The sequence below is a fragment of the Gadus morhua genome, chromosome 1 (assembly GCF_902167405.1).
Source record: "Gadus morhua chromosome 1, gadMor3.0, whole genome shotgun sequence".
NCBI classification, from domain to species: Eukaryota; Metazoa; Chordata; class Actinopteri; order Gadiformes; family Gadidae; genus Gadus; species Gadus morhua.
In genome coordinates, this window is record NC_044048.1 from 741,050 (window position 1) to 1,029,407 (window position 288,358).

The 288,358-nt window shown below is 43.6% G+C and overlaps 11 protein-coding genes, 1 long non-coding RNA gene, 1 other non-coding gene and 2 pseudogenes across 18 annotated transcripts; 8 read left to right on the plus strand and 7 right to left on the minus strand.

The window, feature by feature from the left end:
* The first annotated feature begins 688 nt into the window (after positions 1 to 688).
* Positions 689 to 5,212, plus strand: abhd14a (abhydrolase domain containing 14A). 3 transcript variants are annotated; one of them, XR_003975985.1, is made up of 6 exons: positions 707 to 973; positions 1,167 to 1,447; positions 1,566 to 1,681; positions 2,031 to 2,266; positions 3,578 to 3,812; positions 4,149 to 4,429. XR_003975985.1 is itself a non-coding variant. In XM_030350435.1 (5 exons), exons 2-5 carry the CDS (start codon positions 1,185 to 1,187, stop codon positions 4,329 to 4,331), a joined length of 798 nt encoding a protein of 265 aa, XP_030206295.1. In that variant the 5' UTR covers positions 689 to 806; positions 1,167 to 1,184; the 3' UTR covers positions 4,332 to 5,212. The 3 variants fall into 3 exon arrangements, 2 of the variants coding, with proteins under 2 accessions (XP_030206295.1, XP_030206294.1); XM_030350435.1 differs by lacking the exon at positions 3,578 to 3,812 and having other exon boundaries at positions 689 to 806; positions 4,149 to 5,212; XM_030350434.1 differs by lacking the exon at positions 3,578 to 3,812 and having other exon boundaries at positions 4,149 to 5,212.
* Positions 5,213 to 5,473: 261 nt separating this feature from the next.
* LOC115539146 (aminoacylase-1A) lies at positions 5,474 to 24,298 on the plus strand. Of its 2 annotated transcripts, none has more exons than XM_030350327.1 (15): positions 5,474 to 5,584; positions 6,914 to 7,058; positions 7,834 to 7,898; positions 8,006 to 8,110; positions 8,199 to 8,293; positions 10,360 to 10,436; positions 10,557 to 10,646; positions 11,266 to 11,322; positions 11,416 to 11,489; positions 11,607 to 11,656; positions 19,310 to 19,454; positions 20,833 to 20,901; positions 20,983 to 21,062; positions 21,182 to 21,242; positions 23,373 to 24,298. In XM_030350327.1, exons 2-15 carry the CDS (start codon positions 6,926 to 6,928, stop codon positions 23,547 to 23,549), a joined length of 1,278 nt encoding a protein of 425 aa, XP_030206187.1. In that variant the 5' UTR covers positions 5,474 to 5,584; positions 6,914 to 6,925; the 3' UTR covers positions 23,550 to 24,298. The 2 variants fall into 2 exon arrangements, with proteins under 2 accessions (XP_030206187.1, XP_030206210.1); XM_030350350.1 differs by having other exon boundaries at positions 5,579 to 5,667.
* A 656-nt stretch (positions 24,299 to 24,954) lies between these two features.
* cacna2d2b (calcium channel, voltage-dependent, alpha 2/delta subunit 2b) lies at positions 24,955 to 82,633 on the plus strand. 2 transcript variants are annotated; one of them, XM_030349022.1, is made up of 38 exons: positions 24,956 to 25,527; positions 34,198 to 34,279; positions 38,600 to 38,716; positions 39,035 to 39,094; positions 57,199 to 57,243; positions 57,414 to 57,549; positions 57,671 to 57,802; positions 57,895 to 57,952; positions 58,234 to 58,284; positions 60,659 to 60,758; positions 60,884 to 61,045; positions 61,229 to 61,339; positions 61,452 to 61,530; positions 62,189 to 62,238; positions 62,382 to 62,471; positions 63,200 to 63,265; positions 63,881 to 63,955; positions 64,038 to 64,112; positions 64,370 to 64,441; positions 64,540 to 64,611; positions 66,891 to 66,952; positions 67,036 to 67,112; positions 67,452 to 67,512; positions 67,599 to 67,696; positions 67,781 to 67,871; positions 68,654 to 68,716; positions 69,168 to 69,271; positions 74,343 to 74,438; positions 74,709 to 74,800; positions 74,894 to 74,941; positions 75,673 to 75,744; positions 75,901 to 76,053; positions 76,171 to 76,223; positions 76,375 to 76,430; positions 76,555 to 76,678; positions 76,778 to 76,887; positions 78,103 to 78,185; positions 79,070 to 82,633. In XM_030349022.1, exons 1-38 carry the CDS (start codon positions 25,406 to 25,408, stop codon positions 79,169 to 79,171), a joined length of 3,300 nt encoding a protein of 1,099 aa, XP_030204882.1. In that variant the 5' UTR covers positions 24,956 to 25,405; the 3' UTR covers positions 79,172 to 82,633. The 2 variants fall into 2 exon arrangements, with proteins under 2 accessions (XP_030204938.1, XP_030204882.1); XM_030349078.1 differs by lacking the exon at positions 57,199 to 57,243 and having other exon boundaries at positions 24,955 to 25,527.
* A 3,909-nt stretch (positions 82,634 to 86,542) lies between these two features.
* Positions 86,543 to 92,657, minus strand: LOC115546538 (myosin heavy chain, skeletal muscle-like; annotated as a pseudogene).
* A 2,031-nt stretch (positions 92,658 to 94,688) lies between these two features.
* LOC115536966 (myosin heavy chain, fast skeletal muscle-like) lies at positions 94,689 to 108,320 on the minus strand (annotated as a pseudogene).
* A 10,011-nt stretch (positions 108,321 to 118,331) lies between these two features.
* On the plus strand, positions 118,332 to 134,744 carry myhb (myosin, heavy chain b). Its single transcript, XM_030348646.1, has 39 exons — positions 118,332 to 118,532; positions 118,617 to 118,760; positions 118,848 to 119,004; positions 119,097 to 119,124; positions 119,211 to 119,322; positions 119,578 to 119,670; positions 119,796 to 119,859; positions 119,945 to 120,043; positions 120,146 to 120,249; positions 120,332 to 120,470; positions 120,580 to 120,698; positions 120,803 to 120,952; positions 121,050 to 121,220; positions 121,321 to 121,627; positions 121,748 to 121,818; positions 122,086 to 122,173; positions 122,257 to 122,374; positions 122,470 to 122,593; positions 122,911 to 123,047; positions 123,154 to 123,409; positions 123,501 to 123,743; positions 123,829 to 124,005; positions 124,100 to 124,245; positions 124,336 to 124,426; positions 124,535 to 124,924; positions 126,878 to 127,004; positions 127,487 to 127,605; positions 127,699 to 127,895; positions 127,980 to 128,163; positions 128,427 to 128,592; positions 128,704 to 128,828; positions 128,909 to 129,217; positions 129,308 to 129,511; positions 129,593 to 129,718; positions 129,822 to 129,992; positions 130,094 to 130,198; positions 133,082 to 133,177; positions 133,265 to 133,396; positions 134,610 to 134,744. The coding sequence occupies exons 1-39, from the start codon at positions 118,332 to 118,334 to the stop codon at positions 134,628 to 134,630; spliced, it is 5,811 nt and encodes a 1,936-aa protein (XP_030204506.1). The 3' UTR covers positions 134,631 to 134,744.
* Positions 134,745 to 141,638: 6,894 nt separating this feature from the next.
* p4htmb (prolyl 4-hydroxylase, transmembrane b) lies at positions 141,639 to 148,373 on the plus strand. The gene is given in 10 exon segments (XM_030350076.1): positions 141,639 to 142,520; positions 142,636 to 142,717; positions 143,289 to 143,351; positions 143,354 to 143,478; positions 143,670 to 143,766; positions 144,973 to 145,135; positions 146,185 to 146,370; positions 146,793 to 146,883; positions 147,092 to 147,215; positions 147,598 to 148,373. Coding segments are annotated over 10 exon segments (1,467 nt in total). The 5' UTR covers positions 141,639 to 142,199; the 3' UTR covers positions 147,813 to 148,373.
* On the minus strand, positions 147,954 to 166,948 carry slc26a6l1 (solute carrier family 26 member 6, like 1). Its single transcript, XM_030349972.1, has 19 exons — positions 166,560 to 166,948; positions 166,074 to 166,213; positions 165,814 to 165,924; positions 160,958 to 161,136; positions 160,712 to 160,876; positions 160,341 to 160,493; positions 159,939 to 160,021; positions 159,689 to 159,836; positions 159,484 to 159,597; positions 159,057 to 159,134; positions 158,504 to 158,599; positions 158,294 to 158,400; positions 157,938 to 158,007; positions 150,973 to 151,065; positions 150,790 to 150,900; positions 149,921 to 150,328; positions 149,590 to 149,644; positions 148,739 to 148,884; positions 147,954 to 148,625 (listed from the first exon to the last, which is right to left on the minus strand). The coding sequence occupies exons 1-19, from the start codon at positions 166,697 to 166,699 to the stop codon at positions 148,599 to 148,601; spliced, it is 2,424 nt and encodes an 807-aa protein (XP_030205832.1). The 5' UTR covers positions 166,700 to 166,948; the 3' UTR covers positions 147,954 to 148,598.
* Positions 166,949 to 167,536: 588 nt separating this feature from the next.
* On the plus strand, positions 167,537 to 171,662 carry kbtbd12 (kelch repeat and BTB (POZ) domain containing 12). The gene is made up of 6 exons (XM_030349997.1): positions 167,537 to 167,699; positions 167,969 to 169,140; positions 169,288 to 169,558; positions 169,760 to 169,910; positions 170,089 to 170,286; positions 170,393 to 171,662. The coding sequence occupies exons 2-6, from the start codon at positions 168,074 to 168,076 to the stop codon at positions 170,563 to 170,565; spliced, it is 1,860 nt and encodes a 619-aa protein (XP_030205857.1). The 5' UTR covers positions 167,537 to 167,699; positions 167,969 to 168,073; the 3' UTR covers positions 170,566 to 171,662.
* Positions 171,663 to 172,069: 407 nt separating this feature from the next.
* ccdc36 (coiled-coil domain containing 36) lies at positions 172,070 to 174,996 on the minus strand. Its single transcript, XM_030350280.1, has 7 exons — positions 174,432 to 174,996; positions 174,175 to 174,334; positions 173,608 to 173,750; positions 173,468 to 173,516; positions 173,303 to 173,387; positions 172,971 to 173,086; positions 172,070 to 172,866 (listed from the first exon to the last, which is right to left on the minus strand). Exons 1-7 carry the CDS (start codon positions 174,485 to 174,487, stop codon positions 172,126 to 172,128), a joined length of 1,350 nt encoding a protein of 449 aa, XP_030206140.1. The 5' UTR covers positions 174,488 to 174,996; the 3' UTR covers positions 172,070 to 172,125.
* Positions 174,997 to 175,804: 808 nt separating this feature from the next.
* c1h1orf159 (chromosome 1 C1orf159 homolog) lies at positions 175,805 to 179,587 on the plus strand. 2 transcript variants are annotated; one of them, XM_030350441.1, is made up of 9 exons: positions 175,805 to 176,191; positions 176,427 to 176,506; positions 176,595 to 176,679; positions 176,986 to 177,060; positions 177,161 to 177,217; positions 177,541 to 177,675; positions 177,811 to 177,839; positions 177,953 to 177,977; positions 179,400 to 179,587. In XM_030350441.1, exons 2-9 carry the CDS (start codon positions 176,435 to 176,437, stop codon positions 179,495 to 179,497), a joined length of 576 nt encoding a protein of 191 aa, XP_030206301.1. In that variant the 5' UTR covers positions 175,805 to 176,191; positions 176,427 to 176,434; the 3' UTR covers positions 179,498 to 179,587. The 2 variants fall into 2 exon arrangements, with proteins under 2 accessions (XP_030206301.1, XP_030206300.1); XM_030350440.1 differs by having other exon boundaries at positions 175,813 to 176,191; positions 176,965 to 177,060.
* Positions 179,588 to 182,075: 2,488 nt separating this feature from the next.
* Positions 182,076 to 193,047, plus strand: perm1b (PPARGC1 and ESRR induced regulator, muscle 1b). Its single transcript, XM_030350049.1, has 5 exons — positions 182,076 to 182,221; positions 182,864 to 186,131; positions 186,232 to 186,348; positions 186,486 to 186,563; positions 192,873 to 193,047. Exons 2-5 carry the CDS (start codon positions 184,922 to 184,924, stop codon positions 192,962 to 192,964), a joined length of 1,497 nt encoding a protein of 498 aa, XP_030205909.1. The 5' UTR covers positions 182,076 to 182,221; positions 182,864 to 184,921; the 3' UTR covers positions 192,965 to 193,047.
* Positions 190,135 to 229,811, minus strand: rereb (arginine-glutamic acid dipeptide (RE) repeats b). Its single transcript, XM_030350507.1, has 18 exons — positions 229,500 to 229,811; positions 228,481 to 228,529; positions 228,001 to 228,125; positions 224,153 to 224,252; positions 223,900 to 223,998; positions 223,685 to 223,765; positions 223,432 to 223,585; positions 223,179 to 223,271; positions 216,655 to 216,854; positions 211,411 to 211,575; positions 202,786 to 202,896; positions 199,526 to 200,187; positions 198,793 to 199,011; positions 197,282 to 197,486; positions 196,046 to 196,880; positions 194,399 to 194,536; positions 194,126 to 194,306; positions 190,135 to 191,847 (listed from the first exon to the last, which is right to left on the minus strand). Exons 1-18 carry the CDS (start codon positions 229,523 to 229,525, stop codon positions 191,814 to 191,816), a joined length of 3,477 nt encoding a protein of 1,158 aa, XP_030206367.1. The 5' UTR covers positions 229,526 to 229,811; the 3' UTR covers positions 190,135 to 191,813.
* LOC115553776 (5S ribosomal RNA) lies at positions 220,124 to 220,242 on the minus strand. The gene has a single exon (XR_003978508.1). It is a non-coding gene; the product is annotated as a 5S ribosomal RNA (ribosomal RNA).
* Positions 229,812 to 253,432: 23,621 nt separating the features above from the next.
* LOC115539775 (uncharacterized) lies at positions 253,433 to 257,918 on the minus strand. Its single transcript, XR_003976037.1, has 2 exons — positions 257,585 to 257,918; positions 253,433 to 254,514 (listed from the first exon to the last, which is right to left on the minus strand). It is a non-coding gene; the product is annotated as an uncharacterized LOC115539775 (long non-coding RNA).
* Positions 257,919 to 288,358: the final 30,440 nt, after the last annotated feature.

Consider the following 288,358-nt stretch of genomic DNA (forward strand, 5'->3'; position numbering starts at 1 on the left):
AACAACTGTCTGTACAAGGCCCTACTTTTGATTATTTTTGGCTGGTTTCCCAAAGATTAAAACACATCACAGTGACCCATAGGGCATGCCGGTACATACTGCCAAATGATTTACAACATTGACCATAATAAGAATAGGTCAGTATGTCTCCTTTTTGTTACTTCAGAAAAATTAACATCAGATATTGTGTTGATATATGGACTCAGAAATCTGGTCACCCTTGTCCTCCAAACACTGTTGTATTGCATAGACTCCCATACCTTCTCCAATCCTACTAAGGCCACCAATAAGGAATGGACCCCCCAATCTGCTCTCACTTGGAGGACGCCTTTGCCTGCCATATCTGCCCACTCATTGCAACCCAACACCACATTTGTAGGAACCCACCAGCACCCATACTGACGGCGCTGCTCTCAGCCAGCCTTTTCGTTTACTTGCAAGATGACAAGGCGCCTGCCTGGAAGCGGTTATGAAGTTATCTTTTGGTTTGTTTTGTGCAGCGATGTACATGATCCGATGTTGCCCAATCCATTTACAAGGGGCTAGTTTCCTAAACCTGAGATTCACAAATAAATGATTACTATAGTCATAACTAAACGTGATGTGTCGGATTTATCGTGCTACAATATTGTGCTGATGTGTGTTAATAATAATAATTATTATTATTAAGAGCGGAACATTTAAAGTGAAGCTGTGGTTTCCTGTCAGCAATAATATGCAGTGCAATAAAACTAAAGTAGCGTCTGAGACAACGGGAATTACACTGGCAGTGCGATAGTATTATAGCACGAAGCGGGGTCTTTACTGTGAGTATTGTGTAGTAGTTTCCACTTCTACCGTCACTAAGTATTAACCGCCTATAGGAGAAACGATATAACGTTAAACAGTAACACGATGATGTGTGTACCTACCAGCAAGAATTCAAGTGTTTATCGTCCGTCGTTGAAATAATTTACACAATACTCAACTATTGGTATGTATATTCTTAAATATAATTCTTAATCGTATTAGGAAATGTCCAATCTAATCTCAGGTGTATCTTGAATCAATACTAGAATGCCACCATACTGTTTAGTATACCTACATCAAGCATAACTCTTTCTACTCGAATACTTTCATACCCTGTTCTCAAAGTGTGATTTTGCTTTTTTTACTTAATATTTCAGATCCAGCCTTAAGCTGAAATGAATTTCTTGCGTAATCGTCTTGTCATACTGGGCTTGGTGCTGTCAGCCACGATATTGCTGTATCTATTGCTGCCGTCCATCCGGCACGGCGGCATGGAGCCGTCCCTGGACGTCAAGAAGATGGGTCTGGCAGCGGCCTCCCCTCCTCCTGCTCCAACCATCAACATGTCCATCCGCACCGGTCAGCTTCCCGGAGACCCCCCGCTGTTCTTCCGAGAAGCTTTACCAATTGATGCATCGGGGAGGCAGATATTGCCGAGGTGCGATCTGCAACGCTTTTGTAGCTAATACTAGTAACAGGTTTTTTAATGAATGCATTAAGATAATATAATAGAAAATCCAATTAATTTACAAATGGAAATATCTATTCTTTAACAGGCTTCAAGTGGTCCTTCTGCATGGCCAGGCCTTTTCATCGAAAACTTGGGAAGAACTTGGTACCCTTGCCTTACTAGCGACTAATGGATTCCAAGCATTGGCTATGGACCTACCAGGTACAGATTGTCCGATTTCAATGTGAAAGTCTTATGCATTGCCAACGGAATAACTAACAGACAGTCCTAAGATTTTTACGGTTGCTCTCTCAATATCTGTATATTGATTAAAACATATCAATAATTAGAATCAGACCATAATGTATGGCATTCATTGAAAGTACATTTGTAATACTCATCGTTAGAACGGTGTATACGACTATTAGCATGGAACGTAATGCTGTCATTGGTTGATCCCCTGTCTCGGATATAGGTATCATTATCTACCGCAAGTATTGAAGTCATTTCAATTCAAATGTATCCACAATGTGTTATCTATTAATCTTCTAATAATGATTCTGTTTTGGAGGATTTGGGAATTCTCCTGACTCGGATGCACTGAAAAGTGACCAGAATCGAGTTGACCTCCTTCAGCGTTTCATGGAGTCGCTTGGCGTCCGGACGGCAGTGCTCCTCAGCCCTTCTATGAGCGGCCACTATTCTCTACCGTTCCTCTTCAAGCACAGCACGCTGCTCCATGGCTATATTCCCATCGCTCCCGTCGGAACACGAAACTACACTCCGCAGCAATACCAAAACATTCAGGTGAGCAATGACTAGACTACAAAATGATGTCAAGATAAATACAGTGTTTGTTTACCATGTTTTATGAGCCACTCAAGTCCTTCAATTGAATACAGTCAGCAGCCCATTGATGCGTTAACTAGCTTTAGCTAAGCTATAAACAATAGCCTTACTAAAACACAATTATACCGGATATGACTCACCTTTCAAAATGTAATCAATGGATATAACATTATAAGCGCTGTATGGAATCAATCCCACTAGCTCAACAACACTAAAAAGCCTGTAAAAAAACCTGTGATCTTTGTAGTTGAGCTCCAGTGTGGGTGTAACGTAAACTATCACAGACCCTTTTCACACACAAAAAAACGGATAGAGAATAAGTAAACGAGAACTATTGAGGTTTGGAATGTGTATTCGTTTTAGAGTTTTCGGGAATGTCTGGCATCACTAATGCTGATTTGGGAGATCCTGATTGATTCAGGAATTCTGCCAACCGTGTTCTCTGCGGCGTAAAAGGGACCAAGCCCCTCCTCTCTATGTGGAGAGGAGGGGCAATTCACAGATGGTCCCAGACAGATAAAAAGAACAAGCCTGTAAAGGTTTTGGCCAGTTTGTTAAGATCCCTGTGGCCATCGTTTAGGTCAAGATGTGAATCAGCCTTGAATTTTGTTTAACACGCCTCTCGTTGTGTGGACGCGTTACAAAATTGGGCAGATGGCCATCAATTGACATACATTATATTCCAATAGTGGATTTCTCCAATAGTTCACACAAATCCACAAGTTGTGTTTCTGTGTTAACACGCCAGTGCTTATGCTCTCAGACTTTAAGGCTGAAGCTTGCAGGGAGCTCACAGGGTAGAGCGCGTACCATTTAGGCCCAGTCCTGAACACAGCAACCCGGGTTGGAATCCTATTATTGGCTGCTCCTCCCCTCTATCTCACATACTTTCCTCTCTATCTCACTCTATAATAAAGCATACAATTCTGTGTGAAGGTGGTAGTTGTGTTTTAAGGCAGTGGGATGATTCAGAATTTTGAATGCAGATCAACATTTCCACGAGGCACAAGGGTAAGTTTAGGTGGGTGTTTTAACTGACTTGAGCGTAGCAAAAGTATTCACTTCTGAAAATGAAGCACTCATTCCCAAAAATCAAGGAAAAGACGAGGGCCTTTAATATTATTTTGTCTCAGTCTCTGTCTCTTAAGTCTGTAAGCATGTGCAGTTGGGTGTAAATGCAGAATGCATATGCCGCGTTCAAATCAGTAAAAAAAAAGGAAAATCCTACATTTTCCCTCGCAACTTATTGAACCTTTGCTCTGCCTTCAGAAGTCTCTTCAGTCTGCGCAGTGGTGTGTGACCAGGATTTAAACCTGTGGGTTTGAGGGTCTGTGGGCCCTATTGGAGAAAGCTACCGGGGCCATTTGTACGCGCTAAACTGGGTAGGAAAAACAAAGATGAAGCTAATTAAGCGGCTAAACATTCTTGTGGATATAATGGATGTCAATTGATGGCAAATTTCCAAAACGGCCGATATGGAAACGCATCTACACCACAAGAGAAGGTGAGGGGAAAAAACAGCATGGCTGATTCAAATCTCAACGTAGACAATGTCAACAATTCACCTTTTAACAAAACCACCAAATCCTTTTTGGCAGTACTCTCAGTATTTTCTCAGTTTAATTGCTACCATTGCAAAGTAACAAGTCTTTATTTCAGCTTTTAGTGACGCTGAGTATTGGTTAAAGGGGGGCAGGATGCTAGTGGTGGGCTCGACCAAATAGAAGGGTTCTGTGTTCGGTCCCCAATTTCGGGTTTAACATCCATAAGACCGCCTACATTTATAGATGTTAACGTCATGTTTTTTGTCCCCTCTACCTACTACCTATTTGCCTTTCAGACTCCCACACTGATTGTGTACGGAGCCCTGGACACTAATCTGGGTGCACAGTCCCATAAGAATCTCATGCAGCTCCCCAGGCACACAGTGGTGAAGCTGGAGGGGGCACGCCACGCATGCTACATGGACAAACCCACAGAGTTCCACCAAGCACTACTGGACTTCCTCAGCAAACTACAGTGAAGGAGATGATGGATCAGGCGACAAAGAGCATTATGTCATAATATCTGTTACAGAGTGGTACGGTTACTTCTGTTGTTGAATTATTAGATGAACAATGCGATGTATGTCACTCAGTGTGAGAGTCATCAGCACGTTTGGTTTGGGGTGACTGAAGATGGCAAAGGAATTGTTGAGTTACTTGTTAATGTTATAAAATGGTAATTTTCATAGTCTACAAAAGTTGTTCTTTACCTAAAAATATTTTTTCGTATTATGTCATCTAGAGATCAACGCTAGACTAGTGGATCTTGTTAATGTCTGTGTGAACATGGTTCCATTGTTACCATTTTTGTCGGTGACATCCCTTCGTCTAAGTATGAAATGTTACAGTTTATGTATTTAAAATCTATCTTATCCCATTTTAGCTTTATATTCGATCTGCTTTGAAAATGTTAATCTTGGATTGGTTTGTTGTATATTCTTAAAATGAAAGCTATGTTAAAGAAAGACTTGCTGCATTATACAATAAGATTCAATGAACAACTTAATCTACGTTAAAATTAATAAAATATTGCCTATTTATTTAAATTTAGAAACTAATATATTTGGAAAGGATTTGAGTAGCAAAAAGCATCATCTGCATATCGTATTTAAAGTGTGTGCCGTCATCTGAGTATTCAGATTGGTGTAAATGCTAAGTGTGTTGTTGTAAATTACTGTGTCTGTTAATATAAAATCAATGCGACACAGCCTGTCCATTGAAACCTACAAGAAAGGCAGTATCTTTTTCCGTTATACCCATGCTATGGCTGCATCTTTACTATGAAAAACACATGCACTACAGTGTACCGTTTCCTGGCGTACTACTACTATGCGACCCAAAAGAACGCATGTTTATCGTGTTTCTGCATTGTTTTTGGATATGCTCTTGTTTGTGTGTATACATCGAATAATTCAAGCTTACGGAGTTCATTGATGAGATGTAACTTACTACACAATACATGCAACTCTATGATACCGTTCAAATATCGCTATACCGTGCACAACTTGTGTGTGTATTTATGTATTCGAATATCTATCGTTTTTGAATCATTAGCTAATTTCAATATTACAGGTACATTTTATTTTGTTGAGTATCTCGAGTCTTTTATTTTGAAGAAAAAACGAACGGCTGCGTATTTCCGGTCCTCCTGTTCCTGCAGCTCAATCAGGTGACCAGATGAACTCACGCGCACGTTCTTCTCCATTGAGCAGCGCAGGTCGCCAAACAAAAGGTGAGTCATCCATCAGACTTGCCTCTGCAGCTGTCGACTGGCTAACCCCGACTTTAACAGCGTAACAGACGGTCCAGCCCAGGGTACGGGGCTGTTCTGGCGCCCAGGCTAATTGATCAAGTTAGCGGGAGGCAGAGATAAACGTTATTAGCCGCTGTTAAAACGTCACGATGTTGTGTAGTTATATGAGGTTAGTCAGCCTTTAAAGATGAGTGCTGCTTAGCGGATCTGCGTATATGCGCATGCCCGTGACCCATAGTCTCGGGCTCTGTTTCAGCGCGTGGGACCCCCGCGTCGGTCCTCTCATCTATTAAAGAAAATTATTTATCTATTAAAGTAGACGCTTTATTAAAGATCTCCATGAGACGTGTCCCGTTGACTGTATCTAATAGGCACCGTTTTCTTATTTAGTTCAATAACTAAAATAGGCTATCACCCTCTCTTAGAAAGTTTGTATCCATAGGGACACTATTGAGAATGATACAACTGCACACCTTCATGTTGTCAAAAGCAGTTTGTATTCCCGTTCCGCAGTTCAAGTAGACGTTCGCTTGTAGCGCCGACTGCTGTGGACAGGACGAGCTTGCAGACTTCCAGCCCTATACCATGGAATCTAATTCAGTGCAATGATGGCTGCATAAAGGGTTAATCGATGTCAAATTCCTTGTTTATTACGCAAACCTGGCCAAAAAAGCTAAATCGGAATCTGAATAACAAAGATTCTAAATTCACTTCTCGGATTTTGAATAAGACTGTTAACAAACAATACCAAAAAGAAAAAAAAAATGGTCGTTGTTAAATAAATGAATGTATAATAATCATTTTACGTTCAATCGTGAAACGCACCATCAACAACAACAATAATCGTTGCATCCCTAGCTACCCGTTAGGTGCCAGACTGAATGCTACAGTTATTGTAAGTCGCTTTGGATAAAAGCATCTAATAAACGCCCTAATTTAAAAAATCGAAAAAATCTAAATACACTGGGGAACCTTACGTGAGGCGGCCAATATTTGTAAACGTTGACAGGTGGGACCAACGTGATAAAGGGCTCTACATTAGGCGGTGAAATTGTTCAATGAGATCAGAGTTTCAGCTGTTGTTTTTCTATGTGATTTAAATGTGGACAAGGAGCTGGCTTTTCGGGTGTCAATAGAACCATAAAAACCAGGCCAGACTCTAAACACCCTAAACGGATCTTAGCAGTCTGTCCTTTTCTTATGTACCGTTATATTTTGCCCTACAAATGGATTTTTCTGTTTTCTGTTTGCCTCCAGCACGATTCATATGAACCAATGTTTCAGCATCTTTATTGTTTGTATTTAAAGGGGTTGATAACAATGTTGCCTGACAAAGACGGCCCCAGCGGCGGCGGGCCGTGTTCCACCCAGGGTTCTTCTGGGGAGGACCCCTCGGTGTCCCTGTTCAGAGAGTACCTCCGCCTGAAGACCGTGCACCCAGAGCCCGATTACGGTAAATAAAAGCCTTTAACTGGCCTTCAACCAACCCTTTAACCAGCCTTTAACCAGCGTGTAACTAGCCTTTACAAGGGGTTGGTATTTAGTGTTTTTGTTCTGAACATAATTATTTGTAAAATAATAAATATTAAGGCAGTGAAGAACGTTAATCAGTTATTTCTGTCGTGGCTATTATATCGTACTATATATTTTTGTTAATTTGCATTAATGCATCTATCTTGGTAAACAAGTTAAGTAACTGTTGATAACACATTGGGCCTTTGGTACTAGAGGTAAGGGTCGTCCTTTTGTTCCAGCTATTGGTATATCATAATCCAGCCGTGTGTGGGGGCAGTGGCTGGATACTCGTCAGCTCTCTGGACTCTTTATTGTCCACCCTAACCCTCACCAGACATATGACTCTTGTTGTGCTTGTGGTTGATTGTTTCATAAACATGAAAACTCTTTATTATGCAAAGCATTGAAGCTTTTAACTTTACCTGTCATATAAACGGATGGATGTACCTGTATATAACTGCTCTGGGGTTTCCTCTTCTGGACAAATATTCTTAATTAAAATAACTCTTGATTTCCAGAGAAAGATTGATGAGACTTACAGGCCTCTTGATCCCTTTGCTTTTATGACTCATGTGACTCAATCTACAACATTACTACTACATGCCCCTTAATCCTACCCACCTTCATTGGCTGTGACTTCATCACAAAGTACTACCAGTGTATTGCCTTTCTTGGTGTCTATTGAGAGCTGCTACGTGCTTATGCTTCTACAGATGCTGCTCTTCGTTTCTTGGACAGAATCGCAGAGGAGCTTGATTTGCCTATGAAAAAGATTGAGGTTTGTTCAAGTAATGTTATACATTACACCCTTGTATCATCCAATATCATACTGAAAGAACATGCTAAGTAAAGGATAGACATTTAAAATCGTCTGCAACCTTTCAGCTTTTCCCTCGTAGGGTCTTGAGCATCATGACCTGGGAGGGAACCAACCCTGCTCTAAAATCCATTCTGTTGAATTCCCACACGGATGTGGTCCCCGTCTACCAGGTATGCCACGCCAACTGTCCATATCCAGAGCATCTGGCTTTATGCTCACAGGATTGGAATAAGGTGTGCTACTCTTGTTCCTCCACAGGAACATTGGAAGTACGACGCCTTCACAGCAGTGAAGGACGCAGAGGGGAACATCTACGGCCGAGGAGCGCAAGACATGAAGTCTGTCACTATACAGTAAGTCTAATCTGACCATGGCTCTAGAGGAGCGTAGGACATCAAGTCTGTCACCATACAGTAGATCTAATCTGACCATAGCTCTAGAGGAGCGTAGGACTTGAAGTCTGTCACTATACAGAAGGTCTAATCTGACCATGGCTCTAGAGGAGCGTAGGACATGAAGTCTGTCACTATACAGTAGGTCTAATCTGACCATGGCTCTAGAGGAGCATAGGACATGAAGTCTGTCAGACAGTAGGTCTAATCTGATCATAGCTCTAAAGGAGCGTAGGTCATGAAGTCTGTCACTATACAGTAGGTCTAATCTAACCATGGCTCTTATCAGAGGAGCGTAGGACATGAAGTCTGTCATACAGTAGGTCTAATCTGACCATAGTTCTATCAGAGGAGCGTAGGACATGAAGTCTGTCACTATACAGTAGGTCTAATCTGACCATAGCTCTAGAGGAGCGTAGGACATGAAGTCTGTCATACAGTAGGTCTAATCTGACCATGGCTCTAGAGGAGCGTAGGACATGAAGTCTGTCACTATACAGTAGGTCTAATCTGACCATGGCTCTATCAGAGGAGTGCAGGACATGAAGTCTGTCATACAGTAGGTCTAATCTGACCATGGCTCTAGAGGAGCGTAGGACATGAAGTCTGTCATACAGTAGGTCTAATCTGACCATAGCTCTAGAGGAGCGTACGACATGAAGTCTGTCATACAGTAGGTCTAATCTGACCATAGCTCTATCAGAGGAGCGTAGGACATGAAGTCTGTCACTATACAGTAGGTCTAATCTGACCATAGCTCTAGAGGAACGTAGGACATGAAGTCTGTCATACAGTAGGTCTAATCTGACCATGGCTCTAGAGGAGCGTAGGACATGAAGTCTGTCACTATACAGTAGGTCTAATCTGACCATGTCTCTATCAGAGGAGCGTAGGACAGGAAGTCTGTCATACAGTAGGTCTAATCTGACCATGGCTCTAGAGGAGCGTAGGACACAAAGTCTGTCATACAGTAGGTCTAATCCATGGTTTCTCAACGGGGGCGTTTGCACAACCTAGGGGGGCGCTGGGAACGTGATTCCATTTTTGGTAAAAAACAAAAACAAAAAAACATATTTTTTGTTTTTTTGGGTGAAAAAATAGGCTACCTGAAATAAATAGCCTATTTTCATTTATTGGTTTCTAACCCCTCTACCGTCTCAGCTACTTTTTACTGTCTATGCGCATTGGAACAGTGATAATACAGCACGGTTCGGTCCTGCACACGCCCGGACTCCCGTTATATCAGCTATCGTCATGATCTCTATAGTAACGCTGATAAACATAACCCAAGTTCGCGGCTTAACAGTTCAATAACCAACACAACACAATCAAACATGGACCATAGCAAGAAAAAAATATCAAATTTTGTTTCATAGTCTGTTTTCCTCCTTCCTCTTGATCAGTTCCAGCTGCTCTGAGCGTAGTCTCCACGAAAAGGCTGTTGCATTTCAAATACAAAATATATAGGCCTTATTAGGCCTCTGCGTGCGATCTGTTTTCGTGGAGTCCGTGTTGCCCGGGCCGCGGTGCCCGTGGTTCCCGGGCCATTCATTCATTCGTTCATGGGGCATGGTGGGAGACGCGGGAGTGGTCGCGGTGCCCAAGGTCACAGTGCCCGGGCCAAATCTGACCATAGCTCTATCAGAGGAGCGTAGGACATGAAGTCTGTCATACAGTAGGTCTAATCTGACCATGGCTCTAGAGGAGCGTTGGACATGAAGTCGGTCATACAGTAGGTCTAATTTAACCATGGCTCTATCAGAGGAGCGTAGGACATGAAGTCTGTCACTATACAGTAGGTACAATCTGACCGTCTATATGATATCACTCCGCCATACGGGGAATGTTATATCGTCTGGTCTAGGCTAGGGTTAATATATCAATTTGCTCTTCAATCTCGAAAGCCATTTAATAAGAAAAATGTAAGCAGAATAACGCTAATTGTATTACAAAATCCCACCACATATTGCTGTTGTCTCATTTTACTCTAATTTTCCATGCTTTTTCTTTATTTTTTATACTCCTAGGTATATCCAGGCGATCAGGAGACTGAAGGCAGAGGGAAGTCAACCAGTGCGCACTGTCCATTTAATGTTTGTTCCAGGTAAGACCTGGCACTTGTACCATACGTTTTAATCTCCCATTTACATTTAATGTGAAAACAAACTGCTGAGTTGTTTGGGGATTAATCATTGAATTGCATGTTGTACTTTGCCTTCTGTAGATGAAGAAGTGGGCGGTCATAAAGGAATGGAAACCTTTGTCACTCACCCAGAGTTTCAAAAGTTAAACATTGGCTTTGCACTCGATGAAGGTACTTTTGTTTTTATTAATAAACAAACCACTACAATCAAGGAAACCTGCAACTCCTGTTTTCCGTCTTCCGGGGTCATTTTCACACCTACCAAGGCTTTAGGGTGCACCCCAGACAGTTTTTAGGTAGCTTGATTTAATATTTGATATCCGTGTGAATCCCATTCAACATTGTCCTTCTCATTAATGCGTCTCCTTCATTTTTCAATGAGTTAATTTCATTATGATAATGATGCGCTTCCCTTAACAAAGGAAAGATGCCCCAGGCAGGTCAGTGTCGAGCTCAAGGATCCATATCATTGCATACGTACCTGGCTGCAGACAATAATATGAGGTTGATGTTGATGTAGACAAGGTCTAGCATAACTACTAGCTAGAGAACACGACAATTATTGATATAGTTTGGATCATGGGATTGCTGGCATTGATTAGACCCTTAATGAAGAAGGGCTGGCCAATTTGCAGGCTGATCACGGCAGACAGAATCATTTCATTCATATTAAAGGAAACGATGGCATCGCCGTTTGATTCTGTGATGGGCAGCTCTTCCTTTAGGCCACTCTGTTGTCCTAGTGGCTTCACTGGGTCACTGCGGTGTCTCGTGTGTGTGTTGGCGTCAGGTCTGGCCAGCCCTGGGGAAGCCTTCACTGTGTTCTATGGAGAGAGGAACCCCTGGTGTAAGTACAAACCCCATTCACCGTCCACAGTCCAAGCCACTCAAAATGGTAGCCCTAATGTCTTGTGTACCCTAAACTGTGGTCATGTTTCAGGGATCACGATCCACTGCCCAGGCAACCCTGGCCATGGGTCTCGATTTGTAGAGAACACGGCTGCGGAGAAGCTGGTAACATTGATCTTCCTGAAGCTGTAGATTTGAGCTTTTGGCTTCTATGTTGGTGTGCTGTGTATAAAAACATAAAACCATGTGCTTTATACTTTTTCTGTTTCCACCTTCCTTTAGCGAAGTATCATCAACTCCTTCATGGATTTCAGAGAGACGGAAAAACAAAGGTAAGAGATATATTGTGAAAATGTATTGCATGATAAAGCGTTGACTAATGGGGACCATTTGAAGGATTGACAGCTATAGCGGTTACTAGCAGTCACTATGCATAACAATAAGAAAAATCCCCTGTCTTAACGCGAACCCTCCCTTTTGCTGTGGTTGACGCACTCACCCCATCACAATAAGAGGCCAACAGCTAGAGTCACGCCTAAACTCAGCTGTTCCTCCACCTCCATATTAATCCTGGTCCTAGCCCTCTTTTAGCTGTTGGCATACTTGAATAATGGGCATTCACGCCCCCTGCAGTACCTATAAGTAAAGTCGATTCTAAGATTTTACATATTTAGTTAAAGTATTTCAAAATACAATTGATCACGTTTTAGGGTGAAATTTAATTTATGGGGTTGTTGCTACTTTTAGCCATTGGCATGTATTATCGTTATAGCTAGATCATTTTACCTAAAGAAAACAATAAATATATTAGTCAATCTTCCACATTAAAGTAAAGTGATGGGGATAATGCTGCCCTGAAATCTTGGCATAACGATACACCAACTCACGATTCCGTTTGTATCACGATTTTTGACCCACGGTTCGATACATTCCACGATTTTTTTAAATTTAAAAAGCATTTTATTTAAACAACAATATAACAATTAACTTAATGTAACATTTAATAACAAATAATTTGGAACACTGAACAGGTTTGAACAGAAAGAATACTATTAAAGTATAGCTAAATTAATAAATAAATGACCGAAGATTGCAGTTGGAGGATGCTTGCAGGTAGGCAAAAACCCTCAACTAGTTTGGTTGGTTTAGTCAAATATCCTATTAGCGCTTCTTATTGGACTATGTAGCTTAAATAATGAGGCCGTATAGAATGCAACATGTTTAAAGGCCCACTATGCAACTTCGGGAATTTCTTCGCTGTTTTCTTGGTTTTGGCACGCACATTTCTCTACACAGCGCCCCCTACAGCTTCGTAGTAGATATTTTACAACACTGTCGTAACAACTCGTTGACGACCCTTCCCCATGGACTTCTAAGCGAGCCATGTGCATTTGTTTTCAAAGAAGCCGGCGAATGCGTGGAGCCATGTCCGAAGTAAATGTTCATAAAGTGTAGGCAAGGTTATACATTTTTAAAATGGTGTAATTGTATTGCAATAAACATAAAGCCATCCTTTTTATAGTTGACGGGGAGAATTTATATCCTAGATTATAATTGTTTTATCTTAGGTTGAACAGAACAATCAGTGTGAGAGTGTTGGCCAACATAATAATCTAAATAAACAAGAACCTGGATTCGGGGATTCAGTCCGGATTCGTCTGACGAGACAGACGAACAGCAAAACACCAATGGAAACAAAGGTGTTTATATGGCTGCAACCAAGCAAGCTAGAAACATACAGGGCTCACAACAAAACGGTCGAGAAAACAATTTTTACAGGGCTCACAACAAAATGATTGAGCAAACACATTTGTACAGAGACTATCAACATCAAGAATACCACGAGGACAAAGTTCACCCAAGGGTACTTTCAATTTCAAAAGCAACACGGCCAAGTCGGAGTCTGATTTGAAGTCTTCTTTTTCTTTCAGTTCACGCTATTCCTGAAAAGCTTGCCCAACGTTTACTCGTGTCTGGCCTCTCTGTCGGTCAGTCTCCCCTTTCTCTTCTTCTGTTCCTCCGACATTGGGTTTCTCTGTCTCTTTTTAGTCGGCTGATCTATGATGAATGTAACAATCCCTTAGTTACTTGTGTTTATATCGAACCGGTTCCGTGTTTGGGGGTCTGTGCCGCAAAGCAATTCGTTACTTCGCGAGACCCGAGACTCCTGCGAGAGTGGCCGGCGGGTCGCCGGCAGAAACATATTCATTTTCTCCGCCAAGATGCGCAAGGGGGAGTTGAAACAACGAACAATCTAACAAAAATGTATAATGGAACCATCGCAATGACTCCTAGCCTGTTATATTAAGGTAAATCAAGCCAAATTGCCTCGCAACTGGCTGTTTATATCTAGCCGGTGCCATGTTTGGGTGTGTGTCTGTGCCGTAAAGCATTTTCGAAACTACAATCTGACTACATTTTCGAGGATACTTCCGCTGCGTCACATCCGGAAGCGCTCGGTCCGAACACATGAAGTTGTATATGCGCTTTTTCACTGTAGAGGCCACATGGGAAAATGACACACCCACCAATCGACCCAGAAATGGATGCAGAACCATCAGCATAACTCTCAACCTGCATACTTAATGTAATTTTGGCTAAAAAAGTTGCATAGTGGGCCTTTAATATCCTAACTTTCATTAGATGGGAAAAATCCTGAACGTCTAACACGAACGTCGCAATAACTAGGCATAGTGTTACGAGTAGCGTAGGCGTGTGTGTGTGCGCGAGAATGCCAGTGTGCGTATGTGTGTGTGTGTGAGTGACGTCAGCGAGTGAGTGGACGAGCGAGCGGTAGCGTGTGCGTCTAGTGAAGAAGCGAACGAGTCCGGTAGATTAAAGTACCCATCCTGTCAATAATCGGTGGCCGCTTCATTCCGACCTATAAGCAGACAAACTGCCGGTCAAATCACACAAAACAATAGAGACAGTCACAGGGATCACAAAGGCAATTTTTTTCACGCTTGGCCCACTCGGGATAAATGTCGTTCATATCGCATATGAGGACTTCGACGGCTGTGGAGAAATGCAATCCTCGTAGCCACGGAGAGCTGTCATCACAGAGAGGGCATCTCGTCGCATAATTACGGCATCGATAAGAGGGGGCGGTGTCAGCAGACTATTATTTGGACAAATTATTAGCAAATTTCAATCTGACAATTTGACCGGAGAGTTAGAAAGGGCGTATCGCGCTTCTGCCTTCTCACACCGCGAGACAGGTTCGTGGCTCTGAGTGTCGCGATTTCGGTTTCGATACGCGTATCGTTACAGCCCTAGGCTGTACCCTTAAATGTGAATAGTCGAGTATTGTGCTAAGTCGAAACAATGTTGTTACAGCCGGGCATAAAGAGAGCTGATCACGGGTCAGTTTCTAGCAGATAATACTGCCAGACACAGTGACTTGGTCCGCTGAGCCTTCCTCAGCCCCCTTCTCTAGATGGCGTTATTGCAGTCTTTGTGAGCTTTAGGACCTAAGCGCACACAAACAAACATAAACCACAATAGGCAGGGATTACGCAGACACCTACTGGTGAAAATTACCCAATCTGTCTGTATTTTCCCTGTTTTGTTAAGTTAAATGGTCCCGAATTTGATCTATAGTACACTGACACTTGTCATTCACATTAACTTAACGTCTAAAGGCCCAGTCACACCCTATGGTAAATATGGATAGGCACCCTTTCGTCCGGTCCCAGAGATCATTTCGTCCATCAGTGGGTCAGTCGCCTCTGAGCTTACGAATCCGGAGTGCTCCGGGAGAAACGGAGCAATACCAACGGAAATCGAGGCGGCAGCATAGAGTCAGAGAGTCCAACCATTCGCGAAAATAGAGAGTAGTATAATATCTGATATGTATGTATGTATGTATGTATGTATGTATGTATGTATGTATATATATATATATATATATATATATATATATATATATATATATATATATATATATATATATATATATATATATATATATATATATATATATATATATTGTATTTAACATTTTATACTTATATTATACTATATACCTGACCTTTTTATTTTATTGTTCACCTGCTTTGGCAATGAGTTATAACTGGTCATTTAAAAATGGCGCAACATTTTGAGGAGAGAATCTGCGGGTTGGTGAGGGTTGTCACATGCCTCCGCCGCGTAAGCCTACACTTTTTGCGCCTTTTCTTGACGACTTTGGGTGACGCAAAGCAAAATCATCTCCTCTACAGATGCCATGTTTGCGATTGTCAATGCCGGTAATTCTTGACACGACAGTCACTGCCCTCTAGAGCAGAGTTCGGCAACTGGCGGCCTGCGGGCCCTATCTGGCCCGCCAGACATAATATCTGGCCCGCCAGATTATTCTGAAGTTATATTATTATTATTATTTATTTTTTTGCTTTATTTTTTATTTCGAATATCTATATCTGTTAGCTTTAATGTAAAGGGCCGGATACAGTGAACTTGAAACGGAACCCCCCTCTAAAGGCCTATATACAACAACCATGGAGACCCGACATTAAGTTTTTTTGTGTGATACTGCACGTCGAGAAAGGCAGGAGCTTTTGACAAAAGTCCACAAAAGATTAAGACGCCAAGCTCTGAGACTTAGCTGTTTAACGCAAGTAGAGTCTCTGATGAGGCTACTTCGCCTACAGCTCTTCTGAAGATGAATAGGCTAGGAACGGCGGTTTGTGTGTGTGTGCATATTCAGTCAGCCACCACCATGGTGTGTGTATATGTGGGTGTGTGTGCGCGCAGTCAATCAGCACCCGTCTCGTCGGTAGGTCTTTTATCCCGTCAAAAGCCTCGTAAGGACACTTCCTCTGCGTCTCTCTTGGAGATCGAATCATCTTTAAACATCTTAGTTTAATACGACTGCATCACCTTCTCTCGCATTATCAGCACCTCGAGCACTTTCTCTCCAGTTAGAACTGCTCATGATGATATCACTGCGGTGTCTCTGTGGAGACAGTGCAGCAACACCTCTATCCAACGTGATCAGGCATGACATTTACGTGATTAGGGCATACACTTGTTTATATGTATGTCTTTTAAGAGTCTAGTGCTTGGTAGGCATAAGACTAAGCCAGCTGACGGGCCTGCATCGCAGTCCCAGATGCACTTTCATTAATCAATTCCTTGAACTAGCCCTTGATAATGTTCTGGCCCGCCACCTACTGGCTGGAAAAAAAATTGGCCCAAGGCCGAACTTAGTTGCTGACCCCTTCTCTAGAGGATGTACTGCGTAACATCCATAACAATGCTGAAACCGGACAGAGGTATATCCCGGAGACAAAGTTTGGTACGGACGGACGAATTTCATCCGGATCCGGAGGTATGAATCTGCCTTAACTTGAAGCCTACATAATATACATTCTAAAGCCAAAGCCGAGAAACCATAGGAAGGCGTTTCCTCTCACCGTGACGCGAGTCAGCCATCTTTGAGGGGCCACTTATACGTATATATGAGGCGGCTGGTGGTTCATCTTTTGTAACGCATGAATGAGGAACACGTATAAATGTCCCTCAGAGTGCAGGCAATTGTTGACCAAGGCAAGCCAGGTAATATCAATAGTGTTTATCATTTGGAACCACACTTATCTAGTATGCTTTATACTTCAAGTTAACCTTACTTATACTTATAATCTAAGTAAATGGAGAAATAGACTGATGTCATTGACTACAGAGGGATGTCTGTCTAAGTGTTCGCCGATCAACCCAGGACCTTCTAATGCCGCGTTTCCACTGCAGGGTGCGGAACGGATCGGATCGCAAAGGTGCGGTAGGGAGGGGGCGGTATAGCCCAGCTCAGTTCCGAGGTCGCGTTTCCACTGCCGACAGTACCCTTTGTGGTAGGCCGGGTGTCGATCGCCGCGGCAGCTACGTAAACATCATAAACAACGTCTTCCTCCCCAAGAATGCAGACGAACGTCTCCACCTCCTTGTTCGCCCAAGCAAGCGTTTTACGCGACATGTTAATTGTAAAGAATAATACCTCGAGGCTACTGTTTGTTTGATTTTATCCCCGCGTCACCCGGAAGTGATGATTCTGTCGACCAATCAACGGAGGGGGTGTGTAGCTAGAATTTCCCGGGACCCTTTCAGGCGTCTCGTCTCGTTTTCAGTACCCCAACGGAGGAGTCCTGAAAACGAGGCCAAAACGGGTACGGCTAAGTCCGGGTCACGCCCACTTTTGGCGGTGGAAACGAGACCTGATCCGCACCTTTGCGATCCGATCCGTTCCGCACCCTGCAGTGGAAACGCGCCATAAGGTGTTGTGATTAACATATGGGACAGGGCCCGGAGCTTTCACCTCCCCCCCGCTGATGCCTTTCTCCAATATTCTCTACCAATATTTCAACAGTTTGGCTGAGAAGCCTCCAGTATTTTCCACCATAATAGTCGCATTAACCGTGCATCTATACATTCAACCAGATTGGATTCGGATTTTGGGTTCTGCGCATGCTCGAGATCTTTTCTTAGGGCCTTGAGCCGGAAGTAAAAGGAGACGATAGTCGTTAGTCGGAAAACGAGAAACTGCGATTTATTTAAAAAGGTGGAGAAGAAGGAGGCTGGTGTTGTGCCAATTTAGTTAACCCCTATAAGAATTGTATCCACGGCCGCAGGAGCACACATGCATTCAGTGCAGGTTGAAGTAAACACTATGCTTCGATTTCACCCAAGGCTGAATTAAAAGTACATGTTTTCTAAATGTTGGTCATCAACAAGGTTCTTAAGTACCAACTTCGGGCACATCTGTCAAAATAAATGTTTTTTTCTTCCTACATGTTTATGATTTTTATTCATTCATTGCCCCGCCGCCGTACTGACGGGATTCTTCTCCGATATTATGAATCTTAAAGACTGCGTTGGGTTGTCCGACTCTGGTACTTTCTGCAAAAAGTAAAGACTCATAGTAGAGGTTATCTCTGCCATAGTTGAGACGGAAATGGGGGAAAGGAACTTTGGCTTTGACTCTCTTTGACTCGCGACATGAGAAACGGATTGTTGCAGCATGCAGACTCCCGCGGGCTCCGCCGCCAGAGGAGCTTCGCCGCCGGACTCCCTGCTAGCCAGACACATGGCATACAACATTGAAATGTAAACTAAAGAAAAGTAATTTAGCTTGTTATTGATCATTCAGATCTTAGATTATTGGAGATGATCCGCAGAAGCCTATATGGTCGGAACAATGGGATGTCGGAGCCGAGGGTTTATTTTTTTCTAAATAAAGGGGCGTCGGACTAATGGGCAGTAGTACCAATGGGAATTTTTCGGGTTATTGAGAGGCTGAAACAATAGAGCGTCGGAGAAACAACATGGACCATAACTGACAGCTGTCTACTGAAAACATCTGTCTCGAATGCCGCCTGAGTTTGTTGTTGTTGCTGGGGCCGTATACAGGTCAGCCGGTGGCTCTACTACCACTAGTTGAAATGGGCACAGTGCCAACCATCATACCGGGGTATGACATGCTTCAGCCAATGAATCGATTTTCTCACCTCCATGTATACTCTGACGATTGCGGTTGTCCAATTGAGGAGCATAGTCTCACTATGGCTGTAATCGAATAAAGCAGTGCATGTTAATGTACTGACTGTGTTGATTGTGTAATGTGTATCATATTAATTAAGGTATATTATATTAGGGCAACCCAGGAACTACAGTGAAAGTGCTGCTTTTCGTCGCATGATTGAGAGGAAACGAACTCATGAAAGTTAATGTTCACTAAATGGCTTTATTACTCTACTACAATACATGGAATTTATTTTTATTTTATCCAATCAATATTTTGGCCCAATGGGCTGGTTTTAAATTGTAGTAATAAATGAACTAAGAATACATTAATAACACAGATTCAGATTTGAAGTATGAAGCTTAACACATTTGCATCATCCTAATACTAGGGTCTAAACATTTTAACTCTTTTAAAACAATGAGTTGTATGTTCCGTTAAAGGTGAAGAATGAGGAGTGTGCTCTGTTTGACAGGTTGAATATGAGCCAGTGTTTCACTCTGGGTGACGTCACTACCGTCAACATGACCATGGTGCAAGGAGGGGTTGCCTACAACGTAATCCCCGCTGAGATGGAAGTGAGCTTTGACCTGAGAATACCTCCCACCGTCAATCTTCAGGTGCGTAGTCTTCACTTTCTCTACTTTATTATTATAAGGGGTACTACGACATCCGTAGGAACCCTGTGGTATTCCTTATTATTTGATTGCATCATTATCTTTATTTTTCTGAAAAAATGCATCCATATCTCAAATAAGATATGGTCAAAAGTTGTAGAAATTGGCATGCTTTTAGAACTTGTTAAATACGTAAAGTAATGCTAAGGACAGGCGATATTCATTTATAGGGTCCGCTATAATCAGTTTGAATGTCAAATGGTTGCCATTTCTACTAGGATAATGCAAGATTCATGAAACATTTTTTAACTGCACATTTGTCATGATGAACAATATTCCTACTGCAACCCAAGAAAACAAAAAATATGGAATTAATGCAATGACCAGAACTTGACCAAACGTCCACAATAACTGCAAAAAGTTGCAAACCTGGCACACAGTCCCATTGGTGACTGGGGACTTATTGTTGAATCATCATAGCAGTAAGACCCAAACACGTAGGGGTGGTAATCTCTTGGCACCTCACGATTCGATTCGATTCTGATTCAGAGGTCTACGATTCGATTATTGTTCATCAATGCATCAATAATTATAACATCTTGCATTATAACACACTATGGAAGTATGTAAAAAATAAACGGATTCAGTTTTCTTTTCTTTCTAATCTTTCTTTTCTATGTCATAAAAGAAAAAGCTGCTCTTAGTCAATTATAAGAATAAGAACTTGTTTGTCGTTCTTGTGTCTGGCTGTAAGTTTGCGTCCATGCAATGCGTAGGCTGAATCGCAATCGCATCCAGAGAAATCAGATTGGCGAATACACATTGAAGATAAATTAAATAATTTTAAAACTACTCAAGTTATCCCTCTGTCGAACAGAATTTTGCAGGAGGCAAACAAATGTAATAAAAAAAAAAATATATACATATATGTTATTATTTTTTATTCAGATTATTAACTTATCTGAATCGAGACGGAATCGTTCTGCAAAGAATCGCGATGCATCGAAGAATCGATTATTTTTTCCAACCCTACAAACATGGCGAAGTTTTGTGTAAAATATATGCGTATTTGGGACGTTAAAACAGCTATAACTTTGCATAATAATGATGTAGTCTGGCTGAAAAGAGCCATGAAAACCCCGGCTATCTGAACCGTGGCCCCTTGCAAATTCTTCTGTTTATCTTTTAAACATGGTTGGAGATTGTGATATGTTTACTTCCCGTAAACCTGTTTTTCTGGAATACCAACGACATTAACATCCTTACCAAGCTAATCTGTCATATCATCTTTTAAATCCAAAGCGTGCAATCAAAAAAACATTAAATTGTATTTTTTTCCTTGTATAATTAAACCTAAAACCTTTTTAAATACACCTTTCAGGGGTTTGAAAAGCAGATCAAGCTGTGGTGTAAAGAAGCAGGCGAAGGAATCACTTATGAGTTTGCTCAGGTACCTCACCCTGTTTCTTAAACTGTCTCTGCACATTGTTCAACTAGTGGAGTTGTTTTTGACACCAACCCCCTTTTGCAGAAACACATGAACCAGAATGTGACCTCTACTGAGGAGAGTGATCCCTGGTGGAATGCATTCAGCACTACCTGCAAGGCAATGTCAGTTCACAGTTTGCTTATGTAACACACACACACTGATAAATGATTTGAATGTACACGTTTACACCTTTTTTCCTCTTGAAGTATAGTAATGGCTAATGGCTGTGTTTCATGTGTAGGAATATGGTTTTGGAAAAGGAGATATTTCCTGCAGCCACTGATAGCCGTTTTATCCGAGCTGTAAGTATCAGGAATCCTTAACTTTAAAGTTATTTTAAATGTATTATCTGTAATATTTCCGAATTTAAAAAAAATAGCATTACAACCTTCAACACGCTTAGTTATTTTGAGTATGATTGTTTTTTAACACGGAAAACAGTGCTGGGCTTCCTAATGATTTAACTTGTCACATAGTGTGATGTCTGTATGGGTAGTACAGCCATCTAATGGTAAGTTAGTTAACATTACTGTAGATAACCTAACTTGCGTCTATTTCATTAGTGTGTATATGTGTGTCTATTTCAAATGTGACCAATAGTAACGTGAATAAAACATCACCTTGTCGTGAACATGATTCTAGCTGAGTCATGTTAGATTTTGACTGACTGAATCATGGATCAAATTAATGAAAAGGATCGGGCGGGATCTTTTCTATCGGCGAACAGAAGCTGCTTGTGGAGGTCTATGAGGAGTACAAGCATATAATAACTCAAAAAGGGAACACCGTAACCATTAATAAATACAGGGAGGCTATCTGGCATAGGTAGTATTGAGCGTAACATATTTTAATTTAATATTGACCATGGATTCAAAAAGAGGGAGGTAGTGTGGAGGTAATGTGTCGGACTTGCACCCGGTCGTCTGGGTTTCAATCCCCACTCAATTAGTAATTTAGGAAGGATCACTGGAGGAATCAAAGAACTTTTCATGACATTTATTTTTCCAATTCTTTGAATATTCTAAATTGACTGACCATAGTATTTTTCTCAACAGAAGTGGTCTTGCCTCACCTGAATGGAATTTATGTGGCTGCATTTTCCCATGCAGCAGTGTCTTTGTCATTGTGACAAAGGCTTATTAGTAATATTAATATTACCATTAACTTTACCGTGGGTTTTTGCAAGTTATCTGAGTTGTAGGGATATTGTAAGACATATTTATTGTATAAAAAGTCAATTGTTAGGCCTTATTACTCTGATATAAAGGAAATTACAAAAATAAACCAACGGCAAGAGTTCAATGACGTACCCAGGATGAGAACTCGGGTCCCATGTACTACAGGGCAGATGCTAGACCACTCACCCTACTGCTTGTCCACAAATTTAATAGAATGCATTGGTTAGAATAAAAATGTGCTTAGAAAAAATCCACGATAACAATAGATAGCAATTCATTCAATTATTTTATTTGCACCATTTAATCTTAGACCTTTAGTGAAAATATACGCTGTTTGTACTTCATATATTTACATTTATGAAAAGGCAGCTAGCTACCAATATCAATAGGATTTTGCCCCCGAGATATTGGAGAAATGTTGCAAAAAAACAAAATGTATGTCGTAAAATACTTTCTTAAGGACACATAATTTATTATCCATCTACCAAAATCATACGTTTTGAACTTAAGGTATACCTCTTGCGTCCCATCAGTCGGTTTTCAAAGCAAATCCTACCCATATCGTTTCTATTTTAAAGCTATTTAATTTTTAATACGAATATTTAAACATCATTGAATTCATAACATTTAAATATTTTACTGAATTTATTGGTTGGAAATTAACATCTTTGAAATTCAAATACAGCATTTCAAATTGTAGAGAAAACGTATCTGGAAATTTAATGACAGAAACTCCAACTGATGGAGCAGGGTATTTAGGACGAACAAAAATCAAGACTTGATTTAATCAATCTGACTGCTGGCAGTTTGATAATTCAATGCACCCAATTGACAACAGAAGGAAGAATTTTGCCTCATTTGTAAAATGATATCGTTTTAAAGGAGCATACCAAAGGAAGCAAATTGTTTGTACGTCTTCACTCGCTTCAAATACGAGTCAAAAAAAGTTTTTTTGGAGTGTCAATTTATTCAACAATTAATGTCTGTCCAACAAGGCTGTGTGCTTCCCCCTACAGATGTCTGTAAAATATTAAACAAAGCTAAGAGTTTAATTAAAAATGTTAAATGGTTATGGCTGCAAACAATGGGCTCCATCGCTGCTTATCTGCCAACGCCTGTTGTAGACGTTAGGGATGGGACCCCCCCAGCCCAAAGGGTCCGAGAGCCATCCCCAATCTACCAGCCGTTACTGAGCCAGATACTACTTAACTAGTACTACGTACTCGCTAACACTAACCTGTCTGTTGAACCTAGGTGGGGATCCCAGCGGTGGGCTTCTCCCCCATGAACCGGACCCCCATCCTGCTGCACGACCACAACGAGTTCCTCAACGAGCAGGTGTTCCTGAGTGGCATCGACGTGTACCAGAGACTCATTCTGGCTCTTTCTAGCGTTCCCGCCTTCCCTGACGAGACAAATCCCTTTCTTTAGCCCCCTGGTCAACACATTAAACTAAAGAACTAGCAGATATTGCCAAAGAATAAGGAACATGTATTCATATATACATATAGGATTTCCTTAATACAATGATTTTCTGTTAATGAAATTAATACTCAGGGGTGTGTGTGTGTGTGTGTGTGTGTGTGTGTGTGTGTGTGGTGTGTGTGTGTGTGTGTGTGTGTGTGTGTGTGTGTGTGTGTGTGTGTGTGTGTGTGTGTGTGTGTGTGTGTGCGGTGTAACACTATGATCATCTTTGCATTCTAGGTTGGCCGTATGTCAAAGCAGTCTTAGTTAATATTATTTGCTGTTTGAAGAAGGGGTTTCTATAATTTCCAATATAGAATGAGAGTAATTGACTCATATCTATCTTTCATTTAAGCTTTTTGATCCTCACCTTTTGTAAATGCAGTTTAATCCTAAACGTTTTATGATGCATTTTACTTTATAATGATGACTTCTAATAAAATAATAAATATTTTATGAAACTGGAGATATTTTTCCCCTAACCAGTCTCATTTGGTCAGTTACATTCCTCCTAAATATTAATAAAAACAAATGGATAATCTCAATGTTGGATACTACAGAACTTCTTAAATGAAGTAATGTTACATAATCAATCTCCAGCACATGGTCCATTTCAAAAACATTTCCCAATTGACAGTGACATTATGTACAAACCATCAAATGTTCTGAATGTATTCCCATGACGCATCACTAAATAAAGCATCTGTGAAATGCTATATGTCGTACGTAAACAAAAACAGAATGATGGCACTTTTGTCAAGACCAGCCACCATATCCACCTGTGTATGAGGACAACTGCTATAAAATAACGGAAAAGTTAACCGAAGGGCTTCTAGAGCGATGCACTGTTCTCCCTTTAGAGTGGCCATCTAGTTCACAGCGAGTCCATGTCTGATTGGGATTGTCAGGGAGACAGCCGACTCTAAATACAGAGTAAATCTTCAGGACAGCAGCATTAACACTTCAGACTACATGGCTCCTCGAGGAACACCCAAGTGGTCCATTCTGCTCTAGGAACACAGTCACAGCAAGTGAAGGAACGTTCTGCCTGGACGCCAGCAGTACAGCATTTAGGTTTGGTTTTGAAGAACCCCTCTTATGCAACGCAGTCGGTGTTTCATGAAAAGTGAATAAATACCAAATAGTGCTCCCATGGTGTAGTACTGGATAATTAGGTGAGGTGGAGAAATTGTATTGCTTAGGAATCAACACAATCCTTAGATAAGGGGGATGTTTGACTGGTATAAAGCCTTGATAACTACTGGTCTTTGGTAAGATTAGATAATGTGATAATGAATGACCCTCTGAAATAACGCGGCTCACACACCCATTGCTAACCCAGTTACACATGGTACGGTCCTGAGATCCCTCGAGCACATACCATTTAATCTAAGACAGTTATTTCAGGCTTTTGTCTCTCTTTCTATTAAAAGTATTTTCCGGGCTTTAATAGCCTATAAGCTGCCTGATTTTTGGGGATGCCGCTTGGGCCGTCCGGTTCTCCATCTCCCCGTGTCCTCCACCTCTAGAGGTGCGCGAGCCTGGACCGGAGGAGGAGAGCGACGGGGCGGGGGGCGCGAGGCGGAGCGGCGCTCTGCAGTACAGTCTCCTCCGAGCATCACTCCGCATTCAGCGCTCCTTGATGCTCTCACGTCCGACGCCAACGACTGTGGTATCGATATGACGAGAGTAGGAAACGTGACGACCATGGCGATCATCTAGCCGTAGCGTGTGGGATTATTGCGTTGTCATTCGTTCTTCTGAAGGAGCTCTTTGTTTTAAGCCTCGGAGCCCCCCAGTAACGAGAATTTTTTAATGGAAAAATGGCGACAGGCAAACAGTCTTCTAGCTTGGTCGTCTGCCTGGTCTCCATCCAGATGATCTTCTTGATTCTGCTGGCGTCCCGGCCTGGATCCGAGGCGCTCACCTTCCCTCAGCAATACACGTAAGAGCATCGCAGTCCTCCATTGATAACATATTGGTTGCTTAGCAGGAACTTTAGTTGTTCGTTACTCCAAAGCAACACTTGTATCAATCAACACACTCTTCAATTACCAACGTTGCGCCGTTGCGTTGCATAACCCCCCCCCCCCCCCCCCCACACACACACATAATGTTTCTATTTAATTATTCGACTTCCACCACGATTGATAGCCTATCTAAGGCTTGAATGAACGTAGAGAAAGCGTAGTAAGAACTTCACTTATTTTCTTCTCAGTCCAGAATGTGAATGATGTTCCAGTTTGCAGTGATTTGTGCAAGGCGAAGCATGAAGCTTTCAGAGCCTCTGAAGTCTCAGGACGCCCGGGTACCAGCACCTCCCTGCTTCCATGACAACATTAACAGCCCTGGCTCCGTCTTTCTTAGGGAAGATGGGCCCAGTGGCTCTTGGTTTCATCTCTTCTCTTCCATGATAAACCGATTATGCTCATTCAAAGTTACTTGGCCTAGCATTAGCCTACTATGTAGCTTTCAATAAAACAAGAAGGAGGTTGGAGTTGTATCGAAGCAGTTTCATCTCTCAGGTCTAACCCTTTGCTTTGTCGAGGCCCGGTTGTTTTCAAACACGAGGTGTCTTCCCATTCTAGGATATCTCATGACGCCTTGCACTGATGGGTGCAGTAGGTCAACTTATCACGCCATGAAGAGCACCTTGCCCTTACAAGAAGTACACTGCTGCTCCACATACTAATTACAATAACAAGTGACATATTTTCAAAAGATGATCGTGATCCTCATGGCTGTTGCTAACCTCATTAGGCGCTAAGTACAGCTGGCGTGTGCGACCGCTCTGCACTCACTCGCTGGAGGGAGGGAGAGTTCACCAGATGTTGCGGTGGTCTTGGCTTAGAGACTTCTGACCAATCACAGCGGTGCATGACAGCTTTATTTACCAATTAGAAGAGGGATCTATAAATCATGGAGTCGTTTGCATTTGTCGATGTGTAGGAGGATGGGGGATGTTTGTGTGTGTGTGTGTGTGTGTGTGTGTGTGTGTGTGTGTGTGTGTGTGTGTGTGTGTGTGTGTGTGTGTGTGTGTGTGTGTGTGTGTGTGTGTGCGTGCGTGCGTGCGTGCGTGCGTGCGTGCGTGCGTGCGTGTGTGAGGGTGTGTGTGTAGTGGTCTGTTTATGATTAATTGGGTTGCTGCAAGGTGCTAGTACCTAATTTCTCTCTTATCCTGTGGGTTTAGTTTTCGTTGTAAAACAGCAACACAGTCCTCTGGATGACTTGGACCGGCTGTCTTCCTGCAGCTCAGCCTAGCACAGGAAAACTAAATCACATTCTATTTACAAAATGGTTGCAAGAAATGGAATCTACATCCGCTGCACATGGCTCCATCCCACTGCCAACCTCCCACCATTCCTTCATCTCCACTTTACTCAAACCCCCCCCCCCCCCCCCCCCCCGCCGCCCACTCCTGGCTCTAGATGGGAATATGGGCTTCCCAGCATGTAGGCCAGCCACCCCACACCCTCTCTCTGCTTTCCTCCCTCTCGTCCCAGGGGTAGGTGTGTGTGTGTGTGTGTGTGTGTGTGTGTGTGTGTGTGTGTGTGTGTGTGTGTGTGTGCGTACATGGCAGGTGGCAGGTGGAGTTGTATAGAAACATACTGTTCTGTTTCTTCATGACTGCATATATTGGGATCTGTGTTATAACGATAGAACGATCTGTGATATATACTGTATATCTCTTCCTAAGGTAAGAAATCCTAAAGGAAGAGATGTATATCATGGTATCCTGAAACCTCAAGGTGTTGTTTCAGTTGCTGGAGCGTTCCGGCCGCTCTGAGTGGAGAGTGGAGCCCTGTTTTATCATCAGCCACTCTACCTTCAAAAGAAACATTCCTATAGCGTCTTTGACATCACCTGAGGCACGACTTTGGGGACAAGCTTTCCCTCCTCCTTTCAGTTGTCTGTCAATCAAAGTCAAAATCATCGAATGGAGGAGTCGTCTCAGTGAAGCTAAGGTGTGGGCTCCTTAATCTCCTCAGAAAGACACCAGTCATTCACACGGCTCTTTAAGACCCATTTGTGTCTAAGTAGAACCGTCGGTTCCACCCAGACACATGGGCTGTGTGAAAGTAGAAACAGCCAGTCAGTAGGTCCTGACACATACACAGTATGGACACACTGGGATGTTGAAGTCCTGTTAATATTTGTGAAGGATTGTTCTCTAGTGTTCATGTGAATGTGTTAGAGGAGACGTATTATACCACCAGGTGTGAGTGTGATTAGCCTCACAAGCCGTTTCCGAAAATCGGTCCCATATGACAATCACTAGTGGTGGCGTGTGCACCTAGATCTGTGCTGGATAGATCAGTCTACCAGCCTACCCAGTGGACTGACGTAAACGTGGCTCATCTATCCAGCACAGATCTAGGTGGACTCACACACTAGTGATGTCATATGGGGCAGATTTTCAAAACGGCTTGTAAAGCTAATCACACTCACTCCTGGTGGTATTATATGTCTCCTTTAAGATAAGGTACTACTCACCTTACACAAGGATCTAGTTCCTGGTGGAAAGGTTTTGGATAATTATTATCTGGTAAGGATGCCCACTGGGCGCCTTCCTTGGGAGGTGTTTCAGGCACGTCCAGTGGGGAGGAGACCTCGGGGAAGACCCAGGACTAGGTGGAGAGATTATATCTCAACACTGGCCTGGGAACGCCTCGGGGTTTCCCCCCGTCAGAGCTGGTCAATGTGAAAGGGAAGTCTGGGGCCCCCTGCTAGAGCTGGTTCCCCAATGACCCGACCCCGAATAAGCGGACGAAGATGAGATTATAATGCCCTTCTTTTGGTCATGGGTGATTGTTTGACAATGAAAAATATAGTTTTTGTTCATCGTACTGGATTGCACATTGCAATGAAAGACTCGACGATTAGTTTAATGATGGCTAGTGTTGGCAGCTCTTGTAAAGAGTTTATTGCCATTTAACTCTGGAGAGATCGAGTTTTATTTATTATTGATTATTGATTGATTATTGATTTCTTCTCTGTGGGATGAAGAAGCCAGGAATGTGACAGAGGTCCAGCCGGTGCTTGTGGTTTTTTGGCGGAAAGATGGAAATCCATTGTGGTGGTCTGCACTAACAGCGTTGGAATGTTGACATGGGAAAATGTTTATGACTGTGTGTATGGAGGGGGGGTTAAGGTCCTGATTTAACTTCTGTTGTCGCTACATATAGCGGCAATTATTTTTGATCTAGCCATTTACACAACATGAGCGAATACAGTAATTAAAAAGATGATTGGCAGTTATATTATAGTCATTCTAAATCCTTTCAGTCCAATTCTGGTAAAATGTGAATCATTTGAGTTATACAGATCGATAGAAAGCCCAATTACGTGGCCATAAATATAGACACATTATAAAATCCCTCTCTAAAACAGCCACCTTCTCACCAACAGCTAAATATGTCTTGTTCTGAAAACAAATGCACAGCCATGTGGGATGGAGCTCATTTCTTTATCCCGAGACACAAACGCTGCAATAGCTAAATAAATGGTTTGGTAAGTCACCCCAGCATGTAGGGTCGACTTCATATGAACTATTGTTAAAATTAATGTTTCATCTCGGAAATTATCAAATGCCATTTGAGTCAATATTAAATAAATAAATATGCCAATGTTATAAATAAACATGGTTATGAAATAAATCCTGAAATAAATAAATGAGGCAGTAAATATGAGCTAAAATTAATATATAAATGAGTCAATATGGTTATATAAATAAATCGTTTTTTGAAAATAAATTATGTTTTACTACTTTATTTATTTCAGAGGACTTTAATTTCATAATTCAAACTTTGTTTTAATCAGGGGACTTTCCAAACCGACCTGAGCCCCTCTGTCCCCTCCCTCTCCCCGCCTGAGTCGGCAGACGCATCATCACGTGGGCGGAGCCTGACCGCTGCCTGCTGTGCTGGAGTGTAGGAGGGCTGTTCTGCGATGGCTTTGCTCTGAGATAACCACGTCCCACTCATTTGAATATAACAGATAGAAATAAAAAAGAGCTGGGAAAGAAATTTGGCATTATGAAATAAAAGTCCCCTGTAATAAATATGTGGAAATATGAAATAGAGGGCAGCTGAAGATACTTTTGAACAAACACATTTTGAATTAAAAAAATGTATTTATTAAACTATATCAAACCATTTATGTATTTATATTATTAATATATTTATATTTGGTTATAATTGGTTTAATCATTATTGTTAGTTATGTTAGTTATGAACATATTGGACATTGAAAAAATATCCACGGTCCTAACCACAGCACTGTGTCGCGTCCAACTCAAGACGTGGTCTGAGTCATGGACCTATTAAAGAAGGTTTGAGTCCCGTATCTAGAAGTGTGCAGGCTACCCGTCGTCGAGGAAACGCTCGGACAGCAGCACAGCTCTTCATAGAGTAATTGTTTGGTCCTCTTTCTACCCTAATTAATACAAGAAAAGTACCCTTCCCTAAATAATAGCCTAACAATAGACGTCTCACATTTCAAAAGGTTCCCAATGGATTAAAGTCGCTGTTTAGCGACACAACAGCGAAAAAGTAGATTAGGAACTGCGGGTCCAACGCAGATAGACGTATAATATACAGCTTAAACTATGTTAAAGTGACCTAGACTAAACATAGACTGTATATAATACCAGTTAAACCGACTTAACATAGACTGAATATATACAGGTTAAAATGACTTGACATAGACTATATAATACAGGTTAAACTGACTTAACATAGACTATATAATGGAGGTGAAGCCGATTTTCCATGTGTCCATTTGTGGATACTTTCGCAGTCTTTTTCACACCAAACAAAGTGTACTAGTCCAAGTGTAGGCCGTTTGAGGCCGTGTATTCTGGCATCCCTTCATACTGATTCAGGAACTCAACTAATGACTGATGTTATTAAAGGTCCCATGGCTATGCAAGTTCACTTTATGAGGTTTTCAAACCATTAATATGAGTTCCCCCTAGCCTGCCTATGGTCCCCCTTGTAGCTAGAATGGCGTTTAGGTGTAAAACAAGCACTAGGTATCCTGCTCTGCCTTTGAAAAAAACAAAGCTCAGACGCGCCGACCGATTTGGATTTTCCCCGCATGTCGTCATACGGGGACAGGCCTCCTCTTACTCTGCTTTGCCGCCCAGAGAATTTGGTCCGCCAATTAGACAATGAGGCATTGAGACAATGATGGCACCACCGCCGCCGGTTGCCACCGCCGTGAGGCACCACCACCGCAGAGACCACCACGCCGAGGAACACCACAGTGGTCCTCCTCAGCACCCTCGTTTCCCCCTATGTCCTGTGTTGATCAACTTTAGCCGGCTCAACCTCTTTGTCCTTAGTTACAGCAAGTTTGGCTATGATTGCCCTAATTTACCGCCTTTAGGCACCTTAAATTGCTTGGGCTTCTTTGGCTGTCTGGCAGTCATGTTTATACAGCTGATGGTTCCTGATGAGTATTTCTCCATCGTGAGGAGGGAAAAGTTATCAGATGTCGAAGTGGTCAGGGAATATGACCTTCTAAGTTAGCATTTCGATGCTATAGTGCCCCCCATGACTAATCTGGAATCGGAATCCTAATCTGGATAAACCTCAAAGCAATTAATCAGGGGACCCATGTGCCTTTAACCTGCACCAAAGTTGATGATGATTGGTTAGGTTAATCCTGCTTTTGGCTCCTTAATATGATTGGACCAGTTTGCATGCATGTTGGTGCCTTGTTGTACGTCTGTAAAGATGTGTTTGTGTGCTGTTGCCTCTCTAACCCATCCTTTCTCACTGCCCCTTTTCCATTTACCCGCCCAAAGAAGCTTGTGCTTTTTGTCAGGCCATCGCTGTAAAATAGAACTTGTTCTTAATGATCTGCCTGGTTAAATAAACACCTTGGCCTCTGGCGGCCAAGGGTTTTTGACGTCTTCATGTTGCCTTGAGCAGTTAGAACCTTCGACCTCAACAATCCAAAAGTTGTCAGTTGTACATGTGTTTTGATAGATCTATCGGACCTTTCTGTTAACGTTGGTATTCTAGCGCAATGACTTAAAACTGTTTAATTGCTGCATGGTTAACATCACTACCACAAACAGATCCGTGTGTTCCCTAACAACAAGCCGTGGATGAACAGGGGTGTCCGACTCCTGCTAAAGACACGCAACACTGCTTTCCATTCCGGTGACGTGCAACGGTACAAGACCGCCAGGGCAAACCTGAAGAGGGGAATCATGGATGCTAAAGCAGCATACAAACAGAAGATCGAGGACCTCTTTAGCAGCTCTGACCCCCGCCAGGCATGGCAGGGGATACGTCACATCACCAGACAAAACAACAACAGCAGCACTACCAGCGGAAGTGCCTTGGAGGCGGAGCAGCTGAACCGGTTCTTCTCCCGCTTTGAGGTGGAGGGAATGACAACCACCAGTCCGGCTCCAGACAGCAACAGCCAGACCCTCGTCCTTCAGGCTGCTGACGTCATCCGCACTCTCCGCAGGATCAACACATGGAAGGCAGCCGGCCCAGATGGGGTCCCAGGACGGGTCTTCAGAGACTGTGCTGCAGAGTTAGGTGAAGTATTCACAAATATCTTCAATCTCTCTCTATCACAGTGCACTGTCCCTACCTGCCTGAAGACATCCATCATAGTTCCAGTTCCCAAACAGACTTCAATAACATCTTTCAATGACTACAGGCCTGTGGCACTGACACCTGAAATCATGAAGTGTTTGAAAGACTGGTTTCTACAACACATCAAAGCTGCCCTACCACCCACTTTGGATCCTCATCAATTGCATATCGAGCCAAAAGGTCAACAGACGATGCAATCTCCACGAGCCCTCACTCTGTTCTGCGCCACCTGGAGCTGCAGGGACCTATGCACGGCTACTGTTTGTGGACTGCAGCTCTGCGTTTAATACCATCGTCCCCAGCAGGCTATTCTCCAAGATGTCCTACCTGGTATCACCACTCAATCTCTGCCTTTGGATTAAGGACTTCCTGACAAACAGGCCACAGGCGGTCAGAATGGGCCCGCACCTTTCGCCCACTCTGTCACTCAGCACAGGGGCCCCACAGGGTTGTGTACTGAGCCCTTTACTCTACTCCTTGTACCCACATGACTGTGCCCCATCCCTCACACTAACCAACACCATAGTGAAATTCGCAGATGACACCAACTGTGGTGGGTCTGATCACCAAAGGTGATGAGGCCAATTACAGAGAGGAGGTTCAAAGGCTGACAGAGTGGTGCTCAGAGAAACACCGAGCCTCCAACATCAAAAAACAAAAGAACTGATCAGTGATTACAGGAAAGAAGCAGGACACACACACACCACTACACATCAACGGGGAGGACGTTGGCGAGTGGTTCCCAGCTTCAAATTCTTGGGCATACACATCTCCAGAGAACTTATCATTGGCAATAAACACAACAGCAATAGTTAAGAAGAACAGCCATGCGGCTATACTTTCTCCGCACACTCAGGAAAGTCAATCTCTCACAACTAGCACCTAAGGTCCTTCTATCGCTGCTCCATCGAGAGTGTGCTCACCTACGGAGTCCTGTCGTGGTACGGTAGCAGTTCAGGTGCAGACAGGAAGTCGCTGCAGAGGACTATAAAAACCGCCCAAACATCATCAACCAACAGCTACCTACCATGGACACCATCTTCAACTGCCAATGCTTGCAGAAGACACACAACATTATGAAGACCTCCCACCCTGCCAACTATCTGTTTGAACTGCTGCCCTCAGGGAAACATTACAGGTCCATCAGAACAAGCACCACAAGATTCATAAACAGTTTCTATCCCAAAGCAGTCACCATACTTAACTCTGACCTATCCTATCCTATCCTATCCTATAATTGTCCCGTTACTGAAAACAATAATGCACAACCTTGGAACGGATCAGTATTGTTGTGGTAGTTGTGCTATAACATGTGTTAGCATTATTTGTCCATAGCATTTTTCAAAGGTTTTCCTTACTCTGGTTGGCAGTTAGAGGGACCCGCCAGAGTAAGTTAAAATTTAGAATGTATCCAACTAAAGAAGTCCTGCCCTCCCTTCAGACCTCCCTCCCAAACCATTCCCCCAACACACGTACTAGCTTGCTAAACTTTAGAAATAGGTGTGCCTTCAGAAGAAGTCTGTTGACTGAGCAATGAGTACTTGGAAGTGTTGTCAAAAATATACATTCTTTATCATAATCCATGCTGAATGTTTATAACGGTTTCAGTATTCATTGTCTGCGTATCATAACCGAGAAGAAAATTGTGAAATGTTAAAAGGCTAATCATTATGTACGTCATTCTGCTGTCATACACTGTAATCATGTTACAGCCTTGTTATATTTATCTTTTAATCAAATCTTATATAATTGTATTCCCTCCATGTTATGTACATCAAGGTATTTGTCAAAGAAAGAAAGTCCAGCATTATTTGTGACAACGCTACTGCATAGGCAGAGCATGCACAGGTAGTCGCTTAGGGATGGACATGTCTTCAGCGCTGAATTCAATTTCTGAAGAAATCCTTTACAATAAATGTCATACCCTAGGTTTAGGTCGAGCATAGACGTGGGTATCCCCTGTTAAAGCTGTGGATGTAACTGTGTGTCCACAGGATCATGCACTGGGGAAGGAGGATTGAGCAGGAGATTGACAGAGTGTTCCAGCACATCACTGGAGCCCAGCAGCTGAAAGGGGTTTGTACTCAGACACACCACGGCTGTTGTCGTAGAGCCGCATTGAAACACAAAGAGCCTTCCACCGTGCAGAATGGTCTGTGTACTGAACTGTTGTATTTGCCCACTGTTTGTGTAACAGCTCAGCAGCTGACACAAACCGAGAGATGATTACATGTTTCAATATTGATGCTGTCCTTTTCTTTCCTTTGTGGTGGTCTGAGACTCATTTCAGGCGCGTGAACAACCAAAAACACAATGTCTTGTGTTTCCTGGCTGGTTGTGTGTATCTAATAGATTTTTTTTTTTGCCAGTCAGCTTTGAGTGTGTGTGTTTATGTCAGTGGCGAGCGCAATACATGATATCAACTTAATGGTTATAGAGCTTGTGGCGCTATTGATGCACAATTGGTGTCTCAATGGAATAGAATCGGGGTAGGCTATAATCTCCTTAAGAAATAACCCAATTTATATATTTTATTACACATTAGAAATACTTCCAATGTGGCGCAATGAGCTACATTTTTGTTCAGAATCCCCCAGCCCCCCACTCATCGTATATATATCCATATGCATTTATTTCTGACCTATGGTAATCATTTTATTTTATGTAACAAGCATGCATAAATCCTGTATTTATTACATGACGATATACATGTTGTATGAACACAATATTCTGAACAACCCCAGAAATGATAGATTTATTGAATAGCTCAACAGAGTCAGCTTCCCTGATCGCTGATGGCAGCCTATTCCATAGGAAGGGGGCTCGATAGGCAAACGCTCTCTGTCCAGCCGATTTCTTTTTAACCTTCGGCAATGAAAGAAGGCCGGCTCCCGAAGACCGGAGGGACCGAGAAGGACTATAAGTAATGATCAGGTCCTTCAGGTAGGATGGAGATAATCCATGCAAGGCTTTATAGGTTAGCAATAGCACCTTAAAGTCTGATCTGAAAGTTATTGGTAGCCAGTGTAGAGAGGCGAGAATAGCTGTGATATGATCAAACTTTCTCGTTCTGGTCAGCAGTCTAGCTGCCGCATTGTGTACCAGCTGTAGACTTTTTGTGGTAGAGTTCGGTAATCCCGAGAACAGTGCATTGCAATAGTCCAGTCTTGACGAAACAAATGCATGAATCAGTGTCTCTGCATCCACTGCAGATAACATTGGTCTGATTCTTGCAATGTCTCTCAGATGGAAAAAGGCAATTGTAGTTATACTTCTTATATGTTGGTCAAAGCATAGTTGAGGGTCAAACAGGACACCAAGATTTTTGACGGACGCACTCTGTGGGATGGCGAGGCCATCCAACCACAGAGAGACATCCTCAAACTCTTCCCGGTCCCGCTTCAAGCCGATAATTATCAGCTCTGTCTTCCCAGTGTTAAGCTGTAGGAAGTTTTGTGACATCCAGCCTGTGTGTGTGTTTGTGTTCCAACGGGTGACAGCACCCCCCCCCCCATGGTCTCTAATGACAGGGGGGCCGTTGTACTCCTATTGACCACTTTCACAGAATGAGGGCATTACACTTTACTAAAGAATGTGTTTGGAGGATCTCGCCCACCAGGAAGTGATGTAATTGGTGGGTGATCTAGGGGTTTAGCACACTTATAGACATGGGGTCTTGTCTATATTGAAGAGGGCTTAAAGGACTCAAGATAATCAATCTGTTGGTTCTAGCCCAACCGAAGGGATGCGATTCCTCCCTGAGAGGTCATACTACCATTTTTTTTAAACCTTTTGAATAAGATAGAGATATCTAGTCCCGAATCTGGGCAAATACATCTATTTAAATCTATTAGGAGCTCTAGCCCTATACGCAAGGCTCACAAAGCATCATCAAATGCTCCTTTGAAACGCATTGGAAACGCAAGGCATTGCTATGAATTAATCTAAAGACTGATCAACTAGGAGGCGCCTTGGGACCCGAACCCCAAAACAGACAATTTTGGGGTCCAATGGTCCAAAGGAGCCCGCACCACACCCCTTATGAGATTTAAAAAAAAGTGAAGTGAAAGATTCTCATACATGCATGTTGGATCATTAGGCATTTGCTGAGGCTTTGTAAGTCACTTCCTGTAGGGCTAGAGCCCCCACATTTATTTAAATGAAAGAGCCCATCCTCTTAAATATTAAAGAGAACCGAGTTCTCTCTAGCTGCTTGTGAGCAGTAGGGGTATACCATACTTAAATCGATAGGGCAATATGTAAAGCGTCTTAGAGTACCATATTAAGCGCTATATAAATTTCATTTATTATTATTATTATAAATACGCAGCTTGCAATGACATTTTCTGAATGAATGAGTGAATGACTGGAACTTGAGGCTATCTAAATCTATTAATCGATATATCTTAAATCGAGTTATATCTATACATTTATAAACAACTGAAGTGCACTATTAAGGGGATAAATTATACTTTACATAGAACCCATTAACTCTTAAGCAACGTGAACTGTGCTTACATTGTATAACGTTAATGTTCCCCCTTCACAGCGTCCTGCTCCTACCACAGGAATTATTTCGGGGGCATTAAGAATATTTTATGCATTTAAAATGCTCATGTTGTACCATATAGGATATATGTATGCATGCTTCAGAAAATGAAATGATGGCCATAGGTGGTAAACAAAAGCATATGGATATATACGTTAAACTGGGGGGCGGGGGGGTTCAGAACAAAAATGAGGCTCATTGTTCCACATCCCAATTTGGGTTATTTCTTATACAGAGTATGGCCTGCCCCCATTCTATTCCCTCAAACAGCAGAGGGCATCAAAAGCGCAACAATTTATTCAAACCCATACGTTGATAAACCCATATCTAGAAATGTTGATGCAAATTATTTGGTTCAGAAAACATAGAGATTCAACGTATGTATATGTGTTTGTGTGTGTCCGTGTGTGCATCTATGTGTGCATGTGTGTGTGTATGCATTTATGTGTGTGTTTGTGTGGGAGGGAGACACAGGGGGCCGCTTGTGTCCTTCTTGGTGTGCGCCAGCAGAGCAGATGGTCAGGCCACACTAAGGACTTGCTTTTCATTCATTTTCCAGTAATCCCCTCCTCCACTCGAAACAAGCAGAAAACTGGTGAGGAATCATCCCACTCAGTTTGCAATCCAAAAGCACTATGCCACAAGCAGATTATCATTTATTGCGACAACACTGGTTATCACATACAGCATCCTCTGAAACAGTGCTTGGGATAAATGAAAAATATTTCATGCTGCAACGATTGATCTAATGACCCTGCTGAGAGCATTGCCCTTCCAGACAGACTGAGGACCAGGGCCTGGCAGCCTAGTGTCTGCCCTGCTCCACTCTCACCTGCATCACTGTCATCGCCATGCAGCCCTCTTCCAATCCTAATGACCTTCAGCCCTCAGGGTCAATAGCTTCCTGCTAAATTAATTAATTTAGGATTCTACAAATATTAGGTGTTCTGTGACATTCGGCGGGAGACTTTCAGAATAATCAAACCTCACAAACAAAGACCTGTCCACTTTACCTGGCTATGCAGCTGTGGGACGCTAACTAGTGTAACACAAACTAGAATAACGCAAACTAGCGTAACGCAAACTAGCCTTGCTGGGCTGCCTGGGTGGTGAGAGGGAGGGTTTTTTTTGGAGTGTCAACAGTACGGTTCTTCTGGTCGGCGTTTTGTATTGGTGGAATATCTCACTTGCAGGATGTGATTTTATTGATAACATTATTGAAATCACCATCGACCATTATTGACTATAGATTTGTCTAAGGTATTTTGAGCTTCGAGCTATTTGAAATGCTACACATTGATAAATTCGATCAATATGAGACAAAAATGATGCCATGATGTGTTCCTCTGTTCTGAAAGAATATGCCGTTCCCTTACTGAGTGTTGAAGGTAAAAGGTATGGAAAGCTATTATTTGAGTGTAATTAGTTTAAAGTGGTAGTAGGTATATTGGATTCGATGTTCAAAATACTGTGCCTTAGCCCGCTCATGGCAAATCTCTGACTCTATCTCGTCCCTAATAGCATCTTGTCCCTTATTGTTTGGGGCATCCATTTTGTGGTCAATCACAGGTGTGTGAAATGCAAGATTTCTCCATAGCAGAGAAATGTACGGAGGAAGAAGAGAAAGAAGAATTTATTTTTAAATTCTTGCTATTTTCCGCTCTCCGTCTACAACTCTGGAATCCACCCTACTGCAGCTTTACCGAGGACAAGGGGCACATTATCGGAACGCTAATTAATTATGGACTAATGAGGATTTGTTATGTGCTGCAGCAGGATTGCTGACATGAGATTAAAATGCATTAACAAGTGTGCTGATGTGCTTATGTATTCATGGAAATTTACAGATATATAATGAAAAGAGACGACAATTTAGCTTGGTGAAGAATCAACCCCGCGAGATTGTAGAGAAGGTGGCGTCTGACATAGAAAAGCTTCTGGCTAAGAAGCGCAAAGCTCTGGATGTAAGTCAGCTCATGTTATACCTTTTACACAAATCATGGTTTTATTTGAAGTTTTAAGTTTTAAGATCGCTTTTGAAGTTTGTTTCATGCTTCTAGCTTCAAGTTCCCATAGACCTGTTTTTATATTTCTGGACAGCAATGTGACTGTTTAAATGTAACATAGAAACTCTGATAAGACATTATAAGAGTTTATTATAAACTGTCCACACAAATGACCATGTAATCCCTGTTAGCCTTACTTTTTTAATGATAATGGGTGCTGTTCAACGTTATGGTTCTGTTCTTTTGTGTTTCTGTATTTTCCCTTTTGATGTTCAGCGGTTAGCTAGCGAGGCCGAGCGCCTCCAGAGAGAACATCTCTGGCAGGATGGTATCAAGGTAAACACAACTCTTCAGTCAGTATACAACACAACAAACATGATGGTATCAAGGTAAACACAACTCTTCAGTCAGTATACAACACAACAAACATGATGGTATCAAGGTAAACACAACTCTTCAATCAGTATACAACACAACAAACATGATGGTATCAAGGTAAACACAACTCTTCAGTCAGTATACAACACAACAAACATGATGGTATCAAGGTAAACACAACTCTTCAGTCAGTATACAACACAACAAACATGATGGTATCAAGGTAAACACAACTCTTCAATCGGTATACAACACAACAAACATGATGGTATCAAGGTAAACACAACTCTTCAGTTAGTATACAACACAACAAACGTGATGGTATAAAGGTAAACACAACTCTTCAGTCAGTATACAACACAACACACGTGATGGTATCAAGGTTGACACAACGCATCAGTCAGTATACAACATAACACACATGATGGTATCAAGGTCAACACAATGATTCAGTCAGTATACAACAAAAAACACATGATGGTATTAAGGTCAACACTACACATATTTCAATCAGTATTCAACATAACAAACGTGCCACAAAATATATGTCCATCACAAATAGAAACAGAAGAATAGAAAATGTGAAATCTTCAAAACCCTGATAACTTCAGGGTTTTCCAACCACAACCATTTTTCTCGTTAATATTATGTCCAAGGGCCTAATGCAGACAACACTGTTGGCATTTATTATCAAGTATTGAGCGAGACCAAAGCCGTAACCAAGGTAAACAGGCGATGTAATCCATTCACGGCAATTACAGCTCATCAATGTACGTCTTCTTAAAGTGCTTATTTCTGCTAAAACTTTATTCTATCATAGGGAAAGGATTCCCACAGAGAAATACAACTTGCTTATTTTGCTTCAGATAGATCCTGTCAGTTTGTTAGTGTGTCCAACCAAGTCTCACTCACAGAGAAGTCTCTCAAGAGCTTACTTGTTGCATGAAGAGAATGGTGGAAACGTGAGTGAGAGCAGTAGAGATTGTGTCCAACACAATTGTTGTGTTGGACAACAGAAAGAGTATCTTAATGTTATATTAAAGATATGGGTGACGGAGAGATACAATTATATTAACGATAGACAATAGAGCTAACAACAACACAGGAGATCAACAGTGAGGTTAGGGTTAGTCCTGTTCTAAATCGAGGAATTTGATTGGTAGACAAAATGTTTTAACCAGCCATGGTATTTGCTGTTACACCTTAAGTGTAACAGCAACTTCTGTTTGGTTTGGCTCGCTGCTACCATGCAAATATTTACTGCAAACCAACCTAAACCAACCTGTGGGTATACTATGAACCTCGCTGAACATATCCAGGCTTTCTTGGGAAAGCCTGGATCGACAGAGAGGCAACTCGTGCCATGTTCAATGCGTGTTCATGTGAAAGGGGCGTTTATCGCGTCATTTTACTCATCTTGCGTATAAGTGAAAAGGGCTGCGCACGCCGATCCAACCCGATAGACTGCGTTTTAATATCCATCCTTCTCGGAGGTCCGACGACGTTGCCTAGCGACACGCACAAACACGCCCCTTTTCCTCGGACGGCGAACTCGCCATCTCGGTTGAACTCAGTGGTGACCGAGCATAATTCCGAGACAGAATTCAAGATGGCTGCGCCCATTGTGACTTGAAGTATGAACTGTTTTCATTGTGCTTGGACCACTTTGGTGGTTTAAATGGCAATTTCAATCACTCGTATTACTGCAATACCTTACTGCGTCCGTATCTCTGCCTATTTACACAAATATATTGTATTTGTGTACAGCACTTTGGTCAACTACTGTTGTTTTAAATGTGCTATATAAATAAACTTGACTTGACTTGACTATGGCCTAAAGCCTACTTATTTTGGAGCGCCTGGTCCTCTGCCAATGCTACCGCGACAACAGCTTTCCGGGTGGCGTCCATGTTTTCCTCCAACGACCGAGCGAAATAATAAAACGGGCGTGTGGGCGTGGCGTCAGATCCGAGATCCGAGTCGGCTCGCCGAGAATACTCGAACGCAGCAGCTGAAAACCTGCTCCCGACCAGGTTTGGTTGACAGCATAAGTCACCATGGTGATACAGCGACGCTAAAAGAGATCGACTTTCGTGTCACAGCTAACCCAGGCTTTGAGCGCAACATACCTCGCTAACCCACTAATCGAAGTTCGTAGTACAGGGCACTGGTCTCACAGGAATCAGTTAAATGACCACGGGTGCTTAACTCAAAATCCATGGTGGCCTCACAGAATACCTTGAATTGTCTGTGATGCCCACGGATTTTGCTCCAATACAAGTTAATGACACTCATATTCCGTGGTGGCACACACACAGATCCCCGTTTCAAAGACCGAGTCGACCACGGGCGCTTAGCTCAAAATCTGTTTTTGCCTCACAGAATCACTTAAATTGTCCGTGATATGGCCACAGATTTTGCTCCAATGCAAGTTAATGACACTCATATTCCGTGGCACACACACAGATCCCCATCACAGAGAGAGAGAGAATGTGCGAATCGGTGCGCTGCTCGGCGGCTGCACTGCGACCCAGTCAGCCGTGTATGCCTTAAGTAAATTTGTTGTGTTTCAATGTGTCATGTCAATGTGTGTAATTCATGTTTTCTGTTTTTACATGCAACGGCTGCTGGGTCGCAAGACAAATTTCAGCACTGCTGACGAATAAAGGTCATATCGTTCATATCATATCATATATTTCAATGACCGAGTCAACCTGGTCTCACAGGGATCCGTGAATATATATATATATAAATATATATATATATATATATATATATATTAGAGCTGTCAGTTAAACGCGTTATTAACGGCGTTAACGCAAACCAAATTTAACGGCGTTAATTTTTTTATCGCACGATTAACGCAATTATTTTATAAAAAAAAAAAAATATATATATTTTTTTTTCTTTGGCTCAAAACAAAGAAGCAGTAGCCTGACTGCTATGTTCAAATGACATTTGTTGAAAGCAGTCGTTTAATTGCACTATAGGCTCTTTTTTTGTATCGTCCTGTTTTGATCAGTGTATATGCCAATGTTGTTATCAATAAAAAATCATTTGCACAAGGCAAGCCGATGCACACCATGTTGATAAGAGAATTAAAATGAGAAGAATTATGGGACAAAAAAATCAAGGGATATTTAGCATAGAAAAATAATTTGCGATTAATCGCGATTAATTAGAGTTAACTATGACATTATTGCGATTAATCACGATTAAATATTTTAATCGCTTGACAGCTCTAATATATATTATTATATATATAATATGGGAATGGGAGCGCTGTTTTTTTTTTCTCTTCCACAGAACGAAATATAAACATGCATTTTGAATGGGAGCGTTTCACAGACTTTTTTGTACTCCAAAGAACGAAACGAGAGAGAGAGAGAGAGAGAGAGAGAGAGAGGGCCCTATTTAACGGTCTGAAACCAAGTGAGAAGCGTGAAATGGAAGTAGCTTTGTGGGCGGATCTCTGGCGCTGTTGCTATTATATCAACGGATAAATTACTCTTGCGCCCGACGCAAATCTAAAATGGGTTGGTCTGAATACCCGTAGGTGTATTTTAGGAGTAACATGCAATAAGACGGAGTGCCATCTCCCATCCCTTTTAAGAGCCATGAGCGCATTTCAAGATGAGTGGATAATTTGGCAGCGCGTTTACAGTCTTCGATGAGACAGATGCATGACCACATGTTTTTTCTAACTTCAAATGGCTCAGTGGCCAAATAATATGGCCTAATTCACAAATGGAATAGTGTTTTCTTCTACAACTTCAGAAATACTGAGTCGTCATGTAAATTTCTATGAAGAAAACATAACACACATTCTTTTAAACACTCACTTGCGGTAAAACAATGTTTTCTCACAATCAAATACTCATCAATCCTAAAAGTTATGGGCTTGTACACGACGTCTGTGTCACGAAAATATTTATTTGCTCTACGGTGTTTGCAGATGCATTGATTTAGAAGTACAAATTGTTACTGCTGTATCAGCTGTTCTTTCCGAGTTAATTAACCAACGCTATCATTTACCCTAGAACGGGATTTTGTTTTGGAAGGCTGGGATATAGCCTACTTTGCTTGAGTTTATGATTGTTATTATTATTATTTTAAATCATGGCATAGCGTACTACAGTGTTCATTCATGCAGACCCCATGGATTTACTCTTTTCACAATCCACATCGTCATCATAAAATTGAAATTAGGCAAATCGTTTGCATTTTTGTGCTGTGTAAGCTTATGTTGCTTATGTTGTCTATGCTTTGTATTACGGATACTCCAATTTTTGCAGCAGATCATATTAAATATTTATTAATTTATTTTGTTATTTCGAGGAGGTCTATATATATAAATATGTATGTATATATATATCAATACATATTTATATATATTTATTTATTATATACGGAGACCACTGCCACTAAACATTGGACGTTGGATAGACGTGCAGATCATGTCTATATGTAAAGTGCAGATTTGCCATTTACAACATCCCCAGAATCCGGCCCTTCCTCACAAGGGAAGCAGCTCAGCTTCTAGTCCAATCACTGGTCATCTCCCGCCTCGACTACTGCAACTCACTCCTGGCTGGACTTCCTGCCTCTGCGATTAAACCTGGGCAGCGCATCCAGAATGTGGGAGCGCGCCTCGTGTTCAACATACCGAAGTTCTCCCATGTGACCCCCCTCCACTGGCTCCCTGTAGTAGCTTGCATCAAATTTAAGACAATGATACTGGCATACAAGGCAGTCGATGGAACTGCCCCTGCCTACCTCCAAGCATTGCCAAAGCCACACACCCCAGCTCGATCCCTCCGATTAACTACCTCAGCTGGACGTCTGGTACCGCCATCGCTAAGAACTAGCAAAGGCCGTTCAGCAAAGTCACAACTTTTCTCGGTTTTGGGACCTCAGTGGTGGAACGAGCTCCCTGCCGCTTTCAGGACCGCAGAGTCGCTCACTATCTTGCGAAAAAGACTCAAGACTAACCTGTTCAGAGTCCACCTCGACTCTGCATAGCCACCCTCCCCCTTCTGGCCACCATTGTGCACTGGATTGTGTTGTGTTGTGTTGTATTGTATTGTATTGTATTGTATTGTATTGTATTGTATTGTATTGTATTGTATTGTATTGTATTGTATTGTATTGTATTGTATTGTATTGTATTGTATTGTATTGTATTGTATTGTATTGTATTGCATTGTATTGTATTGTATTGTATTGCTTCACTGTGTAGCAACTGCAGTAGCTGCTATCATTGCTGTAACACGGGGAATTGGTTAGCCGAGCGATTGTTGTACTTGCACTTGGTTCTATGAGCATCCTTTCTGTACCGACAGCGATATATTGATGCACTTCTTAGGACAAATGTACTTATTGTAAGTCGCTTTGGATAAAAGCGTCTGCTAAATGCCCTAAATGTAAATGTCCGTCGGTCCATGAACAATTCTGGACATCTATTTTGCGCCCAAACTAGGTCCACTATTTGGATGTCAAACCATGACCCAACTTGGATGTAATATTGACATTTTTTGGACGTAATTTGGATGCCTATGACAGGTGCAGGAAATGTATACTTGAGGCGCGTTCTCGGTCCTGGTGATAACGAGACGGCCCGCCAGTGAGGACACTAATGCTTATGCGCGTTCCCGACAGCGACCGTTCATGTTCACTGCGTTGGGAATCTAAAAGTTCTTCACAGCAGGTTTTTTTTATCCGATAAAAAAAAGTCAGAACCAAACAGAACTTAGTAGGATCAGTTTCAAGTTCGAACACATTTATTTCCCTGTAGCCTATCATCAGTGTTGGGGGTAACGCGTTAAAAAGTAATGCGTTACAGTAACGATATTACTTTTATGGGTAACTAAGTACAGTAACGCATTACAATTCAAATATCGGTAACTACACTACTTTACTAGACTATATTAACGTGCTTTCCTGCGTAACCCAAGCCGTGTTTGCCTGTGTGTAAAGTTCTGATCTGTTTAGGTCTGCGCGTTTAAATGCAGAGTCGGGTAAATAGCCGGTGGCTCTTAGCCTAGAAATCTAGACGCCCCTAGCGGCAGCAAATTGAATTTGCAGCTAGGGAAGTCTAGCCTTCTGCCGTCGTTTTTCGCTGCTGGAAACAGAAAATGTGTAAGGCCAATCAGATCGTGAGGGGCGGTATCGAGCCGAATGACGACAGAGCTGCGATGGTTCCGTGTTAGAGGTAAACAATAATGGCTGCTGCTGCTGGCGAACAGCTGTCTTTCGACTCGGCTTTGGCCGCGACTCTTCAAGACTTGAAGTTATCATTTTCTTTGAGAAATGAACAAAGAACTGCACTGAAGTCTTTCCTGGAAAAGAAAGATGTATTCTGAGTTTTGCCGACCGGATACGGTAAAAGTTTCGTCGTTGGGCTCCATAGAGTGGCGAAGTCACGCCCCTTCCGGTAGAGCTCATTGGACCTATGAGATCGAAAAATTTGAATGGGTGTCAATGGAGAGAAAATAATTATTTTCTGGTCCCAGTCTTTATATGCCCTGGATTACACATATGTTGTTTGTGGATTTAAATGATAATTTTTCATGCAAAGAAAAGTAAACATTTTTGTGAAGAAGTTTGATAATTTTAGGTTTTATGTGAGGCCGCTTTGTGAACAACAGCTCTTCGCTGCTCTCGACGCATATGATATACGTCACCACACCCACACTTGGAACTCGGCACAGAGATGGCGATCTCTCTGCCCCACTTAACCGCTTTTTCCAAGGGGAGGAAAAAAGCATCGAAAGAGGTGAAAACCATTATAAGTCGGGGCACGTGCAGACTTTCAGTTATGCCCAGGGCTGTAGTGGAGGGTAAACGCACGTAAACGCCGTTTACGCACCTCTGGAATTTAGGAAATAGCGTTTACGCACCTCTAAATAGCGTTTACGCACCTCAAAGTTCCCTGTGCCTTGTATTCTGCCGTTGGAATAATCGGAAATAAATTCAGCATCATTTTAAAACACCTAAGACAAGGTTTCATATTGTTGAACAAATAAACGCTGTAATCTGAATCATTTTCATCTGCGCTGTAGGCCTATGCTATTATGGTCTGTGACCCTCCAATCAGTGCCTTGCGGCTGCGGAAGCGACACCAATCAGGATCCAGGAAAATATGTAAACAGGAAGTATGTAAACACATGGCCCTGCGCGTTGTGGATTATCATACCTGTCATTAATTAGCCATGGATATCAGGCGATTTTTGAAGAGACCTTCGAGTGCTCCCACTCCAACAGATGACCGAAAAAGGCCTCAAGTACAAAGTAAGACTGAAGATCATCAATTCACATGAGTTGTTTTTGTGATTTATAAATCAATTTTACTTGACAAACTATTAAGTGACTACGAGCATTCAGATTGGCCAATGCGTAGTCATGCTATCCGTGTACTGCCCACGTCAAAATGAGTGAAAGTCAGTCAGAGTTTTACTATCCATATTAAACTCCGGTTTCGGCGTATCAACTTCGCTATAGCTTGGTCGCTATAGACCCTTTTACAGCCAACGTCATCAAATAGTTGCGTGCGCATGCCGGCAACAGAAGTGGTATTGTTTCCCAGTCGTTCTGACTCACACACGACGTAGCAACTGACTAGCAAGAGTTTATAAGTGGATCAAAAAAAGTTTCCAGCATCAAAATGTCTGGTTGTTGCGTATATGGTTGTCAGAATCGATATTCCACCGGCGGACTAAAGTTGTATAGGATTCCGACAGGATCACAACCATTTAAGAGCAACCGGCGGCGTCTGTGGCTGCAGGCGATTAAACGTGTTGACTGGAATGAGGACATAATACAAAATTCTGATTTCACCACATAAAACTCTAGTCATGTCATGGTATTTGACGTTCTGTACATGACCACAGACAACGTATTCATAAGCATCATCCAGTGACTTATAGGCTCGTAATTTCTCTGGTGTACAAGCTCGGTTTCTCTATTAAATACGTAAGGGATAATGTATAGAACGCCGGTCATTATCGGGAAAATAAGCCCCGACAGGGCGAACAGGACACCTCCGCTGCGCGTCGGTGTCCTGTTCGCCCTGTCGGGGCTTATAAAAATAATGCACCGCCGGAAGTTGTGAAGTGCCCATGCAAGTGAACGGAACGTTGAAAAGACCCGTGTAATAAGTATATATATATCTGGCCACTGTATATTCGGCCACTTGCTGACGTCTTCAACCCATTCATTAATAGTACACGGATCTGGAAGTCGAACACCATTTGTCAAAGTCAACTTGTTGAAGTAAAATTCGCGATCTTGTGTTGATAATTCCCTCGCATAGCTTAACAAGCTGTTGATCTCTGCCATACTTCTGTTGCCGGACTGCGCGCGCATGCGTTCTACATCATCATTGTGTACAAACAGTAAAAGGGTCTATGTTAAAGCCTCAATTTGGAGATGCGAGGTTGGCGGGTGCAGCCGTGGACTCCGCGGCTGAACGGTGGATCGGGCGGATGACGCGACAAAAAAAATATTTTAATTTCAAAAATATATTACAATTAAATTCGGGCGGTTGGCGGTTAAACCAATAAAAATATAAATATTTATAAATATTTGTATTTTATATATTATAAATATTTTTATTTTATTATTTATTTTCTTTAGTTATTTTCCCAGCAAACTGGCCTGTTCCCTAGAGGAGCAGTATGGGGAATCCAAGTTGAAACAACTTGCCCAAAGGTTCAGACTTGAAGACAGAAAAATTCTTGAAGGCTATAGGGATTTTAAGGATAACTCAAGCATCATTCCAGAAAACCTTGCACCACTCCTGAATATCGACCATCTCATTCCAGTTAGCACTGCTGAGTGTGAGAGGGGGTTCAGCTTAATGAACATCATAGTGTGCCCCCTGAGATGCAGTCTGCACTTGGTCACAGTGTCGTCCTTGATGTTTATTCAACTGAATGGCCCACCACTCAGCCACCACAAAGTTCAATCCAACACGTAATTGAAGTCCTGGCTGGTGAAGCACAGGGGAGCCATGAACCCCAGAACACGCCCCTGCAAGGCAGGACCTGACGTGGAGGACATGGAGGCCCTCTGGGTACTACTGTGAAAAGCATGCATACTAATACACACATACACACATGCCATAGATAGATAGTTCTTAATCTACACATACTTTTCTTTACTGTTGAAATTTGAATAACTTGAATAAACTACAAACACATTCATTGACTGTCATTGATTGATTTAATATGACTTTAATTGATAACATAATGGAATATAGCCAGGCTAGCCTTACAGAGTCGCAACACTTTGCGTTGCGTTGTGTCGAGGTCGGTCTGATCAAAAAATTCATAGTTTACCCACCTCTAATTTGACCACTACAGCCCTGGTTATGCCGATGGGAAGATTGTCGGTCTTCTCCACGCCAGTCGCAGGGAGCGTGACGTCACATACGAGCCGTGTAGTCTTTCTCGTTGTGTTTTCTCTACAGCCTTTATCTGAACAATTGCACAATAAACGGTCGAACTCTTTGCATGAAAAATTATCATTTAAATCCACAAACAACAAACGTGTAATCCAGGGCATATAAAGTGGTCACCGTGGTCACACTGCTCCCAAAGGCCGTGGCCTGGGCACGATTGCTCCTTCATACATACGTCATAACGTCGTAATACGATAAATACGGCATCACCAAGCGTGGTGTCCAGCTGCGACTGAATGCTGTCGTCGGCCCCGAATTTCAAGTAAACACTCGACATCACTATCGCACCAACGTAAACCCACTCGTGAACCGCTTGCCGCCATTGTTTAAAATGATTGTTGTGGGGAAGAAGGGCATGGACCTATAAAGAAAGAAGAGTCGCGCAAAGACTACGTCATCCAGCTCACGGTGCGTATCCGCGCGTGTGCGCGTGTCATCTCATCAGCATCTGTACTTTGGCCACGGCGCACCTCTTCCAAGTGTGCCATGGCCAAGGGGCTGTTCCGTGCTGGAATACGGATGGCGTGGTCACACTAGCAAACGTTCTAGACTTTAGTATGCAAATGAGCTCGGACATGGGGCCCCTTACACTACACTACTGTGAGTGGCCCCTTACACTACTTCTTAATATTTAGGGGTCCAAGCCAACAGGTTGGATCCCTATTGTTTTTTAGTGTTTTTTATTCCTATACTTACCTCCCTAAAAGTGGGACCACAGCCCAAACCGTAAATGGTGCACGCACGCCAATTGCATGACTAGATCCAGGTACATGAGGTGACTGCAGACGAACAAATCCAGACACTCCGGCCACTAGGTGGCGCTATACCAAGGAATACGCGTTTGGGGCTATAACTCCCACACCGAACCTTCCACAGTCCAAAACGTTAGACACACAGATTCACTGGAGTCTGCTGCATCTTTTGGCATAGGCCACGCCCATTTGCGTCTATAATTAAAATATTTTTTTCCCAAAATCGCGAAAACCGCTAAACTGCCTTTTCCCTACCCCTCCCACATTTCTTGACCTATCGACACCAAACTTTGCACAGGACATCTTCAGACGCACAAAAAATAAAAAATTTGAACACTTTTTTGATCCGACCTTCGACGACGAAACGGTAGCGTTTTGAATATTGGTTTATAGGCTATGTTACACGTGGAAAATCAAAAATCCCAAAAAATCAAAAATTAGACATCGGATGGAGTTCAAATTTTACACACATGTCGGCGCAACCCTTAATGGCGTTCGATAAAAAATTCGGAAAATTTCGCCACGAGCAAAATTCTCTTTGGAAAATTACGCCACAAGGCGGCGCCATAAACGAGGAAATTGTACATCTCCTAACTGGCCAAAGGAATGTTCTGAAAACGCGTTTGGGGATATATCTCCCACACCGAACCTCCCACAGTCAAAACCTTTATATCCACAGGTTCACGGTAGTGTTTTGAACACATGCTTCGCGTTGTGCCGGCGAAATGCCTAACCGCTAAACTGCCTTTTCCCTACTCCTCCCACATTTCTTGCCCGATCGACACCAAACTTTACACACGACATCTTCAGACGCACACAAAAAAAATAATTCGAACACTTTTTTGATACGACCTTCCACGAAAAAACGGTAGCGTTTTGAATATTGGTTTATTAGCTATATTATGCGTGGAAAATCATAAATCCAAAAAAATCCAAAATTATACATCGGATCGAGTCCAAATTTTGGAAATATGTTGGTGCTACCCTTAATTGCGTTCAATTCAAATTCGGGAAATTTCGACATCAGGGAGCGCGTTAAACAACGACATTGTGTATCTGGACCCCTGCATAACTGCTTGCAGTTCTCGTTCAAGATGTTTTCTGTACCATTGGTTTTCCTGTACATTTCACCTTTGAACTGGTTACAATTTTGGACGTCATTTGGCCACCTATGTAAGGTGCATCTGTATGCATGATGTAATATTTGTATTATATGTTTTTTTGTTGTTATTTTACATTTCCTCGTTTATTTATTTTAAGTAATCAAGTGATTTTATGCATACATATATTTTTGCATTTATCTGTTTATTTATTTGGAAATGCAGTATTTAATTGGCCTATAGGCATGTCTTCTTTTTTTATCTGTGTGTCTGTGAGTGATCCTGTTTGCGACTGTGTGTGTATGTGTGTATGTCTGTGTGTTCGAATGCTTGTGCACTAGTTTGTTTGCTCCTGGTTAAGGAGTTGGACCAGGAACCGGAGGGCGGACGGTTTGAATCCAGACCAGTACACAAAAAATTGTCCTAAAGGAATGTGTTCACCTGCTGCCGGATGGGTCAAAGCATGCGGGTGATAGCGAGGGAGTGAGAGAGAGCCACTGATCAGTCCATATCATTTCTCCGATGCTGCAAATAAATAAATCACCGTTTGTCTTTTTCCGAGGGCAACAACCATAAACATATTAAATAAAATAAATAAATTCTAATAAAAAGTATATAAAATATATGCTATATACATTTTTTCGAAATTTGATGTTGAAAAGACGTCCACAAACGACCACATTTGGACTATGATAGCCCTTACACAGAGTTCCGAAGGACGTCAACATTAGCCGTTCGGTAGACGTCGCCTGGGTAACGAAACAACCCCTTCACTGGACCGAAATTTGACGTCCAACAATGACACAGAAAAGACGTCACATATATATATAGTTATTTATTCATTTATTATATAGGGAGTCCACCAGACCTCCTCGAAGCAACAAAATAAAGAAATAAATATAAATATGATCTGCTGCAAAAATTTGAGCATCCATAATACAAAGCTTTGACCCTTTGTTGCATTTGTGGTTTTGACGTATACATATATTAATACGGTGCACTGTACATGCGCACACCCCTTCTGAAGCTCTCTCTCTCTCTCTCTCTCGCTGTCTCTCTTTCTCTCTCTCTCTCCCTCGTTTCGTTCTTTGGAGCACGAAAAAGTCTGAGAAATATTCCCATTCAAAATACATGGATTTACATTTCGTTCCGACGCGAAGAAGTCCCAGAAACACTCCCATTCCCATATTGTTGATGTATATATATATATGTATATATATCTTGGATCTGCCCAGTGCCAATCTGGATCTGCCATAACCAATCGCTAACGTTTGGCCGGGAATCACCCCCATGCCCCATTTAAGTGATTCTGTAAGGCCACAACGGATTTTGAGTTCAGCGCCTGTGGTCGGCTCGGTCGTTGAATCGCGAATCTGTGTTGATGTCACAGAATATGAGTGATATTAACTTGCATTGGGACAAAATCCGTGCTCATATCAGGGCAATTGCAGTGATTCCGTGAGGCCACCACGGATTTTGAGTTAAACGCTCGTGGTCATTTCACAGATTCCTGTGAGACCTGGTTGCACTAAACACAATACCATACACAACCAGCACTCAATAAAATTAAATACTATACAATATATATCAGCACTCCTATAAAAGGTGCAGTGACACTCTAACACCACTGTATGCAGGATGGACGGAGCTCTGTCTGTCTGCAGTTTATGTTGATGTCCAGTTCCGAGCGAGGGTTAAGGTACGGCCACACCAAAAGCGTTACCCGCGTATCACGCGTATAAAATCGGCAATTTTTCCATAGGGAACCATTGGTTTACGCGCGTATGAGACGCGTACACGCGTTACATGCGTATAAGCAACATTTTACTCGCGTAAAGCCGCGAACACACCAAGCGCGTACCTCGCGTACCATGTAGCGCGTACCTCGCGTACCAACGCAGCTAAAATGTTGCTTGACCATTTTGTGTCAAAAATTGTCAGATACGCGCGTAGATGAGACCGCCCAAAACTCCCCCCCCCCCCCCCAGCCTGTGGCTGCGCTGGATTTAGGAGTCCGAGGAAGGAAACCCAAACGCCGCCGTGTTTGGGTGGATGATAGAGCTTGGATCGGGTTAGATTAAATAATCTCGGATATAAATAACAATAATCGGGTTAAATAACTTCACATGGTGTGTCTGGTGTGTTTCCAGCATTCGTAGTGTTGATCAGCAGAGAAATAGTCCGCCAAGACGTTGAGGTTGCTTAGCAATCAGAGACTCTGTCCATGCAAGTGAACGGAGCGTTCACTCTTCGTCATAACTATCAAACCAAACATCCTTCACATTCACCGAGCGAACCTTATGAAAGTAAAATGCACATTTCTCGCTAGAAATGTTTCCATAAACGCATTTAATGGCGTAACTATGTTACTATTTCCACCCAGAATAAAGAAAGTGGCCGGCCGTGGCTGCCATGGACATGGCTGCGCTGGAGTCCGAGGTAGGAAACCCAAACGCTGCCGTGTTTGGGTGATAGAGTTTAGATCGGGTTAGATTAAATAATCTCGGATATAAATAACAATAATCGACTTAAATAACTTCACATGGTGTGTCTGGTGTGTTTCCAGCATTCGTAGTGTTGATCAGCAGATATATAGTCCGCCAAGACGTTGAGGTTGCTTAGTAACCAGAGACTCTGTCCATGCAAGTGAACGGAGCGTTCCCTCTTCGTCATAACTATCAAACCAAACATCCTTCACATTCACCGAGCGAACATTATGAAAGTAAAATGCACATTTCTCGCTAAAAATGTTTCCATAAAAGCATTTAATGGCGTAACTATGTTCCTATTTCCACACAGAATAAAGAAAGATGTCGGCCGTATGCTTCTGTCCAAGCTCACTACTCTCTGCCAGTGACGTCGGGTCAAGCTCAACGCTGATTGGCTATTGCGGCGCGTATGAGCGTAAAAAGTTCAATTTTTTGAACTCCTCGTACGCGCGTATATGTACGCATACGCGCGTATATATACGCGCCTCATACGCCCCTAACGCGAGTAAAATGTTGCTTATACGCATGTAACGCGTGTACGCGTCTCATACGCGCGTAAACCAATGGTTCCCCATGGAAAAATTGCAGATTTTATACGCGTGATACGCGGGTAACGCGTTTGGTGTGGCCGTTCGCTTCTGTGACACACAAAAAGCATCGCGCACCTTTCAAAAAGGGGGCAGTTGAGACAATGAGATTTCAGAGCGAGACTTTTCCTTGAGCAAGCCTAAAGGTACGGCCACACCAAAAGCGTTACCCGCGTATCACGCGTATAAAATCGGCAATTTTTCCATAGGGAACCATTGGTTTACGCGCGTATGAGACGCGTACACGCGTTACACGCGTATAAGCAACATTTTACTCGCGTTAGGCGCGTATGAGGCGTATATATAAGCGCGTATATATACGCGCGTACATATACGCGCGTACGAGGAGTTCAAAAAATTGAACTTTTTACGCTCATACGCGCCGCAATAGCCAATCAGCGTTGAGCTTGACCCGACGTCACTGGCAGAGAGTAGTGAGCTTGGACAGAAGCATACGGCCGACATCTTTCTTTATTCTGTGTGGAAATAGTAACATAGTTACGCCATTAAATGCTTTTATGGAAACATTTTTAGCGAGAAATGTGCATTTTACTTTCATAATGTTCGCTCGGTGAATGTGAAGGATGTTTGGTTTGATAGTTATGACGAAGAGGGAACGCTCCGTTCACTTGCATGGACAGAGTCTCTGGTTACTAAGCAACCTCAACGTCTTGGCGGACTATATATCTGCTGATCAACACTTCGAATGCTGGAAACACACCAGACACACCATGTGAAGTTATTTAACCCGATTATTGTTATTTATATCCGAGATTATTTAATCTAACCCGATCCAAGCTCTATCATCCACCCAAACACGGCGGCGTTTGGGTTTCCTTCCTCGGACTCCTAAATCCAGCGCAGCCACAGGCTGGGGGGGGGGGGGAGTTTTGGGCGGTCTCATCTACGCGCGTTACGCGCGTATCGGACCATTTGTGACACAAAATGGTCAAGCAACATTTTAGCTGCGTTACGCGCGTACATGGTGCGCGAGGTACGCGCTTGGTGTGTTCGCGGCTTTAGTTGGACACGATAACAAACAGGCAAGATCAAGGTAAAGGTAAAGAAAAAAAGTGATTACTTAGTAGGGATCTTTTCCATAATGATAGAATATAATCAGTGGAAAAACAACCCTTTTACATTCACCCCGTGTAATTTCCCCAGGGATTACATTGCAGCCCATTCAGCAGATTATCGTTATTAGTTTAGATCCATTAGACCTAAAATGATCGGCAAATAGGGTCTAGGTGGAAAAATCCTGTAGCTCTCTTTATGTAAAGTTGGATTTCCTTGTACACTGAAACAAAAACATGTACAAACCATCTTCTTTTATTATATACTTAAATATTGTATTATAATAATACAATGTGATTATATAAGAAAAGCTGATGTTATAATATACTATAGGAATATACTAAAGGAACCATATTATTTTCATACTCTTAATTGAAACATTAGGGTGAAATACACATTTCTTATTTGTTTTACATTCACTGGAAAAAGCCTTCTGTTGAACCAATTAAAAAAAACAAGGGTAATGGTTCACATCTATATTACATAACTTGAGCCAATGACAAATATATAGCTTAACTCAAACAATATTTCCTATGTTCATAAAAACAAAATAATACAACTTGACACCAAGTATAATTCTATTCTTTGAATGAAGTTAATACATTTAAATCGTATGTTAAATCCTAAACAAAAAAATATTGATTCACTCCAACAATTGTTTCTCATTTAAGAAATATCTATCAGAAATAATTTGTTTTATCCAATCAAAAAGATTACCATTTAATCAAACAATTGTTTCTCATTTAAACATTACATATTTTTGTATACATCATCATCATTTTTTCCCCGCTCGGCTCTCGCCGCTTCATGGCCTCGGGGCGCTTCGGTCTGGATTCGACATCACATCGCGACATCAGTCAGGGTTAGGTCAAAGACACCTCGATACTCTGCTTGGTGAAGCCGGGGATCGAACCAACAACCTACAGGTCACCAGCCAACCCGCTCTACCACCTGAGCTACTGCCGCCACACAATATGCAATATATATTAACAAGATAAATGGCAGAGTTAGACCTACTCCAGACCTCCCTCCAGACACAGACAGACTGTCCTAGCTCACAGAACCAGTGAGTCATCGTCACTCTGGTCAAGGCTAGTGCTTTCACCTCAAAAAGTCGCCGAAAGTCACCAATAGCAGCTGAAAAAGAAGCTAGATTTGTCGCTTGTCGCTGTTTTGAAAAAAAGTCGCCAAAGGGGTCTGAAAAGTAGCTAAATATAGCGACAAAATCGCTAAGTTGGCAACACTGCGGTTTGGTCCAGTAGTCGTAAGCGTCTTTGTATTTAATGCGCATGCGCAGGCTTGTACGTAACCTTGAAATTGTACATTTGTCTGAACAAATATTTCTAAATTGAGCTCCTAATCAAATATAACAGGGTTTTAGGAAGAAAACAAAAAAAAAATATTTGGATTGAATGACAAAAGTATTAATCAGTTAAATACACAACCTTAAAATTTTACATTTGTCAAAATGGATATTTCTTAATTGAGCTCCTAATTAAAAATATCTATATTACACAGTATTTTGAAATAAAAAAAAGTTATTTTAAAAATAAAACAAAAAATGTTTATTTGAATTGAATTACAAAATAATAATCAGATGAAGTACGGCTTAAAACCCTTTTTCCAGTGTTGTATTACGCTGCTCACAAAAAAAGTACACTATATTAAGCTCTACGACTACATGAAACACTATATTATTAAACTTTAACTTGGGGAGGGGACGACATCATTTGTATTTTATGATTCTCTACCACACTGCAGACATTACCAAATATATTGCATACATTTAGTGTGCAGGACCTGAGTTATAACCAAAGAGGTTAGGAGAGGAAAAAGCTGAGTTAATGTTTTCTTCTCTGCAGAAGAACTAGAACCGCTGACCTTAATGCTAGAGGCCCTCGTCCCTCCGGTCTCTCCCTGTAAAGATAAAGGGGCCGGGGCAAGGGGCCCCAGCTCTGTCAGGGTGGGAGATATTGACACGATAGGAAGGAGAGCTAATGTCCAGCTCGGAGCTGTCCCAGACAGATCCACGCTCACTCTACCTTTCCGATCGGTCTGCTTCATTAGCCCGTTGAAGTTCCCCTCACCTCAGGCCCTTTGACTGCCTCCTCCACTCTGCCTCATGACTCTCATGAGGGGCCGTTCACCGTGGGCATCATCACTCCCGCTGTGAACTCCTCATGCGTGAAGCAGCTGACGCCCCGGCTGAAAGCCATCCGCTCATCTCCACACTCGGTGGGGATGAGGAGTTAAAGTGATGGACTTTTAGGTGATGTGCTTTTACACGCGCACACACACACACACACCTAGGCATGCACACACAGGCACGCACGCACGAATGCACGCAGGCACGCACGCACATGGATATGGCATAGAAAGCAGTTTGATTAGAATGCAGCACAGAGTACCAAATCCAGCCATTAATCCTAGTCATTCAACAAAAAGTTATTCAACCAAAAAAAGGCAAAAAGCGTGGAACTATTTTGGCCTGAACAAGAGCCACACTAATTCTCAGAGGCCGGAAAGAGGTCCTTCATTCTGGTTCAAGGATTGGCGTTGACATGGTTTGATCCTCCTGTCTGTATGTTTCTGTCGTACAGGAGTTGGACATGGCTTATTATGATTCAAAGGCAGAGCTGGACTACGTGAGTCGGAAACAAATTGGAATACATTTGAGAATACATATAAAAAAATTAGATTCATTTGCAGTTATTTTCACTGCTTGTCATCTTTACTTTGCCACATTTTAATTATGCATGATGTTAGTGGGACCCACAGACTCAGCGGATGCATATGTTTTCATGTGTCCTGGTAGTACTCAATGGATGGCGATGGGGACATGGAAAACCCGTCCCATATCAAGCTGGAATTTGTCTACGATCCAAACTTCAAAAACAACGTCAACTACTCCTACACTGCAGTTCAGATCCCTACAGACATCTACAAAGGAGGCAAGAGGCTCACCTGCAGGCTCTCCTTCTCCTCTCTTAACACCGTATGATTGATGGGTTCTAGACGTGTCTGACAGCCCATCGGTCTCTCTCCGGCTGGTGTTCCCCTCTGCGCTCACAGCCCCTGTCATCCTGAACGAGCTGAACTGGACGCAGGCCCTGGAGAAGGTGTTCATGGAGAACAGCCGGGAGGACCCCTCGCTGCTCTGGCAGGCCTTTGGCAGCGCTACGGGGGTCACCCGCTACTACCCCGGTGAGAGCCCTCCCCTCACCACCACCCTTCCACCTGACATTCTTCCCTTCCAACTTTGCGCCGGATGTTACATCTTGTTTCGGCCTCCTCAGCCACACCCTGGAGAGCTCCTGATAAGATCGACCTCTACGATGTCAGGCGCCGGCCCTGGTACTGCCCGTGCCTCCAAGCCTGTGTTTGCGTTTTGTGTTTGTATTTTGTGTTTGCGTTCGTGTTTGTAGTTTGCGTTTTTGCTCGTGTTTGTGTTAGTAGTTTTCGTTTGCGTTTGTGTTTTGTGTTTGTGTTTGTATTTTGCGTTTGCGTTTGTGTTTGTGTTTTGCGTTTGTGTTTTGCATTTGCGTTTGCGTTTGTGTTTCAGTTTGAATGCCCGTACAGTTAAGTCAGCGGTTTGCGTTCATAACGCAGCCTTACCTTGTTTCTCTGTGTTTCAGGTACATTCAGGGGGCATCATCACCAAAAGACATGGTTATTCTGGTCGATGTGTGAGTAAAATAACATGAATAAATTTAAACGTGAGCACATTCTTATCTATTACCAACACACACATTAGCAACCACCAGTTTTAAAGATCAACTCAATGTCGATGAGTTCCAATCACTTATTGTTCATACTGAAAGTTACCACCTGCACATACACTTCTCGGCCCTGTCGGAGTCTTCGTACTGTCACTCCTGTCATATGATGCTATACAACAACAACAGTTCAGTGAGGATGAGCTTAGGGCCACACCGTCCTATCAGGGACTTCCTTTCATTCTTTACCAGTCGGCCATTAAGTCCAAAAATGTGTTCAAATTATGTTTATTCATACTATCAGCTGTTAATTGTTTCATAAAGGGGACATATTATGAAAACAACACTTTTCCTGGGATTGGGGTGTTGTTTTGGGTCTCTGGTGCTCCCACACGCATACAAACAATGAAAAAATACATGATTTTTTGAGTGAGGTATGCATTTCTAAAAGCAGCCCCCCTCCAGTTACCGAACGAGCGAGTCAGTTTTGGCGCCCCCTCCTACGCAGGAAGGGGGCAAACTTGAATATCACCTCCCACCTCCCCACCCCCCTCCAATCAGAGCATAGCTAAGATTTTGTGGACCAGCGGACGAGCGCTGGGCGGAGATGTTCGCGCATTTCAGAAGCAGGCATATTCCATACAAAAATAGATTTTTTTCTAATTTGTCAGATTGCCACGTGACTGCCTGACAGGGAGTCCGGGGGAGCTGCCGGACTGCCGCCGAAGCTCTGGTGGCAGTCCGCCAGCTCCACCGCCGAAGCTCTGGTGGCAGTCCGCCAGCTCCACCGCCAAAGCTCTGGTTGCAGTCACCCAGCTCCGGCGGTGGAGCTTCGGCGGGAGTCCGGCAGCTCAGCTCCGGGAGTACAATCCCTTTTCTGCCGGAGCTGCCGGACTGCCGCCGAGCTCCCCCCGCTGGAGCTGCCGGACTGCTGCCAGAGCTACGGCGGTAGTCCGGAGGAGGAGACATGGAGGGGAAAGGGATTGTACTCCCGGACTGCCACCAAGCTCCCCCCGCCGGAGCTGCCGGACTGCCGCCAAAGCTTCGGTGGCAGTCCGGCAGCCCCGGCATGTGTACTCCCAGAGCTGAAATGCCGCCGAAGCTTCGGCGGCAGTCCGGCAGCCCAGCTTCCGGAGTACAATGCCTTTCTCATCCATGTTGCAGTTCACTATGGACTTCGGAGAGTCAAGGCCAAAGTTCCTTTCCCCCAATTCATCTCAACCATGGCCGAGATAACCCCCACTACGAGACTTTACTTGTTGTGGAAGTACCATTGACGTCAGACGCAGTCTTTATGATTCATATGATTCATAATATCATCCGAGGCGCAAATAGCTTTTGGCCGTGATATTAGATAGAATATTATATAAATACCTATAGATTATTATTATTATTATTATATTATATCATAACATAGATATAGAGCTCCAGGATTCCGCAAAACGGCAACAATCCCTTCTCCTCTATGCTGTGGTTCAATCTGACAGCTCATTGGTCAATGGGCAGCAGCTCATTTGCATTAAAGCTACAGAAACCAGAACCGGCTCATTCTGAGAGTTGGGTCTGTCTGCGTCCTGCAAGACGGAGGCGTAACTTGTAGTCGGAGGCGTAACTTGTAGTCGGAGGAAGCGTAACTTGCACCAGGAGGCGTAACATGTAGTCGGAGGAGGCGTAACTTGTAGTAGGAGGCGTAACTTGTAGTCGGAGGCGTGTCTAGTACTTTTCTAAATCGTGGAAGTGATCTGTATGTAGCAGTGGTGCGCGGGTACATAAATGACCGCAACTCGGACATCAAATATTAGGCCTTAAATTGACTTACCGTCATGAATATCGGAAGACCCGACTTCAATGAAGATCTCGTGTGAACCGTGATTTACAACGCTTTTTGTTTAACGCGAAAAGAGAAAGATCTCGCGTGGACCGCGATTTAGAAAAGAACAAGTTACGCCTCCTAGTACAAGTTACGCCTCCTACTACAAGTTACGCCTCCGTCTTGCAGGACGCAGACAGATACTATTGCATTCTGAAGGGACTGAAGCAGAGGGGAATAGCAGCAGGCGAGATTTTTTTTCCTAAAAGCTATTTCCAGCAAATAGCTTCAAAAACAGGTTTTCTGGAAGTCATGTACCATGTTTACTTGTTGGGAAAAAACACCATAATATGTCGTCCTTAAACCAAAGAGACCAGATAAAAGCAATGAGAAATATTTATTCAAGAGTCTTTAATCCTATCCAAGTGATATACAATACAATAAAAATTGGTAAAAACTAACTAAATAAATGCAGCGGCATCAAATCGATACCGCACATACTGACTTGGTTCCCCACACTGGCTCTGTCTCTAGGAGCGGAAGTGTGAGCGGCCTGACTCTGAAGCTCATCAAGGCCTCGGTGATGGAGATGCTAGACACGCTGTCTGACGACGACTACGTCAACGTGGCAAGGGTCCGTATCCACTACACTAAGTATCGACCTTGCCCATTGATTCCTCCCTCACTGGGCTCCACTCCACTGCAGTCCGTCTCTCTCCGTCAGAAACGTGGTTAAGGCTCCTTTCTCCCCGTGCTTAGTTCAACGAGAAGGCAGAGGCTGTGGTCCCCTGCTTCAAACATCTGGTCCAGGCCAACATACGCAACAAGAAGATCTTCAAGGATGCGGTGCAGCAAATGCAAGCCAAAGGCACGACTGATTACAAGTCAGGCTTTCATTTTGCCTTCAACCAGCTGTTGAATGTGAGTTACTGAAAGTCAGACATTGCTAACCAAATTTAAGCTGCATCTGATTAAAAATCTCCATCGCCGTTCCTGTTTTCGTCCTTGAACAATTGACTTGACTAAATCAGATGTCAGCTAAATCTCATTTCATTCTGGTTGTTTCTCTTTTCTCCTTCTCTCCGAAAACAACATGTTCTGCAGAAGACAAACGTCCCTCGAGCAAACTGCAATAAAATCATAATGTTATTTACGGACGGCGGGGAGGACAGAGCGCAGGATATCTTCGTGCAGTACAACTGGCCTAATAAAACCGTTTGTTTCTCCACAAGCCTTGGGAACTTGATGTCTTCAGCACAGTTATAAATACCCTCAAATACTGATTTTCTTGCTTTCCTTTTTAACAATCAATGTCCAATTTTTTTAGGTTAGAGTATTTACCTTCTCTGTCGGTCAACACAACTATGATGTCACGCCCCTGCAGTGGATAGCATGCACAAATAAAGGTAGGTTGAAATAGCTCTTTCATGGACTCTTGTAATGCTGCCTTGTTGTTTCTGAAGTGCTATACATATCCATAATGCACGCTGGATAGCAAAACAATGGCATTAAATGGCTCAGGGAGCTGAACTTCCTGACACATGCAGAGCATTAGTCACGTGCCATTCTAGAAAGATAATAATAGAACTGCAATAGAAATGCCGTATCAGATTATGCATAATTGAAAGGATGTATCTTACACCTAATTCTCAGTACATCCACAACACATCTCTGTATTTAACTTAGAAAATGGTTGGACTATTAAATAGTGGGGTATATAAAATGGCAAAATGAGGTATACATTGTTTTTTTCTGGAGAGTCATTTTTTCTCGTCATTTTTGCAACTAGAATACAAATTTGAATGGTATTGCATAATGGTATTAGGGTCCTCTTATAATGGACTATCAACATTTTAAATCATTCCGGAAAACAGAGATAAAGATCAATATATAATGCAAATAGTATTCCAGTGTAGGTATCTTTAAGTGTTAATGTCCAGCTCTTGTAATGTCTAGTAACTTGTGCCGTATTGATCAACCCTTCTGGCTCCTGAATCAATAGAATCTCTCTCCCCCTCCCCTCTCTTGTTGTCTTGCTTGTCTCCCTCCTCCCTTCCCTGCCAGGTTACTATTTTGAGATCCGCTCCATCTGCGCCATAAGGATTAACACCCAGGTGGGTTTGTCTGGCGTGTCTACAGCAGCTGACTCCCCCCCCCCCCCAGTATCTCTGGGTTGTTTGTTGCGTTGGATGCACCACGCTGCTCCACTGATAAGACTACTGCCCGCTGGGGTTGTTGTTACTGCCCTGTGCTCCAGGAGTACCTGGACGTGCTGGGTCGCCCCATGGTGCTAGCCGGGGGTATCGCCAAGCAGGTGCAGTGGACCAACGTCTACCAGGACGCCCTGGTAAGACCCTGGGCGAGCACATTTGTGAAAGAGTCTCATGGGTTTGGTGTTTAAAAAGCAATGATCCTGCTTTCACCGGACCATCAACTTCAAAGGACAAACTGAAAAATAACTCCAAACTCGATGAACGGTTACCAAACTCTCCCCCATCCCTCATCCAACCTCACTTCCTCCATCACCTTGTGTCTCTCCATCTCATTCATGCATTTAAAGAACGCTTCCTTGCCTTGACACTGCTTTGCTGGAGTCCTGTGAAAGTAGGAGTGACAGATTATATAATTTATCTTGACCATTTCTGACATCCGGGATATTACCTATTTGTACTCATTGAATATGCTACTCTGATTTACAGTGTACCTTCAGTATTTCAACTAATTAAATGTTTTATGAGACAATAGGAATGGAAGAGCAATCCTTTATTTGCCAGCGTTGCAGCGCTTCAGTGGACGGCCTGGTCCACTGAATGTATCATAGCCGCCGGGTTCTGTGAGGCAATGCATTACGTGAGAGTCAGTACGTTGTTCTTCAGTGCTAGCCACCCAAAGGCCGTTCTTATCCATGGGACTGACTATTATCCGCCCTTTGTTGGCGTTTAGTAGGTCTACAACGTACCGCCGCCCGCATTGCACCCGTCACTCCAGGATGATTTTATTTTACGCTTTCTCAATACACTTTCTCCTTGTCGGTCGGGGTTAGGATGAGAGATTTGTTTAATGTTGATTTTACAGGGTCTCGGCATGGTGGTGACCGGTACTCTGCCTGTCTTCAATCTCACTATGGATGGAAACTCACAGGTACTAGATAGATATTGCCATGGAAACCCATCTACTGCATGGTCTAATGCAATGATATTTTACAGAGATATCTTTTTATTTATTTATATATTTCGCTATATCCTTCTTTCATATGATCTGTAAACTTTTAAGGTAGCACTAAGGTATAAGGTTAAATAATGAACCATCAACAAACATAAGTTAATGCATTATTAGTAAGTAACTAACATTTAATAAACAGTTAACGAATGGTCTAGTAATCATTTGTTCCTGTTCACTCGTCATGTATTCAATAAATCTATTATTTAATAGGGTTAGACTAGATTACTTTATCCCACTAAAGCATATCTTTACCCCAACCCTAAACCCTATGCTAATGATGTATAATAACGCTTATTACTGTATTAACTAATGTAAATTGATGGTTACTAGAGCAGTATCTAACTGATAACGAACTGTTAATTGTAAGGTAATGCTTATTGCTTTAATTACTTATTAACTTATCTGAATTCATGGTTAATTATTGTACCCTTATTGTAAAGCGTTACCTAATTTAATAACTATGGCTTTTTAAAGGAATGATGTGGAGGATTGTGGTTGAATTTCTGTTATTAATTTCCGTTTTTCTCTCACCAGAACCAGTTAATCCTTGGGGTCATGGGAGTCGATGTACATCTTGATGAGATCAAGAGACTTACTCCACGATATAATGTGAGTCTAAATGTATCTTATTTTACTGAGCTTACAATGGCCAATATGTATATTTTCATATTTAAATTGCTTTCATTAACAGCTTGGTGCCAATGGATACATATTTGCCATTGATCCAAATGGATATCTTCTACTACACCCTAATCTTCAGCCAAAGGTGACATTAAATATGATCATAAATAACAGTCTGCTCGCCTAATATCTGAAAATCCTTTGCAACTCTGAGAATAAAGAAAGAAACAAGATCAAATGTTGGGTGAAAGAGTGTGGAACTTTGTATTGGTGTCAATTTCCATTGCATTCCATTCCCTGCATTGTATTGTTCTGTTCAACCATCACCCATGCTGGGGTGCCCTGCTCATTGTATTGTTCTGTTCAACCATTACCCATGCGGTTTTTGTGCCGCTGTTTTAGCTCGATGACCTCCCAGAGCCGGTGACTCTGGACTTCCTCGACGCAGAGGTGGAAGACCCCAACAAAGAGGAGGTGATCTCTCCTGGCATCTCCCACTGGGTCAGGCAGCGCTATGTGTAACCATTACAAGTTCATGTCATGTGTTCACCACCATCTCTTTTTTTATGTAGATACGTAGACAGATGATTGACGGCAGGCCGGGGGAAATGCAGATTAAAACGCTTGTGAAGTCGATTGATGAGGTAAGTACCTAAGCTAGACACTGTACATTATAAGGTCACCATTACACTGCACGTGATGAGGTCACCATGCCACTGTACATGATGAGGTCACCATGACACTGTACATGATGAGGTCACTGCTCCATGACACTATACATGATGAGGTCACCATGACACTGTACATGATGAGGTCACTGCTCCATGACACTATACATGATGAGGTCACTGCTCCATGACACTATACATGATGAGGTCACCATGACACTATACATGATGAGGTCACTGCTCCATGACACTATACATGATGAGGTCACCATGACACTGTACATGATGAGGTCACTGCTCCATGACACTATGCATGATGAGGTCACTGCTCCATGACACTATGCATGATGAGGTCACTGCTCCATGACACTATACATGATGAGGTCACCTTGACACTATACATGATGAGGTCACTGCTCCACGACACTATACATGATGAGGTCACCATGACACTATACATAATGAGGTCACCATGACACTATGCACGATGAGGTCACCATGACACTATACATGATGAGGTCACTGCTCCATGACACTATACATGATGAGGTCACCATGACACTGTACATGATGAGGTCACTGCTCCATGACACTATACATGATGAGGTCACTGCTCCATGACACTATGCATGATGAGGTCACTGCTCCATGACACTATACATGATGAGGTCACCATGACACTATACATGATGAGGTCACCATGACACTATACATGATGAGGTCACTGCTCCATGACACTATACATGATGAGGTCACTGCTCCATGACACTATACATGATGAGGTCACTGCTCCATGACACTATACATGATGAGGTCACTGCTCCATGACACTATACATGATGAGGTCACTGCTCCATGACACTATACATGATGAGGTCACTGCTCCATGACACTATACATGATGAGGTCGCTGCTCCATGACACTATACATGATGAGGTCACTGCTCCATGACACTATACATGATGAGGTCACTGCTCCATGACACTATACATGATGAGGTCAGTGCTCCATGACACTATGCATGATGAGGTCACCATGACACTATACATTATGAGGTCACTGCTCCATGACACTATACATGATGAGGTCACCATGACACTATACATGATGAGGTCACTGCTCCATGACACTATACATGATGAGGTCACTGCTCCATGACACTATACATGATAAGGTCGCTGCTCCATGACACTATGCATGATGAGGTCACTGCTCCATGACACTATAAATGATGAGGTCACTGCTCCATGACACTATACATGATGAGGTCACTGCTCCATGACACTATACATGATGAGGTCACTGCTCCATGACACTATACATGATGAGGTCACTGCTCCATGACACTATACATGATGAGGTCGCTGCTCTATGATACTATACATGATGAGGTCGCTGCTCTATGATACAATACGGCTTTGATGCGAGGCATGCAGATGAAACACCAGAAATGCTATTTAACAATGAGAAATAGCATTCTCACTCAACCCTGGACAACAAGCCTCTCCTAAATGTACATTGCTAATAGGATTCCTTTCAATGTTATGTCAGTCTGTTGCGTATCTTGACAAGTAGCGCATGTATTGGACCTGATGTAGATTCAGGTATAAATTAACTCTCTGACATTGATAAGGGGACGTTGCATTAGAGACTTTGTATGCAGTCTATGGGTGTGTGAAGCAGTAGTTTCCTAGGAAATGTGCACCTTTCCTGGGCACTGCGCTGGTTCATGTGTTTAACAGCTGCTTCACGTGATCAGGGATGCTGATGCAAATGCAGCTCCTCTCCGAACACACTCGGAGAGGAGTGTTAGCAGTCTCTATACTTGGAGTAAAGCGGGAGGTGGAGACCAGTGAAGGGCAGTGTTCCAGGCTAGACTCCCACCGGAGACAAACCAAGCCGCCCAACCGTGGTCATGTTCTAGTTTCTTGTTCTACAGAAATTATCATTGTTTATTAGGAAAACATTGAACATTTATTTCAATAAAACATCCAGATGATGCTTTACATGATGAGGTAGATCACAATACTTCCCCTGCCTTATGTCACAGCGAACACACTCTATTGTCGCAAATCCAAGCTTGACTCCAATGATTACAGTCCACGGTGGTGTTGATTGTTTCCTTATTGATTCCCCAACAACGTCACACGGACACTCAACATTCATCTAGCTGTGTGCAAGGCTTGTCATGCATTTAAATTATTTTTTACAAACCTTGATTTAATTTGGGTATCAACCATTTTTTCTGTTACAGCAATACATTGATGATGCTTACAGGGGGTACACCTGGACACCCATAAACGGCACAGACTACAGGTGAGTTGAGATTTTAAATCCCTACCAATGAGAACTGACCGTGTTTCCAGACTTGATCTGTTTCCCAATGCTGCCCTCTGCAGCCTGGGCCTGGTATTACCCCCCTACAATGAGTACTACATCCAGGCAGACCTGAGTGACGTGATGCTCCAGCTCCAGTGTGAGTATTCCAGCACATTCCCTTCGCTGTGTGGCCTTTGTTATGAACCTGTGTACTCACCTGTGTAATAAATCTGCGTACTCACCTGTGTAATATACCTTCGTACTCACCTGTGTACCTACCTGTGTAATAAACCTGTGTACTCACCTGTGTAATAAACCGGTGCTCTCACCTGTGTAATAAACCGGTGCACTAACCTGTGTACTCACCTGTTTAATAAACTGGTGCACTCACCTGTGTACTCACCTGTGTAATAAACCGGTGCACTCACCTGTGTACTCACCTGTGTTCTCACCTGTGTACTAACGCCTAAAACTCAGTTTCTTTTTTCCTCTACAGATCTGCAGTCTTTGTTGCCCAGCTCATTTGAATCATCAGGACATGTGTTTCTGGCTCCAAGGTAACCTCATCCTCATGCTGCCTCCACTATGAATCAAACTGAAGGAAGTGTTCACTGTAGTATTCATTTGCATTATAACTCTTAAGGGAATACTGCAAGCGTCTTCAACTTTCCGACAACAATACACAGTTCCTGGAGAACTTTCTCTCTCTCATGATGGACATCACACTAGAATCTGAGGACTGTGAGTGTTGGTACAAAACCAGGACACCATATCTGTACATCTTTCAGGTTTTGGGAGGTCATGAACTGCTTGCGTGTGTTTCAGGTGACCAAGGCATCATCCACAACCTCATTCTGGATTCTGGCATCATTGGACAGCTGGCCTCCAGAGTGTGGAAGAACAAAGATATACATTCGTAAGTAAAGAAACTTGCTTACCGTTTAGAGTGGTTTCATTCACATGCTAATGCTAGTCGCTTAAAGTGTAATTCCGGCCAAAATAGAACCCAGGGTCTTTGTTTTGGCATGTATACCCATCAAATAAGCCTTCCAGATACATTTTGAATTGAAAATTAAAAAATGTTTAGGTGCAATGTTTAGCCTCATATTATTGGTCAGGGGCACCGCAAACAATTCCAAATCGTAATTTTTTAACCACTAATATTGCTCGAAATAGCACCAAACCTCTGCAGTAGCATGATTAGGGTCCCTACACATAGAACAAAGCATCAACTACTTAGTTAGCGTACCAGGAGTTTATTAAAAAATACTGTTTTCCAAGTCTGTGCCTTACTGGTAGGTCCATGTTTCCAGGAAGTCCACACAAGTCAATTTCCTGCTACCGTAAATAGTATAATAGAGGTGCCCCTAACCAATAACATGGAGGCCAAACATTGCGCCAGGCAAATTCTATGCTCGATTTTCAATGAGAAAAAGTATCTGGAGGGCTTATTTGTTACATCAAATGAAATGTGATTCAACCCTCAATGTACCTTCACTGCAATTCAAATCAGCACACACTGCATGTTCATTAGCTGTTGTTATGTTCAGAATGACCAGCGTGAATGTTATACTTGCAGTTGAGTACCAGTGGCACTGGGGACACACTGTGGTTATTCACTGTGAACAGCACCGTCCCTTCCTGCATATGTCCTACAGAGTGTTACTACAGAACTCTGCGTTACTCTGCGTCCTGTAGGTATGGCTTCCTGGCGGTATTTGCCTCCACAGATGGTGGCGTGACCAGGGTGTTCCCCAACATGTGAGTCATGGTGCAACACCTCCCATCAGCCCACATCCATTTGAACCGTAACGGCCCTCAACACACTTTATTTTAGAGAATAAAACAGGCTACTGTTAGCCGTAGCACACACAGAAACAATAACAAACTTCTAAGTGCTGAACTGGCCTGGCCTTAGCCTTTTGCCTCACACTCCTCTTCTCCCCCGCCACCTCACCGGAGGAACACGTCCACTTAACCAATCACGGTTACACTATCCCCTGCATATCACTGTGATAGGTCGCTGACTTGACGGATAGGCTGCACATTGACTGCACACGTCTAAGCTGATATCAACAACACGTTCATTGACGCTCCGGAAATATCAGTACTTCACTAAGAAGTCATTATCTCTAAACTGAACTACATCTCCTTACCATGACACTCACAACAGTCTCTTACAGTAGTATTGTTTTACTTTATTGTTGCATAGGGCTGCTGAGTCCTGGCAGGAGGATCCAGAGCCCTTCAACTCCAACTACTACAGACGCAGCCTGGACAACAAGGGCTACATGTTCAGAGCTCCTCAGAGATCCTGTGAGCATCACTTCTGCTGCTCTCTCTCCCTGAACCTTACCACATCCTACTCTCTCTCTCTTTTACCTTAACCATAATCTCTCTCTCTCTCTCTCTCTCTCTCTCTCTCTCTCTCTCTCTCTCTCTCTCTCTCTCTCTTTCTCTCTCCCTTACCCTATCCTGCGCTCTCACTACCTAACCCTAAAGCTGGATTTAGATCACTACTCGCAGCACGTTTGTGAAGGTCTGTGTCACGACATGACGCAAATCTTTGCAAATCGTTTTTTTCCGATTTACAACCTAAACATGTGAATCAACCAAATTGGCTGTTTGCTGGAGCCATTCACATGACTTAAAGAGCCCTATCTTGCATCCAGCGCAATTGACTTTCTACACCAACGCATGTATCTTTGTTAGTTTGCACCTGGCGCAAAGCCGATTTTCCCCCGCAGCAAACCTGCGCCGCTAAACTTGTGCCCTGAGAGGCGTGTCAGCGAAAAGCAGAGGCGTGTTACAGCGCAAATGATACATGGTGCTGGGTAGCCCTGCCCATTCTTCCGGCAAATTGAGTTTGTCCTGCACAAGGGTCTGGAGAAGAGCGATACATTTCTTTCTGCTTCCGATACGTTTTTGCGGGAGTCAATCACCAAGTTGGCTGTTCCCCTTGGCGCGCTATTGGCTGGTTAAACACAATGACGACAGGGAAGCTACGGCAAGCAGCCATTTGCGTACAGAGTCAGTTGAACTAGGCCCGTTGATCACGCCTCTTGTGCTGAAGAAAATGACAGCAGCTTCCCCAGACCAAGGCAATCTATGATTCGCTTGGTCTGGTAATAGTCAGGCTACAACACTGGTGCTATCTTACAGATCGATAAAGCAGTTGCGCAACTGACAAATACCTGGTCTAAGTGCACTAGCGGATAGCGCAGTTGGTGTTGCTATTTTGACGTACCATGGTTGGTTGGATCTGCAACATAAGCTTACTAGTAGTAAGCTTATACTTGTAGTCTATTCTATACACAGCACATACATGCAAACGATTTGCCTAATTGAAATATTATGATGATGATGTGGAATGTGGAAAAAAAAAATCCAGAGGGGCTGCATGAATGAACACTGTAGTAGGCTATTCCATGCGTTAAAATAATAATAATATCAATAATATACTCGCAATGTAGGCTATATGCCAGCCTTCCAAAACAAAATCTCGTTTTAGGGTAAATGATAATGTTGGTTAAACCTTTTGGGAAAGAACAATTGATACAGAGGTAATAAGTTGTAAATCAATGCATCTGCAAACATCGTATAGCAAACACATATTTTCTTGGCACAGACATCGTGTACAAGCCAATAACTTGTGTTAAAAAGAATGAATGATTCCGGGTGCGCACGTGCGCCTCCATCTGTTTAAACACACGCAAACTAAACACGTAACGCATAATACTGTCCATGGCAATGTATCGATGTGTCGATAACGATAATGTATACAATAGTGGTAAGAAACAATGTTTGTTGTGTAATGCCGCATATCATTAAATAGACCCACAGTTGCGGCCACAGGACCGCACATCATATGTGTGTTAGGTTTTCTTTGCCAAAATTTACATGATGACTCAGTATTTCTGAAGTTGAAGAAGGAAACACTATTCCATGTGTGAATTAGGCCACATTATTTGGCCATAAACTGAGCCATTTGAAGTTTTAAATTCATGTGGTCATGCATATGTCTCATCGGAGACTACAAACGCACTGTCAAAATATCAACTTGACAGGTTAAAATGCGCTCATGGCTCTTAAAGGGGATGGGAGATGGCGCTCTCATTGGTTTATTGCATGTTACACCCAAACCACACATAAGGGTAATTTGCATGGACCTATTAAAGAAAGGACAGCGGATTAAAAAATGGCACCCATTCATTCCTATGTAAACTGCTCAATGGCACAGGGCAACATCAAGGAGAGATTTGCTTTCACATCAAGGGAGCCAGCAACGCCCTTGTGCATGGTCTGCCGGATGCAGAAATATTCTCGTTTTCTAGCATTGTTAGCATTGTAGCATCATAAGCGAGATCTACACATCCCTCCGCGACTTTAAGTGATAAAAAGTCACCACAGTGCTTAAAAACCATCAACGTCATTCACGTTAAGTAAAAGGAAAAACCTTGGACACGAGAAGTTAACTGAGCCGTGCACTGAGCCCTCTCGGATGCCGGACCGAAACAACATTTGTTTCACTATGACTCCTTTCAGCTGGCCATCCCTCCTTCTCCTGCAAAAAAATAATTAATAAAACGGCTAATAAAACGCCTGAGGTGGCGTTTTTAAAAGAGAAAACCTATATTTTATTAGTACATGGTATAAAGATAATTATGAGCCTTTGATTGTTACCCAGACATTTTTGCGGAGACACATTCCTGTTCCCCACTTGTATTGGAGTGAACGGAGATATCTACTTCTGGGCCCCTTGAATCAAGGGACCCGTCCACAGCCCGCTTAAACAGCTGCAATAGCAGGCTTGGCCGCTGAGCACTGGATTGCGCAAGTATGCACTGTTCCTGGGGGCTTGGGAATTAGGCTACTTGAGGGCCACCCTTTTTAGATTTGCGAGAGTAAATTTATCCGCCGGTATAATAGCAACAGCGCCAGAGACCCACCCACAAAGATACTTAAGTTTTTAGCTTCTCACTTGCGTTTCAGACCGTTAAAATAGGGCCCAAAGACCGTCATTAGATTCAGTCACTGAGACTAATGTTATTCTGCTTCAACATTATTCACCCTGACTCCCAATGAAGGGAGGCTTCCCTCAACCATGGAATCTGTTTTTGATGATCTTTTCGTGTTTTTTGTTGCTCTTTTATTAAGGTTTACGATACAAGTAGTAGACCTAGACTAGACGTTATTAACACATCCCCATGTCTTAACCCCTCTAAATGGCGTGACGAAGCATTGCCTATAGTATCATGATAAATGCTAGAATTTACATAGCGCTGTTGGCTGTACCTAGACAACCGGTCTGAACTGGAGATGAAGCCGTAGATAGCTCTCCTTTAACGGGCATGAATTTAAAACCCTCTGATTAAATCCCAATAAATGGAGCTGGAAATTGGAGTCCAAGACAAATTTCCCTCCAAGGATAATAAAGTGTATCTTATCTTAGATCTTTATCTTATATAATTTATGTAGCCAAAGGCTATCGCTGTCTTGCTTGACTACTTAAAGGTTGGGTATGGGATTTGCGTAACGCCAGCAGATTTTTTTTCCTAACCCCTCTCCTTCAACGCTGACTCTGACTCCACCCATTCCAAGAAGTACATGGACGCGCAATCATGCACGAGCGAACAGAGAGTGAGCCATTAGCTAGTTAGCTAGCTCCAGTAGCTACCGCAGGATAACAAAAAATAGAAGCTTGCTCTGGGTCACGAGCTTTGAGTACGTGAACGAAGGGGTCGCGCGGGGAGCGGGGGAGGGGGAGTGCAGTACGACCGTTTGATTGACGTACTTACTGTCCAATGCCACTCGGTGGGTCTGGAAATCATTGGCTGGAGTTTTTCGAGCCCTGCCCGTTCCACAGATGATTGACTTGTTTACATTTCATGTCTACCTCAGTGGCTTTAAGTGGGTTATGATTAGGATTTCAAGTAATTTTGCAAAAAATGGCCAAAAAGAGAATTCCATACCCCACCTCAAAATGTACGGCCGATATGCTACACAGTTGTATATCTGGATAAAAGCCTTGTGCCACTTTGCAGGAAGCTAAAAGTAGACAAATGAGTGGTGTGTGGATGATTGCTGGTTTAAGCTTCCAAGACTGGACTCTGGGGCTGGCTGAGGCTGCACACCTGTTGCTGCACATCTGTTCTCAATGTGCACATCTGTACATCTAGAGACCAGTGTGCACAGGTCAAACCGTGTAGCATGGTATTTGCGACACTGGCCAGTGTAGTCGTGATGTTGAAAATGTGTTTGTTTAAAGATGTGTATAAGATGACCCATTGGCGGGTGCTCCATGTTGCCACGCAGGATGCCCCCCCCCCCCAGTGTGTGGGGAGAAGGCCGGTGTAACCTGGTGCACATTGGCTGGTGCTCCATGTTGCCATGCAGGACACCCCTCCCCAGTGTGTGGGGAGAAGGCCGGTGTAACCTGGTGCACATTGATTGCTCACCAGGTGTGAAGCCTCACCCAGCCCCAGAGTCCAGTCCGACTGGGCCAGGTGAGGCTGCTCAAAGCAGCCATCATCCAGACACACTCCCACAGTCAGCATCTCCCATGTAGCCCACACACAAACGCTGCATGTCACACCATCTTCGTAAACAATCCAGACACACGCATTTAAATCAGTTATACAATTTACTGTTATCTCATGAAAATGACCAATGAACTTTCTGAGTCCTTCATATTCAAAGCTTAACCCATATCTGCTTCTTGCCGGCAGCCATCCTTGCAGTCGTATCACAGGTGATACGGTTACATTTTATTATATGTTTGATTTAATCGTGTCGGATGTGTATTATCCATACAGGCTATGGTATTGTCCATTACAGCTCCTTTCCTTAGTGCGAGGAGTGAGTGGGTTGGCCTGACTCAATCCAATAAATGTAATCCCACTCATTCCTTCTTCTTTGTTAGTGATGTTAATTTAAATGGATGTTACTTTACTGCTAAACTTATAGAAACGGTCAATAAACCATCTTAACTAGTCCAAATTAAACTCCTTATTGCTCTGTGTGGTTCCCCTATTAGCTAAACTCTGTAGTGGTCTATTTACATGAGTTGCCAACAATGCATTTCCATCAGCTCGACTAAGTAACAAGTACTCTCATTTAAAGCAAACTAAATAAAAACGTTAATATAATCGACACATGAGTTATCAGAAACATCGTATTAATATATATTTCACCATTAAAAGAAATCGGAGATCGGATCGGATCGGCAGATCACACACAGATCAGTGATCGGGATCTGCCTGAACCTGAGGCCTCACAGGAAAATGTTAACCTGTTCTTTAACACAAATCTTTTTGTTGGTCAAAGTGTTCCTCAATGTTTTCTCAACTGTTTCTCTGTCTGTCTGTCCGCCCGTCTCCGTAAACAGTCATGGATGACATCGGGGCAGAGAATGGCACCATCGGAATCCTACTCAGCTCTGCTGTGGAGGTCAATCTAGGTGGCAAGCTTCTCAAACCTGCAGGTATGATTTCTTCATTCATTCAGTCGGTCGATACCCCAACATTAGACCTCACGACCTTCAGTGGGATTTGTAGGTTTGATCATTTACAGTCTAAATGATCAATCATGTTTTGGTGTTTAAATGTCCATACTACAACGTTACTAGGTCAATCTAAATTAAATAAAACTCATGTGTTAAAGCTCTCTTTACGTCCAGACGGCATTAACAAAATGAAATGCTCTGACTGGAGATTCATCATTTTCTGATCGTGTGGACCTTCCCATTAATCAGTGGTCGGGGTGAAACTCGACCTGGAAGCTTGGGTGGACAAGTTCAAGATCCTGGCCAGCAATGTGTCGGAGAGCCGCCAGGGGTCACAAAAGGTACGTTCAACCCCCCCGTCCTAATCTTCTGGCTGCTGCGTTCCTCTAGTGAATCTCCGGTTACTAACGGTGCCTTTAACTCTCTTCACACAGTGCGGGCCTTCCAGAAGCTGTGAGATGGACTGCGAAGTGAACACGGACGTAAGCATGCCTATCTCTCTCTCTGAGGGAAGCCTCTCACTTATTCTCCCATTTATAGACGGAGCCATCCATCCCACATTGAGAAGGAGCTGGTACTGCCTTGTGTGGGAAGCATCCTTCCGTGTGGGGTAACGTGTGTGACCTTCCTGCCGTGAGGCCTGGTGTGAGGTGAAGAGTTGTGTACACACGTAGCCCCCCAGTCCCCGGGCGATCATTAGCTGACCGGCTAGTGTTACTAACCAACTACTATCTTATGCTTGTGAGGAATCCGGGTGGGAAGGTGTTGATAGACCATTACAGTCAAGTCACCCTTATGATGCCAGCTACAGCGGAGGCTAGCAGTAGTCGCACCAACAGAAATTTAGCTCTATAGTATAATATAAATATTCATTATAAGAATATAGAAATCTAACATATATGGCTAATATGGAGACCAATCCTTTGAATGCAGGGCAGACATTGTTCAAATGTTATGTTTATCATGGCAGCCTTTGTCTCAGTGTGAAATGTTGTGTCTTAGCCTCTCAGGCCTTGGTATGGTCAGGGACTACTGTGGACCCCAGCTGCCCCTCCAGCTGTCAACTGGGCTCACCATGTCACTATATTTGTGTGTGGTGGGCCTGCTGTTATCTGAGGTCATCGTGTGTGTGTGTGTGTGTGTGTGTGTGTGTGTGTGTGTGTGTGTGTGTGTGTGTGTGTGTGTGTGTGTGTGTGTGTGTGTGTGTGTGTAGGACCTGCTCTGTTATCTGATCGATGATGGGGGATTCCTTGTCATGTCCAATCAGAGGGACCACTGGAAGAAGGTAAACTTTCCATTGATATTGTAAAATCCAACATCACAGAGTGTAAAGAACGTAGTGAGGAGACAACAAAAGGTAAACAACTGAAGGTAAACACAGTACTGTTGTGCAGTTCTTGTCCTTTATTCAGCTGCCTCCTCTCTCTTCTCCCAATAAAAGGTGGGCCTTTTCTTCGGAGACGTCGACCCCTACCTGATGCACGCGCTCTACAACAACTCCATCTACGCCCGCGTGCAGTCCTTCCAGTTCCAGTCGGCCTGTGAGCCAATCAGCAGCAGCCACACGGGTGCTGCTGCAAGAGGCATCTTTGTGGTAATGGAGGAATTTAACGCAATCACGTTCAAATCTAATCAAGAACAAGAGCAGTGTGCTCTGTGAGTACGACCTCGAGGTGTTAACAGGTTCTCCTGCTCCTCCCTGTATCTCCAGCCCTCCATTGCGGACATGCTGAGTTTAGCATGGTGGTCTTCAGCCGTGGCCTGGTAAGACCTCTCAGAAAACAGCACAGTGTGGGGCTGGTGCGCCACATTATCCAAAAGACAATGCTTGGCACCACCTTTTCTTGTTTTTTTATTGCACCCTGTGAAGGTTGAAGCGCTCCCATGACAATGTGTCACCTGATCTCCTCTCCAGGTCTGTGCTCCAGCAGTTGCTGTATGGATTGACCTACAACAGCTGGTTCCTCACAGGTGGGCGCCTGTGTGTTCAAAGATTATGCTGTGATATGAGGGTATGAAGTATCGAGGCTATCAATAGTCTTCCAACAGTCCCTGTGAGTTTTTCTCTGCTCTGAACTCATCACCTGTCTTCCAGACGACTCTGTGGTGGAGGGCTTCGAGACTAAGGACAGTAGCTGTGTGACCATCCAAAGCCAGTTCTATTTCACTAACACCACCAACTCCTACAACATCCTGCAGGACTGTGGGAACTGCTCCAGGTGTGCTTCGATGTGTGATCTGCGCTGTTTAGCATGGCAGTTTATGCTGGCGGGTAGCTATAAGCTAGCGTACACTGACCCCCAACCCTTCCTTCGCAGGCTGTTCCACGCCAAGAGGATAGAGAACACCAACCTGCTTTTTGTGGTGGCAGAGACGCTGCCCTGCAGCTCCTGTGAGATCGAGAGGCTGACCCAGGTCCAGACGGAGTGTATCCTACCCAATATTCATACAGATCCATCTTCACCCCCATTCTGTTCTGAATGACCAGATCCTCCTGATGTTGTAAAGCACCTAGACACGCAGGTTTTACCTGCTTTTTACTGTTTTAGAGCTTGTGGGATACATTTCTATACAGCAATTTGAATCCATTCAAATTCACTTCTGAAGTAAGGCTATATTTTAGGGAATTAAGTAGCCAGTGCTGCTGGCTAGGTAATCACCGCTGGAAACACGGGCCTTCACCTCAGTTCCGTCGTGACATCGCTGCAATTCAGAGCGGGAATATCTGTTGAATATCCAATATCTTTTTGATAAGACCACAATTAGAATCCAATTCTGTGGGAAACACTGTCATGTGCGGTTATGTTAAAAAAAGTGACCACAACGTTCAACATGCACAGTAAATTATTCCTAGTAGGATTGCTTTGACCATGGATTACAGCGCTGGGCTACCCAACACAACGTTATCTACTGCTGTAAAATACCCCATGTAACATTCTCTAAAGCTGTAAACTACCACAGAAAATTATCTACAGCTGTTTGGGTAGTCGACTCATCTGATGGTAAGTTTTCAAGTTAAATTATGATACTTGCTAAGATTTCATTAGCATTAAATGACAAAAGTTAATCTTTAATACATTAACTCGTCTGTGAACATGATTTCTGTCTGTGAGAAGGATCAATTTTCACTGGAAATGTTAGTGACGACAACAATTCTGATAATACAACGGTTCTTCACGACATCATCAAACATCGTCTTTTGTTATTGTTTTGACTTATCGATCTCTAGAAGCAGAAATTAGAAAAATACATATTATACTTTTAAGACTATTAAAACCACTAAAACAATGTACAGTCAAATGAAGAATACTAACACCACTTAAAAAATGTACGGTTAGATTAAGACTACTAACACCACTACAACAATGTACAGTTAAATGAAGACTACTAACACCACTTAAAAAATGAATGGTTAGATTAGGTCTACTTACACCAATGCAACAATGTACAATTAGATTAAGTCATCTAACAGCACTTAGCAGCACACAATTTGAACAAAAATGTATAAATATGCAGCCGAATCCAGCAGAAAGAGCACTGCACTGAATGTATTTAAATACATTCAGTCCTTTCAGCAAGATATCTCCAACAGTCAAAATGCCCACTATCAGACTGTACTCTGCCCGTTAACTCTGAAGCTCAGTCCGCGAGGAGAACCCATGTGAAGTCCTGAGAGACGCCAGGTATCGCAAAGGTCCACCGAGCTGCTTCGACTACAGTGCCTGGGTGAGTACAGCTAAACCTCTCTAAAGTCTCTTAAAAACCCCTGAAAAGGTAAACCCCTATCATAGTATGGGTCTGTTATAAACACCTGAAAAGGTAAACCCCTATCATAGTATGGGTCTGTTATAAAAACCTGAGAAGGTAAGACCCTATCATAGTATGGGTCTGTTATAAACACCTGAACAGGTAAGACCCTATCATAGTATGGGTCTGTTATAAACACCTGAGAAGGTAAGACCCTATCATAGTATGGGTCTGTTATAAACACCTGAGAAGGTAAGACCCTATCATAGTATGGGTCTCTTATAAACACCTGAACAGGTTAGACCCTATCATAGTATGGGTCTGTTATAAACACCTGAGAAGGTAAGACCCTATCATAGTATGGGTCTGTTATAAACACCTGAGAAGGTAAGACCCTATCATAGTATGGGTCTGTTATAAACACCTGAACAGGTAAGAACCTATCATAGTATGGGTCCCTCTCATAGCAGCCTGATTTAAGGATCGTGGTTAGAGTGAGATGGGTGTAGCCCGACCTCTGGCTGGCTGCAGGGGGGTGATGGTGTAAGCTGTGCATAGGTCAAACACCACGCTGTTCATCAGTAGTAAGAGATCCTACTGTGCATTACACTGTGTTGTTGTGCGCACACTGAATTAGTTAGGTGCCGCATTAGCTGTTAAAAGAAGTTCCATCACTAATATTGTACTTGGGGAACTGAGGTGAATCAGACACAGCTCACTATTATCCACGGGCATGTTAGATCTGGATTAGGGCATCAATCCAGATAACTATGATAGAAATTAAAATCTGAAGGTGTTGACTGTTGAGAAAATGTTTGTCTCTCTTGTTGGATGATGACGGTTCCTTTGAATTTGTGTTACAGGAGAACACGTCTGAGTGTGGTCACGGTCTCTCCCTGCAGTCTTCTCTCGGAATCATTCTCCTCCTTCAGTTTACTCAGAAAAGTATCATTGATTTCTTCTGATTTGTTTGATTACTTCGGATACTATTGATTTCTTCAGATTTGATCCTGAGGTCTGTTGTCCTCGAGAACTTTGACCAATTCCCGTCTGCGTCATGTTTACCTGTTTTTACTCCAGCTCTGCTAGAATCTTACAGGGTCATACTGTGTATGACGCCGAACCAAGCCACGCCTCAGCTCTGTTTCCAATGAACACCAAGATACATTCCTCTGATGAATGGATTTCACATTTATCAGAATGGTTTTAGTCCATGTCTTTTAATTGCTTCCACTTATATTTGGTATCTTCTAGAAGTGCTTCCATGTGTTAAATAAGCAGGCTTTAAGGAATGATGTGAATGAGAGCGAAATATAAAGATATTGTGCTCATTATTTTTGTGACATGCAGATCTACATGTTGAATTGATTGCCTAAAACAATATGATACAAAACTTTGCATGTAGTCGCTTTTAAACAGTGCAATAACGCTATTCTTATCCAGATGTTTTAATTGTTGTGATACCTTGGTGAACATCAATTAATGATTTATTTATTAATTTACAGTGTTATTAATTTGATAGGAAAAAAAAAGATCAGCCCATATATATGTGGCCAGATTTTCTCTAATTGTATTCCATAACCCTAACCCTATACCTTCCCTAACCATGTACATGTATACAATAGCCCTAACATGTATACCCTAAACATGTATACCCTCACCCTAACATGTATACCCTTACCCTGACAGGTATACCATAACCCTGACATGTATACCCTAAACATGTATACCCTATACCTTGCCTAACTCTGTACATGTGTACCGTAACATCGTACATGTATACCCTAACCCCGTACATGTATACCCCATCACTAAACATCTATACCCTAACCCTATACATGTATACCCTAAACCTCACACTATTCCTATACATGTAGCCCTAACCTTATACATGTATACCCTAACTCTATACATGTAAACCCTAACCCTATACATGTATACCCTAACTCTATACATGTAAACCCTAACCCTATACATGTATACCCTAACTCTATACATGTAAACCCTAACCCTATACATGTATACCCTAACTCTATACATGTAAACCCTAACCCTATACATGTATACCCTAACTCTATACATGTAAACCCTAACCCTATACATGTATACCCTAACTCTATACATGTAAACCCTAACCCTATACATGTATACCCTAACTTTATACATGTAATCTGATGAGCTGCATATTGATGGTACCGCTTTAGTCTCTTGTATCTTGACACTATTTGTCAAAATGGAAGTTATGCCCTTGTACGCTTTTTTATTTGGAATGTAGCTTATGACCAGCTTTTGGTGTCATCTTGTGATATATCTTGACTCTTTTGTGATATTATAGCTATTGCACAGGGATAGAACATCTATCTACATGCATACATTTTAATGTACATACATTAACAATGACCATTGTTATGTACATTTGAATGAGTTCAGTCAAACCTCATTGGCTAGTGTACATTTTTTTAGTTGATTAATATGAAATTTCCCTATAATAATTAAGAAACAGCAAATAAAAAGCGATAACAAACAACTACAGAGCAACATAAGTTTAGACACAAATAGACACAGAACTTTGTCACCACCTTTGACAGGCAGTGTTATCCCAGATGTGGTAACTGATAGCACCAGAAGACCACTAACAAAGCCTCATAATCCGAACTGGCTCATTTAGATGTATGTGTGGTAAACAGTGAAACTTTTATTTTTATATTTTTTTGCATTCATTTTTAATCACAGTTTCGTCTTTTTGTTTTACAATTTGCAGAACTATAATGTTGAGTTTTTTCGTCAGCCTGGTGTTTCACCCAGTAGTGCCTTCGTTGCACAACTATCAAATGGCATCCACTCTCTGATGTGGGATGTGGTCAGTAACCCTGCATGGGGCTGTACCACGGCCGGGGCCTCTACCAGGAGCCGTTACCCAGGGCTCTGCACCCTGGCGGGGTATGCACAATGCCATGGTATGTACCAGGCCGTGGTACAGCGCATATGGCTTCCCACATTACAGAGGAATAAGAGGAAACTTGTACAGGAGTACATTTACAACAAGTAAAACATTTAGAAAATGGCAGCGTTGGAATAACCGTTCATAACTGCTCTCTCCTCTCTTTAACATGCTTCCGTCTTCTCTTTTGATAAAACAAAGTCGAAAATGTCTTCAGACTTTTTTGGAGCTAGAGAACCTGTCTTTTCTCTGTACACTGGTTCAGCCATGACTCAAAGCACACACACTGTCCCCCTTCGTACGTTTGTAATTCATCCCACTGCCACACACACTTGTATATTCTTATTTTGTTGAAGCCTGTTAGAAAAGTGTATTTCCCATACAATGGACTGGATTGAGTGAATGTTTATGTAGCTGCTGAACTCAAGCATGAAGGGATGTGAGATCTGCTTTCTGAGCAGTCTTTAAAGCACAATGCTATTTGGAGTCTGTGAAGCATTGTTTAAAAAATGAAGCATCTCATGTCATTGCAGGCTTTACTTGACGTGATAATGCATTTACAGAACATCACAGTACATTGTATTAAGGAATTTTGTGAAATTCCATAGCCTACAATGTATTGATATTGTTGAGGTCAGTGTTGTATTTTGCTTTGTAGTACTTTACCTGCATGATACCTTGGGAACTTTAAAGATTTATGTATCATTTGACAGCTATTTTAAATGTCACATTTAGCTCTTTAGTATTGCAGAGACATCGAGTCATGCCCATTAAGGATATTTTGATTGATGTTAGGATTTAGAGGGATGTACTGTAACAAAAGAGTAACTTTGAAAGTTTGACTTCAGTGAAGCCCGATTTACAGTATTTATAAAGCTTTTTAGCTTTGTTCAGCAAGTAAAAGCACATAATGGTGGTCTAGAATTGAGAGCAACCTACTGCCGAACAACTCGTTTATTTAGAATAGGACTTCCCTCCAGGTGGCACAACATTGAATATGATTAATGGCTATTATGCTGATTATTATTGGTATTATGATTATATATGTATTTATTTTTTCCAATTCCAAGGCTTGAAATGTGAAGGGTAATTGTCAGAAGTTTGAAGAAGAGCACGATGAAAATCGATGACCTTTGTTGTCAAGTATTCAGTTGGTGTCTCCTTTGAATTAGTATAGGTGTATACTAATTGAAAAGAATATATGAACTATTTTATGATTGGAATGTTTATAAAGTTTGCTGGTGTCACTGAGCAGTTTAAATTAAAACTGATCATGCCATTCAATTTACTAGGAAAGTTTGTTTTACTGTAACATTGCTTTTGACAATATCGTAGGAACTTACTCTATTTGTGCCAGTTTCTAACGTCAACTCATTTTGTACAAACTATACAAAGCAGCCTGCGGCAAGCTTTGTTACGTTTTGTCAGCCAACCGTTAACTGTTTTTATCGGGTATTGGTGAATAAATGCAATATTTTTCACTTCAGCTCTGTATCCTGAATCATGAGATGGTTGCACATAATCAATGCAGACTAGGACACTTTATGTTTTGTGTTTGGACGTTTTAAACAGTAAGCCAATACAGTGCTTTCATCTTTAATATAACATGAATACACACATCACAGCAGGGCCTAAGGTCATTCCATAAGCTCAGTAAATGAAGACTGATGTAGCAGACTATCTTATTGCATTCATCATGGCCTGCCACCAAAAGTAGACCCAACTAATGCTTCTTAACTGCAGATCGATAGGAAGGTGAATAAACAAGGAAACTTCCATACAGCATACGCCCAGAACTTTTAAGTCTTTCTATTATGATTACATTTCAAAGAAGTGTGTGTGTGTGTGTGTGCGCGCGTGCGTGCGTGCGTGCGTGCGTGCGTGCGTGCGTGCGTGCGTGCGTGTACAGTTCAAAGACAGTTTAAAAAATAATAATCATATGGACAATTCAAGTGGTTCTTTCAAGCACATGGTTTTAAATGAAACCCAATATCTGATCCACTAAAACACTTCACAGCAGCATTTACACTCCGTCACAGTCCGGGCAGACTCTTCACGGTCCTGAGCCGGGTTTTCCCTCCTGCTACTTGCCTTCACTGTGCCCAAGCCACGCCCACTCCATGGCCTCACTCTGCCCCTGGTATTTGGCATCCTGTGCTACCAACGCACCTGTGGCTGATTACAATCTGCCACAGGATAGAATATTTAAGCCGCAGGCGGCCAGTCGGCCACTGCGGAATTATCTTCGTTCATGGAGCCAGGTCACGCCAAGCTACAGCCAAGCTACAGCCGGGCCAAGCTACAGTCAATCCGAGCCATGCTGCTCGATGGAAAGCCCGTGCTCGTCCCAGGACCCCCCCAGGCTCTTGCCCTTCCCCTTGCCATAGCTCTTGCCCTCTCCCTGGCCCTTGCCCGTAAGTTGCATTCTTCTCTCCCGTTTTATGACTTCGAATTAGACATTTTTCTGGTCGTTGAGACCGCTAGTTTTCTGTTCCCCTGGACTTTAGTGCCCCAGTGACTAGCCAAGCTCCTTCGTTTGCCCCCACTGTTGCTTTGCCCCTGCTCTTTGGAGCCTGTTCCCTACGACCCCTGTTTAAAATAAAACTATATTTTTGTTCAAGTATATCGTGTCTGCATTGCGGTCCATCTTCTGCACCTTGACCAGTGGCCGTGACAAGGCTATTGTCCAGCGGTGAGATAGAGCTGGACAGATGGCAAAGATTAAAGCGTGAACTTCAGTATCTTGTAACAAAGGACTCAAGAGCTTTAGGGGCCTACTATTAGGGCCCCTAGTGAGGTGACATTTACTTCCAATGTCGGCCTGTACAGAGTTCCCACAGTTAATAGGGAAGATGATCGGCCACAAGCTACGCCAACTGTCTCAAACGTGTATTTATTGAATGCTTTGTAATATCGCCCATCGAAACAGCCCTGCTTGTCTGGCCCTCTGCTGCCAACACGGAGGCCCCCTGACATCGAGACGGCATAGTGCCTTCTATTGTGTTGTAAAAACCAAACATTGTGTTCATTTGACCATGACATCAGAGGGTTGTTATGGTTTGACAGATGCAGAATATCAGCGACTATCTACTAGATCTGCAGTCAATTTAAAATTAAAGGGTTTATTTAATATTAAATCTGAGGTTTTTACATGGCATACATACATTGCAACATTTAAAATGTGCATTGTATAGAACTGTTTCCACACAGTAGACGGATAAGACCTAGCCTTATTGTCTGCCAGATGTTTCAGTAATGATAAACACTTCTTCAGAAGGTACCAAATGCATACAAATGGCAAATTCTGAATACTGAGGTCGCCTAGAGACAATCAAATTCAAGTCAGATTGCATGCAGTCGTTATCCGTGAATCCTTCTGTGCCTAAAATATCTCAACAGTCAAATAGCCATTAGTGATTGTTCTTGTAGCATTTAATTCACATATTGTAAATTCAATGTCATGCGTTTTTTAAAGGTCCCATGGCATGAAAATGTCACTTTATAAGGTTTTCTAACATTAATATGAGTTCCCCTAGCCTGCCTATGGTCCCCCAGTAGCTAGATATGGCGTTAGGTGTAAAACAAGCACTAGGTATCCTGCTCTGCCTTTGTCTCATGGCATGCTAGGATGCTTAATCCATATAGATATAATAGGCCCCAAACATGTATTTGAAGACGTTCCCGAAATGCAGCCGTGGTGCATTTCGTGTGTGCACACACACACACACACACACACACACACACACACACACACCACACACACCACACACACACACACACACACACACACACACACACACACACCACACACACACACACACACACACACACACACACACACACACACACACACGTGTGGCAACTCGCACGGTCGTGTCTCATTGGCGGGCCAAATTCTCTGGGCGGGCAAGGCAGAGAAAGGGGAGGAGCTTATATCCTTTATGACGACATAAAGGACCCATAGCCGCGAGAACGTATTCTCAGCAGGGGGTGCTGGAAAAAAAACTCAGCGTGCACTAGACTCGCAACTCGCTACATTGATAAAAAAGATATATAGCAGCGCAGCTCAATTACACCAGTGCATGCGCGCACAGTCGAAAATCCACCAAACGCTCCCCTCACACTTTTTCATATAACGTTTTTTCAGCACTAGGTCATATGAGCATTAAATAAATGCTGCGTCTCAAAATGCCTTGGACAGCAGCGAGGATGACTCGCTTTGCCTCGGGCCGAAACAGTGCGGAGCGACCACAGCCAGAGCGAACACAGCGGGGCAGAGGAGGTGTCGGAATAGTCTTTGGTGTACACATCAGTACGGCCCTCTTTGCACTACTGTTTAGTGGCAATGCAGTGTTTTATTCTATGCCTTTTTATTTTTCGTATATTATTTCAATGAATACAATTTATTTATTTATAAAAACAAGATCTGGTCTTCAAATTCTTTTTCCAAACATAGGTCGTCTTACAATGGGGTTTGTGTTTATATTCGGACCAATACGGTACAGCGGGCGCTCACATGACGTTAAGCATTTCCTGTTGCATAATGTGACGCTTCAGAACCTAAAATCCCGTTTCTCCCCGTTGACACGACAACACATAACCAGCGTTTTCAGAAATCTCCACTTTGGCCGGAGTTTTTAGAAATGATCGTTTTCTGTGATAAGACAGGGCCTCAGACAGGGCCCAGCACCCCTACTTCCCGCGGTACTGAAAGGACCACAATCCAAATCACAGCGCTTGAGCCTCCGTTTTTTCAAAGGCGATCAGAACACCTAGTACTCGTTTTACACCGAACACAAGGTTTAGCCACTGGGGGACCATAGGCAGGCTAGGGGAACTCATATTTATGGTAGAAAACCACATAAAGTGAGATTTTCATGCCATGGGACCTTTAAAGCTCAGACGCTCGGTACCCCCACCCTCCTCCTTGAGCCACCTCACTCCTCCTCATTTGCATTAAAGCTACAGACACCAAAACGGCATGTTTGGGGAAAGCTCAATGTGCAACTGGCTCGTAGTGGCTGATCAAATATGCCAAACTACAATGAGCAGCAAGCAAATTTTTTTTATTTTGAGTTTGTGTGTAACCATTGATCTTATATTGTGTTAAAAAGAAAGGGCCTTTTTGATGACGTAAAGTAAAGGCCTCCCATGTCCCATGTGATTCTTGACTCTGAGCCCCTTCCTGATCCTCGTCCGGCTCATGCTGATCTGGAACACCAACCTGTACCTGGAGAGGTGGCTGTTGAGCTGCTCCTCCTCTTAGTCAATTGGTGCAATGAAAAAGTAATTATTATAACTGTCCCGAAAAGATTTATTATTAGCCATTAAGATACTTAATACTTATATACTTCATGCATACCCAGTAGAGTAATACTTGAACAGTGACCTTCACTATTAGCCTTTAGTTATACAGCTATATCTGTACTTTAATTTTGAGCTGAATGTTTGGTAACTAGATCCTGCAATCTGGGGACATTCTTGTTATCATTTTCAGTCGTTAATAGAACATTCATTAATGCAATAATGAGCTGAAAATGCTCCTCTTCTTTCCGTTCATATTAATGAACAACTTCAATGGCATCTGCTACCCGTCTTTGTTCGGAATCAACTTCACCCTTGAGCCACCGAACCTGAACTAAAAATTATATTTATATATATATTATTATATTCAACGTTTTTAAATAATTTACCCTGGATTCCAGTTTCTGGAGCTGCTTCTTGCCTCCCTTCATGGCCAGGCTCTCAGCTTCATCCAGACGGTGCTGCAGGTCCTTCACTGTGAGCTCCAGGTTCTTCTTCATCCTCTCCAGGTGAGAGCTGGTGTCCTGCTCCTTCTTCATCTCCTCCGCCATCATGGCAGCCTAACAGAACATCAAGAGGAGGCGTTGGAGTTTACACTCATCAATGATGGAAACCTGAGAGCTTCAACACAACATGAATGTATTTGACTATGACTGAACTCACATCAGTGATGGCCTTCTTGGCCTTCTCCTCTGCGTTTCTGGCTTCTTGAACCGTGTCCTCCACTTCTCCTTGGATCTGGACAAGGGCGGTCTCCAGCTTTTTCTTGGTGTTGATGAGGCTGGTGTTCTAAACCACAATGAGAACTGATTACATTATGTTAATTTTATTATGCTCCTCCATGATGTCATGAAGGAACTCCTCTGTTACCTGGGAGTGGAGAAGTCCCACACGCTCACTGGCGTCCACCAGCTCCTGCTCTGCCACTTTGCGGCCTCTCTCTGTCTGCTCCAGGGCTGCTCTCAGCTCCTCCATCTCAGCCAACATCAGGTTGTTCCTGCGCTCCACCATGGCAACCTGCTCCCTCATGTCTTCTTGTCCTCTCAGGGCATCATCAAGGTGCAGTTGGGCATCCTGAAATAGTACATGTTAGTCTAATGGCAATATTTATTTCTGGCTATCCCTATATTAGGATTATGAGTACCTTAAGCTGTCCCTGGGTGTTTTCTAGGTTGTTTCTGGGCTTCAGAAGCCTGGCGGTTGGCCAGGCTTCCGTCCATCTTCTTCTTGATTCTTTTTCGCTTTCAGATCCTTCCTGCCAATGTTGTTAGCCTGTCATCAACAAACTGATTACCATTTCCGGAAAAGGCCAGATACATCAACGTTAATTTTCGATGACGTTATCAATGGGCACCGACCATAATGCCTCTGGACGCACACTGGAAAAAGCCTTCTGTTGAACCAATTAAAAAAAACAAGGGTAATGGTTCACATCTATATTACATAACTTGAGCCAATGACAAATATATAGCTTGCCTCAAACAATATTTCCTATGTTCATAAAAACAAAATAATACAACTTGGCACCAAGTATAATTCTATTCTTTGTATGAAGTTAATACATTTAAATCGTATGTTAAATCCTAAACAAAAAAATATTGATTCACTCCAACAATTGTTTCTCATTTAAGAAATATCTATCAGAAATAATTTGTTTTATCCAATCAAAAAGATTACAATTTAATCAAACAATTGTTTCTCATTTAAACATAACATATATATTAACAATCTAAATGGCAGAGTTAGACCTACTCCAGACCTCCCTCCAGACACAGACAGACTGTCCTAGCTCACAGAACCAGTGAGTCATCGTCACTCTGGTCAAGGCTAGTGCTTTCACCTCAAAAAGTCGCCAAAAGTCACCGATAGCAGCTGAAAAAGAAGCTAGATTTGTCACTTGTCGCTGTTTTGAAAAAAAGTCGCCAAATGGGTCTGAAAAGTAGCTAAATATAGCGACAAAATCGCTAAGTTGGCAACACTGCGGTTTGGTCCAGTAGTCGTAAGCGTCTTTGTATTTAATGCGCATGCGCAGGCTTGTACGTAACCTTGAAATTGTACATTTGTCTGAACAAATATTTCTAAATTGAGCTCCTAATCAAATATAACAGTGTTTTAGGAAGAAAAAAAAAAATATATATTTGGATTGAATGACAAAATTATTAATCAGTTGAATACACAACCTTAAAATTTTACATTTGTCAAAATGGATATTTCTTAATTGAGCTCCTAATTAAAAATATCTATATTTCACAGTATTTTGAAATAAAAAAAAGTTATTTTAAAAATAAAACAAAAAATGTTTATTTGAATTGAATTACAAAATAATAATCAGATGAAGTACGGCTTAAAACCCTTTTTCCAGTGCAATTCGATAGACATACAACCAATCAGAGAAACGAAATGTGTGGCACATCAGCGGCAGACATCTTGTTTGTTGCTGGACGGGGGGGGGGGGGGGGGGGTCCAGATGCATATGCCAGAATAAATCAAACATGAGGTTGCAGATTTCCCAGGCAATTATTGTTTGTGCTTCTTCCAACATAACACATAAAACATTACTGTGCAGAGCTTACGTCAAAGATTTCAAACCCAGCGGTGTCCAACACACCGATGAAGAATTGCCTGGGCTGCTTGGTGTCCAGCATCTCATTGATTCTGATGACCATCCACAAAAACGTTTTCTCATAGACTGACTTGCAGAGAGCCATCACTGAAATGTGTGTTGATACAAACAACACACATGCCAATAATGTTTGCATATCTACAAGAAAGGCATGTTTACACATCATTTAGACCTGATGATGTGGGATGTATACCATACCAACTTTGTCACAAACTAATCTCTTACTTTTACCCTTGGACAGCAGAGGGCCTTATGAAGTCAGCTGAGGCCCATGACGTTTGATATTTTATCAGCAGCTGAAATTGAGGCAGAGCAACTGTTTTGCTGATTTTGAATGGTGACCAAGGTATTTCTGAAATCCCAGGTAAATCCCAAACCCTCAGTGCCATCAGACTCAGCTCTTCACACTGCATCTACTTGAACTCCATGTCCCATGATGCATCATAGGCCCGAATGAATACCAGGCCCACAGGAACAAGGCATACTTCCGCAATCCACCAGTACTCAGCGGCCAAGCCTGGGATTGCAGCTGTTTAAGCGGGCTGTGGACGGGTCCCTCGATTCAAGGGACCCAGAAGTAGATATCTCCGTTCACTCCAATACAAGTGGGGAACAGGAATGGGTCTCTGCAAAAACTGAATGGATATCAATCAAAGGCTCATAATTATCTTTATAGCATGTACTAATAAATTGTAAGTTTTCTCTTTCCAAAACGCCACCTCAAGCGTTTTATTAGCCGTTTTATTTATTGATTATTTGCAGTAAAAGGAGGGATGGGCAGCTGAAAGGAGTCGTAATGAAACAAATGTTGTTTTGGCCCGACATCCGAGAGGTCTCAGTGCACGGCTCAGTTAACTTCTCGTGTCCAAGGTTTTTCCTTTTACTTAACATGAATGCCGTTGATTTATTTAGGCTTTTTATCACTTAAAGTTGCCGAGGGATGTATAGATAGACCTCTTTCTTATGATGCTACAATTCTATCAATGCTAGACAACCAGAATATTTCTGCATCCGGCACGTCATGCACAAGGGCGTGGCTGTCTCCCATGATGCGGAAGCAAATCTCTCCTTGTATTGCCCTGCGCCATTGAGCAGTTTTCATGATCATTTTAATGTCTGTCGATATGTTGTGAGTGTAATATTGTGGGTGTACATATGTTATTTGTTGCTGTCTCTTGGCCAGGACTCCCTCGAAAAAGAGGTTTTTAAGCTCAATTGGACTTTCCTGGTTAAATAAAGGTTAAATAAATAAAAAATAGGAATGAATGGGCGGCATTTTAATCCGCTGTCCTTTCTTTAATAGGTCCATGCTGAATACCCAACAAATAATTTGTGAACATGATATTTCAACCACATCCAACATATAATCCCGCTTGAATTTACGGTGAATTTGTATGAAATATTTCTTTCAGAGCCTACATCATACTGTTCTTGCCCACTTCTTTGTATGTCATGATATTGTTATATTATTAGTAGTATTTTCTGTATTATCAGTATTATTTTCTATCTGAGCAGAGCAATTGTGTCAAGCATTTTCTTTCAGGATTAATAAAGTACTCCTTAGCTTAAGCATGAACCTGAATCCTTTTTAGAGCTTCATGCATGGCCACTACACTGATGCTCCTACTCTAGGGGACCAGTATGAGGCTGAGATCAAGTGTGACTTGCCCCACCTCCCCACAGAGCGTAACCCTAATGGCGTTACCACAATCCCTCTATGTCAGTTTCCCCTTCAGGTCAATTTCCTTGGGCTCAGCCTCAGATAATGCTGTTTAAGGGCAAAAGGGGGTGTTCTGGCCCCGATCCTCTCCCTCTCTTGCCTCAGGAGGTACACCGCCGCCGTGCCGAACCAATCCTTTCAGCGGCCCCCTTAATGGCTCCTGACACTGGGAACGAAGAACAGTGGAAAAACATTCAAGTCTAAAGTTTGTCTACAGTTTACAGTAAATCATGTCAATGTTGTGTTCCATTTAAAGGATTGATCAAGTCGTTTTCTTAGAGAACAGCTGGCAGTGGTCTGAGGATTCGAAATAGATCACCCAATTAGGTTATTAACAATGGATACCAATCATCAGTTTTATTAATAGCCTTATGCTGCACTTTAAATCCTTGTCATTCCATTGTTCCCTCTGGGACAGGGCTGGCAGCTGGTAGACTTGCTCTAAATTGTTCCGTGATCTGCTGGGTTTCTTCAAGCTTATAAAACACTCTCTCACCTTGACAGTTGGCCTGTCAGTACTTCTCACCACTCACAGCTTGGTCTCATATAGAGGGATCAGTAATAACTAGGGGGATAAGGGGTAACTCAGCAGAAAGCACTTGCTGTATTTGGTCATGAGGTTTCACGCTGTCGCTTGATTGATGAAATGCTGCATCCTTTAATCTCTGGTCATTCTGACATTTTAAACCACCTTCTGCTTGACTGACTTATTGTAGACTTTAAGATGCATATTAAAGAAAATAGTTTACATTGAACTTTTGTGCATCTATGTTTTAGTAATTTCATTTCATGTAGTTTACCACTTCAAAATGGTCGTTGTTTATTAGGCTAATTACTAATTGCAGTCTCATCGTATTGTGTGACATTAAATAAACTGATAAACCCAGAGGTTGAGTTTCAGGAACTATAAATACGACAACACAGCATTGCTTAACCTTGTGTAAACAATGTCCTGGGAGGCATATCGGTTACTCAAGTTCAGACATTGTTTGGGTCTTGGGTGTCATCTCCTTAATGCACCTTGGCACTGTCTAAGAGCCCAGTTTAGCTGTGGAGAAGCTCTCACACGGCACATGGATTTAACCCTAACCCTAAAAAAACTCCTTAGGTGAGGCTAATGAATCTTTAGCTTTTGGTAACTGTAAATATACAGTTAATTCTATCTCCAAATCGTTTAAGCATAACTTTATCCCTTTTTAATGTTTTTTTATGCTCCTTGACTTGTAAGAAGAAAAGTGTTCCAATGTAAGTTGTGGAGATCTGTACGCTTAAATAGAGCCATGCCCTGTTAGGTCTGGTTCAGGCTGCCCCAATGCCCCGTCACTACTATAAATAGGTCGATTGAAATCCCTAATTACTATCTTATAACTAGCTTTTTGATGCAAGGGGCAAAGATTCTACTTAAATAAGGTACGTAAGACAAGACTTAACAATCTTAAACCATTCAGCTATTCATCACTTTTATACTTTTTATACTTTCACTCAGTATATATTTTATTTTTCAATACTACATCTACTTAATCATATAAGCCATCCAGTGACCTAAGTAAAAGTTCAAATTGTTTTTGCAATACATGTCTTCATTAGAATGAAACCCATAAAACTCGACCAACACCCTACACGCCACAACCTCCGGACAGTAAGATGATTAATTTTCTCTCTTTCCCCCTACCACCCCCATCCCTTTCTCCTTCTCCATACCACACCTGAACCCTTGAGGCACTGGGCGTCTGAACCCTTGAGGCACTGGGCGTCTGAACCCTTGAGGCACTGGGCGTCTGAACCCTTGAGGCACTGGGCGTCTGAACCCTTTAGGCACTGGGCGTCTGAACCGTGTCCGGAATGTCTGCCTTTCGTGAGCATGCCACCAAAAGAACGATAACAGAGGAGAAAAGATGTGGGTCTGGCAAACAGTTTTACCCATGAGGTTGATGTCAACAGTGAACAGTTCGAAATAAATATTAATAATCAGGAATATAAAAGCATTTTTTTATTTACGTATTCTTAAGTATGTAAATAAATAGTTTTATTTCTTAAACTGGAAAACTACAATACTCATAAATACATCTACATATTTTTCTCATTTTGTGAACCGGTTAGCAATTGCATGATTTCACTGTGATCATTGCAACTCTGACCTTACATTAATGTACATTTGTGTATTAGTGTAGGCCTACATACATACACTACATGCGTCGGTCGACGGATCTCATTGACTTTGCATGGGGCGCTCTCAAAATGCATTGTGGGTCCGTCCGTTCTGTCAGCTCCGTGGCCTGCCTCAAAAAGTGGAGAAATGTTCAACTTTTCAGGCAGCAACGGATCCGTCGTCCAAGCATATCACGTTTTTGAAAATATACGCAAATACACTGTCCAATGAAATCGCCTTTATTACAGGGTTTTCCGTCCGTGGCTAGAGCATTGTTCTGCCCACCCATACCTGTCGTGACTCGAGAAGTATTTTCTCCATTGCTCAGTGCTGTTGACCCCGCAAAAGCAACCTACAAATTCCAGTTTTTTATCAAGTAAACTCCCAGCACACTACCAGATATGTCAGGAATTCATGCCTGGACCTTATGTACATTCACTCTCATCTGTAGAAGCCAAAGGAAACAGCTGGTGCACTTATTTGTTTCTACACGTTTCCAGACAGGCGTTTGTGTTGTCTCAGGGGTGTCGATGTATTTTTGGCACCAATCCTTTTAATGCTCTTGTTATCCAGTGTTCTGACAGACTGTCTGAAGACAAGGCGAACCTTGCAGCTTGACCTTCTATCCGGTCACCTGTTGGTTCTCCCAAAGGCCATAACAGAAGGATCAAGTTATATAAGAGGGAGTCTGCATTCCTTCCGTTGTGAAAGAGGACACTGAAATGGCATAAGTGGGGAGAAGGGCACTAACAACTAAATGCTGAGGACTTCACACCTCACCAAATAGGCAAATATTTTCAATGTAAAAATGTGACTTCATCGCTTAAGCTGAAGTATTTTCCTTTTCGGTAAGAACACAAATATAGCCGTCCATGCCCTAAGGGTTCAACCATTGGTCATGTATCATCCCACTTTTTATCAGGAAACATATTGCACTGTCTCTGATATCGGCCTCCTCTTATTGGGATAACTGGATCATTGGAAACACTGCCAATGTCGGATCAGTTGCCTTTGCGATACATTAAATTAGAATACCTGTTTGAGGAAAGGTGTGTCTGTAATGTAATGTATCTGTAGGCCTAAATAATTGATTTTGTTTGAGTTTTGAAGTGACTTCCTTAAAATAGATGTGGAGCTAACTTGAGAAGTAAATTCTTACTCATGAGTTTTATTTAACAAGAAATGCTCTTTGGTAGCATACATATAAGCATACGTTATTTGAAACTATATGACTGGAATAGTCTCTAGAAATTCAAAGATGCCTCTATATTAAAAAGAGTTTTCGCAATTAGTAGTAACCATCTTAGTTGTAGCTCTCTGCAAGGGCTATTTTAATCACATGACTTCAAAGTTAACACACATGACATTTAGGAAGATTATTAGGATGACCAGTGTCATTATCACATCAGTGTCATTATCGCCATTGTTTAAATATTTACATTTGGTATAAACTACTTAGCCTATAAAGCCTAAGTAGGTGCTGATTCTTTTTTTAAGGTTACCAATATGCAATTAACTTTAAAGGGTAAGGATGAGTTCATATTTACACAAGAATTCTATATGAATCACCATAAACATATATGTTTGCTCAAGGGTTAAATATGTATATTAAGCTATGCAAAGAAGTGAATTTGAGCTACTTTTATGAAGCATTACTTTTCAAAGTTAGGCTTCGTAAAATATACAGACACACACACACTCACAACATTCTCCTTGAACAAATATGATAAAAAAAGGACTTGATATCGAAGTTTCTTGCACATTTATTTTTGGTTAATCTCAATTGAGTCAGAAAAATCATATTGTATGACTTCTTGATATTGTGTCTCCTTCATATAATGTTGGTCACTCTTCGTCCTTTCCCTTCAAATGAATATGAAACACAAAGAATGGTTAATATATGTATTCTGATGATTTATCAATGTGTCAATAAAGTGTAAACCATCCAAATGAATCAGTAAATAATAGAAAATCATACAAAGAAATGCTGTGTACACACATAGTTTCCAAATTTTCATGTAGAAACACTAGATGAGTGTGTCACACTAACTGAACCACGCACCTTGCCGATCTCCCGACTCTTGGCTCTGAGCTTGTTGACCTGGGTTTCTGCGATGTCAGCGCGTTCCTGAGCTTCTTCCAGCTCATGCTGATTCTTCCTGTACCTGGACAGGTGGGTGTTGGCCTGCTCCTCCTGTTTCATAAAACATTTGTTGTAATTGTGAACTGTTTAACCAAAGCGCTGGTTTTATGAAGGGCAAAGGGATTGTGACTCACAGACTCCTCAGCCTGCCTCTTGTAGGACTTCATCTTCAGCTGCAGCTTGTCCACCAAATCTTGGAGTCTGCAGATATTCTTCTTGTCCTCCTCACACTGCAGGAAAAGCATATGTCAAGGGGCCGTAGTTATAATGGGAGTTTGTATTCTAGTTGAATTATAGGCCTCCCCCCAAAATAAGCCCGTAATTGCACATGCTCCTTATAGTCTGCTATAGCGTTCGCACAAGTTTTATTGCATCCTACTGTCCTTATCTGAGCGTTTTAAATCGTTTTTGCATTCTCTTTTTGCAATACTTTTTTAACGTAAGGGGAAATGAATGTTCCATATACATGATGTGGATGAGGTCATTGTCTGCAAACACAAGCAGTGCTCGAATAAAGTATACATATTTTTTGGTTTTAATTTCTAATTTTGTCTTGGTATCAATTATAATTGAATGTTCTATTGATGATTACGATTAGTATTTGTATGACTATTATTAGTATGAGTAGTAGTAGTAGTAGTAGTACTACTACTAGTAATCTTACTTTTGGCAGTCCTGGTGTGTGTTCCGTACCTGGTAGCTCAGTTCCTTCACCCTGCGCTCATATTTGCGCAAGCCTTTCACCGCCTCCGCCCCGCGCCTCTGCTCCGCCTCCACTTCCGACTCCAGCTCACGCACCTTTGCAACAAAGATAACACTCGCTTAATACACTTGTTGGGTTGTGGTCACTAGGACATCCTGTCTTTGAAAAGCAAGACCTACCCTAGCCTCCAGTTTCTGGAGCTGCTTCTTGCCTCCCTTCATGGCCAGGCTCTCAGCCTCATCCAGACGGTGCTGCAGGTCCTTCACTGTGAGCTCCAGGTTCTTCTTCATCCTCTCCAGGTGAGAGCTGGTGTCCTGCTCCTTCTTCAACTCCTCCGCCATCATGGCAGCCTATAAACACAGTTTAGGTATATTCGTTGGGGTATGTTTCACAACAACAGCCTATTAGATAACAGAGAATTACCTCTTCAATTAGAGACACTGTTTGGCAAACGCTGTGCTCTGCTTCTTGTTCTGAAGACTCTTACATCATGAAACACTTGGTGTCTTAGGAAAGAGGAAGTGGAATAAGATGAATCCAAGACTCACGTCAGTGATGGCCTTCTTGGCCTTCTCCTCTGCGTTCCTGGCATCCTGAATAGTGTCCTCCACTTCACCTTGGATCTGGATGAGGTCAGACTCCAGCTTCTTCTTGGTGTTGATGAGATTTGTGTTCTACAAGAGAAATGTATTGATTATTAATTATGCACTAATAAACGGTACAAATAAATAAATAACAATAATGATAAAAAATCCAGGTGTTTTTAAATGGATTATTTATACCTGGGAGTGGAGCAGTCCCACGCGCTCACTGGCGTCCACCAGCTCCTGCTCTGCCACTTTGCGGCCCCTCTCGGTCTGCTCCAGGGCTGCCCTCAGCTCCTCGATCTCAGCCATGATCAGGTTGTTCCTGCGCTCCACCATGGCGACCTGCTCTCTCATGTCTGCTTCTCCTCTGAGGGCATCATCCAGGTGCAGTACGGCATCCTAAGGCAAGATAAACACAAAATGTTCAAAACAGTGCATTATTAAACCCATGGTTGCAGTTGGGGAAGGTACTACTGTACCTTAAGCTGTCCCTGGACGTTTCTAAGTTGTTTTTGGGCTTCAGAAGCCTGGCGGTTGGCATGGCTCAACTGGATCTCCATCTCGTTGAGATCTCCCTCCATCTTCTTCTTGATTCTCAGGGCATCGTTTCTGCTCCTGATCTCTGAGTCCAAAAGAGTCTGCATGGATTCAATCACCCTCTGGCTGTTCCTCTTGATCTGCTCCATCTCCTCATCCTTCTCAGCAATCTTCCGGTCTACCTCACCCTTGATCTGGGTAAGCTCCAGCTGAACACGAAGAATCTTGGACTCCTCATGTTCCAGTGTTGCCTGTTTTTAAAATATAATGAAGAACAACAAATGTAATTTCCAATTAAAGGAGCTAATAACAAATGTACTGTTCTAAATCAGAAAATGACCACGATATGTAATTGGATATTAAGGACACATGCTCAGTTGAAATACTGACATCTCTGGCAACAATGTCATAGCCAGTATGTTCTCCTTTGAAATTGTTCGTTGTTTTTTTTTGCCTTGTTTATTATGATTTGTTGGTGCCCCAGGTTGGCAGATATGAACCAAACACAGTGTGCTGCAGGGATGGAAGCAAGCTAACCACTGGATCAACTGAGATTGTACCAGAAAGAGCTCCCTGACCCGAGCAGTGCTAAAACAAGGGTACATCTTGGAGTCGCGTTTTAAAGATGGAGACAGCTCAGAGCCTAGAATGATCTCAAGAGAGATGTCACATGAACTGGTTCGAAATTTGTAAATAATAAATTTAATTCGAAACTCGTGCACAAGTTGATCAACTTATAGCGTTTGCCTCGTCGTCACTTGTCATTGTAAAACTATAATAATTGTTAGCTTCTCAAAAGATTGTGTTATGCTCAACTCGTCTCGGGCTGTGATTGTTCAGTGCCCTCAACCTGGCAACCCCCGGTAGCTTTGAGTCTGGTGAGGGCGCAGGCAGACACAACTCTCTCCATTATTGTGAATTTGGAAGCAGTACCCATTTCAAATGCTCCATGTCGATGTTACATGTTATACCTTTAGCTTATTTTGATTTAAAATCAAATAAGTTAATGTTCCTCAGACTTTAACATTTAATTATGCCTTTCTTATAATTTAGCAGGAAACTTGAATGATCAAAAGAGTCCTTCTTGACGTTTTGTATACCTCTGCCTCTTCAAGGGCGGCTTGGATTTCTGTTTTCTCGCACTCCACCATCTTTTTCCCTTTTTCCAGTTCATGGATTGTTTTTCCAGATTCGCCAATTTGTTCACTAAGATCAGTTATCTCCTCTGGAAAGAGAAAATATCTCATTAAAAATGCGTACATTCTGATTCTGACAAAAAAATATTCTTTACGGTTAGCTTGTGGAAGGATGATTATTAAAATGATAATACTTATAGCGCTGCAATAGTTGTATCGATACAAAATAAATGTTTTCCATACGCTGAAGGTTCTTGTTCTCCCTCTTGAGGGTCTCCAGGTGGTCCAGAGCTTCTTCATAGGAGTTCTTCAGCTTGAACATCTCAGTGCTCAGAGAGCGAGCCTCTTTCTGAGCTCCCTCCAACTCAGCCTGGCTCTCCTCATATTTCTGCTTCCACTCAGCAAGAACCTGCACGTTCAGAGGAAACGCTGAGTATCCGATTGTCTCAGACTGATCAATGTTCTTTTTAAAGCTCATAAGAAATGATGTTACCTTATCAAAGTTCCTCTGTTTCTTGTCAAGGTTGGCCGCCAGAGCATTAGCTCTCTCCACATCCATCATCAGGTCTTCCACCTCACCAAGCAGCCTCTGTTTAGTCTTTTCCAGAGAGGCACATTTGGCGTTCGTAGCCTCATTAGACTCCTCTGCATCCTGAAGACGCTGGGCAAGCTTTTTCCTGAATTAGAAATTACATTTAGCATCAGGCCTACACCATAACCAGTACAGTCCAACAGATAGAGAGGAAAACCTATTGATTTACTTTGCTTCCTCCAGTTCCTCAGTGCGCTGAATGGCGTCAGTCTCGTATTTGCTCCTCCACTGAGCCACCTCGCTGTTGGCCTTGGACATCCCCCGCTGCAGCTCAGCCTTGGCCTCCTGCTCCTCCTCAAACTGCTCTCGGAGCAGGTCGCAGTCATGGCGAGACGACTGGACCGCATGGGCGAGGGCATGCTTTGACTAAAGAAAAGAAAGTCAAAGTCATTCAATTATGTTCAATCAAGCCTTCCGTTTACCCCTTGGCTACACAGATGAGACTAGTACATACCTTGACCTCCTCCTCGAGGTGCCGTTTGAGCTCTTCAATCTGCTGGAGGAATCCCTGCTTGCTCCTGGTCAGCTGTGAAACCAGAGACTCCCTTTCTTCCAGCTGGCGACTGAATTCACCTGATCAGATGAATCGCAGGTTACTTCATTGAAATAAGCCTTAGCTAGAATGTTTTTTTTTGTAAATGACATTTCCCATGTTGCGCTTACCATTTTCAGTCATTCAGCCTTGATCTTTGGACATTCACATCATTAAGTTGACGCATGTGTTCCTCATTCTTGGACTTTAGCTCGCTGAGCTGGTCTTCAAGGGTACGGCACATCTTCTCCAAGTTACTCTGCCAATGGTCAGTGATATCAAATTATATGGATGGACTGTAGTTAAAAGTAGTAGCAAAGTGGCTCATGCTAAATATAAAAAGGAATAACATGCTCGTAAAATGAACCTTGATTTTGCAACTGCCTCCATGTTGCTGGAGAGGTCATCGATCTCCATCTTGTATTCGCTCTTCTCCTTCTCCAGCTTCTGCTTGACCCGCTGGAGGTTGTCGATCTGCTCTCCCAGCTCAGCCACGCTGTCGGCCTGCTTCTTCCTCAGCGCTGCAGAGGTGGCCTCATGCTGCAGGGTCGACTCCTCCAGTCACGACGCAGTTTCTGGAACTCAGCCTCGCGCTCTTGTTCATCTCGATCTGAAGAGAAGTGGCTCCACCGGCCTCCTCAAGCCTCTCACTGATCTCCTCAAGTTCCCTGGAGAGATCAGACCTCTGCTTTTCCACCTTGGCCCGAGCGGCACGCTCAGCCTCAATCTCCTCCTCCAGCTCCTCAATGCGAGCCTGTCGAAATCAAGATCCAACATGAGTGCAGTCATGTCTTCGTTCCAAGGAGACCAACATGTATTCTAAGATTTTACCTGCAGTTCCTTGATTCTCTCTGAAGCTGAATTCCAAGTATTTGTTCATCTTCTATCCTGCTGATAAGCTGGACAGTTTTCAAAGTCCTTCCTGTTCATTAAAAATAGAATAGCATTGTTATATTGGTCGTGTGTAAAACACTAAGGTGGCAAGAAACATTTGATTTTGTTGTTGAATACTTTTTAATCTTCTCTTCAGATTGCTGCTTGTCATTCTCCAGATCCATTAATGATTCAAGGGACAGCTTCAGATCTCCTTCAAGCTTCCTCCTGATTCGCTCAAGGTCCATTCTGAGCTTCTTTCTTGCTCCAGGGAACCCCTCAATCTAATGCATTTGAAGTGTTACACACGATTAAAGAGCAAAGCACGGCCCATTCAGTTTGAGCTTTGATTTACATGTATCACAAAAAGACTTTTGATTGCTACCCAACAATAAGGATCTCACATCATCCACTTGCTGCTCCAGTTTGGCTTTGGCCTTGGTCAGGATGTTGACTTTGTCTTCTTCTGCTTGGAGGTCATCGAGTGCTTGCTGGTGGGCCTCTTGGAGGGCTTTCCTCTCCTTACTTAATTTGGCGATGGTATCATCTTGAGATGCCATTTCTTCAATCAAGTTCTTCACCTAAAAAATACATACATAACATTGGTATAACAAATGCATTAGTTCAAAATGAATGACTTGTGTGGCGCAGGGTCCATTCGGTTAGGAACAAGAACAAGAACAAGAACCTTGTTCTCAGTGGCATGTTTCTCTTTCTCCACTTTGGCCAAGGTCAGCTCCAGGTCATCAATGTCCTTCTTGAGCTCAGAACACTCATCTTCCAGCTTCCTCTTCTTGGCCGTCAACTCAGCATTGACCTCCTCCTCATCCTCTAGTCTCTCAGATGTCTCTTTGACTTTGGCCTCCAGCTGGATCTTACTCTTAATGAGGTTCTCACACCTTTCCTCTGCATCGGACAAGGTCTCACCTTCCTAAAATGAAAACAAGGCCCATGAACCACCAATAGCATTGCTTCGGTAGTTATTGAAAGAGTAAATGCCTCTCCTCAGGGTTACTCACGGATTGGATCTGGAGCTGCAGATCATTCTTCTCCTGCAGGAGGGTCACCATCTTCTCCTCCAGATCCTTCTTCTTGGCCAGAGCCTTTGCCAGTTCCTCTTTTGTTTTTGCAAAGTCCTCCTTCATCTGTGCCATCTCCTTTTCAGCCTCAGCACTCTTGAGAAGAGGTTTGATCTTGAAGTAGAGCTTCATCCATGGCCATGTTTTGACATTCATGAATGAGCGGATGTTGTACTGAATAGAGTAAATGGATTCCCTGGTAATATCAAACACAGGAAACATTTATATATATTTGTTCATGACTATCAAGCTAGCTTTCCTATGCTTATTTTCTATATAATTAACATAATAGAGCTACCTTCTCTGCATCATCTTGATAAATTCTCTTCTCATGAGGAAACCCCTGCTGATAGCTTGGGTCATGGTCACCAACTGAACTAATTTCTCATCTCTCATCTCCTCCAGGGTACCCAATAACCCAGCTTTGAAGAATACCTGTAAACAAAATGAAAACTATTAGCATCATGAACAACCATCAGCAGTTTAATGATTAACTATATTCTCTGTGTTGCCTGACCTTAGTGTGTCCAAATTTGTACTGTGATTTATCAACATCAATAGACCCCAAGAGTTTCTCTGAGGCCTTTTTGTTGTCAATGAATTGTCCCTCAGGGATTACACTGGCATTCAATATTTTGTACCTGAAATTATGGAAAAACATATAGTAATTTTTATTTTAGTGACTGACCATGATGTGGGAATCAGACTAAGACCATCGCTAAAGAGCTACCTCTGCTTGAAGTCAGCATAGAGGATTCTGCTGGGGAAGCCCTTTCTGCAGATTCTGATTCCTTCCAGCACACCGTTACACCTCAGCTGGTGGATGACCAGGAAGTTCTCCATCAGACCTTAACGTAGTGCAGAAGTTTTGCATTAATCCTACCTTCTGTAAAGGTTATACATACATAAATCAAATCCATTGGTACATAACCCCTTTACGCTTGCTTTGAATAATATGGGTTCACACCTGGGGTTTTGGATTCATTGGGAATCAGACAGCGCACAAAATGAGGGTGAGTGCTCTTCAAGTTGGTCATCAGCTTCCCAAGGTTTTCCTGATTGTAAAATAAACATATAATGTTATCATATGCAATACAAATGTGTCTACATTTTTTTTAAAATAATCAATCTACTCTGTACTTTGTTTGTATGTAGATGCACATTCCATTAGGGATGAGAAGTGGATGTGAACAAAGTATTGACTATAAGATGCAGAATATGTGTACATATCCTGTATCACATATATTGAATAAGTACAAAATGAATCAATGCTTCTCTAATTCAAACCACTGATTGTCACGTCTCACATCCAGTGCGAAATATAAACATAACGTTGACTCTATTAGCTAAGTGAATGTATGGGAAGTTTGCAACATGCTCTTAATAAATGCAGCTATAGAAGATAACAAACACAACATGAACTTCATAATATGTACCCTGAACAAAGCAGACACTGTCTGGAATGAGCCACCCTTCTTCTTTCCGGCTTTCTTTGTTGTTCCCTTGGCATCTGTGTTGGATACATTTATCAGATGTCAGTGGATTTGATATTATATATATCTACATAATATTCTAGGAAGGTACAAATGTGATTTTCATCAATGGTTCATGCATCACACTTCTTGGTGCAATTGGCCTTTAATTTGTATCAGTAATGATGTAAGGAGTTCATCTCACCGTCTCCGCCATGGGATGCATACAGCAGAGCCAGCAGTTTAACTGAGGACTTCTGGTAGAGCTGAACCACAGAGTCGTTCAGGGGGTCCTTGTTCTTGTCCAGCCAGCCGGTGATGTTGTAGTCCACAGTGCCAGCATAGTGCACCAGGGAAAAGTGGGCCTCAGCTTTGCCTTTGGCTGGTTTTGGCTTCTCAAAGGCCTTGGTTTTGCCAAGGTGCTGGTCATTTAGCTTGTTCTTAAAGGTGGTGTCTGAGGCCTTGGGGAACATGCACTCCTCTTCAAGGATGGAGAAGATACCCATTGGCTGACAAAGGGAGAAAAAAAAGATTTACTGTTTAGTGTAGCTTGGATTTAGTATTTAATTTTTGAGTATATAGGGCAATACTAACCTTCTCAATCAGCTCAATGCAGGCCGCCAGGTCCATACCAAAGTCAATGAACTCCCATTCAATTCCTTCTTTCTTGTACTCTTCTTGCTCCAGTACAAACATGTGGTGGTTGAAAAACTGTTGCAGTTTCTCATTGGTGAAGTTGATGCACAGCTGCTCCAAGCTGTTGTACTTTGGAGTCAGAGAGTTACAGTCAGGACAGTCAGTGCAATTGCTTGTGCTTCTTCCACCACAAAACATAAAAAACATTGCTTTGTAGAGCTCACTTACATCAAAGATTTCAAACCCAGCGATGTCCAACACACCGATGAAGAATTGCCTGGGCTGCTTGGTGTCCAGCATCTCATTGATTCTGATGACCATCCACAAGAACATTTTCTCATAGACTGACTTGCAGAGAGCCATCACTGAGTTATGGACCTAGATTCCCAGACATAAAGGAATTTGTTTTATACAAGGCATGGTTCATATTTTCTTATAATGTTTTTGGACTTTTGGAAATTGAATTAGCTGAGGATTTTGAATTACCTGAGGAACAGTTTGACCTTTGGTCACCATCTCGTTTCCCACCTTGACTCTTGGATAGCATACAGCCTTGAGCATGTCTGCAGAGTTCAGGCCCAGGAGGTATGCAATCTTATCAGCCACTGCGGAAAAAAATCAGAGATCATAATTTTGGTTAAAATTATTGTGTGGCTTCACCAGTGCCTGCCAGCCCTGAATGGCTCCCAAAAAAATACTAAATAAATTAAATTAAAGCCATATATGTGCTCCATCACACCACAAAGAGGCCAGTTCAGGATCCACTCCTGAGCTGCAACAGTTAACTGATAACCAAGTTATTAACGTCATATAATAGATGTTCAATATGTTAACAGGTATTTACCCTCATTGCCATCAGGCTCAGCCTGCTCTTCACGCTGCTTCTGCTTGAACTTCATGTTCCCATGATGCATCACGGCACCGGTCAGCTTGTAGATGCCAATCTTCTCATCAGCATTGAAGCCCAGGATGTCAATGGCCGTCTGTGTAAAAGTATTTTAGCATTTAAATGTCTTATATAGTCCTCCCAAAAACTAGTTGAATTGAAATGTCGTTAACTAGTAATTTACTATTACTCATTTATATTTCCTATGAGCGAAAGCTTTACCTGAACCAAATTTTTAGTTTGTCAACAGAATGCTTTTATTAACCTAACTAACCTGAACAGAATACTGGCCTATGATCATTAGTTTATCACGTTGTCCTTTTTTTGTTCTACTCACATCAGTGGCAATGAATTCTTCAACATCATTGATGCTCTTCACAAGAATCTCCCCCTGGCTGATCATGTGATAGTCATAGGGGTTGGTTGTGATGAGGAGAGCCTCTGGAGAGATAACATTAAATAGAATAGAATATAAGTTCAAGTTTAATACAGGACATTCAAATGCAAACCGTGGATGTCAATTCACTGACCTAGAAGCTCAGGCTTGTGGCCGGTCATGAGCTGATAGAAGATGTGGTAGCTTCTCTCAGCAGACAGCTGGAACGTCACCCTGGACTTCTCCAGAAGATCTAAGACACAGGAGGAGCTTATGGATGAGAATGGTTTGATTCAGGTCCCTGCGTCCATAATGACTTCATTCTATGAACTTACATGTTTCTATATCAGCAGATGCCAACTTTCCAGTTGTGCCAAAATGGATTCTGATGAATTTACCCTGAAGGTAGAAGGTATGAATTAGTTTGAGAGCAAGTCAGAGCTGCAATGCTACTCTAGGAACATGATGGTGCTGCCAGCCAACTTACAAAACGAGAGGAGTTGTCATTTCTCACGGTCTTGGCGTTACCGTAAGCCTCCAGCAGAGGGTTAGCTGCAATGATCTGATCCTCCAGCGACCCCTTTATGAAGAAGGATTACCAACATCTGTTCATACTTTTCAATTTTGACCTTGTGGATATCTGTACATTTCACTATGGTCGTAACCTTACATGCATTTTGCCCGAGCCCTTCTCCTCTGCCTTCTTGCCACCAGCCACTGCAATTGTTGCAAAGTACTGGATGACACGCTTGGTGTTCACAGTCTTTCCTGCACCAGATTCTCCACTGAAACAGATGGGACACAACTGTGATGCACAAAAACAAGTAGGGAACAAACATTGACAACACTCCTTTAACCAATACTTACGTGATCAGAATGGACTGGTTCTCTCTATCTATGCAAAACAAGATACAAAACACAGTTTTAAAACTCTACTCTCAAAATTGTCATCATGTTCACCAAGATGCACCTATTGATGCTGAATATATTTCACCTGTAAGCATGGCCTGATAGGCGTTGTCAGAGATTGAGAAGATGTGGGGCGGTGCCTCAATCCTCTTCTTGCCCCTGTATCCAGCGACCACCACAGCATCGTACACTGGGAGCCACTTGTAGGGGTTCACAGTGACGCAGAAGAGCCCAGAGTAGGTCTGTCTCCACCAGGATACACATGTCAGCATGACCTTATGACGTTATACGACTAAAGGCTTCCATGTGCATTGAGGGCTGAGACTCACGTAGATCATCCATGCTGCGTAGCGCTCTTTGAGGTTGTACAGCACGGTAGGCTCATTGAGGTGGGTCATCATGGCCATGTCCTCAATCTTGTCGTACTTTGGGGGATTCATGGGGTAGATTTCCTCCTCTTTCACAGTGAGGACCTGCAATCATATGACCATTATCATTCAAATAAACTGATGAGAAAATTAACAAGACACGGAAGTAATGTCTCAGTAGGCTGAATTCATTCACATTGTTATTATTATAGATTGATTCCTGTTCAAGTTCACTCCATAAAGTGTGTGATTCACGTATGAACCATGTCTTTCTTTGTTCTATCCACGCCATGCCACTATCAGCCTGGTTGGTGGAGGTTTAGTCTGGTCTTCAGGACGCACCTTTCCACAGAGTGTCTTGACGGTGGCTTTGCCCCCCTCTTTGTTCTGCAGCACCCCCCGGAGGTACATCTCCTTGGGCTCCGACACGTAGAAGGCAGTCTTGGCGTCGAACGGGGTGTTCTGGGCCTCGATGCGCTCCCTCTCCGGCTTCCGGAGGAAGACGGCCGCCGGGCCGAAGCACTCCATTTCCTGCTCACCCATGTTAGCTGTGTTCCTGAGGACCGCACGGAGAAAACATGAAAACAGCACACCCATGTTAGCTGTGTTCCTGAGGACCACGTGGAGAAAACATGACGACAGCACAGCAACACACATGGAAAATACATTGTAGAAGGGTAGCTTTCCATTGACATATTAATAGATCATTTATAAATATTTTTTGCATTTGTACCTTTTCTGACCCCAGACAAAGCAGTGGTTGAGATAATACTGAAAAAAAATAATATGTATGTTAAACATTGGAATGGTACTGTAATAGTATGGATACGGTTGACACAGCTGACCTTATTACTACACAACTAATCACTTCATCATTATTGTCCTGACTAGTACAAATCACTGTCATCAGTATCCTATCTAGGACACATCACTGTGTCATCAGTATCCAAAGTAGTTCACATAACTGTCATCACTATCCCAACTAGCACAAATCACTGTGTCATCAGTATCCTAACTAGTTCACATCACTTCATTACTATCCTAACTAGTACAAATCACTGTGTCATCAGTATCCTAAATAGTTCACATCACTGTCATTACTATCCTAACTAGTTCAAATCACTGTGTCATCGGTATCATAACTAGTACAAATCACTGTGTCATTAGCATCCTAACTAGTTCACATCACTGTCAATACTATCCCAACTAGCACAAATCACTGTGTCATCAGTATCCTAACTAGTTCACATCACTTTCATTACTATCCTAACTAGTACAAATCACTGTGTCATCAGTATCCTAACTAGTTCACATCACTGTCATTACTATCCTAACTAGTACAAATCACTGTGTCATCGGTATCATAACTAGTACAAATCACTGTGTCATTAGTATCCTAACTAGTTCACATCACTGTCAATACTATCCCAACTAGCACAAATCACTGTGTCATCAGTATCCTAACTAGTTCACATCACTTCATTACTATCCTAACTAGTACAAATCACTGTGTCATCAGTATCCTAAATAGTTCACATCACTGTCATTACTATCCTAACTAGTTCAAATCACTGTGTCATCGGTATCATAACTAGTACAAATCACTGTGTCATTAGTATCCTAACTAGTTCACATCACTGTCAATACTATCCCAACTAGCACAAATCACTGTGTCATCAGTATCCTAACTAGTTCACATCACTTTCATTACTATCCTAACTAGTACAAATCACTGTGTCATTGGTATCCTAACTAGTTCACATCACTGTCAATACTATCCTAACTAGTACAAATCACTGTGTCATCAGTATGATATCTAGTACAAATGACTGTGTCATCAGTATCCTAACTAGTTCACACAACTGTCATCACTATCCTAACTAGTGCATATCAGTGTTTCATCAGTATCCTAACTAGTACAAAGCACTATCATCAGTATCCTAATTAGTTCACATCACTGTGTCACCAGTATCCTAACTAGTACAGATCACTGAGTCAACAGTACCCTAACTAGTTCACATCACCACGTCACCGGTATCCTAACTAGTACAGATCACTGTCTCACCAGTATCCACCTAGTACAGACCGCTGTCTCACCAGTATCCTAACTAGTACAGATCACTGTCTCACCAGTATCCTAACTAGCACAGATCACTGTCTCACCAGTATCCTAACTAGTACAGATCACTGTCTCACCAGTATCCTAACTAGAATAGATCACTCTCTCACCAGTATCCTAACTAGTACAGATCACTGTCTCACCAGTATCCTAACTAGTACAGATCACTGTCTCACCAGTATCCTAACTAGAATAGATCACTCTCTCACCAGTATCCTAACTAGTACAGATCACTGTCTCACCAGTATCCTAACTAGTACAGATCGCTGTCTCACCAGTATCCTAACTAGAATAGATCACTCTCTCACCAGTATCCTAACTAGTACAGATCACTGTCTCACCAGTATCCTAACCAGTATAATGCAGTAGACACTCACCCAGGTCGGCAGCCCCTCAGTCCAGAACTTGTGCAGTGACTGGAAGGAGGTCTTTTATAGAGGAACCTCGGAGCAGCCAGCAGATGCATCCTTCCTGTTTTGGCCATTGAGCTTATGTTGGATGAGCCTTTGGTCCCAGATGTCTGCCCCATCACATCATAGGTCCCTCTGTCACCTTATACGGTCCAACCAAAACAACCATTAAGTGAAACTCTACACATATAATAAAAACCTCCTGGATAACACCCGTTAGCCTGGGTAGATCACTGAGGGGGTTATTTAAGACAGATTTACTTCACACCATATAGGGCCTCCTGGGGTGGTTTGCTACCCATTTGGACGTAAGGTACTAATAGACGGTGCTAATCTCTCTTTTGTTGGTAAATCTTTTTCATTGTTTGGTGTTTACGTGAACTTATGTATGGATGTATTAATACCCTGGAAGCGGAGGAGAGCATGTGGGAGCATCTCCAGAGCCGAGGGAGCATGTGTTGGGCTAATTTAAGACCGCATCATGAGCCATTATGCTCCTGTGCTTTCTCCGCTTTCAAGGGAAAGATGATGCTTCAGATGGTGTGTTACCAGTATTCTCAAGTGGTGTGGTCGGGTTACAATAAAAGGTGATATCCAATATGTGGGGCTTCTCTTTATGGTCTTCTTAGGATCTAGAACAAATTTAGCCTCTGCCTCAATCAGCTCACAGTTTTGCCTTCGTTGACACACGCTTTGAGCCCTTCTGGTAATTGAGTGTCAGATGGTTTCAGGCGTCTAGTTACTGAGCTTCACAAGTTAACATAAATTCTGTGGCCTCTCACTTCTAGTTCAAACTCCCAATATTGTCCCAGTAAGAAGGTAAGAAAGCTTGTTCAGTGTACTCTGACGTTAGTGGTGTTTTGTTTAATGGTACATAGAGATTTGCAGAATAAAGGTTTATGGTTTTACATAATTTTGTAGCTCAGTTAATTCTGAACTACTTTTTTTATAATAATTGTTTATTGTCGGGCTGAGGTTGCTTCAAATGCATTCTCCTGTTTAAGAAGATCCTTAAGAAATGATCAAAAGATTATATTCACATAATGTGTGTCCGAGCCTTGTCTATTTGGTTATTAATAGAGTGAGTGTTTTTGTGTGAACACATGTTCATGAATGTTTGTGCATGTGTGTTCAGGTATGTATGAGTGCATGTGTGTGTGTGTGTGTGTGTGTGTGTGTGTGTGTGTGTGTGTGTGTGTGTGTGTGTGTGTGTGTGTGTGTGTGTGTGTGTGTGTCGGTGTGTTTGTTCATACATACATGTGTGTGCTTGTGTGTTTTCATGCATGTGTTTTCATGTATGTATGAGTACTAGTGTGGATGTTGGTTAGGGAAGGTAAGGAGGAGTGGGGAGTGGGGAGAGAGAAGTGAGGAGTGAGGCGTTGGCCGGCTGTGTGTGGATACAGTGAATGTGTGAAGGCCTAGTGGCCGGACAAACGCAGGTTTATAACATGAAACAAACAAAGAGCACATTTCCAGTGGAGCCAGCGTTGCGTTGGGCGCTGGTAAACATTCTGACACGTGTATCATGTGGCAGGAACAGATAAAACCTGACTAAGGTACCTGGTGGATGATTCTGCATGGGTTAAGCAATGAGTAAGCCTGGAGAGATGGATTGCGTCTCCACTGAACAGATAACAGATACCCCTGGTCTCCAGATGTACAGACAGACAGCTAGCATGCAAATCTCAGCGGGCTAACAAGAGGGAAAAGGGCCGAACAGAACCAAACGCCCAGGAGGACGGAACCCCACCCAGGGGGACAGAACCCCACCCAGGGGGACAGAACCACACCCAGGAGGACAGAACCCCGTCCAGGAGGACAGAACCCCACCCAGGAGGACAGAACCACACCCAGAAGGACAGAACCCCACCCAGGAGGACAGAACCACGCCCAGGAGGACCGAACCACGCCCAGGAGGACCGAACCCCACCCAGGAGGACAGAACCCCGCCCAGGGAGACAGAACCCCACCCAGGAGGACAGAACCCCGCCCAGGGAGACAGAACCCCACCCAGGAGGACAGAACCACGCCCAGGAGGACAGAACCAGGCAAAACATTGTGTGCTTGTGTGTATGTATCTGCATGTGTGTGTTTATTTGTGCGTGCGTGCGTGCGTGTGTGTGTGTGTGTGTTTGTTGTCATGGAAATTACTTTACCAGATATTGCGTCTAAGGCAGATGAGATTCCAAACACAAAAAGCACACAATACCTGTGGACAATTATGGTCATCTATATTGTAATAATAGTACAAACAACGATACATCTCAACATGCATCAACAAACAATAGATTAGGCCTACAATACAATAATCCAAGGCCTCAGATGGGAGTTCACTGCATGAGGAGGAGAAGGATAAGTCCACTGCCTGGCTAAAGTCAGGGGGCAACTGTCCCCCACTAACCCAAAAGCCTTTGTCAACCTGATGGTAATCTATTGATTGAAGCTCCTCAACATGTCATAAAGGGGGTCGCGGCCGTGCCTTATCAGATGGAACCCTTCACTTCTCGACGCTCCCAAGGGGGTCAAGAGAACAGGCCCAAACCAACAAGAGGCAGCGAGCGTGAAAACAGTGTAAACAGATATACATCACAAAGCACAAAGGTTTACATTTTAGACGACCCTGAAGAAGAGCATGGTGGCAAGACCGTACATGGAATAGTCAACAAAGTCTAAGTTCATAAAGAAAAAACACACACACACAAACACACACAAAACTGAGTGTTTGTGTGTGTGTGTGTGTGTGTGTGTGTGTGTGTGTGTCTGTGTGTGTGTGTGTGTGTGTCTGTGTGTGTGTGTGTGTGTGTTATATATATTGGTATTGCTGGACTCAAAAAGAAGATCTCTAAGCAAATAACCAAGTACTGCTCTGTGTCAGCAATCCTCGGCAGTCTGCATGTATGGAGAAGGCGCTGTTATCTCTACCCATAATACAACTTGAACTATACATGTATCTCTACTGATTCACTTGGTTGTGGTAACCTGCAAAGTGTTTGTGTTGTTTTGGACATAATCGGCTCTTTATTAATATTTGGATGCTATGGTGTTGTAGTATTGGTCATTCCAAATAAATTAATCAAATGTGTGTGTGAACTTGCATTGCTTCAGCATGTTTACTCTTTCTCCAACCTTTTCAAGAAGACGAGAAAGTAACAGAGAGCGAGGAAGAGACATAGAGAGATGACCTCTAGGGTGAATCGAACTGAGAGGGGAGAACTTCCAGGTCTACATGTGATATTCCTCTCTTCTAACACCAGGGAAGCATGCTGGGTACGTTGGGTTGTAAGATGGATAAGTAGTAGAAACAAACATATAGCTATAATCTATTCTTACTCATTGATTTGGTTTATTGTTGTAACGGGTTCCAATGAGTGAGCGCAGGCAGAGTTGTCGTCCCTCAGCGGGAGATCGTTTTATTGTCTTTCAAACAGAACAAAAATACTTAAACTACAACAAAGGTTCTTTCAGAGTCATCTCTTTGGATGATCTCCACTCGTTCTGGACCTCCCTGGTCCGTTCTCTCCTGGAGTCCTTTTCTCACTACCACACAAAAGCAGGCACATGAGTGCAACCCTCCCTGATTGGCCTGAGTGCTGACACCTGCTCGCACTCAGGTCCAACCCCCCCAGCCAATCCGGTGCGCTTGCAACCTGCCCATACTCCCCCTGCAAGTCAGACGTCGCACGTCCCCCCAAAATTGTATTCATCCATTATTCATCAAATGGAAATGGCTTTGAGGATACTTGCCACCCAATTGTGTGGTTGGCATTCTTCTGGTTGGAAAAGTTTATTTCTAAAAAATTACATAAACAGACTCAATAATGGTTGAGGTACACATTTGTGAATCATTATCTATGAGTACGTTTTAGTACGACTCCCTTAGTGGCGTCTTATCATCGCAGGGACACAAGGAATGTGTCCCTGCGATGATAATGAGTGGACCGAATATTCCCGGGCCATTGTCATTGTGTTTGTTATATTTTTATGGATCATCATCTGGATGTGGGGAGGTTAGGGAAACCAGTGGTTCCTGATGTTTAAGTATCTGATGTTGCTCCTCCATCCATTATGTATATACATACAAAAACATAGATGTACATACTGTGGCATCCCGCCACGTAAACCTCGGCCTGGACGGGCCCGAGGTACCGTGAGGGACGGGATATACCACCCCCACCCACCAGCCAGCGACGGAGAGCATCCCTTTCGCCTCCCCAATCAGGGTGATTGGTGGACACCTGGCCGGTGGCAGGGGAGCCATCTTAAAAGGAGGTCCAGGACAGCACAGCACGGCACGGGAGCAAGAAGGAAGTGTTCGTGTTCGTGTTCGTGTTCGTGTTCGTGTTCGTGTTCGTGTTCGTGTTCGTGTTCGTGTTCGTGTTCGTGTTCGTGTCCGGGAGAGGCTAGAGGCCCACGGAGGCCCTAGAGACTGCGTCTCCTTCATTGTATTTAAGTTGTACTCAATAAATGCCTTTAACGGCGTATCCGCACGCAAAAAGTGTCATTCATCCGTGGAACCTGGCCCAACCGAGCACCGGGTTACCACAATACATTGTTCGATAGCTGCAGGACCCAAGAGCAGAACACAGAGACAGGACTGGAGTTGGAGTAAAGAAAAGGTTTATTTAGAGCAGACCAGGGGTGAGGGAGGGGGCAGGTAGGAGAGTGGGGAGCTTCAGGCCTGAGGGAGTGAAGCAGGCAGGCTGACAAAACTAGGCAAAAGGAAACAAAGGTTAGGTACGAGATATCAACAGGAGAAGACCACCTATTAAGTGTATAAAAAACACTGGAGCCAGGTACGAATATCTACCACTGGAGTTCGAAGAACAATGTTGTGATGACTGCAGGGACACCACGTGTATTTGATGGGGAGTTGATGAACTGATGCAGGCCATGTGTGATCAGTTGGGGTGTGGCAGGCACAGCACAAAGAACACAAAGCACGACAGCTGTGGCTATGACATACATACATATACATGTATATACATAAATACATTCATGTGTATGTATGTATGTATGTACATGTATATTGGTATAGACATATTAGTGATGGGTCGTTCGCGACCGAATCAGTTCGAATGAAAAAATCGTTAACAAGAACGAACCGAACGGCTTCTTCTAACTCGTTCGTCTCGTCCATTCTCAGACTCGACTCCTCCTAGACCCACTAGTCGCTGACTCGCTGTTCGTTCACTATTGTGAGTGGTGAAGAGGGAAGAGGCTTAGTGAGCGAGCGTACGATAACACGATTCAATATTAGTGAAATGGTATTGGCTATTTTCTGTGTCATGCCAGATTAATCAAATATTTGAATGTCTTGTCAATCTGTCTCGTTCTTTCATGGTTCGTTCTCCACCCGGGACCCCCACCATCATTACTAAATGAAGTCTATTATCTTGCTGATCGACTGAACGAACAAACGAAAGAAGGATTCTGAACGTTTCTTCTTGGCGACCTGACCAACGCAAACTGAAATCCAACTGCAATACATATATATATATATATATATATATATATATATATATATATATATATATATATAGATATATATTTAAGCAATAGATCACGCCAGGCTGTGGTATGTGCTCATTATACCACTGTTAAGGGGCGTTGTCCGGCCCCGACGCGCAGCGAAAGTCATAGACACACTACATTTAAAAAGAAACCAAGAAAGTCAAAGTAGCCGTTTTATTATAGACTGCCAAAAAGTAGTCCCTCCTGGCTGCCTTCAAAATGCACGACGGTCGCTATGCAACACACTTTAGCGTCCCTCCGAGAGAACGGTTGTAACGGTTTCCACTTCAAGCCGCGGAGTGATACTTTCATAAAATGATCATAGCAGTTATGTATACGCTCATTATACAACAGTTAGGAACCAATCAGATCGCTGGATTTAGGCCGTTGTATAAATAAATATATATATATAAACATGAATATATGAATGGTTCAAATAACAATGAAATTTCATACATACACACACACACATATATATATATATATATATATATATATATATATATATATATATATATATATATATACATATATATATATATATACAGTATGGGGGGACACACGGTAGGGGAAATAATTACTACCCAAAATATATCAAAATGATGCTTTCTTATCCTCAGCTGAATCTATTGCAGGTTCCTTCCTACAATACCTACATTTATTGTTATTATTACTTGTAATGATGTTTAGTAGTTTAGTTTTTCTAATCAAATGTAATCACATTGAATTTGATCTTATCTAATCTAGGAGCCAGCTTTTGTGACCTCTAGTGGTCAAACCGTCACTGTGAAACTCATTGAACATTAATTATTTCTAAATATCAGAGCAGATAAAAATGACACAGTGAAGGTCAAATGAAAAAGCATTGTGCAGGTTTAAGAATAACACAATTTAAAACGTTTGGAATAATCAAGTAACCTGCCATTGTTGTCAGGGCATTTATATATCATTTCCAGTTCCAACAGTGTTGTCATTCATTATTTTAAATAAATGTTCAATATTTCTGTATTAGACCAAACAGTGAATTATATATGCACTGCACCATGTTTTCAGTTCACTGCCTTTGTTAGTCTGTTGGTCAATATTGTGTACCTGCAATAGAGGACACTGCACTTTCAGGAAGGTTTATCTCTAATACTAGTGAAACTGCAGCCTCCACCTCTGCAGAACACACTAGTCCTGTTGGGTGTGTCTCAGCGATGGAATTTTAGCTTATGCTCTATGGACTTCCATAAGAAGGACATTTTTATTTGTTATCGTATTTGATAATACATTGCCGATTTATGCAAAAATATCAATATTTAATGTATCCATAATTTTCAGGAGCCAAAATCTGTATTGGTTTAATGGAATACATCCTAGCTGCCTATGAAAGTTTTCCATAGTTGACTATGTGAAGCCTACCGGCTGCCCCTGGCTCCACCACGAGTCCCAACATACACCATGACCGCATGCCGGAGTGGCAGGCTCAAAGGAAGCCAGCAGGAGCCCAGGAACCAGGCTAAATATACACACACAATAGGAAAGGAAAGTTGGGTTCAAGGTGAGGAGCAGCAAAATGTTTCAGCTATAAAGGATGTTGTTTTGAAGAAAATAGGTTGCATTATACATTTTTCATCACAACTCTTTTTAATAAAAAAAAATGCCTACCTCAGAGTCTCACATGGATGATGTACAACCTCCACTTGAGCAACAATGTAAAGATAATAGTTACATTGTGAGACCCCTTCTTCAGGCTTGTGTGACAGACATGTTAATGTTTCATCACAGTCATTCATTTTCAACGGGCATCAACTGCTCCTCTACTCTGTTATGTGCAACACATGTTTTAATGATCTTACTATGGTTCATATGATAAGCCTAATGTTATTTGTCTTTGGAAGCGATTAAGAACTTTATACCTATTGGAAATGCAATCTACTTCCATCATCTGGAGCCAGAAGTCCTTCTCATCTGATTTGTAAGACAGCAGGGCATTGCAAAATAATACAGACACACAAAGAAAGTATACAAACAACATGAATAACAAACCAGACTCTGTGCACTCGAACAGAGCTCTACAGCGGTTTACCAGAAGGTCAGGCGAAAGAAGCAAGAGGTGTTTTAGAGAAGAAATCCCTTTCATAACTTCCCTTTCAGGTGTTTCAGGACCACGGTGAAGGAACTGTGTTTGAGAACCATCTGGGTCAGCCTAGTAAGCCACATTGAATATGAATAAAATAAATATGATACAAAAAAAGTAAAAAAAATAATAATTAGGTAATTAGAGACAACAGGTACATTAACAAAAGGTTGTTACATTTCATGGCTCATTATTGTTATTGTTATTGTTATTTATATCCAGTATTTCAGAAGATATTATTAGGATTCTGTCTTGAGAATGTGGGCTTATTAAATCTGATTAAATATTATAGATTCACACAGTAATCAATATTCATTTCATACAATGAGCACATAAAATGCATATTGAAGGCAAATTAGGCATATAGAGATCATAGAGAAAAACCTGACCAACATTTTGCACTGACTTCATTCATGGTTCAAACATTGTTTTTTAGAAGCGTTTTACCTTACAATTACATTTAATTAAGACAATTAACTAAAGCCTCTTTAACAATTTTAGCAGGCTACATTTGAAAGACACGGAAAGTAGGGATGTTCTTACATAACCCTTGTGTGCGTGTGTATATGTATAACTTGATAAAGGTGTGCATGTTTCCATTCGAAACAACAACAAACAACAAGCCTGCATGTACTTAGCTATTTGAATGCAATATGCAGGCTCCTTTGTGTTTGGCTGAAGCCAGTCTGGAATGTTCCTTGTAACTCACCTTGGCTTGTGATCCACAGAACAGTTGCTGCAGCTCGACAAACAGAGAAGCTGACATGGGAGATCAGAGGGCTTCCAAACACAATAAGCCTCTATGATGTCTGGTATTTGGCTTAATGTCAACATCGCCAACACAGCTATATTTGAAAAGTGTCCTCAGAAGAAAGAAGTGTTTCGGAGCACGTATCGAGTGTCATCTCATTATATCTTATGGCAGAAGCTCTTTAGAATCTCCCCCTCGTCTGGTCGTCATTCATAGGTCAGTGATCATCTTCTAAGTTGAACTCTGTGGGCTGGCGTTTGACCAATCAAATCTTTTTTTACACCTTATATCTAACGCATATCAAGATGAACACAAAAACCCTTAAATATGAAATCCTACTTACTTCTTCAGCCGTCATTCAAGCAACCTTCATGTGTATGCCAATATAATTCTGCCTTTAGAGGCCTCAAAAATACCTGTCTTGTAGACAAAAAATAAAGAGTTAAGTTACTCAAAGCAATCACCTAATTTCTCTGCATTTAGAGATTCTCTTATTGTGTAGCATCCACAGCTAGGCCCTGCTACAGTCGGTGTCCCAGTTTTAAAAAAATGTTTCTTGGCAATCTCTGTTTTTCTTTGAAGTTCACTGGCGATCATTATTTTTTTCCGGGGCTTCTGCAACAGTATATCAATGACATTTCAAGTCTCCCCCACAGCAAGGCCCACGGTGAGCCAGAGAACATTACAAGGATGCATTGGTCACATGATCATGGATTTTCCATTAAGCAACTTCTAAATCTGAAAGTTTATGAGCAGTACCAGCATATGTAGCAAACGTGTCCTTGTGAGAATTAATGAGGAATTTATACAAGTCAAACTAATTATTAACATAGCATAAACAGGCATTGTTAAAACGTATCCCATAAAATAAACAACCTTGAAAAAGATGCAAATCAAATCATGTCCATATTAATCCGCTAAATCATACCACTGTTAATTTAATATGCACAATTGACAGGCGTCACATAATAGACAAATGCGCCAAAGTTGCACAGTAAACTCTATAATATAGAAATCTCTAGAGTGTCAAGTATATGTTCAGTGAACAAAGCATTGCACTCAACAAAGCACCATTTACACTGGCATTAGATCAGGAATCCCATCTAAGATTGTCACCAATGTAGTATGGGAGACACGTGAAGAACAGAATAAGAAGACAACTGGATGTAAGAACTAAACCACAGTGCCAGACAGCATGACCAAATAGAGCTAGACGTGTGGTGTGGCCTCCAAATACTTCCTTATAAAAGACAGAGAGACTCTCCTCTCCAGGCAAAGCCCAGAGAAGGTAAGTTGCTCATCAGTTCACAGTTTGATTGATGAGTGAGAACCACGACTGAATTAAGATAATTGTTTGCAAGAAATTATATTCTATGACAAAGATAACATTTCTAATTTAACACTAAAGCAAAGAATTCTTTGATTCGATTTAAACTAAAATCCATTATAGTTTGAAATATCTTTGGTTTGGTGGTTCTTTTGTTCCATTAGAAGAGAGAGATCGCAAAGATACTTGAAAAAAGTCAATTTAATTCAATATATTCAATCATCTCTCAGCAGAATTGTTATATGTGCCTTCCAGGAATCTCATCTCTACTAGCCTGGTGTACTTCAAGGTAGATAATATAGCAGCTTGAGGAGCCATCATGGGGGACGGTGAAATGCAGTGTTTTGGTGAAGCGGCGGTGTACCTCCGGAAGCCGGAGAGGGAGCGGCTCGAGGCCCAGACCAGCCCCTTTGACGCTAAGACCGCCTTCTTTGTGTCTGAGCCCAAGGAGATGTACCTCAAGGGTGTGCTCCAGAGCCGAGATGGTGGCAAAGCCACCGTCAAGACTCTTTGTGATAAGGTAGGACTCAGAATCCACTCTGTTTTTAACAGTGAACCAATAATAGGGCATCTTGTTTTATATGCAGTTATGTATTCCCAATAGACCCTCACTGTAAAAGAGGAGGAAATCTACCCCATGAATCCCCCAAAGTATGACAAGATTGAGGACATGGCCATGATGACCCACCTCAATGAGCCTACCGTGCTGTACAACCTCAAAGAGCGCTACGCAGCATGGATGATCTACGTGAGTCTCAGCCCTCAATGCACATGGAAGCCTTTAGTCGTATAACGTCATTAGGTCATGCTGACATGTGTATCCTGGTGGAGACAGACCTACTCTGGGCTCTTCTGCGTCACTGTGAACCCCTACAAGTGGCTCCCAGTGTACGATTCCTCCGTGGTGAACGCCTACAGAGGCAAGAAGAGGATTGAGGCTCCGCCCCACATCTTCTCTATCTCTGACAACGCCTATCAGGCCATGCTCACAGGTATACAACTATTTAAGATATTAGCTAACGTTTACACGTTTCACCAAATGTTAATGCTAATTCTTCCCTTTTTCAATGTACATCTAATACAGACAGAGAAAATCAGTCAATCCTGATCACGTAAGTAATCCTCCAATACAAAAAGTAAATATATGACAATAACATGGCATTGCCTTATTGTAGCTAATACTTCTTTGATCCCCAAGTGGAGAATCTGGTGCAGGGAAGACTGTGAACACCAAGCGGGTCATCCAGTACTTTGCAACAATCGCTGTATCCGGCCCCAAGAAAACCGAGCAGGTTGCTGGAAAGATGCAGGTCAGGAACTGTGACATCAACTTTTGTTCTTACATTAGAGAACTTATTGTAAATTCTTAATTAGAGAACTTATTGTACATTCTTACATTAGAGAACTTATTGTACATTCTTACATTAGAGAACTTATCATACAACCTCAGTTGGAGGTCACTTTCATCCTAATTGACCTCCAAGTGAGGCTGAGAACAGAACAACCCTAGCTTTCATTATTGGAGCAGCTATGAAGTGCTGAAACCAACAGAGTGTCTTTTGCAGGGGTCGCTGGAAGATCAAATCATCGCAGCGAACCCTTTGCTTGAGGCCTATGGTAACGCCAAGACTGTGAGAAATGACAACTCTTCCCGCTTTGTAAGTTTGTGTTTATTGTAAAATAATTAAAACAATCAGATTTTAAAATACTGTTCATATGGTGACCACATCTATTAATCAAAGCAAGGCTTATATTGTGCACTTCTGAATCCTTCTCTGAATAGGGAAAGTTCATCAGAATTCACTTTGCGACTTCTGGGAAGTTGGCATCAGCTGATATTGAAACATGTAAGTTATTTTGCTTATTATCTGAATATGTTTATCGTTGGATCCTGTTTATAAAGCCATTCATTGCTTGTATCTTGTTACACAGATCTTCTTGAGAAGTCAAGGGTGACATTCCAGCTGTCTGCTGAGAGAAGCTACCATATCTTCTATCAGCTCATGACTGGCCACAAGCCCGAGCTAATAGGTAGGGTAAATCATGACATTCTTATTTTCCATATTGAGTGTGGGTTACAAACAATTATCATGTGTTTCTCTTTTTGTGATTTTTGATTGGTTTGTTTTCCAGACGCTCTTCTCATTACCAAAAACCCATTTGACTATCACATGATCAGTCAAGGTGAAATCACTGTCAAGAGTATCGATGATGTTGAAGAATTCATCGCCACTGATGTAAACTTCATCTTTTTTAAGCATTCACCAGTCATTATAAATTAGGTGGGTTGATTTTGATAAATATGTATTTGGATCCCAGGATGCCATTGACATTCTGGGCTTCACTGCTGATGAGAAGATTGGCATCTACAAGCTGACCGGTGCCGTGTTGCATCATGGGAACATGAAGTTCAAGCAGAAGCAGCGTGAAGAGCAGGCTGAGCCTGATGGCAATGAGGGTACAAACCCCAAAAATGGATAGCTTACGTTTTTCCATAATTCTTTGGTTTTATTGAATAGAAAATGTATTTCAGACTGAATGCATTTATTTTGTGTTGATGGCTTTAGAGGCAGACAAAATTGGCTATCTCATGGGTCTGAACTCTGCGGATGTCCTCAAGGCTCTGTGTTACCCCAGAGTGAAGGTTGGGAATGAGTACGTCACCAAAGGTCAAACGTGTCCACAGGTAAAATATGAGTACATTTGAAAGTAAAGAAAGGAATTTCCATTTAACATGTTTCATTCATATTATGTCTAACAATCCCTTCCCCTTTTCTCTAAAATTGGTAGGTCCATAACTCAGTGATGGCTCTCTGCAAGTCAGTCTATGAGAAAATGTTCTTGTGGATGGTCGTCAGAATCAATGAGATGCTGGACACCAAGCAGCCCAGGCAATTCTTCATCGGTGTGTTGGACATCGCTGGGTTTGAAATTTTTAATGTAAGTGAGCTCTACATAGTCATCATTTTGATGTTTTGTGTTGGAAGAAGCACAAGCAATTGCACTATGTCCTGACTGTAACTCTCTGACTCCAAAGTACAACAGCTTGGAGCAGCTGTGCATCAACTTCACCAATGAGAAACTGCAACAGTTTTTCAACCACCATATGTTTGTACTGGAGCAAGAAGAGTACAAGAAAGAAGGAATTGAATGGGAGTTCATTGACTTTGGTATGGACCTGGCGGCCTGCATTGAGCTTATTGAGAAGGTACGTTCTCTTATAGAAAATTATGAATGAGTGTCAATCCATCATCATATAGGGTTAGGTCAATTTACTGATCAACACTTCACTTCCATCCAAATGACAGCCAATGGGCATCTTCTCCATCCTTGAAGAGGAGTGCATGTTCCCCAAGGCCTCAGACACCACCTTCAAGAACAAACTGCATGACCAGCACCTTGGCAAAACCAAGGCCTTTGAGAAGCCAAAGCCAGCCAAAGGCAAAGCTGAGGCCCACTTTTCCCTGGTGCACTATGCCGGCACTGTGGACTACAACATCACCGGCTGGCTGGACAAGAACAAGGACCCCCTGAACGACTCCGTAATTCAGCTCTACCAGAAGTCCTCAGTTAAACTGCTGGCTCTGCTGTATGCGTCCCATGCCCTACCAGACGGTACATCATATCATATATTATTTTATTAACCAAATGAAGGAAATGTATATTGCTACTTTTCAAAGGAATGGTACTAACTGTGTATGACTTGCAATATCTTATTAAAATGGGATTTCATAGCTGATGCTGCTAGTAAGAAGGGCGCCAAGAAGAAGGGGGGTTCCTTCCAGACGGTGTCGGCCCTGTTCAGGGTAAGAGCAGAGTTGTTTTCACCAGTACCCATCCATTGTATGTGCCGTACATATGTATACATTTATACAGCCAAAGGGAATTTTATAACAACATCAGGTATCCCCATGTACACAAAGTTATCATCATCCAGTAGGCCAAAGTTGACATAATTAAATGCTGAACAAAAAACGTCCTTTTTCGTTTTCTCTTAAATATATGGATGATTAGGTTGAAAATTGAATACCTTTTTTTCGTATTTGTAACATTGGATTATGTACTTATTTTAGGAAAATTTGGGCAAGCTCATGACCAACTTGAGAAGCACACATCCACACTTTGTGCGTTGTTTGATTCCAAACGAGTCAAAAACTCCAGGTTTGTTTACCTCAAAATTCCTTATGTAATATAAACAGTGCTTTTGAAAACAAGGAAACTTAATTTACTAATTTGTCTCAAAGGTCTGATGGAGAACTTCCTGGTCATCCACCAGCTGAGGTGTAACGGTGTGCTGGAAGGAATCAGAATCTGCAGAAAGGGCTTCCCCAGCAGAGTCCTCTATGGTGACTTCAAGCAGAGGTAGCGCTTAAGCTACTGTCCTAACCTGCTATTCCACATCAGCATGGTCCATCATGTGTTGGAAGTAAAATCAATCTCCTCTTCAATCATTGCAGATACAAAGTATTGAATGCCAGTGTCATCCCTGAGGGACAATTCATTGACAACAAGAAGGCCTCAGAGAAACTTTTGGGCTCCATTGATGTTGACAGCACTCAGTACAAGTTTGGACACACCAAGGTAGCATCGATTTAATTTTTCAGAACGCAAAGATGTATGATAATTTAGATGGGACCGGTCCTAAATCCCCTCAGCCCCATGTTCCCTCATCCTTACCTTGTCTCAGTTCTGCTTTATGGGATTTCATGAAGTCACAAACCCTTTTTACACTAAAGTAGTACCAAGCTCCACACACTTCCTGTTATTCCAGAAGGTCACTGAAGTTGATATGGTCACATTGTTGACCTCACATGTTATACCCACTTTCTGGCGCGAGAATGGGGGAAGTATTTCCTGAGGGAACTAAGTCTTGATCCGATTTAAACTACTGTTCTCAGGTGTTCTTCAAAGCTGGTCTCCTGGGTGCTCTAGAGGAGATGAGAGATGAGAAACTCGCTGCGCTGGTCACCTTGACTCAGGCTCTCTGCAGGGGATTCAACATGAGGAAAGAATTTGTCAAAATGATGGAGAGAAGGTAAACATAATTTGTATATTGTTTATACCTTATATGCCTGAAACCTATTTCGGCACCTAACCATAACTTTGCAGACACCTAAACTAATTACCTGAATCGTTTTTAGAGAGGCCGTCTTTACTATCCAGTACAACATCCGCTCATTCATGAACGTCAAAACATGGCCATGGATGAAGGTCTACTTCAAGATCAAGCCACTGCTGAAGAGTGCTGAGACTGAAAAGGAGATGGCTCAAATGAAGGAGACCTTTGGGAAGACCAAGGAAGATCTTGCCAAAGCTCTTTCAAAGAAAAAGGAGCTGGAGGAAAAAATGGTTTCCCTGCTTCAGGAAAAGAATGACCTCCTACTACAAGTTCAATCTGTGAGTAACACTGAGAGAGCTCTACGGTTTCCTCACAAGACATTATCAAATAAGTGTCTGCTGTAAATTTAATTCATGATCCCTTTTAAAGGAAGCTGAAACCTTGTCGGATTCAGAAGAAAGATGCGAGGGCCTCATTAAGAGTAAGATCCAGCTGGAGGCCAGACTCAAAGAGACGTCTGAGAGACTAGAGGATGAGGAGGAGATCAATTCTGAGCTGACGGCCAAGAAGAGGAAGCTGGAAGATGAGTGTTCTGAGCTCAAGAAGGACATTGATGACCTGGAGCTGACCTTGGCCAAAGTGGAGAAGGAGAAACATGCCACTGAGAACAAGGTTGCTTTATTGATAATTGTAATGTCTTTCCTACAATGAAGCCCAAATGATTTTCGGTTATTCAAATTGATCTCTGAATGTTTAGGTGAAAAACCTCACAGAGGAGATGTCTTCTCAAGATGAGATCATCGCCAAGTTGACCAAGGAGAAGAAAGCCCTCCAAGAAGCCCACCAGCAGACACTCGATGACCTCCAGGCAGAGGAAGATAAAGTGAACACTCTGAGCAAAGCCAAGTGTAAACTGGAGCAGCAAGTGGATGATGTGAGTCATACACTAAAGGACCATTTAAAAATAAAATTGATTGACAATGTGCAGAGAATGTCTATAGCATTCTAGCAATTTTTATCTTTAACAGCTTGAAGGTTCCCTTGAGCAAGAGAAAAAGCTTCGAATGGACCTTGAGCGGGCGAAAAGAAAGCTTGAAGGAGATCTAAAACTGGCCCAGGAGTCCATCATGGACCTGGAGAATGACAAGCAGCAATCAGATGAGAAAATAAAGAAGTGAGTCTACTTACATCCTTGCATTGCCTTTTGAGAGATGTATGAATAGGTGATCACACAGTGTCCTTAAATATCTTTTGCCACATCTAGGAGGGACTTTGAAACAAGCCAGCTTCTAAACAAGATTGAGGATGAGCAAACACTTTCGGCTCAATTTCAGAAAAAGATCAAAGAACTTCAGGTGTGTTGTATGAAATACATAGAGGATAAAGTTGAAAAACATAGAGTCCAATATCATCCATCATCGTTTCTTACATAAACCATAAACCTGACGTAAACCATTTTTAAGGCTCGCATTGAGGAGCTGGAGGAGGAGATTGAGGCTGAGCGTGCCGCTCGGGCCAAGGTGGAAAAGCAGAGAGCCGATCTCTCCAGGGAACTTGAGGAGATCAGTGAGAGGCTTGAGGAGGCCGGTGGAGCCACTTCTCTTCAGATCGAGATGAACAAGAAGCGCGAGGCTGAGTTCCAGAAACTGCGTCGTGACCTGGAGGAGTCAACCCTGCAGCATGAGGCCACCTCTGCAGCGCTGAGGAAGAAGCAGGCCGACAGCGTGGCTGAGCTGGGAGAGCAGATCGACAACCTCCAGCGGGTCAAGCAGAAGCTGGAGAAGGAGAAGAGTGAATGCAAGATGGAGATCGATGACCTCTCCAGCAACATGGAGGCTGTTGCTAAATCAAAGGTATTTGATTGTATTTGATTTGATTGACATGCTCACATGTGTATGCATTAATCATTCAGGCTGGGTTGCACCAACATGGATTAACTCTTAAACTGGATTAATTCAAGGTTTAACTGTTAACCGTGTTGCACCAAACTTTAAACCTGGTTTAAAAATAGTTTAATATTAATCCTGGTTATATTTAACCCTTTGGTAATCTCAGTTTAAACTCCATTTAAACTGAGATTAAATTTAAATCCGTTGCACCAGCAATTTCAAACCTAGTTTAATCCCGGTTTAACAGTTATATTTAAACCACCTCTGGAGGAGGTTTATGTTAGGTTTATCGCTGTTTTCTTGACAACATGGCTGCATATCTTCGCTGGATGGCGTTAGAGGCAAGAGTTCCTCGCAGGAAAATTAGAGATAGGTTAAATCCAATGGAATTTTACGAAAATAGCGAGTTTTCACAGCGGTATAGATTCACCAAATAATCTGTCATATGCCTCAATGGGAAGGTTGGACCAGCTATCAAGCATCAAAGTCAGAGGACTTTCAGTTTCTGTCGCTGTATTCCTCTCTGCTGCGCCGTCATCGTCGTGGGTTAGGGAGGGGGTGAAATCTGCTGCGGGATCATATTAATGATTTTTTCCGATAGAGGGTCCGTAATCATTGGTGGTGGTTCTCCGCCAGTTTTAAACATTCCACTCCTCTCATCTGCCGCATCCTTTTTTGCCTTTGCCTTTAAGTTCTTCCAGCAGGCTTTCAGTTGTGACTTGTCCCTCACCTCCTTAATGCCAGTTGAGCCATTGAAGCCTTCCGCTAACATGACCCAGGTCTCCTCCTTTTTTTTTTTTCCAGCGTAAAGCTGTCAGTCCTTTTATCCTCAATTATAATCCCAAAGTCCTCCATCAATTCCGACAGCAACATCTATTCAAATGTTGAAAAGTTCGATCCTCTTTGACGTGCCATCTCTTAATAAATGTAACAAGTGTTCACTGTCAGTGTCAAGTGTAAGTGTCAACTGTAACAGTTAAGGTAAATTAACTTTATTCAAAAAGTGAACCGTTGTTTTTTTTTCACGATGTAGGCTAGAAAAAAGAAAAACCAGGATATAAAATTGTGGATTATATTGTGCAATTTGTTCACATTTCGCCGGGATCCATCATGGCAGACTGAACAAAAACTAATCCTATTTTAATCCTTGATTAAACTAGGTTAACTAATCCAGAGTTAAAACTAAGATGTGCAACGCATCTCGGATTAATTATAAACCAGTTTAAACCTAGATTTACTAACCCTAGATTAACCCTAAACCAGGATTAATTTAATCCATGTTGGTGCAACCCATGTTTTACTTAGGTACTGAAAGATATTTAAGCGTTAAGTTGTCTGATGTGATTTGAAGTTATATTCCACTCTCTTGCACCTCTGGCAGACCAGGCTGACTGGCTTAAGGCACTAATCCTCAAAGTCTTGGATCTCCTATTGTAGATCTTGCTGCAAGTGGCATTGGAGCTAAGTCATGGGGGACTTTCTATGTTAGGGACTTTCTATACTACGTGCAAGTCTGCATATTTTATAAAGTCATTTCCAATTCAGATTATTTGATTAATGATTATTAATTCAGATTATGTGAGAGTGCTCACACCGTGTTTTTAGTTATTTTTTGTACAGTTATTCGAGTGGTTTAAGATGAGTATGGTTGGCTCGTGACCAGTGTATGTGGATAGTTTTTGTGTGTGGATAATTTGTTTATAGTTACATCGTTACATTTTGGACATTTTGAAGGATGTGACGTCTGAAACTGGAAAAAACATTCAAACTACATTAGCTGCTATTGAGAGTGGGATTATTGAATACACCCCCCAAAGCAGCATTAAGCTGCTAAACATTTCCCTTCCCTAAAAATAACACAGAACTATTCACCAACACATGTAACGTTGGTCTCATGTTAATTTATTTCAATTTTAGGCAAATCTTGAAAAATTGGCTCGTACCCTTGAGGATCAACTGAGTGAGCTCAAGAGCAAAAATGACGAGCATGTCCGACAACTTAACGATCTAAGTGTGCAAAGGGCAAGACTGCAAACAGAAAATGGTAAGAAATAAGCATCACATGTTTAAAGGGTACATAAACATTTTAGCAGGAGGCCTGCTGCGAAAAAACATGAGATATTGGTTGGATCAACTTTGAGGAGGTGTTGTGGCCCATAGAAGAATGCCACTCTGAAAAATACCCGGAAGTAGCAGACGTCTTGTATTTTACTTTTTATTTTAGTCAAAAATAACAGAGCAATGTTCACCAACACTTCTAGGACAGACCGGACCGTTTTCAAAGAAAGAAAAATGATTTCGGAACTTGCTTCTCCTTTAGAGTGGCAATCTCAAAGATCTCCAAAGATTGAATATAAATCGTCTTTTTAAATATTCATGTTTTTGGTTCTTCCAAAGTACTACTTTTTAAACCCAGATTAATTTACGTTTAGAATAATTTAGTATAATTATCAAGCACCAAACTCAATGATGTCAAGGTGATGGACTTTGGTACTTCATTTTGAACAATATATGTTTCCTATTTAGGTGAATTTGGCCGCCAGCAGGAGGAGAAAGAAGCGCTTATTTCTCAGCTGACACGAGGCAAGCAAGCTTACACTCAGCAGATTGAGGAGTTGAAGAGACACATTGAGGAGGAAGTCAAGGTATTGTTTTACGATATCACAGCAAACTTTATTCGAGACAAAATACACCCACAACAAAGGTGGAGATATTATAATTTTTTTATCTGAATTCAGGCCAAGAATGCCCTCGCCCATTCAGTCCAGTCGGCTCGTCATGACTGCGACCTGCTCCGAGAGCAGTTTGAAGAGGAACAGGAGGCCAAGGCTGAGCTGCAGCGGGGGATGTCCAAGGCCAACAGCGAGGTGGCTCAGTGGAGGAGCAAATACGAGACTGACGCCATTCAGCGCACTGAGGAACTGGAGGAAGCAAAGTAAATCAATAGGTTTTCCTCTCTATCTGTAGGACTATACTGGTTATGGTGTAGGCCTGATGCTAAATGTAATTTCTAATTCAGGAAAAAGCTTGCCCAGCGTCTTCAGGATGCAGAGGAGGCTGTAGAGGCCACAAATTCCAAATGTGCCTCTCTGGAAAAGACTAAACAGAGGCTGCTTGGTGAGGTGGAAGACCTGATGATTGATGTGGAGAGAGCTAATGCTCTGGCTGCCAACCTTGACAAGAAACAGAGGAACTTTGACAAGGTACTAGGGGTGGAATGACTCCAGACTCATTTGGTCAGAGTTCCCTTACCCTCCTAAAAACACCCACCGTACGGATTAATTGTATGTTGTACGTCCTGGAACTTAAAAATAGCACTTAGCATTTTGTAGCGTCTTATAGGTTGGTTGGTTAGGTTTTTGAAGGGGAACCAACCCGATTGTCAGGGAGATCATCTTTTCATATGAGCTTGGTACATTGATCAGTCAATACAATAGGATGCTCAGCGTTTTCTCTGAACTTGCAGGTTCTTGCTGAGTGGAAGCAGAAATATGAGGAAAGCCAGGCTGAGTTGGAGGGAGCTCAGAAAGAGGCTCGCTCTCTGAGCACTGAGATGTTCAAGCTGAAGAACTCCTATGAAGAATCTCTTGACCAGCTTGAGACCCTCAAGAGGGAGAACAAGAACCTGCAACGTAAATATATAATTTGAAACCAACCAGCATTTAGTGGCTAAACGGCTTGCTAACTGCAAACCAAAAAGTAAACCAAACTCAAATACATTGATTGTACCTTTTCCCTCACAGAGGAGATCTCTGACCTGTCTGAGCAGATGGGAGAAACTGGTAAAACCATTCACGAACTTGAGAAGGGGAAAAAGACTGTAGAGGTTGAGAAGTCTGAACTGCAGACTTCTCTGGAGGAGGCAGAGGTATGGTCTATTATCACATTTCTAAGTCTCCTCTGTTAAGAATAATCCCATCACATCACAAATATGTTTCTTTCATCAAGGCTACCTTGGAACATGAGGAATCCAAGATTCTTCGTGTTCAGCTGGAGCTTACTCAGATCAAGGGCGAGGTTGACCGGAAGATGGCAGAGAAGGATGAGGAGATGGAGCAGATCAAGAGGAACAGCCTGAGGGTGATCGACTCGATGCAGAGCAATTTGGACTCAGAGATCAGGAGCAGAAACGATGCCCTGAGAATCAAGAAGAAGATGGAGGGAGATCTCAACGAGATGGAGATCCAGTTGAGCCACGCCAACCGCCAGGCTTCTGAAGCCCAGAAACAACTTAGAAACGTCCAGGGACAGCTTAAGGTACTCAGAGCATAGGGCTAATATAGGGTTGCTAAACAAATAAACTTTAAAAATATTTACAGTTGACCAACATCCCTCGTCCTATTTCAGGATGCCCAACTGCACCTTGATGATGCCCTGAGAGGACAGGAAGACATGAAGGAGCAGGTCGCCATGGTGGAGCGCAGGAACAACCTGATGTTGGCTGAGATCGAGGAGCTGAGAGCAGCCCTGGAGCAGACAGAGAGGGGCCGCAAAGTGGCAGAGCAGGAGCTGGTGGACGCCAGTGAGCGCTTGGGACTGCTCCACTCCCAGGTAACAGAGGAGTTCCTTCATGACATCATGGAGGAGCATAATAAAATGAACATTATGTAATCAGTTCTCATTGTGGTTTAGAACACCAGCCTCATCAACACCAAGAAAAAGCTGGAGACCGACCTCATCCAGATCCAAGGAGAAGTGGAGGACACGGTTCAAGAAGCCAGAAACGCAGAGGAGAAGGCCAAGAAGGCCATCACTGACGTGAGTTCAGTCATAGTCAAATACATTCATGTTGTGTAGAAGCTCTCAGGTTTCCATCATTGATGAGTGTAAACTCCAACGCCTCCTCTTGTTGTTCTGTTAGGCTGCCATGATGGCGGAGGAGTTGAAGAAGGAGCAGGACACCAGCTCTCACCTGGAGAGGATGAAGAAGAACCTGGAGCTCACAGTGAAGGACCTGCAGCACCGTCTGGATGAAGCTGAGAGCCTGGCCATGAAGGGAGGCAAGAAGCAGCTCCAGAAACTGGAGGCTAGGGTAGGTGTTTGGAGAAATATTGCAAAATGTTGGAAATTCTCTATGTTTAGCTTTGCTTGCTTGTTCATGTCCAATTAAAAAACCTTCCATCTGCATCACAGGTTCGTGAATTGGAGACTGAATGTGAGGCTGAGCAGAGGCGGGGGTCGGAGGCCATCAAGGGAGTCCGCAAATATGAGAGGAAAGTAAAGGAGCTGTCATATCAGGTATGTTGATGCTTTGGATAGATTGATAGGGCTCATTGCCAAAGCAATTGCCGTTGCTGTGAAAATGTATATATTACTTAAAGGTCCCATGTCAGGTTTTCTGAACTTAATATGAGTTCCCCTAGCCTGCCTATGATTCCCCAGTAGCTAGAAATTGTGTAAGGTGTAAAACAAGCACTAGCTATCCTGCTCTGCCTTTGGAAAAACAAAGCTCACATGCGCCGATTTCACGGTTACCTCCCCTTTCTCTGCTTTGCCCAATGAGCTATGACCGTGCGAGGGCCACATGTGTGTGTGTGAATACACACACTGTAACGCAAATGTTGTACACTTCTTTGTTATTTGGATAACCGTTCTGCTGTTGGTGTTATTGCGCATAACACGTCGGACTCTCTGACGTCTCTGGTATTTTCACAACGAGACTCGTAGTCGGGGTTATCTCAGCCATGGTTGAGAAGGAATTGGGGGAAAGGAACTTTGGCTTTGACTCCCTGAAGCACATGAACCACGACATGGAGGAGAAAGGGATTGTTGGCCGCCATGTTGACCGCGATTGTCTCCCGCTGGAGCCCTGCTGCCCACTGCTGCGAGGCACCACCACCCCGAGGCACCACCGAGGTGCCTCAGCGCTGCTAGCTGCCCGCTGCCGAGGCGGGTGATGCCTAAGTTGCTGCCCGCTGCCGAGGCGGTGGTCCCTCGGCAGTGGGCAGCGAGGCTCCGTCGGGAAACAACCGCGGTCAACATCGCGGCCAACAATCCCTTCCTCTTCCATTTCGCGGTTCAGCCTACTTCAGATTGATGTGGATGTGGAAGTACCAGAGACATCGGAGAACCCGACGTTTGAGATTCATAATATCGTCTGGAGGCGCACACAGCTTTTGTCTGTGATAATATATATTATATGGTATAGATATCTATGTATAATATGATATTATTTAGATATAAACCCCGAAAAAAACCCTGAAAGACGATGATTCAAATCATCAGTCGTACTTCAACTGTAGAAGTAACATAACTAAATCAATTTTCAACCGTTTATCTTCGTGCAAAACCATTTAACAAATCTACACACTTGTATCTTCAATAATATCTAAACAGAATTTCAATATCATTTAAAATGTCTTCAGAATCAGTTTTAGTTTCATACCGCTTCGTTTTCAGCTGTTTTCATTGAAGACGTCAGCCCATTCTGATACACCTACTTCGAGACATCGTAACTCATTCCTTTTTCAACCGTTTACCATCGTTCAAACCATTAAACAAATCTACACACTTGTATCTTCAATACTATCTAAACGGAAATTTTGATAGCATTTATACTTTTTTCAGAATCCAGTTTTAGTTTCAAACCGGAGTCGTTTTCAGTTGCTTATAATTTAGGTCACCATAGCAACGCCGGTAAACAAACCCCGCCGAATAGTCGAATCTCTGACTGAAAAGGCAGATCTGATTCGACTCAGAAAATTCAGAGTCGGGGACCCTGAATGAATCTGTAAACTGGCAGTTTTACACAGATTAAGATGTTCAAATGTATTTTAAAAAAGGTTAAGCTAAAACATGTTTAGATAAAGTTGTTAAATTGTGTTGTTTAAAAACGCAAAAAGATGTTGTAATGTTTCAGAATATGTTTAAAAAATATGTTAAAAAATTGTTTCAAATGTTTCAAAATATGTTCCAAATGTTTTAAAATTATGATCGGAGATGTTTGAAATGTGTTAAAATAATTAAATAGCTTTCAAAACACAGGTATTTAGAAAAAAGAATTGGGGGGGGGGGGGCTTCAGCTGAATTTTTTTACTCTGAGGGGGGGCTCACATCTCTCACACTTTGAAACCCCCCTGTTCTAGAATATTTACAGAACACGGCCAAAGGCTGTGTGCGGCTCGCCATTGCGATACATACACTGTTAAACAGAGCGCATGGTACCGTAGCTGCAAGCTGCTCAGGGCACACCCCCACCCTCCTCCTTGACCCGCCTCTCTCCTCTTCATTTGCATTAAAGCTACAGACACCGAAGCGGCGGGTTTGGGAAAAGCTCGATGTGCGACTGGCTCGTAGTGGCTGTAATTCTGCACCACGGCTGAATTTCGGGAATGTATTCATATGCTATGTTAGGGGCGCACTAATATCTATGTTAAAGCATCCATAAAGTAGCATGCCATGGGACATTTAAAGTGGTCATATTTATTTTATATTTAAACCTTTTAATTGAACATACCTTGAACATTTTGTCACCGTATCTTAAAAAATTGCCTGGAGGAAAAGGGGGATATCATGTATATCATTTCTGCATTAGAATACCTAAAAACGACGTACACCTTTGATATGTATTGTATTGAATTGTGTACTTAAATTATTCAAATTGTCCAACGTTAGGTCAAAGTCAAAGTCAACTTTATTGTCAATTTTCAACATGTGCCAGGCATACAGAGGAATCTAAATTGCGTTCTATCCTAAACACAAGAACAAAAGGATCAAGTTAGGCAAAATAAGAGTACTATTACAAGAAAATCAATTCTAAATAGTGCCAAAGGTAAGGCAAAACAAAACGGCATACATAAAATAAATGGAAAAAAGTAAATAAATTGAAATGGGCAATATGAGGAACATCAATGACAATATATGCAATATGCAGTGAACTGAGGAAATTGAAAGTGTATATTACAACGTGTGTAGAGAATTTCAGTATGATGCTCCTACTCACTTTCTAGCTAGTAGAGTTAGCTATGGTAGCTTACCACCACTCCATCCTATAGGTCTCAGTCAAACGTTTTTTTTGCTTTTAAAAAATCATTTGCATTATCGCGTTAAGTAATTTTTCATGGAAATAGAATACCAATTCCCATTTAAACCCCGGCTGCTTGATATTTGCTTTTCCTGCAGTGTGATGAGGACAAGAAGAACATCTGCAGACTCCAAGATCTGGTGGACAAGCTGCAGCTGAAGATGAAGGCCTACAAGAGGCAGGCTGAGGAGTCTGTGAGTCACACTCAAGACTCCTCCATTCATTAAATTACCATTTTGGTTAAACAGTTCACTATTTAACACACATCTTTTATGAAACAGGAGGAGCAGGCCAACACCCACCTGTCCAGGTACAGGAAGGTTCAGCACGAGCTGGAAGAAGCTCAGGAACGCGCTGATGTTTCTGAGTCCCAGGTCAACAAGCTGAGAACCAAGAGTCGTGAATTTGGCAAGGTAACTGTAGCACCTCGTGGTTTAAATAAGCCTAGCTAGCTGCTAGCACTATACGTCGGGCCGTAGAGTACTAGTGTAGTATCGTTCGTTACAACTATCCTAAAGGTTCTTTGTACTTTTGTCTTAAGAAAAAACATTATGCGCCGATCAAACCAAAATGCTTTGCAGGCTGTAAACGCGAGTGGCACCTGGTTGTCTGTTTGTTGAAGCCTCAGAAACCAGTGAAGCCTGCCACACCTTCTCACTAATGCAAAGCAATCATGGAACATCTACATCAAAACTCTTGTCATTGGCCACTTTTGTTTACTTGGGGTAGTTAGTATCAGTTAGATGCTTGGTCCCTGTTGATGCCATTACCAAAAAAGCCCCATAGCTGCTAAAAATCATTCGGTGTAATTTTGGCCTTAATTAGGTAGACCTCTCCTAAATATGAATGTAACATATATGTTTTTGTGATTGTGTAAAATAGGGTGTAGGCCTATAGCGTATTGAATAGTTAGAATAGTTAAAGTTAAATGAAAAAAAAAGTGTTTACAAAGAATGATAACTGCAATCATCGCTTTTGATAATTTGATGTAACATCAACATACAATAAAGAAAAATCAATATGCTTTATATTAAAAGCCTTCAAATGAAACACACAATTAACAGATCAGAATGATCGAGCTAAACAAATCTGACCACTTCCACTGCATACACTCAACCATAAAAATAGACAAGATGCTTGGTCACAGCTAATAAAGACGGGAATAATCCAAATATATTCCTAATGAAAATCCCACATCCTTTACAATAGGCAATGGCATAACAAAAATAATAAATTAATTTATGTCATTCATTTTTGGATATTTGCCGATACTTTCAATCATGTGGCTCCAAAACATTATAAGCCACTAGAACCCTGTAGTTGAGTGCTCCTGGCATCTTTCTTCATTTCTCTGTCTTCAGCAAATCTCAAACTTCATGTTTCCTATTTTTAGACCCTTCTCCAGACACAGGTTAGCAATTTGGTTGGCTATACCAAAGCTAGGCTGTCTTTAAAGTAACCGACATTTAGCTTGATGCAGGCATTGCTTCTTCTCAGGCACTGAATATGCAGAATATTCTAAAACATTGACTTCAGAGAGGGCTACATATGTGTTCACCTTCTTTTTTTGGTCAAATCCAAATGATTTGTCATTTATGTTTCATCTGTCACTATCTTTTATTCTAGGCCAAGGATGCTGAGGAATGAGAAAAAAAACCAAGGTCATAGCAGGAAGTCATACAATATGAATATCTTGTTAGGTGTCCACTGCAGCATGTGAAGTACACATTCATTCAATCAATAAAAGTAGGTTTGATTGCATTTGTGTGTCTGGCCTTTTCATTATTTTATATGCATGGGGATAGTTGCAGCAGGGGATTATGTGCCCTGCTGAGGCCTCTGTTTGGCTTAGTAAACCACCAGCCCCATTTTGGCAGAACTTCTTAATACAAGGAAAAAATGATTGCAATCCAAGGCAGTATCAACAGTCATAAAAGGTTTTTAGAAATAAACAGATAAATGGGTTGCAAAAGAGCAAGTTTGAGGGTCAACGTCAAACGTTATCAGAACCCACGTCACACTAGCTTGAGCTTTGGTGGGCAGGCAAAAAGAAAAACCCACCCCCAGTTTAGTAGCAGACATCTTGTATTCCACAGAGGATTTCCACAATTTGGTAACTTTCCACATTTTAGTTAAAAATAAGACATAATAATGTTGAGTTTTCCTTTGAAAAGTGGAAATTTGGGGTTAACTTAAAGGAACAATTCTTAATTGTTGGTTCTGGATAAAAATGTTCTCTCATTTTGAGTCTTAGCGACCAAAGCGGCCAACAATCTTTGACATTGGTCCAGTATTTAGCAAACGTTGAAGCGGAAATTTGTGGAACTGGCTGCAAGATAATCCTTTGGGCAAGCTCACCCCGTAGGACCTCTAGGCCCTATTAGTGCTTGTTTGCCACTGAGATGCTCCGATTTGTATTATAAGTGTCTGACAATATTATCGAAAGAATCCCTACAGAGGAATAAAACTCTTGCTTATGTTGATAACTGCTTCGATTTCAACGACCACTTTTATTTATTTGAGTATACGGTTTGAAGAAGCTGAAGAGTTGAGATGAGGAGAGAGGGATAGGCATCAGGCAGAGGAGTGTTGACCCCCAGAGACTGGTGTTGTCCTGTGGGTGCTGCGACCCTCTGCCCACAGAGGATGAAGTGTTGGGTGTTGGGGAGCATGGGACTGTGTTCCGAATTATTTGGTATAATTCCATCTCTCCTCATCGCCACGCCTTGCTCATCCAGCCCAAGAAGATTCCCCGAAAACACCTTGACCCCGCACATCAACCCAGCAAACAACCCGGCGTAATTGGCTCACAACAAACAAATAAATCTTCCTTAAGTTAGAAGTTGTAAAGGCATTCACATCGAACATTGATTAGTTACCCATTTATAGCATGTCTTATTATTTCCTCGAAAACAGTGTTGCTATGTGCAAACATCTTTTCATTTAATTTTTTTCCATTATTTTTGTGTGTATTTATAGGGCTATTGCACCCATAGGCTTTTAATAGCTGTTCAATGAAAATCAATAAATGCATGCTGTAGGCGTGTTGCCTACGCTCTATGGCCTAGCTGTACAGACTCTAGGTTTGTGTTGGGAGAAAGGCTGACTTAGATGGAGCTCCTATATGGAGGGCCTAACAGTAAGCTTGGTGTCTGTCTGTTATCCTCCTCTACCAGTGGCGCTTTTAGGCATGGGTGAACCCGGCAGCCGCCCGGGCGCCGTATAAGTGGGGGGCGCCAAATTATGGGGGAGGGCGCCACGAGCAGTCAAAACAAAAAAATCATCCACGCCGCTAAGTGATACCTCTTTCCCGGGGTAACTGGACATATAACCTCCACTGTCCTCTATGTCGGCCCCTGGAGAAACTACAGGTCAAGTACATGTCACCTTTAAAAATACAATAAAACAGGTATAGGTGTATGGGATTGATGCTATTTAAAAAAAAAAAAAAGATATTGCAAATGTCTGATGACAATTAGGGCATTTAGCAGACGGTTTTATCCAAATCGACTTACATCGGTTAATACACAAATTGACACACCGACGGCAGAGTAAACCATTCAAGGCGACAGCCACTAACAGGAGCAGTTAGTGTTGAGTGTCTTGCTCAGGGACACATTAACACACAGCTAGGAGGAGCAGCGGATCGAACTCGCAACCTTTTGGTTACAAGACAACTGCTCTACCTCCTGAGCTAAGCCGAACCATGATTAACACATCTATATCAATATATTTTTCCTTTACTACAAAACAGACTCACCAGGATCATGAGCGTTACTCTGATTGGTTGGAGTTTTTTAAACAATGTAAACAAAATAAATGAATGTCCAGCCAAGGCCAGACTCTTACATAATGCGAAACATTAACGTGACTATCATGATGGATGGATCACAAGGATAAAAGACTTCACACCCAAGATCATGAAACAACTCAAGCAGAGGCTGGGCATCTCTGAAATCTCCCCTCACTAGCCCTAGCGCTAGTTATGGATTAGGAAGCAGGTCAGCAGCCCTCAGCCCTCCTCAGCCCTCCTCCTACGTCAGCAGCCTCCTCAGCCCTCCTCCTATGTAACCAGCCTCCTCAGCCCATCCTACGTCAGCAGCCTCCTCAGCCCTCCTCCTACGTCAGCAGCCCCCTAAGCCCTCTTCCTACGTCAGCAGCCTCCTCAGCCCTCCTCCTACGTCAGCAGCCTCCTCAGCCCTGCCCCTACGTCAGCAGCCTCCTAAGCCCTCCTACGTCAGCAGCCTCCTCACCCCGTCCTACGTCAGCAGCCTCCTCAGCCCTCCCCCTACGTCAGCAGCCTCCTCAGCCCTCCTCCTACGTCACCAGCCTCCTCAGCCCGTCCTACGTCAGCAGCCTCCTCAGCCCTCCTACGTCAGCACCCTCCTCAGTGCTCCTCCTACGTCAGCAGCCTCCTCAGTGCTCCTCCTACGTCAGCAGCCTCCTCAGTGCTCCTCCTACGTTAGCAGCCTCCTCAGCCCTCCTACGTCAGCAGCCTCCTCAGCTCCTCCTACGCAGCAGCTCCTCAGCCCTCCTACGTCAGCAGCCTCCTCAGTGCTCCTCCTACGTCAGCAGCCTCCTCAGCCCTCCTACGTCACAGCCTCCTCAGTGCTCCTCCTACGTCAGCAGCCTCCTCAGCCTCCTACGTCAGCAGCCTCCTCCTCACGTCTCCTCTAGTCAGCCTCCTCAGTGCTCCTCCTACGTCAGCAGCCTCCTCAGTTTTCCTACGTCAGCAGCCTCCTCAGTGCTCCTCCTACGTCAGCAGCCTCCTCAGCCCGTCCTACTTCAGCAGCCTCCTCAGTGCTCCTCCTACGTCAGCAGCCTCCTCAGCCCTCCTACGTCAGCAGCCTCCTCAGTGCTCCTCCTACGTCAGCAGCCTCCTGAACGGTTCTTTGTACACGTGAGCCCGTGTCATGAAAACCTGTCAGCGTTGAGATTCTCTGAGTATCACTGACTCCATGAAGTCCTGATTGGATCACCAAAGCAACAGTCATCCAGACTTGGCTCCGAGAGAAGACTTTTCAGCTCACAGGTTGGTGTGTGCTTCTGGATGTTTGGTGAGGTTTGTGAGGTCAAGCTCGTACGAGTAACGGCAATCTATGTACGGATATCTTAAGAGTTATCAAGATATTTTTTGGAATCCGGTGTCTATTGATTGGAGAGTTCTATTCTGTTCCAGGCTCTATATCCAGTGTGGCCGGCTCAGTGTTCAGCTCTTGATTCTCTTGTGGTTCTGTAGGTCTTGTTCATGCAGTTTGGACATCCCCTGCAGTCTTAATCTTGTATTTTAAGATACAGGTTAGTCCGTTGTCTCAAGTGGCCTCGAATTGGGATTTCAGAATCGTATGTTTTGCCATGTGTGGGTGAGTGTACTGATGGGATGGGAGAAACTACAGGTCAAGTACATGTCACCTTTAAAAATACAATAAAACAGGTATAGGTGTATGGGATTGATGCTATTTAAAAAAAAAAAAAAATGATATTACAAATGTCTAATGACAATTAGGGCACACACAAATTGACACAGCGACGGCAGAGTAAACCAGTCAAGGCGACAGCCAGCTTGACAGGAGCAGTTAGTGTTGAGTGTCTTGCTCAGGGACAAATTAACACACAGCTAGGAGGAGCATTGGATCGAACTCGCAACCTTTTGGTTACAAGACAACTGCTCTACCTCCTGAGCTAAGCCGAACCATGATTAACACAACTATATCAATATATTTTTAGTTTACAACAAAACAGAATCACCAGGATCATGAGCGTTACTCTGATTGGTTGGAGTTTTTTAAACAATGTAAACAAAATAAATTAATGTCCAGCCAAGGCCAGACTCATACATAATGCGAAACATTAACGTGACTATCATGATGGATGGATCACAAGGATAAAAGACTTCACACCCAAGATCATGAAACGACTCAAGCAGAGGCTGGGCATCTCTGAAATCTCCCCTCACTAGCCCTAGCGCTAGTTATGGATTAGGAAGCAGGTCAGCAGCCCTCAGCCCTCCTCAGCCCTCCTCCTACGTCAGCAGCCTCCTCAGCCCTCCTCCTACGTCAGCAGCCTCCTCAGCCCTCCTACGTCAGCAGCCTCCTCAGTGCTCCTCCTACGTCAGCAGCCTCCTCAGCCCGTCCTACTTCAGCAGCCTCCTCAGTGCTCCTCCTACGTCAGCAGCCTCCTCAGCCCTCCTACGTCAGCAGCCTCCTCAGTGCTCCTCCTACGTCAGCAGCCTCCTGAACGGTTCTTTGTACACGTGAGCCTCAGCCCTCCTCAGCCCTCCTACGTCAGCAGCCTCCTCAGTGCTCCTCCTACGTCAGCAGCCTCCTCAGCCCGTCCTACTTCAGCAGCCTCCTCAGTGCTCCTCCTACGTCAGCAGCCTCCTCAGCCCTCCTACGTCAGCAGCCTCCTCAGTGCTCCTCCTACGTCAGCAGCCTCCTCAGCCCTCCTACGTCAAAAGCCTCCTCAGTGCTCCTCCTACGTCAGCAGCCTCCTCGGCCCGTCCTACTTCAGCAGCCTCCTCAGTGCTCCTCCTACGTCAGCAGCCTCCTCAGTGCTCCTCCTACGTCAGCAGCCTCCTCAGCCCTCCTACGTCAGCAGCCTCCTCAGTGCTCCTCCTACGTTAGCAGCCTCCTCAGCCCTCCTACGTCAGCAGCCTCCTCAGTGCTCCTCCTACGTCAGCAGCCTCCTCAGCCCGTCCTACTTCAGCAGCCTCCTCAGTGCTCCTCCTACGTCAGCAGCCTCCTCAGCCCTCCTACGTCAGCAGCCTCCTCAGTGCTCCTCCTACGTCAGCAGCCTCCTGAACGGTTCTTTGTACACGTGAGCCCGTGTCATGAAAACCTGTCAGCGTTGAGATTCTCTGAGTATCACTGACTCCATGAAGTCCTGATTGGATCACCAAAGCAACAGTCATCCAGACTTGGCTCCGAGAGAAGACTTTTCAGCTCACAGGTTGGTGTGTGCTTCTGGATTTTTGGTGAGGTTTGTGAGGTCAAGCTCGTACGAGTAACGGCAATCTATGTACGGATATCTTAAGAGTTATCAAGATATTTTTTGGAATCCGGTGTCTATTGATTGGAGAGTTCTATTCTGTTCCAGGCTCTATATCCAGTGTGGCCGGCTCAGTGTTCAGCTCTTGATTCTCTTGTGGTTCTGTAAGTCTTGTTCATGCAGTTTGGACATCCCCTTATCAGTCTTAATCTTGTATTTTAAGATACAGGTTAGTCCGTTGTCTCAAGTGGCCTCGAATTGGGATTTCAGAATCGTATGTTTTGCCATGTGTGGGTGAGTGTACTGATGGTGGCTGGTTGAAGCAGACTCATCTTGCTGGGTCTGATTGGACTCTGAGTGGGTGAGGCTGCACACCTGCTGCACATTAAGTAACAGTGTGCACAGGTTAAGCCAGCCATATCCACACTCTTTTATTACCTACAAACATCACAATGAACCAGATTTAATATCACCACCCTTGTCTGGGGGAGCCCAGTAAAAGTCACCTAGGTGGAGTGGGGCAGCCAGCTGGCGTGTAACAGGGATATCGCTACCCCAGGTATGGTTTTGCCAGCTGAAACAGCGCTATATCGTGTTACATTGCTTGGGTGTTTTGTCTGCAGTGATGGACCTCAGTTCCTCCGTCAGCTGAGAGTTTAGGATAATGTATATTAACATTATATTTAATTTACAGAAGATCAGAAGTTGTAGCTGCATTATATAGACCTGTTTCTCAGAGGATGATTCGCCATGACCAGAGGAAATAAGCACTTCTCCTCAGGTGTTGATGGGATGAGGAGCTCTGTCTCAATCTCCTCCTAACACAATTATTATTATATGATGAAAGGACAGAATACATCTTTGAAGTGTGACCAATGGACCTGCAACAGAGGCTTAAATTAGCAGATAATAGATTGGAGGATGGATTGCTTTTTTATTGATACCAGTGTGTACAGTTAAATTTTAGTTAATAAAAAACGGTACAAAAATAAAAATAAGGCACTGTTATTTAATCACGACAAGGCCTACATAAAACTGGGCCTAAAATAAAGACCTTTTGAATATTTATGATTCATTACTTATTCCAAGTGAATTAAGGTCAGTTTACTTCCCATTTGAAATGGGTTTCAATTTCAAGTGGCATGTAACATCACTCTTCAGGACGCTGTGGGGATGTGTGAGAAGGATGGCCAGGGAATACTGTGTGTGTGCATGTGTGAACACGTGTGCTTGCATGTGCATGCGTTCATGCATGGATGAGCATGTAATCTTCTGCATGCATGCACATGTGTGCGTTCATTCATGGGCGTGTTGACAGTTTAATAATAGATCCATGGTTGAATTTGCATAATGTTGAGGATGTGGGCGTACAGTAAAGACGAGAAACAACAGAGTTTCTTAAACTCTTGTTATATATAAATAATTATGATTCTAAATGTGAGGTTGGCTTATGACATTGATTAGGGTTACATTAAATTCTTTCAATGTCATTTTATGCAAATGCAGATCCTGTGCAGTTAAGATTTCTTCGTCTCTCCTTTTAACCTACTTCATATACCCATTATGTGCAATGGAATAGGCTGCTTATAGGTCCTAAATAATGTCCTAGAGTAGTCTAAATAAAGATGTCTAGGACATGGTGCAATTAACTCCTAAAGTCACCAGAGGGCAGCATTTCGCACAAAGCAGCCGGCTGGATACATGACATGTATCGTGGGTGCTATGCGCGACTGAGGGAAAACATGCACGCTGTGTAGTGGAGCACTCCAGACCACAGCTGTGGAAGGTGTTGTTTTTACGAGCTCTTTTAAACGTGCAAGAAGCGTGTGATGCGATGAAGCAGCGATTCCATCGTTTGAGCAAGGAGCTATCTGGTGTTTCAGGCTGTGCGTGTCAGCCTGGTGGCTCGGTACGCACTGCGCATTGCTGCTGCTGACTCAACCACTGCTGCGTTGTAAACAAGCCCGTCTTCTGGAGGAACGATGACGGTACAGACGGGATCATACCCGACCTCACAGCATTAAACATCCTGTGGGATACCGGGTTGATCACCCTCGGCGTGGACTCGACCCTTACGAGTGGACTGAACTCCACGGAGCGAAGCCGGCTCTGAAAGTACGCTGAAAGTCCAATGGGCGTGAGGTGCGTTGGTCTGTTGGACCTGCTGCTGCTGACGGCCACGATGACCCACGGAAGTTGCCTGCATACTTTGGTTTGAACCCCGAGAACATGAGCGACCCCGGGGAGAGTCCAGGCGGCCCCGCTAGGGGAGTCCTGCAGAGGAGCACCATGGGCGGTCGCTCCTACTTTGTGTTTGTGCTGGTGTTCTTTCACATGTGCATCATGAATGGCATAGCGCAACTCTACGAGAATCACAATAACGGTGGAGAAGAACCCGACCCCCGAAGCCACCAGGGGGCACCAGACAGCCTCCAGCAGCCGCCTCTCGGACCCAAGAAGCCGCCTCTCGGACCCCAGAAGCCGGCTCTCGGACCCCGAGAGCCAGAGACTGTGCGGGAGTTTTTTCTTCCACGAATAGATGGGGTTAAGGTCTGCGATCCCTGCATGCTTTTAATACACTGATAATCATCTAGGTTATGATGTTATTCATATCTGCCCAGCCTTTTCTCAATGATAATGAACAGGTGTTCTTTACCGCTTCCAGGTAGGACACGTGCAGAAGCTGTCTATCGTGCCTGATAAAGTGCACGAGATGCGGACACTGAGTTTGAAACCGCTTCTGTTTGGTGAGGAACACTTAAGAGCACGAGGTCCATTCACATTTAGTCACATCTAGTCCACAAGAGTCAACATATAGTCTAATGCAATTCAGAGTAATTTAAGTATATTATAACTGTGTGTTTGTGTGTGTGTGTGTGTGTGTGTGTTGTGTGTGTGTGTGTGTGTGTGTGTGTGTGTGTGTGTGTGTTTTCTGCTATACAAATGCAATCGTGTAGATTGCCACTAGCTGGATCCAACACATTATACAATGTATCAATCAACGTGTTGCCTGCGATGTCTTTGTTTGACTTTCTCTAATAAATCAAAACAATAATAATGAACTATACCGCAAGCTCTCTCTCTCTCCTCTCTCTCTCTCTCTCTCTCTCCTCTCTCCTCTCTCTCTCTCTCTCTCTCTCTCTCTCTCTCCCTCCTCCTCTCCTCTCTCTCTCCTCTCTCTCTCCTCTCCTCTCCTCTCCTCTCCTCCTCCTCCTCTCTCTCCCTCTCCCTCCCTCCCTCCCTCCCTCCCTCCCTCTCCCTCCCTCCCTCCCTCCTCTCTCCCTCCCTCTGAGTGTGTGTTGTGTTGTGTGTGTGCAGAGATCCCGGGGTTCCTGTCGGATGCTGAGTGTGGTGTGGTGATGCAGCTGGCCCAGCTGAAGGGGTGGTGGAGAGTCAGCTGATGGTGCAGGAGGGCCAGGGAGGACTGGCCGAGGAGCTGGACCTCAGCCCGGACGAGATCTTCAGCCTACTGGACATCAGCCAGGACGGACAGCTGCAGCTCAGCGAGGTGGGGTCTGCTCTAAGGGGGTCTGTGGGGCTCAGCGAGGTGGGCGTCTGCTCTAAGGGGGTCTGTGAGGCTGCAGCTCGATGCCTCGTTTATCTGTGAGGCGTGCTTCGAAAAATAGTTCATGTTTTCTTGTTTGTTTTCCTTTTTGTTTGAAATGGACCTCTGGACCTCCTGACCTCCGACTGGCTCAGATTCTGACCCATTCCCGGGTGAGGGAGGGCATCTGGCTCACACCAGAGAGTCTGAGAGAGATCTACGCCGGGATCCACGCTGACAAGGACCACAATGGTAAGACATCCACCTGAGAGTTTAACCTGACACGACCAGCCCCCACCTGAGAGTTTAACCTGACACCAGCCCCCACCTGAGAGCTTAACCTGACACCAGCCCCCACCTGAGAGCTTAACCTGACACCAGCATCCACCTTAGAGTTTAACCTGACACCAGCATCCACCTGAGAGCTCAGAATCAGAATTACTTTTATTACAATCTTAGTACATAAGAGTAAAATTATTATGCTTGGTTGGTACCTCAACACACACATAGCAGCAACAATACAATATAAAGTAAGAAGATACATTTAGTTAAAAATAAGTAAGAAAAATAAGTAACAGAAATGTAAAGTGACTGAGTGGTAGTGGTACCAGCCAAAGTTGATTGTATTGCAAAATACAGTGCAGTGCAAAAATGTTGCAATTACAGTAAATAAATTCAGTAAATATGTATTTTATAGTCTCTTGTGATATTGTGCGTGGGGTCAGTTTGTGGTTAGTGGACCCTCCAGGAGCCTGACTGTTTGGGGGGAAAAGATGTTCCTCATGTACATGCTCATGCTTCGGTAGCGTTTCCCAGACGGCAGCAGCTCAAACAGTTTGTGGTTGTGGTGGCTGGGGTCCTTGGTGATTCTGAGCGCCTTCTTGATCCACCGGACCTCCTGCGTGTTCTGGATGGAGGGAAGCTCACATCCGCTGACCCTCTCAGCTGTCCACACTACCCTTTGGATGCAGCATTGAGCAGTGCAGTTCCCGCGTTGATGCATCCGGTCAAGATGCTCTCCGTTGTGCCTCTGAAGGGGGCCCCAGGATCTTGGCCCCCAAGCCAAACATTTCAGCCGCCTAAGGTGATAAAGGCATCGCTCTGCTTCTTTCACCACCTGGTTGGTGGGCTCCTCCCAGGTGAGGTCTCTGGTGATGTGGACCCCCAGGTACTTAATGCTGTCTGCCCTCTCCACAGCAGAACCATTGATGGTGATGGGGTGTTGAGTCTTTCTCCTCCTCCTGAAGTCCACCACCAGCTCTTTGGTTTTTGTCCTAGCTGTACTGAACCAGGCGGTCGACCTCGCTCCTGTAGGCCGTCTTGTCTCCATCAGTGCTCAGGCCGATCACGGTCGTCGTGTCATCGGAAAATACTTACAATCTTGGTAATTAACAGAAGATGGACACAGCGCTGCTGATTTAACCTGTATGTTGTCCCTTGGTGGTGTTGTCTGTGAAGGCCTCCTGAGCCTGGAGGAGTTCAGGCAGCTGAGCAGTGACGCCTTCCAGCGCTTCCTGCTGCAGCGAGGGGTGGAGAGCAGCCAACTGGTGAGGAACAGCCACCACACCTGGCTGGAGCAGGGCCCAGGGGCCCACCCCGTCCTCCAGAGCGTCAAGCAGAGGTAGGGACCCCCCCCCCCACCCCGTCCTCCAGAGCGTCAAGCAGAGGTAGGGACCCCCCACCCCGTCCTCCAGAGCGTCAAGCAGAGGTAGGGACCCCCCCCCCCCCCACCCCGTCCTCCAGAGCGTCAAGCAGAGGTAGGGACCCCCCACCCCGTCCTCCAGAGCGTCAAGCAGAGGTAGGGACCCCACCTCGTCCTCCAGAGCGTCAAGCAGAGGTAGGGACACCCATCACCCCCCCCCCATATATATATATCTATATAGATATAGATATGATTATGTAAAAGGATATTCAACAAATGTCTGAAGGATAGTTTCTATTCACTTGACATGTTGATTAGATTATACAATTCAGTTAATAGTCAACGAGGATTCAATAACTGGAGTATGACTTTAATCTAGGGTAAAATGGTGTAGTAGAGAATGGCTGTTCACAGATGAGGAGGATAATGATAAGTGGCTGTGCATTCTTTGATACATTCATGTTTCAGAGACGTTGGCTTTTCAAGTTGTTTCTCTGTTCGATAAATAGAAGTTGGCTATCATTCTTTTAGAGTAAGTTGGTATCTGAAACCAAACTGCACGATACAACTTCACACCTTTATGCTATCAAAAGCAACCTATAGTCCCGCACCCCAGTGCAAGTAAACATCGGCTTGTAGCGCCGACTGCTATCTAGATTAAAGAATACTTGTTACAGGTAGCGATAATCATAGGTCTGTAGATGTAGTTCACCGCTATGGATGCGGTCAGAACTGTGTTTGAGAAGCATATACATGCTGTAACTTCCTCATGTCCTCCAACATGCACATCGGCCTTGGTGACTATGACAAAGCTCCTGATTGTGATTGGTTGAACTGATTTGACAAACAGTTATCGCGTGGTAAATGTTCAGTCACACTCACACTCCAGGATGTATAATTCTTTTAGTGAATCCAGATGCTTCGCTTTCAATCGCTTTCAATGCAAAAGGACCCCGGCAGCTTTTGTGGGTTTTGTGGGAATGTGCGGCCGTAATTCAGCTGATAACATAGGGGGCCTGGTGTGACAGGGTGGTCCGCCTGACCCAGCTCCCAGACCCCCTGGTGGACCTGAGCGAGCCGCTGCAGGTGGTCCGCTACCAGCAGGGGGGGCACTACCATGCCCACCACGACAGCGGCCCGGTGTACCCCGAGACAGCCTGCACGCACACCAGACCCGCCGCCAACGCCTCCAGCCCCTTCGAGACCTCCTGCAGGTGAGCCGTCTGGAACTGCTTCAAGTGTTGAGTCACCAGTGTTTCAGATCGAAGTCCAACTCTATCAGATTAAAACAAATGTGTTTTGGTCTGAGAATTATAGGAAGGTTTGGGGGGGAGGCAACTTTGAGATGTATTTTAGGCCGTCGCTATGTATGAGCATTAGAATGAGTGTTGATTGGATGGCGCTTTATCCCTACACTGTAGCATTACTAAAGCTGTCTGACAAGCTTAACTTTCTCTACACCGCAGTCCAGACAGAGCTCCACATGTCCACACACACCTCGCCATCGGTGTGCCTACATTATAAATGTGTCTGGATAATTTAGTGTGACTGTAGATTGTCGTTGATGTGGTAGACTGCTCAGTGTTTTGTTCATGGTGCACTCACACAGATGTTGAAATGTGTGTTGCACTCCCAGGTACATCACGGTCCTCTTCTACCTGAACTCAGTGGAGGGCGGCGGGGAGACCGCCTTCCCTGTGGCTGACAACGGCACCTATGAAGAAATGGTGTGTTTGTTTGTGTGTGTGTCTGTGTGGCCGATATAAAGCATGCTGACTTGTCTGAACTCATTCTGTTACTCGTTGAGTAAATCATGGGTCCAGCATCTAGTCGACCATGTCCTTATAATTGATTGTTTGCTGTGACACACTATGTTCGTGTGTGTGTGCGTCTGTTTGTCGTGTGTGTTTGTGTATGGGTGTGTGTGTTCTACAGTCTCTGATCCAGAACGATGTGGATCTTCTGGACACCAGGAGGAACTGTGAGAGGAGCAACCTGAGGGTGAAGCCCACCAGAGGAACGGCTGTGTTCTGGTACAACTACCTCTCTGACGGCAAAGGTACGGAGTTCACCCTGCTCATGTTAACCAGGGTCTCAATCAATACAGTATTTAATAAGGTTAGGGTGAACTCCAATCCCCTAACCATATTCAATTATATATAAATGAATAACTTCGTTATCAGGAACACATTTAGTTACCATACCACCCTTAGTAAATTATTACTAGACCATAAGTTAACTATTAGTTAATTGTTAGATCATGCTTATCCCTCCATTAATTAATGTAGATTGATAGGTAATTATTATTGTTCTCTTGTTGTAAAGTGTGACCAATACTTGTTGAATAATATGTGCGAGGCTGTTTCAAAACAATGTATTACAGTTTATAGTATCGATAGAATGAGATGTTGTGGTCAAGGTGGGGATGATATGTGCTGCAGGCTGGGTGGGAGAGCAGGACCAGTACTCTCTACACGGAGGCTGTGTGGTGACGCGGGGAACCAAGTGGGTCGCCAACAAGTGGATCAACATTGACCCCGACTACCAGCGGCAGGTCCGATACCAGCAGCTGGTCTCACAGAGCGCCCAGGACGACGAGGACCAGGAGGGCCTGGTGGCCAGCCGGGACATGCATGACGCTCATCAAGACCTGTAGCACAGCCCCAGACCACAACACCCCGAAACCAAAAACCCAACTTTACCAAATGTTGCTATCCTACGTGCACAACTTCCTGAGTCCAACCTTCCCCTGTTTTCAGAGAGGAAAGTTCAGGGACTGAGACAGTGGGCTTATGCAAATGTTTACCCAGATGTGTTTTATTGGAGACGTGTGTAGATGTTCAATATCATTTCATCCAATCTCTTCTCAACCACTTTAAGGAAAATAATAAATGATGCAGTCATGTTGCCTGAATGAAATCCACAGATTTATATATGTTAGAAAGTAGTTTAAAAGGTTAATACAGATCCTGTAAAATCCTCAACTTTACGTCTCACTCAGTAATGCCCAGTTTGCACGATTGTAGTACAATGCATGTCTGTGCAATAACCTTCTTATGTATGGTTTGACTTGTTTGATAACAGCAATACTGTGTAGCAACATCGCAAAAATGTCGAACTTCAACAATCTCTATGTGTCCGATTTTTAATCCGAAATGCACAGTTTATCACTTTTCCTTGTATAATTAAAGTACGAGATTAAAAAATAAATACTGTTGCCACTATTTTCATTATTTACAGAGAATGAACGTTTTTAGATTTACCTTCTCTTCCAATCTAGCCACACAGTCTACAGTAGTACTGGGCATTTCATTTTGTACCCCACATATGAATAGTTGCAGTTAAGAACAAAATCATGACTCTGAATCCTACAGAAATGGCCTTCCTTTCTGCTGATTGCGGAGATTCCGGGATGTGGTTCATCTTCAGAGGCCTGTAGATACTAAAGTGCAGTGCTGCGCTGAATCTCCTGCAAAAAAATTGATTGTCCATTGAATGATTCGAAAGTATTGCATATTTAAGGTCATCAGAGCCACTGGGTGATATGGAGATCTGTGTGAGGAGGAAGGCAGAGTGACCTACATCGTATTCCTCATAGCTGGGCATGGTGGCGGCTCCACGGTGGTTCTGGCAGTAGAGCACAGCATCGTGAACGGACACGAAGAGGTGTCTCTTGGTCACGGACTCCGTGAAGAAACCCCCCACCTCCAGATGCTCCACCACTTTGGCTTCATAAGGGAGGATAACAAGGACAAGATTAACTCATAAACACATTGATCGACAGTAAATAAAACATTACAGTTTTGACAATGGTTCAAATTAATATAATGGTGAATAAGAGTTCTGTTATAATGGACATCGATTCAAGGTGCTGAAGGTTTGATTGAAGAGCTCTAGTAAGAGCTTATTTGAGTGCAATTTTTTAGCGTCTGACTCTGTCTGAGCCGATTCAGCTTGTAGAGCACTCATCATTTCATTGCATCAATGCAACAGTTGTCCATAGCGGAGAAAGGGGGGGAGCAGACAGTTATTCCTTCAATTGTTTAGTTTCAAGGGAACGTCCATCGCACATTATGGCTTCAGCACCCAGAAGCTGTTGGTAGCGAGTGGAGCAGGCGAAAGCTTGAACGGAATGGATTTATGCGATAGTGAGTTGGGATAGTTGTGTGTATGAGTTTAAGAAGAAATGCTTGTATTTTATTGTGTCTCAGATAACGAACTGAAAACTATTATGCAAGGTAATTTGAGAGATTACTTTATGGGCTCTTGGCTTATGTGATTATTCATTACATTTATAGACTGAATGGTTAGTTGTAAAAAAGGATAGATTTGTTGATAAATAAAATAACCATTGGTTGCAGCATTACCAATGCATTTAATCAGTTCCTGAGACACATGTAATGATCAATCGCTAATTGAGATTGCTATGGTACCTTGACACCCAGCCATGTAGACATCCACAGAGATCTCATCAAAATCTCGGAAAATCTGCCAAAACAAAAGTTTAATTTACATTTTGGGCATTTGCGCTTTTATCCAAAGCGACTTCCAACCATTCATACACACATTCACGCACACCCTGGCTAGTGGGAGAATCTAGGGTTAAGGTGTCTTGCTCAGGGACACCTCGACATTGAACTAGCAACCTTCCGGTTACAAGTCAACATGCTGTAACTCCTAAGAGTTGAGTTATCAGCCTCAAGCTTTGTCTCCCTCTTAGCGTTGTCCCTCTTAATCATTCAAACAGGAGAGTGAAGAACTCACGCTCCTCAGAGTCTTGATGGCGACCGTGTCGATGAAGTTGGCCGTGCTGAGGTCCAGGACGATGGAGTGGACGTCCCAGGTCCACTTCCCCAGCGAGCCGAGGGAGACCCGCTCCAGGTCCCGGCTCAGGGTGTCCTCGCTGCTGGAGCCCTCGTCCTGAAGCTCTGAGACGGAGCCCAGGCTGGCGCAGTCCGGGGCCCCGCCCTTCAGGTACTCCCAGCGACCCTGCTCGTCTGCGTGGCGCGCGCTGTCGGGGATCACGAACACGGTCCCGTTGCCCCCGCCGTTCTCGCCCGGTGCTGCCCCTTCATTGCTGGACGGATCGTTCCAGCGGCTGACCGCCTCCTCCTCCTCCACAGACAGCACCGTCTCAGGCGCGGCCGCTTGCATGGCGCTCTGTGCTCGCTTCTGCCCAGGAGAGAATGCAGCCCTTAGACCCCTTTGATTCTAGTGTCATAACGTCACTTGAACAGTTTCTTCCCCTCTTCAGTTGGGTTCCTTAACAAGTCCCAGGACCACCACCCCCACTGACTGACACTGACTCTGGCACTCATACCCATTCTTCATTCTTCTTGTATCTTAAATTCTTGTATCTTTTACTTTAGTTTTTAATTTATTTATTCTATTTTATCCTTTTTTAATTGATCGCTTATGTTCCTGCTTGTTTTTATGGTGTTATATATATATATCTTTTCTTCATTGTTCATTGTTATTGTCTTAATGTATGCACCTTAATCACCAAGCCAAATTCCTGGTTGGTGTAAAACCCTTCTTGGCAATTAAATTTTTGATTCTGATTCTGATAACACTGTTATGATAGTACTTATAATACTGGTGTTACAGTGCCGGTCTGTTGTGATCAGCAGTACCTCTCTCTTGGCCTGCCTCTGGGCCCGTCTCTCAGCCCTCCTCTCTCGACGTCTCTGCTTGGCCTCCTCTCTTCTCTTATAGATGATCATCTTGCTGATGTCCAGGCCACTCTGAACACATGATGTAAGTGGTTACTCAGCCTGATCTGATTAGTGTATTCTGATGTGATCGAGAGTGTTCACCTTTTCCTTCAGGGCCTCGAGGTATAGGTCAGCATTGGCGAAGTACACCGTGGAAGAGGAACGGAAAATTGTGATTCCCGGGATTTCCCTCACCTGCAAAATGAACATATACCAGCTTCAACAGCTTTCAGAGGGAGTCAGTGTCTCTCTATCACCGTCTCTCTCTGTCATTAACCTTACAGGTCTACATGTTAAATCACACACACATACATCTAAACACTAACACACATACAAGTCAAGTTCAGTTGTTTAATTCTATAACTGTTTATCTGTTTTAGACCCCATTAAGTCTCAAAGAAGTTAATCTATAAGAGGGGCAACGCTCCCCATCTAAAGGGAGTTCTCTGGAATGTCTTCCCAGTGGGCAAAGAAGACAGGAGACCTGCGGCAGGGGTCAAAATGTCAATTGGTTCGCTAAAGGTTCAAAGAATATCAATTTGGTAACTTGGTAAACCTGTTAAAATTTCCATCCCGCCCCTTCCTGAACTAAATTATTATTACCCAATCAGCTGTCAAGCTGTTAACGGTCTAATGAGGCGATGTTCGCAAACTAGCATTGTCAAAGCCCCGCTTTGACAATGACAATGAAAATGTAATGGCCAATGAAAGGCAAAAAACTGTGCGAAAATGCACAGACTGCACCAAACTGCGACAGACAGTGTCTTTATTTGAAACGAGACTAGCAGCATTAGAAAAATGCAAAGGACTCCTCCAGGATACAGTTCCGATGGGTGAGTTTGCTGAGCTAACTCAGACAAATACACAACAAGATGATCAAAGCTACATTGTATCTTTCCCGAAGCTGGACAAGAGAGAGACAGTTCCAGCTGTCTCTCACTGGCACAGAGTCGGCGCTAAGCCAAAACAACATACCACACTGTATCAACTGTATCAACAAGTTCACTCAACGCCAAATGCTAAGCTACCCAAAGCTAAAGTTGCATGTATCAGCCGGATTAGCCCATCACTGAAGTTAACCCTGCCGCTGAAGAACCGGTTCCTGCCACTTCAAGAGCCAGCCACCCTTGCACCCCTGAGCCCCGAGATGCGCCCGGACAAACATTGCGGACAGAGACCGACCATGAACGCGTCGCCAGAGAGGCGAGCTGTGCATGCTTCGGCCACCCGTGCACCCCTGAGACCCGCGATGCGTTCGGACGGACGGTGCGGACAGAGATGGAACAGGGTCAGTCGCCACGGAGGCGGGCTGCGCATGCGTCTGCCACCGCCACCTCAAGCCAACAAGGGCCCATCTCACAGAAAGCAGATGAACCAGACACTCTGATTATAGGAGACTCAACCATCAGAAACTAGCCACAATACTATTGGAAAACCCCAAAATCTCACAGATTATTGTGCATGCAGGACTTGCAAAATACACATTAAGTCATTCATCAGTGGACCCATGCCAGCAGTTGACAGGGGAATAAACAGATTCAGTTGTCTACTTGCACTGAATACATGGCTTTCCAGAGTCTGCAATGAAAGAGGAAGGGGCTTTATTGACAATTTCAACTTATTCTGGGGACGCAAATATATTTTCTGAGGTTAGGCTCAAAACTGTTAAGGGACAATCTTCTCTTCTCGCTTTCCCAAAAATCTCCATGGCCTGACGCACAGGCCACAGTCAGAGCACAGGTTGAGAAGAAGCAAGACTACAGCCTCCCCCACACATCTACTCTGCCACTATCTGACACACAGATAGCAGACAGCCCACAGACCTTGAAGAGAGACAACAGCCCGCCCGACGCCATCTACCCTGTGCCTTCCCCCATCGCTGATGCTGGCTTGGCGAGGAACGGCTACCCCCCTCCTCTGCATTCCCCCATCAAAACAACCTTAAAGCCTATCAACAACACCATCAGGATGGCTCTACTTAATGTTAGGTCTCTTAGTAACAAATTATTTTTAGTTAAAGATTTTATTACCACTTCTAAACTGGATTTTATGTTTTTAACTGAAACATGGCTGGAACAAAATAACAGTGCAACCGTTCTGATAGAGACAGCTCCTCCCAACTATAACTTTTTTGATGCATGTAGATCTGGAAAAAGAGGTGGAGGGGTTGCTGCTGTATTTAAAAATGTATTTCAGGGGAAACAGATGTTATTTAGTGATTTTCCATCATTCGAATACCTTAGTGCTGTATTGAAATGCTCCCCCAGAGTTCTCCTATTAATTATTTACAGGCCACCCACATACTCTGCAAATTTTTTCAATGATTTCACAGAATTATTGTCTAGCATCTCCACAGAATTTGACTGTCTAGTTATAACTGGTGACTTTAATTTTCATTCTGATGATTTGAATGACAACTTTTTACCATTTTGGACACATTTGAATTGTCTCAACATGTGAAAGAGGCTACTCATTGTAAGGGGAACATTCTAGACCTGGTTACCACAAAGGGCCTCAATGTTTCTGATCTCTCTGTGACTTATCCTTCCTTGTCTGACCACTTTTGTGTTTTCGTTAACATATCTTTTATATCCGACATACAGACAAAATCAAATACTGTCAAAAAACGGTATATCAATGAAGATTCTAATGTACTTTTTAAAAAGGCCATCTCCTTGCTACCACCTCTCAACCCATGTTCTGCTGATGATCTTGTAGAAAACTTTAATTTGAACATTTTGAAAGTCATAGATGTCATTGCAGGCACCCTGGAGAAAAGCTGCTTCTGTAACAGCACAAAACTTCATATTCCCCATTATATCTATAAAGAGAGCCTCCGTGCCTACAATTTAGATTTAAAAAGTGCTAGAGAAACATTTTTCTCCAAAATCATTAAAACCAACACTAATAATGCAAAAACCCTATTTGCAACTGTTGACAGACTGATCAACCCCCCAACAAAAATTCCACCTGATCTCCATTACACGCAGAAATGCAATGAGTGTGCAGCTTTTAATACTGATAAAATTGAAGCAGCAGACGCGCCATCAATATCTCCACTTTAAACAAAAATGTCGGACTACCACCCTGTTCAGGCAAAAGTAGCGTGGCAAGGATGGCATGCTTTAATGTTATACACTCTCAAACTCTTGTGGAAACTGTGACACAACTAAAGCCATCCACCTGTTGCCTTGATATTTTACCTACCAACCTCTTTAAGAATGTTTTCGACTGCCTAGCAGTAGACATATTGCAGATAGTTACCAACTCTCTCCAGTCAGGTAATTTCCCAAAAGCTTTGAAAACTGCAGTTATTAAACCCCTTTTAAAAAAGCGGAGCCCAGATGCCTCTATTATTAACAACTACAGACCAATATCAAATCTACCCTTCATAAGTAAAATCATTGAGAAAGTTGTCCTCCAGCAACTTAATCACTTCCTGGAATCAACTGGTTGCTATGACACCTTCCAATCAGGATTTTCGACCCCTGCAGAGCACTGAGACCGCCCTTATTAAAGTTGTAAACGACATCCGTCTTAACACAGACTCTGGCAAATCCTCAATACTAATGCTACTTGACCTCAGTGCTGCATTCGACACTGTAGACCATACAATACTTCTGGACAGGTTAGAAAACTGGGTGGGGCTTTCAGCCACAGTCTTAAATTGGTTCAGGTCCTACCTACAAAATAGGAACTACTTTGTTTCCATTGGCGACTTTGTATCAGAATCAACCAACGTGACATGTGGAGTCCCAAAAGGTTCGATCTTAGGACCCTCTTTATTCAACATCTACATGCTCCCACTAGGGCCAATCATGCAATATAACAATATTGACAATCATTGCTATGCTGATGACATGCAAATCTATGTATCGCTATCACCAAATGACTATCGGCCCATAGATCTGCTGTGCCAGTGCATTGAGTAAGTGAAAGAATGGATGTGCCGTAATTTCCTTCAACTAAATGAGGACAAAACAGAGATAATTGTATTTGGTTCTAAAACGGAAAGGCTTAAAGACACCTTCCCTCACTGTCCCTGAAAACCTCAATCAAAGCCAGAAATCTAGGGGTTATCATCGATTCAGATTCACATTTCGACAGTCACATCAAATCAGTTACAAAATCTGCATATCATCACCTTAAAAATGTAAGACTTAGAGGGCTCATGTCCACCGAAGACTTACAAAAACTTGTACATGCCTTTATCACTAGTAAGCTTGATACTGCAATGGTCTCCTTACAGTTCTCCCAAAACAAACTCTGAGGAAGCTTCAGCTTGTTCAGAATGCTGCTGCTAGAGTTCTAACAAAGACCAAAAATATAATTAAATCGTTACATTCGCTTCCTGTAGGTCGGAGAATTGATTTTAAAATCATGTTGCTAACCTATAAATCCCTACATGGTTTAGGCCCAAAATATTTAGCTGATATGCTTCCACTATATAAGCCTTCTAGACCACTTCTGAGACCAATCTGTTAATTATCCCCAGAGTAAACACGAAACATGGGAAAGCAGGATTTAGTTACTATGCAACAAATAGCAGGAATACACTCCCTGAGGATTTCAGACTTGCCCCAACTCTGAGCACCTTTAAAAGAAGACTCAAGACTTTTATGTTTGCTTTAGCTTTCTGCTAAATCTTAAATACATTGCACTTTCTAAAAAGCTTTTTTAACTTTGCCTTTATTTTCTATTTTAATACTAAAATGCCTTTTTAACTTTCGATTTTACTAATTTCTTTGCATATGTTTTCTTTTACTTATCTATTATTTTATTTTATTGTATGACAATGTTTATATGTGAAGCACTTTGAGTCTGCCTTGTGTATGAAAAGTGCTAGATAAATAAAGTTGTCTTGCCTTTCCTTGCCTTGCCTATAGTGGCGCACGTCCTAACTTAGCATCAAAGCCCTTCACGAGGGCGGGGTGTAAAAGAGGCGCTGACTGCGGTGGCTGAAACGCTATTCAAGGACAATAAATGTAAGACAGTAAGGAATTCTGCTATTGCCGATAGAGCGGGACATGGACAGGTGTAGGGGGCTGAAAAACAGATCCTATTGAAAAGCTGGTGTCTGTAACAACTATCAGGGTGTCACTCAGGATTTTATATCCCTCTGCAAAGCGGACCCAGACTTTCCTATCAACAATCATTGTATCGTTCATCAACAGGCTATATATGCTCAAAGGTTATGGATTTGATCATGTCATGACACATGTTGTTAAGATTATCAACTCCATTCGAGCAAAGGCCAAGCAACACACAAGCTTCAAGCTGTTCCTGGAGGACTATTCTTCCGACTACGGGGATCTACTTCTCCACACTGAAATCAGATGGCTGAGTGCTTTCTTTCTTTGCTGATTGGAATCAAGGCTTTCATTGTCTCAATGGTGGAGAATATCACCCTGTGGTCCGATGCTGAGTGGCTACTTGAGCTTGTGTTCCTGACAAATGTAACTGAGAAACGAAATCCCTTGGACCTAAAGTAACAAGGTAGAGATAAGAAAAAAGTATGATATGATGCCGTACAGTGCTGTTAAGGCGTTCAAAGCCAAGTCAATTAACATTCAAAAAGTGAAAAACGAAAGGTTTCACTACTTCCTCCAAATCTCAAAGATGTTGGAAAGCCATGCAGCCAACGTTTTGAATGCACACAAGTATTGTGACTTACTGTCCAAGCTTGGGCATGAGTTTGCAGACAGATTCAGTGACTTTGAGAAACTTGAGCCCTGTGTGACATTTGAGGCAAACCCCTTCATGACGTTGGACTTAGGTGAGATCTAAAGCCAGATGGCTGAATTGTTCTGTGTCATCCTGTGGGGATGGAGATGATCCAAAACAATGTCCAGCTTAAATCTCAACAGCCTTTTCTAGACCCTAGTAGTCGCTATGAAAATGTCTGCTTTGTTTGGGTCAACATGCCTTTGGGAAGCAGCTTTTCCTGACACAAATGTCATGAAATCTAAGCTCAGACAAATTACGCCATGAGTGTGACCCTGAGTGAAGACGCTCCAGTGTACACCTCTATTATTGACTCCATGCAGTGCCAGTCCTCTCACTGACTATATACTATAGAGTCCAGACCATGAAGTGAAGGAAATTGAAGATCTTATGTTAAGTGGTTATGTTATGTTAAGATGATGTTATCTCATGCCATGTCACTTTGTAAATGTTCACACAAAAGAAGCTTATTCAACTGGTTTGGGTTGAGATCAGCTATGTGGATACATGTTCCTAACAATTTAAAACATGAGCAACTCTCAGCCACCTTCCTTTTGTCAAATTAGCTCTCAGAGAACAGGTTGGAGAGTCCTTACCTAGAGAGGAACACTTTACCCCTCTGTGAGTCTCAGGTGGGAGAGTCCTGACCTAAAGAAGAACACTTTAGCCCTCTGTGAGTCTCAGGTTGGAGATTCCTGACCTAAAGAAGAACACTTTAGCCCTCTGTGAGTCTCAGGTTGGAGAGTCCTGACCTAAAGAAGAACACTTTAGCCCTCTGTGAGTCTCAGGTTGGAGAGTCCTGACCTAAAGAAGAACACTTTAGCCCTCTGTGAGTCTCAGGTTGGAGAGTCCTGACCTAAAGAAGAACACTTCAGCCCTCTGTGAGTCTCAGGTTGGAGAGTCCTGACCTAAAGAAGAACACTTCAGCCCTCTGTGAGTCTCAGGTTGGAGAGTCCTGACCTAAAGAAGAACACTTCAGCCCTCTGTGAGTCTCAGGTTGGAGAGTCCTGACCTAAAGAAGAACACTTAAGCCCTCTGTGAGTCTCAGGTTGGATAGTCCTGACCTAGAGAGGAACACTTTACCCCTCTGTGAATCTTATGTTGGAGAGTCCTGACCTAGAGAAGAACACTTTACCCCTCTGTGAGTCTCAGGTTGGAGAGTCCTGACCTAAAGAAGAACACTTTAGCCCTCTGTGAGTCTCAGGTTGGAGAGTCCTGACCTAAAGAAGAACACTTTAGCCCTCTGTGAGTCTCAGGTTGGAGATTCCTGACCTAAAGAAGAACACCTTAGCCCTCTGTGAGTCTCAGGTTGGAGAGTCCTGACCTAGAGAAGAACACTTTACCCCTCTGTGAGTCTCGATGTCCTCGTAGAGATCAGTGCCTGGAATCTGTCCCAGAACCGAATAAGTTGGCCTGATGGGAAACAAGGTGATCTTTTAGAACAGTTCACCATTCATTCAACATTCATTCTCATTTGATTACGTAGTATTGTGGATTCAAGCTTAGAGTATTACAGAGAGAGTGCTAGATCATCTAGGACGGGTGCTTATTTGGTGTATGTTGGGAAATGTTATGGTTTTATTAGGAAGAGGAAATAATTGGTTGGTTCTAAGCACAGTATCATTTGGAGTGCCTTGGATCAAACCAACGTTTCAAACAGAGGCTACGTTAGCAGATCCAGCTACATCTGCTGACTCACAGCTGGGTCCTGAAGATGACGGTGAGCAGAGCAAAGACGATGGACGCTGCCAGACCGAGGTCCAAGTTGAAGAGCATTGTGGCTACCCATGTGACCAACCACACGGCCTGGAGCGTGGGCAACAAGAAACCAATGGAGTGGATCAGATACCTGACTCATGGGACTCATTCACTGTGACTGGATGTTTCAATGATTAACTCAGACACGCACCAGGTCGATTTTGTTGTTCCTCCACAGCTGAGGGATATCCGAGTACTGCTTGAACATCCCCTTCAAATTGACAAAGACGATCGCCGCAAGTACAGCCTTCAAAATGAAATGAAATCAAACTTTATTCATGCTAAATAGGTATGTCTTAAGTATATTTTAAAAGGTGTGTTCACAGATTGTGAAGTCCTTTGCTCCTCTGGCAGGCTGATCCAGAGGCGACAAGAGACACTAAAGGCCACCTCCCGTAGCTCTCTGTCCTCACCCAGGGAACAACTAAGAGGCCAGTGCCAGAGGACCCGAATGATCAGGGAGTATGTCTGACGAGTTTTCAGGCGCTAATCCATTGAGTGTTTTGAACACCAATAAGAGGATTTGAAAATCTGTTCCAGAACTGACGGGCAACCAATTAAGAGACTTTAGGACAGGTGAGATTTGTGAAGCAAAACAGGAAAGAACACAAGAAAGTTTATGTCATTCTGATTTTAAGGCACCACCACTGGTGGCCTTCTCTGTGGTGATGAATGCACTCTGAGATGAGCCAGAGGTTCCCCACCTTGGGCAGCTCCTGGAACAGTGGTCCCAGCTTCAGTATGGTGACCAGAACAATCACGGCTGAGACGATACCAGCCATCTGAAAGGACATGTGATGCATGAATAATGCGTAATGCATCTGGGTTTCTCTGCATATTTTTTAAGTTATGGTGTATGTTCAGGTTTGGAGGCCTTGCTCAGTCCTACACATGGCCACATAATGCAGTTTCCATGAGATCTCTAACTAGCTGAGATTAATCCCTGAATGGGGGATTTAAGATTGGTCTTTGTCTATAGTTTCCTCAACACTTTCAGCATGATAAGTGTCCTCATAATGTGTGAATGGGTCCTCTATGTTAAACCTCACTCCTGAACCCTTAAGAGCGCCATCCTTAAACACCCACAAATATGAGCATGTCTCCTCTGACCCAGCGCTGGCTGCCCCTCACCTGGGTCTTCCCTCCAGTGCTCTCCTGGATGAGGCTGCGGGACATGGAGGAGCACACCGAGTAGCACTGGAAGAAGCCTCCCACCGCGTTGCTCAAACCCAGCGCCACCAGCTCCTGGAGTGGACACAGAGTGAGAGAATTAAGTACTGCGACATGTGACTGTGTGCTACGCATCACGAGTAATGTAGTTGCGATTGTAGATCACCTGGTTGCTGTCCACCTTGTAGCCGTGTTTTAGAGCAAATGTTTTCCCCAGTGAGATGGAGATGGCGTATCCCACGATGGCCAGGGCAAACGCATCGCCCACGACCTCTCCGAACACATGGACATTAGGCAGGCTGGGTGGACTCAGACTGGGAGGCGTTCAGAGAAAATTATGACTTATGCATCATGTTGCTATGCAAGAATTCAAACCATCAGATCCAACCAACAACGAGAAAAATGTAGATTCTTACCCACTTGGAATTTCCCCTACAACTGAGATTGTGAGGTTGCTGCTCAATTGGGTATATGAGGATATCAATGTCGCTGCCACTATCTAATCACAGAAAAAAGTTAAATTCATACGTTTACTCAAACAGCCACTAATACATTAGTCCAACAAAAACAAACATTTACCACGAAATCCAATGATTAAACTCCAATGGTTTGAGCCGTAGTCAGTGAGAGACACTGGTAGACATAATCATTAGCTACAATATGATCGTTTTGCTGTGTTTTGCACAAATAAACATGCTGCCCTAATGCCAGTACTCAGCATTTCCAAACTTGTGCTTCCATTGCAGCAAAGAAACAAAGAACCATTAACATAGTGTGAGGAAGTAATGGACTTAACCATTTAAATCCACTCCACTGACCGTAATGAGTTCCACTGGGATGGGCACTGGGAGCTTCGGTGACAGAAAGGAGTTGAGCTCCTTGGCAGAGATGAGAAAGGTCATGGACACTGCACTGACCACCAGGGTGGGAAGGTGGGTCTTAGTAAGCAAGGAGCAGACATCCACCAAGGTCTGAGAATTGCAAAGAGAGTGGATGGCTGATCACACATGAGCTCAAATCCATAAAAAATGATATGCACGCAATAATGACCGAGAGCTGCAGAAAATACAGGCTTGGTCAGAGTAAACAAATAGTGTTATGTGACATCATTAAGGGCATTTCAAAGAAGTTAAGTTATAAAATATAAATGCAGTCATTTCGTTCCCAGTAATAAGTCGACAACACTCACATACACCAGTGACAAAGGGCCACTGAAGCGCTTTGGAGAGACACCAAAGATATACTTTAACTGGGCCACAACTGCATGAGCGGCGGCCGCCGTGGTGTAGGCGCGCACCAATGGCTCAGACAGGTAGGTCCCCACGAACCCAAACCTCACCAGGCCCAGCACCACCTAGGAAGAAACAGTTCATGACAGCCAGCAGTCAGAGTGATAAGTACACCAGAATGACCTGTTCCATACAAGCATAGATACCTGGATGAGTCCTCCGAGGACAGTGGTGGCTGCAGCCACCTGTACCCGGTACAAGTCCCGGGCTTGTATGTCCACCTGGCCAGCAGTGAGGTTAGTCCCATTCGCTATGAGGAAGTTACTGTCTGGGGCTAATCTCTCTGTTACACCCCCCACCATGATGCTAAGCACGGCGAATGTACCTGGAAAACAGCACACCAGAACAAGGATTCAAGAGTTCCCATCTCACATAATTATTACGTAATTATGAATTAATAACAATAATTCAATGTCTAACCCCGCCCTGCTCCTGAATCACATGAATTCACTGTCTAACCTTGTCCCTTTAGATGAAAGCCTTTTTTAATGGCTCATCCACAACCCAATCAGGCATTGTGGCGCTTAAAGGGGACATATTATACCACCAGGTGTGAGTGTGATTAGCCCTTAAAGGGGACATATTATACCACCAGGTGTGAGTGTGATTAGCCCTTAAAGGGGACACATTATACCAGCAGGAGTGAGTGTGATTAGCCCTTACAAGCCGTTTCAAAGATCGTCCCCATCTGGCATCACTAGTGGGCGTGTCCACCTAGATCAGTGGTATAATATGTCCCCTTTAACGCAAACCTCTCCAGCCATGTGGGAGTCACTTCATGGCCCATTTGTGTCACGCCATACTGTGAAATTAAAACACTCCTTCATGGCAGAGCTTGTTTCCCTTTTGTGACTGAGGGCCTTCATTCAATTGTTTTTTCACTTCATTATTAGTTGTAACGAAGTGGCATTTTTCACAGGGTTGTCCAGGTCTATACAGCCTGCAGGAAACAACACAGTAAGAACTTACAGGGCAAAGTATCTTAGATGCTCTTTTAGTGGTCCATCTTCACACCGTTTAAGTTTCATCAGACCCATGTCCATAACATCCGGCCTTGCTTAATGACGTAGCCTAGTGTAAATGCGGTTGTCACCACGGTGGTCTTTTCCTTTTTCAAGTCCTTATGAATCTCCATCACATCTTTCCTTGACCTCATGATGTTTTCCATCAAGCTATATAACATCTTTTGGTGGAGGCAAAACAGTCTGGGACCGAATATCCTCCAAGATGACAACGCTCGCCCCAACAGGGCGGGGTTTATCAGAGACTCACGCCAGAATGTGGGAGTGGAGAAGATTGAATGGCCTGCTAGCAGTCCTGACCTCAACCCCATCGAACAGCACGCTTGGGCGTGCTGTTCGTGCAAGAGTGACCAACACAACCCCGTTGGCTGACTTGCGACAACGGCTGATTGAAGAATGGGATGCCATCCCGCAGCAGTGTGCGACCAGGCTGGTGACCAACATGACGAGGAGGTTCCAGGCTGTTTGCCTGTGTATGGTTCTTCCATACGCTACTGAGGCTCCTGTTTGGTAAATGAATCAATTGTTAAATTGCCAATATGTCTTGTTTCTTTCTTCTTCTTCAATCATCCAATCCACCAAACACCCAATGAGTTAACGGCAGAATAAGCTGTTTGGCATTGGCAGAGGAGATTTGGCAAATTTTTCATTGGCGCAACCCAGAGCTATAGAGAGAGAGAGTTGCGACACTTCCATTGGACTCCGTCGTAGCGCCTACTTCCGGGGTATGGAGCCTCGAATAGTTCCAAACAACCATTTTACGGCGTAGGAGACTGTTCATTTCCATTGCTGGCCGCCGAGTAACTTCTGAGGTAAATTGATTAAATAGCTACCTCTTTTGAATTGCCAACTGTCTATATTGTATCAGATATTGATATTGTATTTATGATGCATATACTGATCTTTATTTGTAAATGCACAGCGTAATTATATATATATTTATCTTGGTAGACGACCGATTGCTTGCTAGTTTGTTAGCTCGATTTCACCATCTGTGAAGGTATCTCCAGGGGTAAATTGATTAAATAGCTACCTCTTTTGAATTGTCAACTGTCTATATTGTATCAGGACCTTTATGATGCATATATTGATATTTATTTGTATATGCACAGCGTAATTATACATATTTTTATCTTGGTAGACGACCGATTGCCTGCTAGTTTGTTAGCTCGACTGCACCATGTGATGGTATCTACACCAACAATTACAAAGTTCAGTACTAGTGAATCTAACTTTTATTTAGTTAGTTATTTATGTTGGATTACTAGGATAATTTAGGTTGATTTAAGGACAGGTTTTATGATGCGATAGCTAGTAGAAATAACAGTGTTTGTTTAGTTATATCCTGGAAAGGGTGATGTTCAGCACATGAAGCCCTACAGATGCCGCCGATTCAACAATGCTGATTATGATGGGCGGTCAATTTAACCTGTATGGCTTTTTCGTTTTAACTTCTTGTTGACTGAATTGTTTATCTTTCTTAGTGCCAAATTGATTCTCTTTCTTAGTGCCAAATTGATTCTTTTTTGTTTTGCAATAGCCCTCTCTGCTCTCCTTCTCATTAATTTTTCCTTTTCTAGTTGCCTTATTAGGTCCTCCAGTCGCCCCATCAGTCCCTGGCAGTCTGGTCCCTGGAGCAGCTGACCCTGGCAAAAGTTATTCCTTCACTGTTGACCCCTGACTGACTGGCCCTCGGCACACAAATCCCTGGATCACCCGCCACTGGATCACCTGCCACTGGATCACCTGCCCCTGAATCACCTGCCCCTGGCAATGTGGCCTCTTGATTGCTCTCTGTCTCCTGTGATGTCCTTTTCAACGCTCTTGAAATCCACCTAAATTTCTCCCTCAATCTCTGTAACAATTACAAGGTAATGTTGCTGTTATATGTATTTTGCCTTTGCATTTGCAACTACTGTCATCTCCAATGTAAGAAAATGAATTAAAGCAAAACATTTCTGTAATGTGAATTAAATCATCTGCCACAATCAGAAACCAATACAATTTATAAATGGATCTACCGGCAATTGTTAATTGGGTAGAAATGTGTCGATTATCTACATTGTGTGCAAATCCTCAGAGAATCCCTGCCTTCTGGTTGTTTTTTAAACTGAATGTACAAATATGAAATATGTAATCTCATTAGGAGTGTAGTCTATCCTTGAATTACATGAAATGGGGAATATTGTTAGCTGCATGGATCATACATAAGTTTAATTTGGCGCAATATGTGTGGTCCGTTGCACTTGGTTCCGGAGGCACCCTCACAGAAGGGGGTTTCCTCCTCTTCGGTTTAGGGCGATGGATGAAAACTGTTGGGCCTGCATCGGGCCTCAACTTCAACATCCTATCTACTTTTGTGGCTTTGAATTGGTCATTTTCAAAGTGTACCTGTAGGTAGGCTTGTAAGATCAGTTTCCATTGCACTTCAAATATCATTGGAAAGTCATAATTCTCTACACTTAGAATTATTATGCCCTTTGAAATGCTAGCAAGTGATCTGAACATTACGTTACATCGTTTTTGACTGTTGCTGACTGTCAATAAGTTTTGACGGCTGACCATTGCCATCCATTTCTCCCTGCGCTCTTGGTCCTTGGGGAAGCCGTGATAACCCTTCTCGGACCGATTGGAGCATCCAAATGCTGCACAGCCAACCATGGTATGACCATTGATCTATAAAATGTTAGTTGTAACCAATGAAACATGACACCATTGAAGATCACAGAGCGGGTAACAACTGTTCCTCAACCACTTATGCCCCGACTTTTGAGAATAGGTTAGAGGTCAGAGTTCATGACCAAACGAGGATCCTCCCTCCTAAACCCATTTTGAATTTGCTAGGGCTATTCTAAGTATTGTAATGGCATAAAGTATAGTATATTTGCAACGTTATATGTTAATGGTTTGCCCTAAGTATATAGTGTTCCCTGCTGTGTCCATTGTTGAATCTGTTCACACAATCGCAATCACTTGTTCTTGTCACACTAATTGTTTAATAAAAAAAAATACAATTTCATTCATCCAAGCGTGATGAGTTGTTATTCTTTAATATTTTTGATACTTTGTGTGGCTTATATCTTTAAATGATCATGGTAGAACATCTTGAATACTTTGATTTCAACACAGATGTAAGGTAAAAGTTAAGGTTAGGCCAGTATGCTAACACGAACGTGAAGCTTTCCCTCCAAAACTTAAAAACGTATCTAAGTAATAGTACTTATAGATGGCTTTCAGTTGCCCCCCTACCGCTCTAAATGTAAAACGGACATTTACAAATATGCAATAATGCAATAACAGTCAGACAAATACTTGTATGTGATTTTTTCATTCATATTTACCATTTAATATTGAAATCTCTGCTGTCGTCCCATAGAATAACATTGAAAGCGCGGCGTGTTTGGAACTATTGAGGCTTACATGAACCAGGTGACAACCACGTGACCACCCTGTCGGCGAGATCATAGCGTGTCGCAACTCTCTCTCTCTATAGCTCTGGCGCAACCCACATACTAAGCTCTGCTGCTCCTCCCAAAAGTGCACGTTCCTTACAAATGGGGCACCATTTGAAAGGGAACTATACAGGCTTTCCAACGGTATAAGATTTATTGCCAAAAAGCATTGTTACCACAGAGAAATAATCAACCAAACACAAATTTCCTTGTTTGCTAAGTTTTTTTGACCACCGCCATGGCTCTTCTTCCGGGGCGTCTTCCGGTCCAATTATTCGCAACTCCTAACCCCCTCCCGTCGCCGCAAGTTAAACACATCACTCCCATTCAAGTTAATGTTTGGACTTGCCCCAACGCCTGATTCAGTGTGAATCTGCCCTACACACATTCATTTGTACCCACTTATAGTTTTGTAGTAGAGTCTCTGCTAGTATTTTTTTCCAGATCCATTTCCCACTACCTCAGCCCTCTACCAGAGTGGCTCACTGCCATCAGGGTTACGCCTGGCCGATCAACATATCAACTTACCAATGGAAATGTGACGAGAGGTACCGAAGAAGAAGTAGACTAGTGCCGGGTAGAGGGACGTGTAGAGCCCAAAAACAGGAGGCAAAGAGGCCAAAAGCGAGTAGGCCATGCCTTTCAAAAGACAGCAAAGAACAACAATTACAAAGACCTCAATGTGAAATATATTTGAATGTACACATAAATGACCCATGGGATAACCATCGGTTTCTTTGATTGGCTCTTCTGTGACACTAAAATAAATAAAACCAGTTGCTGCATACCTTGTGGTAGGTGCATAATGCCCACACTGATGCCGGAGATCAGGTCTGGCATGCCATACTCCCAGATGGAATACCTCGGCAGCCAGTACAGCACAGGAAGGCTGTGCACTATGCGCTGCTTCAGTTTGGGAACTGTACATCTGGAAAAGAGGAGACTTTTATAAATGGACAGGAGTGATCCATCCGTTATTTGAAAGTAATTTCAAAAAATAAAAAACATTTTATAAATGCTATATCTCTTTATTTACAATGCCCTGTAGACCTTTAACACTGTACTTTCCTCTGCTTTCAAATATGTTGAATTCATTAATATATAGAAGCCCATTCATCCAGGGGTCAATACATTTTGAGCATCATTTTTAATAATAGTGAGTGGTTAAAAAGTTATGTATCGCAGGTTTATTTCACCATTAGTAGATACTGTCAGTCAACCTTCACAATTAACTTATTTTTATACAACGTATCAACTTTCTATAGAGATCTTACCTTAGTGAATCTTTGAGGCGTTCAGTTAGCCTAGGGTGTGTATCAGAGTAGATCTTCCTCTGAGCGATCGCTTCCAGTCCCTCCTCGTCCAGCAAATCTCTCTCCACTCTGTATTTCCCAGACCTATATGTAGTGCCCATGGCTACTATTCTGCCCACAACTCTACAAATGGTTTAAAACTTTTTACTTTTCTGAACCTATCAATATTCAACCGACTTCAAGGTGCTAACACGTTTGATGAACTTCCCCAACCCGCCTCTGTCCTGGTGCTGATTCTAACATCCGCCACTGGTTCAGCAGCATCAGTGTCACCGTGCCAGCTTACATATATTTTGATATGTAATGGTTAACTAAGCAGGTCTGATGGGACATCATGGTTAGGAGGTGTTTAATGACTAAAAGCCTAATGGATGTTAGGTGAGGGAAAACTCTAATCTGATTCTGGTTTTAGGGAGGAGATCTGTGGACATCCGGGCCCCAGGTGACGTTAATTTAGCATTTTCCCTTAGACCTGCAGAACTGATCCTAATGAACCATGACTTAATCCATCAAACTAAATCACCAACATCCTGTCATCTATTACCAGGTTAAGAAAGCACTACCAGGCATGGAAAATATATTAGTACTTCAGCTTGAGACGTTTCAAAATGTCTTCTGTTCCTGTTGATAGATAGAACTGCTGATTTACTGGCCCTTTAAGAGAGTCCAGTCTGAAATCTGAGGCTGTCATTCCACAGCTTCTGGCATGTGACACGTGTCCAAGATGGAGCAGATTATTACATTTATTGACTGTAATGTCACTGCCAAAACTCAGATAATGCTAATACACAGTTAACTATACATTTTCTGATGTTGTTTGTATACATAGATACATGTAAATAAAGTAAAATGTCAGGGCCATTAGCTGAGCCCTCTGACCCACTTGCTTTGAAAAATGATTCTATTTTTGGGTTTGTTCCTCATAGGGGCAAGGGAGCTAGGGGAGGGAAAATAGATTTGTCTCTGGCGATTGCTTAGCCATTTTCAACAACAACAACACACATAGACAGAAGCAAAAACAAAAACATGAGTAATTTCTGGTCTTCTTAAGACAAAGATAGCAACTGGATTATCATGAGAGCAGTGAAGTTGATGATTTTGGTAAGACGACAAAAGGAAACTGGTTTGCATGATGGAGAAAGCTGCTTTTGATTTGTTTTAAAGTTCTGTCCAATATAATCGTTCTTGGTAACCATATCACCATCGACATGCAATAGAAAAACATGGATGGTTGTAAAAAAAAAAGCGTATAATTTTTGATGAAAAGATGAAAAGCTTTTCATCTTTCTCTGAATAGTTTTTGTATTTTTGCTGTTTGTAATTAATTTATTTGCTCTGCTTTAACAATTATTTATTTATTCCTTTTCAAGGACTAGGACCTCACTAGTTGAAACTCAACACTTAAAGACTGATCTTTTTTTCACAATAAAACAAATTGATTGAATCATTTGCCACGCTACACAAGGTGAAACAGCATGGATAGAACCGCCAAACACAGTCTGACGCTCCTCAGCCAGTTACGAAAGATGAGGGAGACGGAGAATCTCACAGACGTGGTGCTGGTGGCTGAAGGAATCAGTTTCCCCTGCCACCGCGTCGTACTGTCAGCCTTCAGCCCCTACTTCCGTGTCATGTTCACCTGTGGCCTGCGGGAGTGTAACAACAGGGAGATCCTGCTCCGGGACACTGACGCACAAAGCCTAGCGCTGCTCATCAACTACATGTACACCTCGGAGCTGCCCCTGAGCAACGCCAACGTCCAGGAGGTCTCAATCGCCGCCTTCCTCCTGCAGATGGACGACGTGTTTGCATGCTGCCAGCTGCACATGACAGACAACATGGACGCCTCCAACTGCCTCGGCGTGTACTTCTACGCCCGCGACCTAGGCGCAGAGAACCTTGCCGACCAAGCCCAGCGCTTCTTACGACAGAACTTCCTCCAGGTCTGTCAGAGTGAGGAGATGCTGGAGCTCGAGGCCCACCAGCTGGGGAAGCTGCTCAGCTCAGACGACCTCAACATCTCCCGAGAGGAGACCATCCTGGACGTGGTCCTGCGCTGGGTCAGGTACAGTCCTCTGGAGGATGGGCGCAGCCACCATCTCCCTGAGCTCCTCAGGAAGGTCCGCCTGCCGCTGATAGACGCTGACTACCTCAGAGAGGCCATGAGGAGGAACACGGCCCTGCTGGCTGACGCAGAGTGCACAGAGATGCTGAATGAAGCCCTGGCCGTCACGGCCATGCATCACTCTGCTGCGCCGCGAAAGCTCCGGCTGCGCTACGGCATGGAGACCACTGACCTGCTGCTCTGCATCGGTACTGACAGTGGAGGGATTAGATCCCGCTACGGCGGCTACGCCGACCGCAACTTCTGCTATGCACCAAGCACGGGCCGCAGCTACTACATCACTTCCCCTCGCTACGGAGAGGCCCTGGGATACGTGTGTGCTGGGGTCGTAACTGAAGAAAATGACATCATACTGGCGGGTGAGGTTGGGGTGCGTAAAATGGCTCGGCAGAAGGAAAGGAACGTGGAGATTTTTAGGTGAGGAGCAGCTTGTTGGCATGTTTTATCAAAATGGATTTAGGTTTATGCGCAACTGAGTCTAATTTCTGCCAGCTAGTAGAGACTGAAATGTGAGAATAGTGTGCCGTTGGTTTATTACTGGCCCTTCACACATGACTGAAACAGGTACAAGGTGGAGGCTCAGGGCAGCTGGGAGTGCCTGACGTCAGCAGAGTACCGGGACTCCTTCGCCTTGGGGTCCCTGGGCGACACGGTGTACCTGCTGGGGGGGCAGATGATGCTGAAGAACCAGCAACTAATCACTAACTCGGTGGAGCGCTGGTGCAAGCAGGGCGGGCCCTGGCGCAGTGCAGCTCCCCTGCCTCTTCCCTTGGCCTTTCACAGCGCGGTCACGCTGAAGGACCGCCTCTATGTGATCGGAGGTCGCACTCCCCAGGTAAGGACTTTTTATAACACACATTCTGATCTCAGAAAGCTATCATGCTTGAGTGAGCATTGTAGAACATTGATGGACTAGCTGGAACAATATATTCCTCACTATATTTACTCCTAATCTAGCGAGTGCACATGGTATTGTGTTGTGCTCAGTTCTTAATGTCTGATTCTATGAATGCATCATGCTTCTATGATTCCCTAGTCTCACAGGATAGACGATGAACCGGATCGTCTTAGCAATCGTCTCCTGGTCTACGACCCTGAATGGAACAAGTGGGCGGAGCTAAGCCACATGAAATATTCAAAATATAGATGTAGTGCAGTTGTGCTTAATGGAGAAATCTATGTCATGGGTAAGATTGTTGTTGATTCAACCAATTAAATCTACTAAATGTAAAGGCTTGCTGTAGTCATTTGAAGTACATTAACAAAGATAATCACTTTTTGATCCTTTAATCCTGATTATTAATCTTTAATAGTCATTCACATTCAGATGATTTAATTTGCTATGAACCTTATCTCCACTGACAGGAGGGATTGGCTGCGAGGGACTGGATGGAGGTCAGTCCCGTCGCTGCCTGGACGCAGTGGAGATCTACAGCCCAGACGAAGACCAGTGGAGGGACGGTCCCCCGCTGCCGTCACCACAACTATCTCTACGCTCCAATGCGTCCAATGCAGGCGTGGTGGGGGGGAAGATTTATGTCTGTGGCTACTACAAAGGAGCAGGTAGTCAATCGTATCTAGATCTGAGCTCCAAAAGATCTCGGAAGATGCGCTGCCTTGTACAGTTTATATAAATATAACGCTTGTTTCAATCCTTAATGACCCCTAGATCGCCATGACGACATAACAAAGGAGGTTTTAGAGCTGGACCCGTGGGAGAACCGGTGGACGGCGGTGGCTCGACATGCCCTGATGCATGATAACTACGATGTCTGCTTGGTAGCAAAGCTCAACCCGCGTGGACTCATGTCCCCACCAGCTGACCTGGTCAGTGAAGCTTAGATAGTGAGTCAATGAGCTCCGAGCAAAGTCTGTATGTTTTACAAAGCTTATGAACAATGCGGTTAAAGGTAGGGTAAGCTATCAATAAATCAAATGCTTACTGCCGCAGACCTGTAATATGCCTGTCCCTACCAATACCTACGCAGCTCCAAAAGGCTTGGCAGCCCAATTGCTAAAGCTAGCAAGCTTGTCACGTGTTTTTGAGGGAGAGGCTTTTGAGGGCTGCCTGAAGGAAGGGGTGGGACTTTTCAGTTAGATGCTCATCAAAATCTAGCTTATGCTAGTTGGTTTCCTAAATTGTCTGCCCATACCTTTATTATTCCGAAATAAGTTCAGAGTCGAGCCTGGTCTAGTCTGCATATTTCAGATATTGTGGTTCCTGGTTGGATGTCCTCATTTTGAATGAAAACACAACGTCAAATGATACATTAATATCACTGTTGATGGGCATATGTTGAGTATTGCACTTTAAATATGCTGGATCAGTTTAGCTCTAAGGCTGAAGGAATACTGGACATTTGAATGGAACCTCCCCAGACATAGGAGTGTGGATGCAACTAGCATACCGTATCACAAAGTGGGAAGACTTCTCTCCTGGGCCAAAATAAGGGCAGCATGAAAAACATATCTGCACTTACAATAGTTCCCCCTAAAATATAAACATTTTTAAAGGTGCCTTAAGAAAGACATATGAACCCTATTGCAGAGGGTTGAGCATTATTTCTCTCTCATTTTAAGGTGAACTGTTTATTTCATTCAAGTAATTGTTGAGAGATATTTTGTTTGCTTCTTTTGTTCATAAGACATTTAATATGTACTACAATAAATAACCTGAAATGATATTCAGTAATAATAATAAGCACTCAATACATTATTTGCATCAAATACCTAATAATAGCCCATCATGATTTTTGACTGATCAGAGTAGATGGCTTTGTAGTAATCAAATTTAAACAATGAATGTCCATTGTTTATCAATTAAGTTAATTCATTTAAATTAAGTTTATCAATAAAAATGTGTTTACAGATTTAGTCATTTGTGAGTATTTTCATGCATCTAAAAACATGTCATTAAAAAAAAAAAAATGGTGCATCTATAATACTAGCAGCTAATTGAACATTAACACGATATTGATATTGATATTGTAGGTAGTGCTGCTGCTCCTAGGTATTCTAGTGCACTAATGCAAATTAAATCCATTCATGCAGTCAGACATTAGTGAGTGCTCCTAATTTGTTTTTTCTAACTCATGATATGGTCTTATTATTATCCAAAGCAATGTATATTTAAATTTATTGTATACAATATACAATATTTGAAACTAAAAGAAATATGAAATATTCACTGTGTGCTAGAAACCAATTGACGATTAGTTGTCTGACAATCTGCAAATACTAGAGATGTACTTCTTTTTTAAATACCATAGTAAACTGTAGGCAATGAATTTTAGTATGAAGAGAAGTTGATTGCTATAATGAAAAGATCACAACACACTGAAAGAGCTAATGTAGTCTAACATCTTTTTAATATCAGAAAAACAGCTGCTTTTCCAGCCACGATCACTCTTCTAAAACAATGAAGTCTGACTCACAATGCATATCAAACAACTGCCAGAGCCCTCTCCCTTTCTCAGGCATTTCTCCTTCTGGCTCAGCTGGTTTGAGGGTGATCTCAATCCCTGCAACACAGACAGAGCTGCTGCTGTCCTCAGAACAGGGGCTGAACGGGGCTACAAAAGCTTTTAGACCTTTATTAGATCTACCGCCTCCATTAGGGTGGAAAACTGGAACTCCTTGGCAGCGGGCTGTGGCAGCCTCTTTGCAAATCTTCTTGAGCGGTGATAAAGTCTCTTCTTTAATGCTGTTGACGGGAGGCTGGCTGTTTTCGTCCCAGATGGTCCTCTTCCTGCCCTTCGGTATCCCCAGCGGTCTCCTCAGCTGTCTCCTCCTGGGGGCTCTTCGAGGGGGTTTCCTCGGCCCCGCGGTGGACCTGGGGTTCCACGAGGACACGTCAGACGGCTGAGTGCTCTCAGGCTGGCAGCACAGAGGCCCCGTGCCCTCGGGCAGGCTGTCCGGCTGCACTTTGAGAGATGGCTGCCCCAGTCCGGGTGAGGTCTGAATAGCACTGTCTGCTACACCACCACAGCTCTTTCTGGCTGAGTGGTTGGAGACTAAGGTGCTGAGCAGCTGCACTGCCTCTTCCAGATGGTGATTTCCTCTTACATAATCCTGTTTCAGAGCTTCTAGACCTTTCTCCAAGCCATGCACGTATGAGCCTAGTTCCCTGGTGGCTAATCCAGTCTACAATTCATCATTATTAATAAGAATTAGCAATTGGCAAGTACGAGGTAAAAATGGAATATATGGAATGGAAATGTGAAATGCCAGAAGTGAATATTAATTACCTCCAATAACTTGCCCTCAATGTTTGATAGCATCTGTTTCTGAGAGATCAGTTCTTTTAGCATGGTCTCAAAATGATGTGAAACACCATCGCAGAGGCTCGATTGACTTTTCTGCACTGTAAGGGTAGACATATGTATATGTATTAAACTGAATCGACTTTGGTATTTAGAAATTGAATGCCAATTCACTGCAAGACAATCAAAATTAGTTACTTACCTGGTTATAGAGCTCCATCTACTGGCAGTGGGTCATTTTTTATTTTGTGCCAAAGCATGAACCATCTAATACCAACTAAATTCACTCCTTTGAACTAAGCCTAAAAAGCTATTACCTGTCACAGCAAATTTGTCGAATCCCTCCAGAATCGTTTTGCACACTGCTACATCTTTTTCTGTGCCAAAGATGGAGTGTTGAATCTGAAAAATAAAAAACACTTCCAACTTAGAGGACTGATGAAAAGCTTATGGATAAATAAAAGAATGGCAGCATTACTTACATTGTTGAGCATTTCTCGAAAACTTAGGGATACCTTGAACAACATATCACTGATGAAGCAAATAAGATTTATTTTTTCAAAAACTGTCCAAACAACTCATACATTAAGATGCATGGAATAATATTCAACACAAAACATACCTTTCATTTTTCTCTTTTGCTTTTCTCTTGTCTTCTTCAAACTTCTCCAGTAAACCTAGAGGTTTGATGCCCTTGTCCTTCCCCTCGCCTCCGAACAGGAACGGTTTAGTGTGGTAATTACTTGAGATCTTTTGCTCATTCCCCTGAATGGCATGACATCATACCATTTTAGAATGAACCGTTAAGATATGATTCGTAAGGCATTTATTGTGCTTTGAATTATGTATCCAATAGCAGCCCAAAATGACATACGATTGTCCATGTCTTGCATGGATCAGATTATTTGGCATATGGTGACATTAGAAACAATATACATGTAAATTGGTTAATTTAGATTATATGTAGAAAGTATCAACCCTGGACTTCTTGGACAAAGACTGAAAGAACGGAAATCTACCAAATGAAACAAACAATGGAACAGTCTTATCAGCATTACTCCCCCTACTACTCATTATCTGTTTCCAGCAAGGTTAATTCCCCCATACCTTTTATAATGTAGCTATGTTATTTTCCAAACCTGATACACCTGTGCAAGTTTCCTTGAAATATAGTGATGGGTAAATGTACCTCTTGGGAGCTCTGTTGAGAGTTTCTTGATGTGAAGCTCATCTCCTGGGACATGCCCTGGGAGTTCTCTGGCCAGAACTGGGAGCCAAACCCATACTGGGAATCAGATAGACTGGAGTAGCCGCTGGTGGCTGCATTGCTGCTGGCGATTCTGGTCCGACTAGTAAGTAAATTAACAACACACACTGAATATGAATGCAAGGGAAATAAATCCTAAAATGGTTTAAAAATAATATATATTCCAGTGTTACGCCTACCTGCTTGCAGTCGGGATGCTCAAGATGTCCTTGACGTTCCACACGTTGGGATTCATTGAAGCTGTTTAACAACCAGGTAGGCTAGTGAGCTAGCTTCACGGGGCACCTGGTCGCGGTGCACTAACTAGTCTGTATCGCGTAAATATTGATTGTGGAGGAAATAACTGGAATTAGAAGCTAGTTGTAGTAATGGCTCTAATCCACCTGCTACAGCAAAGCAAATTCAAGTCCGTCAAATTAAACAAAGAAGGGGTTCGGTGTCTATGTTACCAAGGTCCGTAAATAGAGGTATCTAAATATGACCAGCTGACTAACAGACAGTTTAAATATCCCGCCTTTAGAGAGTCCGCGGCTCGCGAGACGAGGACCGTTACAGCGGACCAGGTTAGACGTGTACTACATATGATAACACCGGATATTAACCAGGTTAACCATGTACTATATATGATAACACCGGATATTAACCAGGTTAACCATGTACTATGTATGATAACACCGGATATTAACCAGGTTAACCATGTACTTTATATGACAAGGCCATAGCCCGAGATAGCGAACCAATAAAACGCGCTGTCACGTTAAAATTGTACCGGGGGCGAAAATTGTACCGGGTACGTAATCAGTTGTCCGTTGCCAGGCAACGGACAACTGATTACGTAAGGGGTTGTCCTTTGCCAGGCAGATTTCAATCGCGCTCATGTTGCCGAAGACGAAATAATATAATACAGATAACGGATCGTAGATAACGCTTGTTTTTAATTTATATTTGTATTGCATTTAATTGTTTAATCGAATTTAGCTAGTAAACTGAGTGTTTAATGTGTATCATAGTCTAGCTAGCTTGTGTTAATTTAATTTCCTTAATTTAATTTAGAGAATAGATTATAGGTAATAGATAGATAGATAGATAGATAGATAGATAGATAGATAGATCGATCGATCGATCGATCGATCGATCGATCGATCGATCGATCGATAGATAGATAGATAGATAGATAGATAGATAGATAGATAGATAGATAGATAGATAGATAGGTGAGCAGGCATTTACTAACTGGTAAATGTTTTTTATTATTATTATTCACGTTATCCCCATAACATTTAGCTATTACTGTGTAGGGAAATAGATAAATACAATGCAATACAATACAAATATAAAGTGAGGAACGCTAATAAATGTAATTTGTAAAATAAGTGTTATCTGTCTTGTCGCGCTCAATGAACGAGTTCGCGAATGTTCAAGAACCTTCCAACGTCATTCGACGCGATCGCCCGTTGCGATCGTCTGTTGCCAGGCAAGTTTGGATTGGATTGCTATGGATGACGTAGGCCGGTACAATTTTCGCCCCCGGTACAATTTTAACGTGACAGCGCCATCTTAGGATGTTCACGTGTAGCATATACTAATTAATACTTTCCTGAGCAGATGTTGGTTTATTTTATACTACGTGTATTGATAAAATGTGTATAATGGAGCTAAGATTTGTTTCCTGAGAAGTGGTTGGTGTATTTTAAAGTACGTGTATTAATAACATGTATAACAGAGCTCAGATGAGTTTTCCTGAGCGGAGATGGTCCCGTTTTACTTTGAAGCCCTTAACGAGAGTGCGTTGGTTTGAGAAGCACAGGTGGTCCCGCTTTTACTTTGAAACCCTGAGCGGAAGTGCTTTGGTTTGCTGAGCTGCGGATAAGTTTTCCTGCTTCTTGTGGTCATGGTTATGCGTCCTGATGCTAAGCTTTCAACTGTCACTCGTCTTGAGGTATGTATCTGGAAACATGACTCATAGGGTACGTTTTATTTCCACATTAAGTGTTCATGTTAATCTACATCGTGATAGAAAGCTCGCTCTGAATGAGGAACTCTTCTCCTTCCCACTGCAGCCATCATGTACATGATGACAGGTGTTTCAGGAGGCTAGCCTAGCGATTGTTTCCCAATGTGGCGATGTCAATCCTCAGACCTTCTGCTGATTTGATTCTGTTTGGTATTTAAAGGTTTGATTATGGCCCTGACGTCGCTTTTGGTCTTAGCTGCAACTGCGATCCTTATCAAACCCGAGACACCTGTGACCAAGGTAAGGCATGTCAATGGGATGAAGGCCCAGACTGTTGGAGTTGCTTAAGAAGTGTTCATTTTAGGTTGCTTTTCGTTTGTTTGTGTAGGCTCTTCATCCGAATACACTCCAGTGCTGTGGTGAGAAACAGAGAGCTAACACTTCATGTTCAAACGACACCCTCTGTGAGCCAGGTAAGGCTGATTTCGCAACCTCATTTTCATGGTTTCAGTTTCAACACAATTGTTGTTGTGACCTGGATGAATGAATGATTGAACGACGTTGCCAAAAACACTGAGATTTCATTTGATCAAAATGGCTTATGTCCTAGATCTCATGACCAACCTTCATCAATAGGTTGTCATACTAAGTTGCTACTACACATTGTTTGTGTTTTGGTCAGACTAATACTGTATTACTTTAATGCAAAATTACTATCGAAATGACTTATCTAAGTTATGCCTTTGCACCTATTTAAGGATGCTACCTGCGTTTCCTAGAGAACACCAATACAGTTTGCATCTATTGTGACCCATCCGCCGTGGATCTGGAGAACTCAACCGCATGCAGCTACAGTAAGGAGCAAACATTTGCAGCAATGTATATGTTTTAACCAATAAGAAAAGACAGAGACATTTCAATTCCGTTTTCATTTTTTTTCGTGTGCACCTGCAGACTACACTGAGGAAAGAAAAAATCGGACCACCGTTACAACCGTCATTCCCAAGATTGGTGAGAACTTGCACATTATGGTTCAGTGAATATTTTCATTCCATGCATATTTTATGGGCTGATATATTGGATAGCTTTTGTCAGTTATCATGAATCATGTAGGCACTAAAATAGTTTCATGATGCAAATATTGTGGAAAATAAAATAAGTAGATCAAACACGTCTTATGGAGAGTATTGCACTTGCAGTAATTGTATTATTATGTTATTATGTTAATAGTTATGGTTAAAAAGACCTATACATTGTAAATGTAATGGTTGTACATGTTAGAAGTTCGAGTAGTTGGTGAGATCATCACGCTGGTCCTTCCTCCGTGTGAGCAGGTGGGCCGGGCGTGGCCGCCTCTCTGCTCCTAGGGACTCTGCTCATCAGTCTGTTTCTGATCCTGTCTGTCGCCTCCTTCTTCTACCTCAAACGCTCCCACCGCCTGCCCAACATCTTCTACCGCCACAACAAGGGTGAGCAGTGGGCTGCTGTTGAGCCTGTGAGACAAAACAATGCTATACCCGTCAGCCTCCTCTGTGCTCCTGGAGTTTCTGTTGTGGACATTTTGAATGTTGAAGTCATTGCTTTCTTTGTTTTGTGATTTTCAGCTCTCAGCATATTCCAGCCAAGTGAGACCGTAAGTCAGTTCTCTGATAGTTCATCAAATTTCCATAGTGCTTTTCCCCAATTGGTTTTACATATGAATGAAATTCAATTGACATACGACTACTTTCAATGTGTTTTCCCTAGGCTGTCATGATACCATCCTCATCAGGTATGTGTTGCTTAATGTTTTATTATATGAGACATGTTTAATCCAAATCAATCAATCCAACAATCTGGTTACAATTAGGAGATGAGCAGATGATATTAAAATAAATTGAAATATTTTAAAATATAGGTTATGCATGGTGGTAAAGATGATAAACTTGACTGTGGCTAAAATATGTTATCTCTATGTTTTATGGAGCTGTGCTTCTGTGATGGTGCATGAAGGAAAGGCCGCTTACGTCCAGAACTAAGTTTCAAAAAGCTATTTTTGATTTTGCAAGTTTAAAGTATTTACAGAGGTCTCATGGATGGCTGTAGAAATAGAAAAAGTAAATATCTTGACTCAAATATATTGATTGATTTACCGGCACATTAAGGGTTATTTATTATTATTATGAGCCCGAGCCCAATTTCAACCCACATTTTTTAATACATATGTTACTTTGTACACATTTGTTACTAGGCCTTCTCTGCTAAATATATATGCATGGGATAATGTATAGAACGCCGTCATTATCGGGACAATAAGCCCCGACAGGGCGAACAGTACACCGACGCGTCGCCCTGAAGGGGCCTATTTTCGAAAATGACCGGCGACATTCTATACATTATCCCGCTTATTACACGGCTACTTGTCAAAACGAAAAAATAACTTCACATGGTGTGTTTTTTTACAATTTATTCGTTATCAGCATTCGTAGTGTTGATCAGCAGAGAAATAATTTGTCCGCAAAGACGGTGACGTCGCTTAGCAACGGAAGACGCTGGGGTACTACCCATGCAAGTGAACGGAGCATTCCACGGCATTGACAAGACCCGTGTAATAAAGGCCTATAATATTTCTGTTTATGGCATAGATTTCTCCTCAGATTAGATAAAATAAATTAAATAAACCAATGATACAAAATAAAAATGCTCGATCAAAGCCCCGGCCCGACCCGGCCCGAGGATAGTGGTGGGAAATATCAGCCCGCGGGTCGGCTCGGGCTCGGGCTCGGGCAGAGAATCTAAACTCTATTACAGATTAACATCTCTGCTAAATTTACCATATAAATGCTGTGCCAAAATGTATTGTTGAATCGAGCAATGGAGGACGACGGAAACAACAAAGACAAAAACTGTGGAACAGAATAAAGGTTTCCCAGTGTAAGATCCCTTAATGGATCCACTCATTGAGTGGTGTGCAGCTAGGGTTAGTGGAACAGAATAAAGGTTTCCCAGTGTAAGATCCCTTAATGGATCCACTCATTGAGGGGTGTGCAGCTAGGGTAAATGGAACAGAATAAAGGTTTCCCAGTGTAAGATCCCTTAACGGATACACTCGTTGAGTGGTGTGCAGCTAACCTGTACAGGTCCGATGGTTCTTTTTGTTTTTGATTTACGTCTTCCGGTGTCACATTCAATCTCTTTCCCTTTGTGGTCCAAGTGAGGAAACAGCGGTATGTGAGGAGGGAGAGGCCCTCCGTCACCTCCCCCTCAGAAGTGATCCCCCCCACCGCCACCTCCAGGGTCTACAGCATGTAGCCGCGGCCCCCCAGCCACATGACCCCCCCTCACCGCCACCTCCAGGGTCTACAGCATGTAGCCGCGGCCCCCCAGCCACATGACCCCCCCTCACCGCCACCTCCAGGGTCTACAGCATGTAGCCACGGCCCCCCCCCCCCAGCCATGACCCCCCTCACCGCCACCTCCAGGGTCTACAGCATGTAGCCACGGCCCCCCCCCCCCCAGCCATGACCCCCCTCACCGCCACCTCCAGGGTCTACAGCATGTAGCCGCGGCCCCCCCCCCCCAGCCATGACCCCCCCTCACCGCCACCTCCAGGGTGTACAGCATGTAGCCGCGGCCCCCCCCCCCCCAGCCATGACCCCCCCTCACCGCCACCTCCAGGGTCTACAGCATGTAGCCGCGGCCCCCCCCCCCCCAGCCATGACCCCCCCTCACCGCCACCTCCAGGGTCTACAGCATGTAGCCGCGGCCCCCCAGCCGGCGCTGGTAAGGAAGACAGTCTCAGGATTTTAGCTTTATATGATGGAAGAATGTGTTGAGTAAATGACTGGTGAAAGGTACGGGCGTGTCACTGTGAGGGCGCTTCATTAGTCTCTAATAAACCATGTGCACACTCTCCTGGCGAGGCAGGTGTTTAATGATGCTGGGGTTCAACGCTGAATACACAGGCGGGTTATTCCTCTCATCAGCCAAGTATCCCCCCTATGATAATACTACGATAATACTACTGACCCTGCACAAAGTGACTGTTATGAGTGCATTCTCCTGATGATGCCAAAGGCTTTAGCTAAGTTGCCTGGGCTCTGCCATTGGACGGTGTGTCGCTGTTCAATTTGAAAACATTTTGCCGTTTTAAGCTGGATGTAATCATGTGGCAACAGCTCTTGTGTTGTCAAATAACAATTTAAACAAATTGTGAATGGGAACGCTTCTTTTCTTTGATTCTTTATTTAGTTTTTATTCTTATTCTTTTATTCTTTCAAGGACTGTTTGCACTATATTTATTGGGGCCAAAGTAACCAGGAAGAAGAGTGGTTTGGGGTTTACTCTGAGGTTTGCGTCCAGGTTCAGTGTTTTTGATCGTCACCTCAATGTTATCTTTTCTGTCTTGTTTTTCTTTGAGTTTATTTTGGGGGGTGTATTTGGGGTGTTATGAAATACCGTCTAACTTATATATATATATGCACTTTGAAACACTTAACAAGGATGAATGTATTATAATCTTTTGATTCCATTCAAAACAAGTTGAACCAAGGTTGTAGTTGAGTATCTGATAAACCACACTGATTGCATATCAGAACACGCATAATCTGTGTAATTTTACAAACATTGTTTTTTTGTAGTTTACATAATGCCTTTTAAATTTGGGGGCGGTTCAATTTGAATTTTGTGAAACGAATCAAAAAAGTATCTATACTCAGAATAAATATAAAATCTAAATGCAACTTAATAGCATGTTGATAGTGTATGTTGAACTTCCACGTTTACCATTTCCAGAACAATAACATACTCTCGGTGTGGCAACATTTTGGGAAGGTATGAATCTTCATATGAAATCATTGAAAAAATAATCTGTGGAAGACTTTTGTAAATGTACTTGCGTCCATTCCTTCAGTGTCTCGCTGAATTCCTTTATTTCTGCGTCCACATGTTGAACCCAAAGTGTGAAGCGGTGTCTGGGAGGGCCTGGTTCTCTGAGGCTGAGGCAGGGCTACTGGGCTCGGTGTCTCTGTAGATAGGAAGTCATTTATGCAGAAACCGCTCACTGTTTTTTGTTAATATTTGCCAAACATTGTTTTAGGATCTTACGCTCTGCGTTTATTACTGTGCCATTGTGTCTCACATCAGGAAGGGTCACAAACGTTTTAATCTCAGCTGTAATGAATGTGTGCTCGTTTGAATCTATGGTGGCCTTTACCTTATATCGTAAGGCTGGTGGCTGGACTGTAAATGTTTGAAGCGACATCTTGACATCCAAAAGTTTTTAATATGAAGAAGTGAGGCCATATCCCAAGGCAGTGATTGTAAAATATGTTTTATTTGCTTAGCCATTCATGAATGCAAAATCGTTTTTTACAGATAAGTATTTGAAACGATGTAGATGAGAGTCCTAGTTGAAACTTATTTAGCTTGTTATGAAGACGCTATGTACCTTTTACAACAATAAAACACTTTTCGCATAGTTGTGGTTTGTTTTATACACATGAGTTTACCAGCTGAACATTGTGAGTTAAATAAGTTTAGTGTTATTGATTTCTAATGAACACCGAATAGTGAATTGTACTGCAAAACAATTAATATGAAAGGAAACAATGAGTCTAAGAAAACGTAATGTCTACAGGTTCATGTATACGTATTAGGGCTAATCTTTATAATTAGTTGGTAACTTCAAACACATTTATTATTTTTACCTTGTGTAAACAAGTTACTGTAAGGTAATATATTGAGAAAGATTGTTTAAATTTGAGAATCGCAGACGATTCATTCAAAATCCCATAGATTCAAATAACTGCCCTATATTATTGATCTAAACTCTTAGCAGTTCTATTCTGGGAGGGAGACTGAAATATCACACCTTCAGTAAGGGAAGGACATGAAGGCCGCTGCATGTGCTGCCACATACTGCTCTATTTTTACCCGCTCAAAGGCACCAGTATGACCCACGGACAGACACAGGACAATGTGATTGTCGGGACACGGCAGAAAAAGTTTGATCACAAGGATTTCTCTGTGCATCAGGTAGGTTTACCCTTTATCGACATACAGTGATAATATACTGTTTCAACAAAACATTCACCAGTGTCTTCTTTAAAAACATTTGTTCCAACTATAGTCTGATAAATACGATTTATGTTAATTATGCATTTAGTACTGCAATGGTCACTTACCACGATTTATTAGCAATGTTGTAAAAGTGACCATTTGAAAAATGTTTCATGGTGGTATATAATATAGTATGGGTGAGTGAGTTTGCTATATTGGAGGAGTCAGTTTGCAGCAGTTTGTTTACCTCAGAGACCCTATAGTTGGTTAGGTGTGTCACATTTACCAGACTTCGGTTGAAAGAAAAGTACATTTTTTGGGACGTATAAATTCCTGGTGCTGTGACATTGACTGATGTTATCCGAACTTTAGTTTACGATTGAAATCCCAGCAGAATTTCACCTAAATTGTTGATACTGACAGTGTTAGTATCAACACACAGCACAGATACAACGGCGTGAAAACTTAACATATGGATAGAATAAGAACCTATATAATCGATCTTAAATCAATCTTCTTCCTGTGAGACAATACCATTGGCTCATCATTGATACAGGATTTACTGTAACCTTGGAGGAGGTCCTAAGCCTTGTTCCTTTGTGTTTCCCGCTCTTGCAGTTGCAGCACTATGTTAAGGTGTGCAAATGGACGACCTTGATCACAGTATCAGCATAGTGGAATACGAGTGGATAAGCTTTTATGATGAGTGTGAAGAATGTTGCCTGCTATTGCCCTCCAAAGCAGACGTTGACAACTCCAGCCTGAGTGATTCAGAAGAGTCCTGGAGTCAGGAACATTCAGAACAATGTGATGCCCTGCAAACCACTGCTGCCAGAACAGGGCTAGAATTAGTCCACCTCGCACTGGAGCATGGCCCTTGCTTTGCAGAGTTTTCACAGGTTAACCAGAAGCACACAGACGGAGAAGGAGAGGATCAGACTGCGGTCTGGGAAGAGAAGGGATCAGATAAAGGATCTCTTCATACCCGCCTTAATCTTGTAGAGACACCGCAGTGTTCCGAAGAAGATGTTCTCTCCACCAGGGAAGCACAAAAAGAGAATGAGGAGATATTGAAGATGGTTAATTATGGCATTGCAACAAATGAAACACTCTCACAACGAAGCGACCCTAATGATAGCCAATGTTCTACTGACGATGGAGCCCATGAAACGCTTTCAGACCTACAGAGAATTCTGCTAAGTGACACGGTCTGCGCCACAACTACACAGGAAGTCCAGCCACTTCCCAGACATAAAGCCGACCGTGATATGAACGACAGGCTGATACAATGTGCACACAATGCAGAGAAAACACTTTGCGGGAAAGACAGAAGCTTCTTGATTACGAAAGAGAAGGAGCGTTGGTTTGTGACGGTGAATGTCAGCCCTTTGCGAAGAAAAAGACGAAAGAAAAAGAAAGCTAGTAGAACCTTTCCCCGTGCGGCGGTTTGCAGAAGCCCACACCTGAACGCAGGTCAGAGGTCAAGATGAATCAATCAGAGGTGGAGAGCGGCAACAACTCGGGGCCTTGTGAAACGTCACAACCACACCAAGGAGCATCTGCTGCAGAGTCATCCGATGGGATTCAGATACCAGTTCTCACAGATACAAAACCAATCCATGAGGACTCTTCTCTTTCAGACTCTGAATTGTGTTCTTTTAAACCTTCCACACTGGAAACATGTCCATTATCTGAGGCAGCTCCACAGTCAGTGACCCTCCCAAACTCCACGTTATCCAAGTTAGCATTTAAAGGTCAAGATATTACAGTGCTGGACGTTGTGAAGTCTGAGGATTTTGAAAATGGTCAAGGATTATGCTTGGCAAATATTTGCAATTCCAGACATCAAACCGCCATGTTGCCTAACGCAGTTATCTTGAAAAGTGCAAGTAGATTACAATACTGTCAATCATTTGAAAGTATTGAGTCTATGGAATTCAAAAGTGCCGAAGACTTCAGCTCAAGCAACAGCTCTGATTGTGAAAGTTATGCTTCAGCACCTGACACACCAGAGGATACTTGGCCTATATTCAAAGACCATCGCTCTGAAAATAAACCAGAGGACCTGGAACAACGGTCCCGCCGCCGCAAACTATTGCTGTCCACACCATGTGACCTGTTGGAGTTAAGTGAGATGGAAAATGTTCCACACACAGATGACGTGCAGTTTCCTGATGAGACACTGCATGTGCATTCTGCTAAACATGTGTCACATGACATTGAATACCTGCAGGACCCTATGCCCTTGCAAAGCCATGGCTGTAAAACTGAGGCGAATGGGGAATGTATGGAGGCATATACTGAGCCTGCTTTGGCATGTCTACCTGTTGAACAAAGTGATAGTTTAACACTAGAGAACAACTCTGCTGATAAAACAGTCCATTTAACGTCTCAACCTTCAGACTCTAAGCAAGTGGAACTGTGTAGCATGACAACAGATCAACCTCAATCTCCTTCCGTTTGTGATCCGACAGCTGGCTCTGTGCCGGACAGCCAAGAAACATATGCTGAATCACTTGGCCCTTGTCGGCCTGTATTCGCCATGTCTGCCTTTTGGGATGAGATGGAAAAACTGACAATTAGAGACATTTTACAGCTGAGAGAATCAGGGGAACAACCCAGCAGAAAAGCACTTACAATTCATGACACAGCAAGGCCCATGATGATGACCGGGACATGAAGACAGACACCGGTCCTCTGTGGTCGGACACCCCTCTGGTAGATCCGTCAGACATTGCAGACTCTGACTACTTTACCAATCCCGATGACTCTCAGCCAGATCGCTCGAGTTGTGATGTTTCCGTATTCTCTGATCTGGATGAGGAGTACTGTCAGCTACTGGGTGGCGGGCAAGAAACGGGCACTGACCTTCTGGACCCTAACCTTCACACGCAAAGCCCAGCTGTCTCTCCTCCCACACGGGACTCCACAAAGAACACACCACCGGCTAATGAAGGCACGTGGGAAGAGGGAAGTTTGGATGTTCCACACTCCCTTAACTGTTTTTCAGCTGGTCAAACTGCACATGAGAGTGGTATTCAAAAAAGCAAAAGCATGCATAACATCCAAACTCTCTACAGTACTCACAAGGGCACGCCCTTCGAACCGATCCTTGAGAATGGAGATGAGCGATCACCCTGTATAAAGGATCCTTCCCTGCAGATGATCCCTGTCATAATGGTGAACAACGTTCTCGTCGATGGAACCTTCTCAACTATGCTGTCGAACCCTGACATTCTGGACGAGGATTACAGAATATCACTCCCGGAAGTTTTGGGGTATTTCTATGAGAACAAGACACAGGATGACTTTGGGACTGTCAGTAACTATGATGACCAATCACTGTCTTCTCTTTGCGACGGCACCACCAGCTCCAGATATGGGTCTAAGGACGGACTCCTGTCCATCCAAGCTTCCCAATGGAGAGAGGAAAAACCAATCCCCATCTTCACATGCTCCGGCCACTCCCTTAGAGAGCTCACATTCCCAGAGGCAGACTACCTCATCCGTTCAACAGAGATTCACGTTGACCCGGACATGGAGAGCCACGGCCTGCCAATCTGGGCTGTACCTCACGCCCCCTGTCCGGGCGTCTATCCCGTCCTCTCGTCTGCAGCCGCGGACGAAGCTCTATTCAACAACAGATGTTGGTCCAGCTGGTTCATCAGAAATATACGCCTCCCAGACAGCGGCAGCAGCTGGAGCCTTAGGTCTTGGCCTTGGGTGTTCCCGATCGGAGCCCACTGGACCCCCTTCAGGGACGCCAATGCAGTCCACACACTAACCCCTCAGAGAGGGTTTGCCTCTTTCCCCAACCACTTGGTCAGAAAGCTGGCAGCCGACCAGCAAATGTTGAAATTCATGCCGACATCGGTGTCATTATCAGGTTGGTGAATAAGGTTGAATGCAATATCAATCAATTGAATCTTCCACATTTGAATGAAAGCAATATACAGATGTTGTACTAATCATGTGTCTGTTTTCAGATAAAGACGGCCTCTTCTCCACCCTGAAGCAGTCAGACATGTGCTTGTTGTGCATTGCAGTGGCATCGTGGGTCCTGAGGTCCACTGACCCGCACGCAGCAGACTCTTGGAAAGCAGGTTTGAACAAAACTGCTCTAACAAAAATGTATTCGTATTTCAAATGTAATCGATTTCAAGATTTTTAAATGGTTGATATTTGTAACAGCTAAAATGATTAAATAACCTGATTTTGACTTTCTCCGATAACCATTTAGCCTTGCTGGCAAATGTGAGCGCCATATCAGCGATCCAGTACCTCCGACACTATGTTCTGAGGAGACCTGCTAAGGACGGTCAGTGACAGAACCACAACGCACATCTCCCCTGGGTCCAACACAACGCTTCCATGCAATACGACTGATCACCGATCAGACCTTTTTATCTGTTTAACAGTCCAATCAATTCCAATTCTTGGAATTGATATGGACCATTGCTAGTAAATATGTCAGTCAAGGGTAATATCATGTGCCTGATATTTTAACACACAATATGGGCACTTTATATTTGCTGAGTAAGTACAAATGCATAGACAGTTAAGCTTAGTTTGTTAAATGTTAGGCTGGTTCATGAGAATGTTGTCAAAGGGTATAAGGTAGGTCTTGTAGGGTTTTTGATTAAGCCTGTGTGCGCAATTTAGTTGGTAAATGCAGAATGTTGCCGCGTTCAGATTTGTCAAATAATATTTTGTTGAATAAACCTTAAATGGTCAAAGCTCTCCATTTCTTAATATGATTGTCAACAGTTAGTTTGTAGAAGGCCTGGGGTCTCATTTATAAAACTGTGCGTAGGATCGTTACTAAAAAGGTGCGTACGCCCAGAAGCCAAGTTTTGCGTGCGCCAAAAAATATTCCGATTTATAAAACACTGCGTACGCACACCTGTACGCAATCTTTGCTTTATAAATCACATACTGACTACAATTGTGCGCAGCTGAATCAGCTTCACGTTCCGCCCTCTACACGCCCCTTTTTAACCATAAATGGTCAATGCAAATGACCTCATGAATGCGATCTGCATATAAACAGACTCAGATGCCGGTATTATGTCTTGTTGGAAACAATGGCAGAAGTACTGAGAAAATCAAAAAAGCGAAATTTCACGGAGGTTGAAGTGGAGACACTTGTGGGTGAGATGGAGGCCCGAAAGGTAGTTTTGTTCGGCGGTCACGGGATTGGGATCGCCAACAACAAAAAGCAGAGTGAGTGGCAACATGTTGCTGCAGCAGTGAACTCTGTCAGTAGCACGGAGCGCACTGTCCCAGAATTAAAAAAAGAAGTGGTCTGACATAGTTACATATTTTTATCTAGCCTACCAATGAATCGTTATGGTCCCTAAATACCCTCTCCCTCCGAATCCTGCCATTTGCATGGTCCGCCAGAAGTGCCATATGGTGCAGCATTACCACGGCGCTCACCTCTGTATTTATAGGGTTACGGTAATAAGACTGACGAGAACGCCTTGGATAATCAGTTTGTAATTACCCACGTAAAATGTTCTTGAACATAACCCCTTTTTAATGCCTGATTTGTCATGAAAGCATCAAGAGTAACGGACAACGATTGTGATGTGTGGCTTGGTTTTTCACACTTGGGATTTAATTGACATTCGATCATGTGTTTACAGTGTCACATAAAAATATTATGTTATTGACACATGTTGGACAGATGCTTTATTCCATGCAGTCGCGCCGTCAGTGGACAGTATGGATTGACGGGATTAAATATAGGGAATTTCTTTTTATTTCTATTCTAAGGAGATATTTCTGGAGTTATAACTGAGAAATAACGCAGTGGACTTAAATTATTCTGATTAGGATTTAACGCATGATACGGGTTGAAATTAAATTGATGAAGGGCGATGATAAAACATAATCGTTCTTCTCACTCTGCAATTCTTCGGTCTGACTTCAGTTCACCACCACACCGTCTGCGTCGCCAATTCTCCTTTTCCTCCAAACCATGCGTACGCATGGGTCAGAGTTTGCTTAGGGCTGCGCACATTTTCCCGTCAAGTTGGTTTTTTATAGATCACAACCTTGGCGTGAAAAGTCACGTACGCCAATTTCAGCCCCGTTTTGTGCGTACGCAACGGTTATAAATGAGACCCCTGGGGCCTCATGTACTAAGACCTGCGTGGATTTCATACTGAAACTTGGCGTACGCCAAAACCCAGAAACTGTCTTACGCACAAATAAATTCAGATGTATCAAAGTGTGCGAACGCATGGATCCAAGCACGTTTCTTTCGTACATCTCGATCAACGTGGAATTGAGCGCACATGCCGAGGTGCCAAACTCCTCCCTGTCCACGCCCTCATTTAAATATGCAATTCCATTTAAATAGGCCTCTGGACCTGAGATTCACCTCTTAATCCGATCACCTGGCACCATGAACAGAGGCAAAAAACGAAACTTCACGGAGTCTGAGCTCGAGATTTTGCTCCACGAGGTAGAAATGCGCAAGCATATGCTATTTGGAACCCTGTCAACAGGGATAAATGCAAAACAAAAGAGAAGTGAGTGGGAGCGTGTTTGCGAGGCCGTCAATGCAGTGGGGTCTCAGCAGCGCACACACTCTGAAATTAAAAAAAAGTGGTCAGACCTCAAGGTGGAGGCGAAGCGGAGGGTTTCTGCCCACCGCCGAAGCGTGACCGCAACAGGAGGGGGGACGGGAGTGGGGGAACTCTCCCCCTTCGATTTGAGAGTGGCCGCTTTGATCGGTGACACCAGTGGCGTAGCCAGAAACTAGTGGTGTTCCTGTTTTTTTTTTTCAAATGTATTAACTCCAAAATAATACATTAACCATGTATTTTAACAGAGAACAAATGCAACCGCTGCAAAACATAAATGGACGCAGTGCCCAGAGATGAAGAACACATAGAACGTGTGCGCATACTCATGGAGCCATACTATTACGCATGGTTAACAAACCCATTTAATCAGTATCTGAACAACACCGCTGCTGGGTTAAGAATGTAACGTATTTGCTGCTATATTTGCGCTGCAACTGAATTCACAGGGCGAGGCGGCGTGGCTCGGCTTTGAATGCATTAATTATCTCATATTAATGCATTAATGCATATGAGGCCGGTCTGTCTGGACTCATATTAATCTCATATGATGATTCCGTCCCACACAGCTGGCATGGCTCGGCTCAGGGTGGACTGGCACACTCCTGACCGATCGGCCAGCTCCCGCTGGAAGGCCCCTGTTGCCAGGAACCCCAGCGTGGTCAGCACCTGTGTGGGCACGGACAACCCCTGGCTCCTGGCTGTGTGGCGCTCTAGGGCCGGCCGCAGCTCTGCGCACAGCTCCAGTAATACTGGCCTGGGGAAACGAAATCGGCTCATGAGCCAATCATCATCATTTGCGAGTAAATCCTCGCGTTCCCTAAATATACGTTCCCTTCGGATTTGACCATTTGCGATGTCCTCTAACAACGCTAACGCAGCCATTTTTAAAACAATTTTCTTCATCCATTGCGCATGCTTTTATAGCCACCCATATAATTGCAAGGTGTGTTAATCGTTCATTCGTGTGTCTGTGATGTGCAAATCACTCTGATGAGTCATGGTTTTCACCTTTTTTCCCAGTTTCCCAGCGTCACCTCTAAGTGTCGCCAAAGGAACAATAGCTGTAGAAACGTGCGTACGACAGCTCTGGAGCTGGCGTGGGGACCGCACATTTTTACGGTCATTTCACGTTTTGTACATCTGAACGTGAGCGTGGAAAAGGACGTACGCCACGTTTTTGTGCGTACGCAACCTTAGTACATGAGGCCCCTGATGTCTATGCGTTAACATGATGCCTATAGTTAAAACAGTATACATTTCCTGGTTAATTAGAAATACAACCACAGACAAGAATTCGTCATTGCAGAATTATTTATTGAAATAATTGTGCAATATTTTTGTTTCTTATTTCACATAAATATTGAATTTTGAAACAGGGAACGGGGTTTTTAAAATGTATGTTAAGATCACGTGGGTCTCGTCTCTCACCGCTTTGTTAAAAAAACATCGGAATATGTTGTTTTAATGTCACTGTGCAACAGTGACACAGATCATAGCTTATAATTTACAATCATTTTATTTTATAACACTAAACTGTGTTCAGCAAATGTTTTTTTATGTGCCAAATTTAGGGGCAAGAGTTCACACTTACAGTAAGATCAATAATACTTAATATAGAATATTAAACCTATATCAATAATGCTTGGTAATATAGACTATTACACATGTAGTATTTACAGTCTCAAAGTGACTAAAAGCTTAGGTTACACTGTGAAAGATACCTTGAAATATAAATGTTTTTAATTTAGACAAATATTTAGCAGTTTTAGAATAAATCCATGTAGTATAGTTTTCCAAGTCTAATGACACAACATTGTAACTTGCTACTCTAGTTTCGGAATTGTGAAGACAGTCATGCTAGGTTGTTAGGCCAATCATTCAAACACTGATTTAAAATTTAAATTTACACAAGACCATTTAAAAATGAAAGAACAGCTCATACTACTACCAATGTTCATCAGCTGGGTCAATAGCATCCTTGCTAGCCTAGGGCATCATCAGCAATTCTATCATACTGCACACATCAAAGTTTGATGTGTGCGATATGCTGGTTACCCTAATACCGCACATGTCTGCTGAACAAGTAAAATAACAATAAATTAGGAGATTATGGCAGTATAAAGTCTTAACACTACTGTCTATTAGTAAGAAAATCTCAAGCAAACCTCTTGACAATCCCATTAAGTGCTGGAACAAGGAATACACATATAGACACACAAGGATTCTTATTTTCAATATATTAAAACAAAGGGACCCACACACTCTTTAAAAAATGTACAGTCTCTGAAAAGTATACTGGATTCTGTTAGGGTAGAGGCTGAGCGCCAACTAGATACTGGATTCTGTTAGGGTGGAGGCTGAGCGCCAACTAGATACTGGATTCTGTTAGGGTGGAGGCTGACACCATCTGGATACTGGATTCTGTTAGGGTGGAGTCTGGTCCATCTGGATACTGGATTCTGTTAGGGTGGAGTCTGGTCCATCTGGATACTGGATCTGTTAGGGTGGAGTCTGGTCCATCTGGATACTGGATCTGTTAGGGTGGAGTCTGGTCCATCTGGATACTGGATCTGTTAGGGTGGAGTCTGGTCCATCTGGATACTGGATTATGTTTGGGTGCTCCCTGGCCCGTCTGTATACTGGATTCTGTTAAGGTGGAGTCTATTTAATCTGTATACTGGATCTGATAGGGTGGAGTCTAGTTAATCTGTATACTGGATCTGTTAGGGTGGAGTCTAGTTAATCTGTGTACTGGATCTGTTAGGGTGGAGTCTAGTTGATCTGTACTGGATCTGTTAGGGTGGAGTCTAGTTGATCTGTATACTGGATCTGTTAGGGTGGAGTCTAGTTGATCTGTACTGGATCCGTTAGGGTGGAGTCTAGTTGACCTGTATACTGAATTCTGTTAGGGTGGAGGCTGACACCATCTGTATACTGGATTCTGTTCAGATGGTGTCTGGCCCACCTTGGCCTCAGGATGGCTTGTCTCCTTCCTTCTTCAAACGGCTGCAAGAGGGGAGACAAACCCAAACAGACCCATGAGGATTGAGATAACCAGACAGTGAAATACAACATGTTTATTAATGTAAGAGTACCATGTAAGGTAAATACAGGACTCTCTGTGCTGTTCAGGGGGCCGACCAAATGAGAACCTATACATGCTAACTAAATCTGCGCCTCTGGTTGGTGAGAGTGTACGATACGGTACGGATCGTTAGAAAGCAGGCGGGTGTGGGGGGTAGCACAGCGTTTGGCCTGCAGGTGGGGCATGGGTCATGTTTGGAGCTCACCGGATCTGCCGGGTTGATTGGGTCTGATTGCGGGCACCTGCTCGCAATCAGACCTGCCAGGGAGTGTGTATTAGGCTACCTTGACACGATGAAGGTCTGAACAGAAGACGCAAAAGTGGCGTCGCGTCTTCACTTTTTATTCCGCGTTTAGACAAGCTTTTTCGGGAGGATATCTGCATGCATACGGTGACACAAAAGTGTGTGGAATTCGATTGGGTATGCATGCCAGGCGGCAAGGTGGTGGTGTGATACACTATCACACAACACCGCCATGTCTGAGCGCATGCATAGAATCTTCCTTCTTCTCTTATCCGTGCCGCAAAAACCAAAAAGATACTTCTCTGTTCAGTAATACTATCTGTACATATCCTGTACATTTCGTGGAAAGACTCCTGTACGGTTATTAGAGCTGCCAGAGCAGCTTGAAGATCCGAGGCATGGAAATAATCGGACATGTTTGTTTATTTCCTTGTACTGGCACATGTATGTGACGTAAACGCGTACGCGACGTGAGCAGATCTTAGCAGTGTTTTGCGTCTTAGCAGTGTAGACGGACACGCTACGGCGGAGCGTATTCAACTTTTCCACTCTGGAGGGTGGTTTCAGATCTATGCGTTTTCATGCCCCAAAAACGCCGTCACCGTCTAAACGAAAGGCACTTCCGATAAAATATTTTGTCGTTCTTACCCGCAAGCGTCCTCGTGTAAACGGGGCCTTAATGTGCCTGCTTTTGTCTTGCAGGAGGAGGGAAGGCCAGTGTGAGCGAGAGCTTGTGCAAGGACAATCGCACAGCTACCGCTGTGGCATGCTCAGATGATGTAATGGCACACTAGATTAAAACCGCCTTTTTTGCCAAGTACAACCCTGACTCCGTCCGCTCTGTACCAGGAACCTTTACAGCGGGAAAACGCATCACTACGTCAGAGTTGGATCCAGTGATGCGCACCAGAACCACCAATGGAGAGCTGAAGGCGTGGGGGTTTACACGCAGACAAAGCACTAGGGGTGTCAACAATAATCGATTCGGCGATGCATCGCAATGCGGGGCATGCACGATTCAGCATCGATGCAGCAACGTGCCATAATCGATTATGTCGCTGTTTATTTTTGGGCCTCGAGTGGACAATAGAGTTGTGAAGTACATGCTAAGCGGCGGAGCTAGCAACAACAACAACACTAGCCTGATTTCCACCAGGGACGAAAGCGCCGCGGTCACCGCTGCTGTTCGCTGCCACCCTAATCAATGAAACCATTTCCACCGGCTCAGCAACGTCCCAGAAAACCGTTGCTGAACCGCGTCAATTTCAACAGAGCAGATCGAGCCGGGCAGGAAGTGAAAAAGTAAAAGCCATAGAGCATCCGGTCAATTTTCAAAATAAAAAACAATACTCAGCTCATGTAGCCTATAACAACTTCACATCAACATAACGTCATGACCGGTGGCACCAGGTCAGCAGTCAATCAATCAAAGGGTCTCAGAGGGTCGGCAGCATGGACGACGAGAGACTGATTCTCGAAGTGGAGCAACATAAAATAATTTATGAAACATATCATCCTTTTTATAAGGACAATGTTAGAAAGGACAAAGTCTGGCATTTAATTGCAGTAGGTTAGGGAGTGGAAGGTGAAAAAATTTGCCTTATTGTGTGCAGTAGAATTTTTATGCATCGCAATGCATCGTAGAATCGAATTGAATCGAATCGTTACCTGGTGAACCATAATCGAATCGTGAGGGCAGTGCCAATGCACACCCCTACAAAGCACGCTGACATAGTTACGCGAAATGCAAAGCAGACCAACACAGCTCTAATTTGAAATAACACCTGGTCAAACACAAAACACATTTAACTGCCGAGGTACGAACAAATGTTGACAGGCTAACTTATAGTCCAGATATCGGTACTGGCGCCGTTACCGGTGCAAATGCAAACGCAGACCAAAGCTACTAACCATCTGTCAGTCAAACGCTCTGCCCAGCGGTGCTGGACACCCACCTGTAGTAGTCCTCCTGGCCGGGCAGCGGGCCGCCGCCGTGCAGGTGGTGGTGCCCATGCAGCCACTGCTGCTCCAGGGCCATGCGCTGCAGCTCCGCCGACTGGGCGTGCATCGCCTGCAGCTGGTGGGCGGCCGACATCTGGGGCATCTGGCCCTGCATCTCCCGCGGATACGCGACGCCTGGAGCGAGACAAGACGCACACCTCACACTTAGCCTGGAGGGAGGGGACTGGGGGAGGAACAGGAGCGCTCTGCTGGGTGGGAGGTCTCACCGAACAGCGGGTGCCGCAGCATGTCGTGGTCGTGGGGGAGGTCGTTGAGTAAGGGGTTGGGGACGGGCCCGTTTGGGAACGGGAAGCGGGCCAAGCGGGGCCCAGTTGCCATGGGGTCCAGAGTGTGTGGAGAAGAGCCTGAAGGTCAAAGGTCACAAACGTGAGACCCGAAAATGAAAAGATGAGCTGCATTGCCTCATACCTCAGTTCATGATCACTTCCATCACTTAGGGCTAGCCCCATACGTCATTTACAGTTTTGAATAACTTTTTAAAGGTTTGCCAAATGAAAGAAAAGATAAACTCCTCATTCTCTGCCTGACAACTGTGCATGCTGAGACCATCCACACGTTTTCTCTGCTTCTAGAAAGAACGGCTAAACGCTTTTCCTTTTCATTTCTAGTGTTATTTGAATTAAACAAAAAGCTCGGGTAGGACTGCTGTGTGGACGTCAGTGGCTGTCGGATCCAGTGATCCATCTCATTCTGACAGCAGGCCTACTTCCACTTATTAAAAAGCTAACAAACATTGTGCATGTTGATCCATTGCCACGGCAGTAGTAGTGGTTATCAGTCTGAATTAGGGCTGTCACTTTTTCCAAAAATGAAATTCGAATGAATTTCGAATGTCCATAATTAATTTGAATACATTCGAATACATTCGACCCCCCCCCCCCCCCCCCATAGAACTATTAAAAAAAAAAAAAAAGTGGAAATCACGTGTACCTACTGAATTCAAAACAGCACAGGATAAAAACACATCTTTGATAACACATTTGTAAACACAACAAGAGGAAGCTCCGACACACAAGTGCGGCTGTCTTTTACGCATCAACAATAACTGATCGGAGCGCGATATGCGGAGCGCATGTCGTCCATGGCACACACAGCCTATACAAACGAACAATCTGTGAGGCCGACATCCAACACGGCATGCTGCTCTTTTTATTCCTTACGGAAAGAAAATTACAAGTAGTCTCGCAGCTCTCCGTTACCGCTGCAGCTGCTTCTGTCAGCCGTGCTGTATAAGTCCCCAAACAGGCTGCCCATCGCGCCCAGCGCAGCAGCGGACTTTTCTCCCTGTTGTGTGCGATCAGTGTCGGTCTCCGTTTCAATGAGCTCGTGTCAGAGGCTTTCAGTCACGAGATGTTTCTGTGCAGGGGAAAGGTGGACTAAGCGGGGATCCAGGAGGGCCGCTTTATTGAGGAAAAGCCACTCGCCGCTCTCTTCTTTATAGCGCATTTTTACAGTTCGAATGGAGAATTACACTTCGAATTCGAACTTTTCACCCCACCTTCGAACGAATATTCGAACTTCGAATAAAAAGTGACAGCCCTAGTCTGAATATTTGACCTACCATCAATATTAGGATCAGCATTTTCTATTTTCTTACTTTTTTTAATTATAAAACGGATTGGGTTCTGGTCCTTGACAACGTACACCACTGACTGCATAACCATTCAGTTTAAGTTTTAATGCGCCGCTGATTATACTGTCAAAAGGGACTATATTGCCTTAGGAAAAATGATTACTTTTCCATTATATACACACTATGTAGCTATGTGTATTTATTGAAACCTTCCTCAGTAAGCGCTCAGCGGTGGTTTAATACCCAACAGCGCCCCCGGGTGGTGCTTTAAGAGGCCCACCTTGGTTGAGGGGGTCCTGCTGGTGCAGGTGGAGGTGTGAGTGGATGTGGGAGTGCTGGTGGTGGTGCGGCGTCACGTTGAGCATCTGCAGCCGGGCGGCCGGGTCGCTGGCCACCGACGCCATCCTCTCGGCGTGCAGCCGTTCGGCCGTCAGCCGCTCTGCGTAGCTCAGCTCCGGCCGCAGCTGCTGGTTGGCCATCATCATGCGCTCGCGCTCCAGGTGGTTCAGCCCCGGGTGGAACTGGGCGAAGTGGTGCGGCGGGCCGGCCATGTGCGGCAGCACAAGAGCGCCGTGCCGGGCGAAGTGCTCCATTGGGTTGGCCGAGGGGTGCATGGCCTCCAGCTCCGGGGGCTTCATCTCGTAGCCGGGCTTCATGCGCTCCCGGAGCTCCCGCTCCCGTAGGTTGCGCAGCTCGCGCTCGCGGAGGCCCGGGTCATTGCCGTACAGGCCGGGCATGTGGTAGGCCAGCAGAGGCTCCCCGGGGCTCAGGGACATGAAGAAGGGGTGGTTGCGGTTGGTTGGCGACATGACGTGGGGGCGCGCATACTCGCTGAGCGTGCGCAGGGCGGGCGTGTCCGGCCCGATGTAGGGGGGCACGGCCGCCACCGTGGTGGGCGGCTGCTCGAAGGAGGAGCGCATGTGGCCGTGGGCGGACATCTGGGCTGACATCTGAGCCGACATCTGAGCCGACATCTGGGCGGACATCTGGGCGGACATCTGGGCGGACATCTGGGCGGACATCTGGGCGGACATCTGGGCGGACATCTGGGCTGACATCTGGGCTGACATCTGGGCATCGCTCATGCGACTGTCTTGGGATGAGCTGGAGACTCTCTGGGGGGGAAAGGGGGGACGGTCATCAATCTACAGTGACATGTGGGCATTTACATTGAGGGCATACAGCAGACGCTTTTAACCAGAGCGAGTTACAACCATTAATGCACTCATTCACACTCCGACGGCGGAGTCAACCACGCAGGGCGACAGCAAGCTTGTCGGTTTAGGTTTAGGTGTCTCGCTCAGGGACACCTCGACACTCAGCTAGGAGGAGCCGGGGATCGTACCAGCAAGGTTACGTCATCCCACTCCACCTCCTGAGCTATATATCTATATAATATCCTTACACGTAATAAGCGTGTTCACACTACATGCCTGTTCCGTCATTTAAACATTTACATTTACAAGCGTCCCCAATGAAGTACCAGAAAAAACAGAAAAGTGAAACCTTAACTCACCACATTTTTGTCTGCCTCCCTCTCTCGCTCTCTCTCCCGGTCCTTCTCCCTCTCCCGCTCCTGGCGAGCGCCGAGCTCCGCCTCTCTCCTGGACTTCTCCATCGTCTCCTCCCTCTTCTTGGCCAGCTTTGAGGCGGCCAGCGGTGTGAAGAAGAGGTCTGTTCTGGAGCAGGAGTTGTAGCCCCGGTCCCAGTGTTTGATAAACCTGGATCAGAGAACACATGTTAGAAGAGTTAAGGTCTGCGTTGTTCCTGCTCCATTCCATGTACCCCTGGTGATTTGCCCTATCAACACATACAGTGACGTTCATAGGCCTACGGACGCCGGACTAGACAGGCCAAGAGACGGCCCAGCAGAGTCTAACAGTCCCCAGAACCCGCTGAGTGACAGGAACTCCCTTATTTCAGGGCCTGTCCAGTTTTTCTAGAAAGATGGAATTTGTTTTGCAAACAAAATAAGCTGTATTGATAGTCATCGGATAGGCCGGAAAGCACCGTTGCGTTAATGTAAACCGTTGTGGATTCTCTCTGTCCTCAGCAGAGTCTTATGATTTGTTCTCTTGCTCCCCATGAACTCTCCCAGTCATGTTTCTGCTTTCACCCAACGACAACACAGGTGTTCCGCAAGTGATCAGGAAATGTTACAAAGTCTTGAGCGGGGCAAATTGCCTGTGCAGATTTCAGACGATTTTAACATCGATCCCTGTTCCTATACATAATTCAGCCCAGGCAGGAAATCTCCTGGAACTTTCAACGGCCTGCATGTGTCACAGAGGCTTTAGTAACCATTTAAATAAGTCATGCTTCCTCTTGTTGTCTTAACAATCAATACATTTTATAAAAGATTAAATATTGCATCATCAATGTTAATATACATAGAAAAAAGGACCTGGATCTAAGAGGGATGCACTTTGTCACTCTTTGTTATTACACAGCTCTTCTTAATGCTGTAGAATGCTTAGTTCACTCGAATGGGCCTTCCCAATGTTTGGCAGTAATTCTTTTTTGCATAATTGCAAAGCATAATTGACTGCTTTCAAGGAAAGTGATTTTTTTTGCCTCCGATTGACGCCTTTCCAATCACTCCAACCACTTCAAGTGGTCCGTTAACTTATCAACCCCAGCGTATTCGTTTGTTAAGCTATTTCAACATCTCTGTTGAAATAGTTCTCTACTGTTCCAACACTACGAATGGTAACAAATAAATTGTCATTTCTTTAGATTTGGCAAAGCAAGACCCCTCCGCTTGGAGTCGGAGTCCGGTCTGCTTTCTATACATTACCCTGACAGTGGATACGGTACCTGGCAGACTGGCGGTCTGCGTTCTATACATTGCCCTGACATGGTGGATACGGTACCTGGCGGTCTGCGTTCTATACATTGCCCTGACATGGTGGATACGGTACCTGGCGGTCTGCGTTCTATACATTACCCTGACAGTGGATAGGGTACCTGGCTGGCAGACTGGCTGTCTGCGTTCTATACATTACCCTGACATGGTGGATATGGTACCTGGCAGACTGGCTGGCGTGGCTGGCGATGTTGACGACCGTGGGCTCTGGCGAGGGACTGCTGGCCGGAGGAGGCGGGCTTTCCGCTTCTTCTAGCTCATCCATTGGCTCCTCCTTGATGTGAATATGTGCCCTGTGTGGGCTGCTGGTCGGGGCGCAGGGCCTCAGAGAGTGAGGAGGTAAGGATGGGTTGAGGCTGGGGGCGGGGCCCATCTTGTGGCTGGAGGTAGGGCCTGTATTGTGGCTGGGGGCAGGGCCTATTTTGTGGTTGGGGGCAGGGACTATGTTTGGGATGGAGGCGGGGCCTATATTGGGGCTCGCAGCAGGGCCCGTGTTGTTACTGTTGGCGGGGCCCATGTTGTGGCTGGGGCGGGGCCGACGTTGTGGCTGGGGCTGACGTTGTGGCTGGGGACGGGGCCAACGTTGTGGCCGGGGGCGGGGCCTACGTTGTGGCCGGGGGCGGGGCCTACGTTGTGGCCGGGGGCGGGGCCTACGTTGTGGCCGGGGGCGGGGCCTACGTTGTGGCCGGGGGCGGGGCCTACGTTGTGGCCGGGGCGGGGCCTACGTTGTGGCCGGGGGCGGGGCCTACGTTGTGGCCGGGGCCTACGTTGTGGCTGGGGCCTACGTTGTGGCTGGGGGCGGGGCCTACGTTGTGGCTGGGGGCGGGGCTTACGTTGTGGCTGGGGGCGGGGCCTACTTTGTGGCTGGGGGCGGGGCCTATGTTGTGGCTGGACTGTGCCATGGCGGAGAGGGTTTGGGGGTGGGGGTTGGGCAGATGAGACGAATGGGCGCGGGGGTGGTTCTGAAGGTGGGGGAGAGCAGCCAGCTGGGCGGCTGGGAGGCTCTGCATGAGCTGCAGGGGGGGAGGGGGGGCCCCGGGGGCATGCTGGTTAGGCAGGGCGTTGAGGGGCTTGAGGGCCGGGGGCGGGGGCAGGTTGGTGGGCATCTGGGTGAAATGCGTGGCCGACAGGTGGGGCGACTGTCTGAGCGAGGGCGGGATGGGGGTGGTTGGGGGAGGCTTGGCCTGGGGTACGGAGGGAGGGGCCTTCGGGACCAGGGGCTCCCTGGAGAAGTGGGGCGGGGCTTGGCGCGGGGGGCCGTGAGGCGGCGCCTGGGCCACAGGGAGCGGGCCCGGGGCGGGTGGAGCGTGGAGGGGGTCCGGAGCGCCGTGGGGGGGCTGGTGAGCGGGGACATGCGGGGCGGCGGTCTGCGGGCCGCTGGGCTGCGGGGAGGAGTCCGAGTCGCTCTCATTGCCAGGCTGCGGGCTGGGGATGCTGGGGGAGGAGCTGCGGTTGTCCTGGTCGATGTCTTTGGTGTCACTGCCGTCCTCGTTGGCACTGCGGCTGTCGGAGCTCTCCTCCTCCACCTCACCCTCCGACCGAGACACCAGCGCCTCCTGCAGGAGCATAGGGCGCGCACTGAGCTGGGCCTGAAGATTACATTCAAGGGCTGACGTCATGAGCCAGGCCCATCATAGTGATGGATAAGCTGATCTGACCCAGTCCACTGGGTTGTACTGGACACGCCCCCTAGTGATGTCACAAGGGCACGGGGAACGGCCGATTACAGTGTTTCCCCCAGAAAATGTCTTAGTCAAGGTGGTCTAGGAGCGGGGGGTCTCATGGCCCTGCAGGGTTCGTAAGGGTTTCAGTTGATGCCGCCGGTTCAATTCCATTCAAAAAGCTTTATGGCACGACCATTGTTGTAAACAGTAGTACCGATGCATTATTTATCTTTATTCTTTATACCTGATGGAAGTATGTTTTCTTTCCCTACGAGTTTTCTACTTTGTTTTTGCATAATAATCTATAGAAGTTGTCAAGGCGGGGCCCTATTTTTTCAAGGCCTTAATCATACAGTGCTGGAGGAAACACTGGATTTTCAAAACGGCTTGTAATGGCTCATCACACTCAAACCTGGTGGCATGATATCACCCCTTTAAGGGGTGGGTACATTGAGCTCAACTTTGGGCACCTGCAGATACCATGTACTGGTATGAATATGTTGAATAGTTAATGGGATTTACCACAATAATGGTTTTGAATGACACGTAAGAGTTTGTATTTCATTTCTCATTTAATGCACTGATTATTATACCGGTTATTATTATATGGTGAATTAATGGTGAATTAATCTGAGCTCACCACGTGTTGATATGTGTACAATACGACAACTGAATAATAAGCATAGAGAAAGGCAGCAGTCCTCGCCTGGTAACGCAACAGTTTTACAGAAACGGCACGGTTTGAGAAGTGTCCAAAAACCACGCATGAACACGGACACGTTGGCTGCCCTTTTAGAAGATTATATCTACACCAGCCATACAGAACTGTACGGCTGGTGTAGTTAGAGTTAGTTAAAGCATAAAGGTCCCATGGCATGCTACATTATGGATGCTTTAATATAGATATTAGTGGGCCCCACCCACAGCATTTGAATACGTTCCCGAAATTCTGCCGTGGTGCAGAATTACAGCCACTACGAGCCAGTCGCACATTGAGCTTTCCCCAAATGCGCCGTTTCTTTGTCAGTAGCTTTAATGCAAATGACGAGGAGAGAGGCGGGTCAAGGAAGAGGGTGGGGGTGTGGCCCTGAGCAGCTTTTGGCCACGGTCCCATGCGCTCTGTTTACAGTGGATGTATCGCAATGGCGAGGCGCACACAGCCTTTGGCCGTGTTCTGTAAGTATTCTAGACAACTCCGGGTGCTCCGGCGGGGGTCTTGGAGCTCTGTATCTAAATAATATCACATTATACGTAGATATCAGAACCATATAATATATATTATCACGGCCAAAAGCTGTGTGCGCCTACAGACGATATTATGAATCTCAAACGACTGCATCGGGTTCTCCAACGTCTCTGGTTCTTCCACGCCCACATCAATCTGAAGTAGACTGAACCGCCCGCTGCCCGCTGCTGGGCGGTGGTGCTTCGCGGCGGTGGTGCCTCGCGGCAGTGGGCAGTGGGGCTCCGGCGGGAGACAATCAAGGGCAACAATCCCTTTCTCGTCCATGTCGCAGTGCATGTACTTCAGGGAGTCAAAGCCAAAGTTCCTTTCCCCCAATTATTTCTCAACCATGGCAGAGATAATCCCGACTACAGCCTCGTTGGGGAAATACCAGAGACGTCAAAGAACCGACGTGTTATGTGCCATAACACCAACAGCAGAACGGTTATCAAAAATAAGAAAGAAGTGTACAACACAGGGTTTACTTTCCCGTTAATGTCCGGCGTTCTATGCAATATCCCTTACATTTCCCGCTGCTTCGGGTTTGCCTTTGTAGGCGCGGGCGAATCCGCTGTCAGTGCGTGTGCATGTATGATATGCGGGTTTATCCAATAAGTGGTAGTGTACCCGCGCACCATTGGCATGTATGCACGCTTGTCTGTGTGTGTGTGTGTGAATGAGAATGACAGGGAGAAAGAGTGCTATGCGGAGATGAATGAACGGAACGATATTTAGATTTAAAAATCGCTAAAAAGGAAGAAAAAGCATGTATGGGAAACACTGCCATTATTAAAGTGCATAGAGTTATGAGCAATCAGACCATCCATATCATAAATAGAAGCAGTATGATCATATAAAGTAAAGTGCATTGTTGAAGGGCATTAATAAAGTGCATAGATGTCAGAGGTAGTCTGATAGTCCATAGTCCATGTTCAAAAGGAGAGGGGGGCGGGGCAGGGCAGAGGCAGTGGCGGGGCCTTTGTGTTGAGTAGTGTTACGGTGCTATGAAAGAAACAATTTCTGAGCCTGCTGGTTGGACCCCTGAGGCTCCTGTAACGTCGCCCCGACGGTAGTACAGAGAACAGTACGTGACTGGGGTGTGTGTGGTCCTTGATGATGTTGTAAGCACGCCGCAGACACCGTGAGTGATGAAGGTCAGCGATGACAGGGAGTGTTGTGCCAATGATTTTTTGAGCAGTTTTCACCACTCGCTGTAGGGCTTTCCTTTCAGCCATGTATATGTAGATGTATATATAACTTCTTACCTGGGTCTTGGGCTTTTTGGCTGTCATTTTGCTGAGCTCATCAGTCTCCTGGGCCACCACCTCCCTTGCTCGCTTGGTGGTCTTTGGTAACAGAACCTCTTCTTTGAGCTTCTGACCGGCGACACGAGGAGGAAACGATCTCAGTTACAAGGAGATGCAAATTCCTACTTACATTATTTAACATTACATCACATAGGGAATTGGGGCGCGATATCTATCTGCTGACCAGCAACACGCACCATTCACCGCTAAGAAATGAGAATACGTTTGCTTTTCAGAATGGATGAATGTTTGTGGAGCGCAAAAGGATCAACAATGTCTTTTTTTATTTTTCCTTCATATTTTCCCGACGTTGGTTTTTCGATACGTTTCCGAGGGTACATTCAAAAAGTTAAAGGAACACTCCACCCACTTGCATTAAGCTTTGCATTGTTAGAAACACAGTCATACTTTTGAATGGTCATGCAACACTATCTAATTTTCCCCTGAGACGGGAGAAATCCGTACTTACCTCTTACACTTCATTTCGTCATTTTACGTCATTGCCAGAAGGAAATACAAGAGGGGGGATTTCTATTGAGACTACAAGCACTAGTCACACCCTTTCAAATCCGCCCATAGGGGGTGAGACCTAATGCAATAACAGACCTATCACAGATCTGTGCCAGTGCGTTAGACTTCACCTGCAGAAAACATGGCCGAAGGTACTGAATATGCAGACGGACACAATATGGAGGATTGGGATTTTGAAGAAGTTATGGTAGAAACAGACGTTTGTGGCTACCTTTATGAGCCACAATATAGCGACGAGCAGCTGAGGGCTATGGAGGAACAGGAGGCGGCTGAAGCTGCTGTCGCTACAGCCGAGGCAGACGACCTGCCTGCCGCAGACGAAGAGCCCACAATGGCTCGAGCTGGGGCGGATTGGTGGTGCCTGTGCTATCACTGTGCGCCAATGGCCACAGAACAAGAGTCTGTCCGCTGCCGAGAATTCCAGCGGTGCCAATTTCTTCAGGACGAAATCACAGAATCGGAGGATGACACGGACGTGTGTTGTCGATCACCCGAGTTTCACACCCCAGGCTTTACGCCTCATCTGAACAGTTGGGTATTGGATAAACATTTCCGGACCCAGATAGTGTACTGGAAACGCCAGCCAAAGCTCGCTGTGAGAAACAGACGTCTGAGCATAGAGTAAGTGTTTGCTTTTTTACTAAAACCTTGGCTACATAGTTTTGAGTCCCGGGGAACATGACAATGTATTTATCCAAAAGTAGCTGATCTTATTGGCAGATCATAGGCTACGTTACATTAGCTTAAAGTCTGTGTAATTCTGTATAGGCTACTCAAGGCATAATTTATCTTGCTTTGCTAATGTTGCTCTTCCTTTCTTAGACAGTATCGGCTTCCTGTGTTGTCCAGGCCATCAGAGCTAATTACCCAGCACAAGATGGGCAGTACCGTGGCTTCCAGGAGACAGTAGATGCTGAAGATGAGCTGTGACTATTTTGACTCTAGCAAACGCACACTACACGTTTTATTTTTGGAAATAGTTCATATTTTTTCACGAATAAAACATTAAATTCATGTTGTTTGTTGTGATCTGTTTACCAAACCAAGTGCTGTTATACTAAAGTAGGCCTACTGTATAAGACAAACACTTATTTCAACTGGGGAGAAAAGGTTGAGTACAAATACTTGATATGCTGAGCTACTGTAATTAGCAGATGTTTTTATGCTGTGCAGTAATATACAAATGATGCGTTTGAAAAAACGTCTAAAGTCTAGAACTAGTCAACATATCACAGGGATATGTTTACACAAAGTTTGCTCGTGATAACACTCGCGCTAGGACCATGGGTCCTTCCCCCACCAAACGGAAACAGGCAGGCGGTGCAGCGAGAGCAATGCACTGTGGTAGTTGGAGGATGTCTTGCTTTTGAGCCAGAGAGACACTTTCTGCCTTTTCTCAGGCCAGGTGTACCGATTTCAATTATTTTTGCACATTTATAATACATATGATTATTTACTTCATTAACCTTCAAATCTCCATCGGTGAAGTATCCCTTTAATTAGAAGAACATCTACAGTACTTAGATTTGGCTACTCGCTGATGTTTAATAGTGGAAATGGCATTGTAAAAAGGTACAATTTGAGCGTTACAAATTCCAATATAATCAGAAGATCAACAGCTCTAGATTTGAATCTTTGCTGAATCCTAAAGCCTCTCACCATGACGATGCGTAACGTATCGGCGACCTAACTTTTTGTATTTAATATTTTATTCCTGATATTTTTACATTGATTATTATGCATTTGTTTAGTTTAGCTACAGTTATTGATCACCTTTTTATTTTGATTGTTTATTTAAAATGTTCTAACTTTTACTGCGTCTTTTTAAAGACGGGGCGTCTGCCTCTGCGCTGCGCTCTGCCTAGAATTACACCTGTGCGGTTTTTCCCCTGTTGGTGATCAGCTGTTCACTTGCCTCACCCAAAAGTCCAGACTTAGGCTTCAAATAGTACAGAATTCTGCTGCCAGGCTCCACACATTACTCCAATTCTTGCATTATTTCACTGGCTGCCAATTTGTCAGATAATTGAGAATTAAAATTGTATTGCTAACTTTTAAAGCGCTCCATGGCCTTTCTCCTAGTTACATCTCAGAAATGCTAGTGCCCTATTGTCCTACTCGCACATTAAGGTCTTCAGGCAAAGATTTACTAACTATTCCTGAGTCCCAGCTTGCTGCTACAGGGGACAGGTATTTTACTGTGTTAGCCCCAAAGCTTTGGAATGCATTGCCTGAGCAAATAAGGTTAGCTGATTTAGTGACATTTTTTAACTCCCTCATTAAGACTCACTTGTTCATTCGTGTATTTTTTGTTACATAATTGTAAAAAAGAAAAAGAAATAAAAAGACCTGTGATACAAATGTTCTTATACATTTATTTTTGTTTGGTTGTTTTGCTTTCTTTCTTTTTATCTGTAAAGCACTTTGTAGCTCTGTTTAGAAAAGCGCTGTATAAATAAACGGCATTATTATTATCATTATTATTATTATTATTATTATAACGCTTTGACTAGCTTCAGAAGAGAAGCTAGTCAAAAGGAGATTCAATAAACAAATGAATCACAATATTTGCTACAATCAGTGTGTTTACATGCAGTCATTATCGGATAAAGAATCAAATAAGACCTCAACCAGACTTTTAAAATGCATGTAAACACCTTTACCCAGTCTGCTTCGGACCGAAATCAGTACATGAACCGACAAGCGAGATCGGATAAGAACACCTAGATAACTCAATCATAGTCCGGTTTCTACCTGCATGTAAACCCGCGTCGGATTTCGCATTCGGCGCATGCTTGAGATCTTGAGGCCTGGGGCCGTGAGCCGGAAGTAGAAGGTAGTCGTGTTGTTGTCGCCATAGAAACAATTCTTATTTCTATATATATATTATATATATATATATATATATATATATAGTTGCCTAGTAACGGGGACGCTGGCGAGTCTAACGCCGCTCTGTATGGCTTGTTTTTATTCAGTATTTCCGATATTTCTCACGATTGCATTGAACATTTTGCCGTTTTTTTTTGGTCTTTAGTAGTTTAGCTAAGTCTACTAGTTATATATAGTCACTTTTCGCTATTGTCAGTGCGCCAGTTTTCTTTATTTCTACGTGTTTTTACGTGAGGTCGTACAGTTGGTGGACGCTGTTGCCTTTTGAACGCTGTCGCTGCTGCTGCTCACCGGAACGTCATTTTTGAACATTATTTTTTCGCGATTTTCTTTTTCTTTCTAGTCTTTTAACTTTTTCATCAGTTTTCTTTTGCTTACTTTCAACACCTTCTGTCTGAAACCCTTCTGGACCCTTCTGGACCTCGGATCGGACTACAAAGTTAAGTTAAGTAACTGCGTCAGTTTTCTTGATTTATTTATTTATTTCTGAACGTTAAACGTCTGCGTGTTTTGTTTTGTGTTTTGTGCGTGGAGTCGTGCAGCTGTTAGTGGATGACACCTGCTGGCCGGCTAGACTGCTGATAACCCTCGGCGCCGGCGCCGTCCAACTGGCTTCCCCGTCTCCAGCGTAGCTACAACCGGCTTGCTCCACTCCTCTGCCTCCGCTGTGCTGGCTCTGTGGCTTCACCATAATCGCCTGGATCTACCGCTGGCTTCTTCCGACTTCACAACCTGTGGATTTTAACCTGTTCCTCTGGATTGCGCTATGTTTGACTCTCACGTAACGAGCGCATCTCTGCCGCTCAGTTACTCGGTAACGGAGATGTTACGTCTACGGATCTTCTCAAGGACCCAACCACCTCAGCTTGCATCCCACCAGGACATTCTCAAACGACCAAAATACATCCACCGAGGCTCTGGACGGAATTTTCAGTACACTCACACCTGCAACAAAAACATCCGCTCCTTCTGGTCCACTGGGCCCCGCCCCCTTCCTCGCACAGCCCGTACGGTCAGTCCCGTCAATCACAGTGTCCTGTCCCCTCTGCTCAAAGCAACCTGCTACACTCCACTCACCTGTCTGAAACTCTGTCTGCTGAACACCAGATCCCTCAGTAATAAGGCCCTTTTTATAAATGACTATTGTTGACCAGAGCCTAGACATTCTCTGCCTCACTGAGACCTGGCAACAACCAAATGACTTCTCCCATCTAAATGAAGCTGTCCCACCAGGTTTTTCTTTTATTAGCAAACCCCGGGTTAATGGGAGGGGGGGTGGCCTCGCTCTCCTCCATCGTGATAACATCAAAGTCACCACTGTCACAGTCCCCCTTCACTCCTCCTTTGAATGTCTAGCTGTAAAACTCTCCGGCCCCAAACCCACTATCATTGTCACCATTTACAGACCACCAAAACCCTCCGCCGTTTTCCTCAATGATTTCTCATCACTACTTACATCTGTATGTGCAATGTCCCCCACTGTTATCCTCCTTGGTGATTTCAACATCCACATTGACAACCCATCCTGTACTTTTGCTAATGACTTCACATCACTTCTGGACTGTCTTGGCATCACACAACATGTCAACCTCCCAACCCATAACAAAGGTCACATTCTGGATTTAATCTGCTGCACTGACATCACTCCCACAAACCTTGATGTCATTGATTTCCCCATCTCCGACCACAAAGCTGTACTTTTTGACATTCATACCCAACTACACAAAACCAAGGAACAACGGACCATCTCCTTCAGAAACATCAAACTTATCAACACCACAGACCTCTCCACCATGATCAGCTCCTACCCCAACCCTCCCCCAGCTTCCTCCCTGACTGACCTGGTGACTAACTACAATAACTGCCTCTCCTCCTCCCTCACCACCCTGGCCCCCCTGAAAAACCCGCTCAGTCTCATTCACCCACACGGCTCCCTGGTTCACTCCTCTTCTGCGCCAGCTCAAAGCACTGGTCGTCGACTGGAGCGACTCTACAATAAGACAAAACTCACTGTACACCGCCAAATGTATTCGGACCACCTCCATCACTACAAGAATGCCCTCACCACTGCCAAAACCTCATACTACTCCAACCTCATCAACACTGGTACAGGCAACAGCAGAGTCCTCTTCTCAACAGTCAACCACTTACTTCAGCCTCCTAAATCTCTCCCTCCAGATATTTCCACCACCCAATGCACTGCGTTCCTTGACTTCTTCAGCTCTAAAATCAACACCATTCACCAACAACTGGCCTCATCTCGCACCCCCTCTGATGACCCACCCTGGATGATCACCTCTGGCCAACCTCTCATCAGCTCCCTCTCTGACTTCACCCTAGTAACAGAACAGACCGTCTCAGAACTCATCCGCAAAGCCAAAACCACCTCCTGTCAGCTCGATCCTCTTCCCACCTCCCTTGTCAAAGCATGTCTTCCGTCCATCTCCCCCATGATCACCAACATAATTAACTCCTCCCTCACTACTGGTACTGTACCCCTCACTCTCAAGCTGGCTGCCATCACTCCCATCCTGAAAAAACCTGGTGCTGACCCATCTGACCTTAACCATTACCGGCCCATCTCCAATCTCCCTTTCATCTCCAAAACACTTGAAAGGGTGGTTGCCGCACAACTACAGTCCCACCTCGACATTAACAATCTCCACGAACCGTTCCAATCTGGCTTCCGTCCAAAACACAGCACTGAAACAGCCCTAGTCAAAATCACCAACGACCTCCTCCTTGCAGCCGACTCTGGATTACTCACCATTCTCATCCTCCTCGATCTCAGCGCAGCATTCGACACCATCTCCCACCCTCTGCTCCTGGACCGCCTAGCTGGTATTGGGATCACTGGTGCTGCACTCTCCTAGTTTACATCCTACCTCACCGGCCGTCAACAATTTGTTCAACTAAGCAACCACAAGTCTGGGTGTTCAGGTGTCTCACTGGGTGTCCCCCAGGGGTCAGTCTTGGGTCCACTCCTCTTCACCACTTACCTCCTCCCACTGGGCACACTCCTCCGTCACCATGGGGTCCATTTTCACTGCTACGCTGACGACACACAGGTCTACATCTCCACCAAACCCACCGCTGCCATCCCCCCCACCTCCCTCATCACGTGCCTGGAAGAGATCCGGAGCTGGTTGAGCAGGAACTTCCTGAAACTCAATGGAAACAAGACCGAGGCCCTGCTCATCGGATCCAAATCCACCCTCACTAAATCACAACACACCCCAGCTCCACTCATAATTATCGATGGATTCCCAGTACCCTTCTCCTCCAAAGTCAAGAGCCTCGGTGTCATCCTGGACAACACCCTCTCATTCGCACCCCATATTCACAACATCACCCGGACTGCATTCTTCCACCTCCGCAACATCGCCAGACTCCGCCCATCACTGACCCAATCCAGCACTGAAATCCTAGTTCACTCATTTGTCACATCACGCATAGACTACTGCAACGCCCTCCTCACCGGACTCCCCACCAAACTCATCAACAGACTGCTAGATCATTCAGAACTCAGCCGCCCGGATCATCACCCGCACCAAATCATCTGACCACATCACCCCTGTCCTCATTCAACTTCACTGGCTCCCAGTACACTACCGTATCCAATACAAAACCCTACTCCTCACCTACAAAGCTCTCCACAACCTAGCCCCCAGTTATCTCTGTGACCTCCTCCAAGAATACACTCCCTCCCGCTCCCTCCGCTCAACCTCTGCTGGACTACTATGTATCCCCACATCACGACTCACTACAATGGGTGCCCGGTCATTCAGCTGTTCAGCACCCAGGCTCTGGAACTCCCTCCCCCCACACATAAACAATCAGACACCATTACAACCTTCAAGTCACAACTCAAAACTCACCTGTTCAAACTCGCATACAACGTCTAACTGATCACTGTTTTGATTGTTTTTTTGTTTTGTTTTGTCTTGTTTTTATTTATTTCTTACTGCTTATGTTTATTTATTTTTACACAATGTCTTGTTTTTTAAATAATGTATGATGACTATATGCTCTGTAAGGTGACCTTGGGTGTCTTGAAAGGCGCCTCTAAATTAAATGTATTATTATTATTATTATTATTATATGTTTATGGTTGTCGCCGTCAGAAAACTAGAAACAGATTTGTTTAAAAAGGTGACGCAGAAGATGGAGGAAGCCGGTGTCATGCCATTACCCCCTATAAGAAGTGTATCATCATCAACATGCATCCAGTACACACTACGCTTTTCACCCAAGGCTGAATTAAAAGTACATGTCTTCTTAAACGTTGGTCATCAACAAGGCTGTAAAGTAGTAACTTCGGGCACATCTGTCAAAATAAACGTTTTTTTCTCCTGACGTGTATACGATCTTTATTCATTCATTGCGCCGCGACCGAACAGACGGGGCTATTCTCTGATATTATAAATTGCGTCAGGTTCTCTGACTCTCTGGTACTTCCACAACAAAGACTCGTATCTCGGCCATGGTGGCGAAGGAATTGGGGGAATGGAATTTTGGCTTTGACTCTCTGAAGTCAAGATTGAAACACTACATGGAGGAGAAAGGGATTGTTGCCGTATGCGGGACAGCTCTCAGTTCACTTTGGGTCCATGTCATTTCTCCGAAGCTCCATTGTTCCAACCTCTCGGTCGTATGCGGACTCCTCCGGCTGGACTCCTCCCGCTGCTCCTCCGTCGGAGAAGTCCGCATACGACCGAGAGGTAGGAACAATGGAGCGTCGGAGAAATGACATGGACCCAAAGTGACCTGACAACTGTCTGCTGAAAACATCTGTCTCGAATGCCACCTGTGTTTGTTGTTATAGAGGTCAACCGGAATTGGCTCTATAACCACTTGTTGAAAGGGCTACAGCGCCACCTAGGGTAGCGGATTCAGCCATGCTCCGGCCATTATCCAATCTCTTAAAGGACATGTACGTTCGGATAATTGACACGGTCCGTTCTACTCTCTCCCCAACACCTCTAACTAGTTGAATGTCCTTTCCCTTTTAAAACGTGAAGAACTCTGCAAAAGCCCCAAGAAGAAAGAATAAAATATCTAGCCTCATTACAAGCGTCCACAAAAGGCCCGAAAGCAGATCCACATCAGTATCTGGGACAGGGTGTGAGAGTCAGGGTTTATGGACGGAGGTTTCCCCACCTTGTTTGGCCTCTTGGTGGAGTCGCTCTTGCTGTCGGTGGAAGAGGTCCTGGAGGCGTTGGAAACTGAGCTGGCCCCGCTGGGAGAGGGCTGGCTGCTGGATTGCTGCTCCTCGCTGGTAGGAGAGCCGGTCAATCTCCTGTGACCGCTCCTCAGAGACGACAGCTGGATCCAAGATGAAACATTTGAACGGTCATTAGTCAACCAATTAGTCATTAGTTGACCTGATATCTGAACTAGGGCTTCAAACTTGAGTCCCCGTCAAGCTAACCATAAACACTGACAAAAACATTGTAATTGAGAATTGTTTTGTAGTCATTTTTCACATCAGAACTGAAGGTGACATTAATAGCAGCGTACTGCTGCTGTGGTGGTCTATTAAAAGGATCACCGACCTCAGCGGTACTTAATGCAGCTTGAAGGAAGAATTTTCATTTGTTGATATAAATTGAAAAACCAAGATATTGTATATTCAACATTCTGAAATACACCGATGTGACACGGGGAACGTTTATAAGAGTCTCGTGAGTCTAGCGCTGTATATCTGCCCGGGAGATGGTCGGCCAACAGCACTCCTCTCTATAGAGCCATCGTTTGGGCTAATACACAATATAATAATATATACTCAATAGGTGGATTTCAAAGTAGCCTGCCCTAAACCACAGCCTAACTAAAATGCAATTGAACCGGATACTTCAAGTTACAAAAGGTTCCCGATGGATAAGACATTAATATTGCTTTTCCTGCCAGCTCTAGAGTGAAAAGCTGATTCAAAAACAGAGTGGCCAGTGGAGCTATGGGGTGGGTGTGACGCACATAGACTATACCAAATACAGGTTAAACACATTGATATGTGTACATTGGAGAAAACTAGGATAACACGTTATCTTCACCTGGCGCTGCTCTGTGTGTCAATAATTATATAATTATCAATCACGGAGCTAAATTGGACTGTACACATACACAGCGATTCGGGTTCTGTGGAAAAAGCTAAATGTTGTTTAGCGCACAGAGGTTAATTCATGACGGCTTTAGCCTTAGGCCCCGTCCACACGAAGCCAAAACGGGCGAAACCGTTACGGTTTCGATCTATCCGGTTTCAAAGTATCTCCGTAAAGACGAAGCCAAGCGAAACCGGATAGATCTGTAGAAACGCTGTAGTACACATTCCAGGCCCATAAGGGGCGCTGCTTCTGGTACAGAAATCCAGAACAAATTAAATAAGAAGAGGCGAGCATGCGCATAAAGGCTGCCCCCCCGAACCACTAACAACACAAACAAACAGCTCTTCTACTATGTCGAACGCGAAGAAAGTAGAGGTATTTGTCTGGTCTGACCAGGAGTGCGAGATGCTGTTGCGGCTCACATTAGAGTATAAAGTTACTAAATTGCAGCAGAATGTCGACTGGGAGTCCTGCCAGTCCAAATATGCAGACTTGTTGAAGGCAATGCAGGACCAGTATCCCAAGGAGGCACCTGAAGACTTCCCCCACGATGCAATGGCGATTACCAAAACGCAGCTCACGAGCAAGCTCAAGAACATCCGTTCTAAATACCGAGGGGCAGTGGACACAGGGCGTCGAAGTGGCCAAGGGCGTGTGGTGATACTTTTTTATGAGCTTTGCCAAGAGATCTGGGGTGGCTCGCCCGCTACGCGCTGCATCGAGGGAGCCATGGAGACGGATGACCTTTTGGAGTCGCCGGGGTGCTCGACCCCAACAATGGAGTCGCCATCGCCACATTCAGAGGAATCCAGTGACTGTCTTCCTCCTGCCGTTGTGAAACAGCGCCGACATTTGCTCCAGGTAGGCTAATGATTTCAAGCTTGGTTGGCTGGCTATATGCTAGGCAGCCATCGACAGGGGGACGGATCGTAAATATGTGGCCTGTTAAGCCCCTTGAGACTGTAATGGTGACCAAGGGCTTTACAGATAAAATCGAATTAGCACGTTTGTGTATGCATGTTCCCTGAGAATATAACTCAACAAGCATGTTTAACTTGAACACAATGTCATGCACATGTGTGTTTGCATCAATTTAGATTGCGTGTGTGATGTGATGTCTCAAAATTCCAAAGCTTAGTAGTGAAGTAGTGAAGCTACTGCCCAATACTAATGTAATTCTGCTCATCTTTATTCAAGGCAAAGCTCGACAGCCACAGAAAGGACCGGCTGAAGAGGAAAGCTCGGCCTGACCCGGTGGCGGAAGCCGAGGAGGACCGCCAAATGAAGAGGAGGATGGTGGAGCTGGCTGAGGAGTCTGCAAGATGCTACGCCGAGAGCACATTACAACTAAATTCCAACATTGCCAACATATGCAGCACTATCCAGGACGGCTTTGCGTTGATGAGGGAAATGATGTACAGACCGCCACAACAGACACAATATGTACCCCCCCCATGTACCCCCCCACAGTGGACAATACAATGGCTACCCCTCAACATACATGGAAACCACACCACGCCACACCCAACACAACGGCACACCCATGAGTAAGTCTTACACGCCATCGCAAACACGCACCCCAGGGAATATACATGACTCATACAGGCGAGCATTGCTGGAGCTTGACGATGTGGAGTGAGCACTGTTTACTTTAACTTATGTTTGCAATTTTATACTTTTACTTATGTTTGCACTTTTACTTATGTTTGCACTATTTACTACTTTTACTAGTTATATTTTGTCTTATGCGTGTGTCATTTTTACGTTTGCACTTTTCTACTTTTGCACATAGGCCTTTGACTGTTATTTATTTTGCACTTCAATAAAAACAAGATTTGAAATGTACCATCCTGTTTATTTTCAACAACACTTTTCAATGACAGAGTAATCATAACTATCTAAACATTCAACACAGCCACTTGGTTTAAGGGTCAAGGTACTTTGTGAGCACTCTTCTCACTCGCTTTCCCTCCCCCTCATTACATTCTGTGTAGTTGCATTGCGTTGGAGGCTGCCATTCATTGTCACTTTGTATTGTTCCAATCACAGTGCGCTCAGCCCCAGTCTCCTTGCTGTCCTCACAAAAGTTATGCAGAACAAAACAAGCGTAAATAACATGGTGCAGGTCTTACAAATTGATGTCCATAGGCCTTCTCAGTGCAGCGAATCTGGCCTTGAGGCGACCAAAAGCACACTTGATGACCATGCGAGCCCTACACAAACGTCGTCGTCGTCCACAATCTGCTTTTTCAGAGCAGGAATCTTGCCAGTTTTGAAATACGAGCTAAGCTTGGAATTAGCAAAAACTCGTGCATCATGTACACTCCCAGGCCACTTTAATGATACATCCATGAATCTGAACTTGAAGTCACAGACAGCCTGCACATTAAGGGAATGTTTGCCTTTCCTGTTGATGTAGTCCATGGAGTTTCTGGATGGCTGCTTGATTTCAATGTGGGTGCCGTCCACCGCTCCCAGACACTGTGGCGTGCCATGAGCACGATGGAAGCCCAAAACCAGATCCTCTGCCTCGGGCTCCGTAAAAGGCATCTTGATATATTTTGGAGATGTATATGGAGATGGCTTTGCATGTCTCTCTGATCACGTTGGAAACGGTCTGTCGCGGCAAGCCGAAGGCGTTGGCAGTTTTCCGTAGCCGTCCTTCGTCGCTCAGGTAATAGAGAGTTACCGCAACCTTTTGACGGTATCAACTGGCGCCCTCATGGTTGTGGATTGTCCATCGATGTATGGACAGAGTTCTTCGCTCAGTGCGACAAGGGAAGCTCTGGACATGCGGAAGTTCTCCCTCCATTCATCGGCCACGACAACTCCATTTACGAAGTTGTCCCACCAACTGCTGGTTCTTCCGGGTCTCACCCAAAATCTTCTCCTGGTTGCCCTCCTGGTAGAGCATCGCGGTTGATGTAAATCGTATATTAGTCGGTCCGTCATCCTTCTTCTCTCATTTCGGTCTCGGATTCTCAATAAATAATGGCTTAGCAAACCAACAAGGGACATGATATGCTGCAGAACGATCACAAGCTTGTAGTCCGCCATCATCTTTTTTGTTGTGATTTCTGAGACTCCGCGGGCTTAAGAGCCATTGGCTAGGAAGTCGAGGGGTGGGGCGATGACGTCATGGTTTGCGGTTTCAGTCGGTTTCAGGCGTCCACACGAAACCAACACGAAACCGGAAAGATTTGAAACCACCTCTGAGGGTGGTTTCAGAAGTTTGCGGTTTCGGTCAGCGGATTCGCCGGCTTCGTGTGGACGGAAGGCCGAACCGTACAAGACCTTTGCGGTTTCGCCATGAAATCGGCTTCGTGTGGACGGGGCCTTAGTTGAGCCAACACGGTATCTTGATCAGAGCAACCGTGGTTTCTGTTCATGTTGTAGGACATGGTGGACGTGCCAGCCTGTTTAAGTCTATTCACACACTGCCTCCGGTGGTAAACTACATTCATAGACATATCATCATGGCTATCTGTTATATGCATCAATCATTCACCTCGATAACCCTTAGCTTGCATTGCAGCATGTGAATATTGTTTGCTTTTGATAACATGACGCCCATTGAATCCTCCAAATATACTGCATATTTTATTTGTAGGACGGAACATGCTCAGCTTCCCTAGGCTTTAAGAGGCGTGTCCGAGAAAGGGGTTAAGCTTGGGCACCCAGATTATAATGCCATGGTGTGTATAAAGATGCAAGGATTTCCGTCTCGCCAGTGGTTGATTTTGATGTCCGAGAGAGGGTTAAGCGTCTGTCTGGCCCTCACCTTCCTACAAATCTTCACAATCACATTATTTTAATTTCATTAAAAACACTCTATAGATGTTTGTCTGTTCTGGGCTACTGTACATGGATGAACATGGCGGTGCAACATGGAGGCCCTCATGGAAGAACACGGGAAAAATAATTATGTAAATGGTTCATTCTAGAGTACCCGATTCCTATTTTCAAGGGGTTATACCAAACCTATTTATTAACTTTAAATTCCATTTCAGGCCCGTTCAGATGCCGGTCAATTCTACACACTGTACCTTTAAAGAAATTGCCCACCTTAGCTTTAAATATTGTGCCATAAATCAGTTTATGGAAAAACATTTTCTCAGTAAACAGTCAAACAGCATTTGCATTAACGCTGTCTTGCATAGCATTGCAGCTCTGACAGAGAGACACAATTCCAATCCAAATTATCACTCCTGGTCCAACCATGAAGACTTGTTTAAGTCCTCATGGTTGGACCAGGAGTGACGGTACAGATTGGGGGATGTGGTGGTGTTTGGAGACTTACGGCTGCTCTGCTCCGTCGCGTCCTCATCCCGTGCTTCCCGCTGGAGTCCTCGTCTTCCTCCTTCACAGGTTTGAACATGAACGGAGGGTCCGCCGGTTTCTGAGCGGCTGGGAGGCGGCCATGCTTGTTGAAGTAGACGTGGCACGTGGCACACAGCACGGTGCTGACACGACCCCCCGCGGGGTGCCAGTCCTTAGAGGCTGCAGGGGGCGGGAGGGAAGGGGGCACCATCGTTAACACCTCCATAAGGAGGGGTATCGTTAAGGGTTTAACGATGCTATTACTCTCATCGATAGTGCTTATCGATCCCGTTCTTTAACGCTACTCTTATTGGTGACATTGTTTTTCCAGCATCAACATTGTACAATGTTTTGAAAAAAAGTATAGCCCCTATAATATGGTGAAAATGGAAATGTACAGTAAACTCAATAATAAAATATTATTAACAATAAACAGCCAAAGAAAAGACAGTGGCATGGAGCAACAGGGATGAGGTACGCATGCACCTGAGCAGCGAAAGGGCCTCAAGCACTAATTTACTTCTGAAGGAAGATAACCAAATCTGCCTTTTTTCCTTTCCTGGAGGTGGGTCCTCCAGAATAGCATGTGTGTGTGTGTGTGTCTTTTCTTTCATGTTCTTGAACAGCGCTAGTTGCCTATAATCTTGATTTCATTGAAACTACGCAGACTGTACACACCACTTTTGTATTAAGTAGTACTCTGCTCAAAGCTGTCTTAAGCGGAACTGAAGCCGACAGGGAGCGCTTTACCAGTGACAGCGCTCCCTGTCACCGCCATACAGTGACAGGGAGCATCAACCACCAGCACTGCCCAAAACATTTATCCATTGCCACACACTAAACACAGAAGCCCTCAGATCTAATCTTTGTATGTTGACTTTGTATTAGGCGGTTCCCCTGGGACCATCTGATGTATGACCCGCCTTACATGGAAGCCTTAACCGAGACCAAGACAACGAGTTCCTCCCCACAGCAATTACTGTAGATATAGTACTTTTATAGATAACACTTTCTTTTGTTTAATCAATAACATGGGAAAGAATGTCAACTAAATGTCTGCATCATGACATCCCTTATTATTGTGCATAGGAAGGCACAATCTTGATATCCCATTTCCGTCATTCTTCTATCGACCAAACTTGTGCCATTAATGTGGCCAAAACTACCGAACCAATCGATTCCATTCAACATCGGTCACAAAGGTCTGAGTCCATACATCCATAAATATTTTTAACTTTATACTTTTTCAAATATTCTACTTTTAAAGGAGAGATATTATGGTGTTTTCCCAACAAGTAAACATAGTATACGAGTCCCAGAAAACGTGTTTTTGAAGTCATTTGCTGGAAATAGGTTTTGGGAAAAAACAAATCTCGCCTACTACTATTCCCCTCCGTTTCGGTCCCTTCAGAATGCGCTGTTTCTGTTGTCTGTAGCTTTAATGCAAATGAGCTGTTGCTCATTGACCTATCAGAGTCAACCACCGCATTGAGGAGAAGTGATTGTTGCCGTTTGCCGACTCCTGGAGCTCTCTCATATATATCTATATCTATATCTATATATCTATATATATATATACACTTGGCAACGGTGAATTATCAAATATAATTCACCGCCGGAAGTTGTGAAGTGCCCATGCAAGTGAACGGAGCATAAACAAAAATAATTGACAGCTGAACGTTGGGAAGGCCCATGCAAGTAAAAGGAGCAGTCTACAGCATTGAGAAGAGCCGTGTAATAATCCATAATAATGTAAGGTTTAGAATAGGGATCGACCGATATATTCGCGTTTTTTACGTGTATCGGTATCGGCCGATACGCGGCCGATTTTCGCCGATATTTTTTTCGCCAATTTATTTATTTATTTATTTTTTACTTGTTCTACCTCACCTGTTTTTACTATTTGTTAAATATAGTTTTTTATATTGAAGTTCAATAAATGTTCCTTTTTTTTAATTGAGACTTGTAACATTTGTTATCAGTGTAATTTTTATGATTGAGGGAGCAAAAAAAAAAGAAAAAAAAAAAAAAGTAGTATCGGCTCTAAATATCGGTATCGGCGTATCGGCGTATCGGCTAAGGCTGATGAAAAAATATCGGTATTGTTTCGGCCCTAAAAAATCCGTATCGGTCGATCCCTAGTTTAGAAGTTAAATATTTGAAAGTTGTAGAATAAATTAATATAATTTATATTGGAGTTAATTTGCTAGAAATGTACTTACAATGCTTAGTCAGTTAATCATTTACATATTTATGTTACAAAATTATTTCTTACATATTTACATATTTAACACAGTCAGGATATTCTGTTGAATCTGCCTCTCTGATTCCCTCACGTTTACCTCAGTCCAAATTCTAGCTTCTGATTGGTTAGTTCAGTCACGTGATGGGTCCGACCAAGGAAGTGTTTGAAAATAGATTAACGGCGATATTTTTTTTATCACGCGATAAAAGTTTTGCGTTAACGCCGATAACGGCCCAACACTAATATATATATTATTATATCTAATATCACGGCCAAAAGCTATGTGCGGATGATATTATGATCATAAAGACTGCGTCTGACGTCTCTGGTACTTCCACAACAAGTAAAGTCTCGTAGTGGGGGTTATCTCGGCCATGGTTGAGATGAATTGGGGGAAAGGAACTTTGGCCTTGACTCTCCGAAGTCCATATTGAACTGCAACATGGAAGAGAAAGGGATTGTAATCCGGGAGCTGAGCTGCCGTACTGCCACCGACCCCCCCAGCTGCAAAAAAAACTGTTTTATTTGCAGCTTTAAATTATTTGCAATGGTTATCGTATTTTTTTAAAACCGTTAGAGGCCTTTGTTCGACGTGATTTAAATTGTGAGACGCACATTTGTTTTTGTAAGGAAAATGTGTTTTGAACGTGTGCAAAAATAAATAATCAATACTCTGATAACTCTGACTGTATTGATTGAGAATAAGCATTACATGTTTGGTTGGTAATATTGCCGTTCATCATTGGGCCTATAACTGCTTTATAATTAATTAATTATAATTAATTCATTATATTTATATAGCGCTTTTCAATGACCCAAAGACGCTTACAGAAGGGGGGGACCTAACTCACCACCACCAGTGTGTAGCACCCACTCGGGTGATGCACGGCAGCCAATCTGCGCCAGAACGCTCACCACACAGCTTGAGGTGGAGAGTGAGGGAATTGATGAGTCAGCCAATTGTACAGGAGGATTATTAGGGGGCCAGATCGAATGAGCCTGGTTTGGGCCAGGACACCGGGGAAACCCCTACTCTGTCCTGGGATCTTTTATGACCTCAGTGAGTCAGGACCTCGGTTTTACGTCTCCTCCGAAGGACGGCGCCTTCCGCAGCACAGTGTCCCCGTCACTGCACCGGGGCATCGGGATTGATGAGAGGAGGGGCCAGAGGGAAGAGCGCCACCTATTGGCCACCATCCGACACCACTTACAGCACCTGGTATTCCCAGGCGGTCTCCCATCCAAGTACTAACCAGGCCCAACCCTGCTTAGCTTCCGAGATCAGACTAGATCGGGCGTATTCAGGGTGGTATGGCAGTGCTTTAGATGCGTTGCCTTCTAAAAATAGATTTGATTAAACGAGTACTCGATTGATCCTCGAGGAATTCATTCGATCACTCGAGTTTGGAATTTACTACTCGTGGCCATCCCTAGTCCGAAGCGTACCCGCCGATGGAAAAGGGGCATAAGACTTAAAAAACAAGAGAAAAACACGCCGCTTTTCACAACTCTGATCCCCCCCAATTTAAGGAAGACTGCTAGTCGTAATTTACTGAACATTTCCTTGGCTCCAAACTAATTGTTAGCAGATAGGTTGTCGGTCTTGCAGCATTAGGTTAAAAAGGACGACAACAAAAAGACAGTATATTTCTTCAAATGGCTTAAGTTATGATTATATTCATGTCTGTGATAATCCATCTACTTTAGTGTGTGCCCCGCTTTATATTGAAGCTCTGCCGTTACGTTACATACTCTGACCAAGAGTGGATCTGAAACCCTCTGACCTCCAAACACCACCTTCAGCTACATTTGTTTTTTTTAATTTGTTCGCCTGCTGCAACATTCTGTTCGCCAGAGAGGGATAATTTTAGTCATTTTTAAATTATTTAATTTATCGTCAGTTAGGGTTGCCGCGGTATACGGTATTACCGGTGTTACCGGTGTTGAGGCCAACACCGATTACTCGGTGATGCACACCGGCAACACTGAGTTTTTTTTTTTTTTTCTTTTTCAGTAATAAAAAAAAATTGAGTAAAAATGAACAAAATATAATTATAATTAAGAAAGTTATAATGTGTAGAATAGGCCACAGTTCTGCTCTGTGCGGGAAAATTGTCACGCCGAGAATTGACGTGCTTCCTTACAAGACCGGTTACCATAGCAACGCTGGTAAACAACCCCCGCGAAGCCCAATCCCTACGTGAGCTCCCCGCGCTACGGCCATCCGGAGCCGCACAGAGCTTTTGGCCGTGATATTATGATATATAAAATTATATCATACTATTATATATAGAACGTTATAAGACGCCGAGAATTGGCGCCCTGCCAGCCGCTGTCACCGAGTGTGAGAGGGAGTTGACGGTGAAGATGGCGGTTGACCTATAGTTTCAAAGTTAATACCGTTTATACCGGTAATACCGGTGTTGACACGAGCGTATTACTCGGTGTGAAAATGTCCACACCGCGGCAACCCTATCGTCAGTGTGTATTGGCCAATCTGATTTGTCTTGACACGATTGCGATTCAGCCTACGCATAGCATGGATGAAAACTCACAGCCAGACACAAGAACTCCTGCTAATTGGAGAGCAGCTTTTTCTTCAATGACATAGAAAAGAATGTATATATATATATATATATATATATATATATATATATATATATATATATATATATATATATATATATATATATATATATATATATATATCTTTTGAAAATTACGCATGTAAATGCGCAAAAAAATAATTGTTGCATCAAGATGCATAGATAATCGTTTTTTAGAATCGAATCATTGACCTCATAATCGGAATCGAATCTTGAGGTGCCAAGAGATTCCCACCCCTAGCTATGATACGATTCAGGGACAACACATTTTAATATCAAACCATTAGATGTGATTCGATTAAATGTTCTAACGATCCGGTGCGATTTGATGAAAAATGAAAATGTTAATATTTGTTTAACGTTAACACATTCATTTTCTATTAATTAAAATAAGCCTTCTATAAAAGAAACATTGCCTACTTTCAAATATATATATGGACCATGGAATCTTAGGTTTTTATATTTATTTCTTTATGGCATGGGGAAAAAGGGAAGACACATTTATAAATTTAGAACTACATGTCTATTTATTTGTTTATTTATAGACTTCGTTGCTGTCCTACACAATTTAAATAAAAAAGTGAAGCTTTTGTCAATATTCCCCTCCTTATAAGACCCAAAGGCCTTCGACACGTTTGATTTCTGATTCGCTGGTGCACTGAAAATCGTTTCACCCTTTTCGGACATATGGATGTTATTCGCACACTCACAACTCTGGTTGTTCCCTGATCGCGAGACGCAGGGCGCGCACGCAAACATACACAAACACACTCACGGATCCGCCCGCATTCTTAAGTTTTGTTTTCCGGATCGCAATGAGTGGAGAATGCCGTCTTGATATCAGGCCAAAACGATCGCAACGTTTAAATCGATCGGCTGATTCTTGGTAATATTAAATCGATTCAGGGGCCCACGTATTGATGTAGTCGCATCTGTTCTAATCCAACCGGATACTGATTCGTATCGGTGAATCGTTACACACATCGGTGTCGTCACACACACACACACACACACACACACACACATTACACACGCCGCGTTATATACAAGTGTCTGAGTCACTTAACCGACACTGGCATCAGAACCAATCATGGCTTCAGACGCAGCTCCAACCATCCACGCACACACACAGTGGTGTAATACTATGTGTCACAGAAGCTCACCCTCTCTCGGACGCAGACATCCAAATCAACTGCAGGTTCAGACAGAGCCACACACACTCGTCATATGTTAACGTCTGAGAATTTTTAACGCCTCATATAAACAGTGAAGCCGAGCATGCTCCCTATTTTCACCAAAATTTCCTACTGATTTAGAATATTGAAACATAATGTCTCACTTTTTAATCGCAGTTTGTGGATGAAAGGCATTATGATCATTTGCAGGATGCATTCATTCAGGCATCCATGTTTTGAGGCTTTAGTTTTTGTGATGTTTTTCGATTGTGATTGTTCAATCTGATTGGTTCGGAGGCTAGTGTTTTGGCTCCTTTAGCAATAAGGGCCACCATAGCCTCTGGAAATGGAGGGGTAAGGGGGGATTCAGTTGGCTGCCATCTGCAACCTCACGGCCAGCTGCTTCTTAACGCAACACAACAGATCTTTAGCAATAATCTGTGAATGGCCATCTGAACCGGATAATGTGTTCTCTTACCTGTTGTGCCACAGTGGCTGCAGGTGGACCGCTTCAAGTCTTGTTCACTGTCTTCACTTTCCATGTCATCCTCACTGGCGGAGCTCATGTCCACTGCAAAGGCAAAAAACAGGTTGCATGACTTCAACCCTCACCATCAGAAAACAGGATCATTGTTCTACCCCCAAGATTAAGCAAGTTAGTCACACACACCCAAAGCCCAACTCTATCATCCAAGAACGAAGTAAAGCCACCCATCAGAGGACTCCCTTACGTGAGTGGGACCGGGACGGCGTGCTGACGGGGGCCGTGGCTGACCGGGTCTTAGCCTTGCGTGAAGATGGCTGGCGACGGTGCTGGCGATAGGCTCTGGTTCCTGAGGCCTCCGGCGTCTTCTTCCAGTGGTAGTAGAACGTGATCAGCTCACCCTGAAAACAGAAACAGGACGTTATTCCATCAATGAACTCGGCTAGCAGGAAAGTGTATCAAAGAGAAGAGGTTACCATCTTAATGAACACTTTAATTACCGTCTTTTTGCTGGGCAGAAGCTCTTTTCGAATGCGGAAGAAGTTCTTGCCGTAAAGCCTAAGGCCTTTGATGAAGCGTTTCTATTGAGGGAAAGAAAAAAACTATATTGTTAACCACTTATTGAGTCACCTGATTAAAAAATAAATAATACACTTTTATAATAGACTTGAGCAGATTAATAACTAAATACGTTTAGAGAGTGAGGATGGCTCACCACATCGTCCTCTGACCAGCACTTCTCAATCAGCTTTGGAACTGGTTTCTTCACCAGATGCTGGAGAGCTTTGGCTGCATCGTAATGGCTGGCATGCAACTGGAATTTAAGAGGAAGAAGAAGAAAAGCACTCGTTGAACAAACAATTAGAAGCACATCAATCTTCGGACAAGTATCCATCCATTGGGCCATCCTAACCAGTAGGACCAGCGCCCCCGAGGCCTGTCTGGGAGGTTATGTAAGTGTTCTGTACCATGTTCAGTGCGTTGAGAGTGGTGTCATCACGGGACGCCGCCAGGCACCCATCCTCCGTCGAGCCGCCATCACACATCCCTGCAAACGCTGCCATGCTCCTTTAGACCAAACACACATCATTCATATTACTTCAAACGGGTGACGCAAGCATGAACCAAAAGCATGAACCGCAGCGGTCTATAGTCAAGGTCCAGCTCATTAAATGACCAACAGCCTCTACAGACACATTTTTCACAATATGACCATAATGTGCCCTTCCGTTCACGTCAGCATATGTATTCAATATGGCATTAGATATAGGTTACATCTATGAAGTCTGAAAGTGGCCTAACAAATCCGACCAAACCCCCAGCGATTAAGAGAATGTAGAGGCGTTTGAAGGATTGAAATTGTTAATGAAAGTGAATGATCCGTCTCAGTGTAAAGTACCGACAGAGAAAATCTAATTCACCAGCACGGGTTTGTGCGTAGTCCATGCCATTGATTAGGTGGTTTTGTGTACGCTAATGGCCTTAAAGCACACAAAGCCTGCAATAAATCTATCCATAATAAAGCAATTAAAGGGGAAATATTATGAAAACAGCACTTGGGGTGTTGGGATTTGGGGTGTTGTTGTGGGTAGATGGTGCTCCCACACGCATACAAACTTTGAAATAAGTCTGTAGATGATTTTTTGAGTGAGATACACATTTCTGGAAGCAGCCCGCCTCCAGCTACCAAACGAACGAGTCAGTTTCGGCGCCCCCTCCTACGTAAGAAGGGGGCACATTTGAATATTACCTCCCACTTCCCCACTCCCCTCCAATCAGAGCATTGCTAAGATTTTGTTGACCAGCAGATGAGCAGCTCCGGAGGGGAGAACTCGGCGCTAGCCCTGCAGCTAAGCTCCGGGAGTACAATCCTTTCTCTGTTGCCGAGCTCACCCCGCCGGAGCGGCCGCCGAAGGGAAGTCGGGAGGAGGAGACATGGAGTAGAAAGGGATTGTACTCCCAGAGCTGAGCTGCCGGACTGCCACTGAGCTACCCCAGCCGGAGCTACTCGTCCGCCGGAGCTGCTAGTCTGCTGGAGCTGCCACCTAGCTTCGGTGCAAGTTCAGCTCCCGGAGTACACCGCCCGAGCTGCCGGACTGCGGCCGGACGGCTTCGACGGCGGCCGGCAGCTCCGGCGCGGGGAGCTCGGAGGCAGTCCGGCAGCTCAGCTCCCGGAGTACAATCCTTTTCTTCTCCATATAGCGGTTCATGGACTTCAGAGAGTCAATGCCAAAGTTCCTTCCCCCTAATTTTCCTCAACCATGGCCGAGATATCCCCCACTACGAGTCTTTACTTGTGGAAGTACCAGAGACGTCAGACACATTCTTTATTATGCATAATATCATCCGAGGCGCACATAGCTTTTGGCCGTGATATTAGATCGATTATAGGGGTGGGAATCTCTTAGCACCTCACGATTCGATTCCGATTATGAGTTCAACGATTCGATTCTGAAGCGATTATCGATGCATCTCGATGCATCAATCTTTTTTATGTAATTTCCATGCGTGATTTTCAAAAATAGATACATACATCTGGGTTTGCTACTCAGAGTTTGCTAATCACTTCCTACTTTTGTGATGATCATTAAAGACATCAACAGATGAATTAACTTATCTAATGTTTCATAAGAGAGAAATCTTTTGTCACAAATATGACTTTCTAGGAACAATGCAATAATCAATGCAGCTTGCATTATAACACAATATGGAAGCATGCAGAAAATAGGTTTCAGTTTTATTTTATTTCTAATCTTTCTTTTCTATGTCATTAAAGGAAAAGCTGCTCTTTAATTAGAAGGAGGACTTGTGTCTGGCTGTGAGTTTACGTGCATGCCTATGCGTAGGCTGAATCGGGATCGTGACAAGACAAATCAGATTGGCAAATACACACTGAAGATAAATTCAATAATTTTAAAATTACAAAAATAACCCTCTCTGGCGAACAGAATGTTGTTTTTTTAATTCCGATTATTAATTTATCTGCATCGAGACAGAATCGTTCTAGCGAGAATCGCGATGCATCGAAGAATCGATTATTTTTCCCACCCCTAATAGATCATATAAATACCTGTATATAATATTATTATTATATAATATTATATTATATAGAAATAGAGCTCCAGGAGTCCGCAAACGGTAACAATCCCTTTTACTCTATGCTGTGGTTCAGTCTATCAGCTCATTGGTCAATGGGCAGCAGCTCATTTGCATCAATGCTACAGACACCAGAAACAGCGCATTCTGAAGGGACTGAAACAGAGGGGAATAGCGGTATACGATTTTTTTTCTCCTAAAAGCTATTTCCAGCAAACAGCTTCAAAAACATGTTTTCTTGAACTCAAATACTATGTTTACTTGTTGGGAAAACACCATAATGTCTCCTTTAATAGCGAGGAGCGAAAGGCAGACTGGGGGTTCAAAGTCACGGCGGGCCTAGTGGTGTTGACTGCTGGAACCTGACCAGGGACGCCCTTTCTTCTACACCTTACTTTTGGCATTTCAGTTTTTTAGTAAACATGCAAAGATTGTTTAAGAGATATTTTTTTCCTTGTTTCCTATTACCGTTGAGGAGAGGTCCAACATACGAAACAATAATAAGACTAGGGCTGCAACAACGAATCTATAAAATCCATAAAAATCTATTACTAAAAGCGTTGGCAACGAATTTGGTCATCGATTCGTTGAGTCGCGCGATTAATACGTCACTCGTAGGCGCGGCGCTGTTTACAGCCAGCCGCCGACTGGTTGGTTCACGGTTCATGCATGCCCACAGCGAGCTTCAGTCCCGTCAGTTAATAGAAGCAATCCAGTTTTTAATCCATGTTAAAATCGGCAGGTTATAGACCTAGTTAGCTGAAAAAAAAGTAACAAACAGTGTCATATGTGATGTGTTCAGGTCGGCTCAGTAATATGATTGTTGTGTTAAAATGCAACACAAAAAAAAAGAAATTTGGTATTTTGGCGAAAACGTGTTTTCCCAGCAATATAAAATAGTTAGTAGTTAGTAAAGAATTATGACCTGTTTAACGTCCTATCTTGAGCTATGATCATCTTATCAACAATTAAAGCAATAATGCAAGTTCTATTTAACAAAATAATAGAAAAAGTATCAATAGTGTTATCAATAAAGACTTGGATTGTTAAGTGAGTCTCGAAAATGGTATCAATATCAATAAAAATTGAGCTGAGAGAAATTATGATGATTTAATTTATTTTTAACCGGTTTATTTACCGGTTAAAGATCAGTTAACCAGGTTAACCATGGACATCCCTTATATACTGTATACATATATCAATGTATATTATATATATACTGTTTTTTTTGTGTTATCCAAGTTATGTTTTTTTTTTTTTTATCATTTAACATTACTTTTAATAGTTCCGGGACGTTGGAGCAATAACCTGGTGTGTTTACACTTTTACACAAGGGTTCATGACCGTAGGTAAGCCTACTGCAATAGATGTAGGCCTATTTGAATGCGCTTCAGGCTAGATTTATAGCCTACCTAGGGGATCTAACAATGACAACGTCATCAGTTTCTAGCTGACGGTTCTGTAGGAGGCCTTCTTAAAGGGAATCCTTTCTCTGGTTAGAATCCATCTTTCCGAGCAATCACTTAGAACTAAGTTTTATATATATATATATATATATAATTCTGAAATGATTATAACATTAGAATATTATTGACCCATTTTTTGTTAGAAAATAACCATAAGAATCAGGATGTTATTAGGACAATCAACAGGTATTAGTAGTTAATTGATACCGGCGTAGTAGACCCAATTGCACGAAAGCCTCATAACACACTCTCACCTTGCCGCTCTCAGGTACATGAGTAGATCACAGTCATTGACTCCCGGGGTCCACACCAGCTCCTCGCTCTCCATCTGAGTCTGGAGGCTAGGGGCTGACCGTGGCTGCAGCTCGGGAAGCTTGGCCTGCATACAGCCAAAGAAACCCTCACTCATAAGGGTGTAATCCCAGCAAGGTTACAATGCTCTCAATATGAGTGGTTACTGAGTACAAAATGACCTGTGGAGGAGTTTGAAAGATTATTTCAAACCTAGTAGACCTTTCCATTCAGGGATGTCAAGCTTTCAAATGTGGCGTATGTGGTTCATTTTTGTGGAAAAAGTGTATGACTTTACCTAGACTAGATAACACATGCATGTTTAATAAACATGTTTTTTTTATTGGCCATCTTTGGTTTGTTTACTAATGAACAGGTTAAATGTTTGATTTAGCTAATTGTTTAACTTTTTGATTGATCATTATTAAGAGTTCTGAATTCACCTGGTGACTTGGTCCCACTCGTATCTCCCCTTGGGTGCTGTTCAAGCTCCTGGACATAAACAAGACAATCGAAACATCAGCGTCAGAATAGGGCTACTTGGAGGTGGGGGAAAATCACTGGTTTACTTTTTTAATGTATTTATTGTTTTTACAAACCCCTAGGAGACGAGAACATCCTAACAGGATGGCTGTCACTACATTTGAGACCCTTTATGATGTTTCACACCGACTCCCCGTCCACCACTGTCAGGTGGCTTTAAACCAGATCTCAGTAGTAACGCGAGTTATAACTTAAGGCGTCATTACACATTTCATACAATACTCTACAAGTAGACTGTGTTCCGGATATGATCCACTGTAGTTAAGATCAGTAGCACTGGGTCGGTCAGTAGTAGCCTGGTGTTTGTGGCCTAAACCCTCCTCTGACACGGGGGACCCGTTCGATCTACAGCCTTTATATTATATATTATATAAAGCCATTAACTTCCACCCTTTAGTTCAAAACAGTCGATCAAACAGCCTGTTAACACGAAAAACACGTCACGTTGCACAGTGACCATCGTCCCTAGCTCTGTAGTGCAATGATCAGAGGTCTCCCCTCGGTAATGTCACGTTAACCACCCGACTGTTGACATAACCTACACGGTCACCACAGCGGATCCACTCCGTAATCAGCATTTTAGTTCGCTTTAATGGATGCTATGTCCGTCAGTCGTGCATGCATGTACGGTACATATCGTGCATGTATATTTTACAACATTTGGTTCCACGAACGGGGAGGAATGCATTGTTTTCCATGGTTTGGTACAGGTCTGGTTTCGCTAACGAGGTGGCTAGCTCCGCGGCTAACGACAGTAAGCTGATATTCGGCTAGCGTCTTAGCGAATAACTTCACCGAATTTGACACACTGAGCGCTCCACGCAGGCGCGCAGACGTCCCCCGTATAACCGCGGTAATATGGCGACGCGGCGGCGAATTACCGCGAATACAACGCTAACTTCTGAGTTGGCCGAGTTACCTCCGCGGACTGAAGAGGTCGTCCATGTCGAAGGGTGTCTGGATGCGGCTTGTTGACACCGTGCAGCGGGCTGGTCGACGCTAACGACGCGGCGGAGCCCCCGTTACATCGCTATTCAAAATGGAGGCGGTGGAGGGAGGCGGTCTGCTCCGCCTCCGCGCGATGACCTCAGCCGCCGCGAGCCGCCGCCGTTCAACCCCCAAGTGGGCACAGCTGAGCACATGCCCCTAGCAACATTCTATAAATGTATAGAAATATATATATATAGTATAGATAGAAACATTAATGTGTATGGAACCACAGCCTCCTAAGACAGTTGTGCTTTTTTCAACCATTTCATATGAGGTCGAGTTGTGTACTGGGCCTCTCACACCTGACAGTGGCGACCTCCCAAGGGCATCTGTTTATGTCGTTAACTTAATGCACGTGTATATTAGGCTACCTGTTAATTATCTAGTATGCCCTTTGAGGGCCCACATCTATTGATGGGCTCAATGCACGTGCAATGTGCAATATGCGTGGATTGTATTTGTAAAAAGTGTTACAAAGTTGATTCGATTTGAAATAGTCTTTCATTTTAAATTGCATGGTACTTGATTGAATTGTTGAATTAACCTTGTAACATATTTCATCTATTTATGTTGTTTAAAACCAGTCTTTGTGGATTTCGGTGGCAAGAACCATTAATTGTGTATTTCATTGCAATTCATAGTTTTATTTGTATAGGCCTATCTCATTAAATATGGTCTTTAAATGCTAATTCAACAAGTAAAAAAACAACAAATTCAAATGGACTGCATTTATATAGCGCTTTTTCTGTAACCAGTGGCCACCCAATGTGCTTTACAATATTGCCTCACAATCACCCATTCATACAACGACGGCGGAGACAGCCATGCAAAGGTGACAGCCAGCTCGTCGGGAGCAGTTAGGGTTAGGTGCCTTGCTCAGGGACACCTCGACACTCAGCCAGGAGGATCCAGGGATTGAACTAGCAACCTTGCGGTTACCAGCCAACCCTCTCTACCTCCTGAGCTACTGCCGCCCCAAATGAGCCAATGGCACTTAGGAAATCCCAACAACGGGTCGGGAATCACACACAAAGCAGAAACCACCACGACATATATAAATAGGAAAACACAACGGCATATATGAAATGGTAAGAACAAAGACAAAACAGAGACCACAGTGACAAATCAGAAACACAAACACAAATGTGTATGCGTCAAGCATGATATGTGCATTCTGCGCAAGCGTGTTGTATTACTAGTGGCGAATGATCCTGCTACTGCAGAAGCATAGTCTTCCCATGGTTGACTTTACGATGAAGTTCTCAGAAAGGGCTATCTGCCTAACTCTAAACATATGTGTCTGGACAATGGCTGGTGTGAGCAGCCAAACCTGGCCCGAGTCCCAATGATTGGCCTCTGGGTAGGGCTGCAAACCTGTTGTACATTGAGCAATGCATACAGCCTGTAAACATTGATGTGTGTGGTGACGGCTGGTTTAACCTGTATAGTACAGGTTAAACCAGCCGTCACCACACACACACTCAGGAAGAGATCTCTGGCCTGGCAGCACAGCACACATCCTGCTGGGTGTCAAACTCAACCATGGCATAAAACGGTTCCAATACAGCCCCCCTGCGTCCTTGTTTTGGTGGAGCCCAGTAAAAGCTACTGGGAGTGTGGCAGCCACCTATGGGGTGTGTAGCATGAACATTGCCACACTTACCAAGTTATATTATTATTTTTATAAATATATAATTTATACCTTTTAATATATATATTTTTTCATTCATTCTATCTATTTTAATAAGTTCGTTCACATAAGTCTAGATACGTATTTATTTGTTTTTCCTTCAGTTGCGTTGCCTCCAGCGCGATAATATATATATTAGAGCCCTTATCCAATCAGATTATTTCCCTGCGCTGTCGCCGGGTAAAACATAATCTAGCTGGGGCCTTCAGAATCCTGGGAGAATCCCCTCGCTGTTGACGCTAATGAGGACTATGTTGTTGATTGACATGTTCTTCAACCAATCAGATTTCGAGTATGCCAAGTTGGGCGTATCCTTTTACACGTCTAGGCCTTCTAGCTGGCCTTGTTGTTTGGCGCCATCAGGAGGAAAACAAAAGGAATTACAACTAGCTAGCAGCGAAATTATATAGATCATTAGGTTAGTTTTTTTTTGTTGATAAGATTCACTTTAATTACAATGGATGACAGAGGAGAAGGACTGGATATTGCGGCCGACTTGTTGAAAAATACTTTTTCGAGAAGGATTTTCTCAGAAAAGCTAGAAATTGTGAAACAGGGACGACCAACACCGCAGCTAGCTGCTCTGACCCAGCCGGGCAAAGGATTTGTGTGGCCCTTTCTAATCCAGCAACTACAAGGTGGCTGACAGCGTCAAGTGGTCATTGTAATGTGTATTGCTGCCTGGGAATGCTTGCTATTTGCAACGGATCGATGTGGTGTTTGGAGCCACGGTGGGTTTTCCAACCTGAATTGTCTTACAAAGTCGGCATTGAGACACCAAAGTACGGCGGGCCACTTGCATGCAACAGTCTTGTTGAAACGACGCTGAAGTTGGCATCCGATTCGCAGCATCCGATTCGGCTTGATAACCACTTAGAATCTTCAAATCGGTCCTGATTGAAAACCACTACACCTAGACTCTTCAAATTTGGACTACATTATCACAGTGAGGCTATACATTATGTAAAACATAGTTTCAGTTTTGTGAAACCTTTACCCTATTTGTGAAAATGCAATACAGGCTTATTTGAATGCTTTTTAGGGGTCCAGACCGCATTGCATTTTCACAAATAGGTTAAAGGTTTCACAAATCTGAAACTATGTTTTACATAATGTATAGCCTCACTGTGATAATTTAGTCCAGATTTGAAGAGTCTAGGTGTAGTGGTTTTTAATCAGGATCAGTTCTAATGCGGTCTGGACCCCTAAAAAGCATTAAAATGTGCCTTTATTGCATTTTCACAAATAGGGTAAAGGTTTCAAAAATCTGAAACTATGTTTTACATAATGTATAGCCTCACTGTGATAATTTAGTCCAGATTTGAAGAGTCTATATGTAGTAGTTTTCAATCAGGACCCGTTCTAATGCAGTCTGGACCCCTAAAAAGCATTAAAATGAGCCTGTATTGCATTTTCACAAATAGAAAAAAAGTTTCACAAATCTGTAACTATGTTTATTATAATGTATAGCCTCACTGTGATAATTTAGTCCAGATTTGAAGAGTCTAGGTGTAGTGGTTTTCAATCAGGACCGATTTAAAGTGGACCAGCTGCTGAATCGGATGCTGCGAATTGGATGCCAACTTCAGCGTCGTCTTGTACGAGACGTTCGGAGACACCCGAGTGGATTTCAACTCAATGAGCAAGTAAGAAGGGAAACAGCTCCACAAAGAAATCGCACTTTGGTTGATTTGTAAAGCCTATATTAATATTCTTTTGATTTAAAAAAAAAACCCTGTGTTCGTTTAAGTAACATGGGATTGTTTTGAATTGGTTCTTGAATATGTATGAATTTATAGCAAAAGTCCTCTAAATCAAGCACAGGTTCTAGGAAAGAAGCACATACTTTACAGCGTTTTTACTAAATGACGGAAGGTTTTTGGCTGCATTCACGGACAGTCGGGAATTGTAGAATCAGACGAATATTACGGCCTTTTCAGCTTTTGATTAGGGTAGGCTACGTGCGTTTTGTTGTGGTTGTTTCGGCTTAAAAAAAACAAAAAACATTATTCTTAAGTTCAGTTGTCAGGGTTATATTGGGTGGTTACATCAGCATGGCAATAACCCTGACGTCAATATAAGTCATTTGAAAAGCGGTTTACTTCAGGATGATTGCATACAAGGCCTTAATGGTAAAAGTTACGGCCCGCCACTGCGTAAATGTAAGCACCCTTCTAATCAGAAGGGCCGGCGGTCATGCCTTCGCCATAGTAGGATTCGTATTTGACCTTCCAAGTGCAGCATATCAGACATCTCATAGCCAGTGTTGGGCAAGTAACTTCCAAAATGTAATATATTTCATATTACTAGTTACTTGCATTTGAAAGTAATACGTTTCTTTACAATATTACCTTCTGTGTAGAGTAATAAGTAATAAGTTACTTATTACTTTCACCAAAATAAACATTCAGGACAAGGCGGGGGGGGGGGGGGGGGGGGGGGCAAACATTAAAGTCTAATGAGGTCTATATTGCATCTGCATGTAGTGTGTACCATGAATAGCTGAATTACAATAATGTTCTGATACAGAATAATTAAACAACCAAAACCTTTACACGACATGACACAAACTCTTTTTCTATGCCTCATTTATTAGCTCCTTAGTTACAAAGTGCAGCCACACAAACATTTAACTAAAAAAGTTGCATTTCCATGAAATCAAACATGTTAATAGTTTATACTATTTCAATAATAAAATAAAAGTGCACTTCAAGAATGACGTCTAACAGCCACCAGACAGGGCATGTTTTGTAATTAAGTATTTTAGAACCTGAGCATATATCCTGCCCTGAAATAGCAGTAAATAGCAGTAATAAAAAAGAGCATGAGAACAGCATAAATAATGAAACACATTCAACATTTCAGTCCCACAGAGACTTTACAAGGAACTTATGCTTAGAGCCTATTAATGTTTTGGTTAGGACCAAACAACAAAGTCTTAATAGACAAAATATACAGCCAAACAAGGGCTGGAGTCTGTGTGGCTCGGATTGTAACCAAGCCCCCAGGAACACTGCATACTTCCGCAATCCACCAGTGCTCAGCGGCCAAGCCTGGTATTGCAGCTGTTTAAGCGGGCTGTGGACGGGTCCCTCAAATCATGAGCAGGGCCGAGCTCTCTGAGTGGACAACGACGTGCGTCGCGACCTAGGTCGCATTGGTCGCGACGTAGGTCGCTTTGGTCGCTGTGTTGGTCGCACGTCTGGCTGCCGTTTTCTCGTCTGGCTGCCGTTTTGGTCGCTGGCTGGATCGGTCGCTCAAAGTCTATGGGCGGTCCTTAATCATTTAATTTGCATGTTATTAACGGGTTTTTTGCGACAGTTGAAGTACCAGAAAGGGCGAAAGCTACCTACAGCTCTTTATTGCTAATATTGTTTTAATATTTCTATATTGAAGTACAGTTTAAAATGATAAAATCGTTAGTCTATCAGTCAAATAATGAATTTTATATCTTATATATAGCCTATATATTTGTTTTGTTAAATGTCATTAAGCCTAATAAGGTATATTATGCACAAAGCACTTCGTTATAGAGTGATATATTAGTTGTAATTTGGGGCATATTGAAATAATGTATTTTCGAAATTATACATAGCCTATTTGTTTTGTTAAATATCATTAAGCCTGATAAAGTATAGGTACAAAGTTCTTCGTTATAGAGTTATATAGTTTAATAAAAGTACAACGACAAAACGTCAGTGGCACAGTGGTACAAGTGGTAGTGGCCCTAGGTTGGTAATCATTACAATGGCTGTTCGATACTCATCACGATCAGGTATATATTTACCATTTTACTCAAACTCGTAATCGTAATCGGTCTCTTTCATTTGAACATTTTTGTATGATTTAGTACGATGGTATGATAATCATACGACGTAATGACGGGCAGCAACGCCTGGCTGGTATCGGCTGGCTAGCTGCGACGACAGGCCAGCCGCGCTGGCTGCCACTGGCCGCGCTGGCTGCCACTGGCCGCGCTGGCTGCCACTGGCCGCGCTGGCTGCCACTGGCCGCGCTGGCTGCCACTGGCCGCGCTGGCTGCCACTTATGGAAAGCCAAGAAGGCCACAATCCGGACCTAGATTGGCGCGGTAAAAGTGCAAATCCGTACGGAATCCGTACGGTTTGGCAAGAATTCCGTACGGATTCCGTACGGTTTTGAATGACTAATAGCCGCGGCTATTAGTCATTCACTCCGGCTATTAGTTATTCACTCCGGCTATTAGGTATGCAGAACGAGCCCCTCCCCTTCTTTGCTTGACCACTAAGTTTGAAGGCTGTCTAACCAATCAGTGAAGAGAAAGACCAGACTAAAGTAACGCATTGTCGAAACTAGAGCTGCAGTGCCTCCATGTTTCGCCGTAACATAAGGCTGTGTTGTCTTTACTAGTTTCACTACAATGTAATGACCACCACTAGCTAGTGGAAAATATATTTGTGTCTAGTACAGTGATATATTTGTTAGGCTATATATTGAGATGGCAGTCCCTCATCCCCAGATTGTTCGCGATATGCAGTAGCCAGCTCGGCCATAACATTACAATTTCATGGATGTGTGGCAAGTTGAGTGTTGCTCCTCCTCCACTCAGGTGATTTCTGGTGGGCAGATTGCAGAGTGGTTTCACCTGTATAAGTGCTGCGCCTTCTCTGGCGCTCACACTGCTGCCTGGCACTCGTGGCGAGGACTCGGTGTGGCGTCTGTTAGTTGTTGGTTTGTTGTCGGTTGGTGTGGCGTGCTTCAGTCACTTGAAGCGTTGTGGCCGTGTTGTTCGGGGGCGGCATTGTGAAGAGTGAGGGGAGTGTGGCATCCGCTCTGTACTGTTGCCGCAGCCGGTGATCAGTTTCTGGGGCGTAAAGCTCTCTTCGTTCGGCTGTTGGAGCCGCAGCGGTGCTTTTGCTTTTCTTCCTCCTCCTGTGCTCTGGTGAAGCTGCCCTGCACGGCTCTGTGACGTAGCCTACACCTGGCGATCCCCAAACGTAAACCTTCCACGGCCTCCGGTCCTGGGGCGGCCGCTCCGTCTTCGCCAGCCGCTCCGTCTTCTCCATCCACTCCGTCTTCTCCATCCACTCCGTCTTCTCCATCCACTCCGTCGTCTTCATCATCTTCGGCTGCTCCGGCACCGTTGCCTTTTTCCACACAGTCCGATGTGGCGGTTGCATTCCCACGCAGCGCTAAGTTTTTAGTCCCACCACAATTCTTATCGGTTTGGTTAATTGTCTGCTTTTCCTTTCATCTTTTTGTGTTTGTGTTCTTTAGTTTATTTGTTTGGGTTAAATCCTATACATACATATATTTTTGTGTTGCGTTTTGTTGACCCATTTGGGGTTAAGCATATCAATATTTTCTTATTATTTCTGATCTATTGCTTTGGGGTTCAACGGATTATTTTCTGTTTAGTTTAACATAGCTGTTGGGTTTGTATGTGTGTTTATTATAGTCCTCTGTTTTAAATGATTGTCGTAACAACCTGAGTGTCTCGCCACAACAGTAGTGTAATTTTGTGTTTCTTTCTTGTGTTTCCAGGACAGGAGCTGGTGTAGCGGGCGGCAGGCTTTGATTTGGTTTGTAGTGGTTCTTTTGTGGTTTTGAGTTTATTTAGTCTGACCGCCTCGCTACCGCCTAGCTCTGTGCCTGTTGTATTTATTTCTACTTTGACTTGACACTTCATTGGTTGTTGAGGTCCCTGAGCTCTTTTAATTCTGCTTACCGTAGATAAATAAAATTACATCTTTTGTAAGTCCGTCTCTCATCCTTTATACCAAACGTGCAACGAATCTGTGTGACCTCTGGTTGGCCAAAGTACAGGGCCAAGGTTGTATTTCCTGGGGTGCAATTCCCCAGGTGGCGTTGTCGAGCAACTTTCCCCCCCCCCTTCTCTCCATTCCGCCACAGATGCAAGCAAGCCAAGACAATCGATCTATATCTATAGCCTACATGACAACACGCAGACACACACGCACACACATATTAAGCACACTGGTAAAGCAATAAGAACCTGCATTGGCTAAAGTTGTTGGGATGCACCTTATTTTATAACAGGGAGGGGCAAAGTTGTGCATTACAATGCCAACACGACAATAATTGGCACCGTTCTTGCGCACTCAGAAGAACATGAACTGAAAAAATGCCAGGTATACAGGTGCTGGTCATATTATTAGAATATCATGAAAAAGTTGATTTATTTCATTAATTCCATTTAGAAAGTCAAACCTGTAGAATGTATACATTCATTCCAAACAGACTGATACATTATAAGTGTTTTTTGCCAAAAAGAAGATGATTATAGCTGACAACCAATGAAAACCCTAAATTCAACATCTCAGAAAATTAGAATATGGTGAAAAGGTCAGATATTGAAGACACCTGGTGCCACACTCTAATTAGCTAACTAACTCAAAACACCTGGAAAAGCCTTTAAATGGTCTCTCGTTTTGATTCTGTATGACACACAATCATGGGGAAGACTGCTGACTTGACAACTGTCCAAAAGATGACCATTGATACTTTAAAGAAGGAGGGCAAGACACAAAAGGTCATTGCCAAAGAGGTTGGATGTTCCCAGAGCTCTGTGTCCAAGCACATTAATAGAGAGGCGAAGGGAAGAAAAAGATGTGGTAGAAAAGAGTGTACAAGCAAGAGGGATAAACGCGCCCTGGAGAGGATTGTCAAACAAAACCGATTCAAAAATGTGGGGGAGATCCACAAAGAGTGGACTGTAGCTGGAGTCAGTGCTTCAAGAAGCACCACACACCGACGTATGCAAGATATGGGCTTCAGCTGTCGCATTCCTCGTGTAAAGCCACTCTTGAATAAGAGACAACGTCAAAAGCGTCTCGCCTGGGCTCAAGACAAAAAGGACTGGACTGCTGCTGAGTGGTCCAAAGTTATGTTTTCAGATGAAAGTAAATTTTGTCTCTCCTTTGGAAATCAAGGTCCCAGAGTCTGGAGGAAGACAGGAGAGGCACAGAATCCACGTTGCCTGAAGTCCAGTGTAAAATTTCCACAGTCAGTAATGGTCTGGGGTGCCATGTCATCTACTGCTGTTGGTCCACTGTGTTTCCTGAGGTCCAGGGTCAATGCAGCAGTCTACCAGGAAGTTTTAGAACACTTTATGCTGCCTGCCGCGGACCAACTTTATGGAGGTGACGATTTCATTTTCCAACATGACTTGGCACCTGCACACAGTGCCAAATCTACCAGTACCTGGTTTAAGGACCATGGTATCCCTCTTCTTGATTGGCCTGCAAACTCACCTGACCTTAACCCCATAGAAAACCTATGGGGTATTGTGAAGCGGAAGATGCGAGATGCCAGACCCAACAATGCTGAAGAGCTGAAGGCCACTATTAAAGCAACCTGGGCTCTCATAACACCTGAGGAGTGCAACAGACTGGTCAGTAGTCTATATTATATACTGTTTGGGTCCATTCCGATCTGAACACACTTCCGGTTGGGGAGGGTGGGGGTGGAGGGGGGTATCCCTATTCACAAGAGCCACTTCCTGTTTATGATTTATGACGGGTCATAAAATCCATTGTGTAGGGATGACAGGTGTAATGCCAGTGGTGAACCTGCAGGGGTCGCTGGGGTGCGGGATCTGTATAGACAGAGGTGTGTGTGTGTGTGTGTGTGTGTGTGTGTGTGTGTGTGTGTGTGTGTGTGTGTGTGTGTGTGTGTGTGTGTGTGTGTGTGTGTGTGTGTGTGTGTGTGTGTGTGTGTGTGTGTGTGTGTGTGTGTGTGTGTGTGTGTGTGTGTGTGTGTGTGTGTGTGTGTGTGTGTGTGTGTGCGTGCGCGTGTGCTAGGGATATGCGTAGTCGAATCGGCTGAACTGTAGGGGTGTTAACAGGAAGATCACCGTGTTGTTGTGGCCAGGATGTTAGCAGAATGATCACTGTGTTGTTGGAAGGATAGCCATATGTGTGTGTGTGTGTGTGTGTGTGTGTGAGAGAGTGTGTCAACAGATGTTTCATGGGCTATGATTCTATTAACAATATGTGGACAGCAGTAGCATTATATGATACAATTCTTATAACAGATGTGTTTGTACGTAGTGTAGGATAAAAGTGTAATTCAATGCCTTTGAACAATGAGGGGTTGTATAATTCGGTGCCTTAATGTCTGTGGAGAAGCAACGCCTCTATTGTTACACATATGTCTGACGACCATGGCACCCCCCGGCTCCATGTTGATTATGGGGGAGCTGTCTATGGAAGACACAGGCTGTTTGATGGCTCCCTGGTACTATACAGAGTGATTTGATGTGTGTGTGTGTGTGTGTGTGTGTGTGTGTGTGTGTGTGTGTGTGAGAGACGTAATAATGTGCTTTTTATATTCTATCCCACTATATTACGAAAACCGACTTTGGTTCACATTGACAATATATTAGGTGATATCATGATACTATTAAGATAGTTTAGTAATTTTTCATCCGTATTTGGATCAACTTTATTTTACCATTAGTATAAGGTCTGTCTATGATGCGTTGAGTGGGCGTAGGCCTGTAGGACCTACGTGTGCGTGGGTCCAGTACCTATTGGACAGGCGTCTATGACGTCGGGGCCTTAGGTGCGAATGATGCAGATAGGGCGTCTATCAGGCATAAATATACGGGGCCCCGTGATACGGGAGCGTACGACCTCCGACCCAGACGTTAGCCACACTATTCTAAGTTAGTAAACGCGTCGTAGCAGCTGGAAGAAAAAAAAAAAAACATCGATCCGTCCTGCACAACTATGCCGACTGACTGTAAGTATTCGTATGTGTGTATCATGATTATATTATGACTATGTCTATGTGAATCAGCTGTTTATATCTGACCGAAGCAGCGATTACTTCACAGCGAATTGCGGTGCCGGAGGCGAGAGCGTGAAACAGCAGCAGGGTCCACGTGGAAGTATGTTTGTTTTGTTTTTATAGCAGCGTGTGATATATAGTTCCATAACACTCTCTCTATCATTATTATTATTAGTTATGGTATATTCATGTAGAACAAAGATTAAATTTGTGTTTTCCCAATGTGTAACAGATTTGCAGGATATTCGGCTCAACAGACCGATTCTAGCAGACCAGACTAATGTGCTGACAAGTGGTAGTTTTGGTAAGTTGTTAATACGTCCGCCATTAATATATCTATAGGTGTATTACCAAAATAAATTATATATTAATTTAACATCTAAAACAACCAAACCTATCCCCTGAATACTCTTGTATTTTGTTTTTGATCCACGTTTAGTACCTATCGAGGCCAATGTCATTCAGCGCCCCTCCGGACGGCTCAACAGACCGATTCTAGCAGACCAGACTAATGTGCTGACAAGCGGTAGTTTTGGTAAGTTGTTAATACGTCCGCCATTAATATATCTATAGGTGTATTACCAAAATAAATTATATATTAATTTAACATCTAAAACAACCAAACCTATCCCCTGAATACTCTTGTATTTTGTTTTTTGATCCACGTTTAGTACCTATCGAGGCCAATGTCATTCAGCGCCCCTCCGGAACAAATCGACTGACCAAGAAGAATTTGAAAAGATCGGCGGGAATAGGCGGGGCTATACCCTGCTCACCGCAGGCCATAGAACAGCTACAAATTCCTTATAAAAAGGCCCGCAAGGACGCCACCCACGGTGGTCTAGCTCCGGAGAATTTTACCCATGTTATTCAGGCCGTTATAAATCCGCAAATCGCGCCACATGGAGCGGCATGGACTGATTCCAACCACCAAGTGATTGCGGACGTGGAGGTGCATGTGTCGGCGGCGCCTACAGAGACAGTCGCCGTGCAACCGGATGGGACTATACAACACGGTAGGAAATTAAATGAAAAAAAAAAGCATGTGTATATTCTATAGAGTGCAATGATCATGACGGGATTGATACTGATTTCTTTTCTTTTTTCTATTACAAATAGTCTATGGAGATCCCCAGTGTGCGACACCAGCAGGGCTGACCGTCAATGATTGGCCTGGTCTTGACGACATCCTGGACGCGTCCTGGAATTCATCGCTGCTGGAACATAGCGACTTCACTCCAGCTCTGTGGGTCGACTCTCCAGCTACAACCGTAGAGGCTACCACCAGTGCAGAGCCTGTACAACACCACCAGCCTGCAGGCCCTGCATCTGGATCCCTACACGCCATTCAAGCCCCTATCTGCGACTCTCCGTGTATCGTGAGTCCCATCGCTCATGAGGTAGCGGTGCTGCGGCTACCAGCCGGTCCCGCAATTGCTGATGGTGAATACCGGGCTGTGCCGCAAGATGCTAAATGGCGTAAAGAATTTGCTGATAAATTAGCCGTGTTAACTGCAACGGTGGCTGTAAACTCCTCAGCCATTGATCGTCAGAGTAAACGTGGTGACAGTAGATATCAGGCTCTCGAAGAGCAGACGAAGCAGTCCTTCATCGCTATCAGGCTCGAAAATGCGCGTGATCGTATGATTGCTGAATCCCCAAACACTGAAACCAGTAATGGACGTGCAATTGTGGTCCTTCAACGTAAGCATTTGGCGGCCGCGGTAGCTGTGCGAGGCAACACGCAGGGCATAGCGAGAATTAGCTCAGAAGAGGCGTTAAGAGCTTCTAAAACCGCTCGAAAATTATGGTTAATGGAATCTACTTGCAAAGCTAACCTGGATGCCTATAGGGCTTTGTGTACCGAGATGTCTGTGATGAGTGACACAGTAGCAAAGCTCTCGTTGAATGCTATTATTTGATTTGTGTTTTTGTTTTTTTTCTTTTATCTTGTGGAGAGGGTATTTTTTTTTGTTTTAAACTGCATGTAATAAAACTTTTTTTTCATTTAATATCTGACTAATTAACGTTTTTTTTTTTTTAAATATAATTTTTATATATATATATATATATATATATATATTTTATTTTATTTTCTATCTATCGGCATTAAAAAAAAAAAAAAAACTATAGCCGTACACCATGCATAACGCCATTAACCCTAGAAAAAGGAAATTCAAATCTATAGACGGTAATCCCAAGAGACGGCGTAGATCTGATAGTGGGGGTAGCATTATGGATTTAGAACTTGAAGAGATGACAATGCGGTATGACGCAACCGGCGATACGTCTCATTTGTCGGGCATAGGCCATGTGGTGGGTGGGGGCATGTATGCAGAAGGTTGTTTAGACAGGCGGGAAATATGTGTTGGCGTAGATAGAACTAGACGGGTGTTAATTGCAGCTGATGCATGGGGTCGTAGCATGGCTAATGCTCTATATCAGGCAGCACAGATAAATGTTTCGAACGAACCATGTCTAGATGACGTGGTGGGGCTAGAGGCACCAGGAGATTTAGACACAAGGGGTGTGTTGTATTCGGGGGCAAACACACGAGATGTACTTAACGCTGTCGGGGGGCGGTTGGATAGTGCACAAGAGAGTCTATACATATCCACACAGATCGATGTATTGCATGGGTCGCAACGTGATGAAGGGATTGGCGCGGGTTTTCAGGACCCCCCGGCCGCGGCAGGGGTCCCTATAGAGTCGAGGGGTGTGGTGTATGTGGGGTCAAACACGCAAGATGTACTTAACGCTGTCCGGGGATGGTTGGATAGTGCACAAGAGAGTCTATACATATCCACACAGATCGATGTATTGCATGGGTCGCAACGTGATGAAGGGATTGGCGAGGGTTTTCAGGACCCCCCGGCTGTGGCAGGGGTCCCTATAGAGTCGAATATACAGGTCGGTGGTGGTGGCGGTGGTGGTGGCGTGGGGGGTGGTGGTGGTGGCGGTGATGGCGATGCTGTTGTTGACGATGATGACAGTGGTGACGGTAGCGGTGTGGGGGATGGAGGTGCTGGTGATGGTGCTGCTTATGATGGTACACAGGTGTCTGCTGTAACGGGGGAAGATAATGGCGAGTTGCATACCAGATTATTTCCCCGGTTTAACGGCTTTGAGGTTAGACAGTCCATTGACCTGAGAAGTATAGCCCTTGCAAATTTACAGGAGGTCCCTGATTTGATCAGGGAGAGACTGTCAGATGTCATAACAAGCTGCTCGCAAAGTGCAGCCGATGGTAGTGTCTTAAACGTGGTGCTGAGAGGTCCTTCATTGGCCTCTGATGTACAGGCTGTGCTCGTAACGGGTGACGATTACAATGAGGATTTGTTTATGGAGCATATTAGCCAAGTCATACAGAGCAACGACACAGGTCTGACGGATGATGTGCTAGAGCTGGTGGTCACAGGGGTCCACAACAAACGGGGTGGGGCACGTTTGAAGTTAAAAAACATTCCCTATGATGAAATCATACACAAGAAGAAGCTAAGTCTCTACACCCCGAGTAATACTCATAACAATTTGTGTTTCTCACTATGCATGACACATTTTCTGCATGAAGGGGTAACCGGGGGTGACACAGCGTCCGAAGAGACTAATTTGGAGGCGGCTCGCAAATTACACAGTGATCTGGGGTTTGACCCGGATCACTCTGTGGGTTTCTCGGATGTTTCCAAATTTGAGAGACATCTAGATGTTAAAATCCTGATATTTCATCATAATGACACATTCAGGAAGCTGGAGATGTTCCAGACACATACAGCCCAGCATCCTAAAACAGTATGGCTGTACCTCCATGATAGCCACTATCATTGCATAGAGAACAGAACGGCATTCTTTGGTACGGGATATGTGTGTGAATATTGCTACAAGGCCCATGAGGGAATTCTATTACACAAATGCCCGATCCATTGCAATGTGTGTCTGACAGTGTGCGATAGACTATCAGGTCGTACGATAAAGTGCAAGGACTGTAGTCGTATATGCCGCTCGCTGGTCTGCTACAACACACACAAGAAGCATTCTGCCAAACATGACATGATACCTTGTGAAAAGCTCAAATACTGCGATCGTTGTTGTAGACAGTATATCATATCGAAGAAGAAGAAGAAGAAGAAGAAGGGGGTGGGGGAGGAGGAGGAGGAGGAGGATGAGGAAGGTGACGATAATGGTCACGTATGCAGCGATGCAAAGTGTCGTAACTGTGGGGAGCCGTTGCCCGATGATGGAGTACATGATTGCTATATCCAGCCGTACGACAAGAAAAAGAAAAAGAAACGCGGGGGTGGTCGCGGGGGTCCATCGGATGACTCTGATGTCGACGTTCCGCCTAATAAATACATATACTATGATTTCGAAACGCGCATGCATGATGGTCGTCACGAAGCAAACTGTGTGGCAGCTACAACGTCTGAAGGCATAGAATGGTATGCTACAGGTCTAGGTTGTGTAAGCGAGTTTGTGAAACGCTACAGAAGAGGGGAGTATACGTTGTATACATTTGTGGCACACAACGCGTCGGGCTTTGATAACTATATCGTCCTGGATTACATGACCAAGCAGGGTATTAAACCCACTTTAGTCATGAAGGGTAGCAGAGTCATTTTGATGCGTGATGACGCCTACCATCAGAGATGGGTCGACTCGTTTAGCTTCTTGCCCATGCGATTGGCTAATGCACCGGCGGCGTTGGATTTTGATGATATGTTAAAAGGTTATTTTCCTCATAAATTCAACACACGGGCCAACGAGTCTTATGTCGGTGCCTACCCTGAGATCTCATATTATGGATATGATTCCATGACTAGCGATCAAAAGACAGATTTCGCTATTTGGTACAGATCTGTGCGACACAAAAAATTTGACTTTCAGAAACAGCTGCGTCTCTACTGTGTCAACGACGTGAGGATCCTATACAAGGCGTGTAGGATCTACAGGGAAAATTTCATAGAGTGTGCCACTATAGACCCCTTGTCCTATGCCACTCTGGCTTCGGCGTGCATGGCCACCTTCAAAAAGTCGTTCTTGAAGAAAAACGTCCTGGCACTGACCTACGAGGGTGTCTATCAGAAAAAGCAAAAGTCGTTCTCATGCGCATCCATCCAGTGGCTTGAATATCTATCCCACTCCAATAACATGGAGATTCGGCATGCTCTCAACCATGGAGAGGCTAAATATGGACCATTCTTCCTAGACGGACATGCACCGTCTATAAACACAGCCTATGAATTTGCAGGATGCTTTTATCATGGGTGTGAACAGTGCTACAACGCTGGCCACCAGAACCCTGTCCTCAGGAAGACCTATGGCGAATTGTGGGTGCAGTTTCACCTCAAAGTCGAGGCTCTCAAAAGAGATCATGGTTTAAGAGTTGTGGTCATGTGGGAGTGTGAGTGGCACCGTCTGAAAAAGACCAATGCTGCAGTGCAGGCATTCTTGGCTACTCTGAAAATACAACCTAGGATTGATCCTCGCGACTCTCTCTATGGGGGTCGCACCAACGCCATCAAAATGTATCACAAGGCCGTGCCCGGTGAGAAAATACGCTACTATGACTTTACCTCTCTCTACCCCACAGTACAGGCCCGCTGTCCTTATCCTGTAGAGCACCCCCAGATCATTTTCAGGAATTTTGGTCCTTTGGATGGGTATTTCGGCATCATCAAATGCACCGTGTTGCCCCCCAGAGGTCTTTACCATCCTGTGCTCCCCTATAGGTGTCATGGAAAGCTGATGTTTCCCCTCTGTGGTACATGTGCCACTGAGCTCAATCAGACAGACGCGTGTCATCACAGCAACGATGAACGGGCTCTGACAGGCACCTGGGTGACTTTTGAGCTACAAAAAGCGGTCGAAATGGGTTACGTGTTAATCCAAATGCATGAGGTGTGGCACTACCCCGAACGGTCAGAGACTCTGTTTAAAGGGTATGTCAAAACGTTTCTGAAGCGTAAACAGGAGGCTTCAGGATACCCCAGCACAGTGGACACTGCGGAGAAACAGCGAGCGTATGTGCAAAACTATCTGGCAAAGGAGGGTATACAGTTGGATCACAACAACATGTGTGTGAACAAGGCCATGCGTAATTGCAACAAGTTGATTCTAAACAGTCTGTGGGGTCGCTTTTCACTACGCCCAGACCTACCCACGTGTGAGCTAATTTCTGACCCTGAAAGGTTCACTCAGCTCATGTTTAGCGATAGCTATCACATTAGCCACTTTTGCTTTATCTCTGATGAAGTAGCCCTTGTACAATGGAAACATGTAGATGCACGTCTCGCGAGGGCACGGGATGTCAACGTGATTGTGGGGGCTGTAACCACCGCCCATGCCAGGCTCATGCTCTACGATCTTCTAGACAAACTACAGGAACGTGTCCTCTATTGTGACACAGACAGCATCATTTTTGTTTCTAAGGAGGGTGATTGGGTACCCCCTTTAGGCCCTTATCTGGGCGACTTGACCGACGAGCTAAATGATGGTGATCTGTATGGTACCGAACAGGAGGATTACATTAGCGAATATGTCTCAACAGGTCCTAAAAGCTATGCATACCACACCCGTGCCCACAAGTCTGTCGTCAAAAGCAAAGGGGTGACTTTAAATGCAGCAAATGCTGAAGTGGTCACCCAGCAGACCCTGAAATGTCTATTGGATGATTTTGTCAACCATCGGCCTCAAACCCTCGACATCACCACCACCGTAGATACCATCCGGCGAGATAAGACTAGGTTTCTGCTTAAAAATGCTACGGTAGTTAAACGGCTTAGGGTGGTTTACAACAAACGCAGGGTCTTCCCCGACTACACCACGCTTCCTTACGGCTATTAACCATTTTGTTTATTGTTTTTTTCTCTTTTTCACATGATCCATGTTTTTTCTTCTTCTTCTTTTTACATATTGTTTTCAAATGATCCATGTTTTTATTCATTTTATATTTTTTGAGGGGGGTATGCATATTGTGTTAAGAATTGTTTCATGTTCATGCTATTAGCTATTTTGTTTTTATTGTTTTCAAATGATCCATGTTCTCTTCTTTCATCTTTTTTTTTATTTTAATCATTTTTTTTTTATGCATCATGTATTAATGATGAATGACTGTGCTAATAATCATGTCGGTGTTAATAAAGAATGTTAACTGTCAAATGTTTCACGGTTCTATGGTCACAATACATCCGTCCATCAGAGGGGGTGCACGCAGACCGCAGAGATGGCTGCTGTACACACAACGTTCGACCCTAGACTTCAACACCCGTTCAGCATGGTAGTATCGGGACCTTCAAACAGCGGCAAAACCTACTTTGTCAAAACAGTCATTGAAAATATGGATCGGTTATTCTCAGAAAAGATTGAAAATATAGTATATGTTTACTCATGCTGGCAGCCCATATATGATGATTTGCTTAAAATAAGGAACATTCACTTTGTAGAAGGGATCCCCAAATCTCTATGTGATGATGCAATCTTACCAGTCCATACTAGAAATCTGCTCATTATTGACGACTTGATGAACGATGCATGCAATAATATAGAGGTTCAGTACGTTTTTACCAAATATGTACACCATCGTAATCTCAGCTGTATGTATCTGGTTCAGAATTTATTTATGCAGGGTAAAACCAGCCGTACAATTAGTCTAAATACCAATTACATGGTTTTGTTTAAGAACCCTCGTGACAAATATCAGATTATGTTGATAGCCAAACAGATGTTTCCATGCAAGACAAAATATTTTCTAGAAGCCTTCAACGACGCTACCGACATGCCTTACGGCTATCTGCTTGTAGACTTTAAAGCCATGACCCCGGACAACATGAGACTTAGAACAGATATATTGTCAGACCGACATGTTGTATACACTCAGAGAGTCAAAGTGATTAGCCCAAAAGACCATGTCCTCACGTATAAGTAGAAACCGTGAGCGTCTTAAGCAGCTATATAGCGCCCCTCCGGCTCAGCGTAAAGTTATCCTCAGGACAGCCAACGCCGACTTTATCAACTCGCTGTGTGAAATAGCCTTGAACATTTTACAGGGCAAAATACCTCTGACTCCACGCCAGCATACGAAATTGCGTAGACGAAAGAAGGACCTCAGAATACTCGCCAATAAAAATGTACTAATATCTAGAAAGAAAAGACTAATCAATCAGACTGGTGGATTTCTTCTACCCCTACTGTCTGTGGCCATACCGTTGTTTACAAGCCTGTTCTCAAGAGGCGGGTGATTATAATGGATCATACGCACAAGATGTATCTAGTTCCTCAACATCAACTCGATGCCTTAAAGCATACCCAACCCAGGGATTCTGTTAGACAGACTGCTGAAAATGAGCTGGATAAGGCCATTGCGATGGTGTTGAACACTCCCGATACAGACCTATATGAAAAAGCGGCCAGGTACGGAGCGGTCCTACAGCGTTATCTATCCATGATAAAACAAGGGCAACGCGAACACGGAGAATTAACTCTGTCACTTGCTGAGGGGGACCCAGTTCATACGCCTATGTCGGCCCGGCATGGTGTTGATGACGATGATGGCACCGGCGATCATATTTATAAGGATATAATGAAACATATACCCGTCAGAAGCAAGAGCAATACCAGACATATCCTGGACTCTTTAAAGAAATCTAAAAATGTTTCATGGACGGACAAGGGGGAGATCATATTACGAGGCGAAACTATTAAGGGGTCCCATATGTTTGATTTGTTAAAGAATGTTACCGCCCCTTACCATGTTGTCGAATCTGTCAGACCACAGGGCTGGAATGTATTTCTGAAATCTTTAGCCAGTAACAATATACCACTATCGTCTATCCCTAATAAGCAGCTCAGACAAACTGTAAACATGTATAAGCATAGTCCCGTCACTACGGACGACAATGCGATGGCCTCCGTCCCTGTCTCGTCTGATAAAAGGAGGAAACGCAAGCAGCCATTGTCATCTAATACTTCCCCTGGAATGCATATGGCCGGGTGGTTACCATTTTAAATCATGTATCTAAATGTATGTTTTATCCGTAAAAAAAAATAAAAGAAAACAGTAGCCTACGACTAAAATGTAATCAAAATATTGTATTTTTTATTATCAATACAGAAAACAAACATAACAACACGTGTTACATGTTACATCCGCATACACATGACTGCACACACGTCATATCATGTTCATTACAGACATTAGGTTGTACACGGTTAACAAAGTCATAAACCTTTTCATCGTTACGGGGTAAATTATCCCCATACATTTTCAAAAACTTATGATAGGATACCCCTTTTTGCATATTAAACAAGAAAAAAACACAATGATGCCCACATGCTGTACTTGACGGATCCTGGACCTGTTGTGTAGAATGAACAACATCTATACAGTGCTGATCGAGAAAACGCTGTATGGTCTCAGGAAACTCAGAGTATGAGGGAGGGTTACCGTAGGAGTCGAAAAAGTACCCCTGTTTCTCATCTGTAATATAGATGGCTAGCCAATGTGCACCGGCCATATGCGAAGGTTCGGTGTTGACCACCATCATTACAGGTCTCTGATGAATTTCCCGGGGTAGGTGATTACACGGTAACGCGCCGAGAAAATATGCCTTGTGGGCCATTTTCTGACACACTGCTGTTAGCTCTATAGTATTCATATCGCACCGACTTTTTAGTAATAGTCCAACAGCACCTGCCGTCTATTTGATATTTCTATAACAGAATCATAAACTGCATAACATATCAAATTGACCGTTGTAGCCAGTGCTGCTCTGAATCGTGCCTCTAGCCTCACATTCCCTGTTCTGACTAGCGATACATGTTGCCCACAGCCCTCATCTGCCTCAAGGTTGAAACAAAATAATGCATACCCGTCCCCGAATTCCTTATGGTTAATAGCTATTTCTCTATCTTTGAGCTGACGACCTGTAGCCTGAATGAGCTGGAAATATTCTCGAGTATAGAGGCCATTTCTAAAGTCAGGCTGAAAGGGCTTAGAGGGGTATGCTTGACCGTCGCAATACAGGGATAAGAACTCAATGCCGAAATGTTGGAATCTGAAAGGATTCCTGGCATAGCTCCCTGTGAATGCTTCGTTATTCACAAAACCTATAATAACCATCTTGGGTATTTGTCCTAGAAATAGATTATCCTGTGTGCATATACGGCTGCCCGCTGCGATGGATACATTCTTTAGACATACCCTATCAACAGGGTATTTAACGTTAGCCTGGTTTAACGCACGGGCATGTGCCAGCTTGACGCCTGGTGCTACCGATACCTTTTTAATGAAAACATTTGCAGACACTATAGAGACACGGTATTCCACAGCACCATCGGACATGAGACAGAAATCATTTTTTGCTCTAATGAATCTCATACGGAGATCAACTCCGTTAATCATCAGTTTCTCCTGAAAAAACATATCGACGTGTATAGGGGATATCAGCTCCGCTATACGACTTCGCCCCGTATATTCACTCCTTGTCGTTAAGCCTAGATTGAGACCTCCAGGAAGAATCTCGTCCATATGTCCGTGTGTGTCTTTCTGGAATAGACCACAACCAAATTGGGTGTCTAATGTTCCGTTTCCATAGTTTAGCAGGCATTCTATTATGCCTCTGTACGGATAGGTGTTTGACGACTGGGTGATAAGCCTATCACCCAGAGTAATATCTACTTGGGAGAATAACGTGCATCCTGGATAGTTAATCAGTCCAACGGGTGCCGCCGGCGCCAAGTCTGTTCCATCAGGATTAGTAATCTTGATCCTCAGGTGTAAATACGTATTGTTTAGATCCATATAGTCTTCGCTACTGGCCGATACAAAGAACTCTATGGGGCCACCATCTGTTAGCGCTGATAGCGGGGGTATTTCAATATATGTACTTTTTTCTATCGAAGTCTGCGTCATAGGCAGGGAGAAGAGATCCAGTTCGCTCTTAATGCACTCGTCTGACGTGTTATGTAGCAACGCCATTGTTATTCAACCCTCCTGCTATACTAGATGAATATATCGTTAGCCGTCCCTCTAAAACGACGGGCTGCCCCCTTCCTGATCCTTTTAGGTTTGGCTCTCTTTTTGATGGATGCCAATCTTTTATTCTGTTTACGACGACGTGCTGGTGCACGGGTACGCCCACATCCTATAGGCGGATACTTTGTTGCTCTTCGGGCATATACCCTCATGCCTGCCCCCTGCTGTTTGGGCGTAGATGCAGCATGGGCTATGTTGGTCATAACGTCGCCTATAATATGTTTAGCAGCAGTCTTCAGATGAGGCTTTGCTATACTAACCCCTCGCCTAAATAACGGAATAGCCATTCTAAAGAGGCTACGGAACATCCCTCCGATGCCAGCACCATATTGTGTGCTGCTACCCTCATAGCCAGGTAGCCCACTCCCTGCTTGGTTTAAATAATACTGAACATATTTGTTCTCGTCGTAAGGCGGTCTATACCCCCTCATCCCTATAGATGGGGCTATGAATGCTACTGTTTTACAGGTCTAAAATGCAGCTTGAGTATCACTTTGCCGTATGTGAATTTTATATTTGTATTCTGGTCAGACTTTAGATCGATTTCAATATCTCCAAGAGGGTCTCGGGCTACGTGTACGTAATGCGGCTTGTCGAACATGTGAATGCAGTGTCTCCTGCTGGTGTCGGTTATATTAATACTCCTTAGCAGGGGTACATAACTATCTCCGACCAGCTGATGGTCGACAATGTCGCTATATATGAACATGTTGTAACACCCCCCGTGAATATCGGTGGGATGGGGGGCATATGCTGCATACGATTTATGGGCATGTAGCTTGACACCTGTATCGAAACCCAGCATAGCAGCCAGTTTTCCTCTAAAGACGATAGATAGGTGATCGTCTCCTTCTACATAAATGCGGTTTCTAATACCTTCATGATGTAGTATAACTTTACTGCCAGGATTATGTTTGGTCCAAGTCTTGTTGATTTGTAGTAATAACGATCCGATACTCTCATAAAGCCCACCAACTAATAGACATGATGTCCTATGACCTGTTTTACCATCGTGAACGGTCATCGTAGCGTCCTCGGTAGGAAAACTATGCCAGCTGCATGGGTACTGAGCTTCAATTAGGCCTACTTCATAGGGCTGCTTGGTGTGTATAGATTTTGCTAATTTAGTTCTAAAATTCCATATCTTATTTTGCGGGTAGATCCCTGCCGATGCATTACTCGCTAGAGTCACATAGAAACCCCCAGACACCTCCTTATCCATCGTACACTCTGGTTATAATGGATTGTATGTCTCTTGTATGTCTCTTTACGCATCGACTAGTGTCTTTTCAGCTATCCACGAATTGAATGCCTCCGGCCACCCCAGCCATTTGACATATAGCAGATTCTTAGACCCCTCCCTTTTTCTATCTATAATCTTTTCTATTTTATACACCTTGTTTTTAGACACTATAACTTTTTGCAGCTCTTTCTCGTAAAATGTTCCATGGACAGGGGCACCTGCATAGTCTTGCAGCTTATAGACTGGAGGACACCTTGCAATGCGCTGCGATATTACAAAATATTCATCTGTAAACGTCTGCTCATACCCCTTTCGAAATGTAGCTCTGACTTTTGAAATTCTAACCGTGTCACCAACATCGTATCTAAACACCACCATCGGCTCTTGAGTGGTTTTGTATAGCGTATTAAACACTGTTTTCTCATTATCTTTATCAACACTGGCCGGGGTCATTTTTATCGATCTATGATATGAATGGTTATAAGCATGGACCATATCCTGTAGTTTATCCACATATCGTTTGGAGTTGGCAGCTGTTAAATATCTCCACATGCGGGTTTTCAGAGTCCTGTTGAAGCGTTCCACTATACTGGCCTTGGTCTCGTTACACTGAAAAAAGTTTTTAGTTCAACTAATTAAAATTTTTTAGGGTAACAGTTCACATCTATATTGTATAAGTTGAGCCAATGAAAAAATAAAACTTGTCTCAAACTGTATTTTCTATGTCCATGGAAACTATATTTTAAGACTTGGCCAAAATCATATTTTCTTGTTAAAAGGAAGCCAATTAATTTAAATGTAATGTTTTATCTAACAAAAATATATAGATTTTATCAAACAATTGTTTATCATTTAATAAATACAACTAAATAGAAATTATTTGTTTTATCCAATCAAAGATATATATTTTATCAAACAAATATTTATTATTTCAGAAATACAACTAAATAGAAATTATTTGTTTTATCCAATCAAAGAGATATAATTTTATCAAACAAGTATTTATTATTTCAGAAACACAACTAAATAGAAATTATTTGCTTTATCCAATCAAAAAGATATATATTTTATCAAACAAATATTTATCATTTAAAATATAAAACTAAATAGAAATTATTTGTTTAATAAAAAATATATATATCAATAATTCTCATGACACATTGATATCAATTAACTAACTTATAAAATGATAAAACATGACATTTTACAGGGTATCTGCATGGTTGTAATTTAACACTTGAGAAATGGAATTCAAAAACAGTCAAAACCCTGATTTAAATTAACAGTGTTCCAAGTTACTAACGTTGGGATGCCAAATCTGGCTGAAATGTAAAGTCGTCCTGATTTAACCAAACAGTGTACAATTGCAAGACATCAACGGTGGGATGCCAAACCTGGCTGAACTGTAAAATCCTCCTGATATAACCAAACAGTGTACAATCCCAAGACATTAACGGTGAGATGCCAAACCTGGCTGAACTGTAAAATCCTCCTGATATAACCAAACAGTGTACAATCCCAAGACATTAACAGTGAGATGCCAAACCTGGCTGAAATGTAAAATCCGTCAGTCAAGTCTCAAGTCAGTCAGTCAAGTCTCATGTCAGTCAGTCAGTCAAGTCTCAAGTTAGTCAGTCAGTCAAGTCTCAAGTTAGTCAGTCAAGTCTCAAGTCAGTCAGTCAGTCAAGGCGCAAGTAAGTCAGTCAGTCAAGTCTCAAGTCAGTCAGTCAAGTCTCAAGTCAGTCAGTCAGTCAAGTCTCTAGTCAGTCAGTCAGCTCTCAAATTAGTCACACCACATATGTATGCCAGCTAGTCAGCTGCAAAAGCAAACACTACTACTGACTAATGCTACTTTACTTGCTACTGTTACGATGCAACTAAGCTGTACTGTATAGCTGGTCATAGAGCTTCTTGACCTTGGTGGTCATGCCTTTCGGGTCCAGCTCCATGAGGACTTTCTGGATATATTCAAATGTCTGTTTCAATGTCTTTGGATATTCCATATTGAGAACATAAAGGAGTCCCATGAGAATGGCGACAGCATTTGCGACAGACGGCAACTCGTTCACAACCTCTTGTCCCTCAAGTATAATGCCAATGTCTTTGGGTGCAGCTTGTGCATCTCTGATGATGTAGATTGCCATGGTTGCCCCCTGAAGAATGTGTTCAGCCTCTTCCTTCTCCGACACCTGGAAGAGAACAGAACGAACAGTAAAGAACATACAGTGCATTCGTAAAGTATTCAGACACCTTCTCACCCCCCCCCCCCCCCCCCCCCCCCCATATAGACTTAATTTTAAATGGATTCAATTAACTCATCTTTTTTATCATCAATCTAAACAATATCCCATCATGACAAAGCAAACTTTTTTTTTAACCCTTGTGCCGTCTTCGGGTCAAGGAAGGAGGAAGGGGGGAAGGGAGGAAAGAAGGAAGGTAGGAAGTAACCATAACAACCACTCATGTCCGAAAAGGACCGAGCGGGATCTTTTCCAGCGGCTTGCAGAGTGTGCCACAATTCGACTTCAATGAAACGCGTTCTGGAAAACCGGAACGCGTTCTGGCGCGCGTGCTGGCGTTTCAGAACGCGTTTCATTGAAGTCGAATTGTGGCACACTCGGCTTGCCATACGTGTGGAGGTCTATGAGGAGTACACGCACATAATAACTCAAAAAGGGAACACCGTAACCAATAATAGAAACAGAGAGGCTGCCTGACACAAAAATCGGCGATCTGTTGAATGCATGAGTAGTATTAAGCGTAACATATTTTAATATAATATTGACCATGGATTTTAAAGCAGGTAGATAGTCTCGAGTTAACGTGTCGGACTTGCACCCGGTCGTCCGGGGTTCTATCCCCACGCAAGTAATAGTAATATAGGAAGGATTACTAGAGAAATCAAATAACTTTTCATGCCAATTATTTTCCATTTCTTTGAATATTCTTAATTAGGGAATTAATACAATTAATGAAGGTTATTACAAAATGAAGCCAACGCCAAGAATACTAGCATTAGTCTGGACGCGAACTCGGGTCGCGCATATCACTCGCAGTGCTGCTAGACCATTCACCCAGCAGCTGATTAGTGATCACGCGATAATACATACATTTGTGTGAAAATGTGTTGTGAAAATAGCCACAGTTATAATAGATATAGCAATTAATTGAATTATTTAATTTGCATCATTAGACCCTTAGTGAAAATATACGCTGTTTGTACTTTATATATGTACATCTATGACAAAATTGTGAGGACTAGTTTTGGCGGAACCTTCTGATGGTAGCCTACAATTGTTGCTGACAGATGGATTTCTCTGAAACACCGCTCAAGTTAGCCTGACAGTTAACCTGCTCCCGACCAGGTTAGTTTGGTCGGATAAATTGCCATGGTTACTTAGCGGAAATTCCCTTAAGTCATATTGATGGAACGCAACTCTAGCTGAAAGAAGCCAGCCTAACGCACAACGCACACAGCGGGATTTCTCCCGATGCCGACACACACACACGCACACACACACACACACGCACACACACACACACACACACACACACACACACACACACACACACAGCCCTCCGGCCTCCCTACATGAAACGTCCCTCTTCATTCTGCTAACATTTCGTCTACTTCTTAGATAAGAAAGATAAAGATAATAAAAGCGACACTTCAATGTTGTGTACTTACTTATCAAATGCCGACCATAAAAACTACTCGGCTGGCAGCCATGTTGACTCTCGTGACTGTTAGGTACGGCCACACCAAAAGCGTTACCCGCGTATAAAATCGGCAATTTTTCCATAGGGAACCATTGGTTTACGCGCGTATGAGACGCGTACACGCGTTACACGCGTATAAGCAACATTTTACTCGCGCGTATGAGGCGCGTATATATACGCGCGTACATATACGCGCGTACGAGGAGTTCAAAAAATTGAACTTTTTACGCTCATACGCGCCGCAATAGCCAATCAGCGTTGAGCTTGACCCGACGTCACTGGCAGAGAGTAGTGAGCTTGGACAGAAGCATACGGCCGACATCTTTCTTTATTCTGTGTGGAAATAGTAACATAGTTACGCCATTAAATGCTTTTATGGAAACATTTTTAGCGAGAAATGTGCATTTTACTTTCATAATGTTCGCTCGGTGAATGTGAAGGATGTTTGGTTTGACAGTTATGACGAAGAGGGAACGCTCCGTTCACTTGCATGGACAGAGTCTCTGGTTACTAAGCAACCTCAACGTCTTGGCGGACTATATATCTGCTGATCAACACTACGAATGCTGGAAACACACCAGACACACCATGTGAAGTTATTTAAAACGATTATTGTTATTTATATCCGAGATTATTTAATCTAACCCGATCTAAACTCTATCACCCAAACACGGCGGCGTTTGGGTTTCCTACCTCGGACTCCAGCGCAGCCATGTCCATGGCAGCCACGGCCGGCAACTTTCTTTATTCTGGGTGGAAATAGTAACATATTTACGCCATTAAATGCGTTTATGGAAACATTTCTAGCGAGAAATGTGCATTTTACTTTCATAAGGTTCGCTCGGTGAATGTGAAGGATGTTTGGTTTGATAGTTATGACGAAGAGTGAACGCTCCGTTCACTTGCATGGACAGAGTCTCTGATTGCTAAGCAACCTCAACGTCTTGGCGGACTATTTCTCTGCTGATCAACACTACGAATGCTGGAAACACACCAGACACACCATGTGAAGTTATTTAACCCGATTATTGTTATTTATATCCGAGATTATTTAATCTAACCCGATCCAAGCTCTATCATCCACCCAAACACGGCGGCGTTTGGGTTTCCTTCCTCGGACTCCTAAATCCAGCGCAGCCACAGGCTGGGGGGGGGGGGGTCTCATCTACGCGCGTTACGCGCGTATCTGACCATTTTTGACACAAAATGGTCAAGCAACATTTTAGCTGCGTTACGCGCGTACATGGTACGCGCTTGGTGTGTTCGCAAAATGGTGCTGTGCCGATTTACAAACGTCGTATACGAGTGAGAGTATTTAGAAATACACTGCAATAAAACCGCATACCAATGTCAAATAAACCACATATTAAATGAGTTTCACTTATATTACCTTTTAATTAATGTTGAGGTCACGTTAGCTACACTAGGCTAGCTAGCAAGCTACATTTAGTTAGCACCTACCAGAGAAATAGCCAGTGACAAACAGAGAAATAACAGCATTAAAAACAGCAGCATATGATTATTGTTGTTTTCACTTACCAGAATATAATCCGTAAAATGTGGATATGATGCTATCAGTCTCTCTCTGGCGCAGGAACAGGTCCAGGTCGGTTGATGCCGCGTGGTCTCTGCTCAAGTTTAGTTTTATGTGCGAATGCGCATGTGCGGCGAACCTATGCGTAATCCTAAAATTATGCATTTGTCAAAACAGAAATGTCTTGGTTTGAGCTCTTTGCGAAATTTAATGTAAAAATATTTATTTTAAACAATTTAATAAATGAAAAAATATTAATTGGAAAAGTAAAACAAATAATATTAAACTGCATGGAAGGACAATTATAAATTGGATGAAGTACAGCTCGAAAACATTTTTACAGTGTAGATGTAGAGAAATGTTTGACATTGTACCGCTCCATCAAACGCTGAAAGATCTTGTTATAAAATTCTTTGCCAGCGTCAGTCTGCAGTTTATCGGGGGTACGCCCTTCACCGAGAATATCATCAAAAGCTTTAGCGACGTCGATAGCCCTCTTGGATGGTAACGGACGAACCCATGCATGTTTTGAGAATACATCGATACACGTCAACAGAAAATGCACACCATCATTTTCGGATGCATACTCTGCCATATCCACTAAATCAGCCTGGAACTGTCTATCTATTCCACTAACCAATACTCTATTTCGGCGGAAATGTATCGGTGCAGGTACATGCAGGGTGTAGGGATCCTGCTTCAGCAACCATTTCTTGATATATTTTAGTGGAGGTACTGCACCCTCACTATGCGCGAGGGCCGTTCTTAGTTTATTGATGCCGCCGTAACCCCCTGGTCCGGAGGGATCATAATAAGTCTTATGCAGCCGTTTATCCATGTCGTATGCATGCAACAAAAAACGAATACTGAAACACTGATCAGAGTTATCCATCCTTTTATTTAAAATGTCTGTCCACTCAAAACAATTCTCAGATAAAGTCTACATGCAGTTTTATTTTTCTGCACCATTTTACAAGCCATCATTCTAGCAGTTCTAATACCCTCGGCGTTTGAGGCATTATTCAACTTCAAGACATCCGATACAAAAGCACATATACACATGACATGTCCGACGGTAAAACAGTCACCATCGGGGAAATGGGTAAATACTTCAGCTAACATTTGATCAGTAGGTTTATCACACAAGAATTTCATGACCAGATCATTCCAGCCCTTATACGTACATTTGATATAAGCATTATGTTGGACATACGTATCATTTTCTATGGCAGCATACATCAAAACGGATAGTCTATCTGATACAATCTTGCTATCCGCATCATAGGCATAAGAAAACAACACACCCATTATAAACGCCACCCACCACCACCACCAGGCTTTGGTTTGCAAAATGACAATGTAGGGCGCCACATTTGTATGGCTTCATGTATCAGAAGCAGATGTTCATCGGACACACCTTCGGTGGTCAATGAATCCAGTTTTTCGGTATTATAGGTATTGCATATTAAATCACATAGATAAGATTCGACCACACCATAGATTTTTCCGGGGGACACAGTCAACCCTGTAGTCTTCTTTAGAACAGTTTCTAAAAGTAACAGGAAGGGGTGTCTGTCCAGGATGACACAAATGTCATGGTAGTGGGATTCGTAGTGATGATGTGTCGCTCCCTGTAGGCATGAATGGCGTCGTTGACTTGGGCAATCACACTGGCATCCCCAGCAGTCCGCTTGCTTCTGATGGTTGATGATGGCCACCACACAGACCCCCGTGGTAAATCGCAGAACAGCCAGCGATGCAGGGTTTAAACGGATCTGTATTGATACAGGCCATCCGTCGTCTCTCACAGCAGTGTCCACCTCCAGCTCACTGTCCTCTCCGATGTGTAGGAAGGTCAGATTCAATCCGGTCAGATAGACGGCATACTCTTGAAGCCAGTGGGGTCCGGGTTGCACAGCCTTTAAATCAGCAGTCTCCATAGCCACACCCCCACCTTGAACATGTTCATCATTGACCTGTGCTGCATAGCGTATCAAAAATATACCATTAGAATATGAAAATAAAAAACACACACACAACACCCACATATTAAAATAAGGTATAGCCTATCAAAAACACATTTAAAAAAGGAAAATAAAACACCCTTAATACTACTAGTATGTACCCTCCACCTTCTTATACATTGCGGGCATTTTCTAATGCTAGCATAACCCTAAACATACTCAAACACACCATGTACCCCATCATCAAACCCAGACGACTCAAACAGGCACATTCGGCATTCATCATCAGTTGTGCTCCATGGTTCTTCATTCGTCTTAGCCAAAGAATCAATCTCTGCAAAAATTCCACGTAGTGCAGACAGATCAGCCCACTGCATGAAAAAGACATTATCAAAATAATCAGCAGCTTCTAAAACACTGGCGCGTAGAGGAGAGCTACCGATGCAATGCATATCATAGCACTGTGGTAGCTCGTCTGTATCAACACCGCGTCTGAAAAAAATGAAATCCTGTGGTCTCTTCGTATGATAGTTTGCATCCATGCGATGAATCCTCGATTCATACTGAAAGGTGCATGCCAAACGATGTTGAATCCTCGGTTCATACTGAAAGGTCCAACGGTATTCATGGGGTCCCCCATGCCATGTACCCTCGTCGCCGTCTAGCATGGGGCATAAATTCTCCAAGAAAAAATTCCACTCGTGAACGTTCATCCGCCACTCTGTAGCACAATCTTTAACTTTCAAAATAACACAGCCATCGACCCATGATATTACATACTCCAAGCCGTATTCGCCAACGTGGGTGAATGAATCCCCGGCACTCCGGTCTCTCAAGCCTAAAACAGGCCTCGTTCTTTTGAGTGGAGCATTAAGCAGTACCGCATCTCCACAACTATCGACATAGTTAGACACAGGCGTACTAGCGTTGGACATACCATCAGGCATCTGGTTTTCAATGTCCTCATTGCTCGACACAGAGTCGTCCATGGCGGGGGAAGACAGCGGCGACGGGGTACGAGGGCCCCTATACAAACAATAAGGACTATCTGATCTATGGGTTTCTTCTGATGAGCAGTCCATGTCGAATGAAAAGAATACTGCAGACAACTTGATGAATGCGGGGACCCTACAGCAGCCGTCGCCCCCTTTTTATACTATGTTTACGACCCGCCATAAAACATAAACAGGAAGTGTCTGTCTATACAGATCCCGCACCCCAGCGACCCCTGCAGGTTCACCACTGGCATTACACCTGTCATCCCTACACAATGGATTTTATGACCCGTCATAAATCATAAACAGGAAGTGGCTCTTGTGAATAGGGATACCCCCCTCCACCCCCACCCTCCCCAACCGGAAGTGTGTTCAGATCGGAATGGACCCAAACAGTATATAATATAGACTACTCTGGTCGACTCCATGCCACGCCGTATTGCTGCAGCAATTCAGGCAAAAGGAGCTGCAACTAAGTATTGATTGCCATACATGCTGAAACTTTCCATGTTCATACTTTTCAGTTGGCCCACATTTCTAAAAAATCATTTTTTGTACTAGTCGTAACTAATATTCTAATTTTCTGAGATACTGAATTTGGGATTTTCAGTAATTGTCAGTACTAATCATCCAAATTAAAAGAAATAAACATTTCAAATATATCACTCTGTGTGTAATGAATTGATATAATATGTAAGTTTAACGTTCTGAATATAATTACTGAAATAAATCAACTTTTTCATGATATTCTAATAATTTGACCAGCACCTGTATAGCATATCGGAGACGGGTACACAATCAGTGCATTTGCAAATGAGAGCCTGCAGTAGGTCCGATCTTGTGACATTATTTAACCATCCATCTACAGCTAATACGATCAGACAGATACATCATTGATCACATAAAAGCCCACAACAAGCCCAACATCACCACGGCAGGTGCGCTCTCTCACGCACATTCACACAATCACTCCAACTTCTCCAACTCCAAGGCAAGGCTGTTACACTAAGACCATAAACAACCACAACTAACCAGCCTACATATCCACAATAATGCACAACAATCAGTTCTATACATTGCGTCTATCTTCTGTTTGGTGCACATGGCTAATTTGCATAGTTTGCACCGGACTGTCGGCTCCGCTTGTCAAAAAAATAGAACGTATTTGTGAATAAATGCTTTGAATTCTGAATACTGGACTTGGTGAGCTTGAATAGGCTAAATTTAAGTGACCTTTAGTGAGATGGCCTAAAACGGAATACAAATGAATTAGTCTAGGACATATAGGCTTTCTGGATCAATTCAGAGGTTCAACTGTTCGGGATCGGGTGTTGTCAGCAGTAGTCATTATGCGCTAAAATGGTCCCTGCCAGTGTTTTTCTATTCTGATGTTTGTGGATGAATCTTTCAGCTACAGCTTTGTTACATTTCCTTGCGATGGTTTGCTAGTTTAACTATACAGCAATAAATCAAATGATGTAAGATGATGTGTCCGTTGCGGGGCTGTCATGTGAGAGCCGTATACGCATTTTAAAAACACCTGTAATCAGCGTGACTCACGCTGATGTTTTTAAAATCACATCATCTTACATCATTTGATTTATTGCTGTATAGTTAAACTAGCAAACCATCGCAAGGAAATGTAACAAAGCTGTAGCTGAAAGATTCATCCACAAACATCAGAATAGAAAAACACTGGCAGGGACCATTTTAGCGAATTCAAAGCATTTATTCACAAATACGTTCTATTTTTTTGACAAGCGGAGCCGACAGTCCGGTGCAAACTATGCAAATTAGCCATGTGCACCAAACAGAAGATAGACGCAATGTATAGAACTGATGGTTGTGCATTATTGTGGATATGTAGGCTGGTTAGTTGTGGTTGTTTGTGGTCTTAGTGTAACAGCCTTGCCTTGGAGTTGGAGAAGTTGGAGTGATTGTGTGAATGTGCGTGAGAGAGCGCACCTGCCGTGGTGATGTTGGGCTTGTTGTGGGCTTTTATGTGATCAATGATGTATCTGTCTGATCGTATTAGCTGTAGATGGATGGTTAAATAATGTCACAAGATCGGTCCTACTGCAGGCTCTCATTTGCAAATGCACTGATTGTGTACCCGTCTCCGATATACCTGGCATTTATTCAGTTCATGTTCTTCTGAGTGCGCAAGAACGGTGCCAATTATTGTCGTGTTGGCATTGTAATGCACAACTTTGCCCCTCCCTGTTATAAAATAAGGTGCATCCCAACAACTTTAGCCAATGCAGGCTCCTATTGCTTTACCAGTGTGCTTAATGTGTGTGTGTGTGTGTGTGTGTGTGTGTGTGTGTGTGTGTGTGTGTGTGTGTGTGTGTGTGTGTGTGTGTGTGTGTGTGTGTGTGTGTGTGTGTGTGTGTCTGCGTGTTGTCATGTAGGCTATAGATATAGATCGATTGTCTTGGCTTGCTTGCATCCATGAAATTGTAATGTTATGGCCGAGCTGGCTACTACATATCGCGAACAATCTGGGGATGAGGGACTGCCATCTCAATATATAGCCTAACAAATATATCACTGTACTAGACACAAATATATTTTCCACTAGCTAGTGGTGGTAATTACATTGTAGTGAAACTAGTAAAGACAACACAGCCTTATGTTACGGCGAAACATGGAGGCACTGCAGCTCTAGTTTCGACAATGCGTTACTTTAGTCTGGTCTTTCTCTTCACTGATTGGTTAGACAGCCTTCAAACTTAGTGGTCAAGCAAAGAAGGGGAGGGGCTCGTTCTGCATACCTAATAGCCGGAGTGAATAACTAATAGCCGGAGTGAATGACTAATAGCCGCGGCTATTAGTCATTCAAAACCGTACGGATTCCGTACGGATTCCGTACGGTTTTGCACTTTTACCGCGCCAATCTAGGTCCGGATTGTGGCCTTCTTGGCTTTCCATAGCGCTGGCTGCCACTTGCCGGCCGCGCTGGCTGCCACTTATGGAAAGCCAAGAAGGCCACAATCCGGACCTAGATTGGCGCGGTAAAAGTGCAAAACCGTACGGAATCCGTACGGAATCCGTACGGTTTCCGTACGGTTTGGCAAGAATTCCGTACGGAATCCGTACGGAATCCGTACGGTTTCCGTACGGTTTTGAATGACTAATAGCCGCGGCTATTAGTCATTCACTCCGGCTATTAGTTATTCACTCCGGCTATTAGGTATGCAGAACGAGCCCCTCCCCTTCCTTGCTTGACCACTAAGTTTGAAGGCTGTCTAACCAATCAGTGAAGAGAAAGACCAGACTAAAGTAACGCATTGTCGAAACTAGAGCTGCAGTGCCTCCATGTTTCGCCGTAACATAAGGCTGTGTTGTCTTTACGAGTTTCACTACAATGTAATGACCACCACTAGCTAGTGGAAAATATATTTGTGTCTAGTACAGTGATATATTTGTATATGTTAGGCTATATATTGAGATGGCAGTCCCTCATCCCCAGATTGTTCGCGATATGCAGTAGCCAGCTCGGCCATAACATTACAATATTTCATGGATGCAAGCAAGCCAAGACAATCGATCTATATCTATAGCCTACATGACAACACGCAGACACACACACACACACACACACACACACACACACACGCACACACGCACACACACACACACACACACACACACACACACACACACACACACACACACACACACACACACACACACACACACACACACACACACATATATTAAGCACACTGGTAAAGCAATAGGAGCCTGCATTGGCTAAAGTTGTTGTGATGCACCTTATTTTATAACAGGGAGGGGCAAAGTTGTGCATTACAATGCAAACACGACAATAATTGGCACCGTTCTTGCGCACTCAGAAGAACATGAACTGAATAAATGCCAGGTATATAGCATATCGGAGACGGGTACACAATCAGTGCATTTGCAAATGAGAGCCTGCAGTAGGTCCGATCTTGTGACATTATTTAACCATCCATCTACAGCTAATACGATCAGACAGATACATCATTGATCACATAAAAGCCCACAACAAGTCCAACATCACCACGGCAGGTGCGCTCTCTCACGCACATTCACACAATCACTCCAACTTCTCCAACTCCAAGGCAAGGCTGTTACACTAAGACCACAAACAACCACAACTAACCAGCCTACATATCCACAATAATGCACCAATCAGTTCTATACATTGCGTCTATCTTCTGTTTGGTGCACATGGCTAATTTGCATAGTTTGCACCGGACTGTCGGCTCCGCTTGTCAAAAAAATAGAACGTATTTGTGAATAAATGCTTTGAATTCTGAATACTGGACTTGGTGAGCTTGAATAGGCTAAATTTAAGTGACCTTTAGTGAGATGGCCTAAAACGGAATACAAATGAATTATTCTAGGACATATAGGCTTTCAGGATCAATTCAGAGGTTCAACTGTTCGGGATTCATTTTGCTTAGCCAGTGAAAGTGACCAGCTGTAGATTCCGCACTGTTAAAAATACTTCACTACAAGTAGGCTATAAGTCCTCCAAATAATTCAGCAGAATTGCATTACTGCCACACGCATAGGCAGCAGTAGTCATTATGCGCTAAAATGGTCCCTGCCAGTGTTTTTCTATTCTGATGTTTGTGGATGAATCTTTCAGCTACAGCTTTGTTACATTTCCTTGCGATGGTTTGCTAGTTTAACTATACAGCAATAAATCAAACTAGAACTGCAAGCAGTTATGCAGGGGTCCAAGAAGTGTGCATTTCGCCGGCACAACGCGACAAGAAATGTGCGTTTCGCCGGCACAACGCGAAGCATGTGTTAAAAACGCTACCCTGAACCTGTGGATACAAAGGATTTGACTGTGGTAGGAGTAGCGAGAAGTCAGTGTAGCGTTTTCGCGGCAAAATTTTGTAGAAGATATACAATTTCCTCGTTTATTGCGCCCCCTAATGGCGAAATTTTCTGAAATTTTTATCGAACGACATGAAGGTTAGCACCAACATGTGTGTAAAACTTGGAGTCGATCCGATGTGTAATTTTGAATTTTTCGGGATTTTGGATATTCCACGTCTAATTTAGCTAATAAACCAATATTCAAAACGCTACCGTTTCGTCGTCAAAGGTCGCATCAAAAAAGTGTTTCCTGCATTCTTTGCGCGTGCGTCTGAAGATGTCGTGTGCAAAGTTTGGTGTTGATTGGTCAAAAAATGTGGGAGGAGTAGGGAAAAAGCATTTTTGCGGTTTTCGCGATTTTGCGAAAAAAAATTCTAGACGCAAATGGGCGTGGCCTATGCCAAAAGATGCAGCAGACTCCAGTGAATCTGTGCGTACAAGTTTTTGAATGTGGGAGATTCGGTGTGGGAGTTATAGCCCCAAACGCGTCTGTCCTTGGTATAGCGCCACCTAGTGGCCGGCGCGTCTGGATTTGGTTATCTGAGTAGCGGTGCCGGACCTGGATCTAGTCATGCAATTGGCGCGTGTGCACCATTTACGGTTTGGGCTGTAGTCCCACAAGTACGGGGGGAAGAATAACTAGAACTGCAAGCAGTTATGCAGGGGTCCAAGAAGTGTGCATTTCGCCGGCACAACGCGACAAGAAATGTGCGTTTCGCCGGCAGAACGCGAAGCAAGTATTCAAATCGCTACCCTGAACCTGTGGATATAAAGGTTTTGACTGTGGGAGCTTCGGTGTGGGAGTTATAGCCTAAAACTCGTTTTCAGAACATTCCATTGGCCAAATAGGAGATAGACAATGTCGTCGTTTTTTGGCGCCGCCCTGTGGCGACATTTTCCAAAGACAATTTTCCTTTGCCAAATAACTCCCGCCCACATTAATAATTCTTGGCCATATTTTCTATATAGACTCGGGTTTGCCCCTTGACGGTTCCCTTATAGTTTGAAGAACATTCCTCTGGCCAATTAGAAGATATACAATTTCCTCGTTTATTGCGCCCCCTAATGGCGAAAAATTCCGTTTTTTTTATTGAACGCCAATAAGGGTAACACCGACATGCGTCTAAAATTTGGGCTTGATCCGATGTCTAATTTTGGTATTTTTTGAATTTTTGCGTTTCGGCGTAAAACGTAGCTAATAAACCAATGTTCAAAACGCTACCGTTTCGTCGTCAAGGGTCGGATCAAAAAAGTGTTCAAGGATTCTTTGCGTGTGCGTCTGAAGATGCCGTGTGCAAAGTTTGGTGTCGATTGGTCAAGAAATGTGGGAGAAGTAGGGCAAAAACAGTTTTCCAGTTTTCGCGATTTTGCGAAAAAAAATTCTAGACGCAAATGGGCGTGGCCTATGCCAAAAGTTGCAGCAGACTCCAGTGAATATGTGCGTACAAGTTTTTGACTGTGGGAGGTTCGGTGTGGGAATTATAGCCCCAAACGCATCTTTCCTTGGTATAGCGCCACCTAGTGGCCGGCGTGTCTGAATTTGGTTATCTGAGTAGCGGTGCCGTACCTGGTTCTAGTCATGCAATTGGCGGGTGTGCACCATTTACGGTTTGGGCTGTGGTTCCATTTTCACGGGGAGGTAGTATAATAATAATAATAACTAGAACTGCAAGCAGTTATGCAGGGGTCCAAGAAGTGTGCATTTCGCCGGCATAACGCGACAAGAAATGTGCGTTTCGCCGGCACAAAGCGAAGCATGTGTTCAAAACGCTACCCTGAACCTGTGGATACAAAGGATTTGACTGTGGTAGTAGTAGCGAGAAGTCAGTGTAGCGTTTTTGCGGCGAAATTTTGCAGACGATATACAATTTCCTCGTTTATTGCGCCCCCTAATGGCGAAGTTTTCCGATTTTTTTATCGAACGACATTAAGGTTAACACCAACATTTGTGTAAAATTTGGACTCGATCCGATGTCTAATTTTGGATTTCTTTGGATTTTTGATATTTCACGTCTAATTTAGCTAATATACCAATATTCAAAACGCTACCGTTTCGTCGTCAAAGGTCGCATCAAAAAAGTGTTTCGTGCATTCTTTGCGTGTGCGTCTGAAGATGTCGTGTGCAAAGTTTGGTGTCGATTGGTCAAGAAATGTGGGAGGAGTAGGGAAAAAACAGTTTTGCGGTTTTCGCGATTTTGCGAAAAAAAATTATAGACGCAAATGGGCGTGGCCTATGCCAAAAGATGCAGCAGACTCCAGTGAATATGTGCGTACAAGTTTTTGACTGTGGGAGGTTCGGTGTGGGAGTTATAGCCCCAAACGCGTCTTTCCTTGGTATAGCGCCACCTAGTGGCCGGCGTGTCTGGATTTTGTCGTCTCCCTAGAACTCAGGGACCTGGATCTAGCCATGCAATTGGCGTGTCGGCACCATTTACGGTTTGGGCTGTGGACCCACTTCTAGGGGGGAAAAATAATAACTAGAACTGCAAGCAGTTATGCAGGGGTCCATGAAGTGTGCATTTCGCCGGCACAACGCGACAAGAAATGTGCGTTTCGCCGGCACAACGCGAAGCATGTGTTCAAAACGCTACCCTGAACCTGTGGATACAAAGGATTTGACTGTGGTAGGAGTAGCGAGAAGTCAGTGTAGCGTTTTCGCGGCGAAATTTTGCAGACGATATACAATTTCCTCGTTTATTGCGCCCCCTAATGGCGAATTTTTCCGAATTTTTTATCGAACGACGTTAAGGTTAACACCAACATTTGTGTAAAATTTGGACTGGATCCGATGTCTAATTTTGGATTTCTTTGGATTTTTGATATTCCACGTCTAATTTAGCTAATAAACCAATATTCAAAACGCTACCGTTTCGTCGTCAAAGGTCGCATCAAAAAAGTGTTTCGTGCATTCTTTGCGTGTGCGTCTGAAGATGTCGTGTGCAAAGTTTGGTGTTGATTGGTCGAGAAATGTGGAAGGAGTAGCGAAAAAACAGTTTTGCGGTTTTCGCGATTTAGCGAAAAATATTCCTAGACGCAAATGGGCGTGGCCTAGGCCAAAAGATGCAGCAGACTCCAGTGCATCTGTGTGTACAAGTTTTTGGACTCTGGGAGGTTCGGTGTGGGAGTTATAGCCACAAACGCGTATTCCTTGGTATAGCGCCACCTAGTGGCTGGCGTGTCTGGATTTTGTTATCTGAGTAGCGGTGCCGATTCTGGATGTAGTCATGCAATTGGCGCGTGTGCACCATTTACGGTTTGGGCTGTGGTTCCACTTTCAAGGCGTGAAGAATAATAAAAAAATCCTTACAAAAACAATAGGGATCCAACCTGTTGGCTTGGACCCCTAATAAAAATCCTTACAAAAACAATAGGGATCCAACCTGTTGGCTTGGACCCCTAATAATAACTAGAACTGCAAGCAGTTATGCAGGGGTCCAAGAAGTGTGCATTTCGCCGGCACAACGCGAAGCATGTGTTCAAAACAAATGGGCTTGGCCTATGCCAAAAGATGCAACTGACTCCAGTGAATCTGTGGATATCAAGGTTTTGACTGTGGGAGGTTCGGTGTGGGAGTTATAGCCCAAAACGCGTTTTCAGAACATTCCATTGGCCAATTAGGAGATATATTGTGTCTTCGTTTTTTTGCACCCCCTTGTGGCGAATTTTTCCAAAGACAATTTTCCTTTTCCAAATAACTCCCGCCCACATTAATAATTCTTGGCCATATTTTTTATATAGATTCGGGTTTGCCCCTTGATGGTTCCCTTATAGTTTGAAGAGCATTCCTCTGGCCAATTAGAAGATATACAATTTCCTCGTTTATTGCGCCCCCTTACGGCGAAATTTTCCGAAATCTTTTTCGTACGCCACTAAGGGTAGCACCGACATGTGTGTAAAATTTGGACTTGATCGGATGTCTAATTTTGGTATTTTTCTGGATTTTTTGATTTTCAACGTAAAACGTAGCTAATAAACAAATTTTAAATGCTACCGTTTCGTAATCGAAGGTCGGATCAAAAAATGTTTGAGTTTTTCTTTTCGTGTTTGTCTGACGATGTCGTGTGCAAAGTTTGGTGTCGATTGGTCAAGAAATGTGGGAGGAGTAGGGAAAAAACTGTTTTGCGGTTTTCGCGATTTTGCGAAAAAAAATTCTAGACGCAAATGGGCGTGGCCTATGCCAAAAGATGCAGCAGACTCCAGTGAATATGTGCGTACAAGTTTTTGACTGTGGGAGGTTCGGTGTGGGAGTTATAGCCCCAAACGCGTATTCCTTGGTATAGCGCCACCTAGGGGCCGGCGTGTCTGGATTTTGTCGTCTGCGTAGTCCTCACGGACCTGGATCTAGTCATGCAATTGGCGTGTGTGCAACATTTACGGTTTGGGCTGTATTCCCACTTTTACGGGGGAATAATAATAGGAAAAATCCTTACAAAAACAATAGGGATCCAACCTGTTGGCTTGGACCCCTAACTAGAACTGCAAGCAGTTATGCAGGGGTCCAAGAAGTGTGCATGTCGCCGGCACAACGCGACAAGAAATGTGCGTTTCGCCGGCAGAAAGCGAAGCATGTGTTCAAAACGCTACCCTGAACCTGTGGATACAAAGGATTTGACTGTGGCAGGAGTAGCGAGAAGTCAGTGTAGCGTTTTCGCGGCGAAATTTTGTAGAAGATATACAATTTCCTCGTTTATTGCGCCCCCTAATGGCGAAATTTTCCGAAATTTTTATCGAACGACATTAAGCTTAGCACCAACATGTGTGTAAAATGTGGACTCGATCCGATGTCTAATTTTGGATTTCTTTGGATTTTTGATATTCCACGTCTAATTTAGCTAATAAACCAATATTCAAAACGCTACCGTTTCGTTATCGAAGGACGGATCAAAAAAGTGTTTCATGCATTCTTTGCGTGTGCGTCTGAAGATGTCGTGTGCAAAGTTTGGTGTCGATTGGTCCAAAAATGTGGGAGGAGTAGGGAAAAAACATTTTTGCGGTTTTCGCGATTTTGCGAAAAAAAATTCCAGACGCAAATGGGCGTGGCCTATGCCAAAAGATGCAGCAGACTCCAGTGAATATGTGTGTACAAGGTTTTGAATGTGGGAGGTTCGGTGTGGGAGTTATAGCCCCAAACGCGTCTTTCCTTGGTATAGCGCCACCTAGTGGCCGGCGTGTCTGGATTTTGTCGTCTGCCTAGAACTCAGGGACCTGGATCTAGTCATGCAATTGGCGTGTCGGCACCATTTACGGTTTGGGCTGTGGACCCACTTCTAGGGGGGAAAAATAATAATAATAGGAAAAAAAAACCTTACAAAAACAATAGGGATCCAACCTGTTGGCTTGGACCCCTAATAACTAGAACTGCAAGCAGTTATGCAGGGGTCCAAGAAGTGTGCATTTCGCCGGCACAACGCGACAAGAAATGTGCGTTTCGCCGGCACAACGTGAAGCATGTGTTGAAAACGCTACCCTGAACCTGTGGATACAAAGGATTTGACCATGGTAGGAGCAGCGAGAAGTCAGTGTAGCGTTTTCGCGGCGAAATTTTGTAGACGATATACAATTTCCTCGTTTATTGCGCCCCCTAATGGCGAATTTTTCTGATTTTTTTATCGAACGACGTTAAGGTTAACACCAACATGTGTGTAAAATTTGGACTCGATCCGATGTCTAATTTTGGATTTCTTTGGATTTTTGATATTCCACGTCTAATTTAGCTTATAAACCAATATTCAAAACGCTACCGTTTCGTCGTCAAAGGTCGCATCAAAAAAGTGTTTCATGCATTCTTTGCGTGTGCGTCTGAAAATGTCGTGTGCAAAGTTTGGTGTTGATTGGTCAAGAAATGTGGGAGGAGTAGCGAAAATACAGTTTCGCGGTTTTCGCGATTTAGCGAAAAATATTCCTAGACGCAAATGGGCGTGGCCTATGCCAAAAGATGCAGCAGACTCCAGTGAATATGTGTGCACAAGGTTTTGAATGTGGGAGGTTCGGTGTGGGAGTTATAGCCCCAAACGCGTCTTTCCTTGGTATAGCGCCACCTAGTGGCCGGCGTGTCTGGATTTTGTTATCTGAGTAGCGGTGCCGGACCTGGATCAAGTCATGCAATTGGCGTGTCGGCACCATTTACGGTTTGGGCTGTGGTACCACATTTAGCGCAGGAATAATAACTAGAACTGCAAGCAGTTATGCAGGGGTCCAAGAAGTGTGCATTTCGCCGGCACAACGCGACAAGAAATGTGCGTTTCACCGGCAGAACGCGAAGCAAGTATTCAAAACGCTACCGTGAACAACATGTGGATATAAAGGTTTTGACTGTGGGAGGTTCGGTGTGGGAGTTATAGCCCAAAACGCGTTTTCAGAACATTCCATTGGCGATTAGGAGATGTATTATTTCGTCGTTTTTTTGCGCCCTCTTGTGGCGAAATTTTGCAAAGACAATTTTTCTTTTCCAAATAACTCCCGCCCACATTAATAATTCTTGACCATAATTTTTATATAGACTCGGGTTTGCCCCTTGATGGTTCCCTCATAGTTTGAAGAACATTCCTTTGGCCAATTAGAAGATATACAATTTCAACGTTTATGGCGCCCCCTAATGGCGACATTTTCCGAAATTTTTATCGTACGACATTAAGGTTAGCACCAACATGTGTGTAAAATTTGGACTCGTTCCGATGTCTAATTTTGGATTTCTTTGGATTTTTGATTTTCCACGTCTAATTTAGCTCATAAACCAATATTCAAAACGCTACCGTTTCGTCGTCGAAGGTCGGATCAAAAAAGTGTTCCAGCATTCTTTGCGTGTGCGTCTGAAGATGCCGTGTGCAAAGTTTGGTGTCGATTGGTCAAGAAATGTGGGAGGAGTAGGGAAAAAACTGTTTTGCGGTTTTCGCGATTTTGCGAAAAAAAATTATGGACGCAAATGGGCGTGGCCTATGCCAAAAGTTGCAGCAGACTCCAGTGAATATGTGCGTACAAGTTTTTGACTGTGGGAGGTTCGGTGTGGGAATTATAGCCCCAAACGCATCTTTCCTTGGTATAGCGCCACCTAGTGGCCGGCGTGTCTGAATTTGGTTATCTGAGTAGCGGTGCCGTACCTGGTTCTAGTCATGCAATTGGCGCGTGTGCACCATTTACGGTTTGGGCTGTGGTTCCATTTTCACGGGGAGGTAGTATAATAATAATAATAATAAAAATCCTTACAAAAACAATAGGGATCCAACCTGTTGGCTTGGACCCCTAACTAGAACTGCAAGCAGTTATGCAGGGGTCCAAGAAGTGTGCATTTCGCCGGCACAACGCGACAAGAAATGTGCGTTTCGCCGGCACAACGCGAAGCATGTGTTCAAAACGCTACCCTGAACCTGTGGATACAAAGGATTTGACTGTGGTAGGAGTAGCGAGAAGTCAGTGTAGCGTTTTCGCGGCGAAATTTTGTAGAAGATATACAATTTCCTCGTTTATTGTGCCCCCTAATGGCGAAATTTTCCGAAATTTTTATCGTACGACCTTAAGGTTAGCACCAACATGTGTGCAAAATTTGGACTCGTTCCGATGTCTAATTCTGGATTTCTTTGGATTTTTGATTTTCCACGTCTAATTTAGCTCATAAACCAATATTCAAAACGCTACCGTTTCGTCGTCAAAGGTCGCATCAAAAAAGTGTTTCATGCATTCTTTGCGTGTGCGTCTGAAGATGTCGTGTGCAAAGTTTGGTGTTGATTGGTCAAGAAATGTGGGAGGAGTAGGGAAAAAACTGTTTTGCGGTTTTCGCGATTTTGCGAAAAATATTTCTAGACGCAAATGGGCGTGGCCTAGGCCAAAAGATGCAGCAGACTCCAGTGCATCTGTGTGTACAAGTTTTTGGACTCTTGGAGGTTCGGTGTGGGAGTTATAGCCCAAAACGCGTATTCCTTGGTATAGCGCCACCTAGGGACCGGCGTGTCTGGATTTTGTCGTCTGCGTAGTCCGAAGAGATCTGGATCTAGTCATGCAATTGGCTTGTCGGCACCATTTACGGTTTGGGCTGTAGTACCACTTTTAGGGAGGTAAGAATAATAGGAACTAGAACTGCAAGCAGTTATGCAGGGGTCCAAGAAGTGTGCATTTCGCCGGCACAACGCGACAAGAAATGTGCGTTTCGCCGGCACAACGCGAAGCAAGTATTCAAAACGCTACCCTGAACCTGTGGATATAAAGGTTTTGACTGTGGGAGCTTCGGTGTGGGAGTTATAGCCTAAAACTCGTTTTCAGAACATTCCATTGGCCAAATAGGAGATAGACAATGTCGTCGTTTTTTGGCGCCGCCCTGTGGCGACATTTTCCAAAGACAATTTTCCTTTGCCAAATAACTCCCGCCCACATTAATAATTCTTGGCCATATTTTCTATATAGACTCGGGTTTGCCCCTTGATGGTTCCCTTATAGTTTGAAGAACATTCCTCTGGCCAATTAGAAGATATACAATTTCCTCGTTTATTGCGCCCCCTAATGGCGAAAAATTCCGTTTTTTTTATTGAACGCCATTAAGGGTAACACCGACATGTGTCTAAAATTTGGGCTTGATCCGATGTCTAATTTTGGTATTTTTTGAATTTTTGCGTTTCGGCGTAAAACGTAGCTAATAAACCAATGTTCAAAACGCTACCGTTTCGTCGTCGAGGGTCGGATCAAAAAAGTGTTCGAGCTTTCTTTGCGTGTGCGTCTGAAGATGCCGTGTGCAAAGTTTGGTGTCGATTGGTCAAGAAATGTGGGAGGAGTAGGGAAAAAACTGTTTTGCTGTTTTCGCGATTTTGCAAAAAAAAATTATAGACGCAAATGGGCGTGGCCTATGCCAAAAGATGCAGCAGACTCCAGTGAATATGTGCGTACAAGTTTTTGACTTTGGGAGGTTCGGTGTGGGAGTTATAGCCCCAAACGCATCTTTCCTTGGTATAGCGCCACCTAGTGGCCGGCGTGTCTGAATTTGGTTATCTGAGTAGCGGTGCCGTACCTGGTTCTAGTCATGCAATTGGCGCGTGTGCACCATTTACGGTTTGGGCTGTGGTTCCATTTTCACGGGGAGGTAGTATAATAACTAGAACTGCAAGCAGTTATGCAGGGGTCCAAGAAGTGTGCATTTCGCCGGCACAACGCGACAAGAAATGTGCGTTTCGCCGGCACAACGCGAAGCATGTGTTCAAAACGCTACCCTGAACCTGTGGATATAAAGGTTTTGACTGTGGGAGCTTCGGTGTGGGAGTTATAGCCTAAAACGCGTTTTCAGAACATTGGCCAAATAGGAGATAGACAATGTCGTCGTTTTTTGGCGCCGCCCTGTGGCGAAATTTTCCAAGGACAATTTTCCTTTGCCAAATAACTCCCGCCCACATTAATAATTCTTGGCCATATTTTCTATATAGACTCGGGTTTGCCCCTTGATGGTTTCCCTTGAGTTTGAAGAACATTCCTTTGGCCAATTAGAAGATATACAATTTCGTCGTTTATTGCGCCCCCTAATGGCGAAATATTCCGAATTCTTTATTGAACGCCATTAAGGGTAGCACCGACATGTGTCTAAAATTTGGACTTGATCCGATGTCTAATTTTGGTATTTTCTGAATTTTTGCGTATCGACGTAAAACGTAGCTAATAAAGCAATATTCAAAACGCTACCGTTTCGTAGTCGAAGGTCGGATCAAAAAAGTATATAGTTTTTCTTTTCGTGTGCGTCTGACGATGTCGTGTGCAAAGTTTGGTGTCGATTGGTCAAGAAATGTGGGCGGAGTTGGGAAAAAACAGTTTTGCGGTTTTCGCGATTTTGCGAAAAAAAATTATAGACGCAAATGGGCGTGGCCTATGCCAAAAGATGCATCAGACTCCAGTGAATCTGTGTGTTCAAGGTTTTGAATGTGGGAGGTTCGGTGTGGGAGTTATAGCCCCAAACGCGTTTTCCCTTGGTATAGCGCCACCTAGTGGCCGGCGTGTCTGGATTTTGTCGTCTGCGTAGTCCGAAGAGATCTGGATCTAGTCATGCAATTGGCGTGTCGTCACCATTTACGGTTTGGGCTGTGGGCACACTTTTAGGGAGGTAAGAATAATAATAACTAGAACTGCAAGCAGTTATGCAGGGGTCCAAGAAGTGTGCATTTCGCCGGCACAACGCGACAAGAAATGTGCATTTCGCCGGCACAACACGAAGCAAGTATTCAAAACGTTACCGTGAACAACATGTGGATATAAAGGTTTTGACTGTGGGAGCTTCGGTGTGGGAGTTATAGCCTAAAACGCGTTTTCAGAACATTCCATAGGCCAAATAGGAGATAGACAATGTCGTCGTTTTTTGGCGCCGCCCTGTTGGCGAAATTTTCCCAAGACAATTTTCCTTTGCCAAAAACTCCCGCCCACATTAATAATTCTTGGCCATATTTTCTATATAGATTCGGGTTTGCCCCTTGATGGTTTCCCTTGAGTTTGAAGAACATTCCTTTGGCCAATTAGAAGATATACAATTTCCTCGTTTATTGCGCCCCCTAATGGCGAAATTTTCCGACATTTTTATCGAACGTCATTAAGGTTAGCACCAACATGTTTGTAGAATTTGGACTCGATCCGATGTCTAATTTTGGATTTTTTTGGATTTTTAATTTTCCACGTCTAATTTAGCTCATAAACCAATATTCAAAACGCTACCGTTTCGTCGTCGAAGGTCCGATCAAAAAAGTGTCTATCATTTCTATGCGTGTGCGTCTGAAGATGCCGTGTGCAAAGTTTGGTGTCGATTGGTCAAGAAATGTGGGAGCAGTAGGGAAAAAACAGTTTTGCGGTTTTCGCGATTTTGCGAAAAAAAATTCCAGACGCAAATGGGCGTGGCCTATGCCAAAAGATGCAGCAGACTCCAGTGAATATGTGCGTACAAGTTTTTGGACTGTGGGAGGTTCGGTGTGGGAGTTATAGCCCCAAACGCGTATTCCTTGGTATAGCGCCACCTAGTGTTCGGCGTGTCTGGATTTTGTCGTCTGCGTAGTCCGAAGAGATCTGGATCTAGTCATGCAATTGGCGTGTCGGCACAATTTACGGTTTGGGCTGTGGGCACACTTTTAGGCAGGTAAGAATAATAATAATAAGAAAAATCCTTACAAAAACAATAGGGATCCAACCTGTTGGCTTGGACCCCTAATAATAATCCTTACAAAAACAATAGGGATCCAACCTGTTGGCTTGGACCCCTAATAATAATAAAAATCCTTACAAAAACAATAGGGATCCAACCTGTTGGCTTGGACCCCTAATAAGAAAAATCCTTACAAAAACAATAGGGATCCAACCTGTTGGCTTGGACCCCTAATAACTAGAACTGCAAGCAGTTATGCAGGGGTCCAAGAAGTGTGCATTTCGCCGGCACAACGCGACAAGAAATGTGCATTTCGCCGGCACAACGCGAAGCATGTGTTCAAAACGCTACCCTGAACCTGTGGATACAAAGGATTTGACTGTGGTAGGAGTAGCGAGAAGTCAGTGTAGCGTTTTCGCGGCGAAATTTTGTAGAAGATATACAATTTCCTCGTTTATTGCGCCCCCTAATGGCGAAATTTTCAGATTTTTTTATCGAACGACATTAAGGCTAGACCCGACATGTGTGTAAAATGTGGACTCGATCCGATGTCTAATTTTGTTTTTTTTTGGATTTTTGATATTCCACGTCTAATTTAGCTAATAAACCAATATTCAAAACGCTACCGTTTCGTCGTCGAAGGACGGATCAAAAAAGTGTTTCATGCATTCTTTGCGTGTGCGTCTGACGATGTTGTGTGCAAAGTTTGGTGTTGATCGGGCGAGAAATGTGGGAGGAGTAGCGAAAAAACAGTTTTACGGTTTTCGCGATTTTGCGAAAAAAAATTCTAGACGCAAATGGGCGTGGCCTAGGCCAAAAGATGCAGCAGACTCCAGTGCATCTGTGTGTACAAGTTTTTGAATGTGGGAGTTTCGGTGTGGGAGTTATAGCCCCAAACGCGTATTCCTTGGTATAGCGCCACCTAGTGGCCGGCGTGTCTGGTTTTTGTCGTCTGCCGTCACCTCACGGACCTGGATCTAGTCATGTAATTGGCGTGTGTGCACCATTTACGGTTTGGGCTGTAGTACCACTTTTAGCTGCTGGAATAATAAGAACTAGAACTGCAAGCAGTTATGCAGGGGTCCAAGAAGTGTGCATTTTGCCGGCACAACGCGACAAGAAATGTGCATTTCGCCGGCACAACGCGAAGCAAGTATTCAAAACGCTACCGTGAACATGTGGATACAAAGGTTTTGACTGTGGGAGCTTCGGTGTGGGAGTTATAGCCCAAAACGCGTTTTCAGAACATTCCATTGGCCAAATAGGAGATAGACAATGTCGTTGTTTTTTGGCGCCGCCCTGTGGCGAAATTTTTAATTTTCCAAAGACAATTTTCCTTTGCCAAATAACTCCCGCCCACATTAATAATTCTTGGCCATATTTTCTATATAGATTCGAGTTTGCCCCTTGATGGTTTCCCTTGAGTTTGAAGAACATTCCTTTGGCCAATTAGAAGATATACAATTTCCTCCTTTATTGCGCCCCCTAATGGCGAAATATTCCGAATTCTTTATTGAACGCCATTAAGGGTAGCACCGACATGTGTCTAAAATTTGGACTTGATCCGATGTCTAATTTTGGTATTTTCTGAATTTTTGCGTATCGACGTAAAACGTAGCTAATAAACAAATATTCAAAACGCTACCGTTTCGTAGTCGAAGGTCGGATCAAAAAGTGTTTGAGTTTTTCTTTTCGTGTTCGTCTGACGATGTCGTGTGCAAAGTTTGGTGTCGATTGGTCAAGAAATGTGGGAGGAGTAGGGAAAAAACAGTTTTGCGGTTTTCGCAATTTTGCGAAAAAAAATTATGGACGGAAATGGGCGTGGCCTATGCCAAAAGATCCAGCAGACTCCAGTGAATATGTGCGTACAAGTTTTTGACTGTGGGAGGTTCGGTGTGGGAGTTATAGCCCCAAACGCGTCTTTCCTTGGTATAGCGCCACCTAGTGGCCGGCGTGTCTGGATTTGGTTATCTGAGTAGCGGTGCCGGACCTGGTTCTAGTCATGTAATTGGCACGTGTGCACCATTTACGGTTTGGGCTGTAGTCCCACAAGTACGGGGGGAAGTATAATAATAATAATAATAGGAAAAATCCTTACAAAAACAATAGGGATCCAACCTGTTGGCTTGGACCCCTAACTAGAACTGCAAGCAGTTATGCAGGGGTCCAAGAAGTGTGCATTTCGCCGGCACAACGCGACAAGAAATGTGCGTTTCGCCGGCACAACGCGAAGCATGTGTTCAAAACGCTACCCTGAACCTGTGGATACAAAGGATTTGACTGTGGTAGGAGTAGCGAGAAGTCAGTGTAGCGTTTTCGAGGCAAAATTTTGTAGAAGATATACAATTTCCTCGTTTATGGCGCCCCCTAATGGCGAAATTTTCCGAAATTTTTATCGTACGACATTAAGGTTAGCACCAACATGTGTGTAAAACTTGGAGTCGATCCGATGTGTAATTTTGGATTTTTTTGGATTTTGGATTTTCCACGTCTAATTTAGCTAATAAACCAATATTCAAAACGCTACCGTTTCGTCGTCGAAGGTCGGATCAAAAAAGTAATGCAGGAATTCTTTTCGTGTAGGTCTGAAGATGCCGTGTGCAAAGTTTTGTGTCAATTGGTCGAGAAATGTGGGAGGAGTAGCGAAAAAACATTTTTGCGGTTTTCGCGATTTAGCGAAAAATATTCATGGACGCAAATGGGCGTGGCCTAGGCCAAAAGATGCAGCAGACTCCAGTGCATCTGTGGGTACAAGTTTTTGGACTCTGGAAGGTTCGGTGTGGGAGTTATAGCCCCGAACGTGTTTTCCTAGGTATAGCGCCACCTAGTGGCCGGCATGTCTGGATTTTGGCGTCTGCGTAGTCCCCATGGATCTGGATCTAGTCATGCAATTGGCGTGTCGGCACCATTTACGGTTTGGGCTGCGGTACCACTTTCAAGGAGGTAAGTATAATAATAAACACTACAAAAACAATAGGGATCCAACCTGTTGGCTTGGACCCCTAATAATAATCCTTACAAAAACAATAGGGATCCAACCTGTTGGCTTGGACCCCTAATAATAATCCTTACAAAAACAATAGGGATCCAACCTGTTGGCTTGGACCCCTAACTAGAACTGCAAGCAGTTATGCAGGGGTCCAAGAAGTGTGCATTTCGCCGGCACAACGCGACAAGAAATGTGCGTTTCGCCGGCACAACGCGAAGCATGTGTTCAAAACGCTACCCTGAACCTGTGGATACAAAGGATTTGACTGTGGTAGGAGTAGCGAGAAGTCAGTGTAGCGTTTTCGCGGCGAAATTTTGTAGAAGATATACAATTTCCTCGTTTATGGCGCCCCCTAATGGCGAAATTTTCCGAATTTTTTATCGTACGACATTAAGGTTAGCACCAACATGTGTGTACAATTTGGACTCGTTCCGATGTCTAATTTTGGATTTCTTTGGATTTTTGATTTTCCACGTCTAATTTAGCTCATAAACCAATATTCAAAACGCTACCGTTTCGTCGTCGAAGGTCGCATCAAAAAAGTGTCTCACGATTCCTTTGCGTGTGCGTCTGAAGATGTCGTGTGAAAAGTTTGGTGTTGATCGGGCCAGAATTGTGGGAGGAGTAGCGAAAAAACAGTTTTGCGGTTTTCGCGATTTAGCGAAAAATATTCATAGACGCAAATGGGCGTGGCCTGGGCCAAGAGATGCAGCAGACTCCAGTGCATCTGTGTGTACAAGTTTTTGGACTCTGGGCGGTTCGGTGTGGGAGTTATAGCCCCAAACGCGTATTCCTTGGTATAGCGCCACCTAGTGACCGGCGTGTCTGGATTTTGTCGTCTGAATAGTCTTCACGGACCTGGATCTAGTCATGCAATTGGCATGTCGGCACCATTTACGGTCTGGGCTGTGGTACCACTTTCTTGGTAGGAAGTATAATAATAGGAAAAATCCTTACAAAAACAATAGGGATCCAACCTGTTGGCTTGGACCCCTAACTAGAACTGCAAGCAGTTATGCAGGGGTCCAAGAAGTGTGCATTTCGCCGGCACAACGCGACAAGAAATGTGCGTTTCGCCGGCACAAAGCGAAGCATGTGTTCAAAACGCTACCCTGAACCTGTGGATACAAAGGATTTGACTGTGGTAGGAGTAGCGAGAAGTCAGTGTAGCGTTTTCGCGGCGAAATTTTGTAGAAGATATACAATTTCCTCGTTTATTGCGCCCCCTAATGGCGAAATTTTCAGATTTTTTTATCGAACGACATTAACGTTAACACCAACATGTGTGTAAAATTTGGCCTCGATCCGATGTCTAATTTTGGATTTCTTTGGATTTTTGATATTTCACGTCTAATTTAGCTAATAAACCAATATTCAAAACGATACCGTTTCGTCGTCAAAGGTCGCATCAAAAAAGTGTTTTCATGCATTCTTTGCGTGTGCGTGTGAAGATGTCGTGTGCAAAGTTTGGTGTCGATTGGTCAAGAAATGTGGGAGGAGTAGGGAAAAAACAGTTTTGCGGTTTTCGCGATTTTGCGAAAAAAAATTCTAGACGCAAATGGGCGTGGCCTATGCCAAAAGATGCAGCAGACTCCAGTGAATATGTGCGTACAAGGTTTTGAATGTGGGAGGTTCGGTGTGGGAGTTATAGCCCCAAACGCGTCTTTCCTTGGTATAGCGCCACCTAGTGGCCGGCGTGTCTGGATTTTGTTATCTGAGTAGCGGTGCCGGACCTGGATCTAGTCATGCAATTGGCGTGTCGGCACCATTTACGGTTTGGGCTGTGGGCCCACTTTTAGCGCGGGAAGTATAATAAAAATAATAAAAATCCTTACAAAAACAATAGGGATCCAACCTGTTGGCTTGGACCCCTAATTATGCAGGGGTCCAAGAAGTGTGCATTTCGCCGGCACAACGCGACAAGAAATGTGCGTTTCGCCGGCACAAAGCGAAGCATGTGTTCAAAACGCTACCCTGAACCTGTGGATACAAAGGATTTGATTGTGGTAGGAGTAGCGAGAAGTCAGTGTAGCGTTTTCACGGTGAAATTTTGTAGAAGATATACAATTTCCTCGTTTATTGCGCCCCCTAATGGCGAATTTTTCCGAAATTTTTATCGAACGACATTAAGGTTAGCACCAACATGTTTGTAAAATGTGGACTCGATCCGATGTCGAATTTTGGATTTCTTTGGATTTTTGATATTCCACGTCTAATTTAGCTAATAAACCAATATTCAAAACGCTACCGTTTCGTCGTCAAAGGTCGCATCAAAAAAGTGTTTCGTGCATTCTTTGCGTGTGCGTCTGAAGATATCGTGTGCAAAGTTTGGTGTCGATTGGTCAAGAAATGTGGGAAGGGTAGGGAAAAAACTGTTTTGCGTTTTTTGCGATTTTGCGAAAAAAAATTATGGACGCAAATGGGCGTGGCCTATGCCAAAAGATGCAGCAGACTCCAGTGAATCTGTGTGTACAAGGTTTTGAATGTGGGAGGTTCGGTGTGGGAGTTATAGCCTCAAACGCGTATTCCCTGGTATAGCGCCACCTAGTGGCCGGCGTGTCTGGATTTTGTCGTCTGCGTAGTCCGAAGGGATCTGGATCTAGTCATGCAATTCGCGTGTCGGCACCATTTACGGTCTGGGCTGTGGTACCACTTCTAGTTGGGAATAATAATAATAATAAGAAAAATCCTTACAAAAACAATAGGGATCCAACCTGTTGGCTTGGACCCCTAACTAGAACTGCAAGCAGTTATGCAGGGGTCCAAGAAGTGTGCATTTCGCCGGCACAACGCGACAAGAAATGTGCGTTTCGCCGGCACAACGCGAAGCATGTGTTCAAAACGCTACCCTGAACCTGTGGATACAAAGGATTTGACTGTGATAGGAGTAGCGAGAAGTCAGTGTAGCGTGTTCGCAGCGAAATTTTGTAGAAGATATACAATTTCCTCGTTTATTGCGCCCCCTTATGGCGAAATTTTCCGAAATCTTTTTCGAACGCCACTAAGGGTAGCACCGACATGTGTGTAAAATTAGGACTTGATCCGATGTCTAATTTTTGTATTTTTCTGGATTTTTGATTTTTGACGTAAAACGTAGCTAATAAACAAATATTCAAAATGCTACCGTTTCGTAATCGAAGGTCCGATCAAAAAAGTGTCTATCAAATCTATGCGTGTGCGTCTGAAGATGCCGTGTGCAAAGTTTGGTGTCGATTGGTGAAGAAATGTGGGAGGAGTAGCGAAAAAACAGTTTTGCGGTTTTCGCGATTTTGCGAAAAAAAATTATAGACGCAAATGGGCGTGGCCTATGCCAAAAGATGCAGCAGACTCCAGTGAATATGTGCGTACAAGTTTTTGAATGTGGGAGATTCGGTGTGGGAGTTATAGCCCCAAACGCGTATTCATTGGAATAGCGCCACCTAGTGGCCGGCATGTCTGGATTTTGTCGTCTGCGTAGTGTTCATGGACCTGGATCTAGTCATGCAATTGGCGTGTGTGCACCATTTACGGTTTGGGCTGTAGTACCACTTCTAGGGGGGAAGTATAATAATAATCCTTACAAAAACAATAGGGATCCAACCTGTTGGCTTGGACCCCTAACTAGAACTGCAAGCAGTTATGCAGGGGTCCAAGAAATGTGCATTTCGCCGGCACAACGCGAAGCATGTGTTCAAAACCAATTGGCGTGGCCTATGCCAAAATATGCCACTGACTCCAGTGAATCTGTGCATATAACGTTTTTGACTGTGGGAGCTTCGGTGTGGGAGTTACAGCCCAAAACGCGTTTTCAGAACATTCCATTGGCCAGTCAGGAGATATATTATTTCGTCGTTTATTTGCGCCCCCTTGTGGCGAGATTTTCCAAAGACAATTTTCCTTTGCCAAATAACTCCCGCCCACATTAATAATTCTTGGCCATATTTTTTATATAGACTCGGGTTTGCCCCTTGATGGTTTCCTTATAGTTTGAAGAACATTCCTTGGGCCAATTAGAAGATATACAATTTCCTCGTTTATTGCGCCCCCTAATGGCGAAAAATTCCGGAATTTTTATCGAACGACAGTTAGGTTAGCACCAGAATGTGTGTAAAATTTGGACTCGTTCCGATGTCTAATTTTGGATTTCTTTGGATTTTTGATTTTCCACGTCTAATTTAGCTCATAAACCAATATTCAAAACGCTACCGTTTCGTCGTCGAAGGTCGGATCAAAAAACTGTCTCACGATTTCTTTGCGTGTGCGTCTGAAGATGTCGTGTGCAAAGTTTGGTGTCGATTGGTCAAGAAATGTGGGAGGAGTAGGGAAAAAACTGTTTTGCGGTTTTCGCGATTTTGCGAAAAAAAATTCTAGACGCAAATGGGCGTGGCCTATGCCAAAAGATGCAGCAGACTCCAGTGAATATGTGGGTACAAGTTTTTGACTGTGGGAGGTTCGGTGTGGGAGTTATAGCCCCAAACGCGTATTCCTTGCTATAGCGCCACCTAGTGACCGGCGTGTCTGGATTTTGTCGTCTGCATAGTCCGAAGAGACCTGGATCTAGTCATGCAATTGGCGTGTCGGCACCATTTACGGTTTGGGCTGTGGGCACAGTTTCAGGGAGGTAAGTATAATAATAGGAAAAATCCTTACAAAAACAATAGGGATCCAACCTGTTGGCTTGGACCCCTAACTAGAACTGCAAGCAGTTATGCAGGGGTCCAAGAAGTGTGCATTTCGCCGGCACAACGCGACAAGGAATGTGCGTTTCGCCGGCACAACGCGAAGCAAGTATTCAAAACGCTACCGTGAACAACATGTGGATCTAAAGGTTTTGACTGTGGGAGCTTCGGTGTGGGAGTTATAGCCTGAAACGCGTTTTCAGAACATTCCATTGGCCAAATAGGAGATAGACAATGTCGTCGTTTTTTGGCGCCGCCCTGTGGCGAAATTTTCCAAAGACAATTTTCCTTTTTCAAATAACTCCCGCCCACATTAATATTTCTTGGCCATATTTTCTATATAGACTCGGGATTGCCCCTTGATGGTTTCCCTCGGGTTTGAAGAACATTCCTTGGGCCAATTAAAAGATATACAACTTCCTCGTTTATTGCGCCCCCTAATGGCGAAAAATTCCGGAATTTTTATCGAACGACATTAAGGTTAGCACCAACATGTGTGTAAAATTTGGACTCGTTCCGATGTCTAATTTTGGATTTCTTTGGATTTTTGATTTTCCACGTCTAATTTAGCTCATAAACCAATACTCAAAACACTAACGTTTCGTTGTCGAAGGTCGGATCAAAAAACTGTCTCACGATTCCTTTGCGTGTGCGTCTGAAGATGTCGTGTGCAAAGTTTGGTGTCGATTGGTCAAGAAATGTGGGCGGAGTTGGGAAAAAACAGTTTTGCGGTTTTCGCGATTTTGCGAAAAAAAAATTTAGACGCAAATGGGCGTGGCCTATGTCAAAAGATGCAACAGACTCCAGTGAATATGTGCGTACAAGTTTTTCAATGTGGGAGATTCGGTGTGGGAGTTATAGCCCCAAACGCGTTTTCCCTTGGTATAGCGCCACCTAGTGTTCGGCGTGTCTGGATTTTGTCGTCTGCGTAGTCCGAAGAGATCTGGATCTAGTCATGCAATTCGCGTGTCGGCACCATTTACGGTTTGGGCTGTGGTCCCACTTTTAGGGAGGTAAGAATAATAATAATAATAACTAGAACTGCAAGCAGTTATGCAGGGGTCCAAGAAGTGTGCATTTCGCCGGCACAACGCGACAAGAAATGTGCGTTTCGCCGGCACGACGCGAAGCATGTGTTCAAAACGCTACCCTGAACATGTGGATACAAAGGATTTGACTGTGGTAGGAGTAGCGAGAAGTCAGTGTAGCGTTTCCGCGGCGAAATTTTGTAGAAGATATACAATTTCCTCGTTTATTGCGCCCCCTAATGGCGAAATTTTCCGAAATTTTTATCGAACGACATTAAGGTTAGCACCAACATGTGTGTAAAATTTGGACTCGTTCCGATGTCTAATTTTGGATTTCTTTGGATTATTGATTTTCCACGTCTAATTTAGCTCATAAACCAATATTCAAAATGCTACCGTTTCGTCGTCAAAGGTCGCATCAAAAAAGTGTTTCGTGCATTCTTTGCGTGTGCGTCTGAAGATGTCGTGTGCAAAGTTTTGTGTCAATTGGTCGGGAAATGTGGGAGGAGTAGCGAAAAAACAGTTTTGCGGTTTTCGCGATTTTGCGAAAAAAAATTATAGACGCAAATGGGCGTGGCCTATGCCAAAAGATGCAGCAGACTCCAGTGAATCTGTGCGTACAAGTTTTTGAATGTGGGAGATTCGGTGTGGGATTTATAGCCCCAAACGCGTCTGTCCTTGGTATAGCGCCACCTAGTGGCCGGCGCGTCTGGATTTGGTTATCTGAGTAGCGGTGCCGGACCTGGATCTAGTCATGCAATTGGCGCGTGTGCACCATTTACGGTTTGGGCTGTAGTCCCACAAGTACGGGGGGAAGAATAATAATAATAGGAAAAATCCTTACAAAAACAATAGGGATCCAACCTGTTGGCTTGGACCCCTAATAATAGGAATAATAATCCTTACAAAAACAATAGGGATCCAACCTGTTGGCTTGGACCCCTAAAAATCCTTACAAAAACAATAGGGATCCAACCTGTTGGCTTGGACCCCTAATAATAATAATAGGAAAAATCCTTACAAAAACAATAGGGATCCAACCTGTTGGCTTGGACCCCTAATGATGTAAGATGATGTGTCCGTTGCGTGGCTGTCATGTGAGAGCCGTATACGCATTTTAAAAACACCTGTAATCAGCGTGACTATGACTTTCCGAGCTGATCATGGGGGGCTCTTCGATCATTTATTTTTCAGGATTTTCTCCCGTCATCCACCAGTTTATTGCAAACATCTGGAGATAAGTCGGTTTAATTAAATACTCAAGTGAAATACAAGTGTACCTCCAAATTGCACTTATTGTACAGTACTTCGGTAAGGGCATTTACAATCCATCACTAAAGTTTTAATAGAATATTCTGATTCAGCGGATTTAAAATGTATTTGTATAATCTTCACAAATCTTGCAGCAATGCAATGTTAATATATCATCATGGGAAATGAGTATTCTGATTCAGCACATTTACTATTTATTTGTATAATCTTCACAACTCACAGCAATGAAATGTTAATTTATCATCATGGGAAATAGCATATAAACAAGCTTCATAAAAATTCATTTCTAAGCTGTAGGCCTACTACATATTTCTCAACGTAAGCATCATGACCATAAGCTATCCCAACGTTTTCACACCTTTCACACAGTAGGGCAGCATTAGTCATACATGATTAACAACACATCAAAGAAACTTTATTGAGGGATAACAGTGAATAAAACATCTGCGTCTTGGGTAAAGATGGGCTATGCTTAATGTGAGGAGCAGAGCCCGATTGGAAGGAACCCCATTCAGGACGAAGTTTACCCGGAGAAGGCAGCTTCCAGGCAGATGAAGATGGGGGGGCTCTACTTCTTATTACCACAACAGGAACAGAACGCAGCCAAGCCAATGAATTCAGCCAAGTCACTGAGAAGTCTGTCTTTAACATTTGGAAAATACAGTTCAACCATGTAGGACTTTTCTAATTCCCCATTGTACTTTACAGAGATAGAGCACTTTGTTGCAGTCAGACATTCGTTTTTGTTTACCTTTAACATAGTGAGGTTGGAACACAATAGTTTGACCTGGCTTGGTGGAAAGCCCACTAACCACGTCAAGGTGCAGGTCATGAAAAAAGGTGCGTGTGTGTAATTCCCTATGCAGTGCTGTATTTACAGGTATGCCTAGGTTCACAAATCAAATAGTAAATATTTTTTTACTTCTTATTACCACAACAGGAACAGATCACAGCCATTCAGCCAAGTCACTGAGAAGTCTGTCTTTAACATTTGGAAAATACAGTTCAACCATGTAGGACTTTTCTAATTCCCCATTGTACTTTACAGAGATAGAGCACTTTGTTGCAGTCAGACATTTGTTTTTGTTTACCTTTAACATAGTGAGGCTGGAACACAATAGTTTGACCTGGCTTGGTGGAAAGCCCACTCACCACGTCAAGGTGCAGGTCATGAGTGGGAAAATAGGTGTGTGTGTGTGTGTGTGTGTGTGGGGGGGCACTTCAAGCGTCCTTCCCTGTGTGTGTGTGTGTGGGGGGGCACTCCAAGGGTCCTTCCCTGTGTGTGTGTGTGTGTGTGTGGGGGCACTCCAAGCGTCCTTCCCTGTGTGTGTGTGGGGGCACTCCAAGCGTCCTTCCCTGTGTGTGTGTGTGTGTGTGTGTGTGTGTGTGGGGGCACTTCAAGCGTCCTTCCCTGTGTGTGTGTGTGGGGGCACTCCAAGCGTCCTTCCCTGTGTGTGTGTGTGTGTGTGTGTGTGGGGGCACTTCAAGCGTCCTTCCCTGTGTGTGTGTGTGTGTGGGGGCACTCCAAGCGTCCTTCCCTGTGTGTGTGTGTGTGTGGGGGCACTCCAAGCGTCCTTCCCTGTGTGTGTGTGTGTGTGTGGGGGGGCACTCCAAGCGTCCTTCCCTGTGTGTGTGTGTGTGTGGGGGCACTCCAAGCGTCCTTCCCTGTGTGTGTGTGTGTGGGGGGGCACTTCAAGCGGGGGGGAACAATTACAATGAGACAGTGTCTCATTGTAATGCCAGAAGAGACACAACCTCACGGATGAGGTCCAGTCCAAGGTCTCCTCTAGGACCAGCAAGAGGGTCAAAGGTGCTGTTTAGCTGCTCCAAAACAGCATCCCCAATGAGGTACTGATTTGAGGGTACGGTGACCCTCTCAGGCCAGTGCACCTCTCCTGCACCA

Coding starts and splice junctions, on each gene's coding strand:
- abhd14a (XM_030350435.1), top strand. CDS start 1,185: ATGAATTTCTTGCGTAATCGTCTTGTCATACTGGGCTTGGTGCTGTCA. Junction 1,448..1,565: donor GGGAGGCAGATATTGCCGAG/GTGCGATCTGCA, acceptor ATTCTTTAACAG/GCTTCAAGTGGTCCTTCTGC. Junction 1,682..2,030: donor ATTGGCTATGGACCTACCAG/GTACAGATTGTC, acceptor TCTGTTTTGGAG/GATTTGGGAATTCTCCTGAC.
- myhb (XM_030348646.1), top strand. CDS start 118,332: ATGGGGGACGGTGAAATGCAGTGTTTTGGTGAAGCGGCGGTGTACCTC. Junction 129,218..129,307: donor ACGTCCAGGGACAGCTTAAG/GTACTCAGAGCA, acceptor GTCCTATTTCAG/GATGCCCAACTGCACCTTGA. Junction 130,199..133,081: donor TAAAGGAGCTGTCATATCAG/GTATGTTGATGC, acceptor CTTTTCCTGCAG/TGTGATGAGGACAAGAAGAA.
- rereb (XM_030350507.1), bottom strand. CDS start 229,525: ATGGACGACCTCTTCAGTCCGCGGAG. Junction 223,586..223,684: donor TTCTGCCCAGCAAAAAGACG/GTAATTAAAGTG, acceptor TTCTGTTTTCAG/GGTGAGCTGATCACGTTCTA. Junction 191,848..194,125: donor GGCCAGGAGGACTACTACAG/GTGGGTGTCCAG, acceptor CCCCTCTTGCAG/CCGTTTGAAGAAGGAAGGAG.
- ccdc36 (XM_030350280.1), bottom strand. CDS start 174,487: ATGAATCCCAACGTGTGGAACGTCAAGGACATCTTGAGCATCCCGACT. Junction 173,517..173,607: donor GCAAAAGAGAAAAATGAAAG/GTATGTTTTGTG, acceptor TTGCTTCATCAG/TGATATGTTGTTCAAGGTAT. Junction 173,388..173,467: donor TTCGAGAAATGCTCAACAAT/GTAAGTAATGCT, acceptor TTTATTTTTCAG/ATTCAACACTCCATCTTTGG.
- kbtbd12 (XM_030349997.1), top strand. CDS start 168,074: ATGGATAGAACCGCCAAACACAGTCTGACGCTCCTCAGCCAGTTACGA. Junction 169,911..170,088: donor TGGAGAAATCTATGTCATGG/GTAAGATTGTTG, acceptor CTCCACTGACAG/GAGGGATTGGCTGCGAGGGA. Junction 170,287..170,392: donor TGGCTACTACAAAGGAGCAG/GTAGTCAATCGT, acceptor AATGACCCCTAG/ATCGCCATGACGACATAACA.
- perm1b (XM_030350049.1), top strand. CDS start 184,922: ATGAAGACAGACACCGGTCCTCTGTGGTCGGACACCCCTCTGGTAGAT. Junction 186,349..186,485: donor AGCAGACTCTTGGAAAGCAG/GTTTGAACAAAA, acceptor ATAACCATTTAG/CCTTGCTGGCAAATGTGAGC. Junction 186,564..192,872: donor GAGGAGACCTGCTAAGGACG/GTCAGTGACAGA, acceptor TTTGTCTTGCAG/GAGGAGGGAAGGCCAGTGTG.
- slc26a6l1 (XM_030349972.1), bottom strand. CDS start 166,699: ATGGGCACTACATATAGGTCTGGGAAATACAGAGTGGAGAGAGATTTG. Junction 161,137..165,813: donor CTCTCGTCACATTTCCATTG/GTAAGTTGATAT, acceptor GCTGTTTTCCAG/GTACATTCGCCGTGCTTAGC. Junction 159,135..159,483: donor GCACTGGAGGGAAGACCCAG/GTGAGGGGCAGC, acceptor ATGTCCTTTCAG/ATGGCTGGTATCGTCTCAGC.
- cacna2d2b (XM_030349022.1), top strand. CDS start 25,406: ATGGCGACAGGCAAACAGTCTTCTAGCTTGGTCGTCTGCCTGGTCTCC. Junction 39,095..57,198: donor TCTGGCAGGATGGTATCAAG/GTAAACACAACT, acceptor TCTGTCGTACAG/GAGTTGGACATGGCTTATTA. Junction 61,046..61,228: donor CCTTCAACCAGCTGTTGAAT/GTGAGTTACTGA, acceptor CATGTTCTGCAG/AAGACAAACGTCCCTCGAGC.
- c1h1orf159 (XM_030350440.1), top strand. CDS start 176,435: ATGGCCCTGACGTCGCTTTTGGTCTTAGCTGCAACTGCGATCCTTATC. Junction 176,507..176,594: donor CCGAGACACCTGTGACCAAG/GTAAGGCATGTC, acceptor TTGTTTGTGTAG/GCTCTTCATCCGAATACACT. Junction 177,840..177,952: donor TATTCCAGCCAAGTGAGACC/GTAAGTCAGTTC, acceptor TGTTTTCCCTAG/GCTGTCATGATACCATCCTC.
- LOC115539146 (XM_030350327.1), top strand. CDS start 6,926: ATGTTGCCTGACAAAGACGGCCCCAGCGGCGGCGGGCCGTGTTCCACC. Junction 7,899..8,005: donor TGCCTATGAAAAAGATTGAG/GTTTGTTCAAGT, acceptor GCAACCTTTCAG/CTTTTCCCTCGTAGGGTCTT. Junction 19,455..20,832: donor CTCCCACCGTCAATCTTCAG/GTGCGTAGTCTT, acceptor TACACCTTTCAG/GGGTTTGAAAAGCAGATCAA.